This window comes from Centrocercus urophasianus, unplaced genomic scaffold (genome assembly GCF_019232065.1).
Source record: "Centrocercus urophasianus isolate 14NV4802_14NV808 unplaced genomic scaffold, USGS_Curo_1.0 seq_18, whole genome shotgun sequence".
In the NCBI taxonomy this organism is placed as follows: Eukaryota; Metazoa; Chordata; class Aves; order Galliformes; family Phasianidae; genus Centrocercus; species Centrocercus urophasianus.
The window spans coordinates 28,232,497-28,511,185 of record NW_024884733.1 but is presented as its reverse complement, the minus strand read 5'-3'; the positions used below and the strand labels follow the sequence as shown (position 1 = coordinate 28,511,185).

Sequence of the window (278,689 nt, the reverse complement as noted above, 5' to 3'; positions counted from 1 at the left end):
GCTCCATCCCATTCCCTGCTCCATCCCATTCCCTGCTCCATCCCATTGCCCTGCTCCATCCCACTGCTCCACCCCATCCCGTTGCTCTGCTCCAGCCCCAGCTTGCCAGGCTGTGTATCCATGCAGAGCTGCATCTTTTAGCTCAGATGTCAGTCTAAATCTTTACCAAAATTTAAACTCTTTACACTATAAGGAGTCTCTGAACTCCTGGTGTCTTGTATGTTTTTGTACCACAGAAGTGAGGAGATGCAGCTGTCTGCAGGGCGCCTCGCTGAACCCAATGAGTCGCAGTGGCTCAATGCTGATGCCTGGCAGCGTCTGATTACAGTTAATGTGCTGGGTGCTTGAAGCAGTAAATACAGCCTTAAACAAACCCACATGACACAGAGGAGTCTCCATCTCTTGGCATTATCCAGTTGTGGCCCAGCTCCTTGTCAGGTCACACCAGGGAAGCTAGAACTCTGCTGCTGGATTTGCTTGCCCAGCCCTGGCACCTCTCCTCCCAGCAGCCCTTTGTGGGCTCCAAAATGCTTCAGATTTTGTCTTCAGTGAGCGTTACTGCTGTGCACCTATGGCTGGGGGCACAGCTGGCCATTTACAGGAACCACCCATGGCCAACAGTCTGGAAGCAAAAGTTTTAGCATAGCACAATTGGGGCTCATCCCTTCCCAGCCCTTCATGCCACTGCTCTGAACTGCCCCAACAGGTCACTGTGCTGGGAGCAGCACAGCCCACTGCCCTGCCTGGTGCTCTGCACAACAGTCCCCAATGGGCACTGTGCTGGGAGTGCTGCTGGGAGTGGTGGGACCCAGTGGGACGAGAAGGGCAGCATAGGGCTGGCTGGGCAGGGCAGAGGCTGCGGGGCAAGGACTGCACAGGGCAAGGACACGTTTCCTTCATGCATTCCTCAAGGAGATGTTCCTAACTGTTAATGAAAAAGACCAACCCAAACTCAAGTTATTCCCATTCACTTAACTCAAGTGTCTCCTGCAGAGGGGATGGGAATGTTCCAGCCATGCTTCCCCAGGCCCAGGGGCTCCATCCTGGGGTCACCCAGCAGAACTCTCATCCACAAGGAGGTCTCACTCTGCAGCAAAATGTATTTCTAATTCAAAAGCAGCCATTCCACAGCTTCATAAACTGACCAGAGATTGAGAAGAGATAACATTGTAGTCACCTTAAGGAAGTTCAATAAACTGAGTGCTATTGATTATCTTTCTTATTAAATAAATGCACAGTCCTACCCTATCTCTTGCTGATATGAATAATTAAAGCAAGCGTTTGGTGTCTGACAATGCCAATATATTCCAGTGGCTCAGCCCATGGCAGTGTCCTTTTGCCACCAGCAATGGGCATAAGGGGTAAGGGATAAGCTGCTGCCAAATCCATCCCCAGAATCTGTACCCAGTGTCTGAAGAGCTCAACCCAAGCTGTATCTCCCAGGTCATAGCTACCCGTGTGCTGGCTGTGGGCTGCAGGGATGTCTGTGCCACCTGGTTGCAGGACATCACTTGTTGTGCAGCCAGGCACATGTCTGTCTGGGGACAGCAGAACCCACAGCGCAGTCTGTGCCAGTGGCTGGGCACAACCAATTCTCTCCTTTTCTCCTCTTACGCTTTTCAAACCCACCTGCAAAGCCACCACAGGCAGGTCTGGCCCTGCTCCCCCCACCTGTTCATTTATTGACCCAGCAGCTTTATCTAATGTCCTGGAAATAGTATTGCGGCAATGTCAATAAATTAGCTTGATTACAGTAACAATGCAAAAGTTAATAATTTAGCTGATATTTTACTGGACCCATTTGCAGCTATCGATTGGCTTTATGTGAACATTACTTGCAAGCAAAGCACGTGCATGGCTGTGACCACCCGGTGCCCACAGAGCTCAGGAGAAATGACCCACAGCCATCACAAGGCCCTTGATGTTTTGTGACGATTGCTGACGAGCCCACCAAGGCATAAGCTCCCCCTGCTCTGTGCAGCCTGTGGATCGGCAGCTTTTTGAATCACAGAACCATAGAGCCATTGAGGTTGGAAAAGCCCTTTAGGATCCCCAGCCCACCCCAGCCCACCTCCCCATGCCCGCTGCTCATATAACTCAGTGCCAAATCTTCACAGCTCTGAAGACCCCCCAGGGATGGTGACCCCCACCCCTGTGCAGCTCTTTCAAAGGAGAAATGTTTCCCAATGTCCAATCCAAACATCCTGGCACAACAAAAGGCCATTGCTGTCACTTTGCCCACATGCCGGCACACAGCCCAATGCCCAGCAGCATGGGGACAGTCACTGGTGTGTTTGGGACTTGTCATAGCCCAGAGCCCACCTGCACCAGCAGCCTTAGGGTGGTTGCACAGCCCCTGGAAGCCAGCCGATGTCTGCTGGCAAAGCACCCAGACACCCTGGGCATCCCATTGTCCTCTTTGTTCCTGAAATCCCTGGGGAGAGTGATGTCCCAGGGAATGAGGGCTGTTTGCCAGAGCAGGATGGTCACCATCACACAGCCTGGGACCCACTATCCCTCGGCCCCCTGCCCAGGGGCTGCTCAGCTCAGCTCCCTGTGCTGGCAAAGGGTGTCAGAGGGATGGCAGCGGTGTGCCAGGCACAGCCCACCAGCACACTTGGCACCAGCCCCACATCACAGCATCCAGAGAGCACTTGTAACACACCTGGAAACCTTATCGGTGGCCCTGGGCACTTTCAGATGCCCTACAAGCTGTTTTTGCAGGCCGGTCGGGTGGTACAGGTGACACAGGAGAAGGTCTGGATGCGTCTGTAAGGTCAGGAAGGGTAGACAAATTGCAGTCAGAAGAACAGTCTCTGCACGTCTTCCACTGATGTCTCCTGGCCACTGGGGGAGCTTGCTTCTAACTTCATTTGTTTGTCAGCAATCTTTTCCCTTTGGAACACAATGTTACTTTGGCAATGCTCCTCAGAGGGATCTCTGCTGAAACACTGAAAACATTTCACAATGGAGCCTGGCGAGCTCCGCCAAATGCCAGTTGTGTAATGAGAAGGGCGATTATTAATTACCATCCATGCAAGATCTGTGGGAGGGATCAGCAGGCTCTGCTCCTCTGTAGGTGGTGGCACATGGCTTTAGGAGTGAGGGGCAAGGCAAGATGAGCCTGGATGTCCAGCAGCACAATGCCATCCCCTGCTTCCCCATCACCTCCCCACCACATCCTCACCATGCCTCCATCACATCCCCACCATGACCCTACTGTGTGCCTAGCACTGTCCCCACCATGTCCCCCTGCTCCTGTGCCCAGAGCAGTGAGCTCAGCCAGGCAGTGGGCACCTTGCTATAAAACAGCAGGTGTGACTCAGTGATGCCTTTTTTTTTCCATTATGAAGATCTCTGCTTCCTAGAAACCAGTGCTTTATGGTAGAAGGGAAAATAAAGCAATGACAGAAGTACAAACAGGAAAAGAACTTTCAGAATGTCTGGAGAGCTGTTGCAGAGCATGTAATAAAATCTGTGTGGCCAGTCCCAGGTACACTAAATGGAAATGGATGGCTATTTGCTTTCCCCCAGCCAACACTGCAATACCACTGTGTGGGCTCTGCAGTGCCATTCGGGCTGCACAGCCCTCAGCAGACACACAGCCCCTGGCTGGGCTTTGGCAGCTCCTCATCAGCAGCACCTTGGCAGTGGTGGGGATAAAGCAGAGAGGCAGAAACCAAAGGAAGGCTGCGTGCATGAGAACAGCACAAAGTGATGATGACCACAGCATTTTGCTAAGGACATGGACAAGAGCCATGGGAATGTGGCACTGGTCAGTGGGCAGAATGGGTTGGGGTTGGACTTATGGATCTAAGGTCTTTTCCAACCATAATGCTACTATGGTGCTATGGCTGCCAGTTTTTTACAGAACTGCAGTGATCTTGGAGCTCCAGCTTCTCTCTCCTCATTTCCCCATCTGTCTGTAACCACACAGCTCCTCCCCACCTCCTCCTGGGGTGTAAGTGCTTCCCAAACCACCTTAGTAGCTGGCAAACACCATGGGCCATGCACAACCCCATCAATGACCATTACAGTAATGATGCTGATACGGCAGCAGAGCCATTGCAGAATTGTGTCACCTCCAGGCACTGAAGATGGGTCCTGAACCAGGCTCTGCTTGTTCTGTCAGAGGTCACTGGTTATCGATTTCTTCCTCATGAGCTGCACCTCCTGAGCTGCCCCTCATCAGGTGGGACCCTTGGGAGGGACCCAAGTGTCTGTCTGATAGAGCAGCTACACCATATGCCAACAGGCAGCGTCTTCCACCTTCATTTCTTTGCTCGTTCCTAAAGTCTCCACACACACTGACGTCCCTATGGCCTTCCTGATCCTAGTCATTTCAGACTTGACTTCTTTCCAGTTTTCTGCTTGATTTTCTATCCTACAATGGTCTGCCATAGAACATACGGTCCTCTCAAGCACCTTCTTCCTCCCTTTGGCACTGCAGCTGTGCTGTCACAGCACAGGACAGGACTAGCTGTGAAGGGTACATCTCAGAAGCCTGACAGCACCATAAATCCAGCACAACAGCAATGATTTGTTCCTTTTCTGGGAAGCTTCATACAAGGAATTTGTTATCTCCACATCTCTGCTGCTCACCTTCCAGAAAAATCCCTCCCCTGCAAATGCACAGAGCTGTGTGCAGGAAGACCACGCTGCAAGCTGCCTCCTAGCTCTGGCATGGGGATGGCAGCTGCTGCAGCCCTCAGACCCACAAGCTGCCAAGGGCTGTGCAAACCCAAAGGGACGTGGAACAACAGCAAGCACCGGAGGAAACTCCTGAAACATCCTGCCAGAGGGCTGCCATGCAGCATTGTGCAAGCCTGGCAAGGCTTGGTGAGATTTTGCAGGATCATAGAGGTTGGAAAAGCCCTCAGAGATCTCCAAGCAAACCTCCTCTGCACCCACAGCCACCTCTTCCACTGCTGGCCCAGCGCTCACCTCCTGCGCACCCGCGGCCACCTCCTCCCACCTCACAGAGCCTGGGTGCACTGCTAACACAGCACCCCTCGCTCTGCCTTACCCAGGGGGGCTGCAGGGGGCTGCTTTCACAGCAGAGCAGCCGCACGTTTACTGAGTGACCAAATGCATTTAGGGGGAAATTCAAAAGACATAGCGGCACTGAATCTATCAGGCAATTTCTGCAGCTTAGGAGACACTTCTGCTTGTTTAAAGCTATTAGTAATTCCAAAGAAAGAAAGCTAAAAGCTGCTCTTGCTGTTTATTTGAAGGCTGAAATTAAAGCTCTCTTGAATGCACCAACGAAGGATTAAAAAAATATTTTCTTTTAATTTTCATTTTCAGACATAGTGTTACAGTAAATATTAACTGAAGTGAGGTGGGCTTTACTAAAACCATTGATTCATTCCCTGTGTGGTACAGAAAGGAACGTCCTTTGTATACACAAAGATAAAGTCTAAATATCAGGGCAAGAGCGGACCAAATCCAAGATTCCCTTTCTCTCACTATTTTTATAAGCACACTCTCAGTCTCATATCTCATATCACATTGGAGCATGTGCAGTCATTTGGGACCACACTGCACTACAGACATTCACAGCAGCCGAATCCCTCCTGGAAGTGCAAAAATCATCTCAAAAGATGAAAGCAAAGCTCATTTCTTCCTTTGGTCATTTGCAGTGTGCAGCAGGAGGGGTCTGGCAGCCCCGCTGGCATGAAACATGTGAGTGAACGCCATCCATCCTTCCTGCAGCTCTGGAGGTGGCTCTGAGGCAACACTGGGCAGCAGAGCCGCTCGGCTCCTGCAGCTATTTCATAACTCTGCTCTGCTCATCCTGGGTGAGCGATGCTCCTGGTGCAAGCAGAATACTTGCACAGAGAAGGAGCACTTGTAATGAGATGGCCGACAGCCAGTGGCCCTTAATGAGCACATCCATCTCCCTGCAGCGCACCCAACGCTTGCCAATGGACCAAAGGCACACTGCCCATCACCACCCCATGGGCTGGAGCTGGGGCTCGTTTCTTAAAACTGAACCATGAAGATATAAATAGGAGAGCAAATCTGGCCCATTAGCCTCTGAAGAACGAACAGGGGAGTATAGTGAAAGCAGTGCTTGGTTTGGAGAGCAGGATAAGGAAAAACGCTGGGGTATGGCACCATGTAATAACTGGAATGAAGTGGTGAGTCCTAAGTGAGCCACATAAAACGAAGCATCCCTCAAAAATCACACCAACATTCTGGAAGGAGTTGACCAGGGCAGACAAAAGCCCCCAGCTTCAGCCCAGGCTTCACCACACACCACATGGAGTTTGGCCGAATTTTCCACTCTTTCCACAGCACATTGAGGGATTGGGGGAGGAGAGAGCAATGCAGGTTTGCAGTGATGAGAAAACCCTGATTTGGAGACAGACAGTGAATCAGTGCTGAAGACACACGGCAGTGACACTGCCCAGCATGTCTGGAGGTGGGGGTCATTGCTGGGGGCCCAGCAGTGATGTGCACAGCAGTGGTAGTCCCAGCACAGGGCTACAGAGAGGTTGAGATCCCTGCCCAGGGAAGGAACCTGGGCATCACCAGGCACTGCAGTGAGCATTTCTGAAGACACAGCTAACGTGGCGCTTACTTATTTCCATATGCTAGAGATACATGGAGAACACACTGAAAATTTATGCTGCTTGCACAGAAGACCAAGGAACATGCTGACCTGGGCTGCTAACATGGTATTCCAAAGGGACAAACATGAAAGGGTCCGGAAATAAGCACCGAGATGATTAATGGGACGGAGGGCTCCGGAGACACGAGGAATGGAGGAATGTCTCCTCGGGATTACCCTGCCTTTTTAAGGAACACCAAGACTCAGGCACGGGGCCGAGCCTGAGCAGTGCACTACATCCATCAGCAAAGGTAGGGGATGCTCTGCCACTAAAAAATGCCACCCAGGGATAATTTTGTGAATGCCTGACAGGACTTTTAGGGAATAGTTGCACATTTCTATTCCCACAGAGCCCAGTCTGTCTCAGCCCTGTGCTATTGCTGCAGAATTCAACCGTGGGCTCATAAAACTTCCAGACGAGTCTCCTGAAGTTAATGAGTGACAGTAGCATACATGGAAAACAAAGCATCCAAATATTGCTACTGCTAAATACTGGGTTGATTGCACTTCAGTCCTCTCCTGTTTTTCCACTCCTGTGGTTCCAGATCTTTCTCCCAAGAGTTAAACCCTATGGCTGAGAGCAGCATCCCAGTGCGCCCTGAGCTCAGCAGCCCTGGGCTGTCCTGCTGCCCTGGGAGCAGTGCTGGGTCCTTCTGTCACACCAAGCAGAGCTCAGCGCTGCCCCTCTGCTACCTGTGAGGGGCTGTAGAGCCATGAGGGGCTGTAGGGTCACCGTGAGGAGATGCATGGCTGCTATGACGGGCTGCATCACCTCCACCAGGCCACCCCTCAGCCTCCTCTCTGAGCCAAACGAATGAGGGCCCTCAGCTGCTCCTCACACCTGCTGCCCTGCAGACCCTTCTCCATCCCTACAGCCTTCCTTCAGACCTCGTCTGACAGCCTCCCATCCTCCTAGCGTGGTGGCACCCAACCCACACCCTGTGCTGGAGGTGCACAGGACAACCTGTCCCCCCATCCGGCACCCAGGGCGCACACTGCTGCCCCGCAGCAAGCTGTCACAGTAATTAGCCGTACTGAGCCTTATGCAGTTTTATTTCTCTCTTTGCACCCAAGCACTGAAGTCTTAAAAGATAGCTCGAGCAGAGGCACGTTGCCCACATCTCTACTATGCACACAGAGGTATCGATTATTTGGCAGTTACCCAGTTGCTATGACACCAAACACCACCGGTCCACCAGTAAACAAGTGCTCTCCCCCATAGATCATAAATACTAATTAGAGGAGAGCAGCTCAAAATTTTCCATTCAGAAAACGTCTTCCAGTTTCTCCCCCATAGACAGTCTCTCCCTATATGACAGTCTTTGCTTTTTACAACTTCCCTTTCCACCTGCGCCCACACTGGGGCTGGGCTGCAGCGTTCAGTGAGCTGCCTCATCCCAGGGCTGCCCTCAGCCTGGGATAAAGGAGCTGGCTGGGGCTGGAAGCACTTAACAGCATCTAGACAGAGCAAAACCCCCAGAACTAACAGTGCTGGTGCTTGGGTTAAGGCACTGCTGCTGCAAATGGTACCAAAGTGCCTACAACCTCTGGTTTAGAGCTTCCCACAGGCTGTACCATCAGCTTTGAGTTAATAAACAAACACCAAAAAAAAAAAAAGAAAAAAAGACTTGAGATTTGAATTCGAATTAGAGGTGGATGTGAAATTTAAGTGACTTCTGCATTGTTTTTAAGTTAAGAGGAAAGCAGGGAAAAGGCCGTTCCCAGCAGCCCAAAAAGCAGGGCTGGGAGCCTGAAAGCCTCATTGGCAGACAGAGCTGGAGGGATGAGAGCAGGACATGGGTTTGGGGGCTGATGCACAGCTCACAGCACACACACAGGGCAGCATGCTTCTCCTGGATGGTGAGCTCAGACCTGTCAGCACAGACATCAGTTGCAGCATCTGGTGAAGATTAAGTCAGCCCTACATCTTGCACCCTCTGATGGCTGCATCTGTGTTTTCCTCATTTTCTGGTCAAAGCTGAATGTTGGATGACCTTAACTGGCATCTGGATCAAGCAGAGGATGGGCAGAGAGTCAAATAAAGAAACAAGCAAACAAATAAAACCCAAGCACAGGTGCGGCTCCATCCCCGTCTCCATTTCACCTCCCCTGAGGCCATCTCAGGGCTTTGGCTCTGACTCCATTTGCAGCAGAAGCTGCTCACTGTGCAGCACACACAGTGCACCCAGGCAGTCCTCAGGGACAGAAAGCTGCAGGCATGGAAATGTAAGGCTGCCATTCCAGATCACCCAGCCATATGGAAACAGCAAGCTGGTGCACGTGTCCTGCCTTTGTACTGAAGACTGAAAAACCATCACGTGAAAAACCACATCAGCACTGACCTGCAACAGTGTCCCACAGAAGGACCTCCATACAGCTTTTGACCCGCAGCCTCTAACAAATGATATAACTTAAACTCAGTAACATAAGATATTCTTTAGAGTTTATTTGGACAGAGGGAGTCAACACGCCTCTCAGTCCAGACTGGAAGAGCATTGCTTCTAATTTTACAAGACACAGGATGGAGGAGGGGAAGTGAGGACTCTGTTGACATAAGAATTGTTTTAAAGATACTCCAGAGCTGTGTTCTGCTGAGGTTCAACCTCTTTTTTAAGCACTAGTAGATTGTTTTCATCAAGTTACGAAGCAGCAGCACAGTATTTGGTGCACCAAGATCTGTGTACAGTACTGCTGATGGAAACCAGTGGAGAAATTTGTTTAAAAAAAATAATCTCAAGCTTCTTTTTTTTTTCTTTTTTTTGTTCATACTGGTAGCAAGCCAGGTTGTGTTCTCTCAAGTATCCTCCAAGATATACAATACATGATAGTCTTAGCTTCCAGAAATTCAGGAGACACGGCCATCTGCAGCTCTGCTGTGGCCTGAGCACATCACCGAGCTCATGAGACACTCAGGACCTGCACAGACTTGATGGTGACCCACACACCTGCAGGTGCCCTCCCAGCTCAGATACCACGGCCAGCTGAGGAGGAAAGCAAAGGGATCGCAGCCACATTTCTCCTTTCAGCTTGTTTGCTTAGCTCTGCAAACACTGCTGCAGTTGCCCAGCTCACAGACAAGAAGCAGAGCTCCCGGTATTCCCTCATCCACCGTCAGTGTCCACAGACAGGGTTTCCCCAGGTTGTGCTTCATCACCTTGCATACACCACTGGGGCTCCAGCAGGACTGTCCTGTGCTGCACAGTGAGCACTGCTGGGTTGGCAGCCCTGGAGAACAGGCTCAGAGCAAACTGCAAACTGATGCTCCTGCAAACATGCATGACACAAGCAGGGCAGCTGAGAGCAAACATCCCACAGGTCACTCCCTCCCCAGGGACCAGCAACCAGCCCAGAGAAAGCATCTGTCCCAGCATCGCAGCACATGGAACAGCTAAGTCAGATATTCCCACACTTCTTAGTTTCCCGATTCCCCATTCCCAAAACAAATATTCGCTTTGTCTGGAGAGGACGAGAAGCTCAAGCTGCCCTGGTGGGCAACGCGGGCTCTGCAAGGACACAGCAAGGCCCATTGGTGACACAACGCTCCCCATTAGCTGCTGCTCCAAACTCACCCCAGCATTTCAGAAACACTTATGCAAACCAGCTCTACCTTCCTTTGGCTTTGAAATCAGACACTCGTTGTGACAGTGGGAGTGCAGAGAGGAGCTCAGAACCAGGGCTCACCACTGAGGAAAGGGGTATGTGTACTTATCAGAAGAAACAGCAAAGGCACACAAACCCTCTCAGTTCTGTTAAGCTCAGGGAGGTCAGCCCAGAGTCCAGATGCCCATTTTCTTTGAAGGTGGCAATTTTTCCACTTGCTCACCACAACCCCACTTGATCACTGCTCTTCCCAACTTCTGCAGCAGGCAGAGGTCAGCTCAGTTTGGGCTAACCAGGGCTGAGAGAAATCTACAGGTATACCAGATGAGCTATGCTGACCCTCCTGACATAAGCTGGGAAGTGAGAGCCAAGCAGCAGGTCAAGTCCTGGCCCCAGAGAGCCCAGCAGGAGCATCCTGGGCCATTGCTGGAGGTAAAGCTGCTCTACTGCATGGGCACAGCAGGTGCTGGCAATTGGCCTCAGGCCCTGGGGCAGCATCTGTGCACCTGTGGGTGGCTGCCAGGTGAGGTTCATCAGCTTGTCCTGCTGAGACCTCACCCGGATGCCAACAGCTGAGCTCTGGGCATGTTCTGCTGAAACCATCTCCAATACTCTCTGTGCAGTGCATGTTTCAGAGCACTATCAGCACGAGCACTTGCTTAAACACACAGTAAATCTGAGCAAAATGTTGTTCCTATTGAGACAAGTTGAGAACAACCATAAACTCCGAGAGGCGACACGTGAGATTGCACAGAGGGACCAGGCCCTCATATTTCATCAGCCCCAGCCTCCCCACCACGGCTGCCAAGCAAAACTACAAACACCCCGACATGCTCAGCCGCAGGTCCTTGGAACTCCAGGGGGTGCCAAGTGTTGTGCATGGACAGCTGGGCACAATGAACTGTGTTTTTTTTTGTAGAGGAGGAGAAAAAGAACAGCTTGAAAAAGAGCAATGAGGGAGAATAGCGTTCCCCTTCAGTGATCAAACTGAGGTCAAGCTTTGCACAAGCACTGCAGCTTCTCTGTGCCGTGATGTTGCAGGATGTGCCCGGCTCTGTGGGGCTGCACCCCAAGCACCCCATTTGCCCCCATTTCCTACAACTCCAGCTTGCAGCTTGCAGGAGGAGCTGCAGGAGTCTAAGGCAAGCAGTCGCCTGTTCTCTCTGCATGGACTTTCTCCCTATAAACCTTAACAAGAACTTTGGGTGTGGATCTGCACCGGGGCTCCTGAACGCCCATGCAGGAGGAAGGCAGCAGCACGGGGCTCAACCTGGGATCGAAGTCACATCCTCCTAAATAGAATTCTGGTGAAAGTGTTTAAAAATCAGCCATGCGTGGAATAAATATCGACTTTGGCACTTGCTGTCTCCCAGCACTGTTTGCCAAGCTAACAGAAGTGTGACAAATTCCTACTTACATGTTTGCGACTTGGTAGCCCCAAATCCAACTGGTGAGTTATCAGGCTGCAAAATAACGAGGCGAAGGCGAGGGCTGTCAGCAGCTTCCTGCACCTGGCCAAGAGGAACTTTAAGGTTTGCAAAAGCAAAATCAGTCCCTGCCTGAGCAGAAGGCATTGCACAGCAGTAGGAGGGTGGACATAGGGGCAGATCAGGCCAAGCAAGTTCTGCTGCTTTGCTGTGATTTTGCCTTCAGAATCAAACAACAAAGACTGAAAATAGCTGTAAGGTATTTTACATGTGCTTAAGGGCATTCTGTACATGAACACATCCATCTTTACGAGCCAATATTGATTTCTGTGGGTCTGTCAGCATGGCGTGCCGGCGTTGCCAGTATGCATTTGATGCTTAATGTCAATCAATACAGTTTTACAAAGCTTTTAAGATAGGCTTCTGGGGAGAAAGAAGTCATGCAAGGAGGTGGGTAGGAATGGGCACAAGACACAGCGTGAGCACGGCCTGCACCCCATCTTCTGCTCAGCTGCTGCCCATGCCCAGCTACACGCAGCGCCTGCCCATGCCCCCTGCCTGCCTGCAGCAGCACCCACACAGCCCTGCAGCTCTGCTGCCACCAGGAGAGCACAAAGATTCCTGTAATTTCCTCACTTCACAAAGCACCGGTAAGATGAAGGAAAAAAGCACCTCCCCAGCCTGGACAAGAATTATTTGTGTGCATGAGTTTTCCGGGTAGGAAGAATGATGGAATTTGGTGATGCGACAATTGATGCACTTGGTGTTCGCAGCAGAAAATTTTCAAAACAACTTTGACTTTTATGAGAGGACGAAAGTTGTGAACATTTCCTATTTTTTAAACAAATCATCTGTTCCTCTTCCAGTCCGAGTCCTTAGAGGCGATCTATAAGTACTGTCAGAGCATTTGGGGAGCTGAGAACCGAGGGTCCATTCGAGATGCGCATTTCAGACCCGTGGGGCAACCAGTCAATGCTTAAGGCTGGAGAAGTTGACTGACCATGCAGCTGCTCCTCTGCACAGTGCTGTTTGGGAGGACGTCTTCAGGCACTTGAGAAGTGCTCTGGTGAGTGCTGAGCAGGAGGCTGGGCTGGAGCCCTGAGGCACAGGAAGCGCTTCCCGGACAGCAGGGAGGCAGAGGCGTGCTGCTGCGTGCTGTTGCGCTGTTCGGAAGCACTCATTTTTCTAAACAGCACCTTGACTAAAACCATACGAAGTTAGCTTTGCTCTTATTTCATGCCAAATATAAGGCTCCAGCTTTTTACTGTGGATCATTTGACCAATGCGCCTTATCCCACATCCTCACCCACGGTTTGGGCTGAGCTGTTTCTGTGCTGGGATAGCAGCTCTCAGCACTGAGCTCACTCACATCATGCTGCTGCGTAGCTTTATTCTCTCCTTCCACAAGCTCAGTTTTCCTGGTTCAGTTGCATGCCAGATATCTGCCCCGTCCTGTTTGTGCTCCCTGCAGCAACTCAGCCCACCAGGAGCCTGCAGACCGGCACCCAGCGCAGAAGCAGCCAGAGGAAGGCTGGAGTGATGGAGGGCAGCGCAGACAGCCCCGGGTTTTCTGAGCTCTCTGCAGACAGCCTGGGGCAAAGGCTTTACCAAAAGGTTCATATCACAAGCAGTCTTTGCCCTGGCCTCGTGCCCTGCTTTCCCGAAAACACAGCCCATGGGTCCTGAGTGGCCGTGCTCTTTATTCTCCACTTGGCACCGGCACGCAGCTCCAACATGGTCATTGCACTGATGTGTGTGTGGCCATGAGCTGAGAGCTGGAGGGCTCGCACCCGCCTGCTTCCCACAGCTGGCAGCTCGCACCCTGCCTGCAGAAACACGGCTGCCTCCCAGCACGAGTGAGGCTTATTGCATTACATCTCTAACAGCTGAGTCCAGATGCCCAGCACTGAAATGGAAAAAAAAAAAAGAAAAAAAGAACAACAGAGAAGAAGACAAACAGCCCTGCTCAGTGCTCCATGGAGCTGCAGAGCCACGCTGCCCAGCGCTGCTGCATCCTGCTGGAGCTGCAGGGCTGCACTGTGCAGCCAGGCTGCTGAGCCAGGCTACTCCACGGCTCCAGCTGAAGAGGAGCCAATAGCTGCTCGGGACTGATAGAGTAAACATTTTAAAGCAGAAAGTACTTCTGCTATTACGTTATGAAGACGTTCCTCCCAAAGCACTGGTCACTGGAGGTGGGCTGTGGGCTCTGTGGCTGCAGATTTCAGTGGCTTCACAGCAGCGCTCTTCTGTTAGAGCCATGGGAACAAACAGCCCCTTGGAGAAGAGCAAATTAACGGGAAAATTTGTAATAAAAAAGAACAATTTTTCTGTCAGAGGGAGGTGGTGGTCAGGAATCAGCACAGGCAAGGGAAAGCACTGCGTGAAGTACAACCAAACTCATCAATGCATCAGTGTCCCCCAGCACTGCTCCAGCACTGCTGTCTCATCCCACTGTTGAGCACTGTCCTCGTGTGCCACTTCCAGAATGCCCCAGGCCCACAGCCCCAGCCTGGCACAGCCCCACGAGCCCTCCTGTGTGCCAGCAGAACCGGGCAGGCTGGTGGCTGAACGCTCAGCTCTCTCATCTGCCTTTTGGCCTGAGTTACGTGTGATATACAGGCATGTTAGAAAAACTGCTGTGCTCCCAAAGCCACAGCAAAAGCAGTGAATTCATCAGTGCATTCCCCTGGCTTTGGTGTGCAAGCCATACCAAATTTAACTAAGATGTCTGCACTCGATGTGTGAGGTCAGTCAGGAGGGCAATAAATACAGATCAGTGCTTAAAAGCTGTGATAAATGTCTCTGGGATTACATGGATGGCTGTTGACAAAAGCGTGCATCCAGCCCATCTGAAGCTTAGGGTATTTATCTCGTGCGTGTGAAGAATGCCTCGCTCTTTGTTCTGTTTCATCCTTCTCCCTTCACGCTGTAAGAAGACGATTTAGAGTCACATGGGCAGCAGGATGCTGGCTGCAGGACACCAGCTGATGGGCACTGGCTGCAGGACATGGGCAGCAGGACATGGGCTGTAGGGCACGGCTCACATCCTGCAGCTGGAAAACCTTCTGGACAACATCCCTGGAAGAAAACCTCGCAGCCATAGAGACAGGGCAGGATAAACAGCCTGACCTCTCCTGGAAGGCAGCTGAGCTTCCCATTCAGCTCTGGAGAAGCAGAGAGAGGAAAGTAATGTTAAGGCACAGCCCATCATAGGAAATCTTCAGTGCTGTGCTCTGTATTAAGAGATGGTGACACAGAATAAGAAGTGGTCATTAGTTGTGGTCATCCATGTTTGTTTGTGGGATTAAATTTCTCTACTCAACCAACAGAACTCAACAGAATCTCAAAAAAACACTCAAAAACAGTTTTCCATGTGAAATGAAGAGCTTGGTTTCCTTCTGAAAAGCGCCAGTGGCTTCATAAACTCCACAAAAAGCCCACCTCTGCTGGAAATGGGACCAGCAGCACTGCAAAATCATAAAAATAGATCAGTCATGGTGAGCAGGATGGGAGGAGAACTCGATGTGCCTTTGGCCTCCGATATTACACAGCTGCAACCAACAGCCACAGGCTGTCATAGAGTCACCATGGAATCATTCAGGTTGGAAAGGCTCTCCGAGATCCCACCCCAGCCCACCCCCACTGCCCACATCCCTCAGTGCCACATCCCCACATCTCTGCACACCCCCAGGGATGCTGGCCCCCCACCCCTGGGCAGCTGTGAGGTGCTGGGCGCTCTTTGGAGCAGAGATTTCTGCTGATATCCAAGCTGACCCTGCCTTGGCACGATGTATGGCCATTACCTCTCACCCTGTTGTGCCTTTAGACTCCAGCTCCGTGCTGGATGTGCTGCTGTTACCCTGCTGCTGAGCTGCTGAGTACGTTGTGTCACAGCCACCCTGGCACTGTGGGGCTGATGGATGTGAGCACATGGCTGCTGGCTGTGCTTCCTTTGTGCAACCCATCGCAGGCTGGATGTGTGGCACCACGGTGCTGAGCATGCAGTGAGCAGAGGTCACAGCAGCAGCCCTCACCCTGCTTACAGGCAGCTCCATCTCACAGCCTGTGGGCGAGGGACCGGCAGAGCTTAACGTTGTTTTCTGATCTGTTTACTGTTAATGGAGGAGGAAAGCTCCACCGCTACCTTCTTCCTCATTTATTACAGGCAATAAGTTAAACATTGCTTCCTCTTCAATTCAATCTAATCAAATTAATATCAATAATGCACCGACACAGGCTAATCTAATTACTGTCAATATTTAATATATTTTCTGCAAGTTGTGCTGGGAATGAACTTCTTCCCTTCCATCATGAAGTCTGGAAAGAAGGAATGATATTTTCTTCCGGTTGAGGAATCCATACCACATAATTGCAACAAGGAGCCTGGTGAACCCAGTATTTGCTGTATTGGCCCCTCTGCTCCTGTCTGTCTACATTAGAAACACTCTGCGAGCCACAGAGATCTGTCTGCCCAGGCTTTGGGGTGAGTTTTCTTGGAAAATGACAGGAAAACAAAACCAGGGCGCTGGACTGGGTGATCTGAAATGCCTCCTCCAGCTCAAACTGTACCGTGATGCTGTGAGTCTGTGGTAACCACATCATTTGCACACAATCAGGAATAAAATATTCATTTCAACAACCTGGTGTGGTGGGATGGGATGGAATGGGATGGGGTGGGATGCAATGATGTAATGGAGGATCCATCCTGAGTAGATCTAGAGAACTCATGCAAATGTGACCCTGCCACTGCACCAGGTTTGCTTTGGGGTGTCCTTTCCTCCTTGGAGACTCAAGGCTCCTTGAGAACTCTCAAGGGTGCCCAAACCCAGCAGCACTGGCTCTGCCCATGTAGCACTGGGGAAGACCCAGCATCTGGGATGCAGAAAAGCTTCAGAGCTGCATCTGCTTGCAATTCATTTCCTGGGCATTAAATACTCATTTGGAAAGTGGATGCAATTTTCAGTCAGTGGCAAACAGGTATGGTTAACAACAAAAGTGTTCCTGAACTCCCCAGTCCCCGGGCAATGAATTTTCATGCAGTCTTATTTCATTAGTGCTTTAAAGCCATAGGGGAGAAAGAAATTTCTGCAAGTGATCACCTTTATGCAGCACATCTTCCTTCCCGCAAGTGCCAGCAGCCATCTCCAGTCCCATGGCTGAGCACTGGACGCAGCAGGAAAAGCAAGCAGGGCAGACAGCTGTGCAAATCTGTGCAAATCACAGGCATCCTGAACACCCTCTGCTTCAGCAGGGAGGCTGGGAGCAGTCCTGTGAGCTGCCTAATCAGCAAGGCAGGAAGTGTGGGGTTCTCTTCTGTCAGCGCTATGGAGAGCAAAGCAAGGTGCAGGAGTTACTGTGCACAACAGAGTAAATAAATACACCAAGTTTCCCAAATGTGCACAGTGAGCACATTAAGAGCTATATAAGGAGTTGCACCCCTGATTATTGGGTAGAGCTGTGGTCCTTACTGCAGCAGCTGTCTAAGGGATGAAGCCTATTTGCGGTGCAGACTTTTGGGAACACTCTCAGTCAACGATTTCCTACCACACTCCTAAAATAGCTGTTATTTCATACCAAATCTCCCCAACTTCTAGGCAGAAGGGGGGCAGCTCTGCTTTCCCTCCCCCCATGACATGCAGCCCTTGCCTCCCTCCCAGGCGCTGCTGGGCTCTGGAAGAAGGGCTGAGCCCACAGAGCCTCCTGGCACCCGGCACAGCGACCTGGGGAAGTTCTGCAGCTGCATAAATATTTTTCCTGCACAGTCAAACACAGACACTTTATCCTTCCTCGGCTCGGTGATAAAAAGCATGTTTTAAATAAACACAGCTTCAGATGGATGGGCTGTGTTTGCATGCTTCACCCCTCCCTTCATTCACTGGAGCACCGCAGGTGAGATCCCCCTGCTCAGCTCATCGTACACATGTGCAAAAACACACTGCACCATCCCACACCCTTTTATGCAGTTACCTTTTGTTTTAAAAACTTGCTGCTTATTAGAAGACAACCTAGAAGACAACTCTGGCTCTGCGTTTTCCTCATCCCTGGTGCTGCAGGCTTCTGCTCCCACCGGCTGGAAGTGCTGCAGCCCGATATGAGCAGACACGCTCCAATTACAAACAACAAATTGGTTACTTGAGGAAACAGGCTTTTTCCACATTAAGGAGATATTCACAAACTGCTGCACATTTCAGAAAGTCTATTTATTTTCAGTCAGCAGCTGCAAAGTGATTTGCAAACAAATTTCAGCCTCATGTATGCTTGCAAACTGTTAAGTGCCAGTTCACACCAGGCGTTGTCCAGCAGCACTGTGCCAGCTCCGGTCACAGGCTCAGATCTTTGCACATCACTGCCATCAGGTATTAATGTAGATCTTTATATGCTTGTTTGGCAAAGAAAGCCTCCAGCTTGCTCATGTGCCAAGATGAACAAGTGCCAGCTCCAACAAAGCAGGGAAGCTAGCATTAGCACTGAGCAGTGAAGCATATGGCTGCGACAGGGGTGAAGATGTGGGTTTGCATCTTGGGACAGTCCTGCACACATTTGCACCGCATCTCTGAGGGCAGAGGAGGTGTAGCCTCATGTGAAAACTTTAATCATAGAATCACAGAATGGCCTGGATTGCAAAGAAGCACAGTGCTCATCAGTCCCAACCCTCTGCTATGTGCAGGTCGCCAACCAGCAGACCAGGCTGCCCAGAGCCACATCCAGCCTGGCCTGGAATGCCTGCAGGGATCACAAATCTTCTTGGGCAAAGGATGCTGCAGAGCTGAAGGAGGTTTGGCTGGAGAGCTGAAGAGCCCCTGCACAGCTGATGAGTCAAGGGCAGTTAAAAAACAGCTGTTACAGCAGTCCTTACTGTGTTATTAGGGCATGAATAGCCCTGGATAGAAGACTGGGTAATACTGAGCACTGAAGATCTCCTTAAACATGCTGTTTGAATATGTCTGTCTGAAACTACATCTGTTTTAATACCTATGTTGAAATATATCAGTTTAAGTGCTACAAATGACATTATGAGGATGGGGCATCCACATCCAGACGTGCCACAGACATCCCCAGACCATCAGGCTGGGCAGTGCACGCAGAGCTGGGCTGCAGCCCTGGAGAGCCCAGCGGGACTTTGAGGAGCATTTCCATTGCCCTGAAATAGAAGAGAATCACCGTGGGCTCCCTTGGTCTGCTGACACCAATCGTCTCATCTCGAGTGCTGCAGACCAAGGACAGCTGCCCAGAACAAACAACTCCTGTTCCAATAGATTTGAAGATGAATCATCCGCATTATTTTTAGCAGATCATTAAGGGCTGACAGCAGAATTTGCAAACTGTGGGTTTCTTTATTCATCTTAGCATAACCTTTTAAAGAAAACATTAACTGGGATTTAGTACAAAGGAAATCCAAGGACTGGAAATAGAGCTTCTGAGTTTTAAAATGGCAGTGAGATTGGACAGAAGACTCCTCGTGCCAATCTCCTGCTCACCACTCCCACTTAGCTCATAGCTGAACCAATGCAGATGAGAGGCTTTATGCAAAAAGCACCAGGGGTGGGATTCTTCTTGGTGCCATCAATGTTCACTTGTCTTGTGCAGGGAAGCTGCACCAGGTGGGAGATTCCCAAAATGAGTTTTACAAAGACCCAATAAGCTGCTTATTGAATAATTCAGCCCAGAGAAGAGGATGGTGAGGGGAGGCTTCATGGCAGCTCTACAGATCTTTGCAGCCCTACAGTTCCTCATGGCCCTACAGCCTCACAGGGAGTGCAGGGGCAGCACTGAGCTCTGCTCTGTGTGACAGCAGCAGGGCCTGAGGGCACAGTGTGGATCTGTGTCAGAGGAGGGTCAGGTGGGGTGAGGGTGCTGGGCAGGGCCCCGAGCTGCTGGAGCTCAGGGATCACTGGGACTCCGCTCTCAGCCGCGGGGTTTGGGTTTTGGGAAGCTGTGCACGGAGCTGGGGTTTGGACTCGATGTGCATCCCTTCCAAGCCAGGATGTTCTTTGGTTCTGTAATTCCTGGAGTCTAATCATCTCTCAGCAGCCACTTCTCTTTCACCACAACTCAGTGCTATCAATGCTGTTCTCAGAACAAAACCCAGCAGAACATCTGGTGAATTGTCTGAAAGCTGAGCAGGGCTGACGCAGTCCCAGGGCCCTTCCAACTGCCCCACCACCCCACCACTGAGCTGCTGCCCCGTTCCCTGCTTCTCAGCCTCCCAGTGGAGCACACCGTCCCCTTCACCAATGGGACAACTGCAACTCGCTTCTCACTGGGTAATTAACAGACTGCCTGCCCACAGCAATGCTGACAATTGATGACAATCCACACCTGTCATCCCCTCTGCATCCCCGTATTTCATTATCAGGATCCCAGCACAAACACATCCATACATGGATGCAAACAGCACTCTCTGGACAATGATGGAGTGGATGGCACTGCTCCTGACGGGGTGGTGACACTCCTTACAAGAAGCAGACACAGCCACACAACACTGCTGGGACAGGGCTGTGCTGCTGCCATGGATGGACACACACCTTTGTGCTGTGGGTGAGATGTGGGAGCTGCACAGCACTGGGTCCTCCTCTGCTCCAAGTCTTGTGATGGCTTTGGGGTTTTTTGGCCTCGAAGGATGGATTTAACGTGGAGTAAATTGAGTGCATCCTTTGCTGCAAATGCATGCATTTGTTTGTTTGAGCCCTAGGGATTTTTCACAAATTGTATTGGGCCCAGTGATCCAGCTGGCATGGAGTTTGCTCAAGATAAAAGAAAGCCAAACATAGACTTCAGAATGGTTTTCATTAAAAACAGAAAAAAAAAAATTCATGATTAGGGATGAGGAGTGACTTTTCCCTTCTGAAAATGATGGGTCACCTGCTGAGAGCAGTGTGGGATGCACTGCCACAGGGACGTGGGAGCAGGACAGCAGTGCCTGCCAGGTGGGGTGGGCTCCCCACGTCCCCAGATTTGGCCAAGAACACCAACAAGCACCAAAGGCTGCAGCCTTCCTGCTGCAATGAGGGCTGGGCACTGGGAAATCTGAGCCGGATGGAGAGAATGGAGGTGGATGGAGGTGGATGGAGGGACCGATCTGCTCATGAGAGCTGTGGCTGTTGCTTGCAAAGATGTCACTTCACCAGGAAATTCAGCAAATTGCTTTCGGTGTGGAAGCCCTCATGTAGGATTTGATATGAAGAACTGAACCTATATCAAAACAAGCCTTTGGAAAAGGCAGCACCATCAGCTAACAGCCATGGCTGAAGGAGGACAGCAGCAGAGTTCTCTGGGTACGGGCAGCCCTGGATGAAAGGCAGGGAGGAACAGAGAAAAGGAGGCAGCTTTGCCTGAGGGTTTCAGCATCCCGGGTTAACTTTTGTGTCCCTTTAAACAATAATGGATTTCTTTGGGGAAGGCAGTGCTTAAGGGTGTAAATCAGTTTCTGTGGAAGCAAACAGGTGAGCTCAAGGTGCTAAGCAGAAGCAATAAGCAGAGGGAACACCCACAGAGCACGCATGGCACCTTCTGCTGCTGAAAGAAAGATGCAGCTGCTTTGTGTTTGGCATAAGGGAGGCCCAGCAGCTTAGAACAGACATTTAATAATAACACAAAGTGCATTTCAGAGATGAAAGAATAAAAGGGATTTAACGGAGCTAAGTCACAAAGCTCTGTAGCTTCATTTTTCATGCGAGGTTGCGGCATGTGAGACATGGGTGACACAGAGGCTGCAGGAGGAAGCAGAGAGAGGCAGCTGTGGAGCCAGGCCAGGCAGAACGCCTTGCACTGATCATCGTTCAGCTGCTATGTCACGAGAGCAGTGGGCAGATCCAGACTCCAAGCTGAACCTGCAGAAGACCTCAGCTGCCTCAGAACCTGAAGCTGTGGGGTGACACAGTGAGTCTGAGGGGAGCAGCTCCCATCTGAAAGGCAGCACGCTAAAGTTCAGTGAGCAAAATACTGGGAATCTGTGAAAGCTTTTAAGATTCGGGATGTTTGATTGTTTTTGCGTGTCCTTAGGTTATTCTCTAACTTGCTTCCATCCGTAATCACCTCTTTTCTATTTTGGTTACAAGCAGGAGCATCCCAATTTGACTTCCTAAGATAGTTCACACTTCAGGCAAATGTTTGTTTTCATATCTCAAACCTTCTGAATTTTATATTTAAGCTTCCCATTTCCAGTCTTGACACATCGCTGAGACGAGCTGTGAATTTGCTGCTGGCTGAAATCACTCTCCAGAAGTAAGCACACAAATCCTGACATGGAGCCTGGGAACAGACAGCACTGCCGTGCCTCCGGCGGGTCTGTTTCTGCTCTTCTCCATGGATCCGAGTGGAAGAATTCCTTTTACGTTCATCTGTCCTCATGGAAGCTCAAAAGAGGAGAAGAGAGAAATGATTAATATAATCTAAATATAAAGATTTTCTTCATTCTCAGAGCCTGTGACACGCTCTCTTGGGAAATGCTCCCATGTGAAATGGAATTTTGTTCCATTCTTTGGAAATCCAGTATTCTTTTTGTGAAACGTGTGAAGTTTTCAAAGCCAACTTCAAGCAGTAATTACTGTGTCACTCGTGGTGCCATGGTGAGAACTCAGCAGATGCCTTGGAAATACGGGCAGACACGCAAACATCACAAACATTATGCAGCTTCCCAGCCAGCAAGGAGGGAAGCTCTCCAGCCCAAATGCGCTCCCATTCCTTGGGGCTGGGCTGCAAAGAGGTGCTTTGCCTGCATATCACAAGGAAACCTTGCCAACCTCACACAATGTCCAGAAACAAGAACAGTGTGATGAGACTCTGCTGAGGTTGCGTGGTACCTGCTCATTAAATGAGGCTTTTAATCAGACCAGGGGGCTGTGAGCAGTGGGCATGTTCCTATTCCTTATACGGGAGCCATGAGGATCCTTTCCAGCTCCTCTGCCAAAGATGAATCTGCAATGAGTTTACTGGTGCAGCACAAAGGCCTCAACTGCACAGAGCAGGCTGCAGCAGCACTGTTTTACTGGGTGAGAGTTGTGCAAACCCAAATAAATTGATTGTGGGCAGTTACATGAAGCAGTTCACAGCAAAGTACGTCTGAGAGACAGGCAGGATTTGGTCCTTGCTGCAGACAACAGTCTGAACATTGTGCTGCTGGCACTTGAATAAATGTTGCCAAAAGCACATCACATTTATTAATAGGTAGAATGCAGCTCCAACCTGGATTTACAGCCTGGCATAGGGAGCAAAGGTGCCCCATTTCTCAGAAAACCTTTCATCTGCATTTTCTTGTGCTCCTTAGAAAATTGCAGATTTGGGATCCAACGAAGAGTTCAGAAATACACTTTAAAAATTTTCCATAGTTTTAATAACTCTAGTCTTCTTAAATCATGAGAAAGATGCAGATTTTCCCATTCAGGAGGTCTGGTAATTTACAAACCAGCTCAATGCTGACACGAGCCAAGGAGCTGCAGGGACACAGCCCAGAAGAAACCCAACCTGAGCCCTTCTCTTCATCTTCTTCAGTAATTCTAGATAGCAAAGTAGACGCACCACTGTAAATTTGTTAAGAGCAGCTTGCTCACCGCTCCACATTCACCCTACATTTCTGTATTTCTGTTGGCCCAACCTATGAAAAGAATGAGAGGAAATGGCAGAATCCTCTCTGATTTCTGAAGGCTATAAATGTCCCTGCTCATCGCTTCATAGAATGGCCTGGGTTGCAAAGGAGCACAACGCTCATCAGTTCCAACCCCTGCTGTGTGCAGGTCGCCAACCAGCAGCCCAGGCTGCCCAGAGCCACATCCAGCCTGGCCTGGAATGCCTGCAGGGATGGGGCATCCACAGCCTCCTTGGCAACCTGTTGCACTTCCAGTTCATTCATATTCATTCTCTCAAAGACCACACACACTTCTGCAGGCAAACTAACGCTCACTGCTGATAGATCAGGTACTCTATCCCTCACACTTGACTTCCTTCCACTCTAAGCACTGCCACAGCATTGCAGGGTTCCACGCAATGGTATGGGACACAGCTCCAATCCCAAGCTCACCCTGCGCAGCACCTGGGCCCACTGACCTCAGGGTCCCTCAGCTGGTGCCTGTGGTGTGGGTTTGCTGAGCTGTGGCTGAGCAACAGCCTCCTGCTGCCATCCTATGCTGCACAACCTTTGGGCAGGACATGGGAGGATGTTTACCCAAGGGGAGCTGACAAAGTGAACATGGCACTGGCAAGTCAGCTGCCATGCATGACAGAGGGTAAAATAATTATGAAGTGCTTCTCGGCCTCATACTCATTCTAGGGCTCCCCGAAGGCAGGGCTGCAGCGGTGAGCAAGCTGTGCTAACACAGGACTGCCCTCGCCTTGCTGGAGCAGATGCCCATGGCAGCAGTGAGCAGTGAGCACGCAGGACGCTGCACAGCAGCCCTGTGCTGCCCTGAGCTGCAGCACCGCATGCAGGGGGTCCGTGGGGCTGCCAGGGCCTGCGCTCACTGAGCATCATCATGGAGATGGAAAGTATGCACTTGACATTTCCTACATATATTAGTTTACATAATTATGACAAATAGCAGATTTCAATTACGGCAACTTTCCTGTAAGTAAAAGCTTGCAGTTTCTAAGAACTGTTCTGAGTAATGCGCTGCGGCTCTTGGCTGCGCTGCGACTGGAAAACAAAAAAGCCCTCCATCAAAACACTGCAAATGTGACAGCAGCCAAAAAGCACCAAAAAGAGGTCAAGTTTGGGGAATCTGGGGCTGGGAGGGAATGCAGGAGCTGTGGGCTCCTCTCACGGCCCCAGCACTGAATGCTGTGCAGGAGCACAGGCAGCAGGGCACGACAGGTCCCCCACTTTGTTCCTAATGCCATTAGGCCACTCTGCAGCACTCATCTCCTCTGCCCAGATGCTCTCTAATTGTCCTTGTTCTTAGGGCCAAGCTCTATACAATCATTTTCTGGGGAGCAAATGCAATTTCTCTTCAATAGGAGTGCAGTCTGGGACCCAACATAAAAGAAGAACTTTCCCTTGAAGTGTAATGCAATCTGAAGCCACATGTCCAAAATCTAATCAGAGGATGAAAGTCTCCCTTTTACCTTCAGAGAGAATGTTCTGTGAAACACTGGACAGACCACGATTCACCCACTGAACTCCAGCTCTGCTGGAGTATTTGTCAGACACCCTCACTTATTTTGCCTATTTCAAAGCATTCTCATTTGCTGTCAGTATCCCACCTTTATCACATTTATCACTTAGCTGGTCTCACCACTTGCACCAGGTTCTGTGTCATTTACGGCGTCGCGGAATGATTTATTCTGAGACAAATCCATTGCAGAAATGTCCATGGTGAAATACACGTGATGGTTTCCTCGGTCCTCACCTCGGTGGCCTCAGAACTGGCAGTTGGGAAGCTCATCATGTTCTCCAGTTTAAGCAGATTAGAAGAGGTGAGGACTCTATGATGGAGGCATTTGCAGGAGAGCTGGGGAAAGGCCCTGGCTGGCCAGCAGCATTGCCAGATTGCAGCCATGAGAACGCTGGCACACAGAGCACAGCCAATGCATCCGCTGCCCTCTGCCAGGCTCCACCTGGGGCACCTCAGCACTTCTTTTTTTAAATACATATGAAAGACAGCCAAAGAAACTCTATTGTCTCCAGACTATGATCACTTCTTAAGAAGCAAAAACCACTTCTGTGCAAGCCAGCCTTATGTCTTTTCCAGTTATGAAGTTATGAAAAGAAACAAAGAAGGGGAGTGCTTGTCCTCCTCTTGTCATTGCCAAAACACAACAACATAGAGCAAAAGGAAGAGCGAATAACCCACCACAGCTGTATCTTCTGTCTTCCAGGTAGCAAAGCAGATCAATACTTACAAAACTGTACCCATAGTTCCATATAAAAAGAATTATTTGCTGATGTCCTTCCCTTGAAATCAATGTCATAATGTCAAATAATGCTTTTATGCTTAGGGTCAAATATATGTATATCCTGGCAGCTCAGTAGCCATGTTTATCCTGCTAAAGTCAATGGACAGCTATCTGCGATGTCTCACCCTCCTTCCAGACAGGTTAGCTGAGAATGAATCATAATTAACACTTCTAGGGCTAAGATGCAAATGAATGTGTTTCATCTAAACTTCTCGCTTTTGAACAGCTGATGAGAGAGAAGTCATCAAGCAGCATTTCCTATCAGTTCCCATTAGGAGAATGAAAGAGAAGAAAAAGCACAGCCCAGGCCTGGCTGAGAAAGCTGGCTCAGAAAGCTGGTGGGCCTGAGCCCGGCGTGGATGCTGCCAAAGGCCACAGCAGCAGCTCCGTGCAGCACAGCCCTCATCTGCAAATAGGTGCCCTTCTGTGAGTCACTCTCCTGCCTGAGGGAAAGCCTTGCTTGCCTGAACACTGCAGTTAGCATGGTAAGCTGTTACACATCAGAATTCCTATTTCTCGACAGAAGGAGCACAATGCTCATCATCCCCAACACCCTGCTGTGTGCAGGGCCACCAACCAGCACACCAGAGCCCAGAGCCACATCCAGCCTGGCCTTCAGGGATGGGGCATCCACAGCCTCCTTGGGCAGCCTGTTCCAGTGTCTATCAATGATGTCATTTAAACAGATTGAGGGTCACTTTATCAATTGCTCCAGAATGCAAGCAGCATACCCAAATACCACAACAAGAATATATCAGAGAGATCCAAAATGTATTTTAATCAGAACAATCCTAATTCTAAAAGCCAAATATTAGCACTATTATTATTATTATTATTATTTAAGTCAGAGAATCATCTTTATAAAGTTACCACTATTTACCAGGTATTGAATTTTGCTTCAGTATTTCACACAATCTCATGAGGTGAAAAAATACTAAACCAGATTTCAGAAGCTCATTTAAAAAAAAAATCTAAATGTTATCAGCAATATTGAGATTAAACTCTTGGATTAGAAGAGATGAGAAGAACATAATTTTGCATCCCAAAGAGCAGAAACAAACCCTACTGAGCTAACACCCCTAAAGCATTAGTAAGGCAAATGAGAAACATCCATCTCCCTGGAGAGGAAATCGTGACAATATTCCTGAGTGTGTCTCATAGCTGCTCTCAAACACAGGTTACTGACCCACCAGTTCCAAAGACAGAGGATTACAGCACAGCAGAAACGGACACAGAGAACAGCACAGGATTCCTATCAAGGTGCAAAGCAATGTACAACCAGCATAGCATGGTACCACAAAGTGACAACTCCCCAGAAATCCAGAGTTTGATTGAATAGATTTCAGTTCTCAAAGGTATAGCAAAGAAAAATGTTAGCAATTTAATTTTCTGCATCATCTTCTTTAGATGTTTCAACATCTAACTTCCAACTTCAGGTTTCAGTTGTCATTTCAGAGCTTTAGGGTCTGGGAGCTGCAATGAGGAGAAATGTGAGATAATTAGGCTGTGCACCTACATTGACCAGGTACTTTTTTTTTTTCCTTTTGCGTAAATAGGACACATTTAAGCACTAGATTTTCATCAGCTGTGCTGGCATATAGTAACATACATAGTTTCTGATGCTGATTGCTACAGGCATTCCACACCACCAACTAGAGAAAAACAATACCTTCCTGTCTGTACATACATCAAACTGCTATACATCTGCTACAACTGGTGCAGAATTCACATTCACTTTTACTCCAATTTTACCACAATGCCACCATGCTCTCTGACACACATGACAAACTGGAAGTGCAAGCACTCCTGCCAAGCACTTGGATGACTAATGAGTCTCCACTCAGACTGACTCAAGCTGCTGCAAAGGTTTACATGCACTCCATAAAGGACATTTCTGAGTAACTTAAAAGTTAAGTGAAGCAAGAGTTATGAGGAGACAGTTGCTGCACCACTTCATTACTTATTCCTGAGATTCAGGATAGATGATAAAAGAGTTCACACGTGATTAGTGACAAGGGCAGAGGATTAGAGAGCAAATCCTTTTTAGAGTGGTGGCACTAAGTTCACAAGCAACTTACTGCAGCCTTCAGAGCTTGATCTAGGTCTTCCAGTAAATCTTCTTCATCTTCCAAACCAATCGACAGGCGAATCAATGTATCACTGATTCCAAGAGCTTCTCTCTCTTCTTTAGGCACTGAAGCATGAGTCATGACAGCCCTGCAAGAAAAAGAAAAAAAGCAGGTTTGTTTCTAAGATACGTTATTTTTACTGGAAAAAATCAAGGAAACTGATCACCTGCCAGCATTCCCTGTACTTCCAGGAAGACTTTACACCTCTTACTTGCCACCTGCTGGATAACCACAGACCAAAAGATTTTGTCGTAAGTTGACCTTATGTCAACCGTGGTGAAGCCAGTGGCCTCCATCTCCCAGACTGTCAGGGCAGTATTTCCAAAGAACAGTGACTAAGAAGTGGAGACTTAATAATCTGGAACTGAAATTGAGAAAAACTTTATCACTTCCTTCCAGACGTATGTTAAAATTTCTGGTAAGCAGTATCTAAAAGCTCTACTTTAAGCATGTGGAGAAAGGTTTACATGTACCACCTCCAGCATGAAATCCCCTGACGTGTGTTTTTCACTTCTGGTTCCTCAGATCACCTGTCACACTGTGCCATGAAAGTGGAAGACTACTCTCCCCAGCTATGAAGGAAGCTAAGAAGCTGCTTTTCTACGTGCTCAGCTACTGATACCCACTACTTAGCAATTACCTTTTGACTGCTTAAGTGTTTAAAGATGCACTCTTATTCTAAAATGAGAAACTGAAATTATTTAACAGATCTTTAGTCCTAACTTCCCATGCATTTTTTTTACTAGCAAATCAGATTTCAGTAAAACAGACCAATTACAGAAGAATCCTACTAGTAACCCTTTAACCTAGACAGTGGTGCCTAGGTACTACTAAAATCCCCTCCAATTCTGCTTGGCATGCAGACAGGCTCGGCTCAGTGCAGTGTACTGAATGTGCCCTCTTGTGTAAGCAGCTGGAATGGCAGTGTAGACAAATCCACTCAATTCTACTTGCTCTAAATCACCCTGACTCCTTGGAATTGTTACCATAATATCAAATGGCAGCTAGGTCTCCCAACTAAAACACAAAGTGAAGAAAGTAGCAGCAGTAGTATTGCTGAAAGCAGTGTAGAGGTGTAGCTAAAACGCACAGTGTTTCTGGAATGATTTGCTCAGCAGAGCCAAGAGCTAGTAGGAAATTCCAGCCATGGCCAGTGGCACCTTAGAGTGGTTTTGAGGAAACGGAAAAGCAAGTGTTGATGAATATGCTTGGATATTTATTTAAAATGCAGGTCCAGCTAGAGCCAGGAGAGCCAGTCAAGTAGACAGATCAAGCACAACACTTGGAGCCATCTCTGCAGTCACTGCATCTCCCCAGCACTGCCCTGGGGCAGCTCCCATGGGCTGCTCCCACTCCTTGTCTCTCCACAGTGCACTCAGGAGAGCCTACAGAATGCAAGTGGGCAGTGCCAGTTTGCATAGGTGCAGAGACCACAAGTGCAGAACAGTTTAGCTTTGACAGGACAGAGACATGTACACTATTTAAACCACATGCACTTTTTCCTCTCCTTTTGACACGTTTGCTGTTGAGATTTTTGTAACAGGTGATTCTGGAAGAATCTCACAGCAGAAAAGAGCTGCAGCTGCACCCAACAGATGGGTGACCAACATCCAGAGCCTGGGCAGGGAGGTGGAACCTTCCAGGCCTCAACCCCATTGCAGCAACAAAGACATCTGCACTGCCACAGGTCTGCACACCCTGCTCACACCAGTCTGTCTTCCTATTTTCACAGAAGTCATTCGTTTCTGGAGAAGTCACTGTCTTTTGTGTTACACAACACGCTATTCCTGGATGACAACTGTATGCAATCTATCTTAGCTTTGTATACGAGAACGTCTTAGAACTCCCACAAAAATAGTTCAGGAATTTTGTTACTCTGCAGCTTTTGTAGGATTGTTAAGATGAAGAATGACTTACGGAAGCTCTGCTAAGCTTTCATATCCTCCCAGGCTCTCAGCCAGCGTGAACACCTACAGGGAAACAGTAAACAGAAGTTAACACAAAAAGCTTGAGTTTATGATTGCTTAGAAATAGACAGTGAAAGTAAAAGGAACTTCCATTTTTAGTACTTGTTATTTTTCCCTAGGGTTTTCGACAGTAACTTCTGTATTTTAAGAAGTATTAGGTATAAAAAGGAGAAAATTACTCTTAGTAGTTAAGAGCCATTAAGGTTTGAAACAGACTTCACTTTGAAACAGCTCTGAAGAACTGCAGATGCAAAACTGAAATATGCCCATGCTGAGCAAACGTAACTCAGGATTAGTCTCTGTGTGGCACAGCACAGCCAGCAGAGCAGGAGAGAAAATAAACAATATTAGGGCACAGAGCCTGCCTGGGCACCAGGAGCTTTCATTCTGTTCTGAGGAAGGACAGAGCCTCAATAAAGCCAAACTCGCATCCAAAAAACTTCAGTTGAGGTTTAAGTGATGATAACCTGCCCTTACATATTCTTCTTCCACCACCAGCATCACACATCTATTTCACATATAACACCTAGGCTTTCCAAGCTGCCAGAAAACAAATTTGATGGTGGGGAGCAGGGATGGAAATTAAGATTCTTCCCATAAGGCTGCACTGTTTTTTCTACTCATTCCTTGTGTCTGAAGGTTCATTGAGCATTTTGAAAAACAGCCTGACAAGTGCTTTGAAATATAACAGTAGTATTGCACCAGCCACTCTGCCTTCAAACACTGGAGCCAATTACAAAAGGCCAGCTCTTGGTTAGAAGCAGTGCCTGGGCTAACCTGGAGATGTTACACCACGTTGTGTAAACAGACACCTCAAATGAGCTGAAATATCCTTTTCTTCCCTCTCATTAGTGTCTCGTTTATGCGCAATCTATTATTTAGAGATGGTTACACCCAAAATAAATTAGGAGCTTTAAAAGTACAGAGGAAGACTCTCCCTGCCTCAAGAAAAAACCTTTGCTTCGGTCATCACACTCAGGATGAAGGACAGGTTCAGCTCACTTTAAGGCAGAGAGTATTTGCCATCATTTACCTTTATGCTCTTCAGAAAGATGGTAGCATGTTTGAGATTCCCTTTAATGTAAAACGACAGCATCCCAGGGCAGCCAGTGCACTGCTGCTTGACCAGCTCGTGCTGAGGGTGGGAAGGCAACCCTGAAATACAAAGGAGCTGCCGTCAGTTAATTACCATCACATCAAAGAGTACAGCAGCTCACCCTGAACTGCATCAAATATCCTTCTGATGGGAAGGAATGTGAAGCCCATTGTCAAGACACCTAACCACGAGTCATCAGACGCGAAGGCTGCACAAGTGGAACGTAGCAGTGCAGCACCCAAACCCTGCCTTGCTCCAGGGCACGACCTGCTCTGCAGTCCTGCCAACCTACCAGGATAAATGACTTTCTCCACTCGGGGATTGGACTCAAGGAATCGACCCACAGCCAAAGCGTTGCTGAAGTGTTGCTTCATCCGCAGCTGCAGAGTCTTCAGACCCCGGTTGCACAGGTAGCAGTCAAAGGGAGATGGAATGGCTCCAAGAGCTGTGGGAATTGAAACACAAAACCACACATGAAACAAAGAGGGGTTTCGCTGTTGTTTTTTCATTTGTTTGTTTGTTTGAGTGAAACTACACTCCACATTTCCCACAGTTCTTAAGTATCAATAAGACACAAGTAAAGACATCTGATGTGATCTGTTCCACACACATGGGAAGCCAATTAGTGAGATAAAATAACACACTGAAGACTTGTGCATGGAATTTATTAAGTACAATGCACCTTTACTCCTTCTGTTGTAGAGAGGACACTGCACAGAAATTTGTTCGTGACAATTAAGAGGCAGTAAAATCATTAAAACTCACATCAGAGGATAGTTTTAAAAAAAAAATCAAATACAGTTAGCATGAATTAGATAAACTTAATTAAATATGGGAAGGTTTGCAAAACTTTTTGTGAGTGAAGTCAGGTAAATGTAGGAAAAGTTTATGCTCTTTCTGCCACAGGCTTAGGCCAAACCTGAAGTGAGACCTGGCAGAGCCATGCCCCATGTAACTGCAGGCACTGCACATCTGAGCTGCTCTGCATTTGATGCTTTCTGGATGTGCCACACACTTGTGTGCACACATATGCTTCGTAGCATGAGCTGGTACATCACAATACAATATATTTAAAGTTATTTCCTATATTTACTACTTACAGCCTTGTAAGAATTTGAGCCTTTTGTACAGGTCATCACAATTTACTGAAACGAGCCCCATTACAACATCGCTGTGCCCTAAAAATGCAAGAACAGAAGGAGAAAGTTAGCCACTTTATCTACCCTGGGGGTCTCCACAAACCCTCTCTTTTCTCAGTCTTGGTGCTAAGATAGTCCCATTTTGGCAATACACTGGATTCCTTCGCACTACAGCTGCCCTTGCGGTGCTGTCACATGGAACAGAAGCAGATTTCCACGTGATCTGAAGTGAGGGTCAGCAACACGCTCTGATGCACACCCTGCTCGTACCCCAGCTCCCACCACGTGCTGCAATGAGCTGCCAAGAAGCAGGACTTCGTTCAGCCACCAGCGAGCTCCCACAGAGCAGCAGCCAAGCAGAAAACTTCCACTTCAATCTGCACCACAAGCAGACGTGCTCACAGCACAGCTGTTACAGCTGGGCTACCTCTTAGTCTGGATCGTTTGGGAAACAACACAGCAAATGTGCTTCTGAACAGGCTCCAGCACTGACACATAAAACCTGCCTTAACCTTTGGTATCATTTCCAGCAGCTATCTCATACTGAAGGCTCACTTGTGGTTTTATGGCTCAGTGCGTGTGCATGGTGCATTTCCAAAGGCCACTTTCGGCTTCTCCTTGCTCAAGAGTGTTCCGTCTGGGACACTGTAAGACCAGCTGAGCTGGGCAAGAGCCCAAGTTTGAAAAAGACTCTGATCTTGTGGACTTGTTCTTCGCATTAAAGCAAACCATCTGGACTCCATCACTGTGCAAACCGTGTTTGCACAACGTGGCTGGTTGGTGCTAATAGCAGCAGCTACTGCCTGTGGATTTATCCATGGCAAGGGGGAGTTTAAAAGCATCCATGAGACATGGAAGTGGTTCAAGAGGTGAGAGCAGAAAGGCTCTCAGGTAATGTTTAAATGGCTTTTATGTAACAGCCTGGGCTGTGTTGAACCCAAGCACTCACCATTCATGTACTTGGTTGCAGAATACATACAGATGTCAGCTCCCAGGGACAAAGGACGCTAACAAGAAACGAGACAAATCTGAATGAAACAAGTGTGTCTTACATACTCCACAAGTTCATATTTACGAAAGAAAAACCAGTTATGTTGCTTAGCTGAGGCAGGGCTAAGTAATGCTGCCTTCAGCCTATCTCCTTAGAAAACGAAGACCTCCACACTAAGCAGAGATATTCTCAGTTCTCCAGAAACCCACATTGCTGCTGCTGCACTGCAAGGACTGCTGAACACCCGAGGAAAGCACAAAAGGTGTTTGCCAGGTCTCCCTTCCCTGCTGTGCTCAGCTTCCTGCCCAGAAGCCTCGTTCAGGCGAGAGGCAAACCAAGGCTACGTTGGGCAAGAAGTTATGAACTTTTTTTTTCCATTAGTGCCTAAGTAAAGGACTTTATGTGTATAACATAAACAGATTATAAAGACTGGAGAGTACTAATACATTACAAGGTGACAAAGCAAGCAGATTTAGAATAAAAGAGTGCTGCTGTCAGCTGAAGCACGTAAGTCTACGGCAGGAACATGGATAATGTGCATTCCCACTGCACAGCCAAGAGAACAGTAGCATAAACACCAGTGCCTCTTATACTCAATATTACTGTATAAATCACTCTAAAATTATGATTTTCTTAGTACACTCAGGAGTCTGGAGGAGTTTAAAGATGTTACCTATTATGCTTAGTGGGCTTAATCATTACTGACTCTCTCTGAGGACCAATCCAATAAAATATACATTAACTAGCTTACATACACAGACGCTGACTTTTCTCCTTTCATGCAAATCTTTCAACAGTAAAATAAATAAAAGGAAAAGAAACCAAAATCTTTGGTATATGCAAGACAAGCTCAAGAGCTGCTCTAGCTAAGCATTAACACTTCCCATAGAGCTCTCTTAATTTATAATGACCTCAGTGTCCTTAATAAAAAATAAAGACACCGTCCTTACTTGCACTCAAAAAGTTCTCTGTAGACCTAAAACATGAGGGATTTGTTTGATCTCCAGGGAAATACATGGAGATACTTCTAGCCCACGTTGAGATGAACAAGACTTTGAAGTTCATTATTTAGAAGCAGTTTTAGAGTTTTAAAATTGCCTTTAGTTCCTGTATTCTAGTTGTAAAAGCAGAAAAGTTGTACCAGTTGTCCAAGGTTAAAAAAAAAAAACACAAACCTAAGCCATCTGTTCATCAGAATATTGATGAAAAAGTCAACTTTAACACCTGAAAGACAGTTAAAATCTTCTGCTTCATTTAACCCTTATCTTCACTTCCTTTTTGGAACATCAAATGGTTCAAAACAGATCCCAAGCAGCATGTGGTAGAAAAAAGGCAAAGATGGAAAACAGTCCATTTTTCAATAGGCCTATTAGGGTTCCCATCAGTTAGATCCACAAAACACATATGAATGACAGAGAAGCCTTCCTCCCAATGGCTCAACTTACTTCCTCGATTGCATAAGCACAATTACTCAACCTGTGAGCTATGTTGCTTCTGTTGGTGTCATACTGGCATATAGCTAGCTATAAAATATTCTGCATGCCATCTCTGCTAAATTATAAACAACTGGTACATTGCTTGTATTTAGAGGCAATTTTACAGTACACATGTCAAAACCACAGTTTCCATTCAAAAAGGCATCTTTGAAGACACTGAAATGCTGGGGAAACTACAAAGAAAGCAAGCACTTACCTGGAAATACGCAGACATAAAACTGTTGTCTACTGCCAGCAGAATGTCTTTGTGCTTATGGACCACATCAGCACAGCCCTGAATATCAATGATCTTCATCATGGGGTTTGTGGGCGTTTCAATCCAAACAAGCTGTAGTAACACAACAATACCACACATCATCTACAGTGCTGGTGACAAGGCATGCACTGCACAGTGCCAAAACCTTTCCCATCTTCTATGTATTTTTAAAGGTACCCGTCTAAAAACCTACCAAAGCAGGAGTATCCAGGCTTCTCTCTTCACAAATAAACACAAGGTACTGTTACCACCATTTAACATCACCATCTGTATCATTTGGGACAATTTTACTACTATCAGTTCCACCATCACAAGTACTAGGTATTTACTTTAAGAAGCAATTCAGAAGTTGTAAGTAAGTGCTTTTAAAGGTTATCTTGTGGAGTGCCAGCTCCTGACGCAGGTTTGCACAGTGAAAATCAGGTGTGATTATTAAAGATGACTTAATGACTTAAATGATTTACGGAGGGTTGTTAGAGTTGGGGTAGTATGGTTAGATTGCGGATGGACTTGATGATCTTGATGATCCTTTCTATGATTCTAAGAAAGGTGGAACTTCTTGGAAGAGACAGCACTCTCCCCAGAGATAACTGACACGTGAGCACCAAACTGTTTGGAAATGTAAGTGCTTTGCATCTGAAGAATGCCTGACACAACCAGAAGAAAACCTTTAAGCCCAAGAGAAACTGTTACTGTTCCAAAGCACTGCTTATCCATTTTCATATCATGCTTACAATGTCATTAACTACTCCTCCCTCCCCTCAAAGAAGAAAAAAGGCTAGATTTTGAACAGTAATACAGGTATCAGAAAAGGCTTCTTTTTCTTCCTCCATAGAAGGCAACACATTTCTCTGAACAAACCCTTATTGCTAAGGGATGTTCTCCTATTTCTAATCTTAAAGCACTTTGGACAAGAAATTGGACAAGAAATTGTCCAATTTTTCAATGCTTCCTGGAGACTTCAGAAAGTAAAAGTCCAGGCACTGCATTTGTTTTATTTTATACAGTAAATAAAAGCCCATCATCGGGCTGGTTACAATCCCTGCACTGTCAGCCTAGGAAACAGGCAGACACTCAAGGCTCAAATGAGAATGCTCTTGGGTCACAACAGACAGGAGGCCAACCACCAACTGCTATCATGGGCAACTTGAGGAAATCTAGTTTAAGTTATTGCCAATTAAACAACTTTCCTCCCCACTGTCCAAAGGGCAACTTCTCTCCTTTGTGTGATGGAGCACCTGCTCCACCTATTCCATCCTCCTTCTCAGATCTTGGTGCTCCCTCTGTTGTTTCCTACTCTTTTTCCCCTCCTCTCTCCCCCCAGGGCCTTTGCTCTCAGAGGCACTGCTGACCTCAGTGCCAGGCTCAGCTTTGCACTGTGGTGGTCCCATTGCAGCTGTGCCCTGACCCCTTCCCACAGAGACCACTTCTGAGCCTTTCCAACACAAAACCTTTCCACGTACACCCCATCCAGCAGTAGCATCAATGAAGTTATTCAAGGACATTAAGCAGGTAAGCTCTCTCTCTCCTACCTTTGTCTCAGGTGTAATTGCAGCTTCCAGGCATTTCAATTTTGAACAGTCCACAAAAATTACTTTTAAACCCATATTCATGGCTATTCGCTGGAAGTATCTGTTTGTACCTTTAGAAAAGGAGGAGACAGAGACACAGAGTGAAACAGCGTTATCAAGTTTCCTTCACTGATCTCCAGCCTCTTCTTTGCACCCATGGAAGTCAAGACTTCACACTTCAATGCCGCACATTACAAATGGTAGATCACTACACTGTTACTTCTAAGAATTCTGAAGATTGCTGTGTTTTTAAACACCATGGAAAAGTAATAATGGGAAGGTGGAACTACACAAATCAAGAAGTACTTTCATTTAACAGCTGCTCTTTTTTTTCAGTTGGAAAATGAAACAAACGAAGCGCTTTGGCTGCAGCCCAAAACATGCACCCATGGTCAGCCCTGAGCCTCCTGCCTCCTCCCACTGAAACTCACTCCCCTGGAACACACTGCATGCAGTATCTCTGCCTTTTGCTCCTCTTCCGCTGTGTCAAACAATGGATCTGCATGCATAGTTTAATCACATAAACATACAGCAGACAACTGTGACCTACAGCCCCATTCTGTTTGCCCGCCTCTCACTTTTCTCCCAGCACTTTGCTACGCACTGTTCCAGTCTTTATATCACCTTTCCTCCACCCGTTACAGTAACTTTGCACTTTCAAAGTCTTCCTTCTATTTAACAAGCCTAATCAAAAACCTGGGAGAAGAATCAAGAGGAAGATGCGAGCTGCTGTTTTCTCGTATTTCCATTGAATAATAATGTATTAAGGAACAGAATACAGAGATTCCTCCTTCTTGTCTTCGAAGCCTTTCACTGAAGAGCTTAAGGCAGGAAAAAGCACCAACTACCCATCACAGAACCATTCTGGTCGGAAAAGCCCTCTGAGCTCCCCAACCCACCCCCAGCCCACCCCACATGCCCACATCCCTCAGTTCCACATCCCACAGCTCCGAACACCCCAGGGATGCTGACCCCACACCCCCACCCCCTGGGCAGACTGGATGGTGTTACAGCTCAATCACTGCCCTCAGCCTGCCCACATCCCTCTGTATCACATTCCCACCTCAGGCAGACAATTAAACAATAGGCATACAACATATTGACTGCTTGGATTAAAAATTAATTCACTGGGTCTGCCAAGATCATTTAACCTTTATTCACTTATGACAAGACAGCAGCTGCCCTCTTGTCGTAACAGCACAGCAATTACAGGATTTGATTTATACAAACACTGCATGAGTGATATTGTTTTTCCAGAAAGTACTTGTATTTCTACAACAAACTATACACCATATTCTCTCATACTGTTGGAGGCTTATTCAAGCATAGGAAATTGTCACACAGGCTGCAAATTCCACAAACACAACCCACAGAGAAGTTGCCTTGCAGCAGTCTTCCACGCTCTTAATAACAGTGCACCATATAAACCCTTTGATATATACATATTTTTAGCATTTTTCTTGCAATCCTGATTACTACAAGCTCAGCTGATCTAGCACACACAGAACCTCTATCCTAATCAAGAAGGATTCTTACAAAACTCAGGATCAAACTACGGCTACAACATTAAGAAAAGCTAGCAGAGAAGGCATCTGGAGCAAAAAGCTTATGCAAGTTCACAGCCTAATAGTGGACTGCATTGAGAAGACGCAGCCAGAGTAGATACAAAACTGGGTGTTCAGGGAAGACAACAGTACAGTTTTCTGAAACAGTCCAGCCTGAACACTGGTTGGTAAAGGGTCAAGCCCAGGAAATGAACGACACAAAAAAGCAAGCTGGAAAGCTGTGCAATGCTGGACTGCCAATAAGTCTGTGCAAAGCTAGGATATCACTATTTTCCCCTCACTGCAGCATACATTACTAGCCAGTGAAGCATTCACATTGTGCAGCAGCCTTTCAATGTCTGAATTTCTAACACCAAACTCCGGGAGGAGTATTCTGTCTTCTCATGAAGTGAAAGGGTTTTGAAGAAAAGTAATTTAAATCCAGAAAGTTCTCAAGAAATGCCAGTAGATACATTTAACTGGGAGTGACGATCAAAAACACTCTTGCATCTTACTTACCTCCATAGACATCATCCATACAGATAATTGTATCTCCTGCCTTTAATAGGTGAATAACATTCATAGTAGCAGCTAAGCCAGAAGCATAGGCCAAAGCTAAAAAAGAAAAGAGGGGCAGAGAGAACATATTTTAATAAGATGCAAACCTGTCAAACTTGCCTTTGCTTTCTTTACTTTGCTTCTGAAGCGAACCTGTTGTATCACCCTCACCTATGCTGTCTCCCTCTCTAAGCAGCTTCACTAGAAGTATACAAGGTGTGACCCTCCATGAGCATTGCAGCAGCTGCTGCCCAGCTCATCCTCACATCACCAAATTCAGTGCTGCAATACAAGGATGAGTTCATAACAGGAGATGTGTTAGGCACTACACAAAATAAGAAGCAAAGGCTTTGTACAAGGACTAGAGGTCGAGCTGGGCTGCCCTGGGGGAGAAGTGCAGAGCAGCTCTGCCCATTGCTAGCCATCACTGGCCACTGCTGGTGGCAGCCCACTGTCCTCATCTCTCCAGGTTACAGCTACTACAACCATCATCACAAGATGCACATGCTGCCAACCTGCTCAAGAAAAGCACAAATTGCTTACAGTATTTCGCTCCATCCAGCACAGCCACAGCCTTCTCCAGGCAGGTTCGGGTAGGGTTTCCACACCGGCTGTAATCATAACCCTGTCATGAAGGGAAGAAACAAATTTAACATCAGAGGAAGCAGTGAGAATGCTCTGGATGATGACAGTAACAATTCTGGGTTTCTTAACAGGCCGTCACTCTTGGCACTGAGGTCACACACTCACCTTTTCCAGTGACAGTGGGCTGCCTTTCTGGCTGCGCCAAGCTGTTCACCCAACATCCACTGGGATCCATCCTTCCTACTTTGTGAGTTTCTACTGACAAGACATTTACTTGAGCTTTACCTGAATTAAGACAGTGCAGACTTTCACAGAATCATAGCACCACAGAACTGTTTGAGTTGGAACAACCCATTTAAAAGCCATCTGGTCCCACTCCCTGCAATGAACGGGGACACCCACAGCTCCATAGGTGCTCAGATTCCATCCCCTGACCTTGGGTGTCTGCAAGGATGGGCACCACTGCCTTTCTGGGCATCCTGAGCCAGTGTCTCCTCCCTTAGTGTAAAGAACTTCTTCCTTATATCCAATCTAAATCTCTTCTAGTGTGACACCACTTCCCCTTGTCCTGACAAAACAGACCCTGCCCACCAGACTGTCCCCCTCCCCTTCCAGCTGCTTCCTTGCCCCAGGAGATACTGAAAAGATACTGACACAGTTTGTGCTAAGTGACCCTGGAGCAAAAAGTTCACAGTGCTTTACAGCTCAGAGCTGTGAGACCACAGCACGTTTAAGTGTTGGACAACTTAAACTAAAGCTTTAATTCATTAAAATTTAGGCCGCTGCTGATTGGCTAAAACACAGCCTGTATCCCAAGGAGTAAAGAACAAATTCCCTATTCTTTGAAGAACCTTTGATCTAGACAGCAACACTGCTCTCTGATTAACTGCCTTGTTGTAGCAATTATCCAAGCAGATGCTAATTACATTGTTTTGAGTTAATGAACCTGAAAGCAAATTATTCACCCCAAATTGCACTGGGACGCCTAGGGCCCAGCCCAATGCAAGGACAAGCACCCTCCACTCCGGTGACTCCACAGGAAGCAGCCTGTGTCTGTCAGACCCAAAACTGTGTAGTCTGAGCTTGACCACATACCCATGAAATAACACTGCAACGACAACTTGTGATCACCTGAGCGGCTGCCAGAAATGCTTGTGTACTCAAGACCAGGAATGAAATGACTCCAAAGGGTGTTCCAAGCCTGTTGATGGACATCCCTCACCTGAGGATGGTTCCTAGAAGAACACCAGGGGAGGACCCATCCCTACCCATGTTCTCCTGTTTTTCATAGATTCCCACCTCTGGCCACTTCTGGAGAGAAGGCCCTGCTGGGACACAGTTCCTACCAGAGTGGCACATCTTATCACCACAATGCTCTGCTGGAAGGGTGCAACAGGGCGCCAACAAGTGCCTATCTGCACCAGATACAAAGTTCTTAGAAGCTCAAATGTTTCCCTGGCACGTGATCATGCCAAGCTCTACCTTTCTGCACAACAGCTTTACACGAATAATGGCCAAAAAAATCAACAACAACAAGAACGTGCACATGTGCTGCAATGTCCCAAGAATCTGGAGGGCCATCTTGGTATTTGCATGTGTACAGGAATTCTGTTTAATGACAATCTCATCACGTTCAGGAATCTTGCTGAGCTTCCTGCAGGACCACTGTGGCATCGATACGCAGCACTGCATGAATTCCCCGTGACCTTCAGCACCTACTCTTAATTACCCAAAGTGTTGCTCTGCCTGAGTGATTCCACACAGCATCAGAGATCACAAGACAAATTCCAACTGCCCGAGCAGCAAAGTGTGACATCCTGCCCTGAGATCTGGAACAAGCACTGCTTTGTGGGCTGCACATCGGTGTTACTTCCCTCACACACGCATGTGGCCATCAGAAACCTCACAACAGAATCACAGAATGGCCAGGGTTGGAAGGGACCCCAAGCATCATGAAGCTGCAACCCCCTGTCACATACAGGACCACCAAACTCCACATTTCACAGCAGCCCAGGCTGCTCAGGGCCCCATCCAACCTGGCCTTGAACACCTCCAGGGATGGACGGGGCATCACAGCCTCTCTGGGCAGCTGTTCCAGCACCTCAACACTCTCTCTGTAAAGAACTTCCCCCTGGCATCCAACCTCAATCTTCCCTCCCTCAACTTCAATACATTTCCCTTTGTCCTGCAGTTATCGACCCTTTCAAAGAGTTGATTCCCCTTCTGTCTGTAGGCTCCCTTTAGGTACTGAAAGGCTGCAATGAGGTCACCCCGCAGCCTTCTCTTCTCCAGGCTGAACAAGCCCAGCTCCCTCAGCCTCTCTTCACAAAGGAGCTGCTCCAGCCCCCTGACCATCTTTGTGCTCTCCTCTGGACCCTCTCCAACAGCTCCCTGTCTTTGCTGTACTGAGGCTCCAGACCTGAACACAGTACTACAGAAAGTTCAGTCATTCAGTGTAAACGCTGCCGGTGCTTCATAAAATGCAATGGAATATTTACTTGATCTGGAAGGTCAACGGAAGTGGCCTCTTACAAAATCTGGGCAAACGAGCAAGTACTCTGCTCGGGTCTAACGGCAAAGTTGAATGTGGTATCACAGAACTCAAGAGAGCTGCACAAAGCATCCACGAGATGTGAGAAAATCACGTGGCACGGCACGGCACGATGCAGAACACGGCACCTTTTATCTCAGCGGCTCCCTCGGTGACACATGGGCTAAGCCAGGATGCGAGACCTACAGGCTGCGCACGGCGGCCGCACGCTGACTGCGCGCAGCGGATCCCCGCTGCCGGCTCCCGCCCCGCAGCTTGCGGCGCCGAGCCCGGCAGGGGGCGGCCGGTCCGTCCCGGCGCGGCTGATGAAATCGCCCTCTCCGAGCCCAGCGCGGCGCTCACCGCCCGCAGACCCCTCCGGGGAGCGCGGTTCGGATCAACCCGGCCCCGCATTCCGACCCCGCGCGGCCCCGCCCGCACTCACCGCGTGCTCGCCGGGCGCCTGCTGCTTGAACGTGGTGGAGAGCGAGACCGGCGGCACCAAGGCGCCCGAACGCCACTGCTCGGGCTCCTGCCCGGCGTGGATGGCCTGCGTGCCGAAGTGCGCGAAGGGCTGCAGGTAACCTCGCTCCATGACCGCGATCCGACCGCCGCCGCTCCGGCCCCGCGCAGCCTCCCAGTCCTTCACGGCCGCGGCTCCGCCCGGGGGCACGGCGCGGGAGGGGCGTCGCCGCCCCCCGCCATTGGCTCCGAGCCGCCGGGCAGCGCCCTCGCCGCGGGGCGGGGCAGCGGAGTTGGGCCGGGCTCGGGTCGGGGTTGGGCGCCGTGCGGCGGGGCTGGGAGGAGCGGGTGCGGAGAGCTGCGGCTGTAGAGGATGCGCGCTTAAAACGCAGAACGAGCTGCGCTTTTCCTCAGCTCCTCTTCTGTTTCCAGCGCGGTTTGCGCCGGACCGGGAGGAACAAGTGCTGGAGCTGCTCCGTGTGCTGCGCTGGGCACGTGGCGGGGCCACATAGCAGCACCCAGCTCCTGCACGGCCTCTTGTGCACAGCATCACAGGAAAGTCCCCCAAAAAGCCATTTTAGAAGTGCTGCCATAAAATATGACTGCTCTGTGGGCCGAATACAGCAGCTTGCATCTTGAGTACTGTGTTCAGGTCTGGAGCCCCAGTACAGCAAAGACAGGGAGCTGTTGGAGAGGGTCCAGAGGAGAGCACAAAGATGGTCAGGGGGCTGGAGCAGCTCCTTTGTGAAGAGAGGCTGAGGGAGCTGGACTTGTTCAGCCTGGAGAAGAGAAGGCTGCGGGGTGACCTCACTGCAGCCTTTCAGTACCTAAAGGGAGCCTACAGACAGGAGGGGAATCAACTCTTTGAAAGGGTCAATAACTGCAGGACAAAGGGAAATGTATTGAAGTTGAGGGAGGGAAGATTGAGGTTGGATGCCAGGGGGAAGTTCTTTACAGAGAGAGTGTTGAGGTGCTGGAACAGCTGCCCAGAGAGGCTGTGATGCCCCGTCCATCCCTGGAGGTGTTCAAGGCCAGGTTGGATGGGGCCCTGAGCAGCCTGGGCTGCTGTGAAATGTGGAGGTTGGTGGCCCTGCATGTGGCAGGGAGTTGGAGCTTCATGATCCTTGGGGTCCCTTCCAACCCTGGCCATTCTGTGATTGAGGATGGAAAATGACAGGCATGTAGGTGAAAGCATTGCCCACATTCCTCCCATAGCACTGTGTGCAATAGGGGACAGCTGCTGAGGGGCCCGGTGACCACAGGGGAATGGCAGCACCGCACAGCCCCAGCGCATCGGCTGATGTGCCCAGCTGAACTCACACAGCCCAGAACTCAGTGCTTCTGGTTGCAGACGGCTTCTCTTACACTCCAACCTGGACTTTATTTATTTTTATATAAATTGAGGCAAATTGAGTCTTTTGTGGCTGTTGTTGGAGCATGCTGTGCTGCTGACATACAGCTCTTTGGGTGTTCTTGCTTTCACAGACCCTCATCCTCCTATCCCCCATCAGGGGCTGAAGCACTTTGCTGAGTAAATATATAAAGGAACTCTGCGGATGGCTCAGTCCCATGGATTGGCGTGGGAAACATGAGAAAACTGCTCATGCTTTTCTTTCTTTTTAGCAGGAAGATGCAGGCAGTTCCGAGGTGCTTCAGGACAGCACTGGCCCAACAGCAAAGAGAATTACTCCTTCATTGAGATAGTCATGGAGGCTACGATGTCTTAAAATTCCTTACCTACTTTTTCCTGTGAAGTTTTGTTTTATTCAGTGGCCTTTGTCACTTTGAAAGATGTCTTTCTCTCTAGCACATCTCTCAAGTCAGTCATTCTGAGTGCCTCAGAAAAGCAGGTTAATTTCACTGAGCTGGCAAATTCCATTCACTGCCCACCTGGACCTCATTTGTTTTTGTGTTGCCACTGGAAATAAGGAAAAAACACATCAGGAGAGATCACTCCTCGGTGCTTTCAGTATTTTGTTCAGCACTCTTTACAAGTTCAAGTGTTACTATTGGACTTACAGCTAGAAGAAATGCATGGGGACACCTATGGTATGCCATTGTCATTTGCTGCCTACCTTTGGGTTTTGAAAAAATGTTGCCTTAGCTTTTTACACCTCCCTATTTTTTGACCAGTTTCTTTATATACTGCACAAGCTGGCATTGCTCCTAGAGGAACATAGCCATAAGGAATTACATCTCTGTTATTTATATCCTGCTTGAGGATTTCCATAAGTGAAGGTTCCATAGGCTCACAGTGTAGAAAATGCAGTTCTGCATCTGATCTGATCCTACTACTTTTATCTAGCTTGCTTGGGAGAGAGCAAATGAAGTGATTTGGGAAGATAGAGAATATAAACAAGCCAAAGTCAAGTTGTTAAACAAACAAACATTCTCAAGGGTTTCTAAGTACATTCCCAGTGAGGGAGGACATCTGGATTCACTACCAACTCCATTTTCCACAGAGCAGTTTCCATCAGTAATGAATTCATTGTTTTTCTGGACTGAATAAGGGACTCCATAATAAGCTGGTAAACAGTGACTTCATGCCTCTGCCTACCCTTAGCTGGCCTTCAGTAATTAGAATTGCAACCCGAAGCTTCCAACCCTCGGGAAGCACCAGCCAAAAGCTGAGCTAGCACACCTCCCCCACAAGAACAACTGCATGTGCAAACATTCCCTTGTGTTGCACTGGAGAATAGAGGAGAGACGTCAGAATTGCCAACAGCAATCACGTAACATCACCAACAGCACCAGCCTCTCAAATCCTGTCTGTAAGCGGATTTTAATTTCCTCTAAGAGTAAGGAAAGCCAGACAAATCTCAAGGAAAGAACAATGGACCATAGAATGAAGTGATATGCTTACTTATGTAAAATTCCTTGTTAGAATTATAAATAGCCATGCCAGAAGCAGCTGTGCTGTCACTGACGACAAGGCACAGAAATCACATTTCATAGTTCTTATCTCCTTCCAGAATTATTCTGAGTCACTTAATATGATGCAAACGGAGTAAAGAAAGAGGGCATCCAGAAAGGTGCGCTGTTTATCGCTGCAGATCTAACCTTTCAGACAACTTGCAGGTTGTCTTCCCTGGAATCACTGGTAAAAATTGCAGTCTTCCTGGAATTCGACACATCATCATTTTCTAAATGATTCATTGCACTATTGTAAGTGCTTGCAGAACTGATGCTGGAGAAGCAGCTTGTGGGAAACGCCAATCCGGTGTGATGCAGTTGCTTTATAAAACAATAATGCATCTGCAAGTACTGAGGGACACCACTCTGTGTGCTTTTAAGGGTGACAATTTGTCCACCATGCAAGAATGGTGATTTGAGGAGATGGTGTTGAACAAAGCCAGTTGACTTTTTGTAACCAGTAGTCATCCCGTGCTCTTTACAGGGGAGGTGAATGGACTCCTTGGGTTTATTGCAGCATTGCGTGGCTTGTGTACACACCTGGCATGCAGCAAGGGTGGACATTGTTGTCCAGAGTTGAGTAACTAAAGCTCTAACCAAGCCATTACGGAGCCAGCTTGCCTCCTCACAACCGGACCTGAAAGGAATCAGTTTGTAGCTGAGGGAACTGGGCTTATTTAGCTTGAAGAGAAGGCTGCAGAGGAAGCTCATTGCTGCCTTCAGTACTTGAGGGAAGCTGATAAACAAGAGAATGACTTTGTACATGAATAGATAGGCCAGGGGGGAATGGCTTTAAGCTGAAAAAGAGGAGACTTGGGTCAGATGTGAGGGAGAAGTTGTTCACCCAGAGGCGGTGAGGCCCCAGCACTGCTGCCCAGAGCCATGGGTCTCCATCCCTGGAGGTGCTGAGGCCATGGATGGGCCCTGGGGGGCAGGAAAGCTCAGAGCAGAGGTAGGATGGGGAGTTTGGGGCTTCCCTCTAACCCAATCGTTCTATGATTCTATGTTCAGAGAAAACATTTGCCACGGACTGAGAATCTGGGCCCCCTCCTCTTGCTGCGATGTCACTACAGGCTGTGGTTTTCTCCTCGGCAAACCCGCGTGCCTTCCTTCCTTTGGAACTGCAGCACTTCAGACAGCTGGGATGGGGGGTTTGCAGGTTTGCAGGCAGGCGCTGCTGGTGGTCAGGCACAGACTGGCACGGGCTGCCCGTCCCTGGAGATGCTCCATGGCCGTGGAACTAGGGGACTAGTATGGCACCAGGGGACACGGCCGGTGGGCATGGTGAGGGCTCTGACTGCACTTGGTGAGCTTAGAGGGCTTCTCCAACCGCGACGACTCTGATCCCATACCCGTGACGTAACCCCACTAAGAAGGCCAGCAGCCCCGCCCAGCTCTGCCCGCTGCGGGGCGCCCTCTCGCCCGCCCGCGCTGACACGGCGCTCAGGGGCGGTGTCCCGCCGCCGTCTCGCGGTGCCGCCAAGTCTCGCCCCGCGCCGCGCCTCTCGCGGGAGTAGCCGGCCAAGATGGCGGCGGCGCCGGGCCGTTGAGCGGGCCCCCGCGGGCGGGAGGCGTCAGACGGAGGCGGGCGGGCGTCGGGCTCCTCAGCGCCGCGGCCGTTTGAGGTGGGGGATGCCGACGGGACGGGACTCGCCGCCGCGGCTCTGAGCGCCTCGTCCCTCCGGCCGCGGCCAGTCTCCCGGCGGGGTCCCCCCCCTCCCCGCCCGCGGGGCCGCCGCCGGCGATGACCGGCGAGAAGCTGCGCTCGCTGCGCAGGGACCACAAACCCAGCAAGGAGGACGGGGACCTGCTGGGGCACGGCGAGGAGGAGGCGGCCGCCGCGCCCGGAGCCATCTTCACCGGGGGGCGCGGGAGCGGCGGCAAAGGCGGCCGGGCCGGGGGGCACCGCATCTTCAGCAACCACCACCACCACCAGCAGCGGCTGCCGCCGAAGGGCGGCCTGGCGGGCGGCGGGACGGGCCCGGCCGCGGAGCCCGAGCGGAGCCCCGCGCACTTCCCCGTGCACGAGTGCGTCTTCAAGGGGGACGTGAGGCGGCTGTCGGCGCTCATCCGCACGCAGGGCATCGGCCAGAAGGACAGCCACGGTGAGCGGCGGGCGAGGCCGTGCTCGGGGCTGCTGGGGGCGGACGGTGCTCCCTGCCTGCCTGCTTTCCTGCCTGCCTTCCTTTCTTCCCCCCTGGGGAACTGCCTCAGCAGTCCAGGCCGGACCCGCAGGGCACACCGGGCCAAGCAGCACCGCTTGATGCATACAGTGTCCGTTCTGCTTTGTGTGAGCTGCTTTTTCCTTCTTCTGTCATGTTTTGGAGAGTTTCATCACCCTCACTGTCTCATTTCTGCTTAGCTCAAGCTCTCATCTCTTCTTTCTACAGAAGGTTGTGAGGCACAGGCTGTGGTGCTGCGCTGCACAGCGGTGGGGATCACAGCCTGGGGGGTGTTTGGAGCCCTGGGATGTGGCACTGAGGGTCGTGGGCATAGGGGGGTGGATTGGGGAGCTCAGAGGGCTTTTCCAACCATGATGGTTCTGTTTTTAATTGTTTTTATCTTATTGTTTTAAGTGCATTTATCTTCCCTGAGGTTTAGTAGTTAGCTGTGCTGGGAGTTGCAGTGAGCTCTGCACAGCAGTGTTGCTGTGCCTCCTATCGCCAGGGTGTCCTGGAATTTCACTAATAGGAATGAGTGCATCGCTGCTGTTTGTGTTGTCCTGGAAGAACTTCCTCTTACGAAGTCTTGCTTCAGACCTGAAGATGCATTTTTGCAAGAATGCCTTTTATTTTTCTTCTTTTCTTTTTTGAAGTGTGTGAACTGTCACCTTTTAGGGATGATGGGGCGTAGGGGACACTTGGGAGTGGCTTTTTTGGCTGTTGGTGGGATTATCTTTAGGTTTTCCCCAGCTTAAACAAAAATTATATATATATATATATATTTATATGTATATAACCTCTCTCTCTCTCCATATGTATATATATATCTCCATATATGTATGGAGAGAGAGAGAGAGATAGCTGTGTGTGTGTATGTATGTATATATATAGTTTTGGGATTTGAAAGAGGCAAAAGGTTGTCATCTGCTTCTCCTACTTGCTTTGGACAGAGAAGCAATAGTAACAGAGGTAGAAAAAAGAGCCTTGTGTTACTTTAAAATGTGCAACCATTCAAAGTCTTGATAGGGCATTTTAAAATGATATGTTTAATTTGGGGAATGTTGTACACTGTAAAATAAGTTAGCCTGTCAAGTCAGCTGAAGTTTCACGGTTAGCTTTCGTCTGTGTGTTTCCTGCCTTTTTCCAGAGTAAGATGATACGTTTCTGCAGGAGGGTGTAAGTCATCCTGCATGTGGTGTCTGGGCAAGTTGTGATTAAAGGGTAGAGTTACTCTCTTTTTCTGATGATGAGATAAGTGTTCCCTTTGTTTTACTTAATTGTGTTGTGTAAAATAAAACCAAACAGTAATGTAGGGCAGTCTTAGGATTGGTACGATGGGAAAAATAGCATAATTAGAAATTTAAAACTGTCTCCGTGACAATATAAAGCACTCTGAAACACAAACTGGTGTATGCTGGAGTAGCTCATGGCTCAGTTTCCTCAACTGAGATAGGAAGGAGCATTTCTTACAACTGTCATAACATTTTTCTAAGTAGCCTGCTATAAATATTGCTACAGATATATTTATCCTGTCATCTTCATTCCAAGAGTTGCAGCAAAGTCTGGTAGAATGAAAGCAACAGGCCTGGAAAGAAACCTTCTCCCTGTGTGCCTTCTGCTGCCTTCTTCCCTACATCTCTTCCAGTTCCTATCAAATGACTCATTGCTGTAGCTTTGTGTCCGTACTTTGAAGGCACTTCATGACCCATCTTTGCTGAACTGCTGTCTTCACTGTCTATCACAAGTGTTGATACTGTGTTTTTATGTATGTTTATATACTTTTAATAGTATATATGTATTTTTTTAATGAACTTTTCTTCATTTTCCCTGCTGGTTGCAATAGGAACAGTGTGGATTTCTGTTCCGTCTTCTTCCAAAGTTTTACTTTCACTGTTCTTTTGTCCTTAAATTAAAACAAAACAAAACACCAAACCAACCAAAAACCAACAAAAAAACCCAAACCAATCCAAAACAAAACCAGAAACCAACAACAAAACCAAACCCTTGGTGCCTTGACATACCAAAGACCTGACTGTTACTTCCTTGTTGTTGTTTTCTTCCTGCCTGAGTCCATCTGCCACTTGTTTACATATTTGAATTGTGAGTTATTTGGGGTAGATAACTTCAGCTTACAACTATACTCAGAAGTAAGCTTGAAGAATCCTAGAGCATGATATGGAAGTGACAGAAGAGGGACAACTTCTAGTAACAGTTACTATTAATAATTCAGTTCCATTTTTAGTGAGCAGTTAAGTAGAAAAGCCACGTCCCATAGAACATTAAACTTGTGGTGTTCTGATAAAACAAATGCTGGCTGTAGCAATAAATAGAGAGCTAGCCAGGCTGCACTCTGAATTAACCTCAAAAAAAGCATTTCTTGTTGGTAAGACCAGCATCATTATTCCGAAAGGTAGGAGCTTGTATATGGTTTTAGATTACTTTTATTTTTGCTGTAACACACATTTAAAAGCTTAAACATATTTTCAGAAGAAAATAGTTGTTTCTGAAATAGATAAATCTTGCTGAATTACTGTCAGAAAACACTCAGCTGCCTTGTAGGTGTGCCAGATGTCTACATGAGTGTGTTTTAACTTCTGACCTTTCATAAGGGCAGTGCAGATGATTTGGGATGCACGGCCTGGCTGGAGACCTGCAGGACTTCAGGCACTGCTGTATCACTGCTACCTCAGGTTAAGGCCCTGTAGCCTAAACGTGGGCAGGGAAATGTAAAAGTTGGTTTCTGAAGCTATGGACACTGAAGAAACCTTCTGTAAATGGAAGGGCTAAGTGAGCTTTGTTTCTAAGGTGAATCAAGCTGTTACCAGCAAAGAAACCTAAAGGAGAAGAAATTTGGTTGTGGCTTTTCACATGTATCCACGTGCACACACATATCCACGTGTAGTAGGCTTGGAAACAATCGCATCAAGTATCTGTGACACTGCAGTGAAGTCATCCCACGTGTCAGCCTCTTAATAGGAAGAGTGCTGTAAATAATTGCAGCTCTGTCACATAGGTAAACATCACAGTGAAGCTGCACCCTCTTTTGTCTTACCAGAAGCTGTCCTTTGCAGAGCCACGTGTGCTGGCACTTGCTGTTGTGATTATGCTGCAGTTCACTGAACACCTCGAGCTGTTACAGCCGGCCTTGCAGCTGTAAGAAGTGGAACTCCCCTCTCCTCCCCTTGTGCTTGTTCTGGCAGAAGCCAAGCTTAAGCAACTAAACATGATTTGTGGTTTATGTTCAAGGGTTGATGGAGCTGAAGGTTGTAGCATTATAGAATTCCAGTGGGACAATTCCACTTGAGCCCTGTAGATGCTGGTGCTACTTAATTCATGAGTCTTGAGTGCTAGAGGGAGTGTAATTGTGTGGCACTGCCCTCACAGCTGCTGGGGCCGTATTTACACTTCCACATCCCCAGCTTTCCTGAAGGAGGAGCAGTGAGATGTGTGGTGTGCCTGCTGGCCAGCCAGGCTTCTGAGACGAGATCTCTGGGAAGGTTTTGGCTGGTTCTGAGCCCGATCAGCACTGCTGCCTCTACTTGAGGATGCTGAGTGACAGTGGCTGGATGGCCCCGTCTGGACACATCTGTCCCGAGACCTTTGCCTTCCTTCAGTTGTCCCGTGCAGAATGAATGCACTTAAGACTGTGGTCAGACAGATGAGGAGCCTTTCTCTTTGGACAGCTCTTCTCCTCCCTCCTCTTGGAGCAGAGATGCTAAAGGTTGCACAGAGGCATTCTGTGTACCGAGTAATTCCTCAGTATAATTTCTTTGTTATGTGGCATCTAACCTGGAATAGTTTGAATGGCTTATTTGGTAACTCTGACTTAACTTTGCTACTGGGAAAACTCATTTTGTTTGGCTCGAAGACAGTCAACAGCTCTACAGATTTATCAGATGTTAAGAAGGATGATGAGTGATGGAACAGCAAGATGCTGCTCTGTGTTTGTTTTTTGATTGTGCCAAAGCTGGCTTTGTTTATCAGTTCCTGCTGAGATGGTGACCATTTGGGGAGAGGATCTGGGAGTGAGACAGTGCTCTGTTGCCAGGCCGAGGCCCACAAGCATATTTGGGTGCCTGACCTCCATGGCAGCTGTTTGTGAAGCAGCAATGGATTTGTGCTGGAATGGAAAGGTGCACGGCTTTGTGGCTGTTCTGCATCCAGTGGTGTCTGACAAGGACTTGTCGTGGGCAGTGATAAAAGGCTGGAGCGATACAGAGTGCCATAGGAATGGCAATGTTTCCAGGTGCTGCAATGCCCCTCTCCTTTGTGTTTGCCTTGCATTTCCTTCTCCTCCCTTCCTTGAGGCTTTACCTCTCCCTGTGTGCTGCAACAAACCTCTTGTTTTATCTGGTAGATGTCAGAAAAACCTTACACTTCTCTTTGCTAGAGTCCCACTGGTTAGAGACCAGCAAGAATTCTTGTCATCTCCTTCACAAACTGCTTGTTGTTTCATTCTGGAATTGATAGATTCTAATGTCTGTGCTTTCTCAATTGTTGTAATGACTGTTGCTCTGTGTCCTTTTCCTACCCAACCTTGTCTGTAAGTTTCCTGTTCAGTTTTTGGGTTGCATACTTTTTGGTGTGAAGATCAAGTATCAAAGTAAAATCTGTGCTGGAAGAGCATTTTGGAGGTGATGTAGCGCAGCATCCTGCACAAAACAGCATCAAAGTTGGTTCAGGTTGCTCAGAACCTTGTCCAGAGGGCTTTTGAAATGCTGTGATATTGCACAACTGCGTTTCCCACTTATCAGCTGAAACGTTCTCCACATCTCTCAGGAAGGCTGCCAAACACTTGGTTAACTCTCATTTTGTTGTTTCTTCTCAATATGCCAAGCTCTTGTAGATACTGGAGCTGTCTGGCTCTTCTTATGCAGTGTTTGAAAAGGAGTGGTTTGTTTTGCTGTTGTTTTTTGTTGTTAGTTTCTTTTTTTGGAAAGCTAATTGAAAACCACTTACAAACTCTGACTTTGACTGCTTGCCTATCTTGATCAGAGATTCCACTGATCAGAGATACTGCGGTGTGTTGGTGATTGCTTCATACAGCAATCTATGAATGTTTTGGGTTGCATGGTTGAGATGTGCATCATCCTTGGCATGCAGCAAGTGCTTATTGCTAACGTGATGCTGTAAAATACTTCTAAGATCAACTGTGTTTGATATAATTGCAAAAGAAACTTGTTTACAAGTAATTAACTTTGCAGGAAAACATTTGAACGTACAAAGTGTTAAATTGAAATGGAAGGATCCTATATCCTTGAGCCCCCAAAATGAAATATGTCAGAATTCTGGTAGCAGCACTAATTGAGAAAAACAGCTCTCTGTACCTTTACTGTGCATATCTAAGAGCAGGAGTCTAAACTGGGTCACCTATAGCCAGGAAAATACTCACGTTTTTAATATCTGCTAGTAGTCTTGGGAGCTTCCTTTGGAAACGTGGCACTGAAGTAACCAGAAGGTGGTGGTGGATGGTTGGGTTTTCTTTAGGGAAATGCTTTTTATTCTGCAATGTGTCTGTTGCTGTATTAGTAAAAATTTTATGCTCAGTCTTTGAAAAATTAATAAAATTTGCTCCTAAAACTTTAATAAGTGTCGTATCTTTGAGTAGCTTTTACCCTAGATATGTCATTCTTTGTAAAATATCATATTTCTCAGACCATGAGTACAGAGGTTTGGGTTATTGCCTTCTTAAAGATATACTTGTGCCACTTTGGCAGGTTTCAAGGTATAATTAAGAAGCCCTGCTGACCCGTGAAATGTTTCAGCTATATTTTAACAGGCATAATAAAAAGTCTGTATGTTGGACTTGCTTAGAAAGTGTTCTGTTGTATGTATACCTGCTCCTTCCTTAGGCTGTGTGGTTTCTTAATAACAGTGTGGGAGCTGTGTGTCCAGACTCCTGAAGGAGTTGCAATGAATTCTGTTATGTTGGATCTAATCTCTTTTTCTTTTTTCTTTTAGGAAACACTCCTTTGCATCTTGCTGTGATGTTGGGACATAAAGGTTGGTAAAACCTTTGGTTTTGTAACTCGAGTTGTCCTGAGAATTTAGAGGCAGTACTGTTCAATTTTTCTGATTGTGATCTTGTGTTTCAAACTTGTTGCAAGTTAAGGTTTTCTGCAAAGTAGAGGCTGCCCAGATGTGAAAGAGAGAAGTCTCTAAGAAAGTTAGGGCTGCCTGTTAGGCCAAAATCAGGGAGCCAGGCAGGCGGAGGGCTGGATTGGAAGGAGAGAATGGCAGAGAAGGAGTTCTGACTGCTGGACTCCTTTGTGAGCCTGGAACAAGAGCTAGCTTCTGTCTTGTTGCAGAGTTAGAAGGACTTGGAATATCATAGAAGATTGAGAAACAAGGAACAGCTTTCAGCAGTGGAGGCAAGCACATTTGTGCCTGTGTCCTCGTGGTGTCCAAACGGGTGGGACACGCTCAGTCTGGGTAGGCAGGAGTCTTCATCCGGGCAGATCTCTGTTTTAATGCTGTTAACAGAAGGCTTATTGATTCCTTTTGTGTGATGGTGCCCTTTTTCTTCATTGCTTTCTTGGTTAATAGTTTTGCTGTGGTTGTTACTGATCTGCTCATTAGAGGTCTTGAATGACCCCTGTTAGCCTTTTCTCTGTTATGAACAAAAATGTCTTCTGGAATAAAGTGACTCTGCGAGTGGAATCGTAATCAATCCCTGCCTTCTGCATATTCCTTTCCTCCCCTGATTCAGATCTCTGCCCACTGCCTGCCTGCTTCTTTGTGTTCCAGGACTGGCTGCTCTCTGCAGGGTCCAGGACAGCCTACCAGGCTGTGCTGCCTGTTGATCCGTGATGGCTGTCACCTTTTCAGATATCCTTGGGGGACTTTTTTTTATTATTATTATTTTTTTACAGCAGCATTTCAAGGCAAAGGATTCACATTTCTATTTGAAATAGAAAGCGTCGGAGTAGGCATATTTCAGAACTGGGGAAAAAAACAACAACTTGGAATATGATTAAGTCTCCATGACAGTATTCTCCAGAATTCTTTTTCTCTACTGTAACGAGAGAAAGAATGCCTTGCTTTTGTCAAGCTGTGAGGGTCCTGCACCTGGTGTGTGGTGAGCCCAGCTCTGTAGCTGGGCTGTTAACTGCAGCAATGTCATGTCACTGGAGTACAAATGATTTTGATCAAAGATGCTTCTTTTGATACCAAGTGAGAGAAAAGAATTTATCACCCTTAATTCAGTACGCTTGAATACTTTTTCTCTTGAACTGTGGTTATTTTATGTTTCAGCTCTAGGATGAAAAGCCCTTGCTGTTCAGTGCTGTCAGATTGCTTGATTATCGTGGCACATAGCATAGCAAGGAGAGGAGAAGCAGTTCTTCCCCTTACTCCTTTTCTCTTTGGCTGCGTATTTGAGATTTCGCTTTGTAGTTTGCTCTTGGCTTCTTTGTCAGCCATCCCATGAGTAAAGCCCTTAATTACTTGGGATATTTATGGTAAGCCTTTATGTAGCTTGGCTGGAGCAAGACTATTGGTGTATGATATCAAGAACAATACCTGGTTTTACTGTTTTATTCCTGCTTGGTCTTTGATTCTCTGAGACCCCCAGGCCCTTTGCTGCCATGTCAGCCAGTCTGAATGATGCTGAGGGGCAGCTTTGATGATGCATGTGGACTGCTTGGGTGCATGTAGCAGCACTGCAGCCAGACTTTGGTGAATTGCAGGGTGAACCTGACATCCTGTTTGTTTAACTGAAAATGGGGTCTGGCTGGTAAATGCCTGTTCCACATCAGTGTTGTCATCGCTTTAGGCACTGTTTGAGCCTGCAGAAAATATGTCTGCATGTTTCTGGACAGGGTACGTAGGGCTTTTGTTTGTTTACCACAGAGGATGGGGTGTTCACCAGTAAAGCAGCTCTTCCTTTCCTAACGCCACGTTTTCCAGTGACTCATGATTTTTGCATCTTGAGTGACTGGTGAGGTTTCCTGTAACACCTGTAGGCGAAGGATCAGGAAGGCCCTCTATCTGCAGTTCCTGCCCATCCTATTCATAATGAGAGTTTCTTTAGCCTGCAGCTCCCGCTCCATGCTGCTGTATCATTGCGGATGGGTCGGGTTGATTTTAATGAGTTGTGGTGAGGAGGCTTTCCATAGTTAGAAATGGAAGGACCATTTAAAACAAGGACAGCTTATTCAAAACACAGAAATACCGAACCATTTCTTCTCTTCTGAATTTCAAGGGCAGCTCCTATCATCAGCTTTTATCCTTAGATAGAGAAAGCAATGCAAGTTGAGCTGAGACTACGCTAGGAACTGGTGTGGTGTTTATGGGATGTTGGTGTGCTCTGATAGCACAGCACACACGTGCCAAGAGGCCAGGAGAGCATCAGGGCCTGCTTTGATGCGTGGGCAAACAATGCAGTGCGTGGCAAGTGGAGCTCTGTGCTGTTGTGCTTTATGGAGGCACTCTGCTAATCCTAGGGTAACTTGCTGCACAGCATGTTATGCACATGTTCTAACATTTCAGAGGTAGACATTACACAGAGGTGATTAAACAAGCATTTTAAAGTATTTTTTACATAGATGAGTGAGTGTGTATTCACAACAGTGCATCTTTATAAAAAGCACAAGGAAATGTCTTTCAGTGGTAATGCAATTGGTTGTTGATTTCTAATGATGTTTTCAGTGCTCATATTTAATAGGAAAATGCAATAAATAATCTCATGAATGTTTTCAAAAATTATTTATAGCTTGAGTTCATAATTTGGATGTGTTCTGATGGTGCTTAGTATATTGAATATCTACTAGTTGTTTTATTCTTGTTTCCGTTAGTTTCCTCTGTCATGAATTATGTAATTGCAATACCCATTGTGTTTACTGACAGTAATTACTGCTGCTTTGTTACAGAATGTGCCCACTTGCTTTTAGCCCACAATGCTCCAGTAAAGGTGAAAAATGCTCAGGGATGGAGCCCTCTTGCAGAAGCCATCAGCTATGGAGACAGACAAATGAGTAAGATCATTGCTGAAGAACCTTCTGCATCACATTCAGCAATATACACACATACCATGTGTCTTTTTACACGTGTATACATGTGTTAGTAAATATCTTGACATAATCAAATGCTTTATGTCATAAGCAGTTTCTGAAGCTTTTCTTCCTACTGTGATCACATTGAATTGTTTATAATTACTGTAACTTGAAGTGCATTACTCCAAAGTGATGAAATGCTTTATTAACAGCAATTATTTCTCATTTTTAAAAAATCTGTTGCATGACAGCACTAAGCTGCAGTTTGCCAAGCAGCACAGCTTTACCTTGTGTTTAACCTCTGTTCAGTTACAGCACTCCTAAGGAAGCTTAAACAGCAGTCCAGGGAAAGTGTTGAAGAAAAGCGACCTCGATTATTAAAAGCCCTGAAAGAGGTAGGTAAATTGAAGGCAGCTTTGTTGGCAAAAACCAGATTGTGATAGAAACTGGTAGCTTTTGTTCGTATAGTAAGGATGCTTTAGCAAACTGTAAAAGAAAAAAAGCTTTTTGTCCATGCCAAGGGCTCACAGAACGGTGTGCATTCCTAAGATGCTCCCCCTCAAATTCTAAAATTCAGGCAGAGGAAAGCCTTGGATAAGAGAGCCCTTTCTGCCATCTTTTCAACCTGAAAGTCAAAGAATGTGTTTTTAATCTGTGCTTATTTCATTGGCTTTCTAAGGCTTCCTTAAATCTCAGCCTGGCGAAGAAGTTGCTGTTGCATCCTGTCACCAATCACCAATGATGGTTTTTTTGTTTGTTTAATGCTTGGTAAAGAAAGGGAGCTTTTTCTAAGCTTAGTTCTCCCTCTGCATGCAGCAGCCAGTTTTTCTTGAGCACAGTCAAACAATTGTCAGTACTGATGATTGAAAGTGTATTTCTAGAGTATAAATTGGAGGCTGTGTACGTGGATGCTGGTAGGTGAAACCTCATCCATTGATTCAGAGAATGCAGTTAGATGTGGTCAGTCAGAGCAAACATAGAGCTCTGTAGGCTTTTAAAGTTGGGATTTACAATTTATTTTGTTCACAGCTTAATAGCTGTGTAACTTTTTTCCAGAAAAAATCATTAAAGATTAGTAGCTTAAATGAAGCACACGTTTAGCATTACTGATTCTGCTGTTGGTGAAGCTTCAGAAATGGTGAATTTCAATTGAAGTTCAATTACTTGCATCAGAGGGGGGAAAAGGAATTTTTTTTTTTTGGCAAAACACAAACTTTGCTTAACTTCCAGCACGTTTCACAGTTGACCAAAATGTCAATGTATTCTTTTCATCTCAGCTAGGTGACTTCTATCTAGAGCTTCACTGGGATTTTCAAAGTTGGGGTAAGTGACTGCATATCCCTTTTCATTGGGAGATAATATTATCAGGCCTCCACACACTGTTCTCTCAAGCTGCAGTTTGTTTCCAGTTTGTATTTTGGAAAACTCATAATCGTGTTGTAAACGTTGAAGTGCAAGTAAAGGACAGACACTTTTTTTTTCTGAATTATTTTTAATGACTTTTTCTAGTTCAATTCTGTAATCTAGGCACACGATATGAGATGGGGAGGGGAGCAAGCTGTTAAAGAATATGGTTGTAAGAACAAAATGTTATAATGCCTTAATCTGGTCATCTGGTGTCACTGCAGAGCAGTGGTTTGTGCAGTTCTGCTGAGTGACAGGACTTGTGGCATTCAATTGCTTGGCACCAGCTTGCAGTGGTCGTCTTCTCCAGCAGTGTCACCATGCAGGGGGCATTCCTCTGCCTGCATCATTCCTGTGTTTGGGGTACTCTCCTGGGGGGAGAAAGGCCCTGAGCAGCGTGTTGGTGCTGACCATTGGTGCTCTGAGCGAGCTCAGTTCTGCACGTGGTCTCAGTTCTTCGTGTTGCCGTTTGAAGAAGGTGCTGAAAAGCCATTATTTGATCTTATTGCAGTAAATCTGGCTTTTTAAAATAAGCACAGCTGTGGGCTCACGTGTCTGGCTTGTAACACTGGGCTGGCTCTCAGTTCCTCTGGTAATTCAATGTTTCCTTAGGTTTTAAACCTTAGTGCTTTGGATTTGTCTTCTGCTTGTCTGTGTTCTGTTTAATTGTGGCTGGGCTTTCAGCTGGCATAATATTCAAATAAAATATCCAACTGCAGAATTAAAACTCCTGGCAGCTAGAAGACAAGTTATTAGAACTCACAAATGGTTTAGTTCATTTAAAATGAGGAGGCTTCAAGTTTTGTTTTGCTGGAGATATTCTGTACAAGGGTGTATCAGTCCTGCAGTTAGTTAATAGACAAGCATGACGTTAGTGTGCTTGTGCTGAGATGATGATGGAAAATGGATATGCTGTGTTTCTATATTACAACACATTGAAATTCAAGGTGGGGTGCAGTTTTACTCAAAGTACCTTGCAGAGAAACCTCGTTGTTCTAATTGTCCAATCTCTCTACCTACTTCTAGTGCCTTTACTCTCCCGAATTCTGCCTTCTGATGCATGTAAAATACACAAACAAGGTATCAATATCAGGTAAGCACTGATCTGCCACTTGAGTTTACTGAGTCACAGATGTCTGCATGTTGATGGGAACGCTGGTTTCAGTGTGGTCTGGAAGTGATTGCTTGCAAATGCTTGTGAAACACTGGTGTGTTGGTACCTAGGTGCTTGGAGGCAGGAAGTGCTTTCATCTACAGTCTTTTCCACCATTAGTTTGAAGTTAGCTTTAATTCTCGAGTCACTTCACAGAAAGCAAACCCAGTTCTGGCTGGTAGATAGAGGCTTTGGTGCAGTTTGGCAATGATTTGATGGAAAAACAGGAATTTGATATCTGAAAATTCGCATTACAAGTGTAAGTGAGCTTTCAGTATTTTGTGGAGAAATCTTGCTGCTCCAGGAGGTGTAGTAAGAAGAGTGATACAGTTTCTCTGTTTAAAATGCTGGCTGCGAAGGATTCACAGATTCCTGGACATCTGCTGAGCCTGGCTGTTCAGCTGCCCTGGGTTGTGATTTTGGGCTCAGGTGTCTGTTTTGGTTCCTAAACTTTAACGAGGGAAAATACAGTTATGATTCAGAAGATCATGGACGTTTTGTTCTCGTACTACAGCTTTTTGGCATAGATATGTGAACTTAGCTTAGACTTGAGTCCATTGAGACCATTTATTTTCCTTCTCATTTCTCCTGCTTGCACAGAGGGGAGTTGTGAGGCTCCAAGGATGTAACTGCAGATTCTTTCATTAATTTAGAGGCCAATACATGATGAGTATTAAGCAACCACCCTTTAGAAGTGAAGTGGCTACTGAATTCAGGCTCTTTAACCAACTTCACAAAGAAGGAAATATTCTAGCAATAATACCTGTTAGTTGCTGGAGAGATCTTTGTTCTTGGCTCCAGCTCTTGATTTCCAGCTCAGCAGCAGCATTTCTTTTCTGTTGGTGAGAGAAAAGAAGAACAACAGTAACTGAGATGTTTCAAATGGGGATGGAGGCCATTTCTTAGTCCTCTTTGTAACTGCAGCCACGTCTTACCAGGGCTACTCAGCTGTTTGTTGCAGGGAGTAGTTACGTTTCTCATTGTGTAGCACACACTGGCTACATAATTTCTGTCACTTCCTTCTGCTGTTTTTCTTTAGAAAGCATGGAGTGTATGTAGTGGATGCTAAAAATATGATAGGAAGGTATAGGTGGCACTTCTATGAAGATGGCATAAAAATAGGCCATGTTCTCATAGAATCCTTAGAGGCCTCTGAGGGCCATCCAGTCCAGCTCCCCATCCAGCTCCATGGTAAGAGTAAGGTGACACCTATTGAGTGTTTCTTACCCAATTTTTATTTCTGTATCCAGGCTTAAATAACGGCATATTCTATGAAGACTTGAACCTTAACTTGTTTGTGCCAATACATAAATAATAATAGTAATCAAAGGCTTCTCCTTGAAAGCAGAGCTTACAGTCAATACGTGTGAGTGCTTATGGGTAACTTCTTTTAATGTTCTGGTGTATTTTCACAGGCTGGACACAACTCTGATAGATTTTACTGACATGAAGTGCCAACGAGGGGATTTAAGCTTCATTTTTAATGGTGATGCAGCACCCTCTGAATCTTTTGTAGTTTTAGACAATGAGCAAAAAGTTTACCAGCGAATACATCACGAGGTAAGGATCTGTGCAACACCTCAACCCTTTACTTCCCATCAGCAGACTGAATTTACAGCAGGGTGTGCCTTTGAGAAAGACCCAAACTCCAAAGAAATGCAAACTACAGTTTTGTTCAGCTGATACAAGCTTATGAGCTTTTATTTTGAAAAACTGCTTGTTAATGCGAGCTAAGAAATCGGAGAGAAATAGAATTCAAATCTGCTGGAAAATACAGTGTCATCCTGGGCAGATGAATATATTTCAGAGTTTGAAGCATTCTGCTTATAGTATTTCCTGTGGGCATAATTCAGGGCTTCCTCAAGTGGAGTTTTCACACTTGCCTGCCATTGCTTTGCCCCCATTTACACAAATGCCCCCATTTGGCTTTGACCCAAACTGGTCACTCTGTGGCCAGTTTGGTTGTTAACAGCGCAAGGGTCTTACTGGGAGGGCCTGCTGTGTCTGGTCAGGCTTGTGTTTATAGCTCTGTCTACCAGTCACTTCAGCAGGTGGGTTTATATGAAGGGTTTGGCTGGTGGTGAGACTCTGGGTAAATCACACTTGGACACTTCGTTTGCATTAAGATTTAGAATCATAGAATCATAGAATCACCAAGGTTGGAAAACACCTAAAAGCTCATCCAGTCCAACCGTTCTCCTATTCCCAATAGCTCCTACTAAACCATGTCCCTCAACACAACATCCAGCCTTTCCTTGAACACCCCCAGGGTCGGTGACTCCACCACCTCCCTGGGCATCCATCCCAGTGCCTGACCACCCTTTCTGAAAAGTAATACTTCCTCATTTAAGCTGAAATGATTTGGTGAGCAGCTGGTATCAGAGCTTCCACAAAACAGTTTGGAAGTTCAAGTAGTGCTGGTTGTGGGGAAAGTGCCAAAGGAATATGTTTATTGATTTTCATTTTCTTAAAATTATTTATTAAAAAAAAAAAAAAAAAAGATTGGTCATGATCATTAAATTCTGTGCCGTGCTTGGTAATCTTCCTTCCAGGAATCTGAGATGGAAACAGAGGAAGAGGTTGACATTTTGATGAGCAGTGATATTTACTCAGCAACGTTATCAACCAAATCGATCACCTTCACACGTGCCCAAACGGGGTGGCTTTTTCGGGAAGACAAAACAGTAAGCCAAAGGAAGTTGTCAGGCTGGCATTGCTGAAGGCAAAATGGTGCAGGCAGCCGTGTCATAATGTGGTTGGGAAGAAAGGAGGAGTGAAAGGATCAGATGTTCGGGGTGGAGTAGAAAAGTGGCTTCCCCTGTCCCCACAGTTGTCACTAGTTTGACACAGCGTGTCTTGTGGGCTGCCTGCATCAGAGAATGGTGGCTTGGAAAAAATAGCCAACTACAGCTGAAGTGTGTGTGGAGAAACACTGCTGGAAATGGCACTACGTAGAGAATGGAAAGTCATCCCAGGGTTTATGTAAGAATTCTGTATGTCCCTGTGTCTGTGGAGGGCAGGAGGATGAAAGCATTCTGGCCACAGTTTGCTTTGCCCGTTCCTTCCAGTGTTGCCAGTGTGAGGCACAAGCTCTCAGGGGTGAGAACACTGAAACTTCTGCCTTGTCATGTAGGAAGTTGCTTTTTTGAGATGACTCTGAAGGATTCTGTATTGACTTGGATGTCAGGTAGTGCCATTTACCACAGCTTTTCTGCTGAGCTGGTTTTTCAGAGCTCTTTCCTTTTGTGAAATCAGAAATCTATATTCTAAGTGTGTAAAATACCATGGGTGTAAGTTACCATTTAGCACAACTTAGTGGAGGGGCTTTTAGTGGGATTTCCCTTGGCCACTCTCAGATTCTGAAGCAGTCTTTTCTCCTTTAGTTTCCATTGATGTAAAATACCAATTACTGGGGGAATTACTCTGTACTGTATGTAGGTTGGGGGGAGTGTATGATGAGAGTTCACATGGGGAGATGTGTAAGTTTACATTGAAACATTTCAATCCTGGACTCACCATACTGCAATTAATTGTATATAGAAGACTTTAAGTGGTTTTATTTGATCTTCTGTGATTCTCCAATGTCCAATTCCTTTCTTCTAGGAAAGGGTAGGGAACTTTTTGGCAGATTTCTACCTGGTGAATGGACTTGTATTAGAATCAAGAAAAAGAAGAGAACATCTCAGTGAGGAGGATATTCTTCGAAATAAAGCTATCATGGAGAGCCTGAGTAAAGGTGGCAACTTAATGGAACAAAACTTTGAGGTATACTTACATCATTCTTCTCACTGTGTGAATTGTTGTCAGGATAAATGCAGCAAGATTAATAAATAATATCCTTGTTCCATTCTGAGTGTCATAATTTTAAAATAATATGACCTTTAATGCATTCCTGCTCATCTGTTTGTGTACTGTGCTGATTAGTGCACGTACTGAGAATTTCTTTTCTTGAATACTTCAGTCTTAATTTGTCTGTTAATACAGGGGATGCTTTTAGCTGTGGCAAATCACTTCAATTTCGTTAGACCAAATATTTATTGTCTCGAATGCCCTTCCTGGTTCTTCTTTCAATTACGTTCTCATTTAGCTTCATTAAAACGGATTAAGCCTGTTATTATCACCATGAAGTTGAGAGCTATTCAGAATGAGCCAGACATCATCTGGGAACACGCAGACGAGCCTTTTAAGAAGGGCTGATTTATTTCTGTATGAGCTCGTGCTCTATTACTTGCCATTCAGGCACTTGAATTAACTGATGAGCTGATGTGCCGCACCAGCCAGCGTCTGCATGCAGTGCTGTCTGAGGCCTGGTAGCTAAATGGAGTCTGTGCAAGGAGGAGTAAGAGATAGAAAAGCCACGTGAAGTTTCAGCTGCAAACTGAGTGCATCTTTTGAATAGTAAAACTGTAAGAGAACGTCAGGAAAGATCAACTGCTAAGATGTGTTTCTCTGAACAGCCGGTCAGACGACAATCCCTTACTCCACCATCACCCAATACCATTACATGGGAGGAGTACATATCTGCCGAAAATGGAAAGTAAGTAGTTTGTTTTATTTCCATGGACAGCCTTAGCTGATTGGCGCCCACTGCTTCGTGGGTTCTTTGTGGTTTGTAGCTGTCAAGGAGCAGGGGGATCTTGCTTTTCACTGCTGAGATACTTAGTGTTCTTCTGTAGACTGGAGAAACGGACAGCAGCTCACGTAAGCAAGGTTATTCCATTGGCTGCAGATGAAAATATGCACGTAGGCACATGCCTACATCTTGGAATTCCAACTTATTGTGAATACAGACCTTTCAGTGATGTTTTTAAGGGAAGATTTCCTGTCAGACTCATTTCTGTAACTTGCTGATCTTTTCTTAACGATGGCAATAATCCTCCATATTTAAAGGAACAGCTTAGGACTTAATGAGAGTCAGTGTACAAAAATGCTCGTTTCTGGAATGCAGTGGCATACAGAACTCCTTGTACCAGCCAGGTTTGTGCAAGGTGCTCTCCTCTGGGTGCAGCAGGCAGTTACATTTTCGTTTCAGTTATAGCAGCTTGGTTTGTAATAGATCCAAGCAGTTGAGTTTACTGCCAGGACTTGAATGTTATCCAGCTCTGCTGCATATGGAAGGACCCAAAAGGAAATGGTAGAAGCTGGGCTCCACAGATGCTATAGGTTCTCCTGTAGTCAGATGTTACCAGGGAAGATACTATTACAGTACAGGCTTACTATAAGGGCACTTGGATTCTTTTTGCTGGTTTTCTACTTTATGTATTTGAAATAGAATAAATGTTCAAGCACAGTAAGTAGGTTATGCTGGAACAGCACAGGAGGACGTGTGTGTCTATGTTAATAAAAATCCAGTCATCAATTACCAGAAGGGAGTTCAGTGGAAAATGTAGGTTTCTATATTGGAGGACAGTAAGATTTGTTACCTTCTGCCTATTCTATTCCAGAATTGTTTTCTGTTCTGTGTTTGCCATTATTGTCCTCTGGGGACAGAAGGGTGACTTCTTTCCTTCCTCAGAGATTGCTTCCAGCTTAAACTGTGAAACAAACTTAGTGCTTTCCAGTTCAGTTTGATACTTTGCTCACACACAGGCTATTTTAATTAATGCCTGCAACCAACTGGTTTGTGTATTTCCAGCTAATGGTCAGGTCTTTCTGTAGTGATTATTAATAGAATGTTCACATGGAGTAACTTGATTGTTTTCTTTTCCCTGATTCTGGCTTGTCTCCATGGTTAGCAGAGCTCACAGTGATCTCAATTCAGATGGCTTCCAACTCATGTTCACTATGCACAGCCTCTGTTTTATTGTAGAGGTTCCTTACTGGGGTTTTCAAAACCGAGTCTTAATTCTTTTCTTTAAAGCTAAAGTTGTAATGAGGGGGGGGAACCTGACTTTGTCCTCCTCCCTTCCCCTTTGCAGAGCTCCTCATCTGGGTAGAGAACTGGTCTGCAAAGAAAGCAAGAAAACCTTTAAAGCAACAATAGCGATGAGCCAGGAATTTCCTCTAGGGATCGAATCGTAAGTGTGACTCGTTGGCTCTGGGTGCTCCTTCATGTATCAGGTGTGGCAGCCTGCCTGCGAGCTGCAGAGTTCTGCCAGTGCTCAGATTTGAGATGGCAGCAGTTTGGAAGCAGTGAGCAAGTCGTGTCGTTAGGGAGGTGAGCTGTGGCCGTTAGAGCTCACTGTGTGCCTGCTCTTGGCGAGGCAAAGCAGCTGTCTCGTGTGACGAGACCTGAGCTGTGAGCAGCTGTGTGGTTAACTTGGGCAGCACTCATGTGTCTGATTCTGCACAGTACTAAAGCCTTTTTGCCCCTGGCAAGTTTCAGCACGACTATATGTTCTCTAAATCCATGCACAACCGTGTCAAAATCCTTATCTTTGGAGGAGAGGCTGTGGGGCTTCGTGCTTCAGTGTCTTTTGTGGAATGAGGACAAGAGACCCATAGCTGGGGGTTCATTTGCTCTCATACAGCAACGCAGTGTGGGTCTCCACAGTCTGAAAGTGGCAGTGCTGACATTGGAGCTCTAGGGGCACACAGCAGGCACGGTGCAGTTTTTCAGATCCCTTTACTCACTTTGCTCTCTGGGTTATTTTGTGAAATGATTTGTGATGATGTTCATTCTCCCTTTCAGATTATTGAATGTTTTAGAAGTAATTGCACCCTTCAAGCACTTTAACAAACTTAGAGAATTTGTTCAAATGAAGCTTCCACCAGGCTTTCCTGTAAAATTAGGTAAGGTTGCGCTCACAACATTTATGGCTTTGTTTTCCAGAAATGTCTGTGCTCATTCATGCAGTGTGCTCAGGAGTCCTGCTGAGTTCTGGAGAAGAACTCTTACATAACAGAGCTTGTTGCTGTACGTGTCAGGGGAACGTGGTTATGTTCCTGCAAGGAATGTTTGGTTTGAAAGAGACAATCTGAAGCTCAGAGGAGATCAGTGCCAGCAGGAGTCCAGCTCTGTGACTTACATTTTCCTGATGCTGGAAGGCCTTCATTCTTAGAAGAGCAGATAAGCTGAAGTTTCCTTGCATTAAAGGGTGGTCTTAGCCATGAGATAGGAACTTGATAGCATTTATTATTTTGTTTTCCTCAAGTATTATTGGTGATGTACTGGAGGTGAATGGAAGCCAAGCCATTACCTTTGCTACCAAATGGAAGCATGTAAAACAACTTACTCGTGGGTGTCGATGATTATGATTATTATCCTAGGATAATCTATCAAAAAGTAACAGTACATTTTGTGAGTGTTACAGGACTTCTTGCCTGCCAGTAAGCTGTGTAAGCTTGGATATTCTGAGCAGATGACGTTCCACATCCCATTGCAATAGCACAGTTCTGTTTAGAGACCGAGCTGTGAATTTTGCTTTCAGTTGCTTCAAGGGTAATCCCAGTCTAGTAAGGGTAATTCTTAAATATTCGACCTCAGTGTAACGTTTGCTCTAAAGTGGCCTTTTTCATTTTAAAATGCTCACTTGTACAGGTGGGTTTGCTCAACTTTCACGTTATCTCAACCCAGGAGTTCCTGCACTTGTCTGTCCCATTTCCTCCCCTCTGACTGCAGTGGCAGTGAGCAGACAGCTGTGCTCAGTTGTGTGCCAGGTTACACAGCAGCGGCACTGCAAGGTTATCTTACCTGGCATCACCTGTAGCCTCACAGATCAGTCTGTGTGCTTGCAGCACCTTCATTTCCACGTTATGATTCTGCAGTGTGAAAGGAAAGCCCTTGAATTGATTGCATTACCCAACTCAGTGAAAACCTGTTGATGTTTCCCTGCTCAGGGTATTGGAGCATCTTCTGCAATAACGTTCTTCTGAAGTACCTCTTTGGTGTTTCTTTTTTAAGGAGCTTAGGATTGCCATTGTGTAAAATCTTAAACTTCTACATGATAAGCAGGCCTGAACTTAAAAACCATTAAATCACTGTTGGTAATCACTGGAAAGCCTTTATTTCTCTGATCTGCACTGTGCCGTTGTGCTTCCTATCCAGATATTCCTGTGTTTCCCACCATCACAGCCACTGTGACTTTTCAGGAGTTCCGTTACGACGAATTTGATGAATCCATCTTCACGATTCCTGATGACTACAAGGAGGACCCCAGCCGCTTCCCTGATCTCTAATTAAACTGGAAGGTTAATGGTGAATAACAAAGTAACAATACCAGCGTACCACAGCGAAAGCAAATGGATGCAAATAGCCCACGGATATAGACAGAGAAGTGGGTGACAAGGGAAAGGGATGAACTCACTAATCCAGAAGAAAAGGGAATGTGCATCAAATGACTGATCTACTGACACTGTCGTGGGCATCTAATCTAGTTCCTGATGACAGCAAGTCTCCTGATGTGTCCTTCACACGTTCATACATCCAGTGCTGCAGGCGAGGTCGTCTGCCGCCTCGGTGGCCCTGAGGATGCTCAACAGCTGTGAGGACTGTCATTTGTTTTTAAATTTTTTTACATTTCTTGTTGATACAGAAAGCACTCTTGGACCATAGCGTAAAGGTTGGAATGTCTTAGCTGCATATTCGTCCTTTCCAACGTCCCACCCTACTTAAAGATGACCATATTATATTCTTTCAAGCTTTGTTTTCAAGAAGTGTAAACTATGTATCATTCTGTATACTTCAGTACTCTGAATGTTAGCTGAGCGTAAGTTAGGAGGAACGCGTTTTCTGTAGCCGAATGAACCAAATGGTAACCATTAAACGATTGCATTTTCCTACTGCAATATACTTCAGAAACAGCATTTGCTCTGCAGGGAACGAGGTGCCTCCCGCAGCCCCTCAGCGCAGCCCCTCGGCGCAGCCATTCTGGTGCTACCCGTGTCTCTCCAAGCGTTCATTTTCTCACAGGGCTGGTTGTTCATTTTCCTTCCGTTGGCTCTGCACAGCAGTTCCCTGTGACTGGCTTGGCCGTCCTCTCCGTGTCCGTGATGCTGTGCTGATTAGCGAGCGTGGAAGTTCACGAGCTAGCAAGTATCCCCTTCTTTCTGCTCCTTTCCCACTCACCGAGGAGACTTGCTCCATGATGGGCCGACGTCAGCAGGCGCTGCAAAGCAGGGCTGCGTGCGAGGAGCTCTGAGAACAAGAGGCTCAAGCATCAAGTCTTGTATGAGAAAAGGCTTTCCTTGAAGTTAGTTGAATTGTGGTGCACACTGAATAGGGCTCAGTGGAGGATTTTGTTGGCAAATGCTTACAATGTTTCTAAATTAATTTCTTCCTCTTAGTGGTTTTAATAGATGGGAGTTCCAGTGCTCTGCCTTCTCGAGCTTATTCTCATTCCAAGTGGTTCCAGTCTCCTAATTTGACAGTAATCCAGCTTTCGGTTTGTTAGAAAGAATCTGTGCAAAAGGCTAATGGTGCTATTTGTTTGTATTAAGAGATTTAGATTAAAGTGCTGTGGTGTAATTGTACAAAAATGTAAATATTTTGAAGATTATATTCTTTGTGCACTGTAGTTAAAACTTTTTCTGGAAGTCAATAGAGGTAAGTTTCAAAACTTAGTACAAAAAGCCCCACGGCTGCTTAGTGGAGGTGCCGACCCGGCTCCCCGTGCAGGTGGTGAATGGCTTCTCTCCTCACAAGGCAATAACAGCTCGTCAGGCACAGCCGTGGGCCTGGAGCTGCGTGTGGAGGAGGCTTCCGAGCTGCTGGCATCCGTACCAACGCAGCAGTGCTCCAGGAGGTGCAGAGCCTGCTGGCATGGAGTCCGGCTGAAGCGCTGTCAGCAGCACACGGGGCAGCTGGAAATAGGGAGCAGGGCTGACCCTCGTCCCGTCGCTGTGAGCCCTGGGCTCTGCCAGCTGGGTGCTGCTCACGGAACGACTGAGGCGCTGCAGCGGTTCGGTATCCAAAGGAAAAGAGGGGAAAAGGGAGATGGATGACGGTCACTGTTCAGTACTGTATCTGTAGCAGATGTTGGGCATTCAGGGGGAATGATATTACTTGTTCTTCCAAGTAATGATGAATTCCTTGCAGTGTTTTACATCTGTGGTACAAACCAACAGCAAACTGAGCTGAGATCCACGCTGCTGAACGCATGGAGGGGCCGATGCCGCAGCCTGTGCAGGAGGGCCGTGTGTCAGTGGGGCCACGCGCTGCGTTCCCCCATTGCTGTGGCCTCCAGGTGTCCAACACCAAGCATGTTGCTGGGGGAGGTGCTGCTGGTCAGGTTTGGGGCAGGTGTGGAGCTGGGGTGGCTGTGGGTGCTGCACAGCAATGAGTTGCTGAGAAATTTCAGCGGATGCAGAAAAATGTTACTGCGTAAAAAGTGAATGTCAGAATCTTTTTTTTTTTCTCTGCAGTATCACAGGGCAGGAGCTGTGTGTTCTGTGTTATTCGTGTCTCCAGATATTCCAGAGTAGTGCAGAGCTCGCTGGCACAGGAAGGGGCCCACAGAACCAGGGTTGGGTGTTTGAGGAGATGCTGCAGCTGCAGCGGATTCAAGATGTGAACAAAAACAAATACTTTCAGAGTAGCCTTGTGTGGGAAGGCAGGTCCTGGGCATCCCTGTGCATAGAAGAGGCAGTGCTGACTGCTCATGGTGGTGAGGTTTGGGCAGCGTCAGTGCTTTCCTGAGCTCTGGCTGCAGATCTGCTAGCTCTGGTTTCTTAACCTTTGTGATTATACAGTACCTTGAGGTTCGCAGGAGCTGTTTGTAGTGGTGGCTGTGTTAGGGTTTGCCCCGATGTGGGTTGGACACAGATTTTGTTGAGGGAAGTCCCTCTGTCACTGCAGTGAATGCACCTGGCTGCTTTTCTTAGCCTGAAGCTGAGGGAGCTGACTCCATCCGCTTCTCTTCTCCACCTGTGACTGCCCTTAGATTCCTGTGTCACCCTCGTGAAGTAAGAACTGCTGAACTGTTTCTCGGTGCATTTCCTCCCAGCGTTTGGTGATGTGTTTTCTATCCAAGACATTCCTGGCCATGAGTGGCAGGGCGCAGTGAGCTTTATGGGCGCTGCTCCGTCCCAGCAGTGAGGCACAGCCCCGTGCCGCGGGTGCGGCGGTGCTGGGGCACTTCTCCAGCAGGGGCTGCACCCGCACTCATTGCAACGTTTGATCTAATCGGTGTTTTGCTCGGGAGGCCTCTGGCGCTGACGCAGTGAGTGGCATTGCAGTGAGTGGCATTGCAGTGAGTGGCATTGCAGTGAGTGGCATTGCAGAGCTCTGCTCCGCTGGGCCGGCGCTGCTGGGGGTGAAACAGTTGTGGTCTGCACAGAGCTGTGCTGTGGGCAGTGGTGCCCTGCTTGTGATCTCCTGTTTGGAATTCTGGAAAATTACCTTTTGTAGCAGGATGGATCCAGCAGAGCTTCATTTGTTTCCCTCCACTTTAAGGCCCAGTTGGGCATTAAGGAAGCTGTGGTCCCCTTTAGAATGAATGCATATCATGGTGGTCTCACAGCACGCAGCCCAGCACTGCTGCTGCACCCAGGTCCTCAGCAGAGCACGGCGCTGAGCAGCGTGCTGGGGGGGAAGGCTCTGCAGCCCTGCTGTGAGCTCCACCTCGCCGTGCTCCTCTCTGATCTCAACGCTGCTTTTTTACGATGGCTGTGAGACGTTTTTATGATCATCTTCAAAGGCGGCCACTGATTTTGGTAAACTGAAACAAGAAATCGTGGCAGACGAATTCTAAGGGGTTGTTTCTTCACCAAACCGTTCCGCTGGTCTTCCAAAACACTGCTTTACTTTGTGGCAAAGGGAACGGGGCGTTTTCTTTTCCCTTCGGAGGAGCTGCTGTTCCAATCTCTGCACTCACTTCGCTGTGGTTCTTGGTTTATGTGTTGAAATGATTTGTTACAGAACCCTCTGGACGTATTTGTGCTGGAAACCCACGTGGTTGATATTCAAAGCAACCGTCCATCTTTTTACACGTGTTTGTTCTTTGGTTTGTAATTCACGCCAGGATAACTGCGTTATTTAATCTGTATTAACAAATTTCCTGTAATGCTGCAGTTTCGCATTTATTTTCCTTACAATTTGTAATTACCATGGAACCAATGTCACGTTTTTGCTTTTTACTGGCCGTCCGGTCCATGTTTTTAACTTCCCTTCACTAATAGTACTTTTTTGTTGTATCATTTGTTAGAATAAAGACCAAAACATGCTGTTTGATTCTGAACTGCTCAACACGTGGACGCGGCCTTTAACTCTCCCCTCGTGGCGCTGTGCGGGCCGGGCAGTTTGGAGCAACGAGGCGATGTGAGGAGGAATTTTGCCCCATCCTGGTTGGATTTTAAATAAAATCCTCCGTTTTTCATCTAGGATCGTTTGTCACCATTTGTAGAGCTTTGAAATGTTACTGACGGCCTTGTGCACAGTGCAGGAGCAGCAGTGGTGGAACCTGGAGCAAAGCTTGCAGCATTCCTGGGGCAAAGGAGCCGGCAGAGGGGACCTTGCAGCTTCACTGATTGGTGTTCAATAATGACGTGAGTTTTATCTCCCAAGTCCAGAGCTGCACCCACAGTGAGATGTGACAGCAGCTCTCCTGGGGCCCGCGGTTCTGAGACAGCTGACTCCTACCCTCCATTTATCAGAGGTAAATCTCTCGTGTTTAGAGAACACCGAAGTGCTTCCAACAGTAAAATCGTGGATTTGGGTCAGCTGTGCACATGTAGGCTTAGCAGTTGTGTTGTAGCAACAAAAGCTGTGTTGTACCTACAAGCCTGACTTCAGCTACAGCCATAAAGCCAAGCACATTCAGGCTAAAGTGGATGTGGCAGCACGTGCTGTTCTGCCAGGCCTGGCCCTTCAGGTAGAGGGTTGGTGACAGTGAACGTAGGGCAGAGCAACACCTTCAGCCCTAGTGTGGAAGACATGGAAGCAGAATGTCTGGCTTCAGGAGACAGGAGGGGTCTAAAGCAGGACAAAACTTCCTCCATCTACATTGCAGTATGTAACACAACTCACACTAATTCCAAACCGAACAGCACTGAGGAACCGTGTCAGCATGCAGCCCAACTGCAACAAAATGATGACTTCTGTTTTGTTTCGTTTTAGGGGAAAAGCTGTCAGTCAGAGAGAACACAGACCTCCCCTAGGCCTTCCTGGTGATGGCATGCAAGCAGAACAGCCAGGCTGCTAGGAATGGGTGAAGGCTGATGAAATTCTGCAATAGCCCATGTAAGTCCGCTGCATAAACATCAGTGAATCCCATTTGGTGCTAAAAAATCTATTATTTCTGCCACTGGCGTTCTTACAATAAAAGCTACTTAAATATTTAACATAGTGCAGGATTTAACAGCTGCAACCACGACCAGCCACCACAGGTACTTTGGTTCCCAGCTGTTGTTTTCCAAGCACGTTCAGTTTGCCGTAAATGAAGCTTTTCTCTGCAAACAGAAATGGGAGAAAAGCAAGGAGGGGTTTTCGCTCACCCTTCAGCTCATAATTAGTGCCCTTGGTACCCGGTTCTTTTATCTGTGACTGAGCCAACAGCTATGGGCAGCTGCCTCCACATGCACACATTGCTGCGCAGTTCTCTGTGCAATTTTAAGTGGTAAAAAAAACAGTGCTGCAAGTTCCTACTGTGAGTTAAAGCCACCTCTAGGAATGCCAGGGCAGCAGAAGCCGCTACTCAGTGAGGGTTGAACTAATTAAGTAATGCAGAGACTATCAGAGCACCCGGAAACCTCATCTCTAGAGGCAGGAGATCTTATTTTCAGCGATAATTATTCCACTTAAATCACTAAAATGAAATTACTGGGCGCTGTGTGAGAGCTGGCACTCGGCTGCAGGGCACAGAAGGGCAGCAGAGGCCCAAGCACTGCAGGAGCTGGCAGCATTGGACTCTGAGAGGGGAGCACTGCCCCAAGCTGCCCCTGCAGCACATGTGGCATCCCATCTCAGCCCCGTGCCACTCAAAGCCAGGCAGCCGCCCCACTTCCATGGGAGGCAGTGAAACATCTCAGCCTCAGCAAACAGCCCTGGGTTCTCCAGCTGGTGCCGTGGGGCTCAGGCAGCCTGAGGATACAGCACAGAGGAGACACTTTGCTATAGGCTGAGCTGCAAGCCGTAAGACCGTTAAACGCAAGCCGGTGCTGCACTTCCCACCTTCAGCTCAGTGCCCTGTGAAGGATCTGGCTCGTTAATGCACGGCACGTTAATGACTTCCACAACACCAACGGCTAAGGATCAAGGAGGTTTACTTTATTACTATAAATTGTTTCATGTTCTTAGACTTCACATATAAATATCCTGATGACAACTAAAAAGGCACATCTATGAAGACATCATGCACCTCATCTGTGTCCGTATTTTATTACAAGAACTATCATGTTCTCTGCAGAAATAAAAGGCTAGAACTGGTTTTATGACATATACCTCTCTGTATTGACAAAATACTCAAAACAGTTGGTAAAAATTTACATTTCTACAAATTCTAAAAAATGACACTGCATCTGTAAATGGCAAATTCACTTCTCCTATGGCCAAAGGACAGATTAAAAAGCAGGCGGTCAGAGCCAGGGGATTCAAGAAGTTCAAGTGCCACTCACAGCTTCCTTCCCAGACTTACTGTATGCACACAAAGCACTCGCTGCTTCCTGCTGCTGCGCCTTCCGTTCGCATCCTAAAGATAAAAGATCAATGGAAATACAAAAGGATTTACAAAGCCACGTTTCTTTTAAAAAGCATTTGCCCCTTCCTACCATTCAGGCCTGTTCCCTCCGCTCCCAGCCACTCAGAGCTCCCTGTGGCAGAGCAGCTTTGTCACTGCTCACAGCTCTTACCAGAAGAAAGGGGGAGCTCTGACGGACTTTTTGCAGTAGGTGAGTGAAGAAAACAACGAGGTCAAGTCTCACACACTCAGCAGTGTAAATAAATACCAGTACAGTTTTATAGGAACAGGAGTATAAGTTTAAGGGTTTTATTATCAAAGTTCTGTAAAACAATTTCAGAAACTGTACATCAACATGGCACAGACTGTAGCCTACTTTTGTCTTTTTACCTGCACAAAAGTAAAAGCTGTTGAACTTCTGTAACTAAGAAAACTGCTTGCCTAACTACCTTGCATATAACGTGGAATCACTGTGTGCATAAGATTACTACTGCAGTGACAGCAACACAAATCAGTTTATACAACTTGAGATCAAGTAGAAAGTACATTATCAAGTAGACTTGCTTTTAAAAGCATACAAAGGTCAATTTTAAAATGCACTACCTTGTACCCACGGGTTCAGCTCACGAGCAGATAGAACAACCTGATTGGGAGAACTGCAATTACTACTGACTTGTAATCACCGGGCACTGATCAAGCAGGGATTCTCACTTCCCACAGCTGAAGCACAGAAGCTCAGAACCATTTACAGCTCGTCACTTCTTGCTGCTTGGGGTGGATGGGAACCAAGGGGTGAAAGACTGGAACCCACAGGTGGAAGTCAGCCCTCCAAAGGTCAGTGCATTTTAACTTTGTCAAAGCCAGAACAAAACCCAGGGGGAAAAAACAAGGAAACAAAAACCAAAGACAAAACAAAAACCCCAAAAACAGAAGCCCAGCCACGTGGCTTAGAACAAAACAAACCCTACCTATGTCAGAATGCTTCTTTCCAGATGAACTGTCAATTTTTTTTTCTGTGTAGTCACACTTAAGACCCTTAAGGAGATCCACTGTATGTTGTAGGATTTTAGAACATTTAGGATGTTTCTGCCACAATCAACATGCAGTCAGTGCATTCCCTAAACTGCTCTATTACTGCAATGAATCAAAGTCTAGAAACACTATCATAAGTGAGCTGATTTACTACAGGAGATCATACAACAAACAGTCCATGCCTGCTGTAGATGCATGCAGCTTTTTACTTTTGCTTGAAGCATCACCAAGTTAGTAAAAATTGCTTGGCTACGCAATCCCTTTCGGCCATAACAAGGATGGTTACCTTTCTAGAAAGCTTTTGATGTGAGTTAGTATCAGGAGCCTTACAAACCATGTATAGCTTGGAGCTGTATACATCTAGATTTAGGATTAACAAGTACAGCATAAAAGAATCACACAGGAATGACACTGATGCACGTCTGCAGCCGTGTTCACTGCAAAGGCAAAATTCAGTCACTCATATCCATGTCCTCCTCGTGGTGATCATCTCCATTTACTTTGGACTCCCTTGCTGATTCGCCGCTTCCTTTCTCAGCCGCAGACTCCTTTACTTTCGGAGAAGAGGAATCTGCCATTTTCTTTTCTTCCTTTTTCTCCTTCTCGCTGTCATATCCCTGTTCCTCTTCATCATAATCCCTTGTGACCTGCTTTGCCGAGATAAGAAGACAAATTAAAACTTGCTTTCACAGCCCCTGAAGCACAAGGGCAGCTCTGCAGCAAAGGTGGGGAAGATAAACAGGTCCTTAAACATACTTTCACATCCTTATCGCTCTCAGATTTCCGTTCCCGGTCCTTCTCTTTGTCTTTGCTTTTTTTTTTCTTGCTGGTTGACCGTTCCCTCTCGTCTCTACTTCTCTCTTTGTCTTTATCCTTCTTTTTTTCCTTTTTATGCCTACAGTGATAAAATACGGAATGAAAACCACAATCACACCATTGCATGGACAGAACCCAAATTACGCCCAGACCGTCACCCGCAGTCCCTAAAAAATCCAAAGGCAGAAAGAACTACGGGCAACGTGGTGCCACCTGCTTTCAGAAAATAACCAAACACCCCCATTCCTCAGCTCTGATCAAACACAGCCACCACAGAGCGATAGCTGCACTTCTGCTTACAAAGCCAAACTCAGTGCTTTACTAAGGAACCGCCTGCTGGAGGGGAGACGATCAGATGTGCACCAGGAGTCAGCTGAGCAGCAGTGCACAGAGCCAAAGGTGCCGGCTGCCTGCTGCTCCTCCGCCCTGAACAGCCCTGGTGTGGAGCTCCTGGGTGCTGCTGTACAGAAACTCCATTCCTGAAGCTCATTAAGTTATGCTAAAGGAGGCAGCAGATCCACTCCTCCCAGGGAGGCAGCTCACAGGAAGAAGAGACAAGCCGTGTTGGTGCCACCTCCAGACCAACCCCACGGCGCTGTGCTTCAGTTCACGTTAGCAGTTTTGCCCTGGATGCATTTTTCAGCCAAGAGCTCACTGACCTTCTGGGAGATGGGGACCTTGACATTTTCCTTTTAGGTGACCTGGGCTTTTTAGGTGACCGTGTTCCACTCCTGCTTCTTCTACGCCGTCTTTCTCTGCAGGAAAGAATCATTAAAGCCTTTTTTTTTTTTTTTTTAAGCTCTGAATACATCCGTGGCTCCAGAATGAGCTCTAAAGGTAGTAAATATACAATGTAAGTGGAAGCTGGTACCTACTGCCAGCAGTACTGCAAAGCCCACGCAGCTGCTATCAGCAGAGTGAGCCACTTGCTATTACACCACCACCTTAACGAAGAAACCGCTGCCCCATGTATCCCACCCCCGACATCTCCACAGCAATCACCACCCTACTAATTACAAGACTTATTTCCACTGATGTGGACCAGGTATGCTGGAAATACAGAACCATCAGGTTTCCCACAAGTCTCCATACCTGCTTGTGCTTCTGGATCTCCTCGTTGTGCTGTAGCTTTTGGGGGGAGTCTTAGAACGTTTCTTTTCTTTCTCTTCTTTCTTTTTATCCCTGTCAGTAAAACAGACATTTATGTTAAGTCCTTTGCAGGCTATTCAAGCAGCATTTGCTACTTCTGCTATACAGAAAAATGAATGAAGACACGACAGTTTCATTGCATAGCATATATTTTATCTTTTTTTTTTCTAGTCACATCGATTTTAATAGGCAAGAAACCCAAAAGACAATTTCCTGTTAAGAAATATAAGAACAGTTTTGTTATGAAAACTACTGTGTGCAAACAGCACAAGATCTGTAAGCCTGGATGCCCACATTCCCTGTTTCCCAGAGGCAGCCCATGCAGAACCACAGCTAAGCCCAGTGCCTGGCAGCTCTGTGGAAAAGCACGGCCTGCACAGTTCACACAGCTGGCTGCACACACGCAGGGCAAGCTCTACAAGGACATAACAAGAGACTGCTGTTACTATACAGCCACAGGTTCCTCTTTTAAATTAAACACCTGAATTTTACAACTCAATCACTAGCAAATAGACTACTGAAGGATTACCTGGTTTTGGATGTGCTCCTGGATCTTCTACTTCTCTCTCTGGAATGAGATCTCCTTCGCCTTGGACTTTTAGATCGCCTCCTGCTTCTTGATTTTGAATGGGACCTTCTCCTTGATCTGCTTCTTGACCGTCTACCAAAAGTACATTGCAGTGAGAGTTGAATACATGAAATGCTGATCAGATTCATGCTAACTGCATTGCAGTGGAGGAAACAGAAAAAAAGAGTACAGAAAACCAAGCAACCAAACGAGTGGATTTTCAGCCAGCTCTCCTAACGCCCTGCTTGCAGGAAAATAGCAGACCTACTGGAGAGGAAAAGTGGCAAGGACTATTGAGGTGTGAAGAAATGTTTAGAACACCAAACCCAAATACTGACCTGATGGGCAAACAGCAAAGAAGTGCAAAGAGCAGGACAGTTATAACAGCTTCACAAAGGCTGCTGGCACACGCTGTCTGACTGGGAGTTGACAAGCTGACATTACAAATAAGCCAACAGTACTTCTGCTTAGGCAGGTCAGCATTAACATCCTAGTCAGGATATGTGAGCAGATCAAACAGAATGTGCTGCACATACAAGAAACAAGCAGCCCACAGATTCTGAGCACGAATACCGGTGCTCACACAAGTCTCCCAGTGCTTGGTTTTAAGACAAGCTGTCATTTCCACATGAGCATGTTGGAAAGACATTGAAAAAAGAGGAGAGGTTTAAGGAAACGTTGTAAAACTGACTGCCTGCAACAACTGAAATCATTGACAGCAGAAAGAGCCGTGCAAAATCAAGGCTTGTGCTAAGCTGCTGCTTTTCTGAAATAAGTAGCCTGGTTTTTTAAACCAGCCCAAACTCACATAGGCAAGGAAGCCACATCAGCAGACGTGCTGCTCAGCTGCTCCTGAAGTTCTTGCTGCTGTAGTTTAAAGGATTTTTGAAGGCATTTTTGCAAGCATTGCTCTCCAACCCTTCCTACAGAAACAGGAGCAGGCCTTCATCCCACACTGCTGTTCAGGCAAACCACACTCACAGCTTTCCTCACAACTCTTCCATGCCTCCAAGTGTCAGCTCCAAAGAAGTGATGTTGAACACATCATTCCAGCAGTGCTGTTTTTGTTTTGCTTTTAGAAGCACATCCAGTAACTACCTGTGTCTGGATGAAGAAGGTGTCCTCCTCCTCCTCGAGCGCGATCTTGACCTTGAATGCCTTCTTTTTTCATCTTTTTTGTCTGGAGTTAAAAAGAAAAAGTTTCTTTTTTTAGTATTATTTTAGTACCCAAGAACATTTTATAAAGAAAACCAAGTTGGACTTCACACTGTAGATGTAAGTACAACAAAGAAGTTGAACTGTAGCTCTCCTTTTTCTCAGAAGAACAGATGACAAAGACATGCATGAAATAAAAATCCACAAATTCAGGTGCAAAACTGAAGTCAAAATCCAGGAAATTTTTAATTTAAGCCACTTAGAGAATAACAGCTGGAAGGCAATGAGGAGCTCTGTTAAAATCCCTTCTGCTAGTTTATGAGGGCTAAGGAACCTCTCAGATTGCTTTCAATTTGATCCAAGTTACTTCTCATTCTTACTGGACACATCTGTGAACAAACTGCTGCAACAATGCTACACCTCATCACTGCAGAACTGAATCACACACACACAAAAAAGGAAAAGAAAGCATTGTCCACAGATCAGGAATTAAAAGAAAGGAAATCACTGCCAAGAGCAAATATAATCTGAGGTTAAGTCTCCCTGCATCTCCAGGACAGCTGCAGCACAGTGTGCAGCAATGAATGTGTTCACACCAGTGAATCAGAAATTCAGCCACCACAGAAGATAAAGGCATGAAACCAGTAGTGAACAGACATTATGTCCAACCACCTCCACGAATGAAGGATGCTACGATGGAAAATCACCTGGCTCTATAGCAGCAGAAATTAACGACTGTGCTTCTCGTACTCTTTTCATAGCTTCTTCTATTTCTTTACTGGAGGTATCTGATTTCAGACTTGGTGAAACAAGACCTGCAGCTACATGGTTCAACCTGGAGAACAAAAGTAGCAATTCAGGCATTCAGTATATTAATATATCCAAAACACACAAGCCCACACTGCCAGTTTGCAGCCTACCATTCAGGTAACAGAGAAATAAGCCTGTGATGATACAAAACAGCAGCAAACATGGCTCTCAGTAAGCCATCAATAATAATAAATAACAACTGTTATGCAGTCATTTACAGTTGCTGCTCATCTTGGCTCGTTCTCAGCCATATTGCTCTCCAGGGCTCTGTCTGCAAGCTGCACCATTACATCACAGGCACAAGAGCGACCAAAATTGCATGCAGGAAACTTTTTGTCTCTAGCAAAATGAAATGGCAGAGACTGACTGGGTATTTTATATCTACAATAATTATTATTTAATTGACCCAAGGCAGAATAATCATAGTTTCCTGTCCTCTTCTCCCCACCAGAGCAGACAGAATCAGCAATGACCTCACAGCACGAGGTTTCTCCAACCTTAATTAGATCCAGTAGCACAGAGGTGGGGCTCTGAATCACAGGCATCATCCCAAAAGAAAGCGTTTCCCACAAGTACAACTGCTTGTAAGTAACAAAACTTACTTTGGATCCACTGTGCTCATCAGTTTGAGGAGTTGATCTGCTGCAAGAGACTGTGGGGGGGAACAAGTTAAAATCACGTTGGAAGAAGCACGTGCTGAAGATGCCAGTGTTCCACCAGCAGTGACTAAAGCAGCCTCTGCAAGCGAGCAGCCCCCCAACAAGTTACAGACAGAAAGATGCACCGCTCTGTTTCAGAGCCTGGGGGGGATGAGCGGCTGCCTGCTGCATTTTGAGGACGCTTTTTGCTCCCCAAAGAGCCAAGCAGCCTTTCCCAGACAGAATCAAAGCACTTCCAGATGAAAATGAACACACTTATTCTATGTACAGGTTAGCTCACTGTTACTTCAAGAACACAGACTTAATTAGACACATGCCCAGCAGAAGCTCTCGGTGTCAACTTAAAAAACAAGCAGTTCCTCCACTCCAAGAATGGCATTAAGTTCTGCAGCTCTTCAGTAAATGCAGGCATTACCACCTCTGCCACTTCCTGAACCAACAGTACATTAACAAAGCAAAGCCTTTTGTTTCCAGCAACCTCAACACAGAGAGGCAGCCACTGCAGAACCCAGTCTTGCAGTCCAACTGGCTTACTGGACAAAGGAAATAATCATTCCAAATGTATATTTTTCTAAAAAGCATTTTAAAATGCTTATTTTTTCCTTCTTTCTTTTCCATGTTGGCATTATTTGCTTTTGTTGGCACACGAGGCTTGCATAAATAGAATGCTAGATGAGGAATTTCCTCAGCACTGCAATTAATAAATGCTTCTTTCATCTGTAGGTTATGCTCTCCATGCAGTGCCTGGTTCTCACACCTCAGACATTAACTCAGTGTTCTACTCACTGTTTTCTTAGTACTCAAAATCTTTTTTCTTTTCCCCAGTTACAAAGCCACAATCTAACCAAGTCTTGGTGTTTCCTACCAGTACAGAATGAAGGAGCCAACCACCATTTTTTACTGCTGATCTGTCACAAGACAGACTCACAGGATGGTAACGATGCATTCGAAGCATTCCACTGTTCATCTCAAACTATTCATAGGTTCTTGTAGCACTGAATGTAAAAGTACTGCAGATACCATTTCTTCTAAAGGGGAAAAATCAATCATGGGATTTTCAGACAGTGGCTGCTGAACTGATGTAACTGAAAATTGCTTTTCATTGGAGAAGAGGGCAGCAAAAAAAAAAAACCAAATTCCAGATCTTGAGCTTGTTATTTAATACAGTGGTGACACCTAAGAGAACGTGTGACACACCTGAGAGTTTAAGTTTGCTCCAGGAAGCCCGAGAGCAGCAAGGGCAGGATCGAGAGCAGGAGCTCCGAGAGCAGCTAAAGGAACAGCACCAATCTGTAACAAAGGCAGCAATTAGAGCAAGGTTCAACTGATACAAACCCTTAAAAGTCTCCACACGATCCATAAATATCCTAACGTGAAGCTGTCAGGGGTTACCAGGAAAATTCACTTGAAGTTTCTGAGCCAGTGACCTCATTCTTCCGTAACTTTGCCCAGGATTCAAAGCCCAGCTCTGAGCTCCTGAACAACTCAGTGCGAGTTCATCTTTCACAGTCACAAATGAGAGAAGTCACACGCAGGAGCGCAAAAAGCACAAGCTGAAGAAGATCTGAAAAACGCAGAGCTAATGAAGCCTTCTACTCTTACAGATCTGCCTCCTGCACTTTGGTTCTGTGCTCTAATAAGATGTGTTGGACTTTTTATTCTGTAATATACATATATTTTTTTACTGTTCATCTTCCACATGATTTCTGTGTATTTAAAGAGCAAACGCACGCTGTGACTTTCTCCTCCCTCAGCTGAATGTTACTGGAAGTTATTTCTCCACAGCACAACGCTCTCTTGAAATGCAGGAATTTCAGCTCCACCCGTAAGGTCTCTGCTCCTCTCAGGTCTGTCAGTAAGCGAACAGTGGAGAGAAAAGAGAGCTGAGGTGCAGATGAGCCGTGAGACTCGTGCAGGGCACACAGGGAAGGGAAGCACTCCTAACAGCTCATCAACATGCTGACAGAAACCGCATCGGAGCGCTGCAACAACGCCCTCCATAAAGGAGCCCAAGCTCAGCACTGGCATCGGCACGCCAGTGGCTTTGACTGGAAACCAACCAACAACTGGCAAGAAGCAAGCGAGCGGCCAGCAATGCGTTCCCTTCATCTGACCAACCAGAAAACCTACCTGAGAAAGTGGGTTGGGAGTAGGCAGGAGTCCACCTCCAGGCAGCAGACCTGCCACAGCATTGGCTGGTGCCAAGAGAGACAAAGCCTTAGTCTCATCAGGAATGACTCCTGCAGAGAAATAGCCGGGCATTAGAATGCATCCTTTTTCTAAAGCAGAAAATACACAAATACACCCAAGAAAATGTCTCCCTGATACACCACCTGAGTTTGTTGAAAGTACTTATGTTTGCTAAAATACAAAGCTTGATGGCTATTAATATTTATCATTAATTTTTTTTTTTTTGTCAGAATGAAACTTCAATGCGTGAAAATCTGACTGTTCCTTTTTCTCTACAAATGGTTAAGTATCTAGAGCAAAAAAAAAATAGCACAATACACACTACTTTTTTGTTAACACTGCCAAGATTTCATCACCTGTACTCGATTTTTAAGTCATGAACCAAACGTAAGCAAGCACAGTCGGTTCTCCAGGGGTGTGCTCTCAACTTTCAAAAGCTGTTTTATGAACAACGACTCGTGTCGGCTGCTTCACTACAAAGCACACAGAAAAATCAAGATACACAAGACAAAAAAAGTTTGATTTAGGGGTTAATAATATGGTACAGTTCACTATGTTTTCTTTTACACCTACCACATCAAATTTGTAAAACTTAAAGAGAAGGTACGGCAATATCTTTTGCTGAATCAAGCGTAGGGCTTTTGCTGACTTGTCAAATAAAAAGGACAGGCTCTGCAGATCTTCCCATACGGGCTGTGTGTGAGTGTCTGCGGGTGCATACGTACAGTACGTCGTGGCACATTCCTTACCTGTGCAGTAAAATGCTTATGTTCCAATATGTGCCATGCTTATTGTACCAACAATGCTGCTACGGAAGAAACTTCTGGCCCCAAATCTTGCAGCCAACTAAGACAAGCGTCTTACTGCACTGCCTGCTCTGCACGGATAATTTGAAGGCTCCTACCACGAAACAAGTACTTATGCAGGTGCTTTACATTCTATCCAACAGCAAAAGCCCTATACAGATGGATTAATTTGTTAATGTGCCCAAGCCCCCAAAATGAGAGTTCAATAAAACAATTTTACTAAATATTTGCAAATACCAGTAGTGTTTCTGTAATACATATTAAGAAACTGCATCTCATCATAAAACATACAATATGTACAGGGCACTTAAGAGAAACTGGATAAGCTGCAGAAGAAAACTGTTGGGTGGTATTTTCAGCAGGGCCTGGTATATAGTTCAGGCTGAACCAGGGAAAAGAACTGTAAAACACAACAACAAAAAAGAAAAACCACTGTTAAATAAAGGTAATGGTTCCTCCCACCTATACTGAGAAGTGCCGATAATACAAACAAATGTACAACACACAGCACTGTTATCTGGCTCGTGTCATTGAGCTGCCATCAATTTAGATACCAAAAGTTATGGAGGGAGAGGAGGGGAAAAAGGTCACTTAGATAAAGGGCATTAAGGCATAAATATATTAACATACCTACAGAGAGATTATGGGGTAATTTCGCATGCAAAATTATGTCTCAGAGGATATTTATCAATTACAGCTAAACATTTCAAATTAGTGCAGCTACAACATTTCCGGCAGCTAGACACAAATCCTCACTCATCTCCAGACACCTCAGAGAAGATCTGCATTCATTAAAAAAAAATCATGCATCTGATCCTCTACTCGTTTTTTAAAAAAGTATTTAGAAATAAATAAACTACAATTTTAAAAAAGCAATGAGGCCCCTCACCAGTTAATTTTCATGCTTCAAGAGCTTTTTTTACTGCTGCTTTGTTAGAACCATGAAATACTGTATGAATATGTAGAAATGAAAGAAAAAGAAACAGACAAAAGAAACAAACATTAACCAAAGAACCTAGATACCCCCCCAGCCATCTTTAATCTTAGAGTTCCTTCCAAATCTAGGAATATCACAGTGAAAATTACAATGAAGACTAAACCTTACCGTAGACTTTGTGTATAGCTCTACAACACAAAGCAACAGCCAACACCAAAATGTCTGTGTGTGCTAAAACTGGAGTGCGCTTGTGATGTATGGGATAATTATTGCACTAGACAGATAATAAACATTCACTTTAGCGACAGGCAATATTAAAACAGAATTATCACAGCAGAAAATAGGAGGCGTGAGGGCCCGGTTCAGCACAGCAGTTGAGCATCTGCCTGACTTTCAGCACATGAGCAATTTCACCGTGCTCTGAAGGATCTCGCTCTTAAGTAACGCGTTGAACTGGGAGCCGGCAGCACGCAGCCAGAGGTGCAGCCTTGCTCCCATGCAGGGACAGAAGCCCATGGTTACCAAACGAGGGCAGAGCCTTACTGGCTGAGCACGCGGCTGCGATGTGCCACATCCTCGTGACAGAACTGCTCGCACTCCGAATCTCTGCAGTACCATAAGGAACAGCCCATGAGGAACTCTGTGACTTAAAGAGGCCCGTTAAAATGCAACTTTAAACAAGACTGAAACTACTGGGCAGAGTTTTTGACAGCTTTATCCAGGTGCAGCACAATGGACGAGTCAGACTGACAAAGGTATCGTTTTTATCCTTGCTGGAAAAGCTGAACGCTGACATCTGCCAGCACGGGCCTTGCAGAACGTTTTGGTACCGACTGATGGACTGTTACTAGGTCATGCTTTCATACAAAGAGGAGAACGAGATGCCTCTCCACTACACTGTAATACCTGGAGCAGGGAAAGCAGAAGCAGTAACTCCACAGCAATTTCTGAATGTGCTCTGTACTCCCCAAAGCAGCATGTCTCAACCAAAGGTCACGCTGCAGATTCCTACGTTCCAGAAATTGAGTTTCCATCTCTCTTACATTGCAGGAATACAAAGACAAGACGGTTCCCCGGGCCTCCAAAGACATCCTCATAGCATTACAGTGTCTTGACAAAAGGTCTGAACACAGACCGTACACCACATTTATTACTGTAGCATGACTTAATCTGCAGAGGTGGTATTTAATTCAAGCCATTTGGGAAAACCCATTATTTCAGAAGTAAATCAGTACAAGAAAACAGTACAATGGAAATCAATTACTTCTAAAGCAAGTCTAGAAGAGTTTAATAAGACTTCTGCAAGAAGAGGTGTCTTCTCAGCACAGTTTTTAAGTTCCAAAAACCCTGCTCATTGCCTTTCAAATTACTGTAACACCCTAAAATGTAAAAATAAAAAGAAGAAGAGAAAATGTAGTTAACAAGTGGTTACACCAGGAAAACACTTGGGGACTTGAGTGCTTGCTGGCCTTTAGTTAATGTCTAGAATCCCCTGTAGCTGCAGAGGACCCACTGTTTTTCAGGCATCTGGAAGGGCTTTGCATTTGCCTTCTCCACTACAAAAATCACACACACAAATAACAGAGAGAAGAGTTTATTATTTAGTGAAATTCTATTAAAATATAGCATGGCTGAACAAGAAAACTTGGAATAAAAACTATTACCAGTGCCCATGTGGCACCTCTCGGAAGATCTCACTTTCAAATTCAATCCTGACTACTGAAACCCTTGGTATACTGGAGTTCACAATGAGAGTGAATGAATGGCTTTTCAGGGAAGCTCCCCACCGGGTGCAAGGCAGCACATGTCAAAGAGGTGTTGGCTGCTCTCCCGTGGACTCTCGGGGAGGGAGAAACTTTCTCGTGAAGAGATTCACCCACAGGTGAATAAGGCAAAATCTCCCCTGAGCGTTGACCTGTTTGCAGAACTCCATTGAGGAAAACGTCTCACTGACATCAATAAAGAGCACAATTTGCAAGCAATTCTGCCTAAACTGTTCATATTCTAATCTTAAGACACACAAAACCAGTCAGAGGCAAGCTTCCCGTTTTCATTCAGCACCGCTAAATAAAAGCGGTTTGTAGCCCGGGAGCCAATTGCAATATACCAAGGGTTTGTAAACGTTAATGGCCGTACGTCTGGCATTTTCCTAACGCTCATTTTTGCGAACTACACTGGAACAAAATGTCATCATATGCTGGCTTCATAGACCAGTAAACAATTCACAAACCTTCTGCATACGGAACGACTATCAGCGCTCTGTCGACGAACACCGTGTTCGTCAGGTGCTGGGCCACAACCGCCGAGTCGGGATCGTGGAACTTTACAAAGCACACACGGGATGACACGGGCAAAGGAGAGTCACTGCAAAACAAGGAGAGAAAGCGATGAGATGAAACCAAATCGGTCGTGAGGAGACATCATGCTACCTGCTCTTGCCTGTCACTGAACCGGAAAGTCGGACGGGTTTACAGAAGAAATCACACGGAGTGAAGACGCTCTCTTATGAAATTACAGAAATAATCCCACTGCCTTGTTTGTAACTGAAAATGAATTCCATTGTGCAGGGTATATCTATGGCAGTCACCTACGGGCAAATTAGTTCTCATTACTTATCTGTAAGAAAGGAAGGAGACAAATAAATGACAAATAAATGTCAACGAGGTCTCTGGGGAGCTGAACAGCCGTTTGTGAGGGTGGATGGTGACAGGACAAGGGGGAATGGTTTGAAGTGAGACAGGGGAGGTTTAGGTTGGGTATTAGGAGGAAGTTTTTCCCCCAGAGGGTGGTGAGGCACTGGAACAGGCTGCCCAAGGAGGCTGTGGATGCCCCATCCCTGCAGGCATCCAAGGCCAGGCTGGATGTGGCTCTGGGCAGCCTGGGCTGCTGGTTGGTGACCTGCACACAGCAGGGGGTTGGAACTGATGAGCGTTGTGCTCCTTTGCAACCCAGGCTGTTCTGTGATTCTATGAAATACTTTACTCAAGGAAAACAGAGCTATCTTACATATATACTGCAGAAGCCCTCAGAAATGGGAGCTGTGTACTCTCTGCTTTAGCACCCAGATTAGATTTTTGAAGTAAACTATAAAGAAGGCAGTGATTAAAATACAATTATTTTACTTCTTAACACTGTTTCATGAATACTTCTAGCCCAAACTTCACTGTGCTTCTCCTTGTTGCCAAACACACACACAGAACCCACCCATCTCCCTTCAGAGGGAGGCACACTGCTCAGAACATGCCTGTTATTCAACAGTAACAGAACAAACAGGACTGTCACGTAGGCAGTGCTATAGATGAAATCACACAAAAGGGCAAAGAGCTCCTGGACAGCCAACCTGTAACCATAAGCCTCTTGGCAAGACGGGCCCTGCCTACTGCACAGCTCAGAGTGAGCACCTCAACAGGGCTGTGCAAAAATCCCAGGTATGGAAAATCCAAAAGAGAACGTGGAAAATTTGAGTCCATTTAAAGACTAGGAAGATCTCCTTCTTACAAGAGTAAGAAAGCATGGCAGGCTGTGCAAGCCCCGGGGGAAAACAACAACAACAGAAAGAATGAAGGCAAAATCAACTCAGTAAAGTTCCAAAATAGATTTCCAAAAGTCCACACTATATTAAAACTGCAAATTTTCCTTTAGTCACTGATTCAAATTACATGACAGGAAAAGAAAATGTTATGCAGACAGAACTGCACAGCAGGTGAGGTAAGAGCTGCCTACAGAAGATTCACAGCAGGCACAGGAAGCAGCATCAAGTCCCTAATGCTGTGCTTCCCAACCAGGGCCAGGCTGCTCCCAGCTCTCAGGCAGCAACCAGCAGAGGAGCCAGCTCTCAAGAACACTCCCCGAGTCTTCATCACACTGACCTGCCTTTGCCAACCAGCACCCAGAGACAATTAACAGGACTGTTTTGAAAATGCATCCCACTGCCAGACTGTTCTATCTGGAAAACTGACCAAGTCCTTCATCACTTAAAATAGGGATTATCACAATTCAGGAGAAAGAAGAGTGATATGAAGTACAAAATGACACCTTTTTCCTTCCATCAGTGCCAATGCCAACAACTAGCTAACCTTCACCACCACCAAGCAAAGGAGTCACAGAATCACAGAATTGTAGGGGTTGGAAGGGAACTCCAGAGATCATCGAGTCCAACCCCCCTGCTGAGACACACAATGATTTCCTGTGTCTCAACAACGTATCAGTTCTGACCCACATCAGGACAGCTGGGCATTCCAGCCCTCACCTCCTAAACCCCCACATACCTCCTTCCAAGTTTCCCCACATCACAGTCTGCATTTCAAATACATCGTATTTCTGAAGGCATATTCCTGCTGCTTACACCAACACTGCTGCTGCTCTAACATCCAGGCTGCAATGAATAGTGGGCAAGTAGGAGATGTCTTTCAGCATCACCATATTCATAGTAGGGTGGGAAGAACCAGAGCAGGAACACCCACCCATGCTCACTTTGCCACAGGAGTTGTCATTCTTTTCCCAGCACAGCAACTATGCAGCACTGAGAACCAAGCAAAGCTGCTCTTCTGAGGAGAGTTGTTGCCTTACTGTCACTTGCAATTATTACAGAGAAGGCAAAAGATTTTGCCAATTACCACCACATCCAAATTACGAAGTCAAAATATACACTCCTAATTTTATCATTCTTTCACTCTGTAGATTAGATTTTCCAGCAAATACGTTTTCCTCCTGATAAATTTCTCTGTTCGCTGCACTGGATCACTCATCCACCAACAGGACCAGAATCCACACTGATTTCTGCATCCACATTTCAGAGCAGAAACGTACGTTCTGATAGAAGGACAGCCTCCACATGGTAAACAAGACATGCTGAGATCATCTTCTAAACATGTGTGCAGAAATGTTTTTAAAACATTCCTACGTGGATGCATACAATATAATTCAATTTTCTATATTATATATCCCGTACGATTTTGTTACACATGGTACACATGTACACATGTACATTTTGTAAGCTCTGCCAGAAGCCCATTCCCTCCACTTCTGCCCATCTCAGAGTCAGGACCTCAAGTTTATAGGAGCAGGAACAGCAGAGCCTCCAGCACAGAGGAAAGAACCCACAGTGTGGGCAAATACTCCTCTCCCCTGGGCTTCCAACGAAACCAGACACCCCAAGCACCCCTCCCACCATCCATCACCCAGTGTGGCCACACCTCCCGGCACAGCGCGGCGCACGGCGGCACCTCCACACCGACAGAGGCACAAAGGGAGCAACAGGAAAAATCCTCACCACCGCCAAGTTAAAAATGCAATCCCAGCCTGAAAAAAAGCCTTTTCCAACTTCAACTGCACAACCTTACCTCATTTAAACAGCGTACAGAGTTTTTAAGTAAAGCCAGTTTTCCATTAAGATACAACACAGTTCACTCCAACAGCTATTCAGTATCTTCTGCATCTCCTGTGCCAGACCCATTTTGTTACACTACATTTCCTGTTCTCTATTGACCTCCTCAGTGGTTTTTCTACAGTAACAACTTCCTCACAAAGGGCTAAGATCTTCACAGCAACCCTAAGGGATGATGCTGCATTATCCTCTTTCATTTAGAGATCTGAAACACAAAAGAAATATAGGCCAAACGTTCTCAGTGACCTTTAATGCTTTGAGACATCTGGAATCTCAGGTTATTCACACCACTTTGCCTCCTCCTCCGCCAGCACAGAGCCCTCCCTGACACAGCTGTGAGAGCCACAATACCAGTGCCACAACAAAGGAGGCAGAAGTGAGCTGGGAAGAGCAGGAGCTCAGCGTGCAGAAACAGCCTTACACTAGGATGTGCCAAAAGGATGCCTTGAAGATACTAGCTATCTCCCAGCATCCAACGCATCCAACAGACAAGAGGATACAATTCAAAGCTCTCCAAAGCCACCTTATCCCTCCTGTAACCCAGTCCTCGGATATATGCATGACAGACTTCAACGCAATCCAGGGCAGATCCACCAGCTGCACTGAGCAAGGTCCTACGGGGCCAGCAATTCACACGTTTGTGCAACAGAGCCAAGTCAAGCACAGCTGGCTGCCTCAGCTACGGTAACAAAGTTGCTGGGCTGAGCTTTGTTCCCTTCTGAAACAGCAGAAGTGATTCTTTAACATACGAAGTTAATATGTAGCTAAACCAGCACAAAGCTTCGGGAACAGACTTTACCAACAATAACCTCTCCTGAAAAACCAGCCAACACCTGGAAATGCCAAGCAGCACACTCAGTGATCGCATCTGTTTAAAGGCAGTTGGCTGTGCTGAGCACCACGGGCTCTGCCATCACACACAGCTACCCGGCTGCTAACAAAGCAGCGCTCGCACCCGCCGCTGCCTCTGCTTCAGTCACACACTGCCCTTCCTTCCACGTTCTCTTCTCCAGCACCGACTTTCCAGCAGCCAACCCAACCCGCACAGCACCCACAGTCTGCACAGCAGGACATGTAGACCTGCTTGCGGGGATCGAAGACCAAACGACGGAAAACGAGGCCGCCCCGCAGCAGGCTGTCCCACTACGGTTAAACACAGCACCGGCCGCCGGTTTTGCACGGAACTTTTAGCAAGGATCGAGTGGAAAACACTCGTTTTAAGGCTCGCCCTCATCTCCGAAACTCAGCCCCAAAACGAGGGGAGCCCGCAGAACCGCGGCCCGGCAGGCTCCGAGGCCGGCAGCGCTTCCAGGAGGGCGGCGGAGCAGGGCGGGAGCAGCCGCCGGGCCGCGGGCACGGAGGCGGGCGCAGGGAGGGGGGCGGAGGCAGACTGGCCTAAGGCGGCGGACTCACTCCGGGGGGAAGAGGCGCAGCTCCTCGATCTTTCCGAGGAAACCGAAGAGCGTCCGCATCTGCTCGGAGCTGGCGCTGGGGGAGACGTTGGTGACCTGGATCACGTCGGTGCCGCTGCTCGAGGCCATCGCGCCGGAGCTACAAACACACCGCGGGGGGAGAGAAGGGAGAAGAGCGCGTCAAGGCCCGAGCGGCCCCCGGCTGCGCCCTCCGGGCCGGGCGGGCCTCCCGCGGACCGCGGCCTGGCGCAGAAGCTCCGCCGCGCAGCGCGGCCGCCTCACCAGCCTGCCTGGGCCGCAGTATCCCACAATCCCCCGCCGCCGCCCCCGCGCAGGCGCAGCGCGCGAGCCCCGCCGACCCACGCAGCCTCGCGGCGCGGAGCGCCGGCGACCGCGCATGCGCACGCGCGCGTCCCTTGCCCCGCCCGGGAAGGCACGGGAACGGCGCCTGCGCAGCCGTGTGGAGAGCGTCGCTCCGCCTCCGCGCACGCGTACTGGGTGCTCAGGGGCGCGCGGGACGCACCGCACACGCGCGGAGTGGGGATGGGGCCGGCGGCTGCGAGGCGTTGGGCCTCGTGTTCGTGCGTCGGGGCGGTTCTGAAGGCATCGGCGGTGCCGCTGAGTCCCACGCGTCCTCTGTGCGACCTCCGCGCTCTGCTCCGTCCCTAACGGGGCGGGCGGGCCCTGTGCTAGCCGTGCTGAACGAGCAGCCTCCGAGGCGCTGCCATGGGAGCGGCCCTGCTCGCTGCCGGCCCCCTGCGGGCTGTCCCACAGGGGTGGGCGGCTCTGCTGTGTGCGCACACTGCCGTCAGTGCGCTGAGTGCTGCGGAGCAATGGCTGACACTCAGCTACACGGCGAGCGGTTGCGCGTTTCCCAGTTATTTCCCAAAATGCGTAAAGGTGCTCCTTTAGTAGTGATCGCTAGTAATTCAGGAAGTTGGCCGTTCCCATTTGTTGTCACGATGGCAGAGCTGGCCGGCTCCAGCTTTGCTCCTGCCCACAGATTTTCCTCTCACAGGGACAAACTAAACGTAACTCGGACACTCGGTGCTTTGGGAAATACGCAGTGGGAAAGCTCAGTGTTTCCCTGTGCAATATTGCCCAGGGAAGCCAATGAACTAAGGAGCAGTGGTTAAAAATCAGAAAGACCAAGCCTGCTATCAGAAGTGAGTGCCTGACAGGCGGTGGGCTCTCAGGCCATGTGCTCACTGACTCATGCTGGTGTTTAGCACCAAACACTGCCCACAAGTCCAATGGAACTTATCAGAAAAAGCTTTTTTTTCCCCCAGCGGTTTGTGTTTGAAAACTTGGAACTGAAGGTTACATCCTTTGTGGCCAGGAAGCATGGCTGTTCTCACTTCCCTCAAGGCACTGCTGATAGCACCGGGCTGAGAGAATCACAGAATGGCTTGGGTTGGAAGGGACCTTTAAGATCCTCCAGTTCCAATCCCCTGCTGCAGGCAGGGACACCTTCTAAACCAGGCTGCTCACAGTCCCAGCCAGCCTGGCCTTCAGTGCTTCCAAGGGTCATCCACAGGCAATCTGTTCCCGTGACTGATGGCACTGCCTGGGCTGTCTCCTCTGCTAACTGCCAGGGCTGGAATGCAGAATTTTTTCAAACTCTGGGCTAAAGGGAAGAGGAAAAACAAATAGCAAGTTTAAGTAAAAGTGCTTTTTTATTTGGAATCCTTTATGCATATGTTTAAAATGTTTTTCTTGAGCTCAGTGAGGGAAGGTTTAGATTGGATGTCGGGGGAAGTTCTTTGCTGTGAGAGCGGTGAGGTGCTGGAACAGCTGCCCAGAGAGGCTGTGATGCCCCGTCCATCCCTGGAGGTGTTCAAGGCCAGGTTGGATGGGGCCCTGGGCAGCCTGGGCTGCTATGAAATGTGGAGATTGGTGGCCCTGCCTCCGGGGGGGTTGGAGCTTCATGATCCTTGGGGTCCCTTCCAACTCAAGCCATTCTATCACTCTATGATTTCATGATTTTTCTGGATTCGCTCCTTGCAGGGAGTTGTAGAGAGCGATGAGGTCCCCCAGCCTCCCGCTCTGCAGCCTGCACAGCCGCAGCTCCCACAGCCCGGCTTTGCTCCTCGACTCGACCCTCCCAACCCGCCGCCGTGACACCATTTCGGCGCGGCCGCTCCGGCCGGGAAATGGCGGCAGCGGGCGGGCTGTGCCCCACGCGGAGCGCCGCCAGCCCGCCGCCCCTCCGAGGAGCTCCGCCCGCTCTGCCCGCGGCGGGGCGGTGCCGGCCGGGCGCAGCGCTGCGGGATGGCGGCGGCGCGGAGGGCGCGGGCGGGGGATCCTCGCGCCGGCTTCAGGCGGGCGGCGGACGAGCGGAGCCCCGCCGTGCCGCAGGGACTGATCCGGGCCGCCCGGAAGAGCGGGCAGCTCAACCTGGCGGGCCGCGGCCTCGGCGAGGGTGAGCGTGTGGAGGCGGCGTGCTGCGGGCGGGGCTGGGGAGCTGGGGAGCCGGGCTCAGCTGCCCTACGTGCCAGGCTGCTCTCTGTGCCCCGGCTGCGGGCGCTCGGCGGGCCGGCTGCTTCCTGCCTTCTTTGATAAACAAAAAAAAAGAAAGCGATGAATATTCCCTGCCCGCTTTCTTTTTGCTGTCTCTGGCCGATCGCTACCTTGTAATCGCTGTTCAGGAGCGCTTAGGATTGCCAGCTTCGGGAAAGCGGCTCTGTAAAAGTCGCCGTGTGTGTGTATTCTGAGAAACCGTGTATATGTCTGAGAAAACGGGCGTTTGAGCGCTGTGTGGAGCGTCCGGCTGAGCCCTGTGTTTTGGCTTGCAGTGCCCCAGTACGTGTGGCGGATCAACCTGGACACCCCCGAGGAAGCCCACCAGAACCTCTCCTTCGGTGCTGCGGACCGCTGGTGGGAGCAGACGGACCTGACCAAGTTGATCCTGGCCTCCAACCAGCTGCAGTGCCTGTCTGAGGACGTCAGGCTGCTGCCCGCGCTCACTGTTCTTGATGTACGTATTGGGATCCCATATCAATGAGATCGTGGTCTCGCTGTATGGTATGGGACAACATAGCTTTAGATCCTTGTTTTCCATTTCCTGCAGTGGTGGATGTGTAGAAGCAGCACCAGTGTATTCTCAGGACAAGGGGCTGCTCCCTGTCTCCCCTTGGTACATTGCTTTACACACAGGCAGTGGGTAATGCTGTGCAGAGAGGTCCAAGAGTCCCATTGTGAACACTGAAAGAGCTGTTGCTGCATAATGTGCTTCTGCAGATTTCATATCAAATAATTTGAACACTCAAATAGAAACCTACAAGATTGGCAGTTAAAGTGCTGCTGTTGGTAACTGTGCAGAGGAACAGACGTACACAGGTGTTGGTAGTGGACTCAATGGTACAGAGCAGTGTACACAGGTGTTGAGAATGGACTGAACTGTACCGAAGAACATACTCAGGTGTTGCTAATGCACAGAATAATTTTGAGCATTAGCTCAACTTGGTTTGTTGCCGAGTGGGTGGAAGAAAACCTACAAAGTGCAACTCAGTAAGTATTCCAAAACTTGTTTTCCAGGTACATGATAACCAGCTGACATCTCTGCCTTCTGCTTTAGGACAATTAGAAAATCTTCAGAAACTTGATGTCAGGTACTTGTCACAAACTTAGAGCATTGATTTTCAAGGTGTGAATGAGAGATTAGTAAAACTAATTTCATTTTCAGAAAAGTTAATATCTGTTGTTTGTTTATTTTTAATAGAGAACATGAATGCATTGGGAATTACATGTTTTAGGTTAAAACTGGTGGTCTGAGGTTTGTTAAGATAATTTTGACTATTACTCAAAAGTCACAGTCATATTTGGAAGCTGAATACTGATGCTTTGAATACTCACACAAAAGCTGTATCAGCATTCATTTGCTTCAGTACAGAAGTTGTGTTTTAAAGGAATAAAAATGCTTTTTTCATGAATAATATACATTGGAAATAGCTGAAGATATCATTCAGGCTGTAACTTTCATATTGTTCTGTAAGTTTGTACATGAGGGGAGAGTACATTTCTTTTTTGTCCGTGAACTTCACCATAAACAAGCATTAAATGCAGCTGGAATATTGTAGATTCAGATGTGGTTGAAAAGTATTCTTTAACAAAGAAATTTATTTTCTCTTAGGGAACTAATCCACTGTAAAGGGCTGTAATAATTGTAAGAAGGAGATTTTCTTAAGGGCAATGGTGTCCTGTGCAGCACGCCTACATGCAGGCTGCGAGGTGGAAATGTTTCACAGCTGTTCTGAACAGTTGGTCTGTGCCAACAACAGAGCATCAGATGCATCTAATGCTGGCTGTGCTTCCTACTTGCTCTGTGGTCTGAAGAGTTTGCATCTCCAATGGTGTGCGTGATGCAACCCTAGTTGGGGCAGCATGGTGTGTAGCAGAAGATTCTATATGTGGTTGTATTCTCAAAACTTTTTAACGATTGTTAATTGGCTTTGTTTTCCACGTTGGAATACCAGCCACAACAAGCTGAAGAGCATCCCAGAAGAGCTGCTGCAGTTGTCACATTTGAAGAGCCTTCTTCTTCAGCACAATGAGCTGAGCCACCTGCCAGATGGATTTGGGCAGCTCGTCAGTTTAGAAGAATTGGTAAATTGCAACTTCTTGAAAAACACTGATTTGTTCAGAAACATCAATCTATCTATGTTTTACTGCTAATTAAAAAAAAAAAGTCTGAGAACCTTATTCAGTAATTCATGGAGCTTATCAGCTATTTTGTGTATGCGCTTGCAACCAGGTTTTGATTTGGATTTTCCAGATATTTTAAGAAAAATCAAGTTCCTGGTGATCTGTCCATCGTGGGAGACTTCTCTCTTCCATTCACATCTCTACCAGGGAAATCCTGGAGAAGTCAGCAATCTAGTTTGAACATTCTGCCAGTAATTAACTTTGCAACAACGGTACCCATGGGATATTTTAAACATCTCTATTTATAACCTCTTTCTCTTTCTTTTCTTTTTTTTTTTACTCTTCAGGATCTGTCCAACAATCATCTTACAGACATTCCAACAAGTTTTGCTTTGCTCATTAACTTGGTGCGACTCAATTTGGCTTGTAATCAACTCAGAAACCTGCCTGCAGATATCAGTGCAATGAGAAGTAAGTTAGTTTCCTTGGATTGTTAAATGTCAGGCAGCCAGTTCTGTAGTTATGTTCAGAAATACATTACACAATATTCCAGGTTATTAAAGTAGGTTCTGAAGGATTTAAAGTATTCTCGAGAGGACTAGCTTAGAATTATTTAAAAAAAGAAGAAAGCTACTACAGCTCCCATGTATCAAACTTACATCCTCCTGTAGTTCGTATTACTTGACAGATGCTCAGGGAACTCTTAGGAAAGTGTCAGGATTCCTGCTCTGCTGTGAAGTTATTAGCCTTAGAACTGTGACGAGTGTTTAGTGCAAGTTTTGAGTGGAAAGTAAAGCATAAATAAGAGCTAGTTGAATTCACTGGTAAAGACAGGACAGCACGAACTGGTCAGCAATAGGAGTTAACTTTTGTGATGGTGATACCAAGCTTGCTGATGTTGATGCTGACATCAATTTCAACGAGTTCTAATAGCTGTGGCAGATCTGTAGGAGCAGGTCATAGACTGCCAGCTTTTGTCAGTGCTACAGAAATTACCTGCAGATCTTTCTGAGATGGCCTATGACATTAGACCTAACCTGCATGTTGCCTGCAGTCCTTTATTCCAAACAAGAGCTAGTATTTGGCAGGGTCACTGAAGGCATTCCAGAATGTCTTGTGAGGGAAAAATGAAAAGCAAATATGTTGCTTTCAGCAGTGCTGACGCTGACCAATTTGATTTCTTCTGAAGTTTGGATGTGACAATATGTTTTTATGCTTACCTTAACAAAAAAAATAGGGTATCAATACTTCTGCAGAAAACTATTTCTATTTTCTTTTGTTATTCTGTAGGCCTAAGACAACTGGATTGTACAAAAAACTACCTGGAAACTGTACCTTCTGAACTGGCCAGTATGGCATCTTTGGAGCAGCTGTATCTGAGGAAAAATAAACTGCGTTCCTTGCCAGAACTTCCTTCGTGCAAATTACTGAAGGCAAGGTTTGAATTGCTGGGTGCTGTAAATGTCTTTGCAGTGAGCTTTGAGAATAGTGATTGTTAGCTCCCATACAAGTTATCGTGAATTGCTGTGATCAGAAGTTAATAAATCTGTGTGTGGAACTCTTTTTAATACATATCCTTGTGTGTTTAGTCTTACTGCCCATCTTGATCTGTCTGAACAGCATTTGGAGGACAAACAGCAATATTCAGATTTGGAAAATAAAAAAAAGTATTTAAGGAGAAGAATGGCTTAAATATTAAGTGTGATGTTGCCTGCAACAGCTGCGTTTTATCTCCATTTTATGGGAACATTTTATGAATCAGTCTACACTTACTTTGTTCACTCCTGTTTTTTCCTGTAACTGCGGAGAAAGTGTGCATTCAAAAGAGCCACAGCCTTCAAATGTTGTGACCTTAACTTTCCTTCTGTTTATAATTGCAATTTGCCTGTCTGAGAATATCAAGTGTGTTACTCATCGGACAGCAATGTGATGGGGCCAATTGAATGTTTATGTCACCAGGTATATAATTGATAACCAAATCCATCACAGGATGTAGATACGTAGATAGATATGTAGATAGTTCAGCATAACTCCAAGCTCTGCACTTCAGTTCCAAGCTGTTCCAGCATTTTCTAGCACAATTCTTGCTGGTATGTGAGGTTCTGTATTTGTATAGCACATCCAGCAGCAAATGTCTCTTCTGGGTTTAAAGAACCATTTGGAACTGTGAGTGATCTTTGTCTCCATAGGAATTACATGCTGGTGAAAATCAGATTGAAATACTAAATGCAGAGGACCTGAAGCACCTGAATTCCCTGTCTGTGTTGGAACTTCGGGACAACAAGATAAAATTGGTTCCTGATGAAATCACTCTGCTCCAGAAGTTGGAGCGACTTGACCTCACCAACAATGACATCAGTAGGTAATGAAAAAATGCACGTCTGTGATGAGGCCTTCCTTGGGGCATCTGTGGGTGGCTGATTCTATGGGTGATTTATTTCAGTAATTAAAAAAGGTCTGGACTGTAAAACAAAGGCTCCGTTTCTTAGTTTTGTCAATGTTGCAGTCGTGCTGTGCCTTTCTTAAATGTGATGTGTTGAGTATCTTGTTGTTAGAATCCAAGCTTCAGAATACCAGGTCTTCTGTCAGACAATTGCCAGTGCTTAGGATTTGTACTGAAGCAGCTCTTATCTGAAATGGATTCTTTCTGTTTGCAGATTGCCTTACACGCTGGGGAACCTTTCTCAGTTGAAATTCCTGGCATTAGAAGGAAATCCTTTGAGAGCCATTCGAAGAGACCTTCTGCAAGTAAGCCCATTTAGAAAGTACATGAAAGCTGGTGATGTTGCAGACATCCGTTCTGCACATGGTGCAGGCACAGCATGATTAAAAGGCCCCTCCATCTGAAGTAGCTTCAGCTTCTTCATCGCTGCTGTTTGTGTGATTTTGTTGCCGTTCCCAGGGGCTCTGATGCGATGCGTAACGTGATGAGAACTGTGGGATAAAGCAGTCCTTGCTTCACAGGACCTGTTCCTGATTTGCTGTAGATGTTGTAATATATATTACAAATGAAGCAGCAGGTATCTGGGGAAAGGATAGAGCAGCTGTCTGCTGCCTAATCCTACTGCAAGTCACAGCTCATTGCAGTGCTAGGCAAGTATTTGATGTGAAGGCTTTCCAAGATGAGCATGGATTTTTTTTCTCCTTTCCTACTTGCCTGAATTAAAGACCTTGCATTCAATTTCCAAGGAGTATTTGCTGGCAGATGTGTTTTGAGCAATGACAGTATCATGTACAGTGTTTAGTTATGGATGACCTACGAAGTGAAGGTGGGAATTACGCATCAGGAACAAGTACATGGGCAGCAGGGAGGCTGGCTCACAGGCACCACTGCTGCTATAGAATTCTTTCTCATTTCTATCCCAGCAAACCCTTCTCGTTGGTGGTATAGATTACTTCTTTCTTTTGCCACTGCTATAAAATAAATGTTTACAAATTCTCTAAAATATTCTCTAAAAATAAATAGCATTGAATGTCCCCTACTGAAATGGAATTCAGTAATGTATGTTGGAAATAAGGGAGAAAATGTGATCTGGTCAAGTGAACATTGTATGCACTGCAGCTTATCTTCTTCTGTCTTCTTTCTTCAGTTTTTGTCCAGTTTCACCAAATTCTCTGTGAATGTTCCTTCCCTTCCATCCTCCACATTTTCTTCATCCCCTCTGCATTCAGATCAGTCTTCATATAGTATAAATGTCAGCTAGAATGAGAAAAGTTCATATTTGCTGCTTCAGTTCTTATTCTGAAACATCAAAGAGAAACATGCAGTGTTGTAAGGAAGTGCTAGTTTTGTCCTAAAACAAACGGGCTGGATGAGATGATGGGTAATGACTTGGAGATCGTGCAGTTACTGTGTCTGACCAGTAGAAGTTGCTGTGAGAGGATTGCCAATAAAATTTTAGGAGAATCCAGAATCCAGATCTATTTCCACGTCAAATAGTGAATTTCTTCTTCAACAGTAATCATGCTACAGCTCTTTAGAGAAGGCTGAGTTCATTTGAAGGGTTCTTCCTTGCTCTTGGAGCTGGCCAAAGAACTTCAGATGAAAAGCTAAGAACGTGGAGCCCAAGGTAGTAACGTGGGGCTGGGAATTTTCAGCTGGAGTAAATACACAAAACTCTAAATAAGGACATGAGCTGTTGCAAATAGAGTTTTTCTACAGGAATTGTTGGGTAGCTTTTATAACCAGCTGTGCTATGAGCTCCATTATGTGACCAAAATCGTTGGTCTTCATTGTCAGAACAGCGGTGTAAATGCTGGCTGGTAAATGCTTATTGACCTTCTGCTCTTTCTTTGCTGTTTTTTTTTTTTTAAAGAAAGGCACCCAGGAACTTCTGAAATACCTGAGAAGCAGAATCCAAGGTATGTTGTTTTACTGAGTTGCATCTTACAGAGAATCTCTCTAAGAAATTAAAAGTGCTGCCAGTTTCCTGCAATTACCCTGCAATAAGTTTCTTTACTCAATGGTTTGCTCTGTATTTCTGTGCTGTTCTTTTTCTTACTCTATTGAATAATGCAACATTCTTTATGGAGTGTCATCACTTAGAAAAGCAACACTAAGTGTTTTTCCCTGGTCCCTTTATGTGTTTTGAATGAAGAATTCAAGTTGTTTCTTGTTTGTTTGTTTGTTTGTTTGTTTTTCCTTTGGACATCATGGGAAATTTCCACAACGAATTCTTCATTTTCAGCTTGCTGTCTGCCTGCTGGCTTTGTCACAGTGTAGAAGTGTGGGTGATTTTGCAAAGCTGATACGTGTCACTCATTCATGTTGTAGTATGGGCAGCACGGTCCTGCGGTTCCCAGCAATTAAGCATGAGAAAGGCAGCCTCAGGGCCGTGGTGGTGCCACAAACTCCACCATGTAGCTGACTATAAAAAATCCTGGGGGAGAAAAAGAGGTTCTTTTAAACAGAATTCAAATCCCGGCCCGTTCGTCCCTCTGTGATACAAGCCTTGACCCCACCATTCCCTCTGGAAATAATTAAGAAGTCACAAAGCACAGATTCAGATGAAATATCTCAAGATTGATTCTCTGAACCAAACTGCTGCACATCTCTGCAGAATCCCCTTTTGGGTTCTGAGATTTAAAAAGCAGCTAGCTGGTGATATCAGTTTCTGTAAGTGATGCAGGACTTCTGGATCCGTTTTACTAAAAGGGTTCAAAGGTTGCCGGTGTGCAGCTTTCCAGACCATTCCTTGGTCCTCTCATTCAGTGAGACCATTTGTTATTTGGTTGGTTTTCTGTGGTTTGGGGTGGGGTTTTTTTGTGTTTGTTTCTCTTTTGTTGTTTTTCACTTCATTCCATATTTTCTAAAGTATTGCAGATGACACCATTTTTTGGTTATATAAGAAACTGGCTGTCAAAGTCTAAGCAACTTGCAGGTGGAGGAGAGCAAATCTTTTCAAAACAGGATTTTCTTTTACCTTTAGAAATCTTTCTTTATTTTAGATTTTAAGACATTAAATAGGAAAGATGACTGAGTTCACTGGACATGTTAAATATATGGCATGGAACTAATTATGCTGCACTTAAATGCAAAAAAAGTGCTTAACCTTTTAATTTGGAGGTCTTGATGATACATATAGGAAAATTGAATTGGGAATGGTATGTGTGACTTGTGAGTGGGCTTTCTCTCCATCTGCCAGAGGATGGCAGCATTAATTGGATTACTGCAGTGTGTAAAATTGCTCTGAAGTGCCCATGCAAATCTGACGTATTATTAACTTTGCAAAAATGAGTTGGATTTTTGAGTACATGCTTTAGTGCTCATCTGCTGACCTGTTACAGGTTTTATATTTGGGGGTGACAAAATAAGCTAAGGTCTTGCATGGATCTTAGTGTTTGTGGTTTTATTGTGCCTTTTTGAGCATTTAAGGGGAGCTAAGCCAGGAGCAGCAACAGACCTACGTGTGCAGAGGCTGAAGTTGAACAAGTGCCACTAACCTTGTTGGCCTTAATGAAAGAATTCCTAGTTGGGCATGGGGGCAAGTTGGTAGGCTTTAGTTCATGAATGCTGCTGAATTTCTTGTAGCATTCTTCTTTTAGTGGCAGTTGGATTTATCATATGTTTGGGCTTCTAGCTAAGCTTCACCCAGGGAGGTGGTGGAGTCGCCATCCCTGGCAGTGTTCAAGAGGCACCTGGATGAGGAGCTATGAGATGTGGTTTAGTAGCTTGTGGTACTAATAGGAATGGGAGGGTGGTTGGACTAGATGATCTTGCAGGTCGTTTCCAACCTTGCAATTCTGTGATTCTGTGATTCACCATTCTGAAGTGCCCATGAGCTCCTAGGGGACAGTGCCACAGCCTGGCTGTGCACAACAAGGTTTTTCATTTCTGAGCTCTTCAGAGCAGCCGCCGAGTTTTCCATGTGCATTGGAGGGAGTAATCAGAAGGAGCTCTACAGAGGGGGGCATTATGAAGGGTTGTATAAATATTAATGATTTAACTATAGTTGTGGTCAGCTTGGCTGTTCTGGAAGTAGTTGAATAGAAAAGTTGACGTGGATCACTTCTTGCCCATCACTGTCTCTAGCTCCCTGCCCCTTGAGGTGACTGCCTGACGTAACAGCCAGCATGACAGCTGTGTTGGTGTGTGACCTATTTTTTTCACAATCCAAGTCAGCTCTTCCCTCTGCCTCCATGAACAAACAAACAAAAAAGAACCAGCCCACAAACAACCCAAATCTGGAAACTGAACTACAAAAGCCCCTTGCTAGAAAGACCTTGACATAATATGAATCTGATTATATGCAATCAATGCAGAAGGCAGGAAGAGTCAAAATGAGCAAGCACAGGTAACGAGGGACACTGCAGCTCTCCTCCTGGGCTGTTCAGGGCACGTCTGACTGCAGGCTGTAGTTGTGTGACTGCTACGTGTTCCTTCCAGATGACACAACCAGCCCCAGCGAGGAGCCTCCTGTGACAGCCATGACTCTCCCAAGTGAGTCCAGGATTAACATGCATGCCATAACTACCCTCAAATTACTGGAATTTAGGTATGTGGTTTGAAATATTGCCTGTTTCAAAAGCTGGAATAAAGCTTTCCTGTGTTTTTTTTTTATTAGCTTAACAATAGATACCAGACTGTCTGCAGATTCTGATGTACTTAGGCATTTTGCATTTAAACTCTGGGTGTTCAGGAGTAGGCAGATTTGAATTACAGCTCATCTCTTTTTTTAAATACAACTTTTCATAGTGCCATTCCTTTTAATTCACTGAAATCCTTAATCCTTTCAGGTGCTTCTTTTTTTACATTTCCTTAGTAACAGAAAGTCTCAAAACATCCCACAGGAGATACATTATCAGTTTGTTCTTATATTAGCTAACAGTTTAACTTGTTAGGTTAGGAAAGGGTGAGAAAACCACACTTGCTGAGAACTGCCAGATAAAATGCAAGTCCTGCAGAGAGCTGGGATGCAGAAAGGACATGACTGCAGTGAAAGGGTTGGGATGGCTTTAGTCACTGTAAACGTTCCGAAGGTCGAAATCCAGTGCTTACATGAGCTGCACATCACTGTGGGGGAACATTTTCTGAACTGAGGAGGAAACCTGTTGAACACCTACCTGCTGCATGCCTGACCCAAGATACAGCATATGTGCTGAGGCAGTGACCTAATTCAGCTCTTAATGAATGCTCTTAAGCCAGGTAGCAGATGAGCTGTCGGGGTGGAATGAGTTACTTCCTTGGTGACGTGGGGCAGTGATCAGCTTTCTCATTAACAGTCCTGTGAGGACGTCAGTTTGTAGGTACATATGTATCTATTGTGCTGCTCATCGTTTCCTCAAAGATGTCCTGTTAGTAAGTAAGAGATGATTAACTTGTTGCTGAGCTCAGTGCTTTTCACTGTGCAGTGAGAAGCAGGCGGCTGTGATCCCTGATGACGTGTTCAGCGCGGTCGGAAGCAATCCTGTCACCAGTGTCAACTTCAGCAAGAATCAGCTGACTGCCATTCCTCCAAGGTACTTCTGTAGAGATCATTCTTTACATGCTGCTTTTTTTCTGTTTTGTTCCTCAGCATCTTGTGTTGGTTTTAGTAAGTTTGTTTTCCCAGTTGAGGATATTTATACTTTTCTTTCTGCATGTCTGCAAACACGCACAGAGGACATAGCAGGGATGCTGAATAATGCTGGCATTTCTAGTGTGAATGACACACAGGAGGGTCCATTCATCTGCATGAGGATCTCAGTACAGTGAGGCTTGGCTATATGCAGCAGTGCTTTCATTGTACATTGTCGTTTGTACTGCACTGTTAAGCATTATCTAAATGAGTAAGGGCAGACTGCAGTGTGACTTCTCATCATAATCAAGTGGTGTATTTAACTGCAGTCTAGTATTGTTTTCTCTCCAAAGTGGTCCTCTTGTTTGAAGATAATACATGTGTAAACTATGAGATGATAGCTTTGTGCTAGAGAAGAGGTCCTTCTAGGAGTCACTTTCTTCAGATAGCTTTTCTTTTTTTTTTTTAAGGAAGCCTGAACAATTTCCATGCTCTTCTGCTTGATAGACATTGTCCCATCACATAGCATTGGACATTTTTGCACTTGTTGCTTTATCTCAAGGAAGAGCTTTCTGTTGACAGCAAAGGTAACAAATGCTGGTGCTGTGCAGGGAGGAGGCTCACTGCATTCAGTAACCTAAGAGCATCATGAGCACTCATTTTTAAAAATGCCACTGTATTTGTGGGGGTGACATTTTAATTCTGGGACACAAATGTGCTGAACAATTAGCCTTTAGCACGTAGAACTTGGCGAGGCGCTGTCTCTCATAGAAGAAAGTCTCTTGTTGGTACAGTTTAGTGAAGGAATGTTGGGCCCTCCATGCTTGTTTGTTCTGTTAGAGGCTCCTCTGCACAGCAGGGAGGAAGGTGTAGGTATGGTGCGCTGCTGGGTGCCAAGGAGTGCAGTAATAGTCCAGATGGGAGAGGTGGATATTTAGTTTGTTTAAGTGCCTTTTGCTTCTAGTGTTACAACAGAGGTTCTTTTACAGAGATTCAGCAACTGACTTTTTGAGCTTTTAAATACTTTACATCAAAGCATCTTGACACAGTATTCCTTTCACAGGATGCAGTGAAGGCTGTGTTTCCTGCAATTTGTAATAGCAGGAGTGTGGAACAGAAACAAAAGATGGTACAAAAGGAGCAGTCTCTTTCTGTTCGACTGCATGAAGAAGATGATAGTGTTTTTGTTGAGACATTCACAGGAGGTGGCAGTGATGGTCATTCGTGCCATAATTTCTGAAATCTTTCTTAACTGCATTTAAGAAAGTAGGTTTTTGTAGCAAAACTTACTCTCCTAATTTGTGAGAGGAAATTTACCCTTCTACGAGTAAAGTGATTCTGAGCTTTGTTTTTACATCAAGTGCAAGACTCCAGGACAGGCAGTTTTCACAGGTGAAGTTTCCACTCTCAAAATGGCTTCTGAATGCCAAGAGCCGTAGGAAGTTCCTTGATCTGTAGACTTCTAGAATAAAACAGATTTTTTAGTAACTTGGAATGCAAACCTGGGCTTCCGTAGTAAAAGTATATTCATGTTGGGTTTCAGGATCGTGGAGCTGAAAGACTCAGTTTGTGATGTCAACTTTGGCTTCAATAAAATCTCTTCTGTTTCCTTGGAGCTGTGCACGCTTCATAAATTGACACATTTGGATATCAGGTTTGTGATGAGTGTTGGACTTCCTTTCCCAGTGACTCGTTTTCATGCCTCTTTAAACCAGCCATCTGTTGCAGTGGAATAGCAGTACTGAAATAATGTTTCATTTCCCAAAAGGGCTCCCTGCCAGCTGAATGACCGGCAGATCTGAAATAGCAAGTGACCTCAATTTAGGCATGGGTTAAAGAGAAACACACAAAAAAGAGGGCAAGCTCTAAGGCTTGCTGTGGTGAAAGGTCTTGTGTCAGTCATTAAAAACTTCTCAGAGATGGTAAAAGGATATTTAGAAATAAAACAGAAAGCAATTCTGGGAGTATATCTGGGAAGAATTACAGTGAAGGTATCAACTCTGGTATTCTACCTGGAGCTGGAGCATCTTTCAATGAATGATTTTCCTGTAATGACTATGTAGCACTCAAGGGGTGCCTCATTTGTCCTTACAAACCCACCTTCTTTGTATGTAAGAAGCTTCTGAATGGCTTCCTATTGTGGAAAGTGCTGCAGTAACAGTGGCCATAAATGAGTTTGTTGGAGCCAATGGATTTCAGACTCAATGAATTTTCAAGAGGTGTGGAGTTATCTCAGCAATTGACCTTGGCACCAATGTGGGACTATTTCCTGAACTTCCCTCTGGGACCCAAGTAGCTGAACTGCCAAGCATGTTTCTGGAATTGTTTGGTGCTTAGAAGTGTTTGGGAATCCTTAGAGACAGGCTTTATGTTTCCTTACTGGTAAACATGGGAGTACAAACGTGGTTTGCCATCTTGATCCATTTATGAAGTAAATGAGTGATCTGAAAGAACTTGTTAGCACCAGTAAACCTGGGTGTTCTTTTTCTGTGAATTCGTAACTAAAACTTCTTAGAAGTTGGTCATTATTCTTTGTCTTAATTTGATACACAGAAATAATGTTTTGACGTCTTTACCTGAAGAAATGGAGGCACTGACAAGACTACAAGTAATAAATCTATCTTTTAATAGGTGAGCAACTATTCCAGTTTTTTTAAATAACAGTAAAAAGAATTTTATGTCATTTTAATGTGAGGTAAAATGAGAAAGGGCTTCAGCTAGCTGTGAGCTTAGAACAGTTGAAGGGAATGTGCATCTTTACACAGTGGTGGTATATTTTTGGAGTTTTCTATCACACGTTTTGGAGAGAGACAGTAGAATCTGGTTTAAAAAGGATTAAACAGACCTGTGAGCAGTGTAACAGAAGTGGATGCCAGCAGGAGCGCCCTGTTGCACCCATAATACATCAGTTCCAGATGATGGGAAAAGCAGCAGGGCAGTGGTGTCCCTGAGCAGTCCTGCAGTTGCTCACACTGCTCTCTTCTTTGCACTGCAGTCACTTTCTGTGTGACACGAGCTGTCATTCACAGCTGTAAAATGGGTGGTCTTGGCTGCAGTTCTGTTGCAGGGGCTGAGCTGTCACGGTGCAAATTCCACCCAGCTTTTTGGCTTCGTGCAAAATAATCAGGTTAAACAGCAGCACATGTAAATATTTACTTCCATAAACAGTGCTGAAGCACTGTCCCATTTTGAAGGTTTATCGATCGCCCTATTGCTGACTTTTCTCTCTTCCTTCTGAAGATTTAAAGTGTTTCCCAGTGTCCTTTACCGCATCCCCACACTGGAGACCATCCTGCTCAGTAACAACCAGGTGGGGGCTGTAGACCCTCTGCAGCTGAAGAAGATGGAGCAGCTCGGGACGCTGGACCTCCAGAATAATGACCTTCTCCAGGTGCCACCAGAACTTGGGAACTGTGAAACTCTGAGGTGTGTATTTTAAGTGAGGGCTTGTTTTGTGAAAACATATTCTGCCTGGTTTCTTCAAGGCGTGTTTTGTCAGAGGGTAAGGCAGTGATTTGCTTGGAAGTGCACAAAATGGTCTCTCTTACCATCTGTAGAACTGCAGTTCCTTCCATCGTTTCTCAGGACTGTAGAAAATTGGAGGAGTTGTTTCAGGATTTAAAACTAAAATGGCAGAGTAATACGGAAACGTACCTGGAAAACCAGATGCCCAGAAATTTGTTTCAGTGTTTCTGAAAATGGAATTTAACTGTAAGGATCAACATTTGGTAGAGTCCAGCTTTAGTTCTGTATTTTCTGAAAGGTATGTGTTCCTAGCTCGCTCCTTAGATGGCTGGTTGCTCTTTGCAGTAAGAGCTGTCTTGGCATTAGGACCGCCCCTCCTGTGGGCATTTTTCTGCTCTCTGCCAAAACTGATTTGCTAGAAGGTTAGCAACTTCAGTCACTAAAATTATTTCAGATTTTATCCTTAAAGTGTCCATTTTAAGGCCCAGCAGAAAATTAAGAACAGAAGTGGTAATATTTGAGGAGGAGATTGCTTTCATTAATGAAGACACGAAAAGTCATCAGGGATCTTGAAATATAAAATAAATTCAGGCATATTTATTAGCAGAACTTGATGCACACCATGTAATATCTTGTGACAGTCTGCATTTGGAGAATATACCAAACACCTAGTGCTAATTGCTGAGTTCTCAGCAGCTTTGACCACTCAGCTCTCCAGGTGGGAACATCAGCTCTGTACGTTCACTGCTTACTGGCTATGGATGAGAAAGCAGAAGAATGAAGGAAAATGCTAGGATTTCTAAAAGAAGCATGCAGAATGAAATGGGCAGGTTGTGTTGGTGTAGTTTAATGTTAAAGCCGAGGACAATTCTGGTGGCTGTGTGTTACACACTGCAGAGCCTGCTGGCCAGGTGGGTGAGCCACAGCCCTGGGTGCCAGTAAATATGTTTGGCTCCTTACCTGTGTAAGGCTGCTATAAAAGAGCAAATAGTTATGCTTGTTAAAGAGCCATGGCTGTGAGTATTCTTACATGACATACCTCAAAGACAGCTAAGCTTAACTAGTTCTGTCATGTCAGAAATAACAAATCATGTGGTAGTGTGGTTTTCCCCTGTATATTTTCTTGCTGGTCTATAAATATGCAGAATAAAACAGCCCCCCCTGAACACACACAGGCAAAAAGCCTCCATGGCAATTTAGAGTGCAAAGTGAGCTAGCAGCCAAGCTAGAACCTAGAGGCTGCAGTGTAAGTGTTCTTCACTCTTACTGTGCAATTCATGTATTTCAGCAGCTCTTTTTCTCACTCTGTATTTCGGCAAAGACTTGCTTAAGAAGAGGGGGGATGTGTGCCACCAATAGTCAATTAGCATAAATTAGAATTCAGCTGTCTCTAAAGAAGGTACGTTAGCATGAATTAAGGTAGCAAAATTAAAATTGTTCTGGAAGAACAAAAGAGGACTTAAGAATTTCACAAGATTCTTACCCCTGTATGCAGTGTGTGAATGTGCTGCAAGAGGGAAAAGCCTGTGTACAAATAACTGCACATCTCTGTCTTTCCAGGACACTTCTTTTAGAAGGAAATCCATTCCGCACTCCCCGGGCAGCCATTCTGGCAAAAGGAACGGCTGCAGTGCTGGAGTACCTGAGAAGCAGGATCCCTACTTGATGGGCTGTTTCCCTGTACACTTCTGAATGGAAAGCAGAGTATCAGCCTGTCTGATGCATTGCATCCCTTCCTCGTTGTTTGTAAGCTGTTGGTCTGGCCTGGGCCATAAAGCATTCATAATACTATCCTTAGTTTGCACGTTAAGAAATGATTCAGCAACAAAATACTTCCCACTCAAGGCTGCATGTCTCAGGAGTGCATTTCGAAACACCACAATCCATGTTTACACTTTTTGTACGAAAGAATGCAGCTGAAAGCTGTGTTTGGTAATAGAGACAGTGTTTTTCTACAGTTAAGCCATTTTTTTTTAAAGGATTGTAATCACTATAGTAATTGAGCAAACGGGGGAAATAAGCTTTTTGATTCTTGTATGCCTGTTTTACAATCTTCTGCAGGGTGTTTGATCTCTCTTCACCGCTGCCTCAAACCAGTGGTTGCTGGTCTGTACCTGGAAAATGCCCGAACCTTTAAGCATGATGAATACGGTGTGCAGTGTTCTGCAGACTGTGTGCATGTCCTGCGTGAACGTGAGCAGAACGCGGCTGGTGTTGGTGGCTGCACTGAAACAATAAATGTTTGCTGTTGGATATATGTTTTGTTTCTAAATCTTTGTGCTGTCATTGAAGTTTTTTAGCCAGTAACAATACAGACATTCAGCTTTTTTATTTAAATGCACTTCAACATCATGAAAATGATCTCAATTAAAAGAGTAACGCAGGGTGGACATTAACAATATGAAAGGAAGAGTTACTTGATGTTACTCTGTGACTATGATTCGTTGCTTCTCACAGGCCTATGGACATGGAATGGAAGCAGATACCACATGGATTTCCACTGCTAAGATTTTTTTGTTTGTTGGCTTCTTTTACACTGCACCGAGTGCTTTTGTTGTGTGGGTACTGTGTAGGTGCTGCAGTTGGGGTCTCTGTGAATGAGAACTAATTGCAAACCCTTCACTTTGCAATCTGAAATGAAATTTAGAAGAAAAAAAAAGCTTTAAACTAAAAGACATCTTTGCATCTAGGAACAGAACTGTACCTCATTCTTCCATTCCGTGTATGAAAGCAAGCTGACACAAAATAGGTGTGCTGTGTGTTTTTTATCAAGTAAAACGTATGGAATGATAGCATTTTCATTTCCTCTGCCTGTTCTTGCTGTAACGCAGAGAAGTGTAATATGGCTTAGAGTTGAACACCACTGGTTTTGTGTGTGACCAGAATTAACATAAAACCACTCTTCCTTATCCTCAGGGTCTTCAAGCTTAGCGAGCACCTTTCAGCAAAGTGACGACGTCTGGTGCATCTCACACAGCAGCACAGGGCTGTGACCTGCTAGAAAAGAAGCGTCTGGGGGGACCCGGTGGTGGTATGTAGGGTGAGAGAGCGACTGGTGCCAGGAGGGGCAGAGAGAAGGGAATGGGAGAGTGGCCTTTCTGCTAAAATGCAGCGTATTTGTGCAGAAGAAAGGTGAGTGTGGCCCAAGTCGTTCTTGAGCTCAGCAAAGCGAGAGCTGTTCTGTGCTGACACGGATGGCTGAGCTGCTGCTGCTGTCAGTCCTGTGAGCCTCGCTTTGGCTCCTTCTGCTGTGTGAGGCAGTTGTCGAAGTCCACAAACAGCAGCACGTGCTGGGCTGCTCCTCATCCACACGCAGTCGCTCCGTGGCCGTGTGGTGTCCCAGCAGCAGAGATGTACAAACAAGTGCGGTCACTCGCTTTTCAGGTCTTTCTCTGATGTATCCTGCAGTTAAAGGGCCTCTTTCCCTGAAACAGCCCTGAAACACTACTGCGTTTGCTGGCAGCTCCAGCTGAAGCTGTAGTGAACATCACTGAGGCTAGAGGTGGAGGGGAGCTCTGGAGCACTTACAGAGATGCAGAGGTAACAGCCGTCTCGTTTCCCATCGCTTACAGAACAGTGATTTGGAAAGCTCGGGTCCTTTCCAATAGTAAAAGATGACAAAAGTTAATTACAATAAGGTGACATTTTTATTATTTATACAATAAAGAGACTTTTTTTTAATGTTATTCAAAACACTTCTTTAAATACTGAAAAAGTTGGGTACACCAAAGCCGAAAAATGGCTCTGCTATACACTGCACAGCATTGTTTTAGTCCCTGTATTTGTTTTATGTACAGAAGCATCTGCAAAATGCATTCTAAACACAATATGCACCTTACGGGTAAGTGTCATACATGAAAGAAAACTGGAAGGATACAACCTGCGTGTGCAAATTAACTGACAATATAATTGATTGCACTGAATCAATAGATTTAAAATATAATTTTGAAGTACCTTTTTGCACATAAAATGAAGCAGCTTTCAAGTTCAGTAAGTCTTTATACTGCAAAAAACATTAAGTACATTCACAATCTATGTTAATAAAGTAGTAAATATTTCTTCATTCAGCTTTATTTACATTAATACTGTAATTAAACTGAAAAGTACAGTTAGTCATTTGTAATATAGCAATCTTTTAACACATACAAAAATGACCATTTTCTGTATATAATTTAAGCTCAAAATCACAATTATCTCAAAATATTAATTACAATACAGCCATCTCCATCATAATTAAACATGTCTCTTATAAAATGGTAAAATTTTTAATAAAGTAAGCTGTTGGTTTTGAACTGGATACAGTACTCACAAGTAGAAAACTTAACCGATAAGTGTTTGTTCTGAGCAGGGTTTCAGGGTAAAGCCACATGTGCTAGCAAAGAGACAAAGAAGGCCCCAGTTGACAAAGATGAAGCCTCTTGTGCTGCAGGGCTGTGGCTCGGTTGGTGGTGCTGCAGGAAAAGCCTTACAAGGGCCGTGTAAATTCTGGCTGCAATGCAGTGATGTCATTCACTTGTAGCACATTTGTGTGAATTGTCCCCTAGGAGGATTTGCAAGGGCTTTTTTTTTTCCCTAAGAGAAACTACTGAAGTTCTAGGAGAAACAAATGGTGTCTGTAGAAATTGGCTTTTACAGAGAAGATTCACATTGGCTGCCCCCAGCTCCTCCCCCCCCGAGGAGCACGGATCACCTTGCCTGGCCTCTGCTGTCACTGCTGTGCTGCACTGCACGCGTGGCCAGAGCTACTGCTCCAGCATACCCAAACCAAACTTGTTCAAAACAAAATCAAACCACCAATTAATTCATATCCTATCCAAACTACTGGCCTGAAAGTTGTATCATTACTTTGTATTCCACTCATACTAGCAAGACTAACAAATGAAATAAGTCCTTAAATCTGATTAGCCGAAAATAACATTGTAAATCTTTGTGCACTAATTAAATGAAAATTCTGAAGGCAGAAGAGCTGGAAGGCTGAGGCAGGATGGAGTGCATGGTACCACAGCTGGTGGGTAAGGGGCTCAGGCTGTAGCTAAGGGTTTGTTCTTCATTGGAATTCTAAATGTAAAATCTGGTAAGGTAGGTAGTGATCCCGCTGAGTGTTATGATCTCCTGTGTTTATGATTTGGGCAAACTGGTCTTAGTGTTCTATTCTATTTCTGTTTGATGTGGCTTGCCTGGCTGTGTAGGACAAGGGAACCCGGATCCCCGTGTGCTGAACTCCCACCCAAGGCAGTGCACAGCCTCCAGCCCATGGCCTGCTGCTGGCTGGCTCCTCAGCAACAGCCCCTGTGCCACCCTGGGCCCAGCACCAGTGCCTGCATCCTTGCTGGAGACCAGACCCTGCATGTGAGCAGGTCCAAAGGTTTGTCATTTAGGGTTGTCTTTGCATTTCCTGTTGCATATATCTCTATCAGATATATACATATATACACATATTTATAAATATGCAGACTTCCCATTGCATAAGGTAATCAAATGCTATATTACAAGCAAGAGAGGATTCACCATGGGAGAGTCTTTACATTCAAAGTGCTTACTAACAACAGCAAACCAATTTCGTGAACACTTTGTCCTGTAATTTTTAATTGAACCTCCAGGTCATGGAAATCAGTGGTGTTCTACAGCACTGGTGATTTAACTTCTAGCTATTCATCTATCAGCTAAAAATATATGGCTGTTAGAGCTATGTTTCAAAGGTCTTTTCATTCATGTTCAGAAAAAGGCCCCTTGTAACAGCATCAGTAGCCTTTCAGGCAGAACGTTCCCAATAAATAAATGCCTGGAAACGTGTCTGTGGTCCCATGGATGCCCAGCATGCAGCCTGAGGGCTCTGCTCTCACCCTGCTCTTAGCTCTGCAAAGCATCACAACAGATCTGAATTCTGCTATTTAGAACAACTGGCTTGTAAATATCAAAGCTGATCAACACAACGCTCAGTGACCAAATTGTTAGGACCAGAAGGCCCCACAGGCTTCCTGTGATCTTTTCTTAGAAATGTTTCTCAAAATAAAAGCATTTTGTGAGCAGTTTTCTCTAATTTTTCCTTTTTTTTTTTTTTTTTTCTTAATAGCCAACTGGCAACAGGGCTGCAGAACAGCTGGGCCCTGGGATTTGGACACATCTGGCCCTATCAGGAGCCACCGGCAGCACAGGGCCATCAGCCCCAGTACTGACCATGAGTTCCTTAAGACTCACTTGCTGCAAAATGAGGGTAAGAGAACCCCAGTGCAGATTTCCTTCTGTAATCCAGCCCTTCCCTGAGGATCATTTGTTGTTTATTGCAAGAAAAATGTAAAAAAGAACCCAGCACAGTTCCACTGAGATTAATGCTTCCACTAGGAGCTTAAAAAACAGGGCATTGAGTGCCTGTATCGTTGACAAGGGAGAACATATGGTGTGCCCAGGAGTGCTGTGCAGCCCAAAGAAAGGAAACCATCTGCAGCTCTGAGCCTGCGCTTGCATTATCAGAATTCTCTCACACACATGCAAGTGAACCCACACATGGAGCTCACCTCTGGGTAAGCTGTCCTCTACCCACCAGACTTGCTGTAGAGCTGTATTTATACTTATGGGCTTTTTATGTGCAAAGCCTGCATGTAGCTGGGTACCCTGCTTGCAAACCTGGCCGTGCACAATGGTGCAACGTGAGGTTCTGGGAAAGAAAAAGCTGCAGGTTGTTTGAGTGGATTAATGTGGAAACCCTGAGCAGTCCCACTGAAGACGAGTTGCTCCTATCTAAACACCACTTCTATCACTTTGAATAGAAACAATGCTAAGAAGAAACTGCTGGGGCATTTGGACAGTGGTAGCTGCTATTAAAGCTTACCTATTGCACTTTTCAGCTGGGAGGCCAAACTCGTCCCAGATCCCTCCTGGAGTCGGGGAGTTGTGGCTGAGGTTTTTCTTCAATTTTATTGTAATTTCCTTTTCATTACAATCCACTGATGAAAGCTCTCAGCAATCTTGACATACAGATGTGCACACAGCCTCGATTTATGCTGCCACTGTGCTTTAGTCTCATAAACTCAGCGTGCAGAAACCCACCAAAGCAAACAATGTAGCATTAACAAGCACGCAGCCACGCAACTCTGAACGTCAGAGTTCAGCCATCCTCACCTGTCTCCACTGCCTTGGCAATGGGCCTCCTTAGCTCTGCAACTCCCTGCTACATTTGGATGCTACCAAAGCACTCTGTGCATTGCAGCTGCTGTGTGCTGAAGTGCTGAGGGAAGGAGGGATGTGTGCTGTGCGTTCTGCACGCCCGCGCTGCACAGTGTTACAGTAGGATGCAGAATTGCAGAAGTAATGCACTCCACTTACCTACTGGAAGCAGAAATGACAGGGAAGCTCTGAGCATGGGGCCGTGCTGCCATAAGATGCCTGTGGGCTGCACAGCTGTGGCTGTACACGTGTGCTCTGCACGCTGTGCTCACATCCATGACAGTGATTTTTCTGCGTGAAAAAAGTAGCTCCAAAGAGGCCTTAGGTGCATAAGTACGTATTAACATACCTGATTTCCATTCAGTGTAGCTACAGACTGCAAAGGTACAATTTTCTGAACATGATGATGAGTAAAACTTGATATTTTCTCTTGAAGGGCAAAGGACTTAAAGTGGGGACGTTGGCCTCTGATGTGCCAACTCAGGGGGGAGCTTCAAATGGGTTCTGCAGAGCCTGTGTGGTTTTTATTTTGAAATTACAGCTGTGTGGCAGAAATGGAAAACTGAAAACAGGGAAATAACCCCAACCTGGATCAGCTTCAGCTTGTAATATCAAGTGGATCTGGGAGCGTGGTGCCACCCAGGGGTCACAGGAGCTCTTCCACTAAGAGCACTTGCACGGGTAAAGGAAAAGTTAGTATTATGTCAGTTAGGAAATTATGGTTCGTTATTATTTGTACTAATAAACTCAATAACTCTTGTTGTTTGAAGAGAAAAGGAAAGATGCAAACAACCATGGAATATAGAATTTACATGCCGACATAAAAGCCTCACACTCCCAAGCCCCTCCAGTGCTTCCCAGCAGCCTAAAAAGATAAGGAAGAGTGCAAACAATTAAAGGCCTGGTGCTTCGTGACACCCCAGGGGGCAGTTCCTACTCTTACCTATTTGTGGGGTGCTTCTCTGTGGCAGGCACCTGGCCCATGCACAGAGCACACAGAAGGGGCACCACTTGACATCATGTCAGTTTAACTGGAAGTCTTAATCACTTCAGTCAGCGTGTGCTTGAGGGGAAGAGACGGAAGGTTTGAGGGTTAGCAGTCAGGAGATGCCTGTGGGCAGCACCCTGTGAGCAGCTCCTGGCTCTGCCTGCAGCCCAGCACCAGACTGTGGGCAGCAGCACAAGTGGCAGCACCTCGTGGGAGCGTTCCTTGTGTTTCACCTCCTTGCTGTCAGCACGGCGTACCCCTGAATTACTGAGGCAGCAGCAGTTTGGCAGAATTTGGTGCTGTCTCTGTTGAAAACAGCGCGAGGATTTTTACCTTAAGGGTTTTCAGATTCGGTACTTCGGTGGGAAAGCTCCCCATGCTCTGTCAGTGCCACTCTTCCACGATTTCTCAGGCATGCTGAGTCAATCCCCATTCGTTTTAGAGACTATCGTTCAAATAAAGGGTTCTGTAAAGGCTGAAGCCATACTGGTCATGGACATAGCGAGCCCGGGCCAGAGCAAAAAGACAGAACACCATAACACAGGGGAAATGGGCAACACAGGTGAGGGGCCGTCACTTCAAATGGAAAAGATAGAATAAAGAAATTAGCAGCAACAAAAGAAGTTTGACTGCCGCCCATCGCAAACTCCTCCCGTTAGGAAGCGGAGCTGTCTACACTCACTGCTCGTCCTCGTGGTGCGTTCACATGAAGCAACTGGAAGCGCCCACCAGGAGGACGTGCGCCCACCTCCTGCCGTTGGTGGCGCTACCCGGGCTGTGCAGAGCTCACCCTGTGCAGCGACAGTTTCACTCGTTAGTACGGAGCCAGCTATACACACTGCATATGTACAGGTATTTTCATAAGGCATATAATATCTTTGCATTGAAAATAAATGAACGTTATTAAATTTAATTTAATATATACTTTCTTTGAGGTGTTTATGAAAATATCTTTTCTCTATATTTTCGTATGTGACATGATAGAAATATCTCATGGGAAGTACAGGTTAATATATTTCATCTTTATAAAGGCATATACAACTTTGAGGCAGTGTTTCTGATGGACAGCAGAATTCCTAACGAACTGGTATGTGCTTCTGTGTTTTGAAATCATATGAAATTGACCTTAAGAAGAAACTCGATTAAAAAAACGCACCAATGCACAGCCGGAGGCTGACGGGTAGAACTGATACATAGCCACATGAACCAGAGATCTGTGTCGGTCGTGTATTTCTGTCGAGATGATTGGTACTGACATTGAGTATTATACATTTGGCACTACTGTTTGCCATTGGTCCAGCAATTGGCAAAAATTGGTTTCCTATGTATAAATCTGTTTGAACATTAGATCTGGCTAGACATATTTACTATTTATAAAAAAATATTTAGACGGTAAGCTCACGTTGAATAACTAGGTCTACTGTGTTCTGGAAACTCTTCAGTAGTAATACAGCTTTCTCGTGTTCCATATGTACAAAACTGTGTCCGTTTGCCTGCAATGCAGAAACAAGAAGGGAAATCACATGAGATTCTCTGTAATAGCTTCATTTCGGGGGAAGGGATAATACAGAAGGGACAAAAAGCCAAAAACGAGCAGCAGTCACACAGTGATCTCCTGCAACCAGGAGTTCGGAGGGACCACTGCTGCCACAGCTGCTCTGTGGCCTCTTTTCCACATACACTTATGGTTTCAAACAGCTTTAGTCCTTCTGAGACCAGATTTCAAGGCTACTGCGAGTAACACTGTTAGAAATCAACACTGAAGTGCCAAGAATTGTACTGAAAACGTTAGTGTGAGATGCAAAGGCATGCCTTACATCTCAGCTCGGTTACAAAGCAGTAAATCCCTACCTGGAGGATCTTGTCGCCAGGCTGGAGCAGGCTGGATGCTGGTCCGTCAGGCTGAACCCTAGTAACAAAGATACCCTATAAGTCAGAAGTAACAGAGGTTAGGATGCTATTACCAAGAACTAGTTCCCAAAATACAGGTGTTTCCCTAACTGCTGGGCTGGGGATCTGTGCTCTCTGGCAATGCTCTCAACACCAAACCCCTGTTTTAATCTGCAAGGAGCCAAGCAGCAGCTTGTAGCAGCACTCGTGACCTGCAGCCTGTTAGCTCCTGGCACCACGAAACTCAGGGGCATCTGAAGCAAGATTCCACTTCACAAATAACATGCAATTGGAAGAGCTTCTGGAAACAGGAGAAACAGGATTAGCAGGAGTTAATTAATTAAAGCAGAGCAATGGTCTCTAGAATCCTCTCTGGATCCATTGCCTGCAGAGTGAATGACATTGAAAGGGGATAAACTATTAAATAACGAAGAATATTTTTAGATTTGTGTTTAGAATTTCTGTAAGACATGTTAATAAGCCCCCAAGTTAGGGATGGAGCTCCTGAGTGATGAGTGCAATATTTCCACACAGCTCACGAGGTCCTGGACCTCTGCACCCGCAGCCTCACCTCCCCACTGCCCCACACGGCACTGAGGGAGCACCTCACACCGGCCCACAGCTGAGCACAGGCTGCATTTCACCAGGCACACTGCTCTGAGGCACCAGGGACATTCCCTGCTCCTTGCTGTCATGTAAATCCCGTGTCCCCCTCAGGGGACTCCTCAGCCTTCTGGAGCAGGGTTCTGCCCAGTGTTTCTGCTGCCCTTCCAGAAACCTGAGCTCCTGCAGAGCAGAGGGATGGAACCTACGGTGCTTACATCTCCCCCACGTGTTTGAAACATCTGCCATTCAGAACGACTGCTCTGTGCTGCTTCCCCCCATCCCAGCACCATCAGTATGTGACGGCAGGGCACACTGCTGCTCAGAGCACTGCTCCCTGCCATTACTGCTGCTCCCATCTCAGGGGCAGAGCAGTGCCATGTGCGTGTGGCTCAGAGGTCTGCAGGCAGCAGGCAGTTGCTGAGGACAACATTAGGAAGCAATTGAAAAAGCCCCAACATTTTAAACTGTTCCTTCCTTCAATATAACCATTCTAGCACTCCTCTACACTCAATTTTGAATTGTTTTCATTAGTAACATTCTATCTACAGCTGTTGCTGCACTGCACGTGTAACTAGCTCACGCAGGTACATTCCTAGTGGGACACAGGTTCTCCTTTAAGGATTTCAGACAAGTGACAGGCAGTGGAAGCACAACTTAATTCTAACCTCATACATCAAACTGAAAAAGAGGAATGTTCCAAATAGCAGTACCAATGGACACCCAACATGAACAACCAGAACTAACACTGGCTGTCCTTGGCCATGATGCACCACAGTGGCCAAGCCTTTAATTAGCATTACAAACCAGGAGATTGCTTGCCGTGGTGTTCCTAAGCTATGGCTCATCTCCAGACCAGTTTGTGGACCAGGACTGCTTTATGTTATGCCCCTGCTACAGACTGCTCTTTCAGTTACCTGGTGATGGTTACTCCTGCCTCAGCAGTCGCTCTAATGATGCTAGGTGACAAATTAATTGGGGCCTATACTGATTCTCAGAAGGAGAAAGTGAGAGAGATGATGCTGTGCACCACAGTCTGACAATTTATCTGTGTGAACCATAAACCAGACACCCATGTGACTTCTGTTTTAAGTCTCTCATCTTCATTAACCAACCAAGCAAACAAAAAGCAAACATTTCTCCCACAGCAGAACAAGGCCACGTGTGGGAAAACTTCCATTTATCGTAACAGAAGTTCATAAAGATGGCATTCATTGTATCTGTGTCTCCACTACAGGCACTCTATTTAAATAAAGCCCATTTAGTGAGAAACGCACGACTTACCTTATCGGAAGGTTTGAATGGATTGCCTTGTCCACTTATTCCACCACTGATACTAAAACCAAGGCCAGGATTCTTCTCTATCCTCACACAAAACTAGGTTAGAAAGATACAGCAAGGTAAGTGACTGCCAGCACCAAAGCCTGACCAAACAATGGCATCTTCTCGTACAGCGGAGCTCACATCAACAAGATGAGTTCACCCTCTCAAGAGCCGTATTGCACAACGCAGTAAAAGCCATTCAAATGTTTTTAAAATGAAAGATTTTCATGGTTTCAACATGCTACAGTGATACTACGATACTCACAGAGCTCTGCCTTTTTTTGCATATATTTAAATTTTTATTTTCAAGGAGAAAAATAAAAGACACTTGTGAAAAGGCAGTTTGTGTCGGCCCAGTCTTTCCCTCTCACTGGAACCTCGGTAATTATGTCAGTAAGAACAGAATCTGCCCCTACAGTCCATGCTGTGCACTTCCATTGCTCCAGCTGTCACACCCCTGGGTGCTGTGCAGGTGACAAACAGCTGCGAGCAATGGGAAGCTCAGAGATCTTCAGAATCTTGCCAGTATCAGCCCCAGTAGCTCTGAGCACCAATGGTTTTACAAGGGCTCTCTTCCAAGAAAGCGTGCTGAACCTTATCTGTCGGTCAGGGTGGATTTCAATGGCATTGGCTAATTTAGTGTAAAATAAAAATGACATCTGTGCAGCTTAATGGCCACTCATCAAGGTGCAAGGACTGGCTGCTGAATCTCAGTGCTTGGCCCAGGGACTTAAACCAGGCAGCTGCTGGCATGGACTGCCAGCACTTCACACAGGAGAGAGTTTTGGTGTTAGATCTGAGCCTTGTTCCTCGAGTCAGGTGCCTCCAGCAGTCACTGACATCGGTAAGGCCAAACAGATCAGGGACAGGATCACCCAGGGAAGCTCACAGCACCCACCAGGGGAAGGTGCAGCATCTGCCAAGCACGCACTGTCAGCACTGAGCCAGGATGCTGCAAACTGGGAGGAACTGCGGACAAATTCAGCATGACCACTGATGTCAGGAACCTCAGTAGCAGCATTCCCTGGTCAAGCCAAGAAAATCAGTGCCATTCCCTGGTGCCGGGCAGCACAGCCCACCTCCCTGCCCTGCGTGGCACATGGCAGTGCTGCCCCGGGCCCCTCATACGGCTGTGTGAAAGAGGGGGATAAAGGAGCATCTTTCACAGCATTACTTTCTGCAGACACGCTCCCACCTGCTCCTGGTAGGCGTCTGTACTCCTCTGCCCCTTGGTCTGGATGAGGCATCGCCCCGTCTGCGGCGCTCGGGAGCTCTGCGAGGAGGGGATCTGGATGGGCAGCGGGGGCTGGTACTGCTGGATGGTCACCTTGTTCATGTTCCCCTCGTACTGCTGCTCACGGCTGCGGTGCTGCAGGCTTTGCGACCCCATCAAGGTCTGGATGTGGCTACCTGCCTGTGGGTAATGCAGCCCGTTAGGCCAGAAAGTCAGGAAGCTGAAAAGAAGCAATTATTACAGCTTACAGAGTCAAGTACGAGCAAACCTCTTAAATCCCATCAGAGGTTTGTCTTCTGAGCACCGTTAGGAACAGCTGTGATTAAAGGCAGCGAGGATACGCTCATTTAGCGACCCAGAAAGGCTTAAGGGAAATCAGCCAGATGCAGTTCGTTTCATAAACAGAAAGTTGTTTTTTCCTCGTGTCACGATGAATACATGCTTCAGCTCAGAATATATTAAAAAATACACTGAACTGGAGTGGATTATTCATCACAGCATACTCAAAGACATTGAGAAGCATCCTCCATCACTCCACTGCACTGCTTTCAGATTACAGCCACCCACCAAGGACGAGCATTTGAGCACTGTATTTGAAGACCATGAACATGAAGGAGCATTAGAAATGCACATCTCAGTATCTGCCAGCTTCTGTGGACAAAGTGAAAACAACAGTGGCACAATCCCTTGCCGTTATGCAGCTCTGATCTTCATTAGCACTGACCCCTTCTGACTCTGCTGAGAGTCAGCACTGGAGAGATGGTATTTCAGAGATGACCAACATTAACACAGCCAAAGATCAGAATGTTTTGTACCTGTCAGCCATTCATCTGACCTTGCAAGTGATAACAACCAAGGCATTGGAACTAACTGCTTGCTGCCACTGCTAAAATGCACTGGGATGAATTTTCAAGAATTGCCTGCTGAATACATCATTAATTTTGATGCCATTGGAGCGACTCAAGGTACTGAATGCAGCAAGATGCACAATGACTGCAAGCAAAACTGCTCTGCCTTGGTGTTCTGCTGATTGCATCTGAACAGAAGGACCAGCTAGCACAGCCAGAATACGTCTGGCAGGTCTGTGTCTGAGTACCTGAGATGGGTAGCCTCATGAAAAACGGCACAGAACTCTGCTACTGTTGTACCCTGCTCTTTAGTGCCCAAACTCTTCTTAGAGAGCACGTGGACATGACAGTGTTAATGGGCACTGACCAACTTGCTCCTGAAAGAGCCTGGAGAAGTCCGTTTGCACTGATTATTCTGCTTTACGGGTCAGGAAGATCTGCAGTTCATCCAAGATCAGAAGGGAATTGCCCAGGACAGACTTGGAGCAATTCATCAGCTCCCAGCACATCAAACCATGTGCCCACGTCACCCTGAGCTATGCAGGTCCTGTGCTTCATGTGCTTGGCACTCATTGCTGAAGTATCCAAAAAGAGAGGAATCTCATAAATCCCACTGTTTGACTCAGATATGATGCAGCTCATCCACCACAGCATCTGCAACGTCCACCTCAAAGGAAGACACCAATTTCGGACACAAACAACACCGTGCTTCTTCACTGAAAATCTTCAGATCTTCACTTTAGCCTAAAAGAGCTCCAGACTGAGCAGCAGACACTGGAAATAAAACAGAAGGACCCTCCAGTTCCCCAGTTCTGGCTAACAGATCCACCTCTAAGTCAAAAGAGGAAACGGAGACTCAGCCATGTTAGTGCGTCCTATTTCCAGGCAGCTGCCTTGCTCCAGTTCCTTGCACAGCTGCTGAGCCCCACACAGCCCACGCAGGGCTCTCCAAGAGTTTGTGTAGCCTCAGCTGTGTGTTCCACTGCCACCCACAGCCACTGCAGCAGCCAACCTGCCCCCAGGCTGCTGGACTCAGCGGCCGTTCATCTTCCATCTTCATTTTCACTCTTCAGCCACTCATTTCCATCAGCAGTGACTCCAGGCTGCCTTTGGGTGCTCCTCTCACACACCTCAACTCCTTCCTTCTTACAGAAAAGCAGGTCGTTCAGAATGAAGCTGACATGACATAAAAGCACAAGCTCTGCAGTTCTCTAACAAGGCAGTGGTTACTTGATTTAAAGGTTAGTAAACTTAAAACTTATCCATACGATATCTTGTATATACCATAACTTATCCATAAAACTTATCCGTACAATAAATCTCCCACAGAGTATGAGCTGATCACTTAAATGATGATACTTAGATGAAAACAAAGCTGCTGTTTAATCTGTAGCGTGAGCAGTGAAGAGGTCAGAAGTTAACCCTCACATCCCATACGTTACACAGTTATATGTGTAGTATTCCCACCCCCCAACGAACTGAAGTACCATCAGGACACAAACTGCAGCCCTCTGGGTTTAGCTGGTTTAGCAGCAGGCACTGTGATGGCGACATTCTCCACCATCCTGAGCACAGCCTGTGGGTGGCACTTCCTCTCAGAAGAGCACATCCCAGCTTTCTCACAGCCATGTCCCAAGGGCAGCTCTGCCCCAGGCTGACTGCTCTGCGGGAGCCCTTTCCCACCATGACTACAGGTACTGTGCTACAGGTGAACAACAACAGCTTCCACAACGTGTATTACATCATGTCATTGTTCCTTGTGGTGTACTTCCTTTCTATAGGAGATTTTTGGAATCCAAGGCCCTGCAGGTGACTTACATTGGAAATGAGATGAGCATTGTCAAAACAACACACTGCAAAGCACCTCCTGAGGACGGGTAAACAGTTTTCAGAATTCATTTCTCATTCCTGTTAATAGACTTTGTTTGAAGAGATGATATCACCACTGCTTGTGCACTCATGCTGTGGCTCCTGCTGGAGGTGGGTAAGCTGAAAACAAACCCTGTTCTCAGAAAGGGCGATTATTTGTTCTTCAGAAAAAGGTCTCCATCATGCCCACTGCCTCCCCTGATCTCATTGCTATTCTGTACTTCATTCAGCATCACCCTAAATGGTAATTATTGTTAGCTCAGTGCCCGATGCTTACAGCATAGCTGTAGCAGTGGGTGCAACAAAGGGTTGCTCCCTGGAGTGCAGCAGATTTCAGTACAGTTATGCAACATTTGTGCTTACTGCTTTGGAGCACTGAGACGCTCCAATATTCAGAATGAACCAGAATCTGCAGTTCCTTACTACAGTGACACTGGTGATGTGAGACATAAACGGGTATCCAGTCATGATGGTGGGTAAGTGCAGGTTTTACCCCCAAATGCTTGTGAAGTTAAGGATAACTTAGGATACAAAGCGTAACTCCTCATAAGTGCAAACTGCCTTGTCTCTACCTTCTTGAAAGGGTTGCTGCTGTCTTGGAGAAACAGATGTGAAGCCAGTCGGGGAATATTTATCTCATCAGTGCTGACGGTTAATTACACTGCTGAAGTTTTCAATAGGCACATTGTAACTCATAAGACTTCATCCAGGAGCAGGACCCGTCTCCACACAGACAGCAATGGGTGCCACTGTCGCTGCTACAGGCACAGCTCCCCTTGTGAAGCTGGAGGTGCTCGGGGTGTCCCGGCAGTGGCAGCCCATGAGCTGCTCCCCACCTCAGCACGTTTCCTTTTGGTCATGAACCGACGGATGTGATTGAAATGAGGAATGTGAGTGAAGGATTTTGAGGACAGGAGGGGCTGGTGGCTGCCCGCCATGTGCAGGAATACATCTACAGACACGAGGTGCCCAGTACTCACACTGCAGCATTGGAATAAATACAACCATGGGTACAGCATCAAAACAAGGCCCTTCGTTCCTAGCGACTGCTGCTTAAAACACTGAGACCAAACCAGAGGACCTTTAAAAGCCCCTTCCAACACGAGCAACTCCGCAATTCCACAAAAACAAGCATCTCCCAGGCCCACCCCAGGGCCCCCCTGCTCCCCGGCCGCGCTGCTCACCTTCTTGCTGACGGTGTCGGGGGGCACGTCCCGCCGCCCCAGCGGGTAGGGGTTCCACTGGCCGCTCCCCGGCCCCTCGTCCTGCCCGTTGTCCAGGACGCTGCTCTGCTGCGACGGGGTCTGTTCACAAACGGTAGGGCAGCCTTTAGTCACCAGCAACAACTCTGCTCCAACCTTATTTCAGTAATCAACGCTAGTGCTAAAATGGAAATCTCTTAAATATCTACAGCATTTCGTTAACGCACAGTCGTACGCCAGTGGGACTCTGCAAGTTAGAGATCTTAAATACACAGGAGAAATAACGAGCATGATGAATGATGAGAGAAAAGAGCAAACTCATTTACCCCTGATCCTTGTTTTCAGAACAACAAATTTTGGCAAAGTCGCGTATTTAAATGGGCATTAATTGTTTGAATGAAAGCTTTCCTACTGGTCACCAAAACCATTTCATTGAATGCTGAGCAAGGCCAGACGACTCCCCTCCCTTTGCTCAGACATTCCCTGCAGTGGCACTGCGGCCATGGGACGCTCAGCACACAGCTCTCCTGGTTCCAAGGCAGCCAGGCACCGTAAGCACATTAACCACAAGGTAATTGCTTTCCTGAGTACAAACGGACATCACACACGCATCATTTCCTAAATAAGTCTGGCACTTTTTCGGGTACTTTTTCTCTGCTTTTCTCTCCTTTCAGACACGACTCGGGTCACTTCCTCACCCCACAGTTCTTGGTGCCCTTCAGGCCATCTGCACCTTCCTGCCTCCTCCAGCTTTTCTCCTCTTGCTGTGTTTCTTTATCACAGCTGAAATGACACTGACATGGATATGGCACTCTGTGCCAGGCCCCCAAAGCTCTCCAGCACTGCCCTCCTGCGGGAAGCAGCTCCTCCTTCAGCTTTGGTTGGTGCAGTGCTTTTTCTCTCCACCCCCCAACCAATTCTTTTTTCCATTTAGGTTTGAAACAATTGCAAAACACTTCTTCAGATGACTGAAGAACACATGGGACTGCAGCTTTGAAACATTAGAGCCAATTAGTGGCCAATTAGGAACTTTTCCTCTACAGTGCAGGCTTAGCAATCCTTTAAGAATAAATACAGTAAAACTTTTAAAAGCTGCACTCCTCAGAGGTGAGTAAAGGAAATTCATCCTTAATTATTTCAAATCCAAGGAAACTGTCACCATTCTCTCATCATTCAAGAAGTCTTCCAGAAGAATCAGGAAAGCTGTGATTTCCTCTCATGAAACTGACAGCCGGGAGTTCCCCCATTCCTGCAGGCAGAATGCAGGTCCTGCTATGGGGATCAGCCCCTCTTCTGCCTCCACACCTCCGTGCCCCCACCAGGAGCAGCAAACTGCTTCTGCAACAAAAGTGCTCTGCACAAAACGCCGAGATCTGAGGAGCAGCAGGAAATTATGGAGCAGAAAGGGCCCCATGGATGCAGCGCTGCCAGGCAGGAGCTCACTGCTGCAGCTTTGCCTGCTGAGCAACACACGTCCATATGCTGATGCCTGGCAGGGCTGCTGCACACTTCTGCACCCGCTGCAACCCAAAGCACAGCTATGAGAAGCAGTGTGGTGCAGACACTGACCATTCAAAGCCTCGCCGCAGCCTTCCTCGTGAGCACCCAACTGATGTGCGGTGCTGAGTTCACACTCAACGAGGAAAAAAAATCAGAGGGTGCTTTTTGAAGAGAAAGAAAGATTCTGTGGTAAAAGTTCCTCTTTCCATTTTCTGCAGCAAAACGAATCCCCCTCCTTGGCATGTTACTCGTTCACAGAGCTTGGACGGACTGTAAACCAGCAAAAACCACTTATCCACTATGTCAGGGAGAACTGGGGGCAGCAGTTCATACATGGAGAGGGCTCAGTAGTTAACCTCATCAGAATACATAATTGCTAAACACGGTTTCCTGATCTTCCACTGGACAAGCAGACCCCACTCGTTACTCTCCTGAATCCGGCCACAGCACAGAGGGAGGAGAAAAGGAGAGGATGGAGCTGCCATGGCCTGGATTCACTGAGAAGCGCAAAATGTTTTACAATGCATGAAAGAACAAAATCAAACAATAATAAACATTAATTATTCTTTGTCCAATAACAGTCTTACCCCCTTCCCAAATGGTACAGTGAGAGAACGCACCCCTCGTGCCTTTCAGCATCACATGTCACATGGATATGTAGCAATGAAATGCCAGTGGGATATAAAGCAAAATAATTCACACGCCCCAGACACATCACCCTGAGCGGTTCCTCTGATGTCCAGGTTTTCATTTCCAAATTCACCTACACCTCAAAACTGTGGAAGTGATATTACTCTGAACTTTGTGTACAAAACCTCTCCGCCTGACCGCAGCTGCTGTCGGATGGATGGGTGTCTGTGAAGGACTGCTGACAAGAGGTACCACACACCCGGACAGACAGACAAACTCTCGGACGGGAAAAACAGCACGAGCAACACCGGACAGCTGTCCATGTCCCAGCACACACAGCCACAGCCGAGACCTGAGCTGGACAACGAGGAGGCAGATGCCCACACTGGGATTCGCCCAAACCTGGGACAGCTGAATGGTGGTGGTGGTATGGAGAGTCACAGCAGGGGAACCTGACAGCCATCCGTGCGTGCTGTGCGTGCTGTTAGGCTATCACAGCTTTGCTTGAGAACCCCGCTGTGTGCTGGCGTTAGCCGGGAGCCCTTTGGCCAGCACAGCCTGCTCACGCTGCTGCCCTCGGTTCTCTGGCACGCGGGGTTGGATGTCAGCCCTACCCCAGCAGCCCAGCCCTCCCTGGCGCTGCACCAGCTGGCTGCAGCCACGTGCCCGCGGCAGGTCAGCAATTAACAGGGCAGATGATGGCGTTCCAGTGCCTGGCTCTGCGCTCTGCTACCATTTAATTACTCGCAGAGATGCAGCTCATTTGCACCACCAGCTACTGCTGTAACGAGGTGCGGCACGCAGCGATGCTCGCCCTTCTGGCACCACACGGCCCCACACGTGGCCTGCAGCAGGACTCAGCATCTCCCTGGCACCCAGTGATGGGTCAGCAGTGGCCCTCATTATTCTCCTCACCCAACATCTGCACATGTAGAGCAGTGTATGTATGCACTTATAAACAATATATCATTAACAGTTGCAAAATACTCAGCAAAAATAGGAAAAATGCTATTTCTAAGGGCGTTACTAAAACAGTTGAATGTTACGTTAGGTGTGCAAGCCACGTATCATGGCACATATCAGTTATTACTGAGTGCCCCGCTGATGTTCAAATGTTACAAATCCTGTCTCTTGGAGCCTATTCAGCTGCATGTCAAACATCTTTACATTAATTTTTTAAGATTAAACAGTCGCAAAACAAAGCATGTTCTTCATTTCTATGCACACATCAAGTCGTTTAGAAAACATAATGATCGCATCATCTAACACAAGAGCAGAAAGCAGTAATGACAGCCATGTGAGCTCCTTCATCCAAAAAGCAAGATCATCGAGTAGGAAAACACCGTTACCATCATCTTTGCTTTTTGGATTGTGTACAATATAAGCATGAACAGTAGGCAAAAGCTAAACCAAGAGAAAGCAAGGATTATTATTAATTTATTTGGTAATGCTGGTATATGCTGGCTATCCCATACTTACTTTCGGTAGAGGTAGCTCTTGAAGCATTTGGTTTTCAAATTTAGATTTAGTCTGCAAGTTTAAAGTCATGCTTCTGCCGGCATGCATTGCTGAAAACCCTCCAGAGTGCAGCATGCCAAGGCTAACTGTGTTGTGTTTGTAAGCAGCGGTCTGAGTAGAGGAAACAACCACGTGACAGGATATGAACACACATGCTCCTTCAATTAAGTATCACACATATATGGTTAATTTCACAAAGTTTTAGTTTAAGCAAACAAACAGTACCAAGAAGTAAATAGCTTTTTGATGCATGCACTGAGTCACACGGAAGCAAATACATCGCTAGTTGTACATAAAATGGGTACCATAAAAGACTTCAACGCTGACAGCAGATGAAATATGTTCTTATCTATATTCTGAGAACTGTGGTATATAATGTGGCACACATCTTTACTTTAAAAATACGGCCAAATTTTGACACGTCTGCACCACCCCAGCTGGGCCAGAAAACACATCTGGCATAATGGTGGGAAGTCCTCCACGGGATGAGCCTGCAGGCATGCATCCCTGCGGGCAGCCCGCCCCGAGCTGCTGGGTGCTGCAGACAGCTGGAGGCCAGCTCTGCCTCTGCAGCGTCACTGGGAGCGGGGCATACCTGTGTGACATCACCAACGTCAGCTTTCCGCCAATCAGAGCACTTCTTAAGCACATACTCCTTGTAAGCTACTAGTAAAGATGCTTCTAAAGCACCTGGGAAGTGTTTATTGCTACCAGAACCTTCTCTACCTGGCTGCTGTACTGTGCCTGGGGTGGGCGCTTTCCAACCTGTTTCATGCAGCACATTGAACCTAGCTGAAGGAAGGAAAGAGCTTCAGCCTTTGAGCCAGGTCAGAAAGGTTACCCACTTAACCCTTGGTGGTATTTTAGCATGTGTCACGTCTGTGCAATTGGGAGGGACAATAAACATATCCACACCAAACTCGTGGATATCTAGCATGAAATACGTAGGCAGACACATTTTGCTACTAACCTATGCGTCAGAGCACAGCAGCTTTTCACAATCACTGTAGGCTATGAAGTAAACCCAGATTCATAAAGTAGGCCGTTAAATAGTCAACATCATTATAAGAAATCATGCACTGTCCTAATCGTGTTACGTTTCGGATAGAAGATAAATGGGCAAAAGCTCCTACTGCTAAGAGGAGTAACGATCATATTCCACGTTAAAAGCAGTGGCAGCGTATTTCCAGTAATGCTTTTCAATGCTAAGAGAGAGCCTTAAGATGCCTCTGCTAACAGCAATCTGAAAACTAAAATTACGATGATTATTTTTTCTTTTTTTTTTTTTGGTTGATATTTTTCCTCGTTTTGTTTTACCGCAAAGACGCATCCGGCCTCTTCCCACGCTCTCGAATCGTTACGGGAGCGGCGGCCTTCGGCAGCGCCCACAGCTGTGGCCAGGAGGGGATGCCCCTGTTGGGCAGGCAGCAGCAGGGCTCCTCCCTGCTGCTTTGCACACAAAGACCCCCGCAGCGCCAACGCGGGATTTCATTACTGGGAGCTCTGGCGGTCACCACTGCACGTGCAAATAGTTTGAAATACCAAAACACACGACTAAAGGCATTAATTGCAGAGAAGTGCCAAACATACCCTGTCTAACCTTCTAGCTTCTATATGTCTAAGTAGCTGTTGTCTCCAGTCAGCGGGCATTTTAGCACAGCTCTCATTTCCCTTCACAGGGGTGGGCCTTGTCTTTATATCACTGCTATCGGAAGGCTTGTCGCCATAGTTACCCAAGTTATAGTCTGACGGTATCTTTTCCAGCAGAGCCGCCATGGTGGGCCTCGCTGAGACCGGCCTGGTTTGAGAGGTGCCATAACTCTCTGTACTGTAGCTTCTTGCAGACAAGGGCCTCCTTTGGGTGAGGTTTTTAACGGGAAAGCTGCCGGTCTGGGCTTTCACTTCTTGGTAAGAAGGATGCTCGTCCTCGTACCTGCCGTTCCTCTTGAGGAACTGGGACTCGGAGACCGAGATGCTGCCCTGGCGCTCCATGGCCCCGCGGTACGGAGCCCGGCCGTACCTGTCGCCGGGCGGCAGCTCGTGGGGCTCGCTCACCCTGCGGAACATGGACATCTCGGTGGAGCTGGCCAGAGAATCCGCCCTCCTCAAGAAGCCCGGCCTGGAGCCCTGGCTCGTGAAGGGCGTGCTGACAGAATCCTCATTCACCGACGGCTGGGAGAAGGAGAACATGTGCTCCACGGGCGGGTAGCCGCGGTACGCCCTGGGGCTGACCAGCTCCTGGGGCAGGTTCTTGCTCTGCGGGGCGATGTACTCGGGGTTGAGCTGGAAAGGCGGCGGTAGCCTCTTCTCGGCCGTGACCTCCACTGCTCCCTGCGGGTTGAAGCTTTGGTCAAACTGGTAGACCTTCTTCGTCACGGATGACTTCTGCTGCGGCTGCACCTTGACGCTGCCGTAGGTCAGCAGCTCGTCGTCCAGCATGGGGACCGACTGGCTGCGGGACATGCTCAGCATGCCGTGCTCCGGGCCCAGCAGCTTGTCCACCCTCTCGTGGGCTCCTACAGTATCGTTACCAGATGCATAGTTTTCTAAAGGAATATTATAAACCTTGTAGGTACCGATGTCTATCTCGTCGATACTTTGCGATTTCTTAAATTTGTTAGTTTTTAAATCCCTCATCATCGGAGAAAGCCTTTCTGTACTCTTGCTGATGGAAATAACGCTTTTGGAAGGGTCTGGGCGACAGTGGATATGTGAAAAGACATTTGTGAGGCTTCTGTTAGCATTTGAATCGTGATATTCCCATGCTATTCCGGGAGCGAAAGTGCTAGTTATCTCAGGAGACTCTTTGACATGATCTTTCCGCTCGGGCAAAGGGCTGGTGGTGGGGGTGTTTTCCAGTTTGGAAGGAAAAGCTGTCCTGTCTTCAAAAGGACTAGGGGTTCTGGTCCAATTTTGCCAAGGGTTGGGAGGAGGCACTTCAGATTCATGTGTGTTTCTGAGCGTCGGCTGCTCCAGCTCCAGAGGAATGCCAACTATCCTGTCCTGCCTAATCAGCGGCCTGCGCCCATGCGCAGATGTGCTTCTAGATTTCGTGCTTAGCAGAGGGTTAGCGCTGGGGTTCTCCACCACACTCTCCTCCGCCACGAAGCCGGTGTTGTCGTAGTGTGAGCTGTCATTCCAGCTGTCGGTGAAGGTCTCACTCAGAGGACGCCGGTCGGTGCGCGGCGGCACGTTCCCTGCCGGAGCAGATTCCCGTTGGCTCAGTAATGGCTTTGTTTCGAGGGGCTGCGGAAACGACTGCACCAGCCTGCTGAAATAAAACAAAGCAAACCAAGGTAAAATGCCCTCCATTGGAGCACAGAAGCAGTCAGCAGAAAGACACACTCGTAATGCGATTTAATATTCTCCCATCTGTACTCGGGCTTTGGGATCATATCATGAGATGTGCACCTTATGTCACTGATCTGGCACGTGCCTGCAGCAGTATGTTGCACTGGAGCACAGATGCTGGAGGTATGCACACTGAGAAAACAAGAAGCAAGTCAGAATTCCTGGATGGCTCAAAGCCAAACTCACACATAAATCCAGCTGAGCATATTTTCCTGCTTCAAAAACAACCTTTGGTGAGTACAGGGGAAATGTTTTACACTTGCAACTTTTTTTTTTTTTTTTAAACAAAGCTACCAGATGGAGTCATGCATCTTCTCACCACCAAGACGCTACACATCTCCAGCAAGCAGACTCCCTGTGTAATGCAAAGGGCCTGTGGATTTCATAAGATGAAGGTACATTTGGGTGACCGGAGGCAGGAACAGACAGAGCACAGTGTTCCTTGAACGCAACAAGAGCCCTTTCCAGCTGCTGATGGCCGGTGTGAATTACAAATTCCAATCATCTGCATTGCAATTGGAGTTCTGGGGCAGAGTGAGGCTCAGGACAGCATGAATGAGAGACACATGCACTCTGTTAACACTAAACTACAGCCAGCTGCAGCTTAGGACCACACAGAACGGAGTAATTACAGCTCATTTATGAGGTGCTTTTAGGGCATGGCTGTTGTACGTGGTTGGAAAAGCAGCCGCAGAATTATTGACGTTTACAGAGCAGGAAGGAATGGCCAACACTCTGCAGCCTGGGCTCGTATTGCCATGTACACCCCAAGAAACCTGGGGTAAAGCGTTACTGTTTTGATTTGAATGTGTTAACAGCTAGCACACAATCAGTCCACATGGTGTGACAAGGTAAGACAAAAGGCAATCAGAAGCTGTGTTAAAAAGAGGCTCACACCTGTTCCCCCACAAAGAGTTATTCACTGCTTCTTTAGCCGATGTCTGCAAGGACCCCATTTTAACGTGCGCGTTGGAGGACCCTGAGGAAGCCTGGGAAGGGGAATAGTCTGAGTAAGTGCCTGAGGAAACGCTGTTATTCAGACAGTGGATCTTATCTGCTTCAGACTCATCTGTCGACTCTGAAACAAAACACAGCAAACGTTTTCAGGAGGTGATGTTTGGAAACTAAGCTCCAGAAAAAACATTTTCAAATATCCATACTATGGATATATATATGTGTGTGTTTGTGTGCATAAATACGTACAAAATACATTTTATAATCAGTGAAGTATAGAATATGCTAGATTCTGTCTATGCAGATTATGTGTGCACCCCTCTAAAAGGCTGTAAGTCAAGTTAGTACCTTTCTTGTCTTTACCCAGAAGAACAAGTTTGGGTGGGTACAACGGAGTCTCTGGCAGGGAAGGACGAAGTTCCCCTATCCTCATCTCACTGGCAGGATGTCCAAAGGCATCCTGAGGAATACAATAATGTAGAGTAAACATAGGAAACAGTGTCAACAAACATTTTAAAGCCTTCTTTTCATGAATGTGACAACACACCGACACCCCACCAGACAGAAATAATCTAATCACAATGATTCGTCAGCTGAAAATTCCAATCAGTCCTACAGAAATACTTCTAACATTATGGTGATGCATTCATTTTGAAAATGTGGACAAAACAGATGGAACTTGTAGGATACATCAAGGCCGCGTAAACATTTTTGATGAAGCAGAAGTCACAAAAATGCAAGCTGCCAGTAGAAATAATTAAAAAAAATAATATTGATATCTACTTCTAACTTCAGGAGTAAGTGTTCCTCATTCGTTTGTGGCATTAGTCCTTCCATAGATTCAGGTCATGATGTTGCTACACTTCATTAAATTAAATAATTTGGGTTTCAAAAACTCCTCAGGAGTTCAGCAGAGTTCTTTCTGCAGACTTTCTAAGATTCCCCTGCACAACATTCTGCAGTTCCAGACAGCAATAGGATACATACTGAAAATAACGTATGTTAAAAAGTGGAAAGAAAATGAGATGGGGTTTTAGTAAGAAGTATTTTAAACAAGTGCTTTTAAATTAGGCTCATGGGATAGCCAGAAGCAGGAAATTAAGATGAAAACAAGCAATTTGGGGGCATTTTTTTATGTCACCACCGGAAAAAAGTTTAGAAATAAGAAAGGTGCTATTCCCAAAGATGGGTGACCTGGGGAGAGAGGGTAGGAGAGGATGCTAAGCGGAGGGATGGCAGAGGTAACCCTGCGCCGAGGAGGAAGACAAACAATATGGGAAACCCACATTGGGCATCAGTGTGTGGGATCAGGGGAACATCATGGGGAGAGAACTGATGGGGATGGGTACAGCAAGACTGTGCTAACTAACAGCAGGGAAGATCCCTGTGGGAAGGAGTAAGAGAAACATGCATTGGCTTGGAAGTGGGAGGATGAGCCGTGATTTTGTAGAGGATGGAGGCTGGGGAAGGAAAATACCCAGTGAGAAAGAAGACATTTTAGAGAGCTACCAGGAGAAAACAAAAAATTAGTAAAGAAAACGAGGAAGGAGACAGAAGAAACGTAACTGGGAGGGAACTTTCTCTTGTGGAGACACGATGGGGGTCCTGTGCCCAGACCTTAGCTGTAAAGGTACTCCAGTGATCACAGGTCACACAGTTTTAGAGAGGAGTCAGTAAAGGTAGGAGGTGTAACATTTAGACAATTTAAAACGGAGTACCAAAAACAAAAATGCATCACTGAAATGTAAACATTTTTTTTTAATTTTACTTGATTTTAACCCAAAAGAAAACCTCGAGGAAACTGAGCTCCATTAACTACTTTGTAACAGCAGTGGAAACGAAGATTTGTAGAAGCATTTGCTGAGTGATTTATTCTTGATGAATGTGATTAGATTTACAAAACAGGTATGTTAATCCTTCTGCTTTTGTGTACTACTAGAGACAGTGCCATACCAACATAGAAAAGAGCAGGCATCCTCACAACCCATTAACTTAACCCCATCAGTGCTAACGTTTATGCAAATACAGCTTCACACTGCATGCTGGGATACTGCAGGATTTTACTGCCTTGATGTACAGAGCTCCCTTGTGGTACGTGTGATTTCTCACCTAACAGTACCAGTGTGCACACAGCTCAAAGCTAGCAATAGTGAACAGCCTTTTTCCAGTGCAGAACAATCGTTTCTACTGCAGTGTAACAAACTAATCATGCAAAAAGATTTTTGAAAAGTAACAAAGTGCATACATTCAGGGAGAGAGATTTTCCACTTTTGAAGCATGGTGCATGCTTCAAACTTATTTCTTGTTGTACCTCTGAGCTTTTTGTACGCTCTTCTTTCTCCTTCCTGTCCAGAGTCGATTTATGAGTGTTGTCTGTATCAGACAGTTGACTCTTATGGAATTCTTGCACCTAGAATCCCAATATTGTGCCATGAAACTTTCAAAAGTTAAAAGCTCAAAATAAAACTACTTGCTATAAGGCAGGATGAACCAGCAGTTCCATTTTTGATATAACAATGAACACAGATTTTATTTTAGGTGTATGACTTTATGCAGTTTTCTATGCCATATTCTTTCTTTTCTATCATTTTAGCCTCCACTCTGGCAGTTCCAACAAAAATCAGTACATTTTGGAAAGAATTAGTCTGGCATTTGTGAACATGCCATGAAGTGAAAGATGTAAGAAACCCCAACCATATTCCATTTGCTACTACTTGGCTTAAAAGGACAAAAAGGGCACTAATGGAAAATAAAAGGTATTATTGGATAGATCAGTTGTGAGGACAAAAGAAGGAGATGAACGTACTTGTGTTTTATTCCCCAGGACTAAACACAGGAGGATATATGCTGAGGATAGAAAAATATGGCGAGCTGTTCCCCAAGAGAAAGCGCACGGCAGAAACCAGCAGAATAATCGGGAAAGAGAAATACTGTCTGACAACATAAAAACATCACATCAAAATCTAGAGAGCTGTGATTTTCAAAATAACCTCATTCTTAGGGTCTGCTTGCAAAGAACAGAAAGACTCTGAGCAGAGCAGCCCGGGGCTCGGTGCAGGAGCAGCACACACAAGGCAGAGGCGATGGTGCAGGGCTGTTAGCCTGCACTGGACCAGAGGAATGAGGGCAGAGGAACAACCTGCTGAAAGCTGGGGCAATCTGAAAGATGCCACGCCAGCCATACAGAAATCGAGAAGCAAATGCAACAAATAACCAGATCCAGGCCAAGGTTACTTGGTCCAGGTTGTACTAAGGTTTTAATGAAAGAATAAAGACGAATCCCCTTCCATAGAAGTGAGGCCAATTCAGGCGCAGGCCCAGCTGTGTGTGTGCAGGACAAAGCCTTGCTGTGCCCCTCACCCAGGGCACCCCTCTGCAGGTCTGGGCTCCCTTGAGAGCTACAAAGCCTGGCTAACAAGTCCTCTCCTGGCAAGACCACAAAATGCAACCTGCCTGAAGCTGTGTGAAAACCAGTCATAGTATTTTGCTGATAGCAATTACCAGACTGACCAAAATAAAATGCAGCCAATCAATCTAGAAACGTAGAGAGTCCCCAGAATGTGGGATTACCCCACAGGAATGCAGAGCAGAGGATCTGCCATCTGTTCCCTAATCTGAGCCACTCTCCTGCCACAACAGCAGCTCCCAGGAGGGCCATTTCAGTGACCACAGACCTGAGGGCTGTCCCACGCAGAGTGTAATGATGAGATGCAAGTCCCTCTAAGGGACAGAACTGGTGGAAGGAAAACTGAATGCAGAACTGGGATCTGAAGGTGGGGAATGAAGGAACCCTCAAGCACATCTCAGCTGGTCCAGCAGCCAGCATACCACCAGCCATCTCCAGCAGGCATTCCCACGCAGCAGAGCTCTGTAAGAAGACACGAGCTTGCTGATTTGGTGACATAAGTACACGAGGAGCAGACTGGGACAAGGAGTTTTGGGGGCACTATGCAGTGAGACATAACAGGTCCTGAAAAACAACTGCCATGGGCAGGTAGGGCTGTTTCTGCTCTATGTTTCTGCTTTGCAGCCCCATGGACTGGCCAGCAGCTGGAGGAATGCACGCACCAACCCAGACGGCTCCGGTGATCAGAAGTACAGCATCCAAGCAGTGACCAGAACTCCCTACAGCCAAAGATGCCAAAGTCTGTAATGATCTTTTTATTGTGAAAATGTTTTACTTCAAAAGGCCAGGCCTGTTTGCCAACATGGCCGGAATTGTGGAAAGAAAACCTACAGATGCTAACCAGCCAGTGCTTAGTCATGAACTGCAGAGGATGGCAGACCTAGCAGCATCTTGCTAAGTTATAAACCATGGGCCTGTTCTGTTCTGTATGTGGTCTTCAGTGTGAGGACAGAAGCCCCAGTGTCACCCTGAGTTACAGCACCTCAGGCTCTGAATTGCACTCCCTGTGTTCTCCCATCTCAGGAGGAAACCAGCTCTCAGTCCACACGGATATGCACCCGAGGGCAGACATATCACTGGGGGTGCTGACAACAAAGAGAGTCTCGAGTCTCTTGGAAAAAAGTCCGAGTCCACAAGACATAGACCAGGCCCACGTGCCACGACACAGTGCTGCACCTCCTGAATCCTCATGCAGGACCCACGCCTCAAGACTGAATTTCTGGAAGGAAGGCTTTACCTTGGAGACAGTCCTGAATGATGCCTCTAACATCCAGACTCTTAGACAAGGTCAGGCAGGAGTCAAAGTAACTCAGAATTAACTTTAACACGTTTGACACCCTATTTGGAGAAAGCTCTCTTGCAAGTCAGACCTCCAGAACAGAACACCATCACCTTCCTTCTGTGACTGGAAGCCACCAAGGTCATAACCTCAATAAAGATGCTCTGTGCTATGGAGAAGTCATATGGCAAAACTCGATAACGAAGATATTTCTGGCTCCTTGTTAAATATAGGTCATTTTGTTGCAAAGTGCCCATCAAGGCACGGCCTAAAAGCAGACACAAACTGAAAACCTTCAGGACAAATTGCCCTCCCAGTCAGATTGTCATTGTGCATCTCAGGGGAAAACAGCTCCCATGACGGATACATCAATGAATGAACTGAAGGCAGGCAGCCCAGGGGAAATAAAAGCATGCAAAGTCTTTCTGGAAAGGCAGGATGAGTTTTAGACTCTCTAGAAGATCTGACTGAGCACAAAACAGAAAGAACACCCTTCTCTCTCTCACTCCCATCCCCCTAAAACAACACAAAGCTGAGCAAGTAAAGAAGAAGGAAGTTAAAAGGATTGAGGTCTTGTTTTGACTGAAGAGAGATGAAGGTCTCAGCAGACCCAGCACAGCATCTGCAGCAGATTACTCAGAAGAAAACCATCTCTTCTTTCTACTCAGTGCTAATAAACCTGCTAGGAATTAACACAAGGGATGGAATGCTGCACTCTGGGTTAGAAAAGAGATTTTTTAAAAAAACAGAAACCTGGGAGTCATGCAGATCTCTTTGCAATGATTTTCTCAGTCCATTCGTACCAAGAATATTAACTGTAAAGATCGCAGTTGCCAATTTTTGGTATTCCTCACTGTTGCTCATGGAAGGGGTACACAGTGTTATCCCAGACTTCTTTTTGGCTACAAGGCACATCTTTCACAATGAAACACAGGACAATGAACAGGCTTATTTTAAGTGATGATTAATTAAGAAACTGCTTATTATCACTGAAGGTGGAGGGTGATGCAGGGGGTTTGAAATGTACTTTGTTATTCATTTCAGATGCTCCCTTTAATTATTTAGAAACAATTCTGTGAAGACACACGTGTAAATTAATTGCAAGAAAACCCAAGAGAGATCAGAAAAGAAACCAGCTGATCTGACTTCGGAGGATGAAAAGTGAGCATTGCACCTGAAATTAAATTACCTTGTTATAAGATACTGTCTTCAGTCTAAATCTATCAGAACACACCTGCATTTTCAAACTGTATTTTAACTTGAGGCTTGAGATCCTGTCTCCTAATTATCTGCAAAGCAAATGGAGCTTAATTATGTTTTATTTAATATGTTACAACTGAAATCATGCCAATATTATTCACAAAATCATTCACACATTTTCTACACCCCTTCTTCATCTTTACACGGGATGCCAAAGAGAATAACACAGATACACCATCTTGCTTTCCTGCCATGAAAGCTTCCCAGTGATGCTATCTGTCTGAATGACAAGAACACTATTTTTTTCCTGTAGCTGAGCTATTTTGCTGCTGGCCCTTTTAAAGTATTAGGGAAACCAACATCTAGGCAAGGTCTACCATCTCCAGTATTGCAGTAAAGGAGGATGAAAAACACGTCTACGTTGATAGGATGGAAATAGTTCATGTGTTCTGTGTTAGATACAGTTTGTAGACCTGTCCAAGCACCTTATAACCTATCAGTAAATACTGCCAGAGTGAGAAATTCCCCCTACGTGTAAGTCGTACCTACGTAAAGTAAGCTGTCAATATGAAGGCATCAATAAACAGATGTCCTCTCAGATCAAACTGCAGCTGCTTACGTCAGCTTTGCACAAGTCTGTGCAGTATTTTGGAATGACCTTTCATGAAATACAGTTAGGTCAGAATAGAGAACTCTCACTATGTGTGCCATCCCACTTCTGGCCAACACACATGGCTGGGTGGTGCAACACACTGGAAGTCACCGGGCAGCACTGATCTATGGCTCCCTGTGGTTAGGAGGCGCCTCTGTTGGCTTCATTAACTTTGGACAAGGCTCTGTATTACACGCAATGGGATTGTAAGAAGCAGAACCTTATGGTGTAGCACTGTCAACAGAACAAACTGATTTTTCATTTACATATTGTTGCAGAGAAACATTTAAGTCTGAGGCGTAACTCACAGTCAGTTCCATTTTCTCACCAACAGGCAAGTTGGCCATGTGGTAACATTTAGGAGAGAGCTGATACATATCAAGACAAAAATTCAGATCCAGCTAGATTTAAAATCAAAGCTTCAATCTGAAAATGTTAGTAGTATTGGGGAAAGAGCAACTCAGTATAAAACCAGGTTTACTTTGCAGAATTAAACTAGAAGCATTAGGCAAGAAGCTCACAGCAGACGCAGCACAGCATTTGAGGGAGTTATACTAAAACCCCGTCTTGAACTCTTGAGAGGAACAACGATCCTTTTACATTACCTCCACTGAAATCTCCTTTGGTGCCATGGGCCACTTGTGCTCATACTTGTCTTTCACAGTTTGTTCAGTGTTGGCGGTTGGTGCTGAGTTCTCAGGCCGTACTCCATGGCTTGTTTTGCCCACCAGATTTTGAACTGATTTTACCATATTCTTTAAATCCTCCGGGTATGGAGTGGGATAACGTTTTAGATTTATTTCAACCTGAACATTCATAAAAAGAATTAAAGCACAAATACAAAATGAAAACAGCATGCAAACTAAAACCATGGTTACAGTACTATGGCTAAGTGCAAATTCCTCAAATTGTTATTAGCCTATTTGAGGTAGCCTGTCACATACAGCTAGCCCTCACGGATTCTTCAGTTCTTGGAGCAAACTTGGCAATCAGTTACACTGTGGCAACTTATGATGGAATTCCAGTGACATAAAATAATGGATGGGCATGCTTCCCTGCAAGCCTACCTTTCACCCTGGGAGAGTATAGCATTTTAATTCTGCACTTGGCCTGAGAGTACTAACGTATTAAATCACACTTCTCCAAAATGATACTGATGCAAATGCAGAACTAATTGAGCTATGCTCAGCATAGAGAATTAATCAGAATTATCTATAATAGCTGAGAACGGAATCTGCTCTACTGGGATCTATTTGCTCTTTGAGATGTGTAATGTACATACATGCACTCAAGTACGTGAATTCTGCTCCAGTATACAGAAATACAGGAAAACAGACTTAAACCACTACAGAAAAGTCAACCCGTGTCACACTGAACAGTACTTTGACTGACAGACCTACAAATTCCCTACAACAATCAACACTTTGAGCTTTTTGTTTTTATCACTCAGAAGTAAAGAAATATTGCAGTCATCCAAGTCCAAATCAATCACAGCTTGAAGACAGCACTACAAAATCTCAGGATGGAGCAACAGGAGAAGAGGGGCATGACACAGCACTGTCAGCAAACTGCTCAGAGTGGACAGGGTGGCAGGTTACCAGGCCAGAAGCGATCCAAGCAGGAAAGGGGACCTACTACCTGGTGCTGGCCTCTCCTTATAGCTCCCCATCGTGTCACAGACCTCTTTTGTCTGCTGTATGTCACATCCCGGCACGAGGAGAGATGCTGAGGAATCAAACAAAGCCTGACCTCAGCACGCTGCCCGTGGTGGAGGCTTCCCACTGCTGCTCTGCCCTTCCATAGGCAGGAGCTCTGACCCCAGGCACAGCCCCTGGGACACAGTAGGTGCTGGCTCTACCTGCCATTCTCCTAGGGCTGAACTTGGGGTGGGAACGCAGCAACTTTGAATCGAATTTGGGGGGTTGGAACTACATGATCCTTGAGGTCCCTTCCAACCCGGGTGATTCTGTGATTCTGTGAATTTCCTTCAGTGAAGAAAAGTGGCAGCTCCCAGAGCAAGCTGAGTGTGTCAGGATAACTGAGCTTGTTTGTGAGGCTGTGAAATTTGAAATTAGTCTGTCTTTGCTGTGCGATAAGTAAGCAGAAGCCTTTACAGCAAAGTTTTACCCAATTGCATACATGAGGTGAGCAAAGGGAGCTTGCTTTTAATAGGTCACCATACTGTCATTGGATTTTACACCTGTGACAGGTGGGAAAAGGGCAATTTTGGATTCAGATGATGATGGTCTGTCAGTGGGAATATTTTGGAAGCAAAATCACGATCGATTTGAAAATAAAGCTATATGAAATACTAGCATATAATTCTGAGCCACAGTAGAATAAACATTACATATAATAGATTCTGACATGACTTTAACATAAAACGTTAAAATGTATGGCTATGATGTCATATGTTAATAAAGAACTTCAACAGAAAAAAAGAAATTAAGTCTGTAAAGCATTACTAAGGCTGTGGTTGATTTACGGTTGAAAGAAATCATTTTCAGATGTGGCCTAATGAGGCAATCGCTTTTTCAGAAAATCCGAGCCATGATTTCAATGCAAAAGCTACAGACAAGCATAGAACTGCAGTCACAGAGCAAATCCTCAGTAAGCACTAGCCAAAGAGAAATTAACTAAAGGACTTTCATGTGATAGGCAAGTCAGACAGGGATTTCAGTAAGAGCCTGATATCGCTGGGCGTATTACGCCATAAAATACTGGCAGCTGTGGTGGGTGCTATGCACTAGAAAGCAGATATTTTCATTGCTGACTTAGAAATATTGCTGCAGAGAAAACTGTCAATGCGACACCAAAATAGAGCGACTCTGAAAAGAGAATTATCAAAGTTCAAAATGCTTTAAGGAAGAATTTGTTGAATAATGTAGATCTTCAAATCGGTGTTATGTAGCGTGGATGGGAAGTCAGTTTTAAATATGAAATACATAAAATGAAAACCACGTGTGCTTTTATAAAATGCAAACAATGTTTGTGGTAACCACCCCTTGCTAATTTGGGATAACCTTCAAATTCATCCCATGAAGGTCCCTGGTAGTGATGGGTATCTGGTGTACACACGGAGATAGAAAAGAGGAGAAATGCTCTCTTCAGGATGCACTGATGGAAGGACGTACCTGATCAGCTCCTAACTCCTTGCTTAGCTTTCTGTTTAATAACTCTTCTTTAAGCAGTGACTAAGGTGTGAACTCCAAAAGGTAATGTTTTGTTCTGATGAAGAGATACCGGGATCATCACGGAGGAGAGCACCGGGTTGGAGCACCTGCCCTGCAGAGAAGGGCTGAGGGAGGGGGGCTGAAAGGAGAACGCTCCAGGCAGACCACACTGCAGCCTGCCAGGGCCTCTGAGGCTGCAGGAAAGCTGGGGGTCTCTCATCAGAGAATTTTAGCTAAAGACAGGGGGTAATGGCTTTTAACTGGAAGAGAGGAGATTTGGAGGAAATTCTTCCCCACGAGAGCAGGGAGGCCCCAGCACTGCCGCCCAGAGCTGTGGGTGCCCCATCGTGGAGGTGCCCGAGGCTGGGGGTGGCCCTGGGCAGCTGAGCTGGTGGGAAATGTTCCCTACTTGGAACTTGGTGGTCTTCAAGGTCCCTTCCAACCAAACCATTCTATAATTTTATGGCTCTATAATTATATATGGAAATCGAGGAATCTTGTGCAGAAATAAGACTCGCGCTGATCACTGGTTTACATTCTCTCCACAGGTGGGAGTGAAAACAGGTAAATAAGAACTCCAGAAAATATATTTTAGCGTTGGGCTCTTCCCCTACAGTGGCCCAAAGGGTAAATGCCACCTTGGCTTCAGCTGCCAAGCCAAACATCGGGGACAGAGCAGCCCTGCAGGCCATGGCTCACCCACATGGCAAAGCCCCTCATCCCAGCAGGAAGGACAGGACAGGGTGGGCTGTCCTCAGCTCATCCCCAGGCATAGGATGGGTTGTGTGTCCAGGGCTGCTTCTGGGACACCCCAAGATGCAGCACTGGGCTCAGCAGCATTTGCCTCCCCAGTTCCCACACAGCAGATGGCAGCACTCAAACTAGACTATAGGAACAGCATTAGCTGAATGAAGGATTTTGTTTGTCTACAGAAATAGCTTACTCAAAGGAAGCATTGGTTTCAGTCATCCATAGAGTTCTGAAATATATTAAAACCAAAATGGCTACGCAATGTATTTCTTATATTACATTTCAATACCAAAAACAATGCTCACAAATAAAAGGTAATACAATTCAATCCACCTACAATCTTAAAATTATCTATTTCTCTGTGAACACTTTTGCACACCTGGACATGTTACTCACAGTCAAAGTTATAACAAGAAGTAGTGGAACAATGTGAAACTCCCAGGAACTCTGCTTTCCACACATAAGCTATAAATCTGCAGTTCATATGGGGTAAAATTTCAGTTTAATCTATTTATTGTGAGTCAGATTGCTTTTTTAATTCATTTTCTGTTTTGCTAAAGTATTAAAGCAGTAGCGTAGATAACAATTATATTTGGTTGCAAGAGTTAAGTGAAAACTCCTGATTAGGAAAAATATTTAAACAAAAAATCAATTTTCCCAGCAAGATCTAAATGGGATATTAGATATTTATTATTAACAGCTCTCATCAGCTTTCACCTTGAGAGGAATACGGAATCCCCACAGGATCTAAATATTTCTAAAGAATGATGTGGCTGGAGAGTAATCCCAAGTCCCCAGCGTTCTGTGTGCATTTTGTCTTAGTGATGAAATGGGTGCCCCATTAGGTGCCCAACGCTCAGCCTATGGGTTTGGACTGATTTCTGATATCCCAGTCATTCTGTGTGGAAAATAACCACAAAATTCCAGTTCTGTGCACCTCAGAGAAAACAGGGATGCTTATGAAATGCGGCCAAGTATTTTCTCATTATTCAGAACAGAGAAATAGTTCAATTCAGCATCTGTATTTTGGACTCTGTCTCTAATATGTGAATGCAAAACAAACAAACAAACAAAAAAACCCATACCTTAACTTTCCCTGGATTTTCCTCCTCTTCCTTTTTTTCTTCAAATTCAAAGGCAACAGTCATACGTTGCTGTCTCTGCTCCTCCCACAAAGTAGGGTTGAAGCTATCACTGTCTGACTGGAAATCTACAGTTAAATTGCAAGCGGCAATGCAACAGAACAAGAGATTAATGCCCTCAGCAAAGACTGGAAATCACCTAAAAAGAGAAGCTCTTGGGTGATCCTGAAACATTGGATCATTGTCTCAAAACTGTTGAGGGGGCAATGGAAGTCATAACTAAAAACACCATTAAAAATAAACATGAATGCTCAGATCACAGAGAGAATGGTGGAGAGCAAGAGGGCTTTGGGGCACAGCTGGAGGAGGAGCATGGAGGCTCTCTACCGGGATGCAGGGGCTTCAGAGCCAAGCCCTGGTTTTGTCAGGCTCACAGCTCTGCTCCCTGTGACCCTTCATCTGTGTCCAACTTGCTGTGTTACACTTTTGTTACCCCTTTTTCTTTTTTTTAATAAACATTAACAGTAGTGGATATTTTATAGGCAGCCCAAGGCAATTCCTGTTCTCTCTGTGCAGCCCAGGCAGGCCAACAGGTCGGACGCCCTTGGGGCTCCAGGAGGTGCCCCCACTCCTCTCTGAGAGCAATGGGCTGGAAGCAGGAGCCTTTGGTGCATGGCAGCACATGGGCTGCTCTGTGCACACCGCTGGCTTCAGGAGGAACAGACACTGCTGCACAGAGCCACCGCTGAGCCCCCAGACCCCACAGCCTGCTGCTGCCTCAGGGGGGAAGGCTGATGGTGTTTTACCTTCATCGCTGCGGGGTTGCTGGGGAAACATGTAGTTAGTCAAAACTCTCTGCTTCGTTTCCGGGTGAGCCTCAGTTTGCAGGGGGATGAGAGCCTTGGACTGTGCAGGAAAGGCAAAACAAAGAGCTGGTCACTGAGAGCACGTCTGTTAGCCAGGACGGAGTTTTAGCAGGCAACAAGCAGAAAACACAGGAATAACCAAAATTCTGAATGGAAAGAACCCTCTCCATGGGCCAAGCCAACGGTGTTTGGTGGCACTTCTACCTCTCCCATTCCTCAGTCTGCCTTTAACTCCAGGATCACCATACAAACTCTTACACCAGAAATACCGGCTGCATGCTTTAAGCCAGGATGCCCAAGGAGTGGGTCCTGCAACTGTGAGGTGCTCCTGGTGCCAGCTGCATGGAGGCAACACTGAGTTCTACTCAGCTGGCTATCATTATTGATGTGCTGTAATGCAGCACCCAGGAGGGACTGTCACAGTTCATGGATTAGAAGGTGATCTAAACCTGATCACTAACGTCAAAATGCAGAAAAAGCATTGTCTGCTTAGTTGGAAGTGTGTGTTTGGTGGATGGGTAGGGGCATTTTTTATGGAAATAAGAGAAATTAGAATCCTAATTTAGTGCTTGAAGATTTATTCATCCTTGTGTATTAATCCTCCCAGACTGTCTCCCCTCCCTTCAGCTTGAAGCCCTTTTCTTAGCCATACAAGCAAAAACTAAATTGAAAGGGAAATGCAACAAAGCACTGATGCAGCTGTCCCTTTGCTTTGCCTCAGTGGATGGCATGCTGCAGGCAGCACAGCACAGCCCCAGCTCCTGTGGCTGCCTCATACAGATACAGGAGGGACTCATTCCCAGCAGCATCTGTATGCTCCTCAGCTTCAGTTAAGGAGATGTAATGGTTGATGCTGGGCTTTATTGTAGGGAGGGAAAGATGACACTACGAGAACTTACTGCAATTATTAAAACCTAGGTATGTTGAACTTGTCTAAAGCTGTACAAATTGAATTTGTCTCCACTTAATCACATTCTGGAACTGCAAAATTATCCTATCCACCAATACTGCAAGGACTGATGGGGCTTATTCTAGTGCTCAGATGCTGGGTAGCTGTTACCTAAGGAATTAATGGTAATGCCACATGAACTGAGCTCCCTGGAACTAAGGAAGGCATATCTAAAATTAAGAGGAACTTAAATGAGAATTTTCTCTAAAACAAGACTGAGAGTTGTTGTGCATCTTCTGTACATTTAAACTCTCACTGGCTTCACTGGAGTCTGAAATATGCAGGAAGGGAAGCATGGACAGGAAAAGGCAGAAGACAAAAATGGAGGGGTAGGGACGAATAAGGAATGGGACAAACTAAGAGCAAGGCTGAGAACAAAGCCTTGCCTCTTGGATTTCTGTTTACAGAACATTCTCTTGATAATTCTGATCACTGTTCATTACTTTCATCAGGGCACAGAAGGCTAGTTAGCAGCAAGCAATAAGCCCAGCAGTGGCAGGTTTACCCAGATAATGAATGCCAGCCAGGACTGCCTACAGCTTGGTAGGGAAGTAACACCCGGGCTGGGACAGACCTCTTCTAAAGCTCTGCTGCATGATGTATGGCTACAGACCTCATTCATGGCCCCTGTACCTTACTAAAGAAATTATGAACGCTGGAAGCCATTACCTGGTTGTCAGAAAGCCACAAAGCTGCAAGTTCTTTGAGTTTAGTAAAAGTGAATGGCAAGTTCTTCAGCCTGTAAATGAGAAGGGAACAGCGTGAGTCCCTCACTGCTACATAATTCCTTCGATACACAGCATGATTGGCTTGATCAGACTAAAAGTGCTATCATTTCTTATCTTTATTTTCTCTCAGATTTTGTTAAAATACAGCATTTTACTTAGGGGATTCCCCTTTAAGTACTTCCACATTAAGGGAGATATTTACACCCTGTAACAGAAAAGATTTGCTCCAGCAGGACGTATAGCAAAGTCCTACCAGCTTTCAGCATAGGTGACATAGGGAACCTTTGACTTACCAGTTGCATTTTGGAACACAAATTACTCGAGGATAATGGGAAATTCATTTCTGCAGAAGTGCCAGGTATAAAATCAAAATAAGACAAATTCACAGTGAACCTAAATGGCAAAATCAAACAAAACAGTAAAAAAAAAAAAAAAAAAAAAAAAAAAGCCTTTTCATGATATGTGTGAATACCTTGCCTCAAACAATCTGCACGTGGGAGCAGGGAAGAGGTGATGAGGTGGCTGTGGAAGCTCCAGCCACGCTTTCACAGGAAGCACCCTGTTCTGAACACGGTATTTTCTCTTTGCAGCCCATCTCAAAGCACAGAGCAGCCCTGGTCACACGCTGCTGCTCCCCAGCTCCGCGTTACAGAGGGCTGCCAAAAGAAGCAGACCACCGAAAGGAAGGACTGCAGAACATTTACTGTGATCTAACCACAAAAAGGAGGTGTAAATCCCTTCCCTGAGGGGCAGGCGAACTGATAGCACAGGGAGAAAGAGTGACAAACCTCCAGCAAAGACAAGCAGCTGCCAGCAGAACCCTCTGCCCCTCTACCAGCAAACAACCAGAAATATCCCTACGGTCATGAAGACTGTGATTTCAATAAGAATACCTTATCCAAAAGGTGATGTCCCTATACAAGTGAAATAAATTGACATGAAGGTGTATACACTCAGTGTGCTATGAAATACCTGCATAGATCAGGGTGTTTTTACACGTGCTTGCATGTTTAAACCTATAATTAACACCAGGAGAGTCTCTAAACCTCCTGAGATTTGGTTTTCAATGCTATCTTAAAATGCATACATCATCTCTGGAACAGGACAGATGGAGATGTTCTTTATGCACAGAGGTGACAAGCAGGCTCTCACAGCACAACGGTTCTTCAATCATGGTTATCTGGACATTTTACTCAGATCTTTTTTTCTGTATAAAGAGACAAGAAGTGGCTTCTCAAGTGACACCCTTACTGCTCTGCCTTTGGGACGCAGCCTCTGCAGAGGTTGCTGCTGCTGCTCCCAGCTCACTCCAGTTGGGTGAGGGGTATCAGAGGGAGAACACACCTGGTAAGCAGAAATGATGTGTGGCAAGGGAGTCCCCGGGCTGGTTTTACATTTCCAGCCAAACCAAACACAGAGTTCTTCATCTGTAATGGCCAGAAGCCCCAACACCTTGCTTTAAGTGTCTGAAGAGGATTGATTCTGAGGTGCCGTTAAGGAGAAAAGATGTCAAATCAGAGATCAGTGAATGGAGGCACCCAAAATCAGTGCTGATTTTTGACAATCTGCCATCAAAATGAAACCCAGCCTCTTTTTCTGACTGCAACTTTTTTTTCCACATTTAAATTCATGACTGCTTTTCCAACTGTGTGAAGTTGATCAACATTTCCCCCCCATCTGCAGTAACAACACAGCTGCATCTCTCTGACTTTCATGAACAACGGAATTACCAAGAGAGGTTTTGCATTTTGCACACTTCAGAACAGGGCCTGCTGTACTTGCTGCTTACACTGGATTAGTTTGACCACCAAAGGTAGATACATAACTGTTCATCAGCCAAAACGAGGTCGTACCACCGTTACAAAGCGCCTCCAATGTTATGCATAGATGCAGCTTCATCTACTTTACATTTACTTATGTTTACTTTCCAGACTGTGGGCCAGATCCCATTTGGCCTGCATCAGCATAATTCCACTGGTTCCAAAGAACTAAGTCACAAACCTGGATTAAAGATTTGGCTTTCTCCTCTGCCTTTCAGCAGCACAGACAACGTGATTGGTTTGCTCTGCTTCCATGCACCTAACATGTGGCTGCAATCAGACAGTAGTACAAAGACATGGAAAGTTTATGACTGTGCTGCTCAACGAAGAGCTTTTCTTTTATACTAAATACTGAAAGATCTCACTAGATAGCATGGAAAGCTACATGCATAATCAGTTTTATAAGTCTAAGAAAATATATCCACAATGCTAGATTAAACTTTAATGGGTGCATAGATAATTCATTGAGAAGATGGTCAAATTAATTAACTTACAAGTAAGGGGCAAATTACACTGTACCAAAAGAACCTTTTCTTACTACGGAGCAAACAACGCCCTGCTGGAAGCTGCTGCTGGCCTGGGGCAGAGCAACCACCGTGCAGCAGCCTGGGCTGGGGGCAGCCTGGGGGCACCCAGGGGCTGCAGGCAGGGACCCCTCCAGCCCTCTGGAACACAGACACTGGGTCTAACACTCCACTGCACACACTTTCTTCCACAAACAAGTTTCATTTCTCTGCCATTTTTAAATCACTATTAACTTCAGTTTGGAATCTTTTAAACTGAGTTGTACGAAGAGCTAGATGTGATCATAAAATAATCTCTCAGTGTTACAGATATTTTCTGTATTTGTATTAGGTTGAAGTACATATGAAACCATGCTAAAGCTTAAAGGTTATTAGCAGAAATATTTCTCATAAGTTGTGCTCTGAAGCACCAACCGATTTTTCAGCAAAACACCTCTGACCTCCAGCAGCCACTAAAGCACGAGATGCACGCGTCCTTCTCACAGTGTTTAATTTTCACAAAGGTAACGTTTTCTTATAAGAAAAGAAATTTTTTCCTTTGACGTCCTCGAGGTGAGTGAAAACAAACTAAAGCAAAATGGCACTTTTTAAAGGGACATCCCTGAGCACCAAGCTATTGGCACCCTGTGACCCCCAGCCTCAAGGAAGTGCTGTATCAGTGCGTTATGATGTGCTGGAATGAAGACACTGGGGTAATTCAGAGTAGCCCAGCCAAGGACAGCTCTCCATGGTCATGCTCAGCAAATGGATAATAACAGGGTTTTCAGAGCGTGAAAGTTCAAAAGAACATAATTCATATTAACTCTTTCATTTACTGCTCACAAAAACACTGGAGGATGTTAATGGCCTGAAGCAATTACCTCTTTGTCAATAAGCAATACTGTACAAATAACTGAACAGGAAAAGATACACCAAGGAGCAGTCCTACATTTTGGAACGCAACGCAATCTTATGCTTGTTTCATCCAACTTCTGTTCCTGATACTCAGTGTAGCAGTCAAGCTGTGACCCCGGGACAGAATCACAAGCAATGCAAATACAGAAAGGTGATGACTGGTTAAGCTCTTCTGTAAGAACAATCTAAAACTAGAAGAAAGGTTACTTACCAGTAACCGATGCTCTTTGAGAAGTGTAGCCCAAATGTACATTCTAACAATTCTACCTCTCAATCACAGGACTCAGACCTGGAAGGACTCTGAGGAGAGAGGAGAAGCAGATGGAAGACAAATGTATCTGTGGACTACACACTGTGAAGAACACCGGTTACTGGTAAGACATCTTTTTTTCTTTGAACGAATCCCACGTGCACTCTTAGCAGTGAGCGAATCCAAGCAGCTCCCCCCAGGGACTCGCTACACGGTGGAAGCCTCTGCATCTTTCATGCATCAGTAACTGCACAACTACATTATCAGATGTGCATTGGCTCTTGAAGCACCAGAGATGCCTGGCAAAGGCAAGGATGAATCCCCAGGTAGTTGCACTGCAGGTAACTGGAATCAAAACTCTCCTGAATGCACAGGAAGGTGTGTGAAGCCACCTATGCTCCGGTCAGATGCACACTAACCCTCGTTAGACTCCACTTAGCAATGTGATGGCAAGTTGGGGTTCAGTCCACCACTGCCCTTTATTATGTAGTAACAACAAAATGCTGCGTTTCCTGGGGATGAAGAGTCTGTGAAAGGGATGAAAAGGTTTGGACCTGAAAAGATAAAAGGACAGAGGGCTCCCAGCTACAGAGATGAGAAGGATAGATACAGTCTTAGTGCATAAGGCATGGGAAAGAAAAGCTGGAGTGTAATTATCTGGTTGAAGTTGAGTTATGATATGAATACCTGTAGAAAATCCTGAAACTAAAAGATAGCTTCTGGTCAATTCAAATGAACAAGGTCCATCTTAAAACACTGAGGGCCTTCAGAAGACAAAACAAGAGTGAAAACCTGTAGTAGCTGAAACCATAGTATTGAAAAGGCTAGGGAGGAACTCCAAACACTGACCCACCTCCGAGCAAAATATGTCAGCTCACAAAAAAATTAAGATTCATTTTAGCCTGAGTGCATTGTTTGTCATGTTCGCCTCTTTTCTGAAAGATATCCAATGAGAACTTAATGGAAAATCCTGCACATGAAAAATGTAGGTATTTTATATTAAGCAGACGAGCTCCAGGCAGTGCAAAGGATGGGGTTTTTCCTCATCACGTGCTACCTCACAGCTAAGTTGCCCATCATACCTTGTATGCACGACCATTTGGAGAGCAGGCTGACAACGTTCCAAGCACTTTGGCAAGTTCAAAGCCACCAGTACCTCTGCACTCTGCGTGCCTGGAGCCAGACTGCACTCCCCATGTCATGAAGAACGTATCCAGATAGAACACTTTTTGTGGAAAAACAGCATCTCACAAGAAACACTCAAGTAGCCCAGCTACTAGCAGAGAAAGTTGCTGGGATAAAGACAGTGACCTAAGAGGCTACTGGACATGCAAGTTCAGCCACTGCTGTAGACACTGTAGGTAAAATTTGGCATGTGACAAAATAGAAGGAGATGGCTCTGATCTAAGTTATTCAGTAGGAGGAACCTGCAGTGGGCAGATCCCCAGTGAAAGACTGCAACCCCTTTGTAAAACTATATATCCATGACAATCCTCAAACATCCAGCACGGGCTGACAGTCACAGCAGCAGAGTCTGCTCCCTCTGAAATTAACATGCAAAGCTGCACGAGCAGCCTAACAGGACGGACATGAAATCCTCTCCAGAGTCAGGAGCAAGAAAGTTACACAGAACGGACAGACAAATTCTAAAGGAAATCTATGATCATATGCACAGTCCATCCCCATTTGTTGTTAGTGCAAGGAGTGACTGCCAATCCTCAGAAGGTTTGGGTAAAAATTGGAGGTCTCATGCAAAAGATTCTGTCAGAGCAGTATGTAGTGTGAATGGGTCTTCCTTAGCAGCAGAGCCTGCAGAGTCCAGGGCTCAGCAGGTCTCAGAACAGGCTGCCAGGGAGAAGCCTGACCCCTGACCCAGGAGCTCCACGCCATAGTACAAAGCAAGTGCAGAGGCACCTTGGATCTAGAATTGTCTTTCTGCTCTGCTTGCACGTCTGTGTATCTTCTTCCGATGGCTCAAAGGGAAAGAGCTGATGTGCTCTACCTTCTCTGTCATATCTGAAGAAGGAAGAGCAGAAGGGCAAAAGTATTATGATAACATGGAAAAGTTCCTAACCACAAGCAGAGCCCGAGTACAGTCCTTATTAGCATGTATACGTGGACTCATTCAAAGAAGGAATGGATATTGCCTTACTGCTACATACATATGAAAATGGAAAATGGAGAAGACCAAATGAATAAATAAGGATCCGGCATTAAGACTGCATCTGAGCTCTGTCCAAACTCTTTGGCGCTGAAACTTTGGAACATCCGTTTCACTAAGGTAGGAAGTTCCACAAAAAAAAAGAAATCAGCATGGTCACAGTGTGTCAGCAGGGCAACAACCAACCTCAGGTGGAACTGATGTCAACAAAGCAGGAAAAAAATCCCCCAGGCCCCGCAGGAGAAGGGAACCTCTGTGAGATAATTCAACTGTTCCTACCTCTTCTAGTTCAGACCACTCTCCAGCTAGCTTTCTGATGGCTGCAACTCACTGCACAGCTTTTCAGGTTGAGTTGAGAGAACAGCTTCCCATCCCAGTGAGGAAAGGCTGTCTTCTGCCCTCCCCTCCTTCCTGCCTTGGTGCACAGCCACCGTGTACCTTCAACTGCCTTTGGTGTTTGCTAGACACCACTGGGAGCAAACTGAATATGTGGGGAAAGTCAGAATGTGACCACAACAACAAGATAGATCACTTCTAGAAGTTTTAGGGAGTCAAGCCATCCCAGCCACTTCTCTGAGTAGCCCTGAGAAAGCACAAGGAGATGTAGGGCTATTAGCCAGCAAGAAAGGGGAGTGGGAAGGACAGTGATCTCCACGCCCCAGCCCAAGGAACACCCCGAGATGCTAGTCTCAGTGTTTACTCCACAATGGAAATCCCACTGCTTTGTTATCTCTGGGCAGCCAGAGAAAAAGGCAGCTGGGCAGGAGTGCTGCTTTCATGGCAGCCAGCTGTCAGGTCAGCTTGCTCAGGAGACCTGGCATACTCCTACACCTCTGCTGCCTTCTCCCAGCAGCAAGCCACCCCCTCCCTGTCATCCCAGTAACAGCACTCAGAAAGCAGTAATTACAGATGTAGTCATAGGCTGAAATCTGCAGCTGACTCAGCAAAAAGAAAGAAAGAAAGAAGCGAAGAAAGAAAAGAAAAGAAAAAAAAAAAAGAGAGTAGTTTTCTTCTTCCTCAATGCACATTCATGGCATAATAACAGGTCCAAGCGATCCAGCTTAGAGTGATTTGATGTGCCAGGGAAGGTACGACAGCTGCAGCTCCCTGGCATCTCCAAAGCACACTGAGGTGCTCTGACAGCCCTGGTGCCCCTCCAGCTGGCTGTGTGCAGTAAGGTGGGGCTGCCACTGGAAGCACCCATCTGAAAACTCAACACGTGTCTGACAGGCTGCTTTCACCTGCATCCCTATGCATTCAGGACACCCAGCTGTCTGGACAAAACTGAGCTAGGACAGGACAGGGCAGGTGGATGCAGAACAGTGTGGGGAAGCTGACTGCTGTGCTGGGGAGAATGCTGGAAAAGAAAGAACTCAAAATGTGCCTGAAACACAGCTTCAGGCTGCAGGAGCACAGGTAGGAGCACAAACCCCCAGCACTGCGGTGTGCTGATGGGACCGAGCACCCACGTCCCTGGGAAAGCACTGGGACCTGAAACCCAAGGTCAAGATCTAAGATCTGATTCTGGGACTCGGGCGGTTTCCACAAACCTGGAGCTCAGTTTAGCTTTACATACCAGTCTGTACATAATGTATTTTATGATACACAATTGCAGCGAGGAAAATGATCTAATGGAATTAAGTGAACAATTTTGAACAGATGTATTACAAGGGTTTCAACATTACTTGATTTTATACTTTCTGGTCAGCCTTAATTTAACAAGACTGCTGACAGTAAATTGGACCAGGTACACAAAGTGCTTCCCCAGATATTTACTGGATACGAGTGATAAGTAGTTGAAACAGAAAAGTGTTCACACACTGACTATGAACACGTTCTTGGAGCACGTTGATCTGGAAATTCCATGGAAAAGTCATTTCTGATGGCAGTTGGAGCACAGGATGCAGACCAAGAAAGCCTCACAGTAAGCACTGCATTTCTCAGAGCAGTCGTGTGCATGAGAACAGAACCTGGTGGGGTTCTGTTGGTTTTTGGCAGGACCCTCGCCCCACTGAAGGGAGCAGAACATTTTCTTTTGATTTCGGTGGAGTTGGGGTGGTATTTCACGTGCTGGCATGTAATGATCTCATACAGCAGCTTGTCACAGTTTCCTTATCAGGGCACACAACACTGAATTATAAAACTGCATCCAGTTTTAAAGCCAAATATCTCACTTTCACGTGGAAACAGCAGCAGACAAAGTAAGCAAGCAGCATTTCATCTCTGATAGAGCACTGAGAGTCAGATCCTTGTCCCGTTCCAACTTTGCTTTGGATGCCAGTAGAATTAAAACCAAACCATGAAGATTAATCAAGATATTTTTCCCTATAGTTTAAAAATTTCAAGTATTTATAAATACAATTTTATACGTTTTGGATGCATCTACATATATTATAGAAATACAATTTAACAAATGCCTAAAAAGAAATAGCTATTTTTTTAAAACATATTCTCACAACGCGAGTTAGGAACATGATCTGAACCATACCTGTTATCACTCAGGTTTAACACTCTCAGCTTCTGCATCTGACCTATTTCATCTGGAAGAAATTCCAGTTTGTTGGAGCGCAGGGACATCACGGTTACGTTTTTGCAACTTCCAATCTGTGAGAATGGGGAAAAAAAAAAGCAAAAGATATAATAACACTCACTCTGAAAAACATTATCATCATTCACTCAACATCAGAAGGTGGCCAAATTATCTTTTTTGTTTTTTTTTTATTCCCCTATAAATAACAAAGAACAGAAAACAGAGTCAGAAAACACTGTCTTTTGACAGAAACATCAGGGAAATGCACTTTGCTACCTGCACTGCTGCTTCCCAGCAATGCTCTCCCTTTTGCATAAAAATCAAATTGTTAGTTTGATTTTTACCACTTTACTGCTTTTGCAGTAAATTAGTTGCTTTTACAGCCTTAACAGGGATGAAATCTGAGGCCTATCACAAAATATTCTGACGTAATTTGAAAACAGAATCAGCTTCTCACTTCTCTGGGCAGCTCAGGAAGGAAATTCTCATCCACAGCCAACGTCCTCAGGTTGTGAAGGTAACCAATGGTAGAAGGTAACGACTCCAACTCATTGCAGCTGCAGTCAAATTCTTCTAATAAAGATAAACTGAAATTGTAAACGCACTTATTAGATGCTGTGTGGGGGTTAAGTAACAAAAATTTGCCATCTAAAACCTTCAGAAGTTTCGAATCATCACAATTCTGCAGCCATTGTGCCCCGAAGATGGATTTATTACAGATTTCCCAAGAAGTCTACAGTAACAACATTAATTGTGCTGCTCATTCAAACCATGGAATAAAAGTTTTGTGACCCATCGAGAATACCACCATTCCCCACTTTTACTGCCCTTTTTTGCTCCATGCTTACTGTGGTTTTTCTCTCAGGTGCTCATACCAAATTTGTGCATGAAAGAGGGAAGTCCAACTCGAAAGCTTGTTCAATTAAAGATGCATGCGATGATAACGGAACCAGAAAAGCTCAAGTATTGAAAAGCTAATTTTGGACAACTGCTTCTAATGGAAATTGGAAGCTCTCATCCACTGAACTGTAATGGTCAAGAGTGACTTGACTTTATTTGAAAGATATTGTCTGGCACGGATGTTCTCAGCTTCTGTTCTTCCTGGTGACTTCATCAGTAGACAAATGAAGATGGCCACAACAAAAGCAACAAAGTCCTCATGAAAGTGTGCTGTATCTGTAACCACCATTGCAAAGCATTTAGTTCAGAAAATGATTTACCATTCACCATGGCTTGTGGATGAACGCTATGTTGAGAATAACTGCTATAATTCCAATCATGCTAATTTATCTGAAATTTCATTAGCTGTATTAACTTTAATGTCTTCTTGGGCTTGAAATCTATAGAAGAATGATCTGAATTTAGAAGAACAGACAAAAATCAGTTGCATGGGCTGCAACCTTTATACCCAGAAAGCAGAAGCAGGGGCACTCAATCAGGTCCTGTGGATACAGGCTCCTGCCCCGGGTCCAATTCCTAAAGCCCTTTATGTAAATCCTCTGATACTATCAAACAAGGGAAAGATAAATATATGCTTAAGTGTTTTACTAAGCTGAGTCTGCTGAGCACAGCATCTTGCAGGTCCAACTCCAAATGCCATTTGCAGGCTTGTGCTCCAAACATGCCTGCCAAAAATGAGGGTGGCAGTTCACTGCTAACAACACTGACTCAGGCAGTGCTGAAATGCTCCGTGGCTCATCAGGAAATTGGTCTCTGGAGGGAGAATTCCCTCCTCCACATTGCTAATCTTTGTGTGAGAATAATACACTCTGCAGTGGGTACCGTGCCTATCATTATGGAGAAAGAGGCCCAGTAGGAAACTATCCAAGTGGATGAGTCAGAGAAAGGAAGTTCATTTTGATGTGGGAGACACCGTCCTCATTAAGTGAGGGAAAGTGCTACATTTAAAAATAACGTGGTAATATTGGGTGATCAACCTGCTGTTCTGCAGTCACACCTTTCAGAGCAGCAGTACACATCTCTTACAACACAACTGTGGATCCTCGACAAATAGGACTGAACAGATACCAAGCAAGAAAAAAAAAAGATGGAATTCCCTTCAACCTGAACAATGCAATCCGTAAGAAAATACTGACGTGTCATGACAGCTTTTAAAGAATGACTCCCAGAATTGCTAAAGGTGACGTTGGACACAACATCAACTTTCCTGCAGTGTCCAACACAGCTTTGAGCCTCGTCAGCTCTCACTGTCAGAAGCGATTGCTGCACAACCAGATTTCCATTTTATCACCCATGCAGCCAACTTTTAATGCACCCCATTAATATCACATCAATATAAAGCACTACAAGAAGTGCATCGCAGGAAGCCAAACCTCAGGTTTCAGTTGCTGCAGTTTTCACTGTCCGCTATTTTCTCTGATGCCATGTGAACAACAAAATTATCACTGAGAATATTACTATAGAATGGGCTCAGGAGTGGGACAGCACTGGCTATGGAGGTTAGAGATTATTTCTACTCTGGAGATCTCACTGTGCAATTCTCTGCTGGAAGGGATGTGTGTCATGCGAAGCTATAAATCGAATCAAAGACCTTCTTCCAGGAATGGCAGAATAATCATACTCCAAAGCAAGGCAGCTGGTTCTTTGTATTGCTTTGGGGAAAGGCCTGGACCTGCTTTGAGTTTTACAGCAAGCTGTGGCTTTCAGGCAGGCAACTCACCAAGGCAGCAGAGGAAAGCTCTGTGCGCAGCAGCACCACGTGGAATTTTGCACCAAAGATCATGCAGTATCTGATCAAACTTCAGCAAATCAGTGCTTTTATGGTATTTTCACTGTTTTTATGCATACACCTACAAAATTGGCATGGCTTTTTCATTTATGCTCCTGCAATACTTTAAGGCACCTTAATATGTATGTGGTACACAGCCATCTTCTTTCCAACATCAGTCCCGGCTGTTGCTATGGAAACTGCCATTCCCCCAGTTCTTATCTTTCTTCTACTTTTGTTGCTCTAATCATCCAAACTGCAAGTGATTCACACCACAAACACTGCTTCATCCTTTGTCTTGAACAACACGGTACATTTCACCTTCCCATCGCTTACGCCACTGTAAGTCCAGAGAAGCTGCTCCACGTGTCGGCGTGACAAGCTGTATGTCAGGGGCACGTTTTGGGATGATTTTGTAATTCAGGGCATCTTCTTTGTCTTACTTTTGATCTCAGAAAAAAAGCAAGCTGAAGGGAAAAGATTTCTCTTGATACTCACTTTCCAATCGCGTTGGGCAAAATTGTGAGCTGATTGTCATCCACTTTTAACGTGGTGAGCCTTTTCAGCAGCCCTGCAGAACAGGAAAGGAAGGAGGGAAGAAAAGTATTCCACGTTCATCTTAACTTTCTGTAATCTCCAGTATTCTCAGTTAAACAATAAACAAACACATTCCTGCCCCATTGAAAATATTCTGCATTACAATGCAGCGCAGATTAAACGTTGAGCCGAAATGCAACGAGTACAATATTAAGTGCATTCTGAAGTGCTGAAAAACGTGGAGAGAAATAAAAAGGAATAATACCCTGTGGCCTGATTAAAAGGTGCTCAGGTCCCAGAAGATCCCCAGCAAAACTACCTGAAGTAAATGCTGCACTTTGAGTGCTTCACAATACGTAGGAACAGACAACCGGAATCAGTCCTGAAGGCACTTGTGCATGCAGCTAATTCTTTTTGTTAAGAGAACTGCTAGATATTGAAGTGTCAGCAGATGCATTACTAGGTAACGTTTATCCAGGGAATGACACTTCTGCTTTGCACTGTGAAACAGGGAGATCGATACAATGGTAAAGACAGAAAGGATAGGAAAATCATTGCATCACAGTGGCTGAAACTGAGCTTGATACAGTCAGAAAATAAGATTCCCACCTTCTGGAAGTTGCTGACATTTCAAAGTCTGCTTTTGCCCTGAAGGAGTTCTGGAAACTCCAAAATAGCTTTACAAACATTTGTAATCAGCATTGGTTATAGTATAAATTAACTATTTACATAGAGCTAATTATTAAGTGGAATGCACCATAGTATGAAAGCTGAAGCAGATGAAAAGTACACTTCAAAGGGATAGCAGAAGCATTACTCACTTCCATCATAGTACATTTCTGTTGAAAAGCCAACATGTTCCAACAAACATCCAGGCTTCAACAGCACTGTCTTTTAAGAGGAAAAATTTCTACTAAACAGAACTGCAGCAAGCTGTCACCTGAAAATGCAGTACTGAAATGACTCTGCTTTGCTTCAGTTACACCTATTATGATTCAGTAATAGGAATTTGGAAATGAGCACTGAGTGCACAATTCACAATGTCAGCATCCTTCTGTACCAGAGTTATGTAACCTTGAAAAATCAATCTGCATATGCATATCAGAAAACTGCATCGAGAATCAACTGCAAGGCTGATGGTGAGATATCGCATCAGAGCAGAATGGGAAACAGCTGTAACAGCCGCTCAGTAACGTTCATGTAGTAGAGTTTTGTTGGCCAGCTATACAGTCTGCAGGCTTGACTTTGATAACTGAAACAGGGGAGGGTCCACAGTGCCACCATGCTGTGTATCTGGGGGCTCATCTGCTGGAAGCAACAGAAGAGAGCAGGGACCCGCAGTGTTCCTGGAGCAAACCTGAGGGATCGGCTGTCCAGAGCCACGTCCCTACAGACACCTTCCAGAAATCCTGCGTTCTGAATAATTCAGGAATTCTATATGTGCAGAATAGTCGAAACAGAAAAGGAATAGGTTGAACTATTTCTTCTTTTAATGCCATCACTGGAATTGCACTACTGTAACTAGTTTTCTTCAAGAGTTTAATACTGTTAATACAACCACTTTTATATTCCCATCCTAATTCAGACCAGATCGATAGTACCTTTATTTAGTTTCTTGAAAAATACAACTCAGAATAACCTACAGCATCTAACTATGGATTTTTTTTTTTTTTTTTTCTGAAGTTCAAAGCAGTCTTTATGGACTGCCCCAATACCAGATGTATGAGTGCACAATTAATTCCTTTGGAGTTTAATGGCAGTTCTTGTTCCAGCTTTATCACAAAGTGTAAAAACAGGAGCTTTTCTCACCTATGGAGTCTGGCAGTTGCTGCAACATATTTGATGACAACAGGAGGTCTTCAAGTCCTTCACATCCCGATATGTCCAAATCAACAGTTTCTATCCTGTTTTTTGACATATCCAGGTACACGAGCTGTTTTAACTTCCCTATAGACTTAATAGCACGTTACAGAGCGTTACTTCAACAGATAGACATGGCATGCCAATTTCCAAGTTTAAAGACCAACAACTGCAATACAGACTTCTCCTGGTTATCACAGCATGCTTTTCTATCTGTCTCACTGAATCAGTATTGGGATTTCTTCAGAAAGCTGCAGAAGGAAAGGCATGGGGCAGAGCTGAAAACCAGCTGCTCTGTGAGCCTAGGTGATAATTCTAAGCCCTATTAAAATGCTGCCCATTGCCATTAAACCAGCCTATAATCCTGCACCAAAATAAACAATGAACTCCAAACTGATTCGGGTGCTCTGGATTCATTAAATCTGGAGGGAATTTGAGTTCTCAGTGCCACATTGCTTTATTACTTTCTTTGGTCGGACCTGGATCCCAGGGACACAACTCAGCTCACCCACCCACAGCAGCACTGGGGTGTCATATGGCAGCAGTGCATTTCTGTGTCATATCGACTGCCTACATTTTGTGAAGTCTAAAATCAGGTTTCAGATATTCATAGTTCAGTTATGAGAGGCTAATCCCAACAGCTATAACATCAGTGAGCAGCTAGAGAAAAAATTCTCAGACTTCTTTGAAAATCTGTTGGCACGTGGAGTCTGAAGCCAACAGAAGCAATCTGCTTCTTGGTCCATTATCACAGGACGGTCACTTTGTTCTAGACATGACATTTCACCAAGAAAACCAGCAAAATTGATGCTCTTGCTTTCCTTACACTGAAATGTACCAACGGTGTCTGAGAAGACAGTGGAAAACGACTTCCCTTGCAATGCAAATTGCACAAGGCTCAGATAAAACAGGTACACTCCAATTTAATTACTATCACATAACAGCACAACATTTGGAAGGTCTTCATATGCATGGCTATTTTGAGCCTTTTATTTCCTGGTAATGATATGAGAATTAACTGAAAATATGCACCTATTCAGGAAATGCACATGCAGTCATTTGCTGCACGGTGAATTGTTCATCATTAGTGCCATAGATTAGATTACATAAAGTAAGTGTTCATACCCCAGGTAGTATTTGCAGAGAATTATTGTCCATCCACAATTCCCTCAGATTCTGTATTTGTTCGAGAACCTCAGGCTGAGGAAAAGAACAGATCACGTTATGGACACTTCCATCAAATGTGTCAGTTCAGCATCTCAGCACCTTAAGAGAGACATCTAAATATCTCCTGTAGCCTAAATTCCTTGGAATATTGCAACTCCCATAACAAGTTGTCTTCCACATGGTGCATTGGGCAGGAAGGAGCCCACCCACCCACAGCTCAGTGCCTCCATTCTATGTGCAGTCACATAACGTGTTTCTATTAAAAAACAATTAGTCAATAATTGGAAGGTAATTGATTTTGCCTGAGCTAATTCTACTGAATTTTCTTTTTCTTCTTTGATGGTTAAAATAACTACTAATTTCCAGGTTAAGTTAATTAGTGGTCATTTTGTGCTATTTGTTCCTGTGATGATTAACGACTCTCTTTTCCTCCGGTGTTCACTGAAGTTAATATAGATGATCATAATTCCTCCCCTCAACCTTAATTTTCTTCTCAGTTCCTCTTATTAGACAGACACTTTCCCAAAGGCAGCAGACTGCTCCTATTGCTGCACGTGGCCACAATGCCTTCATGCCTTTCAAGTCCGATGGCCAAGCCCAGAGCACAAAATGCCACAGGTGTCTGTGGAAAAGGGGCACCTCTTACCAGTTCAGAAAACTCATTATTGCCCAGATCAAGTCTCTCCAGCTGAGTCAGCTTGTGCATCGACCTGCAACAGATAAGGAAATATCTAAGGTGGAATTTTTCCTTGGAAACAGTTGGTTACCTTTTCCTTAGATAAGACTAAGGCTCAAGTGATATTGCTGTTGTAAAAAGAGTTAGACCAGATGGAAACTGCAAATGAGAACAACGCACTTCGTTTGGACATCAGCTAAAGTTCTGGAACCGGAAAACTAGCAACAATTACACCAATATCACAATAAAGTCTTGGTACACTTCTGCATGGTTTCTCAAGGAAAATGACTCATTTGCAAGCAACTGAAAACTATATCAATTGTGATAACTAAATGAGTTAACAAATTTATGATTGGTTTCTTTATGAGATTCTAAAAAGCTTTTTGCAGCAGAAATGCAAAGGGTGGCTGTTACCTCCCCAAAGCTGGAAGAGCACTGACCTGGTGTTGCAAAGGGATGGAAAGCAGCACACAGGTTTCAAACTCAGGGATCAGTTTGAGACCCGAGACCCTGGGCTGCAGGGCACAGCTGGGCTGGAGAGGAGCAATGCAATGCCAGCCCCAGCAGCTCGTCCTCCTGCCCAGCATTATCAGAGAGAGTGGGATAGGAAGGCAGCATATGAAAGCAAACAGAAAGTTAATTTCAAACATGCATTATGCAGTAAAGGGCTTTAAATGGGGAATCATCTGGATTTATGTCTGCAATGATCACCATGTAGGTAACGGCTAAAAGGGCACTTTTGTTGCTTGGGCACAGGTAACTCAAACAGTGAAATAAAAGTGAAAAACGACTGGGTGAGATTCTTGATTTAAGGAAGTGAGTGGGATAAATCTCCCTGGTTTATCTCCAAATTTACACTGTGAGAAAAAATGCTTCTCTCAATCACACGTGAGAACCACACGTGGCATCCATGCTCACCAACTGCAACAAGCACTTAGAATCCACATCAGTACGAATACAGGCAAACTTCTAAGAACACACAGATGTTTAAAAAGCAATGCTCAGAACACAGCACAGGCATCGACCCAAAGGAGTAATCCCAAAACAGCAAAGATAATTTCAAAACGGGAAGAGAACTGCTGAGCAACTCTGTAACACCAGCTGAAGGATGGAAGGGATCGTGATTCTCTTACTGGGAAGGTTCTTCTGCTCTCATATAGCACTGCTCACATCCCTGCTAGATGCAGACCACTGCCACTTCACACACTCTACAGTGTCAGAATCTACAATGTACAAAGCCAAGGCTGGGAAGTTGTATTCAAAATTACGACGACACTTGAGTTTAAATAGCATCTTCATTTGAATATATTGATCTCCATGGTTTATGATGAGTGACTTGATGTTAGTAAGTGATTTTGAATAGCACAGTCAATACTTTATAAAAGAGGTTATTAAATTTAAACCAAACAGCATTATAAATATTTCATAAAGATTGTAATCATTTTGAAAAACTGAAATAATAATGCTCATATTCCTCCAGTGCTGCACTAAACAAGGCATGTGGGACAGGGCAAGTGCTGTGCAGGGTGCAACGTGCCACAGCGTGCTGCTGCCATCAGCCTTCCCTCCTGCCAGTGTCCCTCACCCAGCTTTGGCTCTGCCAGCACTTCCTGGCATTATCTGGAGGTCAGCCTGGGCCAGGATCATAGAATCACAGAACCATTCAGGTTGGAAAAGAGCTCTAAGACCCCCAAGCCCAACCCATCCCCACCATCCCCACTGGCCATGTCTGTAAAACTGACCCCTCCCAAAAGGCACAAAACACAGCTGTCCTGTTATGGATAAACTTCAAATGCAATAAATCCAATCCTGCCTTTGTTTCCATGGACATGACACTGCTGCTGCAGAACTTCTTGCTCAATCCTGGCAGACCAATATGCTCTGAACACAGCACTACATTACGGTGGTGATAAATAAAAAAAACAGAAAGAAATAAAAGGATACAAATAATTAAAGAATTTAGTACAAACTAGAACTACTCTACTACTTAGAGGCCCTCTGAAGTACTCAGAGTTGATCCTAATCCAAAAATGATCACAGTCTCTACCGATGGGACCGCTGCTATTGACCATTTTATCTCTGTATGCAGTATCAGAAACAAAGCCAATCATTAAGGATGCTACAATTAAGCAGTGGAGATTTGCTTTGACATTTCAATTAGAGAAAAATGATGTGATAGGGTTGGATAGAGAACATTGGGCATATTTATTATGAGAAAACTTCATGTTTTGTTTTCTAAAATACTTTAAAAAAAATCGTTTGACAAAAATGCAAATATCCTTCAGTAGAAGGCCTTTTCTGCTAAGCATATGCTATTGAAATGAAAAAATCATGTAGATAAACAAATACTTGGCTCTTACGCTTCAGAAATCATGTATTTTATTATTTTCTTTAGGCAAACAGCCTCCACAACTGACCTCCTGCATTCCTCCATCTTTCAGCTCAACTCAAGGGATGAACATTAGGGTCACAAAGGAAGACCAAGCATTGGAGGCGCTTCTGTGCTTTAGAGAAATTAATGTTCTGCAGGGAAGAGTTGTTAGAATACATGTGGGCCTCTTCGGTGGAAAAGTAACACCTATTTGTGGAAGACAAGGTGCAAACCACGACGATGTAGTTCAAACCTAAAGCACGGAGTGGTTAAATCTGAAACAATACTTATCAGTATAACTATGATTAGTCAAGACTGAGTGCACATGATTAAACAGAAAGTGGCTTTTTATACACTATACCGTGACCCCCCCCTTCTAAGCCAGTAATAGAACTAGATTGATTCTCTCCAATTCCCAGCCTACTTCTTACTCCATTTTTGTTCCTATAGTATTCATTACTTTGAAATATTATTGCTATAAAACCAAAAGAGATGATGAAAATATTTTATCTTTCAGTAGCATCTCTTCAGTATGCAAGAGCATCTGGAAGACTGGGAGCCATTCACAAAGCAGTAAGTGCTTCACTGGCACAACACACGAAGGCAGTGAAGGATAATGAAGTCACCTGCAAGCACGAAGATTTTCCACTCATTTCCCCAAAGGGTTCTGTTTGATATTATGCTCTCCATTAAAATCTTAGCTAACGATGTCTTTAACCCCTCTGGTCCTCTAACTCCACTGTAATTCTCTTTGGAAATATCATGCAAGAGCTGACTGTAATTTTCCAAACCCAGACAAAAGCATTTTTTGAACAAAGCCGTAACGTGCTTAAGTCAGATCAGTTACACTCAGTATCTCATTAAATAACTTCTAAGTCACTGAAAACGTTTAAATCTGGTCTCGCTTGCCGCATTGGAAACTTTCACCATTGTGCCTTAATTATTATTAGTCCAGTTCGCATTTCTGACGCTCAGGTACAAGATGCAAATATTGAATACAAATGTTTTTTAATTAAGTCATCTCAATGGAGAAAGCAGTTCCACTGGTAATTGCAAACACCTTTTGATGACAGACTGCCTCACTGCCACTAAGATTCTCATTAACTTTATGAGGATCCTTTCCATGAATGCACATTTCTCTTGCAGTACACATGCAGGACAAATGACTGCAATTACTCAACCACCATTGGCCGGTTGCTGCTTTGGACAGAGCACCTCAGCACGTGAGCATTGCAATTTCATCATTGCCTACACCCGCAACGCTGAAGGTTTTCCCATCAGAGCACTGGCTGTATGCACACTCACAAGTGTTTCACTCTCATTTCCATGTTTCATGTTTGTATTCTATCCATCTGAACGTAACATTTACTTTAAAAGTTCTGTTTTACAGCATTGTAAATTGATTATAGAAAATAACTTTTAACTACAACTTTGAAACACGATGGCACAGTTTCTCATGACACACAGACAAATAGTTTCAGAAACAGCAGCATTTGCATGGAGGCAAATGAATTTCAGCTATTTGCTATGGGACTCTGCCAGAAGACAAAGCACACTGCAAAGGTGCCCACAGGGACGAACATCCCACCCCATCTCCCATTGCTCTGTGATATTTTTGTCTCTTTCATACAACTGCTTGTATTTTTCTTCCAAAAAGATCCATTACACTTCTTTATGTGTGTGGTCATTTTAGGACGGAGGAGCAGGGAAGGTGCAATTATGAGTAATGCTCAGTTAAATATTCACTGCTTCAATGACGTAATGTAATTTAATTAATGCGATAATAAAACTTGCAGCCAAATTTTTCACATAAATCTTAATCCAGATCACATTTGGATCCATTCCTCCATCCATAGCAACTGCAGGAGTTACATGGAGGAGATTGCAGAGCTCACAGAGGGGTGCGCTGTGCAGTGTAAGAAGCTCATGAGAAAATACAAGTGCAAAAACCAGCATAAAGAGAAACATTACTGAATATTTGGTGAAAAACCAGCACTACTCGCACCAGTTTGAATAACATTCACAGTACATAAGATGTAACAAACTACAAAATTCAGTGGCATCAGTTAGAAGCCGTTGTGATTACATACATTGCCTAACGTATGTTCTTGCATGTTCGCTTTCATTACCTTCTTTAGAAGTTACTTACCTGCACGCTGTAAATACATTAAATCACCAGGAAAATGCCTTCCTTTAACAGCTCATGGAAAAAAAAAAACAACTCAACTACCACAAATTGTTTCAGTGAAATCATGGCATCGTTACCAAAACCCCGCTCGGTGTCATGGCAGGCATGAAGTGGTGATGAAGGTTTATTCAAAACCTTGATTACAAACTTCTGCTCACACCTTCTTTTATCCCCACATAAAGAAGTGTGCATGTAGCTAACAGAGGTATCTCCTAAAGGTTAAAATCCATGAGTACAAAGCAGCTGTGACAGAGGCAGAAACACAACCAAAGATGTGACACAACACAAATGCACACCTCTTGTGCCCCAACGACAGGACTGGCGGAGTGATTACAGTCACACACTGCATTTCCTTGAGCAGCAGCTTGCAGTTATGTTTGTATGAGTTTGTGATAAACAGATACCAGTCTTCCCCAAAGAATAAAAAGCAACTAACAGCAAACATGCTCCCACTAATGGAGCAACTGCTGTATTCATCTCAAACAATGTTTCCCCGCACTTTTATTGTATGCAGTAATTTTTATGTTGAAGTTATTAAAAACATCACATTCAGAAGACTCTTCCATTTCCAGGACCTTAAACCTTACAATATAACTTTATTAATTAACCAGTTCAGGAGTTGCATTGTAAAAACATACTGTTAGTCACCTATGTTAAGTCTTGCAGAACAGTTAAATTTTAAACAGGGATGAAGTATCACATCGCATCACCTGTTTCCTTACGCTACACTTCATGGGCTACATGGAAATCTCAGCTTTGAGCCAGGCTGGATGTGGCTCTGGGCAGCCTGGTCTGGTGGTCGGCAGCCCTGCACACAGCAGGGGGTTGAAATTAGAAGAGCACTGTGGTCCTTTTCAACCCAGGCCACTCTGTGATTCTATGACTTTCAGTGAATCTCAGGACAACGCACTCCATGCCCAGAATGTTAAATATTCTAGGTATTGGAAAGCAAAGAACCATGTGTATAAATTAATCCGTCATAATCAAATCTACCTAGGCTTCAAAATAACAGAATATGTGTAATGAAAAACTGGTTCTGAGGATTGTTAAATTGTTATACGTAGAGTGAAATATATGCATATATGTGAAATAACTACCAAAACAGCATTTATTTCAACTTCAGTTGTATTTAAGAACGTCTATATTGCTACTTTAAATATCAACTCACAAATCAGAGAATATAGCAAAGATCATGGGATGATGCCTAAACTAACTCTGTGTTGCTTTGCTGTTTCTCTATGGCCTGATCATTACTACAGCCAGGAGCAGGCAGCCCACCTGGAACACCACTGCAAAACGCAGCCAGACTGCTAATCTGGACCAAACCTACTGGAGTAGGAGGCAGGCTCCAGTACCCCTGTGCATAGCAGCGTGTTTTGGTTCCACAGCACAGTTTAGGAAAACCACCTCAACGCAGCCAACTCAGGCTGATGCTCCTGACGCTGCCATTTCTGGCACCCAAAGATCTGCAGCCTCCACCTCCAGTGCTGCTTGTGCCACTGAACACGCTCAGCTGATGGTGAGGGCACACTCTCCGTCTTCCAGTGCTAAGGTTAGAAAAGCCAATCTCAATGACCGAAAGATGGAACTGCTGGTTCAGAAGATGTCTGAACACAGCCATTGACCTACGGCACTGAAGGCTCGGGAGACTTTACCTAATCCCATGCCAAGGGTTTAAAATAAAAAGCACCACTAAGAAAGACGTCCTCCACACAGAAATTGGAAACAGAGCTGTTGCAGGACTCAGTCAGAACAAAACCACGCAGGTCATTCTGCAAAAAACCTCTGTGTGCTAAACGTAAGGATGCCAAAAGCACATCACTGAGCTAAAGCAAGGCTTTCTGCACAGGGACCTAAATCCCACCCGTTTTTGTTTGTGGTGGAAACAGATCAGGTCTCCAAATGAACCTCTTGGCTCAGGACCTGGCAATGAATCACAGTGGAGCTGGCAAGGTTTGCACAACTGATCACAGAGAAAGGCGAAATCATCACAGCTTTGACCCTTGATGGCACACCAACTTCTTTCCCAACATGGCTTCCTAAGCATTGGGAGCCACCTTGACACACAAGGCTGAAAATACCTCTTTGTCCCCGACCTTCCATTTGCCAGATAGCAGGGAGAAGGCCCAAGCTAAATATCAACTTGGTCACAATATCAGCCAGGATGAACCAAGTCCAGTGAGTATTAATGAATCCTGAGGAGTAAAATCACCTGAACAATCTAACCTGAAAGCAAGAACCAAAGAATGTTGCCCTCAACACATTTCACACTTAGCAGACAGTTTGATTCCAGATTCTACTCAAAAGCGGCCCGAAGATACCAACATGTAGAAAAAATAGGAACATTCCTGCAGCTAAAGCCACAGAAATGAAATGAAGGTGAGCTAGGAAAAGACAAGGATGAATCTGAGAGGAAAAGTGATGTGACTGACAAACAATCTTTGTACTAATTGAGGAAGAGGGAGGGCAGTAATTACGATATAAAAATAAAGACCACTGCAAACCATTCACATATATGTGTTCTACAGTTTTTCAGAATAGTCAATCATATCTCATAAGTGTCAGAACATAAGCAGCCGAGAGCCTTCGAGTTTTGCACCATATTTCTGATTTCTCAGGTTACATAAATAAGACATCTCACAGGGCAGAGGATTCCCCAGTGCTAGAGGGAAGGGGTGCCAAAGGCAACCTTCTGCACTACAGACCAGAGCTTGGGCTCGGCGCTGCCTGGCTGGCGGCCTTCAGGGGATGACTGATGTGCTGCAGGGCGCGGGTCAGGCCGTCCTTGCAGACACATACGAGGTACAGCTTCTGCATCTTGATGCAGCAACAAATACAAATGTCTCTAAACTCCCCTTGCGGTTTTAACTGCATGCAGGAGTTTTCACTCTGCAGATGTTTTTTAGTCAGGCAGAATTAAAAGAATACCAACTTTTGGTGCTCTGAGCATACTGAGCAATTTCCTTGCGTACCATAACACAGCCATACTCAAGAAAGCTGAGCACGCTAATTAGATCTCATTAATAACAGTCAGAGAGAACTCTTTGTGTCTTTAGCTCCACAGTGATCTGGGAGGGGCTCAAGGTTCCGGTATAATTAAGAACAAAATGAGTGGAAGGTGAACCAGAGTGATTCCTCATGGTTGCACCTGCCCTCCCCACCCACCGCTCTGCACTGTGAAGACTCTATCTGGAATTCAACCCTGCTAGCCAAGTATAAAATAGGAATCAAATTTGGATCTGCTAAAGGGAAGTTTTGCATAGAATCACAGAATGGCCTGGGTGGAAAAAGAGCTGCTAACCATGGTTCCCAGGCTGAACTGTGGTCAGGGTTACCCCGGGTGGCAGAAGTGCCAGCACTCCTTCAGAAGGCTACAAGAAGTGTGGCTGTGTCACCTCCCCATGGGACAAGTGGCGAAAAATGGCCACTGCTCCCTCTAGGCACCAAGAATTAGGGACACTCTTGTGGCCCACAGCGACGGTCACACACTGCCCTACAACAGGAAAGCCACACAAAGCATTTTTACGCACCTTCCCTCAGCAGCAAGCACGTTTAGCTTAAAACAGCCTAACAGAAAGATATGTGGTAGTAGTGCCTTATTAAAACACTGGCAATGGTTTAATAATGTATTGCCAGAGTGCTAACTCTTTTGGAATGTGATTTATTAAACTCAGCCAGGGTTACTATTTAAAGAAAACAGGCCATCATGAAAGATGAAAACATTTGTAATCTCGAAGTGCAAGAAACAGTTTACATCTTTATAATAAACTAGGCAAAAAGTGGAGCAGCCTTTCAGAAATAGCAGTCTGAAGCAAAGCTTTTAAGCCTATATTTAGATGTTCCTGGACATGTTCTCAGCTGATATAAATTCAGTTCCGTTGACTTCAACACACTTCACACAACCTGTGGTTTTGCAAATCGATTTCCTAAAACAGCAGCTTGGAGGTGGCAAGGATTTCAGCATCATAAATATTATTGAAATGAATGGGACTAATGTTCTTAAGTCACAAGAATGATTTGTATAATTTCATTTTCAGGATTAATGGAAATAATAATTATCAGATCTACAAAGAACGTTTAATAGCTGAAAAGTCTGAATGGATTTTGCCACGTTTTGGATATCTGAATATCTTTCTGAATCTTTTATTGGCTCACCGCTGCTGAGACGGAACCACAGAAACAAGTGAGACCATATCTGCAGCCCTACAACATCAAAAAGACAAATGTTTGTACTTATCTTAAAGGCAAAGCAGAGCAATACTGAAATAGGGAACAAGAATAAAATGTCTTTATCTGACAGCGTCTCAAACAATGCTTTGAATTGCCAAGATGCTCCTCAGTGATACATGCCATTTGCTGTACTAAAATGGTACTTACAGAGGAATGCCAGTATTCAATACATACAATGTTTAAGCTACTTTTTTGTGTGTTTCTTTTATTTTTTTCAATTCAAAATGAAGTTTTAGCTAGATGAAAGTAGAAGATCTTTAGTTCTCTATTGGTAGATACTTCCAATTTGCAAACCTAACTTCTGTGAAATACCTGCTGTTAATTTTGATGTGTTCTGCCAAAGCTGGATCTAGTCTACGTGACTTTACATTGCCTCAAAAACAAGTTGCTACACATTTCTTCTATATCTGAATTTTTAAGAACTACTTTTGCAGCTCTTCGATGTACAGAATTATTGCTTAATCCAAAGAGGGGCAGCCAAAACACAAAGATTCTAATAATAACTTTAGATATTTAGTAAAGAAAAACAAAACAAGATTACCAACATTATTGCCTACAGTAAATAATTCCAAAGAGTCATTTCACAGCATTTTTGGCAGAAAACATGCACATCAGCCTCCATTCTCACAAATAAGACTATGTGTCTAAAACACATTGCCAGTATAAAGTCATATTTTATTCTACTCCATACAGTTATATTTCATTCTAGTCAAAACCTGAAACTGCAATCAAGACTAAAAACCTCAGCTTACATTTTGAGATTGAAAAGGCACGAGCACAAAAAGGTTCATCTTAACACCAGGAAGGAACCACCTTCACCATATCCATTGGTTGTGACACTCCTGCCTCGAGCTGATAGGTAAGAAGTGTACACAGATCGCATGAAAACTGATGAGACAGAGAGATTTAGAAAACAAATCTTTCGGAGATGTTCTTTAGTTTCTGTTTTAACTCAGTACAACAGAATAAGGAATGTTGACTTCATCAAAAGCACATCAAACTGCTAATCAACACAAAGAGCCTCGCAACATACGTGGGTCACTGGTGATAAAACCTCACCCCTTTTGGTTGATTTCAGCCAGCACAGTGAATAATCCCCAGGATTGACTTCACATAGGAAACAGACTTCATGTAGCAGCACACCAACAAGTTCAAACCATCAGGACCAAACCAGCAACACACGCCATCTGATTCAAGCTTTCCACAGTTTTCTTGTGGAAAGTGAGTTTGTGATGAGAGGTGATGGCCTTAAGTTATGCCAGGAGAGATTCAGGTTGAGTATTATGGAAAATCTCTGCTCCAAAGAGCGCTCAGCACTGCACAGCTGCCCAGGGGTGGGGGGTCAGCATCCCTGGGGGCGTCCAGAGCTGTGGGGAGGTGGCACTGAGGGATGTGGGCAGTGGGCATGGGGAGCCGGGAGGGCTTCTCCAACCTTAATGCTTCCTGTGATAGAATCATAGAATAACCTGTCCTATTTGTTCCTCTGCCAGCCATTCACACCTGTGTCCTCATCCTTGCAGGAGTTCTCTCCCAAGCTGCCCACCCTGGCTGTGTGTGCAGAGACAAACACCAGCTTATCCCCCAGCAGCTTCTGCTTCCTTAGTGTAAGCAACACGGCATCTTTGGAGCCTTCTCATATGGGAATGCCACATATGTCCTGCATGCATCCTTTTTCCTATTTTTCTATTATACCTTTAGCTTTCCCTGAGCCTGGCTTCATTTTGAACTTTTTCAAATGAGGTCTCATTTCTTATACAATATCACAAACATTTCTTTATCTCTAGTGGAAATACTTTGACAAAGAACATCTAGCTTTGTCAGGGCTCTATTATATAGATGACTCAGACATCTCACATCCTAACAAGACACTCATGCTTTTTTCCCTCTAACACAATTGCTGACCGAAGAACCCCTCACTTACAGCATAATTCCTCATTAGTCCCTCAGAACATGACCTTGCACCCTGCATTCTTAAGTTTAATCCAGTTTTAATTTCTCATATTCAGAACTCCATATTTCTTCCTATTCTTCCAAACTTCCTGAGAAGTCCCATTTTTTCCAAACACCACCTGCTAAGGGTCCCCTCTCAGTAATGTCTCCATTGTACATTATTTGCTAAAAGCAAGGCAGAGCAAAAAAGACATAATTCCCAAATGAAGAGCTCTAACACCTACTGTCAAGAAAATCAAAGAAGAGATGAGAAGCCACAGCTTCATGTGGGAGCAGTGAGTCACACGGATGAGTACAAAAAACACCAGTATTTTCTCGTCCCTTACCAGCACCTACTGTTTCTCAGACACTGGTGACTCACCATTTACAAATGCAGTTCCTACAATTTTTCAATTTCATCCATTTCTACCGAAAGAAATCCCACAAAACTCTGAGAAGGTGTTTTCCTCATCTCAAACAGCTCTAAAAGCAAGGATCACACTAATTACTTCAATTTACTCAAAGGCATTTAAAAGAAAAAATACAGGCAGATTGCCTGGCTGCTTTCTGTAAGCAACAGCACAGATACAGCCTTCAGGCTCTTTGTGAGGACAGGAAGCACCTTTGGCTCCCCCAGGAATCCAAAAGGATACAAACGTCCCAAAGCATCCAGTTTAGGAGTAACATGTCTGCTAAAGAATCATAAAGGCTGGAAAAGATCCTCCAGCTCAAGTCCAACCATCAACCCATCACCACCAGGCCTGTTAAACAAGTCCCTAAATGCCACTTCTACACCAGGTGGCACTTGAGTTGTCACTGTTCTCCCACTGGGATGGCAGGGTGAATTGGTGCCACTGGCCAACACGCTTGCACAAAGAAGAGTCAACAAGAGTGGTAACATCTACATCAATGAGGAGAACTTAATTACTCACTGCATCTCACTGCCACTGGACTGTCTGAGACCAGCTATAGGATGTATTTGAGTAACATTAGCCACTGAACATAAACCAAGAAAGGAGGAAGAGAGAGACAGGGGTATACATAAGTCCCTATGAAGTGCAAATGAATATTTATGGCAGAGCTTCAATAGACTATTGGATAACTTAAAATGTTTTTGTTGCTACAGAAATGTGCTCGGAATGTTCCTCTCCAGCTAAGCTGTAAATTCAGGTAGTAGCTGAAGAATGGATGGAGCTTTACTTCAATTAGTGCAAGAACTGCACTGCCCTGACACAACCAAACAGAGTGATGAACCCTGGGGCAAGGAACCATCTCTGAGCTTGGTTACATGCCAGTGTTCCTAAACATTTCCCTCAAAAAGAGGGAAAAAAAAAAAAAAAAAAAAAAAAAAAAAAAAAAAAAAAAAAAAAAAGAAGAAGGAAAGGAAAAAAAAGAAGGAAAGAAAAAAAAAGAAGGAAAATAGGTATTTAGACTTGGGGTTGGGTCAACTGTGGGCTAGCCAGGTGAGGCTAGACCGTTTCTAAAGTGCAGAGAGTGAGAGTGCAGCTTGCCTAAGGCAGGCCAGGCATGGCGTTTGGATACCAGGAAGCCCATCAGTTACAGGGTATATGCAACTCTTCAGACCTTTCTACTCACAGTGGTGAGGCACTGGAATAGAAGAAGCTGTGGATGCCCCATCCTTGTAGGTGTTTAAGGCCAAGTTGGATGCGACTTTGGGCAGCCTGAGCTGCTGGGAGGCAACCAGTCCATGGCAGGATGGTTGGAAAAATACTGATAACATTAAAGGTTCATTCCCACCTACGCAGTTCTATGATTCTAAACCTCAATCTTCATGCCACCCTCACCTCCTCCTTCCCTACTGACACTGCACTTTCACCATCTTCTCTTCTGCTCCAGCCCTAACACAGTGCTACTGCTGCTCCTTCTTGGCTAGTTTTTGCCAGCTTAGCTCTCAGATGACCATATGACAAGTGAGACAGCATATACATGTATGTGCATATAGCATAAATTAGATATATGCGTATTTGTACATACATGCATACTTAGATAAAATACACATGTGGGTACAGCTATATAAATGCATGCACACACACCAAATGCACAGTTGCACACAACCTCTACATACCACTGCTTCCTACAATGCTGGTGTCATGATATTATAGGGGATTTTAGGCTTTACTAATTTCATTTTCTGTTCTACAAGAGGTTTTAATTGGCCTGAATGTACCGGTTCCTTTCAGCACCAACACAACTGACTGGTCCTTGGTTCAAGGTATATACAACAGCCCTTATTAATAATACATAATTCAAGCAATAATCAAACTCTTGGGAAAAAAAAGTCAACATGGACATAAAAATTGTCTATGCTATTGTAAAGTCAGTCTAACATATCTATCTTACACTTACAAGAAAAAAAGAACTGTGAAAGTAATCATAGGATAAGCAGGTGCCCACTGGTAGCACTCGGTTACCACCGATATTCTGGATTCACATTCATTTTGAACATAGAAGTCTGTGATTTTCCATCTTTCAGGTAGAATATCAGCCTGTGTTTGGAAGGTTTCCCCCTTAATGGAACATTTATTGAAACTAAACAGCCAGAAAATAGGCACCAGGCCTCAAACTGCCATCAGCACTGAAGCAGTCCAGCTCCAAGCAGTGCAGATCAGCTCCTGCTGCACGACTTAGGGCTGACTCACCTCACACTGGGGTTGTTCCCTGCAGCGTAGGCAGCACAGCCATGACTTCTGCACTGTGAATTTTCATTCAAATCATTTTCTATAACTTCCTACAAACAACCAATTGGTAAGAAGAGGTACTTTGTGTAACGAAGCACATTAGCAAACAGAAGTGCTCAGCATTTATCAACATATCCCACATAGCAGGACTTTACGTCCAAAGGAAATTATCGAGTGCTGGGCACTGGAGGTGCTGGGTTAACCCCACAGCTGGGAGTCACTGCCAGCCCACCGAGGGGCTCAGCTGGAGTGCCTGCACTCAGAGCCCTCCGTGCAGGACAGCCCCATAACGCAGCACAGGGGTCACAATCCCAACACAACATTTATTTGGTAAATGGTTTCCAAACACCAACACAGACACCGCTGGCCTGATAATTAACCACTAGGTACAAAAGGCCTCATTGTGCATTCATACAGGAAAACAGCACTTCAATTTGTACAGGTGAGACAAAGCCACACAGGCTGGAGCTGCAATTAAGAGTGGGAAACGGATAAAAGGTTAGAGTGGTGTGAAAGCTGTATCTGCACCAAAGTGGGAGTGCTGAGACAATACTGTGAGCACCTACTGCACAGTCATCGCATCAGGAGCGCACACGCACACTGCACAGCACTAATCAGGAGAATTGTTAACTCCTGGTTCACTGCTGTGATTTTAAAGCAGAAAACTATGCTTCACAATCTGCTACCTCCCAACAACAGCCTCCTCCGTGCTGCTATGCGTCAGGTTGGTGACAGCAGCATCTCCACCTCAGTGCCACCACAGACACAGCCTGCAGGGACAGGGCTGAGGCTGTATCCCCTCACCAACCACTCATGGTCACTTATGCACGTGTGTGCATGTATTTATATGAGTATATATGCAGCTATATATGCTCTAACATAGAACAGAGTTGTGCAAGTAACTTAAATGTATTATTTATTGCAAATTCAAGAGAAATTAAGTGGGGTGTTTTCTGTTCCACTAGATGCAATTGATAAAAAGTGCAAATGTACTCACAGGCGTTTATAGCATCGAACCCAGAGCTGCTGCCACATCCATTGACAGCTGCTGAAAATCCCTGCACAGAACAAAGCACCTACCTGGGTAACACTGAACAGCTGACAAGCACACAGACTATGCACACTGAGGAGCAGGAAGGAAAGGTGGAGGTGCTCACTGCGTGCACCCACCTTCCTCATAGTGGGTATCCACCTTCCCCACATCTCTAGGATGCATCTCTAGGATGAGGCCTCACATTGCAGAAGGGAAGGTTCAGACTGGATATTGGGAGAAATTTCTCTTCCTAAAGAGAGCAGTCAGATGCTGGCACAGCTGCCCAGGGGTGGAGGGGTGGGGAGGTCACTGTCCCTAGAGGTGTTCCTGGGTTGTGGGGTTGTGGCACTGAGGGCTGGGGGCAATGGAAGCTCACTGTGCTTTTCCAACTGTAATGGTTCTCTGGTTCTATGATCCATTCTGATGCATCCACCTTCCTCAATTCGCATTTAGGACAATTTATCTTTGGTGCAAATTTGCCACGTGCCATCCCACTGTGCACACACATCCAAATAAGGAAAACAGAACAGAATGGCTAACTATAAAAGGACAGAAAACATCTTCAGAAATGTTTGAAAAAAGGCATGAAAAGTAATAACACATCTTTATTCAAGCACCTCGGGAGCAGGAAACCTGCCAGACTCTATGGAAAGGATATAAAAGGAATGCTCCGAAAGAAAGGTCACAGCAGAAAATCTAAATTAATTTGCATTCAGAGTTTGGGCCAGCTCCCATGCTGCAGTGCTCACCCACAGAGTCAGCTGGAGGGTTTGTCTTAAGCAGAAGTCAGAATAAAGCAGGAAAAAAAAGGAACAGAGCAGAACTGCTGATGGAACTTGGGTTACAAGCTCAGACAGCGTGCATGTATCACACATGGCACCTCAGTGCTGGGTGACGGGAAGCCTGTAAGCAACGTCACAATAACTTCTGCATCACTGCAGGACACATTGAGGAGACCATGTATCAGTGACTGCCATCTGTACCAGGCAAGTTAACAGAAGCTCTTCTAACGTGAAGGGATACTCGAAGAAATATGACACATTAGGGGAATTCAGCAACGTTTTTGTGATGAGAAAGGATGACTCAAACTCCTGGAGCCTATCAAAAGAGTACAAGAGATCTGGACAGTGAAGTCTACCAAAAGCACGTGTGGAGGTCCATCACTGGGACTTCTTAACATAGCACCTGTGTGAAGAGAGAGGGTCTTCACATGCATGAATTGGAAGAAACAGGATTTTTACGTGAGTGGGAGGAGCTGCCAACAGCTCCAGGCTCCTGCTGCTGACTTGGTAAGTGACTCAGAAAAGGATGCTGACCTACAGGAGGTTTTCAAAACAAAGCCATTTGGGCCTTTCCAGGAGCTGTTATCACTGCCACAAGCAGGGCTGAGGGCAAGGGAGGGGACCTGTGGGACCCAAATCACCAACAGTAGCACACCAACGGTGCTCTCCTCCCTTGACAGCCTCCTGCCTTCCCTTGTCTTTCCATCCAGGCTAGAGTACAGTGCTACCCTGCAGGATAGAAGCTGAGAATTGCAGCCCTCCACTCTGAGAAACAACTCAAACACAGAATAATTAAACACTGAAGCACAAATTGCCTCATTCAAAACCCACTGAAGCTAGTCAAAATCTCTGCACTGAACTTAATTGCTTCAGTTTGGGTGCAAAATGCCTGAAAACATCAGTGGCAATTGGAAAGCCTCACCTTCAGCTTCACATACATATTCAGCAGGGTAGCATTTACAGAGCAGAATGCTACAGAGCTACTGGGAGCTGTGCTCTATTAAGCATTGCCCTGAGCCATTACACAGCGATATTACATGTCATTACAGCAAGAAAAGATCACCTCTACCAAACACAATAATACGAATTATCCTGGTTGGGTCTTTGAGCCATGGATAGCACCTGCAGAGGTGTTACATTGCTCAAACCTCAGAGCCTCGGTCAGAAGCTTGCAAATGCTCCAGAAATTTTAACAGGAATTGAAGGAAAAACAAAACCAACCAGATTCTTTCCTGATTTTGTTGCAAAAGTTACTGCTTTGATAAGGTATTTGAAAATATTTGCAATATTAGCCAGAGATTTCCAGAGATTTCCTAATGCCCTGAAGCTCTTGGAAACACGTATGTTTAATAACTGTGTAAGACAGAAAAGAAATAGTTGTTTTTAGAAAGCAGTTTTGTGAAGAGCTGTACAGTCAACATACAAATATTTTCAGCATTTAAGAAGTAGCAGCAAAGTCTTCTGAAGACAAAGTACTGCTGATGGAGAACAGGAACACCCTGCACTGCACTCCTGCACACCAGGGCACTCCTCCAGCCCACCACAACCCAGCACAACAGCAGAACTGCAATGTTTGCTACGTCTGTCCCAGAGAAAACTCTCTGCACTGCATCAATTTTCCACCACAAAGTATCAGGGAATACACTGATATGTTTGGACTTGTTTTACATGCAGAAAAATTATGACAAACTCAGTCAACGGAGAGCTCTTGTTGTGTAATGCAAGGCCTATTAAGGTGGTGAGGCAGTGGCACAGGTTGCCCAAGGAGGCTGTGGATGCCCCATCCCTGCAGGCATCCAAGGCCAGGCTGGATGTGGCTCTGGGCAGCCTGGGCTGCTGGTTGGTGACCTGCACACAGCAGGGGTTGGAACTGATGAGCGTTGTGCTCCTTTGCAACCCAGGCCATTCTACAATTAAAGAACACCACTTTGGAGATCCCTGCTCTGGTGAGGGAGCTTCCTTCCAACCAGCAGTTATTAATATTTACTTTGATGATTTTGTAACTAAATTTGGACACTTGGCACTTGGTTACCATGGATACGTTTTACAACAACCTTGACTTGTTGACTGAGTGGCAAAAATAGAGCTACAGTAAACACAAAGCACATTTAATTGCTGTTTATGCCAAGATGCTAAATGCTTCCCTTAGAAAGTCTTCATGCACACACAGCTGACAGCACAGCACAGAGGACAGACTGACGTCTGCTTTTTGGTAACTTTTCGTTGCACGTGATTTAAGTTGCATTTGACATGGTAACAGCACTGAGCAGATGCTACTTCCAAAGGTCTGATGGAACACTTCCAGGTTAGTTAAGAGCAGAAGCACAACATTAAAATGAGGCATTCACCTTCCTTTTCACTTTTCTTCGCACAGCAGAAGCACCAAACAAACTACCAACCATCAGTAGGCTCCTCTGTTCACAATGCACCAAACAAACAGCAGGTTAAGAAGGAAAGCTCTGCAGTACACATCTGCAGACCTGCCCCATCTGCCCCAACACCAGGCTGTAAAACCCCTCCGGCTTATAGGGCCGCATGCATTTCCTGACTGAGGTTGCACACAGACCAGCACTGCACTCGGGGCCATTCTTTCTCCCCTCTCTCTATTTCATACTACAGCTGTGCCTCCTTACCACCATTCTGAAGGGCAGCGTTTGCACAAGCAGAAGCCCTTCTTTCCAGTCTGCCTCAGCAGAGCACAGCAGAGCCTCCTGCTGCAGCAGAGATGAGACCGACCGCCCACAAGGAACGTCTCCCTTGGTTACAGCACTCAGAGCCTCCATCCTGCCAGAGCCATCAGCAGGAAGTCACTGAGCTCAGCCACGGCCAGCTCAGTGCTGCTGCACCCAGAGGTAGTGCACCCAGGAGGGGCTTGCAGACACTGCAGGGGTGGCACCTATGCTGCTGAAGCAAAGGAGATTTGCCTTCTTAGTAAGGCTGACACAACTCCTGCCCCGCTGCCATAAGCCTCAGTGCACTCACAGCCTGCAGACAGGAATGACCCCAAAGCCACAGCCCTGCTCTCCTGGCACATCAGTGAGGACTGAAGGGCCTGCTTTGTTTCTCAAAAAATGCACACTGAATTCAGAGCAGAGAAAATAGGATGTCTGCACACAAAATAAGTGTTTCCCACTGGTATCAGAAATACATCCTTTAACATAAAACATGACTTATCTCTGAAAAGGGTCGTTCTGGGCCTTTAGGGAAATACCCAAGCGGAGCAGTGAAAGCATCACGTCCCACATAGGGAAAATTCCTGCATTTCAGCTTTTAGTGAATGCGAGATTGCTAAGCAGAGTGCTAAATAGCACACAATGCAGTGTTAGAAGTGTCCTAAGTGGAGTCCTCCATCACCACTGTAAGCCTCATCTACAGTGAGGACGTACAGCCTCCATTTGGAATGATTCCCAGAGCCGTGGGTATTTTTTCATTGGTACAGATCCTTGCATAGAAAGCACACAATGCTGGTTGGAATTCAGAAGTGTATTCCTTGCTTTCCACGGTGGAACTCCCTGCATGCAGCATGGGAAGTGTAGATGTTCACCTCTCATTTACCACTTCATTTTCAAAATACCACTTAAATGTTGGTCAAATGATGGCAGTACCAAGATAAATACCACTGTTTGAAATAAATGGTAAGATGGCCATTTCTCAACATTCTGATGACACGAGTTTCCAAACAGTACCATAAGCAAGCAAACGCACTTTGCTTCCTCACAAACCCTACTGGGAGGTTGTTCTGATGAGGTTACACTGCACACATTTCCAATGACTCACAGTAGTTCTTCATGAGAACAGACTGTCACTGAAACAATGACCCAGCTTTTCGTATTTTGTTTCCCAATTCTGTTTACATCTCATACTTTGAATGTTACAGGATGTTACGCTACAGATTCGGGGTACTGAGCTGTAGTCGGCTAGTTTACAAGCACCCATCTTCCATTCAACATTTGCTTTTTGCTAAAAATCTTTGCTACGTTGTCTGCGAACAGGAGAAAAAAAAAAATAGATCTGAACAGAAATAACATCATCAGAATGCTACCAGTGAAATTATTTTGCACTGCAGGAAATGTCAGGTCAAAGAGCGTTACATAAATAGTCGTCACTTACTTTGGTAGAGTTTTCAAGTGATTTTCCCTTAACTCCAATATTCTCAATTTGACAAGTCTAGGAATACAAGAGAAAATAATTAGTGCATCTTATGAATCAGTTCAGAAACCCACTGGAATGGTTTGAAGCTGCTCACTGCAGTAAGGTGAGTTTGTGTACTACAAAATAACAAGACAATTATAATATTTTATTATAAAATAAAATAACAATCCAGCAATTGTGGGATTGAACTTCACATACAATGCATTCAGAACCAAATAGCTCTGTATTTACTCCATCTTCTTTTTATGTCCTTATCCAAACTCATCTGAAAACTTCTGACACACCTCAGTTTTCTCGAATAATGATAAACTACTTTTATTGACAATTCCAACAAGGCAAACAAGGGAAAAGCTAATTTCTCTCAAATATTTCTGGATCTATGAAAACATGAAAAGCAGCCGCTGCACAGTTTGCAGTTCTCTCTTCCATTTGTAGCCTTATATTCTGCAGCTCCACATTGACAGACCAGCATTACAGAACAAACCTCCATTTCATTTTCTGTATTTTATGCAGAAGTTGGACATATGTGCTGGCACAAATTAGAACCTCTATATGGCAGCACTTCACCATTCTCCAGCAGTGCAACTCTAACCAGCAATGTTACTCAGGCCATGTGAAATGGGGTGATTCTGCATCACTCACTCATAACTGCTATTTCTAAACAGAGCTGCTACATCAGAGCCACACCGTGTAAGATTTTAGGTGGACAGCACTGTTCTTAAACGTTCAGAAAGTTTATTGGTGAACTTTATGATGAGTTCCAACAACTCCACTAATATTGCCTTTTGATATTACTCTACAGTGAAGGCCCATTAGTGCCCTAAGTGTAAGCATGTGAGAAAAGCTGAAGCCATACAGCAAAGCTGTGAATACTTCCGTCCAATGTAATATCCATTTTGTTTCACAGAATCTCAGACTTCCCAGCTATTCTAGAAACCCATGACTTCCCTTTTTCCTAAAAAAAAACAAAAAAAAAACAAAAACAAAAAAAAAAAAAAAAAAACCATTGTAAATCCTACACTTGCACTTCAGCCAGGACTAAAAGCAACACCTCTAAGTGAGAAGTGCAAAGATGTCTACATGATGCTCCTGTAGGCTCCATTCCCCACTGTGATCAGATGGCTAAATGAGACTGTAACAGATTAACTGAACGTTACTGCAGCAGAAGAGACAAAGCAAGCACTAAAATCTGGAGCAGGGTAATAAGAGTCACAGTTACAGAGCTCGTGTGCTCAGTGATAAACAGTGCAATTTCTGTACGCTAATGTTGGAAGCTTCGGAGACATGACAAGGATTTGTAAGTGCAGGATACCAAAGGGATGACAGGAGCAGCACAGTAATGACAGAACAACAACCACTGCTGGAATCAATGTCATTTCATCTAGATAAAATCTGCATTTGTAGATTAAAAAAAAAGTGAGTGCTTTCTGCTAAGAGATGTAGAATGCTGGAGATGTTCTTAAGAGCCAAAGATCAGTAGACAAGTGCAAGCAGAGCTTCAGAAGAACATAATGAATATAATTGTTCCATGGACAAAAAAACTACACATCTGATAAACTGCAGGGATATTTCATGCCTTTGTCTTTCCTTATCACTTGTACATGCTGTTTGAATTCTGAACTGTAAAAGCAATCTTCAGATTTATTCTGACATTCCAAACACTCAACAACAGCAAGCAATGACAAGTTCTCCTTTTCTCAACTGGGCATTTTCTAAAAGTTACTGCAGTATAGCACATAGAGTTCAGGGTCAGCGACAGTTTCAGCAAGCAAATGCCAACAAATTTGTACTTTCTATTTCTCAGTGCCTGAGTACCATCACCTCCAACACCAGTTATGCCACACCAGTGTTGGTGTGCTGAGGTGATATTCCCAACAGAACTGCGACACGCACTTACAAGTAGCTAGATAGACCAGGAAAGAAACTAATACTGGATGAATTCTGTAACATCACCTTTTCCTCCTTTAGTCCTCTGTCTTCTGAGCTATTTGTCCCACTGGGCAATCAGAAGGCAGAAGAGCTGCACAACCTTTCTGCTGGCAGCACAGCAGAGATGTGAGTATTGTGGTGCATTCTTCAATGGCCACATCAAATTGTCTTTGGTTTTCTGCCTTTGACTCATGCTTACGTAACACGCTTTAGCTCAGCTTCTATTGCATTTATCTGTACTGCCACCCAACATCCTTTCTGCTCTGCTGTCTTTTGAACCTTCTCTCTTCTCCATGCTTTTCTATTCTTGCTTTTGTTGCTCCACCACACTCAGCCCTTCCTTATCTTTCTTTCTGACTCATGACACGTGTTTCTTTCTGTTCAGTCCTCAATAGCATACACTACACCACACTGTCATTTTCTGCACTTGCCACAAGTTAATAACACATTTGACTAAGGCAGGCCTCTTTTCTCCAATTCTTATTCCTGTCCACCTTTTCCCTAAACCAGCAAAGTGCTTCACTTCATCATAGAATACTTGCTGACATAAGATTCTCTCTAACAGTAACAATTCATCAAAATAGGGCTGAAGAGACAAAAATCTGTACTTTTAGTTGTTGCTGTTTAAAAAAAAAATAAATTACAGTTTTAAAATGGTCCTTTAAAACCTGAAGTGGGTTCATATGAAAGAGCAACGCGCTTTGATGACTAATTCTTACCTTCCAAAGTTAGCTGGGAGAAACTCCAAAAAGGCATCATTTAGATAGAGCTGGGTCAAATTTAGAAGTTGTGTGAAGCCATCTGGCAGCCTAAAAAACAGTTAAAAGCTTAATGCTCACACTGAAGTTGCTATGGAAATAATAACAATGTATATTTAGAAAGAGAAAGATGACTTTCTTTCTCACCCTCTTTTTCTACCCAAATTATCAAGAAGAATTTACTGAGCAGCTTTTTATGGATATTTTTGACTGCTCTCATCTTTTCCACAGTGCTATAACCACATGCAATTCCACTCCCTGGCACATCCCAGTCGCGTCGGCCTTTTCTCCCTTTCAAGTTGAAGCTTTTAAGCCAAAGGTATATTGCTCCTCCCCCTCCCCTCTGAGATACTGAAGTTTCATTCTTTCACTTCCTTCACTTTATTTCATCTATCACAGGATTAGGATTAGGATTAGGACATTTGGTGACTGCAGGTTTTTGGCAGGAGTAAGCATTTCTGAAGTCCCAACCTGGAGATTATGGCACTGGAGGATGCAGCACAGCTTACTCCCAAATACATCCATTACCAGCCTGCAGGCTGCACCAACACATTCCTTATCACAGGGACACACGCCGTGCTCCCACCCAGAGCAGACATCTCTGCAGAGATGCATCCATCTTGGATTTCAAACAGTTGAGAAACAATTTTCGTTAATTCCATAAATAAACTTGACATTGGGCCTCCAGATTTCAGTTAACTTTGCATACATTCTCTGCACTAACAATAATACAAACACAAGGCTCCTGATACTCACTTAGATACTGGATTGACACTGGCTTCAATAATTGTTAAGCATTTACAGCACTTAATATTCTCTGGGAAGTCTTGAATTCCTGAAAACATTGAGAGTAGTGTTATGCACACGTGAAAACAGTTCAACCTGTTTTGATCCTGAATGAGTTCAGATCTAACAGTGATAAACATACTTCAGCATTACAGTCCAGAAGGTACTTTAGCAGTAAATAAATAGACCATAACAGGCAATGTGGCTTGCAGTACAAATTCTGCATTCTAGAGTTAGAGTGACACAATTTGTACCGATATTTGTACCAATATTTGTGCCTTTCGTTTCTTTCCCAAATGCCCACCCTTTTCTTCTTTGCCCATCTCTAGACTTTCACTGATAATTTTTTCAAGAGAGCCTAAGCCTAATTTTCAAAACAAATACACAGGTTCAGATACGCAAAGTTTTTTACACACAGAGATAAGTATTTTGGAAATGTACATCAGCAAATTTATTGCTGGCTACATCAATCCTGGTAGCTGTTGATCTGCAGCCTTATATCCTTAAATACATTAAAAACCTGATCCACAAGAGCCAACCACTAAGTACTGAGCCACTTTGGAAAGGGGAATGCTTCATAAGTGCAATAAAACGAGGCCCTGCTCCTCTGCTTGTAACACTTATCGGTCACAACTCATCATGGGGAATTATGCTAGAGAAGCCTCTGTTTTATTTATTCACTTCATTAGGAGAAAAGCAGCTGAGGTGGATATCCACCCACACCTGTTGAAAGCATCAGGTAAGAAAACAGAGCACAATGTAGAAAAAAAGAGTATGTTTTCTAGAATATAGTTGCTAGAATTTAAGCTTCCTTGTTGTTCATTTACTCATCACAATTCTTTAAGATACTTGTCCTTTTGATCTCTTACCATTTTTACTGATATCAAGTTCTCTGAGATTAACTAAGCTAGCAATGGTGGTTGGCAGACTGGAGAGGTCATTGTCTGGTATGCTCAGCTTGCGTAGCGCCTGGCAGTTGAACAGTTGCTGTAACATAAAAAGATACTTCAGAGTGTTTCAGGAAAAATCAGTTTGGAATCATCTTTATAAATAGAAGCAACAAATATTACAAAACTACAGAAGAATTCAAAATGCAGAACTATTTTGAAAGGCCAGAATTTGGGAAGCTGTTCTTAAAGACAGCTCAGCACATCAGCACAGCTTACACGTGGATGAAAGGAACAACCAGAGCAGCTGGCGAGTGGCAGAAATGCCCAAACACCATGGAACTCCCTGCTAAAAGTGCATACTTTAAAAAGAACGAAACCTGCTGTTCCTTCAAGTGAATCTCTTCTCAGAAGACCAAGAGGTGATCACGTGAGGGAGGCATGAATAATGCCTGCTCACAAAGCTGAGCCTGAGCTGCAGCCACCAGCCCTGGCACCAGACCTGAAGGGCCTTCTCAATGAGAAACACCCCTCAGAACACTTTGCATTGGCAGTTTTGCTCTGCACAGCTCCTCTCACAAGGAATGCATTTGTTCATTTTTAGGACCTCTTCTTAAAGCACAGCATTTTGGACAGGACTGAAAAGTAAGGGGACTACCACGCTCCAGGGTTTGCTTTTGTGATTTCCAGCCCCGCTGCTGCAGCCCATAGCAGTATGCAGCACAGAGGCCTGGCAGAGCTTTGGCGTGCATACAAACCAAACCATTCCATGCTGTTAGAGCTGCAAAATGCAACCCCAGCACCATCTCCCAGCTGTTGCACTGAAGCATTACCATAAAAGACAAAGGAAGCATGGAGCTTCCAGCTTGCCCCGCAATACGCTGAGCCGCCTCACCTTGAGCACTGTGTGCAGTTTTGGGTGCCACAGCACACAAAGGACACAGAACTATTAAGCAGTGTCCGAAGGAAGGCTACAAAGGAGGGGTCTAGAGGGGAAGATGTGCTGGGAGCAGCTGAGGCCCCTTAGTTTGCTCAACCCAGAGAAGAGGAGGCTGAGGACAGCCCCCACGGCAGCCCTGCCACCCCATCGTGGCAGCCTCCAGCTCTCACAGGCCATCCATCACCCTGCACCCACGTACCGCTTCTGCTTCCCTCCCACTTGTGCTGACAGTGCCAAGGTGTGAGGGACAACAACAGGCATTATTCTGCATGTCCCCACTTCCCATGAGGCAATGAAATGCTGTAGGCTATAACTAAGAACTCCTCATACCCATTTTACCAACGCATTAGATTTATCTTTATTAATGTCGCCCAGTACAAGTTAAAACAGATCTTAGTTTATAATTATTTATAGATGACAGTTACTGGGAGGAGTTTTCGTCTCATCTGGGCTTTTCTGATTGGCAGGGATTCCACCTACATCAAAATCAATTCTCTTTTTCATGTCATTGATTCGCTTGACTCATGCAAATAGGGTCGTATTTGCAGTGGCAGCTCATGGTAATGAGGGCAAAGGCAAGGAAAAGTCTGGTCTAAAGTCAGGAGGAAATAGAGACTAAGAATTGCAGAATTATACCATAAATCCTAAAAAGAAAAAGAAACGTGCTGCACAAAGTTCAAAAATACAACAGGCAGAATGAGTTTGATTTATCTGTGTAAGGCTAAGAAGTGTATTGGTTTCTAGAGAAACAGGTAACACTGGTATATAAGGATGTAATGGAATCTCTATCTGTGCTTTTCTTCATGAGGCTGTGAAATATGGTAAAAGCGTTCTGATGGCAGTAAGCTTTAATAGACCACTGAGTCACTGAGGTACGTAATATTGGTAAATAATAAAAATAGAACACTGACGAAACAGATTTCTTTTTGGAAACAGTTATTGGGCTTCACATCTCCAGAGAAAGGAAAGTCCCGCTCACAGGAGCTCGCAGCATGTAATACAAATTAGTGTGAGGAAACACATTGCCGTTTTAAGGAGAAATGACTTTATGTCACCTACAGCTAAATTTAAGGAGAGGACAGAGCTCGACACGTGGCAAAAATTATTTGGAGCAGAAAATTAGAGGAAGAAATTATTTGGACTGTTTCCACTTATGGCAATGATTAATAAACTCTTTGGACAAAGAGGTGTAGATGGTATTAAAGAAGCCAACCAATGCTGCCATTTTCCTTCCCATAACTGAGCAAGACCAAGACTGTGTTACATGATGTATTTACCCACACTCAAGGCTGATCATAAGGACCTTTTCAGTACGTTGTATTTGCTTCAAATTATTACTTACGGACAAAGAAATGAAGCAAGAGGTGCAAAAATGGAGCCCTACTCATTTAAATTGCCCCGAAGTATGTATTTATCTGCTGTTTCATTTCACAAATACCATGTATGAATAGATGATACCACAACACAGTGCAGTGCACACCTCAGCTCTGACTGACACTGTCACCTTCATTTGGCTTTCATTATTTTGGACCCTTTACCCTCAGCCCTCACCTTACGTCCCGATATATCTGCCTTGTACTCGGCACTGCCATTTCTCTAAATACCATGGTGATGCCTACTTTCACAAGGCCAAAGACAAATATATTAATAATTGGTGGCTAATTTAAAACCTACACTTTTTTTTCAGTATGATTTTTCAGTAGCATTATTTAAATATGCAAAGTTAACCATATATTTTTATTAAAATAGATGCAGTCCTGAAGGTACTTGCATTCATAGTGAAATGATCTACACCCAAACCACTTTATATTCATGGGGACAAAAAAATCTCCGGTTCTCCGCTGTCCTTTTTAGGAGGAGAGATAAGGCAGTTCTCTATATCATTTTTTCCATGACACTTGAAGATTGTAGCTACCCTGCCTTATCATCTGTAAATAGCTTCTTGATTGAGTGAGTAATCTTCAGCAATGAACCTTCGTATCTGAATATGGGAACTCCATGTAATGAAACAAGCACGTTTTCTACATTGGGAAATAGAAGTCTCTGTGTTTTGTAAGTCAGGAACATATTGGGAGATGATGAAAAATGGATTACAGTGGAACAATGTTTAATTAAAAGACTTGTAAGCATCTTTCATTATTGTTGAGAAAAATTCAATTAAGGGACAGATTACATTACTTCATGCTTCATTATGTAGCTAGCACCTATTATTAATTGTTTTTTTCCACTACCTTGCCCTCTTTTGTTTCCAGAACATTCAAGTTACACTAACTTTTAATTTCTTACAGTAAATATTAATCAACAGAAGACAAAAGAATCTGTAAAAGAAGTTTTACACAGGAAGGATCACTACACAGAAGGATCGTGAGGCCCCACTTTCACGGTCTGTATTTGTACTGAAAATCAAGATCAAGCGAGCTTTTGCCCTTCTGCTCCACGGGAGGTTTCTGGCCTCCCTGAGAATTTGGTTTCAGGGCCTCATTTATGGCTGTACAAATGTCACCCAGGCAGCACCAGCCTTTCTCTCACAAGGATCAACAGCTCACCCTTACCAAGGGTTTTTTGATGTTTTGGGGTTTTTTTGTTGTTGTTTTTTTTTTTTTTAGTGCAACTGATGATCCAAATGCAAGACCCCCTGCCCCACGTGGCCGTGTACTCGCAGTCTCTCAAAGCACCATGCCATATTTATCATTTACCAGCCCACGAGCAAGCCACGTTTCAGAGCTGCAGCACATCTTCAGCGCACATTCAAGAACACGGCTTTGCCAACTGTAACACACAAAGAGCACAGGTTACCTTGGGTAGCTCTTCGATTTGATTGGCATCCAGATAAAGCTCCTCTAACGTGCGCTCGAAGTTGAAGACCTCCTTTGGCACCTGCTGTAGGCCGCAGTGAGAGTAATCCAGGACGGAAACGATCTCCTCCTCACCGCGAAAACAGCGGCAGGGCACCAAGCGGCCAATAATCTTCCTTTTGGTTGTCATCTCCAAGCAGGGCACTGAAAGAAATGGGAGACAGTTTTCTGAAACTATCCACATGTTTGGGCCTATTTCTTCAGAATCATTACAAATACAGCAGGCCATTCGAGATGTATGTTCTGACAGGTATTGTAATCTGATTCTCCAGATCTTAGCCTGCTCTGCAACAAAGCACTGCTTGCCAGAATGATCACAAAAAACAATCTCAACGTACTGTCTGTTCCCCTACATGGTGACAGAACAAAACACACCAAGGCCATCCTCCGTTCTTGCTTTCTGAAACAATGAAAACCTGCTATACAAATCCTGCAGGTAGAAAGGAACACATTTTCCAGCTAAAGTGCACTCCATGCTTTCACCCCCTGCTCAGTTCGGGCTGTGAGACAGTGAAGTGAATCAGTCACAGCCACTTGGACTCCAGTTCTCCCTGGCAAACATGTAGATCCATCATATCTGATTTCCCTGAAACCAACAAACCTCTTCAGCTTTCCACAGTTGTTCGGTGCCCTCATTGTCTTTTTGAGCGCACAAATGAAGAAAAGAACGCATAAACCACCTGATAAGAAAACAACAGAAAGCCATCAGTTTGTTTACCTGTCCTTCCAGCTTCGCTTGCGTTATCTCAGGCTGTGGGAACTCAGATAAGGGACTTAGCAGAAATCCCATTCTTTGTACTGCAGCAGAATAAGCTACTGGGAAATTTCCCCACTGCCTGTTCCCCAACTTCTAGACCAGACATTGGTTCTGCTGACCTTCCTTGCACACATCACCCACACACACCTCTCCCTCATGTGAGGGATAATTCACACAAGCCTGTTTTAATATCTTTTAGCAAGATAAGAATGTTTTAAACAACTACTTTTGAAATGAACAAACAGCAAGCAGATTTTATATCTGTCAAGCAGTCTACGTCTCAAAGAGATACCGACATTGTGAAGTTACACTAACCAGGTTATAGATAAATCAGGCTGTTCTGAAATGTATTACCATAAAGCCAACATGAACAAAATCTTTGCCTCCTATTTTGTAAAGCACTTACAAAGTTTTGTAACACTTATGGAAAGAATGCACTTAATTAGACCAAGTAAAGCAAAGCACATCAGGAGCCTCTTTCACAGTGAAAAAGCAACCATACATTCATGCAAAATGTCAGTGGAGAGAGAGAGTGAGGTTCTGCAAAATATCTTCCAAAAATAGCATGAGCTGTAGAATTTGGTGTCAATCTGTGCTTTCCTTTGTCTTCTCACCCATTTAAAGAAGCTTCCCAAATACAAGAAACCCAGTAACTGAAGAGAAACAAGTTTCCTCTTGGACGGCTCCCCACGCAGAGCTGCAAGGATCTGCCTACGAGTGAATATAGATCATTCATGATGCTTCAGGCATTGTTTGTGTGAAAAGTAACATAAGAAAGAAAAAAGGATTTCCTTGGTCTGATAATGCCCTGTGCACAGCCCTCCAGAACTTTTTGTGCTGTTTGTATCATTGATATCCGGGAGGTAAACAAGACTCAAACGTTCTACTGGCACTCAGCAATGCCAAGGAGACAGACACACAAATGCTGTCAGAACAAATGCTGGTTGCCATGGTCTCAAGATGCTGAGAGGAGCACAGGGGCAGTGCCCCAGCTGCCCATTGGCTGGCTCTGACTTAAGGGTAGCTTAAAACAGAGACAAAAGTAGTCTTGTAATTTAGTTTGAGCAGATGCCAAAGTTGGAGATCTAACACTGAAGCTGTCTTAATTACAGGCAGCTAATGCAACGAAAGCACTTGCATAACAAAGTCTACATAAACTTCTTAAGATATCAAAATAGAAGACAGAGATATGGAAATAGATTCATTTTCAAACTAATTTATAACTGAAACTTCGATTTTTATTTAACTTCTAATCCTGCGCTTCCCCTTTTCCCAGTTCTACCTCAGCTCAGAGTCTTTGCCTGCATGATCCAAGCCTTCTCACTCCCCAGCACAATCCATGCACTCAGCCCATTTGGCTGCATGAAGTCTGTATTTCCTCCCAGAAACCATCCCATGAGCTCACGTGAGAAGACAAGATCAGAGCAGCTGATGGATGTAAAAGCACTGCTCATGGAATAAGCTTTTCACAAGAAAAATGAAATCAGCTACCAAGATGCACTGCCGCTTTGTATTCAAGCAGAGGAAGCAACATTTGCAACTGCATATTTCAGAGCATGACACAATACAAATAGATGCCCTTGGAATATCAAATTATTTGTAGCTTTTGAAGGCATTTGAAGGTAATGAACAATTGAGCAGTGACATGTACTTCAAAAACTACTCGGAAAAACATCCTTCCCATAGGCATTACAAAGCACTTAGCTTTGCATTATTCTCCTCCACTGTAGGCACATGCATAAAACAAACCTCACATTCCATTTTAATAGAAAGCCAGAACAATCACAGCAGAACAGCTAGAAAATGTACAAATAGAGAGCAGTGAGAGAACAGCACTAAAAATAGCAATTACAACAGCAAAAGCACTGTTAAAGATAGGGGGGATGCTTGTACAAAAGTTCTTCCATTGTCACAGTCCATAAAATGCTCCATAATTTCTTATTCAATAAAAGATTGGTTTTAAAAATTAGAAAGGAAAATTGGGAAGGATAAACAAAAGTAATTTAATTACGCCGTCTTCCCCAAAGGCAGTGATAAGATACAGTTGTCAAGATCACTAAAGTCAGTTGTTGAGATTATTTGGTTATTACTTGGATCTGCCCTCTTCAGACACAAACAAACAGAACACTGCTTGGGTAGATCAGCCATCTCTACTCAAGAACAGATTAATGCAGCAGTAAGGAAGGAACTTGACCCTGAACTTAGGTGTGCTGCTAGGGAGGATCAGTGTGCAGTAACACCACTACAGAAACCCCTCCTTGCTCCACTTCTGGCAGTACGGCCACGGGAGAGCACGGAGCTGAACATCTTTCAGTGGGAGGGCATTTTGCACGTGTCTGTGGACTGCTCCTCTATTTACCCTCTGTAATTAAAACTGAAATGAGCAATCATGCTGGAGAAGCCTGCTACACATCCCCTGGGGTTCATACTGTTCTTCGCAATCCATTCAGAAAGCACCAGTAAGGAATTAAAGGACCTGTGATATGATTGAAAGAAGTAAAATTTCATGCCCTGTGGACTAATGGTAATTAAACCATTCATTAATTTGAGCATTATTAATTCCTTCCCTGAACTAATCCCAGTTTTGGTAATTACACTTTTCTTACCTACATTTTATTCCTTCAGATTTCTCATGAAGCCTCCCTTCTGTTCTGAGTTACTTACAGGGAGAGGACTGCTCCTCGAGAGGGCAAGGAGAGCCGACGGGCTGCCAGCCTGGGGCTGTCAGCGTGCCACTGCTGCTCCAGCACATCGCTTGGCACCCTAAGCAATAAGGTCTGTCTTCTTCCTGACAGGAGCACCCACGCCTACTGCCCACCCCCATTGAAAGCAGTGAAAGCAGCATGCTTCTCTTAGCAGAGCATTAGAGGTCACTGCTGAGAGCAAGCTGTGTGCTATACAGCGAGTACCATGTGCTCTGACAGAGCCCAGTGACATTCAGAAATCAAGAAATGCCACGGATGAGGCTGTCTGCTCAGTCTCACTGAATTTAATGGAAGAGGACTAAACTGTCAACAGAATTCACAGCAACCTGGGAAGCCATGACACGTTTGTTCTGCAAGGTGCCAGGAGCACGTGGCCATTTTCACATGCAAAAGCACCGGGAAGAAATGTAGGTCTTGGGAGCTTCTCTGCAATTCTGATTAAGGAAATGTTTTGACTTTGTAACTAACAATCAAACAACTTCTTTCATAGAATCACAGCATGGCCTGGGTTGCAAAGGAGCACAACGCTCATCAGTCCCAACCCCCTGCTGTGTGCAGGTCACCAACCAGCAGCCCAGGCTGCCCAGAGCCACATCCAGCCTGGCCTTGGATGCCTGCAGGATTGGGGCACCCACAGCCTCCAAAATGTGATGTACAATTACTCAACTCTTCAGAACAGTAAAATAAAAAACAAATACTTTCCCCACAAAAGCTCAAAAATGTTATGACCTCCTTCGTAAAAGCTTTTAAAAATATATATCCTCTCTTGAATTAGGTTTAAGAAACTTGGAAAGAGGCACAAACATAACTGCTACTTATCAGCTCCATGCAAACATCCCATTATCATTATCTACAGTTTATTCTCTTTCAAAGCAAATCCCTAAAATAAGAAAAACAGTAGCTTTACAAAAATAATTGGGATAAAAATCTAATCTCTTTCCAGTTAATGTATCTTTTGTGTAGTAAAAACACTAATCCCTGTTACTGAATAATCATGGGAGTTTTCCTCACCTATCCAGAAGACAGAAGCAAATTGCTGCATGGCCGCAGAGCTTTGACTTAAAGATGGAAAATGTGAGTTGACCAATGTGAGGTGCCTAAGAAGAAGAGCAGAGGCAGCAGTTTGTTCAGAAGACAAATACCTACGGGTTGTTGTTCACCTCGGGAGCCCTTTGCACTGCACTGGGTGCACACACCATCACACAGAGCCAGTTGGCTTTTTGCCCCTCAGAAAACAACTCAAAATTTACTTCAGAATATGGGGAAGAAAAAGTCATCTCTCTCTGAGAACATTTTACCCAACTGTTTTTTCTGTACAGGGTGCAAAATGATACCTTCAATGGGTTTTACTTTTTGTTGATGCTGTTAATGAAAACTAGGAAGCTCTCACTTACTGGGGAAGCAATATGGAGTTACAAAAACCAGCTTCAAATTGCTGCTGCAGAGCCCCTGCCCCATGCGCAGGGGCTCTGAAAGCCTTTGAAGTTCCCATTAAGAACATACAGTTGTTTGCTTCTGCAAATTAGAACAGCTTTTCATTATTGTTTTCAAAAGCATTGAGGAGATACGTGAAAAAAGAGGCAGCCAAAATGTAAAGAACTCCAGAATTATCCCCTACTACACGAGGATCATCTTGTAGATCTTTCCTAACCTTGGTGTTTCTGTGATTCTGAGTTGTTGTTTTTTTTCCTCAATACAGATTAACGATGAATTTATTTGACTACCAAGCAAGTTTTTGCTGTAATCCCGTGGTGTATTCCTGACCCAGGGAGGCTCAGTGCCCCACACTCTGCAGTCTGAGCCCAAATCCAAACAGAAAGAACAGGCAATGTGTGCTGGAGGACCCATGCTATGTGACATGGCATCAGCCTCGGGGTTACCTGTACGGCTGGCACTTGATTCAGAAAACCCTGCAAGAAGCTGCACAGTCTGATCGATGTGCCAGTGCCAAAGATTTGCTGAGAGACCCCGAGAATAAAGGACAGAAGTGTGAATGCGAGCATTACAAGGCTGAAATCAGCTATAATGGTAACATTTGCCAGAGGGCTCAGAAAATATTAATTATATTCAAAGCTGCAGACAGCTCGCTTCACTGAGCATTTTGTAATACATCCCAGATAAGTGATGATTTTTTGTTCCTTTTCTTTCCCTTATTATCAGCATAATCAACAACATTAATATGCTAATATGTTGGGTGTTTGCAACGAGCCATAATACCAACCTCAGAACTCACAGACACAACTCCTCCACCACCCCCTCGAGCTCCCATAGGGCCAACACACCCAGAGGGCTCCATGGCAGCCCCCAGAGCCATCCCACCCAGGCCCCCCCCAGCAGAGATCCATCTCTAAGTTCATCTCATGACCAGGCTGCAGATTGGGCCCCTCAGCTCCTCTTTCTTTGCCTGATCTCACGTTCTTTTTTAAACCACACCTTGCTGATGGTGGCACCACGTCTCCTTCGAATCCCATAGAGCAACTAGAAGCATTTAGTGTAATTTGTGATGCTAGAGCTGCCAGAGGTGCAGAATGTACTCCTCCATTGACCTCGGGGAGATGCTGGGGAATTTGGAGTTGGACTCAGTGATCCTTATGGCTCCCTTCCAACTTCAGATATTCTATGATTCTATTTCCCATTCATTTCCACAGGTCAAAATTTCACGTGACAGTTTCTCTGCAGAAATGGATTTGTTATGGGGACTACGAAGTGGAACAAAGATGAGCATACGGATGGAATTGAAAAAGAACCCACCCTTATATTTCCTTCAGGCAAAAAACCTTTTCCTTACTAATATTCTCCTAACATTGAACAAACATCCACTTCTATTTTCTCTCCTCTCCTTTAATTAAGTGCTCTGTGTAGGTGATTTACATGGTGTCCATTTTCAATCTGGTTTTCATTGAAATAATTACGGAACTTCAAAGCACTCCAAGTCCCCTTAATTTCAGTACAACTTTTCATTTATAATCACAGCACTGTGAATAAGTTAAATACCTCAAGCACTGCAGAAAGTTTATATCTGCACACACAAGCCATGCTTTCTTCTTCTGGCTTCCAGTGCTTACATACACCGCTCACCTCTGTCACAGGCAGCCCTGTGGGCACATCCCCACTCTCAAGACTTTGTCCATAACATCATGAACAGGCAGTTCAGCAAAAGCAAAAACAGTTGGTTTTTGTAGCCTATCCTGTAGTCTGCTCCCCCAAAAAACAGTTTTTGTGTAACTGTACAGAAAACTCCAGTTTTATTCTGTTTGTTTTTATACAAGAACCAACAGAATGTCAGTAATTGCACATTAGTAGCAAGTGTTGAAAATAAATAATTATGCTTTTAGTTGCGAGAAGTTACAGTCAGCTTGACGGCCCACAGCACAGATCTTTATGGAGGAGAGAATCCCAACAAACTCAGATGAGACCCAGCCGCCCTTAGAAAATGTGCTTTCTTGAACCTGGAAAATTTCCTTTTAAGCTGAGATCTTTGATGTGCTTCAGCTTTATTCTGAAGCAATCCCTTAACTTAAAGATGATCCGGTGTGAAATTTATTATGAACTGTGCTTTATTTCTTGCCTTATGGAGTAATAAATTTTGCTGCCCATATGAAGGCCAGAACTGCTGTCCAAAGGAACAGCACAGAAAACATAATTTACCTGCTAAATACATTAACTAAACAAATGACTATTCAAATATGAGCTGTATAACTTTCATTAAGTTTGGCTTTCTTCCTCACGGAGGAAAGGATCGCACAGAATACCCAATGACTTCCCAGCAGTTTACATCCCAATCCGTCTGCATTATTCGTGACATATTAATCTGCTTAGCAGGAGCTTACTGCAGGAAAACTGTACGCGTTTTGCTGAGCTTGCAGGATGAAAGTTCCAGAGATAATAACCTGCAACTCCAAACTGCAGTTAGAGAAAAAAGTTTTAATTAACAGGGACAGCTCTGGCTCACAGTGAAAGCTGACCTGAGAACCCACACAGAGGGGTGCTGGGCAGGGGCCTCTGCTCCTCCCACAGCACATGGAGGTACCAGCACGGGTCAGCAGACACTGCTGACACCCAACACAGGAGGTTACGTTGATTTTCCATACGCCACAAATGGATGTTATGACGTGTTTCTGAGTTCTACCAACTTTGTCCACCACTGAAACTCCACCTTCTGTCCCTAGTCACTGCCCAGGAATGCTCCTGCTGTTCCTTATATTCTCATAGGTTTGGCCTCACCTGCAGCCTGTGACCTTGAGGACACGGACCATGCCCAGCTCTGCACCACAAAGAAACCTGCTTTTGCACCACCATCCATACTCTTGCCATCCGCAGCCCATGCAGGGCTGGTTGGGTCCCCACCACGCTCACCTTGTACAGGCAGTGTTTGGACTTCACCTCACCATCACTCAGTTCACCTCCTCCACTTTCCAAGTGACTCAGTGCCATAAATGCTGCTTTTTTCTCTCATCTTGCTGCTCTCTCTTCTAGAAACACTTTCTATATTTTACATTAGCAGTTCCCCAAGCTTATTTAGATCTTTAGCCTTTTTTTTCCAGCAGCAGTAACTTCTCACATGCCCATTCTCCCCTTCTGATCTCAGTATGGTTCTTGGCTCCCTCTTCCTCCAAAATCTCAAGCACAGGTCTGACCTCTGAACCCACCCTGGCCTGCATCCCCCAGCTTCTCCTCCCAGTGCCCCAGATCCCTCTATAAGCTCTACCCTACGGTGCATAACCAGCATTTCCAGCAATCACACTTCCTTTATTGCACAGTTATTCTCTTTTCCAGGAGTTCCTACATAAATGTTCAAATTCTCCAACTTAACTGCACAAACATAAACTGGTTCCCAAACACCGTTCTACCACTGCTTGTTGCAAATAAATGCTCTCCCCCTTCCTTACTCTCTTCTTTCTACGCATCTTAAATTGTGCCACCAAGAAAATAAAACCTTTCATTGCCCATCAGTTCAAGTGTCATTCTTCTATCCTCCTTCGCAGTCGTGGATTCAGATTTTCTTAATTGCTCCCCATTTGTCTCACCATAATCAGTAATGCTGCACATCTGTGCTGTAATATGCTTGCGTGTACGTTCACAAATCGGATTACCAAAACGCAAAAGCTGCCATGCCAAAATGACAGCACAAATGCAATCTTAAAAACGTAATTCTCACAAGTACCCATGAAAATCGGTTACTTGAGTACGAGAATACAATGTGCCATCCGTACAGACATTCATCTCCCTAAATACCTCGCTGCCTACAAACACCCAACCACATCTCCTCTGGTTTCCAGTGCACAGTAGCTGCCACAGTTCTCACTTGAGTATTTTTAGGCAGAATCAACTAATTAAATCTGCACTGTGCCCTCTCCCCTCAGCACCAATTGCTCCCAGCATTACCCTGGAGCTGTGACGTGGTGAACAAAAATATCCTCAATTAAATACCTGCAGAACTCAGGGCGGTCGCTTAGTCCACCTTCATAGTTTAAAATACATCTGTACTCTAAAAAAAGCTGTTTGTTTCAGGCAGGACTGCGTTAGTTAACAGCAGAACTATGGCTCCTTGAGGTGGATTCACAGGATGTATCTGCACAGAGCACTCTGTCCAACCTTGCAGTGTCCAAATCCCGGGGAGGAAGGACACAGAAGTGAGGATACTAAAGGGAGGCGTAACAAGAAGCATTGCAGAGAAGAAAAGCTGCCAATGCAAAAAAGATACAGGGCTCCTGCAAGAATTTAACTACACCATGGCAAACGTGCATACTTATTTACTGATATTTCACAGGTTATTGAGCACACAGAAAGAATGCTGAAGAAAGGCCACCAGAAGTAAATGGAATTAATCATTCCCTGTTGGTGTTTACTTACTATTTGCTTTCATTTCCCCAAGGAAGATGGTGGGTGGCGTATTCTCCCTTTCAACAGGCCAGGTTTTTACACTTAAATGCGTGTTGCAGTTTTCTGCACTCATTTAAGTGTTTTGCAGCTCTCAGCTGCCCCACCATCCTGAGCTGAGTTCAGAGAAGCCCTCCAGCCACTCCAAACTGATCTCTTCTGTTATGAGAAGGGAAACCCTTTCCCTACAGCGACCCTCAGAGCTACAGAATCCCTCTCAGCCTAAAACAGTCCCTCTTGAGATGCTGCCAACAAAGCTCAGATTCCTATTTTAGGCACCAGACCACCTGGAAATTCTGGTTGGCCATACAGCTGGGGTAAGGGCCAGTCCACAAAGAGCAATCAGGCACCGGGGTCACCAGCCCTGGGGGTGTTCCAGTGCCGTGGGGATGTGGGCACAGGGGGGTGGGCTTGGAGGGCTTCTCCAACCTCAATGGTTCTAGGCTTCCGCGATTCTGCATTTAGGGTTATGCTGGAAAACAAAGATGCCTGGTTTGTTCCATGCTCCTGTAGTACAACCACTGCAGTCACTTCAGGCAGTAGGGCAGGCTGTGCTGTGAAAGGTTCCTGTGTAACCACAACAACATTGTGAAACCAAGCTGGAATATTCAGAGGCAGCTATAGACTGTTAGCTACAGACTATTCATTCAATTTCCAGCTTGAGTCTATTCTCTCCACTCTTCCAACAGATGAGTCAATAGCACTCAGCCATTTTTTGGTAATTTTTTTGAAGAACGCCATCACAGCCACTGCTGAATTTGATGTCCTGGCAAACCCACATGCTAGCACTATGCCAGGAGGCACAGCTGCTGGCACGAAGAAGCTGTCATCTTGCCCCATCTTCAGCCAGGAGGAAATCCAGGCTCGGGAGGAATCCAGTCCTCCAGGCTCCCCTCCTGGGCAGTGCCAGAGGGAACCCACCTTTGTGTGCAATGTATTTCACCCCAACGCGTGGGAATAACAACCCAGGCTGTTCAAAGCAGGGTATTGGGATAATCCTGCATTTCTGAGGGCTTCCATCAGCAGAGGGCTCTAGAACTACACTCCTTTAGGTATCGTATACCCTCCCATGATTAATCTGTCCCAGTTTTTTTTTAGTCAATTAACATGCTGTTCTTATGCTACAAATGTTCTCTAAAAAAATTCTCACAGCTGAGCTGTCAAACTCTGAAATTCAGTACATTGGAATGTCAGGTTTTTACAAACTCCAGGACTTTGTTAAAGTATAATCAGAACTTTAATACCCAATTATGCAATCTTAGCAATAACATTCTGAAGAGAATTTCATTACTTTCACTGTGATCTGGGAGCATCAACCAGACCTGCACCAAGTTGTTCCACTCAAAAATACACGGGCTTCATTCTTAATGGAGGGGTTCATCAGATTTCATCTAAAATTGCAGGTTTGAACATATCAAAGCTGGAAGATTCAAGCATTTGGGCACATTCTCTCCACTCAGCAACAATAACGTCTTTGTTTTTTGCTTAGCTTCTCCCCTTGTTTTGTCTGGTGGTCACAGCTCAGTTGCTAACTGCTCACTTACAGAACACAAGGTCCTCTCTGCCTCTGCTCAGTTAGGTTAGCAGTGTTCTTTGAGGGCTAAGATATCATCCCTGAGCAGGCACAGGGAATGCGAGAAGTCCAAAGACATTTCTCATAGCCTGAAACAAGAGTTTAAGGAAAAAAACCAACACTGACGAAGCACTAAGCAAAATGTTGGCATCCACCCACCTCCCAAAGTAAGTCTTAGCTGTACAAGAAGTGATAGCCTTTTGACAGTAATTTATAAACAGGCACACAGCCCCCATTGTACAATCTGCTCCAGCGACAGTAAATCTGGAAAGGAGCAGAAACATGACCTAGAGGCAAGACGTTGTAAGATAAAGAGAAGCGAAACATGGAATTTGTCATCCCCAATTGAATTAGCAACACTAAGATATTTTAATAGGCATGTCTCCAACTATCAGAATCGTTTGGACAACCACAACCTGTGACAAAAAGCCCTCTGAAGCAGGTACTATGCTAACGCCAATCAAAACTGAAACAACATCCCCAGATCAGACTGAACAACAGCTATGCCATGAAGTTCATACCACTACTTGTAGGCCTGTTAAAGCACACTCCTTTCCCACGTTCAGTCTCTATGTGGCTTACCTTCAAGTGACTCAGAAAGCAATGGAAAAGGGCTGCTGGATGTGGATACCCACATAGAAAAAAAATCTCTACTAAGCATACACAGAACGATGCACCTCATAGACCTCAGTGTTGGTTGATCACCAAACACCACCACACATAAAGAAATTAAAGATCATACGTTTACTAAATGTACTCTTTAACTCAGAGGCGATTCTGCTAAGATCAATCAAGTACATTTGCACATTTTTTCATTGAATTCCATAATGCTAAAATAAAAAACATTCATCCCCTCAATAGCCTTAAAAAAAAAAAAAAAAAAAGAAAAAAAAAAAATAAGGCAAAATTCATCTTGAGGCTCGGCTTTAAAGAAACAAAGCAATTTTCATAATAATCTAGGTATCTGTTCCTATCTATTGACTGGTAAGCAAAGTTATCTTTTAACTACTGCCACAAGACGTAGGGGAACACCAACAGAGCTGGTATTGTTTGTGGGTTGAGTGGCTGTGCCCGCAAAGAACAGCATTTAAATGTAATTGCTGCAAGGCCTTTCAATATACTCACTGTTTTCCAACTCTCAGCTGTACTGGTTATGACAGTTTCACACAGTGTTGTCATGCAAGAGAGGGACTTGCAGAAAGCTCTTCTGCAGCAGACATTGCACAAGCCAGCAAAAAATACTGAGGAGCACTTCCCAGGCTTCAGCTTCAGCGCCAGCTTCTCAAGAGGTTCACCGATGTGATGGCGTGTAACTGCAGGGAGAAAGCATGGAGCAAGAATATAAATCTGCTCAAATTGACAGGTGCTAGCTGTAAAAAAATGGTACATGGAGTTGAAAATGAGGACAGACGCAACGACGGTTGCAAGATCCAGACAGTGCCCATTATTTTAGTGCAAGAGAAAGTAAGAGAATTTGGAGTGGGACATGAGAGCGTCTGGACACTTGTGAACAATCAGCAGCAGTCAAGATGATTAGAGAGAGGAGAGGCAGGAACCGCTAATGGCAGTAGGGAGCAGGAACAGAAGCTGAGCGTGTGGCTGAGGGAAAGGATTGAGTCAATACAGCAGAAAGAGCAAATTGTAAATTGCAAAGGGATGCAGCGATAGCTTCGCTGACAAACCACGGCGCTTTGATCTCATAGCAAGTGCCACAGACCTTTCTGTCTCTATAGAGGTGATTACAGTTTTGCTGGGTCAAGTGACATATGGATCAGGACTGCCCACAGTACAGTGCTGTAAGTGCCACTGAACCGCATCAGAAACTGAACATGAACATCTGAATCTCAGCCTGAATGAGGGAAAAAAACATTTGGAACAGCTTGGAATGCATCCCATTTCTCCCTCCCACCAAGGAAAACAGATGGTATCAGAAAGATGAACAACATCCTAACAATCTATGCTCCTGTTCCTAAAGAATAAAAACAGAGAGGCTGAGGAGCCCAGGATGGGAAGCAGCAGTGCTGGTGCACTGTGACCCCCTGCTCTGGATTAAAACCACATCTTTAATTTCTTACCCAAACTCTTCTTCCCAAACTCCAGTCAGCAGGTTTCTCCCTTCTAGCAAACTCTACTAAAGCATTCTGCAAAATATAAATAACCTTTTCTAAGATTCAGACTACTGTTAATAACTGTAACTATAACTTAAAAATTATTCAAAGGCTGTTTATGCCAACTCATTCTTTTGCCAAGGTGCTCTTTGTAGGTATGAACTTGTTAGAATAGACACAGGACATTCAGAAGAAGCAACAGAAGCTGATAAAGACATTGAAAACATTCATCCCTGTGGCATCTTTTCTCGATATCTGTCTATCTGAGGTATAAATTCAATATTCTAAAACACAGTTATTGAAACAATTTTTCTTTTGCCTTCATAAAAACATAAATACAGCTATAAAGAAAGTGATGCACGAAATGGCTTCTCTATCACCAAAATGAAGTTGTATATCTCATAGGAGCAGTGTGGTCTAGTGGGAGGTGTCCCTGTCTATAGCAGGGGGCTGGAACTGGATGATCTCAGCCCAGACAATTCTATGATTCTATGATCAGAGGGCTCACCTGGCCTAGGACACTGTGCTTATGGTGTCCTGTAGAATACTAAATATACACACAATATTCCTAAATGTGCCTGTTGCCTGTTCAATGCCAGAAAACTTCCCATATTTAACATCTATAAAATTTAGTCCCTCCTTACATTCTGCAATTCCCTGCTTTGTTATGCACGACTTCCAGCCTGCTCACTGACTGTGTAAGATGGCAGCATTTTGGAATTCAGACTGTTAGCTACTGGCAGCTGCCAAAATCCAGCCAGAGTTGCTTTTTATTTAAAACTTCTTCGATGTTAAAAATCCGAACGCATAAAATATTCTTGTTAAGAAGGTTGATATTCTACAGTTTAAAAAGTTCCATTAAGAACATATGAGGCTGAGATCTGTGCCTCCTCAACATACTCAATAACATCCTCAGCACCAAATTACTTCATCTTCCCTGAATGTACTCAGATGTACTTCTGCTCTGCTCTCAGCATAGCCATTTATGTTTATCAGTTGAGAGATGTTTTGATGACAGCTATTAAGTTAGCCCTGTTTAAATAACCTGAAAAGTTGTCAGAATCTTCTAATTAAAGTCCTGCTCCCTTTTGCTCAAAGTAATCTCTAACACACTTAATCCATTTGTTTCACTCTTATCAAATCAGACACAGATCACTAACTAGTTCTGTTTCCAGGCTGAAACCAAGTCCTGCGACGAAGCAGGAGACCAATGATAACAGCAAGTCTCTCTTACTCTCTCTCTCTCATATATTGATCACATCCAGCTCTCAGCATTCAGTGTATCAAAGCACCAGCTCCAATTAAGTCCCGTAGGTTACTTCAAATTGGCATGCATAAATGAAAGGGCAAGTATAACTGCGTTCAGTAAATTCTACCAAAGAGACCTTTCTGTTCATACGCTGGGCTGATTTCTTCATCATAAAATATTAGAAGATCTTTTTTTAGCTAGAGATATCTATAAAACTAACAAAAGTGACAGGAGAGTGCTTGCACCTGTGACTTCAATCTGTGATAAAAATGGAGACAAGGAAATGGCGGCGTTCCTCGCCCCGCGCCCCCATGCTCAAACACTGCAGAAAGCAGAGCACCTGCCCTGCCCCTCGGGGGACACTGAGCTCTCACACAAATGGAGCCAGTCAAAAACCATGGAGCTCTGTCCCTGTCCCAAAAGCATTGCAATCTCATTTCGTGGCACAAGCAAGCAAAGAAACAAAACCCAAATGGCAGGGCTGGGGACACGAGGTTACACACGGGTACGTCTCCTTCCATTAGCTGAAGTCTACAGCCCAGTCTCTATCCACTTAAATATTATCACTTAGTAATTTTAACCAGAAAAGTACCATGTGATTTACTATTTACTGTATTACTGAAAGGGATTTTACAGAAACAGGATGTTATGAAAACAGTCTTATAGCCCAACACGTAGATCACGTTCTGTGTACCACGGGTGACTCTACATCAGTGAAGGCCAGGGAATGCCCTGAAGGAGATCTCCTGTGCACGCACACGTCAGAGAGGTCTGCAGAGCTTGAACGCTCCCAGGGACCAGGCTGCAAGGTGCTGACCTCACCTTTTGTGAACATTCATTTCTTACACACCAAACCACAGCAACGCGATTTCATTTTGTCACTTCCTATGATAGAAAAAAAGATATTCTTTAGCAGACAAAGAACCTGCCTTCTAGATCTAGAAGATAATTATCACAGATGTCAGTCCGATGGAAAATGAAGCCCGTGCTGCTTTAGAACAAGTTGTTGCTTGAAATTTTCTCCAGTTACATTTTTCCTGTCAGGGAATTTTCCTAAAAAGAACCATCAGCTTACAGATGCATCTGAAATTCAGAAGCTTGTTGATAGATCTTCTGAAATATGGTATAGGGAATGTGCTATGGCTCCCAAATTTCTCGTGAAGAAAACAATTCCCAGTATTGGGAGCCATTCTTTGAGCCTTATGGGCCCCCTCCAACTTGGGACACTCTATTATTTTAACCATTCTACACACGTTGACAGCAGCTAAATTTGAACCTACAGTGCTGGGATCTTCTAAGCCTGCTGCATTTGTTCCCAAGCGGCCCATCCACATGCAAAGTGTTACGAGTGGAGCTGAATCTAGAAGGAATGCACCAGTCTGGCACCGAGTGTCACCCCAGAAGTTCACGATGTTAAACAAAGATAACAGAGGAGGCAAACAGAGGATGTTCACTTCCTCCTCTTCTCCACTCCCAAAACATTCCATCAGTCAATAAAACATTTAAATCAGCCAAACTCCTCCGCCTAAGTGTACAGTATTGCCCTTTCCAAACAGAAATGTCAGACTCCGCAATGACTAAAGATGACTCACAACCAAAATCTCAGCTCTTAACACTCAGATGAAATCAAGGTTTGGATTTTGCACGTAAACATTTCCCCTCAGAAGTACATAAACACATACTTTTGACTGTACTTCACTGTAAATCACAGGGGTCCAACCTGTTGGCTCACCTGGGCTGCGTTAAGTGAAGTGGAATTGTGTTGGGTTGCATATAAAGTGCATTATACTGTTAACATACAGAAGTGACAGGCAAATTCCCGGTGTAAAGACTCACAGAAACTCCCTTGTCTTCAAAGAAACACAAGAGACAAGCTGCACAAAACCCAAGTGTTTCTTTCATAAGGAAAGAGAAGAGTCAAAGACAAAGCTGCCCACCACTGCTTTCTGGTTAAATGTGATTGATCTTTTACTGCTAAGATAGAACAAAAAGCAAGTCTGAAATTAATTCCAGCACTGGTGTTAAGGATGCTCAGCACATTACAGGAAATGTTGGCGTTCAGGTATCTGCATTCCCATACAGAACAAAAGTAATGCATATGACATTGTGCTCAAAAAATTCAGAGATAGCATTAATTAACATCTCTGATGCCATTAAGCTTCACAGTCAGCACGCAGAACATTAGATTTATTCCCATTCAAAACGTCTTGTTCGACTTCGTGAAGACATTGTGCGAGGCCACTGCTGCAAAATGAATTTCCAAAGTTCCAACTTCAGAACCAAACCCTTGTATGAAAATGCCTTCAGCACATTCCGTGTGACTTCCTGCTGTATCCACCGTAACGGTGCGCCTTATCATTATCAGTCATGTAGAAAAATGAAATACTCAGTGAACTAATTAGAGGAGCAGCTGTTTTCAACACCCATGTGTTAGACTGCGATAACATTTCTAGAGGACTGAAAATAGCTGCTCCTCCATTCACTCACAAGGTGTCCAATATTTCCTGATGCAAACCGCCGAGATGTTTCATTGCAACACAAACAGAAGAAATCTGGACCAAGAAAATGAGGCACGTGGTATTGATTTGTAGTGGATTAAAGTTAAAATAAAGTGAAACAAAGACAATATTTTGACTTTTGTGTACATAAACATCCATATGTTGTGTCAAATAATCTCAAATGACATCAAATGTTATTTTGAACTTTCAGTGACAAGAAATCAAGTAATTGAAGCAGAAATTAAAGCATCTCAAAGCTTTTTTTTTTAATTAAATTCTGACATTTTGTGAATCATTTAGGTGAAATGGTGAAATGCTTGCACTTGAGAATTCGCTGCTCAACTGCAAGTTTTGACAGCTCCAGGAATTTTCTCAAAAGCGTGTGTGTAACTCTGCTCCCCTGGTGAGGAGGGACGGAAGCACTGCCAGCAGCTCGAGTGGCTCTGATTAATTTACTCTCACGTGGTGGAAATGCTCTCCCTAATGCTTCAGGAGATGGAGTTGGGGCACACTGATCTAAAGGCAGAGCACTGACATCAGTTTTTCCAGAAACACACACGAGTATTTTTAAACAGTCCCGACTGACAGCCTTCATAACCCTGAGCATCTGCACATTAATTCCTGCGATGACAAATCCTTCTCCTAGCAAGACTCTCCCGTGTCTCTACGACAGCAAAATGAAGCAGCTGGAACCTACCAGATCTCCTTAGCAGAACTGAGAAACTCAGCACGACGTACCCAAGGATGAGGTCCTCTGCCCTTACTGCTTAACTTGTTACTTCACTATGAGGACGAACAACGCAAACGGTTTGGTGATAATGGCATGTTCACTATGGATTTCCCCAACAGTGATTGCCCAGACTGCTAGCAGTGCTAAAAGCCACTGCTGAAACACAATTCCAAATACTCCAGCTTTGAGAAAAGCAACGAATACCAACTTTCCAGCTCTCCAGCACAGATAGTACAGTTCTGTGATGTTGGCCTCTTCATGCGTCGCACGAGATGCAGGCAGTGCTTCTTGGAGAGAGTGGCTTGTGCAGAAAACATCCCAAAATCACCTAGCCAGATAATGCCATTATTTAAAAGGCATTATGAATAACATGGAGACAGATAATCTACATGAATCCACATGAGAGATATAATTGGAATCCCTGACCAGTCACCTACAACTTAAATAACACAGATCTATTTTCTAAAGGAACACTGCCCTGTTTTTTTGGATGCTCAGAGAAGTGACAGTTAGATACAGTGAATGGAGAGGGCTGCCTTAAAAAATGGCATCAGCTCTGCAATACCTTTAGAACATCTTTCAAGCAGATAGAAGCCATCTGATTTAAATTACCACTGGCACCTTTTGCAAAAAATCTCTTATTCCTCAGCAGTTTCATGCCTCCTCATTATAGGTTTCTTTCCTGTGCATTTTTAACCCAGGAAAGTTAAATTTGTAGCCAAACTGAAAAGAGAGAAAAGCTGACAGGCATCGGAGCCAGTGAACAGATGTGGTTGGAGGGACCTCTGGTCCAAATCCCTGCCAAGGCCGTGCCCTGTTGTTTGAGCAGCTCCAAAAAGAAACTTTACAGCCTAGAGCCTCACAGTAGAAGTGCTTTCCTATGCTCAGGTGAAATTCCACTTGTTTCCATTGGTGGCTACACAATGAGAGCGACCGAGCTCTCAGCTGGCCTAAATTGACATTGCTATATTTGTTTTTTGGGAATCTAGTTCTCTTTAGATAATGGCTCCACAATTTAACTGTAGGAAGTTAACCAATAGAAGCATGGCAGGAGCAAACAAAAACACATCCTCAATAAGGTTTATACTACTCAAGCAGCATTATCAAAGCTGAGTAAGAGCTGGTTGAAGATCTCAAGTGTCAGTCCCCATTCCACATAACTATAACACAAGATTTTGTAGTAGGGAACCCTAATGGCTCAGAGACAGGTGTTTTGTAGCTGTTTTGTAGCTTACAATATATTTTTTCCCATTTGTCTTTTCCAAGTTTTAAATGAGTTAATTGAAATCAAGCAAAATATATTCTGCAACCATACAGAAAGTAAACATGGATATGTATTAAACATTTAATAGACTGTAATGTGATGAAAAGCACAGCATGGCAGCACAGTAGCAAAGTCCTAGGTTGCAGCGAGTGCTCAAATGCAGCAGCTGTGGATGCAGAAACAAAAGAAAGAATCCACTTACCCTTGAAAGGCCTCAGGTATGCAGGGATCTCCAGTGAGACACCCCCACCTCCACTGCCAACCCTTGAATGAGGGCTGGGAAGGGATGGCTCTGGCTCCAGACCTTCCAGTCATTCAGGTGCATTGCATTGCACTGCATTGCATTGCATGCACCTGAGCCTGGGCTGGCCTGCCTTCCCACCAGGTGCTCTATCACTGCTTTAAGTCCTGATTTAGCATTTCAGCTACATATGCTATTGCAATTTGGCTTTGTTTTCAATTACAGTATATATATAGTACATAGCATATATTTCTAACTGTGTACATCATGTAATCATTTCTATCAAAACTCCTAGAAGCCAGAGCAACTTTGCAGATGTACTGATACCACAATAGCATTTGGATAAAGCATGACTCAGTAGAGACCTTCATTCTGCCCCAGAGCAAAGTATTTGTTTGGAACAGCTTTGAACTTTTTGCAAACAATCGCCTTTTTCACTGATACAATCCTAGCATATATAATATAGAGGTTGTTCCAATAGAGCTGCTTGTTGCTCACTCTTCCTTTTGTACTTATTCACTTCTATTTGAGTGCCTGCCTTGCAAACAACCTCTTTTCCTTCTGTTCAAAATGCCATTAACAACAAAAATACAGCAAACCCTTTGGAAACATCGATATTGCTATCATTGTTTGCTTTTATTTTAATTAATTGCAATATAACCTTTTCAAGTGGATTTGCAGCTTGTTAAATGAGACAAAACCTTCAATTCCAAGAAGGAAACAATTCATTGATAGGTAAGATTGCACTGACATTTTGCAGCTGCTCCAGTACACTTCTGACTGTAAGACTCTTGAATTTCTGTCTCGTGAAGGGAGCAAATCCCAACCCCCGAGCCCTCAGATGGCTGTGGAGCTGGGAGCTGCCTTCAGCTGCTCTCGTGTACATCTGTACCAGCACCATTTGTTTCAGCAGATTTCAGCTGAAATAACTAAAAGCAATGCTTGTTTTAAAATGAATGGGGGAGTGTCAAAGAACTTGCAATTTAGCTCTCTCCACACTGTATTGTCAGTTAATCCATTCAAATGATTCTTTTCCCCCTTTTTGTTCAGGCACTGGGATGAAAATCTAGTGCCTGCTGCTTGGCACCCTTTCAGAATCAGTCCATGCATGTGCATCCATTAAACTCTGATTACAAGAATTAATATTTATCAAGGAGAAGAAACCGAGCATCTACTTACTTGTCACTCGTCGCTGCAGACTTCTAGGTGGTGACCATTTTGATTCACATCAGTTTTTCACGTTGCGGGTTCCTTAAATGGGAAAAGAAAGAGTGAACTTTAATTAAGTATGGTCAACGAGGGCCCAGTGTAAAGCAAGTAGGTCAGCGCTTCCTTTGAGAGCACTGCTTTGAATGAAGTCATTACAGCAGTGCTTATGCTCCAAGCTGCCTATCTTTTAATTTACACTTTCTACACTTAATGTAAGCCCAGCTTAACCAGTTAACTTCAAAATGCATGAAGTGAAATGAAAGTGACTGAAAAATGAAAAGAAGAAGGGCAAAGTCGTGCCTCCAATGTGGGAGCTTCCAGCTGCCATCAGCTAACACAGCCACAGCCCTTCTATGAAATCAAATTTATCCTTACACAAGGCCTGCTCTGATATCTTGAAACTTACCATGGGTCACAATGAATAGAAGTTATTACAATAGATATTTGACCCTGAAAGGTAAATTGTATTGACATCCTTCTAGTAATGCAAGAGAAATAGAAAAATAACAGAAAATCACTATAAACAAACGAGCCTAGAAGACAATTCAGAACGAAACTGTCTGTCTCAGGAAGGGGACCAGGAGGCATTCTGCATCTTACGCAAAGTTCTCCAGAATTAACTTTCAGGAACCCCAAATAGACTTTTCATTACTATTTAATATCAAAGCCAGCAGGATACAAAAGAATTGCCAAACTCTGTGTCACTCCTCCTCACTCCACGCTGTAAGCAGATCAGAAGCTCAAGGAAAAACAAAATCTCTCTTACCCAAGGTCCACCTTGAGCTCAATAGAGTTTGGAAAAGCCCTCTAAGATCCCCAAGGCCAACCCAACCCACAGCACCGTGCCCACTGTGTCCCTCAGTGCCACTTCCATACTTTTGTGATGCTGAAGAGGAAAGAAGCACAGCCGTGCTGCTCAGCTGAACAAATGATGGGCAAGAATTAAAAACACACTGGGCTGGTTCAGTCATGAAGGAGGAACCACAAGTTTGTCATACAAACCTGTTCTTACAAGATATTTGTTCTCCAAGTTGTAAAAGTGTTTTGATAAACTAAAGAAGATTAAACTGAAACTTTCTATCAAAATAACTTTTCACTTAAACCTTCTATATCCCCTAACAAACTCAAAGGCAAACATTTGGATTATATCAGCATGAAACGGCTCAACTGACCATTTCTCAAAGGTCCACTTCTCACTCAAAGAATCCAGTGATTCTGGAAGAAATTCCACAGTCTTTGTTCCAAAGAAAATTTCCTCCAGAACTGAAATTCCCCATTTGCCCAGCTGCAGTTTCCAGGCAACCAAACCTCCAGGCAGGAGGATGCCTGAGGCAGGCTGTGGCTCCAGCACAGCTCCCCAGAGAGTTGCAGGGTGCTCAGCACACAGCTTGGAGAAAAAAAGGATGCATGTGGGAAGGAGAAGGTGCCCTAAGCAGGCACAAACCAAGTCCAGACAACCTGATACTGAAAATGCAGATGGATTTTCTCTAATGAGAAAAATACAGAAACCTCCCCATGAATGGAGCTACTCACTAAATAATGAAGCCTGTTCGTTTACAGACTAGCACAATTTAATCTCAACCCATGGCAGCTGCATGGCACACAGATAGCCAGTACCAGCCACCCACATCCACAGCTAGGCGTGATCCAGGACAAGAAGATATCTCAGAGGGGAAGAAAAGGACACATCAGAAATGTTCTTATTCAGTATTTTTAGAATAAAGACATTAAGGAAAGTACCAATATCTAAAAGCCTTGTATTAAGGACATTCTACTACAGAACACTGTTGCTTTGTACAGCACCCCTAGGGGAAAACTGTCTTCTAAAAGGCTTTTAAACAATATTTATAGGCCCAGTAACAATAATACTTGCAAGCCTTTGAAAACCAGCCTATTGCTCTTGGCTGGCCTCCTTCATTATTTCCCCATTGTGTGCAGCACAATGGCCTTCTATCAGGTCCCCTGCAAAAAAACTGTTTAAAATAAGCTGGAAAATCATATACTTTGAAGACAAGAAATGCCTGAAATAGTTGGCCTTACCACCTTAATTTCACTTGTTTTTCATGCATATAAAATGATCAGTCTCTAATTGTATGATATTGCTCTCTCTGAAGCAGAAGCCCTGTGACAACCAGAGCAATGTGTAAGGAAGCATGCTGGAGCTACCAAGTGTGCAGGAGCTCCACAGGCCATGCAGTCATTAATTGCTTTCCATGAGCACGGCAAGAAAATCGCTCATTTCAGAGTCACTGCCAAAGTTCTACACTCTGCACAAGATTGCCAAAGCGTCAGAATGTTCCAAACTATCAGTAATGTTCAGCCATAGAATCATCGAATCACCATGGTTGGAGAAGACCTCAGAAATCACGCAGTCCAGCTGCCCATGGCCCACCAGTATTTCCCCACTAGGAATCACTGAGCTCTGAGATCACCAAGTCCAACCACCAACCCAGCGCCATTTACCATAGGCAAGCGACTTTTCATTGACCTTCAGATGTTGCCCTGATAGTTACGAAACAAATTAAGAGACAAAAAAAAAAGGCTACAAATAAGTATCAGGTAAGTGCCTGCCTAGCCCACATCACCAGGTAGCACTGCACAGCTAACCTGGGAACCTCTCAGCATCCTTCCTTACAGGTACTGATGCTGTTCTGCCTATCAGCCAGAGAGCAACAGGTCTACCCACGGAAATTCAGACTCCAAAAAAGCAAACACGCTGTACACAGCCAATGAACAAAGTCATTCTCTTTTAAATTCAATTTTTCATTACATTTTAATAAAGAAAAGGATTAAGCAGGAAACAAGAAACAGTAAGAGTCAAATACATGTATTTGCTGAAGTGGTACAGTGAGATGAACGACTGACAACTCGTTCCTGTGAGTGGCAACGATACTTCAGCAGGTATCTGTACCCTCATCTGTACCTGAGACACACAGGATTCCTTCCCACACACAGCTCCCATTGCTCCTGCCCAGCAGAGCCTGCTCCTGGCTGACACCTCACCGCTTTTCATTCAAAACCTTCAGGAAGAGCTGAGGTATCCTCTGGATTTCATAAACGTAAATGTGGAGAAAATCATCCCAGCGTTCTCTTCCCCTCTTCAGAACGCGCCGCTCCTGGAGGCAGGTTCCACCTGGGAGCACGGTGCCCAGCAGTCAGGTTCTCACTAAAACAGGTACCTCCTACAGCAAGCTGCTCCAAAGGGCCGCTTAAAGCCATTCTGTCTCCAGAATGAACTGTTTGCTTTCTAATGCCTCGCATTGATTTACAGCCCTTAGAATGAAAAGTGAACCAGGCTGTGAGACGTATTTCCCTGTGACGCTGCACCCTTCCCAATCAGGATGTAAGGGCAGCTTGTTCACACACTGCTGCTGCAAGCACAACGGTTTCCAATGCACAGACAACTTGTTTTGTACCATAAAAACGTCTCTTATGGATTAAGTGATAAATATAGATGGTTACCACTGGAGAGCATCATAAATTGGATCAGCTTTGTCAATGTGGCAGGGCCTCATTCTTACACACTCAACTACTTACAACATGTAAGTGGATTACTAATGATCATGAAAGACTTCTATCCATTGCTGGATACAGTTTGTTCACAACTTGCAAATCCCAGAGCAGTGGCACAAAGCAGGGGAAACTGACAGAGCTGCCCTCGTTCTTATCAACACACTGCACTGGTTACAGGCAGCGCACCCGCAGAAAGCCGTTTGTCTTACATTTGCAGAAAGTAAGAAAGTTTGAATAGGGCTTTAGGAAGCAGCAAAGCCCTTTTTCATTCTCTCACTGCTGTTTTAGGAACAGAACTTTCCCAAGGACAGCCAAGCTCATTAGAGAACGGCACTTCCTGTAAGCACCAGCAATGAATGCTCTATTTTAGGTATTGCGACTTTTCAACGGGCGACAGAACATTGTGTGATGTCATACAATGGGGATGGAAAACCAGCACAGCGCTGCGAGCCTCTGCCTTCCTAGTAACCAAATACAAGCTGTTGGGAAGTCATTATCAAAATTAATACGTCACACTTTCAGATATCAAAATGTGAGGAACTGAAGCAGAGCATCTCAGACGATCATAGAAACAACACAGCATGAAGCACTACCAAACTCTGCTATCTGGTGTACAAGAGAAAATATTTGTTTAATATACCATCTAATACAATTTAAAAATAAAAAATAAAAATAAAAATACATCTATAAGGAAGAGCCTAATGAGGATTTAAACCTCAGAGAAAAATCTAGCTTAGCCCTTAAAAGCAGAAGCTGCTGCCTTCTGTTAGCAGAAAGTTCACCTGCAGTATTTTACACAATGAGTTTGGAAATTAAGTACATCACACACAGAATGGAATTTATCTGAAAACAATCGAGGAACTGCAGCTGAGCAGAACCAATCCCTTTCTTTCAGATGAACAGTTTTCATTGTCACATGAAAAAAAGAAAAAGAGAAGTCTTAAAATAGCCGTTCTTTTCTAAGGTTTCAAGTAGAAGCTGCTAAACAAAATAAAACTGTAAATTGAGCAAATGAAACCATGCTCCTCGTTTTGTCCCACTCTTCACTGGGTTAAGATTCAGAAAATAAGCATCGAGGCTCAGCGGTAGCAAAGCCTGCTCTGCTATGGAAACATACTTCCTGTTGAATGTCCTGCTGGTCAACAGAAGCTTTTTCTGCAGTAGGGATGCTTATACAGTCACTCTGCTTTGAGGTCCTCTCCTGTATTTCTCTACTTTGCAACCCTTGTCTTTAGTGGCACCGTGAGGCCACTGAAGAGCTTTCTTTCCTTCTGTCCCCACATGTGATCCCGAGGTCCCAGCAGAGAGCTTGGGGGCTCCAGGCCCTTCTGACCACTTGGCCTTACCTCGAGGCACTGAAATGCCCGCCAACAGCTGGCTGAGCTGGAACCTCCTGGGAGCCTGCAGAGCAGTCAGCCCACGACTGGAGTGGATCGCAGGAACCTCCAGCACAATCTCATCTTCCTGAGGCTAATTCATGGCAGTTAGCAGTGGGAAATCAGAATCACCCTAAGTAATCCATCCACACGTACATTTCATATGAATCATACCAGCATGAGTTTATTGTCAGCGAATGCAAACAAGCCCAACGTAGGCATAAAGGGAGGATGGGAAGCCGGCTCCCCTCCCCAGCCCATTCACCGCAGCTCTGCTCCTTGAGAAGGATCTGAGCTGGCACCTCCTGCATCACAAAAGCACAGAAGCACTTATTCTCCTGCTCTTACACCCCTTGCCATGTCACGCTTTTGGTAGATTTTCTTATGCAATACGAATGATTATTAAAAAAAAAAAACAACAACCCACAGAACCCAGAAAGGTAAAATTCCATAAAACTTGAGCTCCTTCTTAATTAAGACAAATAACAGGTAATGGTGCACTGACACACACGAGCACCAACAAAGTTAGAGCAACCACAAGCATTTGTAATGGCACGGTGGTCTAAAATGTCAGAGCATGATTCTAAATTACTTTTCACACATGTCTGAATTACACAAGGACATGAAAACATCCATCATCTTCTGAAGCCATAGAAGGTGGTTTTGTAAAAAAAGAAGAAAAAAGAATGTAACCAATGATCTATGCATGATTCTGGGCTATATTCTGTCATCCACGACGTGGTAAATCATTCGCAGGGCTGGCTCAACAGGCCCTTGCAGCCTTTCTTCTCGGTAGGAAAATCCTCCAGGGCACGCTTTTCCTGTAGCCATACACGTTCCATTTTTTCAGCTGGCTTCCAGAACAGCTCTGTGGTGACAAAAAGGAATAAAGGCTTTCTCAAGTGTAGGAGTTGCTGTCCTTAATGGAGGCTGAGCTTAGGACCACCAGTTGGGTGAACATGGTGACACCTTCAGACACTGGGGATGCTGCCAACAGCACGAGGAATTGGAGATATTGTTCACCCCCAGGCTGAAATATACTTTAGAGGAAAACAAAGCTTCTGCTGTCCTCTCTGTTGGTCACAGAAACTGCAGGGAATGTGTGGGATAATTGAAAACTGGCTGTTTCATAGGCCACTATGCCTGGCTGCATCCACTGGATGTATTTCTGCAACTTGAGACAATATGGTGAAGCTGCTTTTATCCAGACAGATCCTTCACAAGTGTCAGGTCAGTGCCAGTTTTATGTGCAATCTATGCACAAAACAGTGCTGCCACTGTTCAGGCAAAACTTCCACACCTTCGAAGGCTCATCATACCATTGCTTGAAATTAATGAATGAAGATTCAACATGGATCGGTTTTATCGATATGTCCAGCGGATTCATATTGCCATGAGCTATCAAGAAACAAGAGAATCACGCAATCATAGAATATCTCGACTTGGAAGGGACCCACAGAGGATGATGGAGTCCAGTTATGCTGCTCTCAAGTCCCCAGGAGAGACACAGCCCATTGTGCCAGCCCTGGAATCACTCCCATTCACCCCAAATCCACACACATCTTTCATGAGCAGATCAGTAAACGGGGAGGTTGTACCAGTGATGTTTCCAGCAATTCACATCATCCGATTCTGATTCTGAGAGTGTAAAAGCAGCTCATAATTTCTGCAGAAATAAAAGACGTCTCAGCTGGAACATGCCCATCGAATGCTAGACAGGTCCGTGTGCCAGTGGATAAAACAGGGTCAGCTCTGCGGGTCAGCGATTTGCTTGGCTCCTTTCCTGGTTGGAAAGTGTATTTGTTAAGGATTTTTCATTTTGTTGTTTTTAAGGCAAACAAGTCATTTCAGTCTCTATTGAGCAAGCAAATAATTCTCTGGAATGAAGCCTGTAAACTTTCCTTCTATTTCTGTGCAGAAAATACTGTTTTCACTTGGGAAAGGGTGATTAAATTTTTAATTACCCAGCTTGCACATAAAAGTGTCTCTCAGTAGAGGTAAATGTGTGTTTTATAGATAGAGGTTAACGTCCAGTTTGAAGATATGGCCTTTGGTGTCTACTCAGGAACTACCAAGCTGCTAAGAAGGTGGGAAGGGCACACAGAGCTCCGATGCCAAGCAGTGAGACGTGGCACAGCAGTGCGGGGAGAGCAGAGCGCTCTGTGTGCAAAGGACAGAACAGCAGAACAGAGCTGCAGAGTCACAGCATGGCTGGCCAAAATCTGCACAAGGTAACACCCTGACTGTACCCTGTGCACGAGGCCAGCATGAAAGAGAAATCAAGAGGAGTGATTTTTCCTTAGAGCCTTGTAACAAAGCGGTATACGAGGCAAAGTATTAATGGGCTTCTGAAATCACTGAGACGTGTAAGGGAAAGAAGTCAACCAAGAGCCAACAACGCAGATAATGTTTGGTACTCAATGCTACAGCTAAATAATAATAATAATAATAATAAGTATAAAATACAAAGATGATTACTACAAGTGAGAGTAGAAAAATAAATGTTAAGAGCTATGTTTAAATGGAACTATGCTAGAAGATTTGTTTGTGGCATTGATGGGGCAAAAGAAGGTCAAATGAAGTTTGAGGAAGAAAAATCATGCCTGAGTCAGCACAGGCATGAACAGGGAGTACATGCAAGTGTCTAATGTCAAAAGCAAATGACCAGGGACACTGAATCCAAGCAAAAATGGGAGGAAATACTTCCCAAATGCATACGACGACAAAAAAAGACAGAAGGTCTTAAGAAACAACGCTATGAAGGACAGAAAAGTAGCCAACAACAGGACAGCTGCCCTCCATACAGATGAAAGTAACAGCAGATGGATCAGTGCCTGGGGAGCAGAGAGAAGCTACATCACGATCCATTCTTTGCTTTGGGCATGGAAGGCAGCCCTTGCTGCTGCCCCAGGAGCAGCGCATTATGGAGACTGCAGCTACGAGCAGCCCAGGAGAAATAAAGCTCTTGCAGAGGACACTGCAGGCCCAGCTCTGTGCACACCTCTTTACTGCCAGGCAGAGATTCCTGCTGTTTGAAACTGCGCAAAGCTCTCCACTGTTTCACTTCCCATCAGCTCACAGGGAGGAGGAAATGGCAGCAGCAGAACTTGACCTGAAAAGAGTTGGGAATCGCTCACGGAAAACATTGAAGAAAGAATGAAAGGGACTCAAGAAACAGGAAAAGTGGAACATTGCACTTTTCTTCAGCAGTCAGGAGGGAAATGAAGAAAAAAAAGCTTCCTCCAAACATTAGCAGCTAAGCTAATTCTCAACTCATGTGAGAGAAAATTACTGCAAAAAGTAGAGATGGAGGAGATCCTACCCAGTTCTGATTCGCTTCACCCAGAGGGTGGTGAGGCACTGGAACAGGTTGCCCAAGGAGGCTGTGGATCCCCATCCCTGCAGGCATTCAAGGCCAGGCTGGATGTGGCTCTGGGCAGCCTGGGCTGCTGGTTGGTGACCTGCACACAGCAGGGGGTTGGAGCTGATGAGCGTTGTGCTCCTCTGCAACCCAGGCCATGCTGTGATTCACATTGAAATGATGGAGGAGAAATGATGAGAAAAAAAGTGCCTGTATCTCTAGGAGAGCTAATGGAAAAGTAGAGGAATGAGAGAAAAGTGGATAGAGAGAAATGAGTTAGCATTTTCTCTAGGTGAGAAATGACTGCTTAACAGTCTGATATGAAAGGCATGGGAAAGGAAAGAAGTGTGGATGAAAAGCACATCCAGGCTGCGCATCTGAGCAGTGGCTCAAGGCAGGGCATGGGAGCCAGGAAAACACATTCCACATTATTGACAAAAAGATTTTTAAAGCCATTTTGCCACTTTTATGGCATCATAACTTTCATCAGTAAATTTTAGAACACGTGGGAAATCAAACAAAGTTATACTGGGATATTTCCTGAAAAGCAGATACCGTGGAAATGAAATCTTTTACATGACAGCCGATGATGTGTAAGGATGGCGATGTAAAACCAAAGAAATGATGACTGGTTATTTTAAAGGGTAAGAGGTGCCCCCAATAAAGCTTCTGTGGCAACAGCGAATACGTCAAAGTTAACCTGAAAAACTGCCTGCTCCTATAATAAAACAGCACTCGGCCTGCCTTGCATTTCTTTTCCTAAGTTCTGCTGAAGAAATGAGGGTCAGCAGCCAGCACTGTGACACGGGTAAGACCTCCCAGAAGGCCCACAGAGCTTCCCAAACCCACTCCCAATTAACAGAGGAGATCCCAACACGACCAGCAGCAGCGAGCCGCCGCTTCACCTCCACGTGTCACGCATCTTCCTCAGGCTTTGGGTTTTACTCTGACAAGTTCTGCCCCAAAGCATTGCTAACATCCACTTCCCAACAACAAACATCCACATCCCTAATTGCATCACCTCCCCACATTAGTGATCTTTAGATCACTGAAGGGATCAGCACCATCAGTAGCATTGAGACTCGAGCACGGCCAGCCTTGACACAGGGCACAGCTGAGCTTTTCCAACATCTGTTACCCAGCATTTGGTTCCAGCTTTGTGCTTCACAATGTTCAGATTAATAACAGCACATCTGGGGAGTTGTTTTCCCATTTCTTCAATTCTAAAGTAAAATAAATTACAGTTCTGATTGCTGCAGCAAGGTATAAAGGTAACTGTGTTGGTAGTACTTGTGGCACGAGAGTGCACTTTATCCTACGCTTTTTTTAATTAAGAAAAAAAAAAAAAAGAACAGATAAAGAAAAGGAAGTAATAGGAAAACGAAAGGAACTGATGACTAAATGGGTTTGGAGCCATAATTAAGTTCCTCTGAAGCTCGTGGAAACATACAGGAAAACTGCAGATAAACACTTGGCAGCCTGCTAGCAGGAATTCTGCCTACTCCTGTATTTACTGTACTAACAACAGAGCAACAAAGGAATTCTCAGGTTTTAGCAGCAGATAGAACACGTCAGCCATGACTTTAGCTTTCGTGCTCTACTCAGGAATCCAAGAACTTACTCTACTCAGGATGCTCTCTGGTCCAGGAGTGCTGCCCAACCACAACCCCTGCAGCACACAGGCTGAGAGCAGCAGTGGGGCAGGGGAGCAGCTGGCCTCGTTATTCTCCACCCAGGCAGGATTTTACTTCACACAGGAAGGAAATAAAAAGAGAAAGCACGTACAGTGCTATAAGAACCCCAAGTCGCTGTAGTACGTGTGTTTTGGGTATTTCCTGTTGGCCTATCAGCTGTTGTTGGCTGTTTAGCATGCCGCATTTTGTTTTCACCTCCAGATGCTCCCAGGAGTTTATTCTGTGGTGGGATCCTTCATTAAAAATTGTACTGTCTGTAGAAAACCGTAACAACAAACACCACCGAGGTGAAAGAAAGGGGAAAACGCAGAGCTCAAGCCACAGCTAGACAATTACTCCTTTACCCTTTTTTCTGCTCTTTTGTTGTTGCTGTTGTTTGCTAGAAAGCAACCAAGTGTTAACAGCTAAAGCACCTCTGCTGAGGGCAGCCTGCTCACTGCTCCCAGGCCAGCAGCCCTCCACGATGCTCAGCCCAGGCCAGCAGCCACAAGCAGCACACAGCAGGGCAGCGCTCATCCCCGTGCCAAAGGCTGGGGCTCCCACTGGAATTCTGGGCTATCGCTCATGTTTTGGTCTCCTAATTTCACTTCATTAGCTCCCATTTCCAAAGTGCATACATTTTTTTCCTCCCATTGTGCAGATGTTCCTTCTGACACAGGCAATCTATCACTCCAAGATTAACAGCGCTCCATTGCTTCTGCTAGCAAGCCCTCCTATGTGCTATTGAAACCATATGAAACCACCTGTGTATGGAGCTAGAGCTAACAGCTCAGGTTTAAAAAGCATAGAGAGAAATGTATGATAAAAGATATTTAATAAGATCTTCCTTTCTTGGGTACTCCAAAGATGAAGGTAACTATCCTGAACAGGGCTGATAAACCAGCCGTGCTTAGGGTACATGAAATCACTTGACTCCTGTTTTAACCCAAAATTTTGTATGGTGCTGCCCAGAGAAACAATGAATAAATGGCACTTTTGTGACTTCCTAATGACAGCTCTGGAATGTGTTTGCACTTCTATTCCACTGGCCCTGTCTGTAGCATGATGCAAACATGGATCTGCACCTCAGGGCCTCCCCTATGGGGACGACCTGTGGACTCGTGCAGGAAGGGGCCAACTCAGCCCCAGGCCCAGGGCCTCCCTGCCTACAGCAGCACTGTCCTTCTGATGCACCGCAGCCTCTTTCTCTCCTCAAACACAGCAAACTAGAACAAAAACGGACACAGAAGCAGACACGTTCAGGCAGCCATATTCACACATTCACATAATCCCTATGGGAACCTGTGCTGGAAGCAAACCAAGCACAGATTTATTCCTCCAGTTCAGCCCATTAGATTTTGACTCCAATATTGGCTGCCCCAGAAATGCCAGCATCCCTCCCTGCTGGCTTCACTCAATAGTAAATGCAGCGACTCCACGAGCATCCCGCACAGAACAGCCTCATGCACAGCACCTCCATCCCAAGGCCACCGCAGATGCAGTGTTTATAGGATTGCACATGGTATCTGAGCACACTCTGGTCAGAGATGACGAAAGGGATTGGAGCAGCCACCTCTGTATGGCTAATTCACAAAAGGCCTTCCTCCAGCTGCCCACCCTCAGCCACCCCAAGACCAGCGCGGTCCCCTGGGGGCTTGACTTGCGACAGCTGCTGCAGCATGTCAGAAGGTCACAGATCAGGAACATACAGTTAATTTGCAGTGCAGAGCTGTCAGATCACGTTTTTGCTGTGGAATGACTAAAACAATCTGTCCGTAGTTTCACTTTCATCAGAGGCTCTCAAGTAGAATGCATCTTTAGCAGAATAATCAGCCACCTAACTCTGTGATCACACAATAGCCTTACCTTTTTTTTCACTCCGTGTATAGAATTATCCTTGTGCCCTGTTCATCTCTGGCACATTGACAAAATATCAATCCTTTCACATTAGGGGGTTATTTATTGAAGCAAAGCACACCTGAACACCTTAAATGAGAGCAGGAGGGAAATGCTACCTCACAGCTAAGGCATGTGGCTGAGACCTGGAGACCTGCCCTCATTCCTGGCCCTGCAGCACATGGCAGTGTGCAGCAGGTGCTCCCCAGCACCCACATCTCCATCACTCACAGAGGTTCCCCCACCAGCAGGTACTGCTCTGTGCTGTAGGACTGTCAGACCACAGAGAGACAAATGAAAATAACGGGGCTTCCATCCCGGAGCCTTTAGCTGACATCAGGGAAACACTGTGAGCACACAGCCAGCTCCATCCCTGATTGAATTTCTCTATTGAAATTGTTCCACTAATTAATTAAACCGGTATTTATTTCAAAGTGGGCATGATGTGTGGCACTTGGAAGCACGCTGGTTTGTCCCATGCTGGTGTTCAGTGCTGTAACGGCACCAGGGCAGTCAGTGCCCCGCTCATCCCCATCCCTGCAGGCAGAGGGCCGCTCTGCTCCCATGTTCTATGAAGAGGACGCACACAGCAGGCTGACACCACCTACACATTCCCAGTGCAGACATCTCTCCTGCCGGACCAGGGGTTACCAGCTCCAGCAGCGCTGCTCGGGCAGCACGGTTCGCTGCACTGCTGTGCCTCAGCCACAGGTTGCTGAGCAGACCTGCCTCGCTGCGAGTTTCCAGCCTGATGGAGTGGATTTCCTTCACTGAAACCACTCGAGCAGTGCCCACAGACACCCAGAACAACCCCACGTTCCTGATAAACCAACCAAGGTGCTGAGGGAGAAATTCGGGGAGCCCAAAGATGCCACAGACACCCCTGATGGACTGCCAGCACCAACCCAAGGGCCCCTCCTGCTGAGTGGGGCAAACCCCCCCCGACACCTTCCCACTACCCCTGACATTGATTTCTGGTGTTAATAGTTTTTCATCAAACCGCTGATTAACCATTGTCAGAATTTATATTCAGCTTTCATTTCACTAAAAGACAGAGTAAAACTGACTTGTAATTCAGTGCGTGCTCCTCGCTAACAGCCAGGGCCATCAGTATGGCTAGAACATTGCCACATCACATGGAGTCATTTAGGTTGGAAAAGCCCCCTGAGACCCCACAGCCCACAGCCCTCATTGCCACACACCACGGTTCCACAACACCCCAGGGATGCGACCCCACCATCGTACAAAATCTCTGTGTTTGGATTTATACTCACACTGTACATATTTATTACTCCTTGTTATGTTTATATGCTAAGGTATTCATATTTTTATACAAACATTTGTCCCATTGTAACTGGAGAGACATTGGAGAAAACAAAAATCATTTTTGTAGCAATATCCGTTGCTTAAGAATTAAAAGCCATCAATAACTTCATATTCATTTTGACATTAACAACATCCAAGTTCTTGATTTTTCCCCTGTGCAGAACTCCAGGTGACAGTAATGGGAATGACACTGGTCCCTCTTACTCAACAGGTGGAGCCTTGTAGCTCTCAAGCCTTTGGGCTGACTTGGTGGGTTTCAGCCCCTGGGAGAGCAGCTCTCCCACTGAAGGAGATCTGCATTTCCAGAAAGCAGGGCGACAGAGGTCAGTGCTGAAGGTCCCCCAGCAGTGATGTACGTGGGGAGGTGGGTGCAGCTGAGGGCTGTGCTGAGCCCCAGCACCGCGCTGTGCCAGCCCTGCTCAATGCAAAGGGAACGATGCGGCTCAACGGTGCTGCAATGGATCACACAAAGGACTTCTGTAAACCACTGTGGCTTTTTCCTGTCACACAGGAAACCGCAGAGAGACACCACAGAGCCACTCCAATACGCAATTTACTTGTCATCAATTTAAACTATATTACAAACCTACGTCGTGATCAACAGCCATAAGCACAGACTCACAGTGCTGCAGCACGTCCCCAGCTCTCCCGTCAGCTGCCAGCTCCTATTTTCTCCTCCAGCACAAGCAGCAGAGATGTGATGCATCCTGTGTCACACTCCAAATTTCTAAAGGAAATTACAGACTATTCTATCACTTGGCACAGCCCATCTTTATCCACTGATGTAAAACCCCCACCGAACATCAGCAGCTGCCTTTGGCTATGCATGTCTGCACGGCTGCTCCGCTCAGCAGCCTCCCCCAGCGCAGAGCAGCAGTGCACAGCTTCTGAGAGCGCAGCTCCTGGGCTGCCCTGCTCCGCTCCCAGCCCTGCCACCCTGCCCAAATCCGAAAAGCTGCAAACATCTCAGCTCTCCCACAAAAGCGCCAGCCAGCCTTCTCCAGCTGGCAGTAAAAAAGAAGTCATTTCTCTTTTTTTCCATTACAATTCACAGTCAAAAAAAAAAAAAAAAAAGATCAAGTTCTATGTTAAATATTAATGATCCATTTTGTTTCCATCACAGGCCAGCAAAAAGCAGCCATCTACAAGTGTTTCAGAGCCCTCCATAACTGAGCACTTCGGGGCTGTGGATGTGCACGTGTGTCTGTCACCAGCTATTTGCTGCAACCCATTGACATTCTCCTCACACACATCACAAGGCACCGACTAGAAGTTCTGGGTCAGATCCAAAAGGAGAATTACTTCACCACTTGGATTTCTGCGCTGTCTCAGATGCTTTCTAATGTTATTTAACATTCACGGCTGCCAGCAATAATTGAATGCTAGCTGGACCTGTAAAGGATGCTCCTGTTTCCAATCAAGGAGGACAGGGCACGAACAAGAGAGAAAGGCAGAGGTGACCTGCCGAGGGCTGCCCGTCCTCAGGCAGGCTGAAGGACTTCTAGGAAAGCTCTCAGCCAGGCCGCCCGCCTCCAGCATGGTTCCTAGAGAGCTGCCCGCAGCCACAGGGCTGCCGTACATCAGTGCCAGAGCACCAGACGGCCCTGCAGAGTCGTGCCTCCAAACCAGCACTGCCTGGCACTGCGGAGCTGCACTGCCATGCCAGCACTGCCCAGCCCAACACTGCGCCCCGGGGCAGCCAGCACAGTGCTGCCCACACACAGACCTGAGGCGGCTGCAAAGCATCCCGGCCGCTGTGCAACTTCAGGCTCCCTCTCTCTGTTGTGCACAGACAGTCCCACGCTGTATTTGTTTAATACAGATGTGCTCACTGTGAGCTACCTCATGCTATCCAGTACCCGTGGAGTGCAGACAAGGATGGCGTGGGACCCCTGACGTCTGTGGTTTATGCTCCACCTGGCAGAAATGAAACAGGCTGCAACCCAGAAAGGAACCCGGTGCAGCCAGAACTGTTCTTGGGGAGGAACCAGCACTCAGAGAAAGCAAAATGCAGGCATGACAGGGGTGAAGAATCCTGCTCCTCTCCTCCCATTCTCCTCAAATTTCAGAGGTACTACAAGCTGAGAACAGAAATCTGATCTTTTAGATGAATGCTATCGTTCGGATACAGCAATTCCTTTTTTTTTTTTTAGTAAAACAAAGAAACAAAAATCAACTTCTGTGAGAGTTTGAGGCTCCCATCAGAGCACACCAGGAAGGACCTTAGCACCTCCCAGCACGGGCAGTGCCTGGCATGGAGGCAGGATGGGAGTAGCCTGGGCTTGGCTGGTTAACCAGAGTGCCACTTTAAACCGACTTCACACCAACAGCTTGACCAACGTTTAAACAAAGCTGAAGAGCAAAGCTTGAAACAAAGGATAAAAAGATAAAAATAAAGCAGACAAACCACGCATGTAGATTCCATGTAGCCAAAATATTTATCATTAAATATTCCAATTAATCTCTGGGGATCCGGAAACCAAAGGCCCAGTCCTTACCCAGGGGCATTGTCCTGAGGTTACTCTTCCCTTTGGACACAGGAGAAGATAGAATGAATTCTTCCCTTTCTCTCTTACTTGGCTTCCTGTAGGAATCTCTTCCCTCTTTATCTCATAGAAATGCCAGCAATGAACTTTCTTTTGCAAAGACGATGGCAGTAACAGACAAAATGCCTGAGAATGAATTTCCTTCCCACTCCCCTTGTTCTCAGCAGCTCGGTTACAAAATGCAAAGGTAAAAAGGACACATTTCCCTTTCCCTGGAGCTGCTCAGGGATTATGTTTCTATCATATTTCTTAATTAGCAGAGCTTTCTGTCTCTGGAACGGCGCTCTCGCTCTGCTCAGCACGGCGAGGCTCAGAGCACTGCAGAAACACGTGGAGAGCCCAGGCGCAGGGCAATGCGTTTCCAGTGTGTCCTCCTTTGGGACGACGGGCAGACGACAGCTCTGCAATTCAGAGCCATTTCTGTGCAACACGTTCCCCACACTGTGGCAATGTCAAAAAAGGGCAGCCGCCGTAGGAGAGGAGCCCAGCATTGCGTTATTCCAGTGGACTAACCCAGAGCTTTGGCTTCACATCAATTTCCTTCTCACTTTCACCAAACACTGGGGAAACGTGGAAAACGGTGCCCTGTGACCAAAGCACACCTCAGCACAGCCCGGCAGGAGCTGCAGAGTATTCTCAGTCGCTGAGCAGCCGGGAGGATTTCTCCTTCTTTCTTACAACAGCATTTTCTTGCTCTGCAGACCCAGCACTCAGCACACAGCGGCCAGGGGGAGCAGCACAGCGCGGCTCCCTGCGGAGCTGCTGGCTGCCCAGAGCCTGCTCCAAGGCGCTCAGCCACGCGGCTGTCCTGGTGCTCACTGCTGCTGGTTGGAACAAATGTAGAAGTAAAAGAAACTGATGGTTTATCGGAGCAAGGAATAGATTGCTGCCTCTGCAGGCCAGTCCAACGTAGGCTGAATTTACAGGAACCTGAAGGTTTATTTCAGAAAGACCTATCAGGAAAGCACAGGCCATCCTCCTCTGTGCATTTCTCCTCCTTCTCAAAAGGCAACGTCTTCAAAGATTGTCTGCACACTTCAGGAGTCTTTGACACCAGTCCTCATGCTCCAGACCAGCTGGTTACAGACAAAACTACGATAACCTGTCATGCGACATACATCAGGTCCTTGGTGAGAATCAGAACGGACCGAGCAGCTGCTGAACCCAGTGAGTAATAGAGAAAAAAGCAGCTACAGGCTGTCAGCCTGACACCGATCCTGCACAGCACGATGCAGTAAGCAGTGGGCAACATTATTTATGAAGGATTACAGAGGCTTAACAAAGTAAGCGCTAGTACACGTGTGAATTAAAAACACTGCATTGAGTTAGCCAGGCAAATTTCTTCTGCTGGGATTACAGGTACAGGGATAACAGTGCCAGTGGCAATGCAACGCAACCAGCAGGCACTGGATTTGCTGCCGGAAGGCCTTTGAAAGAGAAAGAGGAGCGTTACAAAATCAGGACATTACAGCAAGTGGACTTGAAACTGACAGCAGAAAACTTTAGAACAGGAGCCCAGCTGTCAATGGAGAGCCAGCTCAGGAGTGTGGTTTGAATCCAAGCCCCAGACTTCAGCCTTTTGTTACTTCACCTCTTCTCCAATGACATAAGGCATGAAATCGTTACGTGCAAGGGAATTAAAAATAGCTGAGCTGAAAATAACAAAGGGAGCAAGCGACTGTCCTTGGTTGGACAAGAAGGAACAAGCAAAGAGCACACGTTACACTGCGCCCAAGCACTGCCCTGTTGGTGCACAAGAAGCACAAGCATTGCAAGCAGAGCCGGGCAGCACAGGAATCTGGCACAGAAAGCAGCGAGCTTCACCAGGCAGGGGTTACAGAAATCACAGTGCAATCATGTGGTGCAATGAACTCCTGCAGCCCTTGGAAGTGTAAATAAGGCAACACTGTATTGGAATAGAGAGGTTCTATTAACTCCGGGCTTCGTGCCCACAATTAAAGAAAAGCATGGAAAAAGATGGATGAAGTTCAGGGAAGGGACAGGAGACCAATCAAGCACCAGAAAGGAACTTTCTAGTAGGAAAGGCTGTTCATCTCAGCAACAAGAAATCTTTGCACAGACTCAAAGTTTGTATGCAATAAAAGCAGAGAAAAGGTGATCAATGGTAAAAGACTCTCCAGAGTCTTTATAGACTGAAATTGTGCAATGAAGTACGCTACAGAAATTGGGATTTAGAGGTGGAAGTTGTGATCCCAGAGATCTGTGGAACCTGAAGTGTCCACAGACAGATCAGCATTCTCTCTCTGCCACATTCGGAACAGCTCAGGTGTGTATCAGAGGCAATAAAACTACATGAAAGGGCTGCAATCTGCTCAGAACTGCTCTGTACACTTAAGAACAGTGAGGGAACCGCGCGGTGCAGGGAAAGGAGAGGACTCCCTGCTGCTGCCTGGGCACGGTGCTGCAGAACGATTCTGGGGCAGCAGACAGCAACATTTGTTTGGGGTATTACAGCGTTTGGAATAAAAATAGATGATGAAAATCAGAATGAAGCCATCAGCCTGCTCTGTCTGCACGCCCTGCAGCTGATAGATGTCCTGCAGGAGGAGGCTCTGGCCATCCGGGCTGCGCAGGGTTGATTAATGAAAGCCACGTCTCCAAGCATGAGCCGCAACAGCGCTCTCTCAAATTAGGATCAGATCCAAATCTCTGTTCTGCTCGGCTCAGATCTCATGGAAGCTCATTTCTTCCTAATAAAGCTTCAAGAGGTTCAACGTCAAACGTGAGATGTTAGCAGAAAAAGAACCGTTCAAAGGGCGGGGACTAAAGGAACCCATCCAAGTGCAGCATGTCACGCTGGATGCTGGGTAAGTCAATTAAAGCCGTGAGAAACGCTCAGATGCGCTGAACTGGGCTGTGGGTCTTTCATTAATCATGACTTACGGCAGATCAGATGCATCATCCATTTGGCTGAGAGGAAAGCGAACAGGAATAGTGGAAGAATCCCGAATCCCATCCCTGGGCTGAGCAGCACAGTGCTGGAGTTCCCTTCATCCTCTTGGCCCAGAGGGATGAAGCCAGAAGTTAGCCAGAAGGACATTGAGCGACGCCCTCTCATCTGTAACTCCTCTTAACTCTATGTGTGTCAGCTTCACAGAGCCACAGACGCTACTGACACATCTCCAGCCTCTTCCCCAGACAGCCATCAGCTACAATAAATCCCATACGTGAGTGGGATGTGCCATTGTCTTGCAAGGCTGCAATTAACAAGTGCAATGAGTGAAATGAATACTCAAAGGACTTCATAACATGGCTTTTATGGCAATCTCACTCTTCCTAGGAGAAAGTTTCCTTCCATCAAAACTGGGAAGAATATTTTTAAAAGCAGTTGAATTAGAAGTATGATTGTAAACTGTTAAAATCAATAAAGCCTTGCTGAGACAATTACAGTGGCTGGGGATCACTTCTAAAGTTGTTTAAATGCTTTAACAGATTGTTAAGTTCAGAAGAAGTCCATTATGAAGAACGCTGCAGGTATCTTTACTCCAATAGTAATTAATTATATTTTAAAAAATTATATAATAATTATATTGGTCCACCAAATGACATTTAAAGTGTGCTTAAATATTAAATACCACACCGTTAATTTCGGTTCCCTTCCCCCCCCTCCCTCATCCAGTGAGTCCAAAGGCACCGAGTTCAGCTTTCATGAGAATCTCGTCGGGGTAAAACGTCCCTTGAGTAAAATCTTCAAGATTAGAAACAATTATTTTTAATGGCAGAGAGCAGGAAAAGGACAAAGCTGCCGCTTCACGGGGAGCACCTGGCAGGGCATGGAGAGCAGTGGCTCAGCTGGATGCAGCTCGTGTCCCACCTGTGCCATACATGTGGTGCTCAGGGCACAGCGCTGCTCCCCCTCGGCAGGCAGGGCTGCAGGGTACAGCTGTCATTTTTGGGTGGGAGGGCTCAGAATATGTAAAAAACACTCATTCAGCCACCAAGCCCAACGTAACACACCCTCAACTTACAGCAAAGGTCATTCTGATCAAACCCAAAGGGTCCAACTGCTGGATCCCAGATATTTTTAGATATCAGTGTCTTCTGACGGCAGTTTACATTCAAAGCAAAAAAAAAATTGGTGCTGAAGACACGTGGCTTCAGACTGTTAAAATATTTAGCCATCGTGTTCGAGCCTTGGAATACACTCTGGCTGACACAGGAGCTGGACCACGCTGCTGGCAGAGCCTCAGTGCTCCCCTGCACTGTCAGTGGAGAGGAGTGCCAGTCTGAGGCAAGTAATGCACCGAGCGTCAGGACAGAGAACGGCGGAACGCAGCCCTGAATTGCTCATCAAGAAATGAACGTGGCATTAAAAATACTGAAAAGATCCAGTCATCATCTATTTAAAAGTACTGGCAGAGCTTCAAGGGTTTCCTACAACTGTTAGGTTTCTCGTGGCTCAAAGCGCTTTCCTGCTGCTGAAGGTAGGGAGAATAAGTCAGGCGAATGGACACAGTGGCACAGGCAAGGAAACAACCAAGCCACCCCAGCTCCATGCCGTGAGAGCTGACAGCTCAGGCCAGCTCCTTGTTGCTGTTTTCTGCACTCCCTGCTCATCAGAGATGCTGCCAGCCCAGAGCAGGGCCCCATCCCCAGCACCAAGCAGCCTCCAAGGGTCATCTCACAGCACCCTTCACATCCATGTAAGGGAGCTCACGGCTCCTGCTTTTCCAACCTGAATGGGGCTATGATTCCATAAGCTACCCATCAGCTCTGCAGTAAGCTCCCAAGGCCCTGGAGCCAGGCTCGGGTTGGGCCAAGCACTGTCCCAGTGCAAAGAGGCTGCAAATAGGAGCAGCGTGAAGCTGGGCTGCCTGCGAGCTGTGCCTGGAGGGGCCTGGCACAAGCAGCCAGCGAGCAATCTGGTTCATAATTGGTGTTAAAAGGGAAACCAGGAGGAAAGAGGTCACCTTATGCAGAAAGGCTTACAGCCACCAGGCCAGAAGTGCTGTCTCATGCTGAGGACCTGCGCTCGTCACCCAAAGGGATGAGCAGCATTCATCTGTGTTAAGCTGTGCTGTGGAGCAGAGCCTTGTTTTCCAGGCAGATTTCCTCACCTCTTCAGACAATGTGCTCTTTTCTCCCCTTTACTCTCATTTTTGCTGAAGATCAACATAATCCAGCTGAATGTGGGTTAAGGAGACACCATTTCCTTCTCCACACACCAGTGCCAAGCAACACTGGGTTTTACAGGCACTGAGTCCTAACTGATGCTTCCAAACAAAACTGTGGGGCAAAACCTGGAATATTATCAGGAGAAAGCAGGCATGACTACGTGCAGAATAGTTATTTGGAACTGTCAAATGCATCTCTGAATGGTCTCTTGTTTTATGTTTCCATCACGCTGTAACACAACCTCACGTACAAACACAGGTTTTGTTAAAAAGCTGCATTTGGCTCTGTCCAGAATACAGCTTCTGATAGAGCTGTGCTAAATAAGCAGGCGCTGGCAGCCTGATTCAAACCCCATGCAAGTCAGTGCAGGTGCCAGTGACCTCGCTGAACTTTTGGGTCGGGTTCCAGTTTGTTGGTGATTCAGAAAGCATGAAGGGACTCATAACTCTCTGTCTTCACCTCAGAGGTTTTAGGAGAATGAAGGTATTTGGGACTTCCCTTACAACTGCCACGATTTGAGACATCACACACGCTTGCACAAACAAGCCATCCCCCAGACAAACGGCGGTAATGAAACGAAAGGCCTTATTTCTCTCTCATTAACATACTGCACAGGGCGAGCAAAAACACAGCAGAGGAATCAGCCATGGAAAGCCACCTGGGGATTCTGTACACGTATCTCAGTGGCATCAATGCCTGTTGGGGCTCTGCATGCACCGTGCCCAGGTAGGTCATGCCCTGGGTGCTGGGTCACTGCTGTGCCCAAAAGCAGCCTCAAGGGTCTGTGCAGCGCCCCTGGGCTGCCTGCGGGCTGCTGTGATTCCATGCACCCCTGTGTGCCATGAGGGAGGCAGCAACTCCCAAGAAATAACTGGATTTCGCTGCTGAAAGGGAAAAGTAAATGAGTGAGACAGCAAGCCCTAGATGCAATGAATCCAGCAACACGCAGCATGATAAAAATAAGATATATCCAGCAGTATGCCCACACAGAGGCTGCAGAAGCAATTCCAGCAACTTCACTGAGCCCCCTATGCAACACCATCGACACTGTGCTGCATGGACCACAGCAGAAGCAGGCTTTCTATCCACAGCGTTCTGCAATCTGCACTGAGTCCTGCAATCCTTGCTGTGGCAGACTCTTAAAATGATTACAAATAAATACGGCTTTTACTCTTCTTGGTGACAAACACAACGTCACAAGTATGAAGGATGCTAAAATATCACAAAGCCATAAAACTGCTCCAGGACATCAATTACAAACCACTGCTGATACTGTAAAGTCATCACAGCTGTAAAATAAAAATTATATGGGCAGGGATGGCACATCCACAGGAATCTGCAAGAAGAAAAGACACAAAATAAAGCCAGGTTTGCCACGGGGCAGCAGCAGCAGAAGGACAGCATGGCTCCCATGCAGAGCAATGCAGGCCCTCGTGTGCGTGCCGACCCTGTGCTGGGTTGCCATGGAAATCTGTCATTTGTCCTAGCACAGCGTGGAAAAATAAGCAAGAAGAGCAAAAACCAGAGAGACAAAATGTGGGGGAATTATCTCAAATTGTGTTTAGCTGCAGACTACTTTTGCTTTCAAAGTAGCCTCAATAATGAACCACGCTCATCTCCAGAACAGCATCATGATGAAGCCTGCTAACAAGCTTTTTTCACTCGCTAAATAATAATAAGCATTCCTGTTATATCTCCGGTTAAACAGTGTCAGTAGGCACCACTCCGTATTTTAATTCCATTTCAATTCAAAATGCCTGTTTCAGCCACTTCCATCAGCTCACGAGCAGCTGTTCCAGCAGAAACATTGGAAGCGTTGGTAAGAGGAGCTGTTGGGGCTGTGCCCCTCACTGCCAGAAAGGCACTGAGCGCCAAGAAAGGCAGCGACTCTGAGGGCTCTGAAGCACAGCGCTGTGGGGCTGCAGCGTTCATCTGGGGCAGAGGAGGGAACCTCATCACTGCCTACAGCTCCTGATAGGAGGTGGGGGTGAGGGGTGGGGGTGGGTTGGTCTCTGCTGCCCAGGGGTGGGGGGTCAGCATCTCTGGGGGCGCTCAGAGCCGTGGGGACGTGGCACTGAGGGACGTGGGCAGGGGGCACGGGGTGGGCTGGAGGATCTTGGAGGGCTTTTCCAGCCTCAGTGACTCTGTGACTGACACACGGGCAGATGGCCTTCTCAGGCAGGTTCACTCATGTGCGCCCACCTTCACTCCCGTATGGCTCTGGTACCACATGAGTTTACTTTCATTCATATCTCTGCAGCTCTGCTGACTTCAGCGAAATGATGAACCACAGAGAATTGCAGGGGTTGGAAGGAACCTCAAGAGATCATCGAGTCCGACCCCCCCAGGGGGACTGAGGATAAGAAACAAGCAGGATTTGACCTTCTCGGTAAATGCAGAGGGCAAAACAAGCTCCATGATATCTCGGAGCCACATCTCGTGCATCTGGTCATGAACTCCTTCTTAAAATGAATTAAATTAGCCTGTGTAATGGACATCAGAGCAAAAAGCTTAATGTGTTTTGATGCTGAGATGAGCTCTGCACAATTTATTAGGAAACAAGTAATCATACTAAATCACAGTTCACGTCTGAAAACAAGGGAAATTGCCCCAACATCCACAGCTTTTCCCAGCACACGGCTTCCAAGCACCTCAGGGGCAGCACTGTGGGCTCCCACAGCCCCAAAGGCCCCTCTGTGCCCAGCACCAGGATGCAGCACCTGCATGAGCACTGCTGGCTCTCAGCTACGAACACACAGCAGGGGGAGGCATGGGAGCCAGAGCAAAGGGAAAGCACAGAGCTCTCAGCTTCCTCGTCCTTGTTCAAGGAACGTGTTAATGTTCATATTCTGAGCCAGCCAGACCCCTGTAGGGCTCTCTGTGCTCCTGTGGAACCCTCGTGCTGTAACCATACTGTCCCAAGCCTGTCCCTCACCCACCCCTGTCCGTGTCCATGGGGTTCCCCCTGGCTGCACCCTTTCACACATCTCAGTCAAATGCATCTGGATTTTCAGGAGGGTGGGAGAAAGCTCGAGCCTGATGGGATGGCCACGCCATGACGGTTTCAAAATGGGAGAGCAGCAGACACGAGTGCCTCAGGCAGAGAACTGCTCCTTCCCACCTTGTCCTAACAGTCTCCAGAAGAGAATAGTTATCAAGGAGCAATTGCTATCCAGAAAAAATCTGCTGAAGACCCGACGTTTGGCGGTTGTGCCGCCTTCTCCATGAGACCAGAGAACCAAAGGTCAGGAAAAGACCCGAGAAGGTCTGCTTTTGTGCATTTGTGCTAGCTGGTCTGAGAAAAAACGTCCTCCATGCCTCTAGCACCGTAGTTCTCCTAAAAAAATGATGCAGATAATGCAGAAATTGTGACTAAACCGGTTAGAAAGCAAGCAACTCATCACCACCGCGCAGCCTTCCAAAGAGCCACACGCGCTGCTTCAAGCCTCCTTTGAAGCGACGAGGAGCTCCGACGCCCCGCCGCCCAGCCGGAGCGCAGCGCTCCGCTCCCTTTGCTGCGCCGTTCGCCCACACCGCCCCGCGGCGGCACGGACTCGGCGCACCGCCTGCAGCCCGAGCTGGGTGAGCGCACGGAACCGCTCGCTGCGAGCTGCCCGCCCCTCCCGGCTCCGTCCGTTCCAGCGCGCTGCCGTCAGAGAGAACCGACACCCAGAGGAGGGGCAAACGGAGCCCCGGCGCTGCCACGTGCTGCAAGGTAGTGGCGAGAACGACAGCTCCTCGCTGCTCCGCTTCTGCTCGCTGCTTAAAGGAGCGCAGGTGCTACTGTGGGAGCGGAAGATAATCGCGGAGCGACCTCTACAATCGAGGTGAATTCAAACGTTTCTGGATATACTCTATATTTACATACGTGTGTGCATTTATACGCGGGCTGTGTGCTGGAGACAAGAGCCGAGCGCAGCTTTTGTGCTCGGTGCTGAGGCGTTTTTCCTGCACCCCAACAAAAGGCGGCAGCAAGTTCCCTGCTGGAAGGCAGAGGGAGAAAAGCTGGGGCGGCTCCTTGAGATGATTTAACATTCAGTCTTATCAGCTCATTAGAAAGACAAGGATTCCTCTTTTTACTTTCTTGTCAGCTACCAACTTCCCTCTCAAAGGGCACCACACCTCAGGTGTGCCTTTCTTACCAAGAACAAACTCAACATATTCCCTTAATCTGATATTTCTATTAATACCAGCTATGTTTTTTTCATGCCGCTCGCCCCATGCTGACAAAGTCGGAACATTCAGACTAATGGACCAGAAATATGCAGAATATTTCAGCAAGGACACACTTTATTTCTCTTTCAGGCTTCCCAGAGCTATTCTGAAGTTAAAAAAATGATCCCCTCATTGAAGTAAAAGGAAAGGACACACTAGATAAGGAAAATGCTCAAAATAGGGCTAAAAGGCGAGAGCGTCACTTCCAAGCGAGGAGCAGCTAAATGGGTCACAGCAGAGGAAGGGAACACGGCACAGAGCTACCAAAGCCGCAGGGCAGGGGTGAGGCTCACAGCTCACACAGAAGGTGCAAGGCCTGCACAGCTCCTGCCCCTGCTCACACCATTCCCCAGGTAAGGCGGCTCTGGGCAGCGCCAGGCTGGCAGCGGTGGGGAGAAGGACGGCCACAGAGGAGCCCTCCTGCTAACAGACAGTCTGCAGTACCGAAAGCGGTCAAAACACAACAGCACTACAACAGAACCTACCCAAACATCACCACATAAGGCAACAAAGAAACCCCAGGAGCACGCTAACTCGCCATACTCTGAGCGAGGCATCGGCGTTCCTAAAGACAGCGGTGGAGCAGAGCCAAGCCTGGCTCCAAGCAGCGCAATCCCATTTGGCTCCATGTGCTGCAGATCGGCCGTAAATTCAGCAGCGCCTTGAGTTACCGCATGGCGCAGGCTGCACAGGCAGGGCAGGCTCTCACCTGTGCTGGAAGCCCTTTCTTTGCTGTTTGCAGTTAAACTGGGGGACCGGGGAGGGAGCAGAGTGGAAGCAAAGGAGGAATCCAAGCATTTTTCCATTCTTCCATGGATAATTAATCAAGAAATACAAAGAGAGACTCTCCACAACTAAGATGTCTCAGATGAGGGCTAAGTGGGACACGACACTTTGCACTGCACCTCTTTGTGCTAACTCTGCCCACTGAAAAATAGCAGCAGTGACCGAGGAATGCCAGCAGCCCTTTGCTGCAATGGCACTTCCACTGCCTCAACCCTTGTCAAAGTTAACATATCGTTGCTATTATAAATGGAAATGATCACTCAGCAGCAGAGTGTTAATGACATGCCATTACAAAGAGTGCCTTTCCCAGGCAGGATGAAGGCTCTCACACCAGTCAGCCCTGCGGAGTGCACAGAAATATCCACTGTGAATGGGTTTCTGTGCATGGACTTGTGAGCTGATGTGCAGGTAGGCATCTCAGTGCTCATTTCTTAGCATGCCTTTCACACCCACTTCTGCAGGAATCCTGAAATGTGCCTTTCCTAGACAAAAAAAATTCTCCAGCACTTTGAAAAATACTGCAGCAGCTTCTGCAGCCCTGGAATAATGAATAAAGGAAACCACGTTTCAAGGCAGTAAGGGAACTTCTTGCAAATACACGCATGTTTGGAGAGCAGCAGGGATGGGAAAGCGGACAGGAGCTGCACGTTGGAGCTCCCTGCTCTCAGCTCCACGGCTCCCAGCAGGGCAGCACGCCCAGTGAGCCCTGCCCCGGCTCAGCACACGGCCCGCTGTGGCTGTCGCTTCGTGCGGCTGCAAATACAACGTATCTATTTGCTTGCACCTCTCCTACAAATTGTTACTCTGTTAAGTATCACAGAATCACTCGGGTTGGAAAAGACCTTAAAGATCATGGACATCAGCCACAACCCAACCCCTCTACCCTCACAGCCCTCCACTACATCAGGCCCTGAGCACCACATCCAAACGGTTTTTAAACGCACCCAGGCACGGTGACTCAAGCACCCCCTGGGCAGCCCGCAGCAGCACACGTGGGAGAAACAGCTGTGTGAAAACATCAGGGTTAAGTTCCACCTCAAAATTCCCACTGCTCCTTCCCATCTGAAGGCAGGAGGACCTGCAGCTGTCACACCAACAAGGTACCAGGAATTGCAGACTGATGGCATCCCCGACCCACTCGTTTTGATACACAAAGCCCACCCCCAACGCAAAGCATCTGCCTGTGTTGCTGAGCCATTTGCTCTGGTGAAGCTCTGTCAAGAAACCGCTAAACCTTGGAACGTTGTTAATATTGACCCTCTGTGCTGCAACGAGTGTGCACAGCACCACAACTCTGATCCACGAGACAACAAATGCATCCATCCATCCATCCATCCATCCATCCATCACCCATGGCACGTCTGCGACACCAGACCCACAGAACTGACCTTTGGGGCTGGCCCCACGCACTGTCCGTAGGGCACTGTGAGGACGCGGAGCTGCAGACCCCCATGTGGGCCATGCCCTTCCTTCTCACCCAGCCCCAGCTCCCCCTGCAGCCAGCAGGGCAGAAGCCAACTCCTCCCTGTAGCCACAGCCATCACAAAGCCTTCACTTCGAAAAACGTTTTGGGGGATGTTTCACCACCGGGTAGGAATGCAGAAAGCAAAAATATGTTTTTCCCCCCAAAATCCCTTTGAAGATAACTCTGTTCTTCCACCTTCCTGAAGAACTCATCATCCCTTCTTTTTTTGCTTGAGTTTGTCACCATTCTGCCTGCAGCATCCATGCAGAACATCCCGTGGCACTCAGATAGCCGCTGATATTACAGACACAAGGCCACAGACCCCCTGGCACACCCCAGATGTGCATCACTGTGCTGCCACACCGACATCCCAGCCCCAGGAAGGGCACGGTGGGGCACACAGTGCCAGGTGAACACGTGCTGCACCCTTCCGCCCTTCTCTGTTGGCCAGGAAGCACCAACCATCCCCAACAACACTTTCTGTGTGGGCTGCAAGACCACAGAGCAGGTTACACCATGGGACCAATGGACCGCCCCATCCCTGGAGGTGTCCAAAACCAGGCTGGATGGGGCTCTGGGCAGCCCAATGCCCGAGGCAGCTTGTTGGAACTGAACAATCTTTGAGGCCTCATCAGACCCAGGCCATTGGTGGTTCTGTGAAGAAGGACGGGGCACTCGGTATCTTGAATTCACCAGCAGCACCCAGCCTGCACAGCACTGAGGACAGAACTGCGTTGCTGTTGCAGAAGGCATTGATGGGTTTAGAAAAAAATCCCTCGCCATATAAGGGCTGTGAACATTTTCCCACTTAAGACAACGTGTGGGATCATATTCACAGACACAGAAATATGTTCTGTTCCCTCACACCCACAAGTCCTAGAACACCAGGTTGAAGTGCTGGCAAGAATAAGAACCATTTGTTAAGCATGAAAAATGTCTCACATAATTAGAGAACTGCTGAAAGCTACCAATTTAGTACTCAGGCTTTGAAATTTCGGAATTTTTATTGTAACAACAGCTAAGGCTTTCGTGTGCCAGGAGGTGGGGATGCCTGACACACGCACCATGGATCAGCAGAGCTCACAGCCAAGGCAAAGCTAAGCTGAGGGCACAAGAGCTGGTCACCACACAGAGAGGAGGAGGAGGCACCAAGGGGAAGGTGCTGGGCTGCACCTGTGTGCCTGGCCAAAAGCCCGTGGGGATGGAGGGCAGCCCCTGGAGGTACCACACAGAGATCAGCAATGGGAAGATGGCAGCTTGGTGCTGGGAACAAAACAGATGGTGTCAGAATGGGGTTTTTATATTTGAGGACAAAGTGACATGGGAGGAGCAAGAAGGAGGGACTGAGATCTGAGGGATCCTGCAGCCTGTATGAAAAGGGGGGGAAGGAAAAGGGGAGGAAGGGAGGAAGGAAAGGGGGAGGAAGGGAGGAAGGAAAAGGGGAGGAAGAACCCGCAACCTATTGCCACTGACTGCTCTATTTATAGAGCATTCCGCATCTCACCAGCATCCAACTTCAGCAATAAGTACGAAAGGTTTCACAAGCGCATCTTTGCATCCCAAGCACATCACTGAAGGAGCAGCCAGACAGTGCACCTGAATAACCTGCACCTCATCCAGCTAACAGTGCGGTTCTTCCTGCCCATCACCCCATCTCCTGTGCTGTTCAAGCAACAAATTCACATTCTTGGATTTCTTTGCACCAGTTCTCATTTCCATTTCTTCTCCCCCAGCAAAACATTGGAAGAAAACAGCATTTCATTCCACTCAGCCAGAGCTCCCATAGCTGAATATTGCTTTTGATCTGCTCCAAGGCAGGTATCATGAAGATGCACAGCAGAACATGCAGGATTTATCTGCTATCAACAAATTGCTGCATTCCCAGGGAAAAAGAAAAAAATAAAATAAATAAAAGCCAGCTCTGACAAGAAGCTCACAGTTCTGAAGGACTTGCGCTAGGATTTGATGCAATCTGCCGCGCCGGCAAATTAAAGCCTACGGAAACCATGCTAAAATTAGAGAGAGCTGAGATGAAAACCAAAGACACACGGTGGCTCTTGCAAATCCTTAAATAGGGCTTGGTACAGCAGTTGGGTGCTCGGCTCTCATCTCCCATGGCCACCGATGAAGCTGCACATGGGACAGTCCCCACTGCGCTGCTGTTGCTGTGGATGCCCGGATGGGGCTGACGCAGCCCTGCGCCTCATTGCTGGGTGCTTTGCCACCCCCTGCTGCCCCACAGCTCTGGGGCTGCCCCACACAGCAATGCCCTCACCCTCCATTCTCTGGGTTTGTGAGGAAGTCGCCTCCTGTGCTGCATGGTGCATCGCTGGTATGTCTGAGAGCAGTGCAGCTCTGCACAGATGCAAATACTTCAGGGCAGTTATTGCTCATTAATCTGAAGCTTTGTGACTTCAACAGCATGAAATAACCCAGGGACAACCTAATCATGGAATCATTGAGGTTGGAAAAGCCCACAAAGATCCCCAAGCCCCTTCCAGCCCACCCCTACATCCCTCTGTGCCACAGCTCTGAACACCCCCGGGGATGTGACCCCCATCCTTGGGAGCTGTGCGGTGCTGAGCGCTCTTTGGAGAAGAGATTTCTCATATATCCAAGCCGATCCACACCTGGCACAGCATGAGGCGGCCAACCTTCCATTCAAACCCTGCTATAAGCAACTACCACCACTAACCATTTTTGAATTCAGAGGTTGAGGAACATGTCTAAGTTCCCACAGGACCGAGGGTCCAGGCCTTTGCCCAGGAGCTCCCACAGTCCCTCCCTGGGGCATCCACCTGCAATGCCACACAAGCACCCACAGCCAGCACAGCAGCCACACAGCAGCCCTGGCTGTGACCGTTTGGACACCTCTGCCCCAAGAAGCTGCAGGAGCTGGCGTCACACACAGCCACTGTTCTTTGTAGTGTTCATTAAGACAAGAAAAAGGGAAAAAAAAAAAAAAAAGTCAGAAAAGCATCTCTAAAAAGAAAAAATACTGAAAACCAGAAGGACACATCAATCACCTGCACAGGTTCAGGTTCATGGAGACATCAAGCCAGCATTAACGCAGTTTTTAAAGTACAAACTACTGGAAAACGAGGAAAGCTTTGGTCACTGGGACTGCGTGAATAGATAAATGCCAGCACGGAGCGCACAGCTCAGAACCGAAGCAGCAGCAACGCTCCTTGCAGCAGGCCGTGCCTAACAGCCCCGCTTCGGAGCGATGCGCGGGTTGCCATGGCGAGCATCCCTGCACGCCCCGAGCGCGGCGAAGGCGCCGGGGAGAGAAACGCTTCGTATCTCACCCAGTCCTAACCGTGGTCTTTACTCACAGCAGCCGGGGTTAAACCAAGGGCGCACGTGGCTGGGGTTTAGCCGAAATTCGCAGGTGCATGGAAGCAAAACGAAGGGGTTTGGACGGAGCCAGAGCGTTCTGAAACGCCCGGACACCCATCATCTTGATTTCCCCGCAATCGAGAACTTCCAGCAGCGCTTCCACCACCGCCATCAGCTTTTCCCAGTCCGGCGCTGCCCGGAGCACGCCGTGCCCGCAGCCGTGCGCCCGCAGGGTCCCCGAAACCCGCGGGAGCGGCTCCGAGCTCGCTCCCGTTGTCCCGAGGTCCCCGCTGGAACTTCCAGCACCGCCGTCCTCCCACCAACAGCGGGATCGCGCAGGGGAACAGACGGTCGCGTCGGAGCCACGCGGGAATGGGAAACGCTTTCTGGAACGGTACCGAAAGGTGCCTCGGAGGCACCGCTGCGCCTCGCCACGTCCCCCCGACGCTTCCGGAGCGAGGTGCGGCAACTGCCAAGGGCACGGAATTTTCCAGGAGCCGTGCCAAGCTCGCTGCCGGCAGCTCTGGGGGACGGCTAGGAAACCCGCACCGCAAAGCGATGGGGTCCGAGAGGCGGCGGGGCCGTGCCCACCGCCCCCCGCTCCCCGCGGGACTCCGCCGCGCGCTCCCCTTCCCGCCCGCATCCCCTCCGCTCCTCGCCCCGATACTCACAGCCGCAGCCGGGAGCGCGCGTTCCACGCCGCGGTCCGGGGGCGCGGAGCCTGCGGGGGCGCCGCCGAGGGCTGCCCGCGCCCGGGGCTCGCCGCCCGCCAGCCCCGCCGCGCAGGATCCGCCTCCTCCGTGGGGCGGCGCCGGGCACAAAGGCGGCGGCGCTGGGGCGGGTCCCGGTGCGCGACCGCGCTGCGCTCCGCGGTGGCGGCGCAAGGGGCGGAGCGGCTTCTGGCGGCGGGGGCGTGCGCGGCCGCGCCCACCCCGCGGAGCGGTGCGGAGATGCGGAGCGGCGCGGCGACGTAGCTCGGCATCGCCCCGCCGGACTGCGCAGTGACGGGCTAAAACAGCGGGGGTGATGTAAAGACCGTGCGTGTGCGCCCTGCCGCAGGTCGGGGCCGTCCGCCGCCCCCGGGAGCAGCCAAGTCCCCGCGGGAGCGCAGCACGACGCGCGCGTGTCGGAGCCGCGCGTCGCTGCCGGCCCGCTGGGGTGGGTCGGAACGCTGCTCCACAAGACATGAGCTGCCTGCAGATCCTCAGGTGTTCCAACAAGCAGTCCTTCAAACGCGCTGAATTCTTCCAAGCAGAGGCGGCACCCGGTGCATCGCGCTCCAGCCACCTCTCCCCATCCCCTAAGAACCACAGAATCATCACGGTTGGAAAAGAGCTCTATGATCCCCAAGCCCGATTCCAACCCATCCCACCGTGCTCGCTAACCACATCCTACAGTGCCGCACCCCCACGGCTCTGCACACCCCAGGGACGGTGACCCCAACCCCCTCGGGCAGCTGCACAGTGCTGGCTGCTCTTTGGAAGAGATTTCCTCTGATATCCAACTTGAACCTCCACTGGTTCTGTGCTGGGCCAGGCGGGTGCTGCAGGACTCCCTCCTGGGCAGCAAAGGGTCTCCTCACTCTGTGCCCCCCAGCACTGCCGCATCCCCTTGCAGCGTTCAGCAGGAGCCGTTTGAGGACAGCAGGGGTCATCCCAGCACCGAGTGCCCCACGTCCTTCAGAGGGGACGACCTGACACCCATGCTGCTCCGTAACCACCACGGTGGGATCTGATCTGGGAAAGCTCTGCCTGCCTGCACCTCTTGCTTTTAGCAGTAGGTGTGGAATGGTTTGACTTCAGCAGGGATCTGGGAGGAGCCTCCACTGTTAGCATCTCCCCATCCAGCACTGCTGGCCAGAAGGCACCAGCCAGAGCCCTGCCTGCAGCACCCTGGGGCTGAGCAGGAAGGTGGGATAAAACATTCCTTCCATGGAAGTATATCAAAGAAGAGAAGCAGCCTTTGATGTTTCTTTTCATTCATATTCTGGCAAATACAAGTGTTAAAATTGCATTCCTTCAGCAAATTTAACAAGAAATGTGTATGTGCTCCTCGTGCAGATCCTGCAGACCTGGGTTTACCAGTGTCACTACTGTGGGCTTAAGGCTGATAACGCTGAAATAAGATTATTTCTTCTCGTTTCTAAAGAGCCTGAAATATATAGAGAAGCAGCAGTTACTCATGACACAATTGCTTACATTTAATAAATGACAGCACTGCATAGCTTTGCAAACCTCCCCTACAGAATTCCCAATCTACTTTTCCCTCTGGCTGTGCCAAGTTCCCTTGAGCATCCTTTTCCATGCTCCCTGAATCATCTCCTTTCCTAGAGGCTTTAATGTTAAGACTGAGAAGAGCAGGTGAGTTGTATGCCACGGTGGTGTGGATTGAGGCTGAATTTTAGGTAACCCTGGAAGCAAAGCAAGGCTGGCAGAGGCCAGCGGGCTACGGGAGGTGATTGTGGTGCTTAAAGGTGGCAGAGACCTGGCAGAGGGTGGTTTCTGGCACCAACAGCTGCTGCCACAGGAGTTGTCCTCAGCAGAGATCCTGGGGAGTCTTGGGGAAACAGCAGAGCTGGGAGTGTGGCAGGGCAGCAGTGGCCCTGCCTGGGCCAGAGATCAACGTGTCACTGCCACCATCACCGCTACTGCCATCAACACCACTGATCCCACCACTGCCATCATCACCATTATCACCATCGCCAACATTACCATCATGCCCCCATCCCCACGTCCCTCATCACGTCAGTGCAGGAGTGCACCCAGCAGGCAGACGGGGCTTATCTGCTTTCGGACAGTTTGAAGGAAAAGTCTCTGAGACGTCTGAGGTCTCTTAGTCCTTGGAAAATGACACTGGGCAAAGCGACAGAGGGGTGAGGGGTGCCGGGGGACCAAGCCCTGGTTGGCTGTTGGGCTGGGGTGACGTTGGGTGTCTGCACCCCTGTGCCACGCTGCAGGGCTGATTTGCAACAAAATAGGTCAAATTGCAGCAAAATAGGTCAATAAGAGAGTTGGACTAGCTGGACTTTTTAACGTCCCTTCCAAATCAAACAACTGTATGATTCTGCAAAATAAAAACTAGAAATTACATTGTAACAGGTAAGTTAGAAAGCAAACTTATGCTGCATGTCGAATGAATGGGGCTGGGCCAGAGACAAGCAGATGTGAGCCATCCCCTCCCCACACTTCCCGTGCCTGTGCTGGTATCCTGGCCGTGCTCGTCTGCCCTGCTTTAATCCCACCTGGAGAGAGCTGAGCTCTACAGGTAGATCCAGTACAAAATCTTCAAACATTTCCCTCAAACCTCGTTCCGGCTGACTTTCCGATCCACCCTTTCATCCAATTTGACCACAATTCAGCATGACCTTCCCTGCCAGATCCACCCGTGTGAGGAGCAGACGAAGGTCGCCCCCAGCTCCCTGGTAATGCAGGGAATGCAGCACGGCGGCGCCGCCAAGGCTCCCACCTGCACGCCGCGGCCACGGCAGCTGAGGCCGCCCCATCCCCGCTGTGCCTCCAGCGGAGCACACGGAGCAAAGAAGTGAGCCTGGCTCCTCCTGTGCTGCAGCAGCTGCTTCCTGCAGCACTGTGTGTCAGAGCGCTGCAGCACCGGCACGCAGTCATCGCTTGTGCCCTGCCTCGTGCCCTCCAGCCCCTCCGGAACCTTGCACCCCGAATTAGTGATTAAAACCACGCTGCCCTGCTCTGATGCTGCCTTACTGGAGCCATCCTGCAGTAGCAGCGACGCTCACAAACACGCAGAGTGGCTTTGCAGTTACCAAACCCCTCAGCCTTGCTTTGGTATGTAACCAACCATTGATCTGTTGCACGTATTCAATACCGTGAGCCCCATCCTTGTACAAATGAGGAGAATACACAGATACACCGTGATTACTACAAGCACAACAACAGGTGATGATAGCAAAGGTCCTTAGAGACTTGTTAGCAGAAACCCAGCTGTTCAGCAGCCCTGGGATCTCGCTGGCCCTGCACATCCACGTCCCCTAAAGATGTCAGTGAGTTGCAAGTGAGAAAAGAAAGCCAAACCGTGCCACCCGTTTGTGTCAGTGCTGTGAGCTCTCAGAGATGGGGGCACAGCTTTTGATGATTTTTTATTGATTTCTGTCCCCACTCAGCCCCTGTTCAGTGGCTGTGGGGCAGTCACAGCTCAGCACCTGCATCTCGCAGTGTTTAAAGCCAGCAAGGCTGGAGATGGAGGGAACTTTCAGCACATTCTTTTTTTTTTTTTTCTAATACCCTCTTAGCATTTAAAAATAGAGCTGTTACTAAGCAATAGCAGTAAGTAGAAAGCAAAGCCTACTGAGAATCGGTTCTGTGAACAGGTATTTTTCCCACCCTAAGCACTGTAAACACCGTGGGCTGACAAATTATGAATCAGAGCTCCCCATCCCCACCACAGCTGCCCCTGTTCCCATTATCCCCACGGAACAATGGCAGCAGCCATCAGGAGATGGTTATTTAAGCTCTGGCTTTGAACACCTTGCTTCGCAGGTCAGATTCTCAGGGCCTTCCACACAGCTTAACATCTTCAAAAAAGAAGTGGGATGTTACGTTTATGTGCCCTCGCAGCCCAGAAAGCCAACTGTGTTCTGGGCTGCACCAGAAGCAGAGTGGTCAGCAGGGGGAGGGAGGTGATCCTGTCCCTCTGCTCTGCACTGTGAGACTTCACGTGGAGCACTGCATCTGGATGTGGAGTCCTCAGTACCAGAGAGACACGGTGCTGTTGGAGCACATCCAGAGGACAAAAATGTTCCCAGGGATGGAACACCTCTCCTGTGAAGACAAGCTGAGAGCTGGGGCTGTGCAATTGGAGAAGAGAAGGCTCCAGGGAGAGCTGAGAGTGACCAGAGAGTATCTAAAGGGGCTGTAAGTATGATTGGGACAGGCTCTTAGTAGGACAAGGGGAAGTGGTGGGTGCCCCATCCCTACAGACACCCAGGGTCAGAGGACAGGGCTCTGAGCACCTGGTGGAGCTGTGGGTGTCCCTGTTCATTGCAGGTGAGCGGCACCAGATGGCCTCCAAAGGTTCCTTCCAACTCAAGTCTGTGATTCTACTGCAGAGACTCTGGGGTCATAGCAGGTGGGAGCAGGAATCACAGAATGACTGGTTGGAAGGGACATTAAAGCCCATTCAGTTCCAGGCCCCTGCTTTGAGCAGGGCTGCCACTTCACCAGACCAGGGTAGGATATTCACCATACCCACATTTACACTGGATGTAACACGACCTCCCCCCAAAAAACTCTCCCAAAGAGAATGGCAGAGCACACAGCCCAGGCCCCAGCATCACTACCTAGCCGAGTGCCCTCACCCCATTTAACTGACATTTCCACGGCCAGTAGCAGCACGGAGTTTTGTGCTGCTGAAGGCGAGGAGCAGCCCCACCATGCAGCACCCTCTGTGTCCCCACGTCAGGGACAAGCCTGGACCAGGCCCCAAGACACCATTCAGCAGGGGAAGAGTCAGATGTCCCTTGGTTGATGTCTCAACCACCCCAGGGAGAGACCAGGACAGTGCCTGAGAAACAGTCAGCCACAGGAGGGGCCGCTGCCACCTCTTCAGTTTGGCTGCTGCCGGTGTCTCAGCCGGTCCTGGGACTGGAACCAACTACAGCTCCAAAAAGAGTCCCTTCCCATTTCCCTGTGATACTGCAAGTAAGTGCTGAGGGGAGTCGGTGCTGCACCCCACGAGGCTGAGGACGGCTCCGGCTGTGGAGCAGAAGCCCTGCATTGGGATGGGATGGGTGACGGCACAGGCAGGGCTCGCTGTGCTCACAGTGCTGAAGGAAGCACTGGCAGCTCACTGAGATGTCCAGGATCCAACACACTGTTTACAGTTACATTATTTTCTTACAGAGGGGAAAACTTGTAAGATTCATTACTGCATGCACTAATTACTTCAGTTAAGTGTCAAAACTGCACAATTTAATGCTGTGTTTTCATATATTAAAGACATTAATTGCCAGGAAACAGTATGCCATGACTAATTTTTTTTTTTTTTTTAAGAGAAATAAATATTAAGTATTTTTACTATTTGGAGCTGAAACAGCACCACGTATTCAAAGTGAATGTTTCCCTACTGAGCTGTGCAGCTTACAGCTTAGTGGCTGCACTGCTGCTACCAGCCCCTTATTGGCCCCGTGGATCATGGCACATGAGTTAGTGCAGCAATAACATGTGGGGCCCGGGGGGGTGTGGGGCCAACGGAGAGCAACACAAAGGGAAGAAAAGCCACGCACTTTGTTCTTCACCGTAGTCTGCATGTTCATAGAGTCACAGAATCGCTGAGGTTGGAAAAGCCCTCCAAGGTCCCCAAGCCCCCTACTGCCCCCATCCCTCAGTGCCACATCCCCACAGCTCTGACACCTCCAGGGACAGCCAGGCTGCCACTGGCCATTTGCCCACCCAGGCACACCACCGGCCCGTGGTCAGAGGCTGCTGGCTAATACCTCTAGATGCTTTTCCATAGTTCTATCCACTACTCTGGGCAGAACAATAAAATAAAGGTCATTTTTGTGCCTGCTCACTTTGGGACTTTGCATATTCAGAGCATCGGGGTGAATTTCCAAATAATGCAAGTAAAAAAGGATGGGAAGAAAATGAGGGTCTGCTCTACAAAGCACGCCCAGCTGTATGGAACAGCAACTGTAAGGACAGGCAAGGGCTGGTAGGCAGAACTGTGCAGTGAACAGCTTCACAGTAAACTATCACCCAGGGCTGTACCTCTTTGTAGCATTGGAGATCCAGGTTGCACTGAGATGGTGACCCCACGCCAACCCCCAGGTGTTCTAGGCTCCTTCCCTGCTCTCTCCTTGTCACAAAGGTGACACTTACTAACAGTCATATAGCAGTTACAATAATATAACATTGACAATAATATAACCATCATAGAAGAGGTAAGATGTGTGCAGTGATAAAGGTATGTGCGCAGCCAGGCTGTGCTGCAGGGACAACCTGCACAATGCTCAGCCCCTCAGCCACGTCTCCAACACCATTTCCATCTCCCACTATGCTCTCTGTGCTCACAGCCTGCCCCAGCCAGCTGCCAGGCAGAGAAACCAGGCAGGGGATGGAGCTCAGCCCCTGCTCTGCAGCTCCTGCCTCACCGCTCTGCCTGCAGATCAGGGCTGGCTCTCACACCTGGGCTTGAATTTCAGACAACACTGAATATTGTGCTTCTGTGCCAGCATTGGGCAGTGCTTCACTTGGAGGTTCCCCATCCCAGGACCCACGTGCAGCACCAATCCCAGCCTGGCTGCTGCCAGCTCCCCCTGCTCACTTCCCCTCCTTGCTCATTTTTCTTTGTGCACTCTTTGCAAGTCAGATTGGAAAGGGCAGTCAGACAAAGGTAAGCAAAAGCACGTATAAAAACACGTGAATGTTATCTTGTGCCTTGTCACCACCTCTGGTGATGAACAGACAGCAGGCTTGGGCAGGACACACAGTGAGTTATGCCTGAAGACAGGGAAAAGGAACGACACCAGGGTGGAGGTTTCCTCCTTTGACAAGAGCTGTCACTCTCCAGGCCAGCCTGGTTTGCGGGTCCTTGCTCAAATCCAATTGCCTGTTTTCTTCTGCCTTAATTTTCTGCTTCTGAATGAAGTGAACATTGCCTAAAAGCCTGGAAATGGTATTGAGCATCTTATGCTCCCAGGGAGCTCTGCATTCTCCCAACCCAGCCATGGGAACAGAGCTCCAGGACAAAGGCAGTGCCAGTAGAGATGGGGAATGCATGGAACTGAAAACAAGATCCAGAGAGACTGGGGAAACATCTGTGCTTTTCCCACTAAGTATCATGTGTGAGAGATGAAGCTTAAGCCCTGAACTCTCAACTGATTTATGGCAGCTGATGCTGTTGCTCCATGTCCCAAGGGCCAGGTTTATGCCCAAGTCCCTCCTCACAGCAGTCACTGACACAGACAACATCAGAGGAAAGAGAAGATATCACCCAGCACAAGAACTGACACTTTCAATGAACCAAGACCTCACAGAGGAATTTCTATTCAAGTAGAAAATGGAGCAATGAAAGAATCTGAAAACCAGCCCAAAGCACGAGATGCTCCCAAACCTCTGGACGATGCAGGTGGATCAGCTGCAGCCAGCACTGCCCAGCAGCAGGTTGGGATTTTCCTCATTTTCCCCTGTGTGTCTGTTACTTTCCAATCCAGTGCTGAGGCTGACTCCTGTCACAATGCTGTGACACAGGTGGGCAGGGACAGCCTCCTTCTGCTGGACCTTCCCATGGGAAAACCCAACAGTTGCCTGGGACAGCAGAGCTGTGCTGTTGGGATGTCCTAATGCTGCGTGGCACAGGGCTAAAAGGCAGCTTTCGGGCTGAGGAAATCATCAGCTGGTTAGAGACAAACAAATTTCAGTATTTCTTAAAGGAATTGCAAGAGCTGTGGTTAACCTGGGAGATGAAACACACTGCTGTCAGGCAGAGATCCCAAAGAGCTGGCAACATGAGAGTGAGCTGAGCGCGACACGTTTCGACATCGCACCACACGTTGCTCCAACACCACAAGGCATCATAGCATCACAGTCTCAGAATCACAGGGTGGCTGGGTTAGGAAGGACCTTAAAGCCCACCCGGCCCCAACCCTTGGCACAGGGGCACCTCCCACAGCCCAGGGCTCCATCCACGGCCTTGAGCCCCTCCAGGAGCGGGGCACCCCCCCTGTTCAGAGCAGCAGTTCCAGCACCTCGCCGCCTCCGGGTAACAAATTATTCAGGAATTCTGTGCTTGGTTTCTGAGTAACTTCATGGGCACCGGCGCAATGCTTAGAATATGCTCAAAAATAAGACATTCTTTTTGGTTTAATTATTTCTGCTGGACTTCTCTTCATGAGACTTCTCGAGTTTCCTTGCCTTCAACGGGGGAGGCATTCCTGCATTATTCACAGATAACCTTTCTCATCCATGATCTAGGACAGACCGCGAAAAACTGGACTTAAAAAATTTATTTTCTCCAGGAAAAATAGCAAGCGAATACGAGAAGAGACCTCCACACACATTAGCTGCTCCACGTTTGCAGCTCTGGGCACTGGGGACAGCAGTTCATGTGTGCCAGCCAGAGGCCCATTGGGGGGAGCCTCTTTGTCCCCCAGCTGTGCCCACGCTCGGCTCCTCACCACGAGGAGCCCCTGCAGGAGCCCCAGCAGCTCTCCTCTCACAGCAGCACTAGGGCTGATGGGACAAACCCATCCCAGAAGATGTTGCTGCTGGGCTGCCATCTGTGGCTAGAATCAGCCCATGGCAATCGTGCACACTGTGCTCTGATAGGAAGGCAATACAAGATTCTACCCTGAGGGCTTTGTGAAGACCACAAGCAAGCAGAGCGAGCAGCAAGGCTTGGCCAGAACCAATGCACACAGCGCACCCTCTGACCTGAGACGAGCTAGGTGCACCAGCTAGCAAGGTGTTTTGCTGTACTGTCTCACTTTCTCCTTACAGCTCTCTTGCTGGTATCTGTAAGGTGAAACTTCATCTGCCACTTTGAGACAAATGAGGGCTTTCTTGTTACACCACCACAGAGCTGCATTAACCAGGCGCCTTCTGCTGCTCGGACCTGGATGAGCAGCAGCACAGTGAAAGCACTCTGCATGGAGAAGTGAAACCAAGGTAGGATAATGGCAGGGAAATGTCAGATCGTGAGGGACTGTATTTATGGCACTAATATGGACTGCATCTGATACTGCAAAATACCCACACTGTCAGTGGTGCACAACCAGCACCACTGAAGAGCAGCTGTGATGCTCTGGGTGCTGCCAGCCCTTTCCCTTGCATCTCATGTGGGATGCAACAGTGTGAGAGTGACCAAACCCATGAAGGTTGGAGGAAGGCAGTGCTGGGCAGCACACACAGTTACTCCCTGCTCTCTGCTTTTTGCCTCTTTGATCACAGCAAGCATTCCGAAGCACCATGCATCATCTGTTTTCAAGCTAGGTTTGTACTAGCTTCTTGTATTTCTGAGCAAGAAAGGAAGGTTTTAAAAATATGCCAGTCGTGCAGATCTCAATCTGTTTGATTCTGGCTTTGCTTCAGAGCCTCTGGGGAGGCAGATGTTTTCGCAAGCTCCGTGTCATTCATTAGGAAGCAACACAGCACAGGGCTGCAGGAGGAGCAGGGGCAGTGCCGACCTCCAAGCACCGGCATCACCACCGTTCAGACCTTGGGAGAATCCCCGGCGCTGCCAAGCAACCCCAAAACGAAGCCCTGAAAGCCCGCCCAGCACAGCTCCTGCACCGCTTTCCGCCCTCCCACCCCAGGCAGTACCGTGCCGTGGCACCTGTCCCCCCCGCCAGCCTTTCTGTCAGCTCTGAGACGGTTTGGGGTTGAGAAGATGGTCCCAGCCCCCAAAACGCGCTCTGCACCCATTCTACCAAAGCGGGGCGAGGAGCCACCCGCTCCTCCCACTTCTCACATCCCCAGCCTCCACACACCTGGGTAACAACCACAGCACAACAAGGGCACCGCAAAACTGCGCCTACCGAGGCCCCATCGCTGTCTTACCGCAGGCGGCAGCGCATCCCCATGCCAGCAAAGCCCTGCTCGCCTCCAGCCTCAGCAGAAGCCCCTCGGTGCCACCCGGCCGGGCATCCCGGGGCAGCAGCCCGGAACGCTGCGGGAGCGCTGCGAAAGCCCGGTGCCGCTCCTGCCCTCCGCCGGGAGCGCGTGGCAGATCCTAACACGAGCCAGCGTACAGGAACGAGCAGCTGACAACACCCCCGAGAGCTCCAGTCTCTGTTCATTACCATTAGAAAGGTAAAATCCAGTAGATAGGGCTCACGCTTGATTTAAAATTAACATAAAAACGCAAAGAACAAAGGAAAACGCTACCTCAGATTGCTACGTGGGGCTATTTATTCTCAGCATTTCCCGGATTTGCTGTGGTTTTGTGCCAGCAGTGGTCCTGCTCCTGCTCCCCCCGCACTAGCTGATGGTTCTGCCATACCACGGGGCTTCCCAGCAGCGTTTTGACCCCTCGGCAGCCCAGGATTTGTAGGGCCGGATGCTGGGGCTCCCCTGGGGCAACCCAGCTGTGGGCAGCGGTACCCAGAGCACGGTTGCTGTGGAATCTCCTTCACCCAGGTGGTGTGGGAGGGACGCAGGGCCACAGCAGGACGGACAGGTGGGCACAAAGGGCTGATACACAAAGCCAAAATCTTGTGCCCGTGGCTCGTAGTGCCCTGTGTCCCCACGGCACCCATTGCCAAGCGCCAGCACCAGCTCCTGGCAGCCCCTGCCCCTCACCTGCAGGGACACAGCAACCTGAGCCCCTCTGCCCCACAGCCCCCAGTCTTGGGCAGTGTGACCATTGTGGGACAAGAGCCGGGATCCTCACAGGCCGACACCAGCCTCAGTGCTGCGTTCCAAGGGCTATGAGCACAAAGATGTGACAAGGCAGGGCATATTGCCCTCACCTCCACCTACATTCGTCTGCAAGTTTGAAAAGCTCCAAGCGTCCCCAGCTGATGGTTAATTTGTTATTTTTATGTACAAGCTTGGCAAATCTCCCTCTGAGTCTCCCACCACTCGGAGGCTGCTCACGCTCAGGACTCAGAGCTTTAGCTGCTGAAAATAACACCACAAAGCCCAGCTGCTACCTACTGGGCATCGCTGCAAAGCAGGAGATGCGAGCTTGGATTCAAGGTGCAGCAAGAGTGCTCCTGGGAAACATCACAGCCAGAGACACCATCGTGCTTCGAAACCTCCTGCCCTCCAGGCACCACAGCATTCCCCATCGCATTCCAAGAGCATTTTTACATCTGCAGAGCTGAACATGCAAAGGGTTTCTTGATTTCAGTGGGGTATTCGTGTGTGCATGAACATTTAAATATGTGTGTAAAACAAAAAGCATACAAAACATATTTTGAAGAAGTTTTTCACGTTCAACCCATCATTTCTCAAGAGTTTTGGGTGTCGCTCCAAATTCAGGAGGATGCTGATGGAGCAGGGAACCTCGAGAAGGAGCCTCCCAGCGCTTCTTCCCAAGCTGCCGAGCTCAGCAGTGAGACTTTGCTGTCCCATGAAAGAGAAAGGCATAGAGGCAGCAGAAAGGCACGGGGGCAGCAAGGCCTCAGCCCCCTGCGCAGCAGTGACACCCGAGGCAGGCACAGGAACGGGGTAAGGAGCCAGCATTGCTACAGACGCCTCACGCCGCCCTAAATATAAGCCCTGGGATGATCCGGCACGCTGAGCAGGCTTTGCTTCCTCCTCACACTTAGTCATACCATTCCTCCACTGGCATCAGCTCTGCAAGGAGCACGCCGGAGCCGCTGCCTGGCGGTGCCGCTGCTCGGAGGCGTGCAGCGCCGCTCGGTTGCCATGGCAAGGCTTCTCCTGGCTCCTGGATGCGGAGCGAGGCGCTTGCCGCTCCTCCATCCCACGCCGCCACGCATCGCGGGACCGGAGCGCCGCAGGCGGGAGGGAGCAGCCCCACGTGTGTGACTTTGGCCCGGCCTCAGCGATGTTTGTGGTGGCTGTCGCAAAGCACGACCTGTCCCTTCTGCACAGCCATCAGATTTTAAGACACGTGTGGCAAATGCAGTAACTATCTCCCTTACCTATGCATTCTTAACTGTCCTTGTTTGCCACCTATTAATCCAAATCTGGTACTTGCTCTACAGAACTGATACCTCTGTGATGGCTCTGGAGTTGGATCCTGCCATAAATCACAATTAATTACTCACAGAGAGGTTGCACACTTAAACAAAACAATGTCCTGGGAAAGCCTGTGCTGCAAGCTGGATTTACAGCATGCATCTGCTCGATAACTGGGAGACGTTGCCAGGGCAGGAAAGCCAGGACTGTGGCACATTAATTTTTGATAGGGAGAAATTCCACAGATCAATTTAACATTAATATGAAGCTTGCCATGAATAAACATTTCATCAAAACAGATCTTAATTTTTCATGTGAGCACATCTATTTACTTTTCTGCTAGTCTGCCCTAACAGAAACACAAGATGCCATTCACCAGTGAGCGACAGGTCTGCACTAAAATCCCCCCAGATCCCATTCCTGTTGCCCAGAGGTTGCCCCACAGAACGGCTGGGTTGGGAAGGATGTTAAAGATCATGCAGTTCCAACCCCTGCCACGTGCTGGGTGCCCCCCAGAGCTCAGGCTGCCCAGGGCCCAACTTGGGCATCTCCAGGGATGGGGCACCCACAGCTCTGGGCAGCAGCGCCAGGGCCACAGCACCCCAGAAGCACTAAAGTCAGACTGGACTTCCCCACCTCACACCCCACTGCACACCCTAAGGTCTCATTCTTACAGTCAGTTTTGAAGCTGTAAGATCTGCAAAGCGTTCCGAGAACGGCACAGTTCCACAGTCACCTATTCCTTACACCTAGTGAGCAAACACCTAACTCTGCCTTGTTCAGTATTCTGCATTTTGGCCTAGTCACCTCAGTCAAAATTTCTTATTTTCTGCACAGGGCCAAGGAGGAGCCGGGGCTCAGTGTGGCTGTGCTGCCCCGTGTCACGGCCCCTTCCCCAAACATCCCACGCCCGACACTCAGCCAAGCCCCAGCTCTGTCCCTGCTGCTCCCTGGGGATGGAGACACCGTGGCCTCTGCCCCCCCAGCTCCTCCCTGTCTCCACACATAGCTCTGTGTACAGCTCTCAGCTCTGCAGCTTCCGCAGCAGTGCATTTCTGTCTGTTACATCACATTTCAATCCTTGTCCCTGCTTTCTATTTCACACCACCGACATCTTCCACAACCTCTGCCATTCCTGGCAAGGAAAGATTTTGTTCCCGCCTCATCTGCACAAGCAAACATTTGCTTGTTTGGAGTGCTTGACCTCATTGATACATTAATTTTGTACAAGCATTCCAAAGCACTTCCGACCCCCATCTTGCTACTCCTCTTGCTTTTCTTTGATTTTTGGAGGGATTTATACACGAGCCCAAGCCTTGTTGCCTGCTACAGGATTATTTTAAGCTACTCCCAGCACTACCTGTGACCCAGGCCCCCTTTCACATGAGTATAGCCCCTCCACTCACTGCATGCCCTTCTCTGGGTCCCAGTCCTGAGCTCTGCTTCACCCATCCCCAAGATTCAGGCAACTTTCATCCACTCAAAATTCATTCCTATACCTGTATGACCAATTCCAAGCAAGGCTGATGCATACCTTCTCAGAATCATTGAACCCTTTAGGTTGAAAAGCCCATCAAGCTCCCCAGGCCCATTCCAGCCCACATCTTGCTGGCAGTGCCCACGGCTGTGCAGGTATTCAGTAGCTGCCCTGAAGGTTCCAAGCACAACTGTTGTGTTGCTTTTCCACTTGCACAAAGAGGAGCTCAGTGGGCACAGCTCCCAGGCCACATTACCAGACAGTTTGGAAATCCTTTGGGAGAGCATTTGTAGAAGGTAAAGTTGCTTTATTATAGCATCCTGCACTGCACTTTATCTCTGCTTTTTTTTTTTTAAACTTGATTGCAATTCCCAGAACAGCACCAGGACTCCTAAATGTCACCGTATTTCTCTCACATCAGCCTTTATCACCAGTCTCTGCTACTCTCCTCCTGTCTCCCCTTCCATCGCTGGCCCAGGCTGCCCTGCTGCCTGGAGATCACAGAATCACCCGGGTTGGAAGGGACCTCAAGGATCATGTAGTTCCAACCCCCCTGCCCAGCAGGGCCACCAAACACACACATTCAGATCAGGTTGCCCAGGACTCCGTCCAACCTGGCCTTAAACACATCCAAGGACGGGGCATCCACAACCTCCCTGGGCAGCCCGTTCCAGGGCCTAACCACTCTCCTTGTATAGAACTTCCCCCTAACATCCAACCTAAATCTTCCCTCCTTCAACTTCGATCCATTTCCCCTAGAAAGGTACAGAGATGCTCTGTACCTTTCCCTGCTCCCCCATGGCTGCACTTGGGAGCATCCCCCAGCACTGCCCACCTGCATCAGGCAGGGAGGGAGAAGAGGCAGGGATTTTGCAAGGATGCTGCAAAACAGCACACGAGAGGAATGAAGCACATAGAGCACGTGTGCCGAGCCAAAAGGCAAGCAGCCCTCTTGCCTCTGAAGCCCTGTACCAGAGCAGGTCCTGTTCCACTGTCGCACAGCTGCCTCTCATGCCAGGGATAAACGCGGCGCTAAATGGGATGCTGTGACCTACATTTTATGTATATTATGTCTCCAGTGCTGATAATGAGAGGAGAAACCTTGATATATTATCACTTACCAGGCAGTATTTTTCCCTGCCTCCATCTTTAGGATGTTATATGGCATTTCTAAACCAAGCTGTATTTTCCTTAATTTATGTGAAATGCTGAACCTTCTGCAAACATTGCCATTTAAAAAACTACCAAGGAGCACTCTGTGATGTTTTGTTGTTTTTTTTTCCCCAGTTTGAAAGGGCTCATGAATTTGCAAACAGAAATGCAAATTGGAAACCCAGCCACGGAGCCACACTGACCACAGCACAGCAGCTCCAGCCCAGCACCAGAGCTGGGATGTCTCAGCTCTCTGCTCTGGAAGTCCTGTGCTCACCCTGGCTGCCCATCCGCTCGCCTGGCAGCGCCCACATCCACACCCATGCTACACAGTAAGAAATGCCTCAAGGTGAGCTATGACTGTGGTGAACACCAGACCACGCAACAATTTATTTTCCTCTCCCAGAGAGCGCTCTGCACTGCACGCCTGCCCAGCGGGGGGGGTCAGCATCCCTGGGGGTGTCCAGAGCTGTGGGGATGTGGCACTGAGGGATGTGGGCAGCGGGCATGTGGGGTGGGCTGGGGATCTTGGAGGGCTTCTCCAACCTCGGTGGAACTGTGATTCTGTGATTCTAACCAGAACTCAGAGCTGTGCTAGCTTGGGCATTTTTCCTTCTTCAACTGTAGGACCACCAACAAGAGCTGGCTGTTGCTATTTTACACAGCACTGGTCTAAGAATAAAACAGCAATACATTCAATTCCAGAACACACAATCATTCCAAAGACAACATTACAACTGCCGAAGGGCAATGGCAGGAGACCAAAAGAGACCAGTTATTGCAGGAGAATAAGTTTCAGAATCAGTGCTGAGAGCCCTCAAAGGGTCCCTAAGCAGGTGCTGTTACAGTGTGAGTAAATCACACACAGCAGGATTAAGAAAGGAATTTTATGCAGTAATCACTGGATTCCACTCGTGGAAAGGCAGCTCCCCAATCCCAGTACTACTGCTGATTGGCCACCCCAGCGCCAGGACAGCACAGGAGCACCAGCACCGCCTGCTCCATCCGTCACACAGAGCTCAGGGCAGCACACATCCCTCCCGCCCAGCTGCTGGCCCCTGTGCTACCAGCCTGCTACCTACGTGGCCAACCAGTTTGATCACAAGTCAATTTCCCCCCTTCACTTTTTTTGAAGCAAGCATTTATCAAGATTTATGTAATTATAATCTCTTTATTCTCAAGTCTTCTTTTTTTTCTTCCTAATTATTCATGGCGTTCTTAAACTAACTCACAGTTCCTTGAGGTGCTGTGCCATCAGATAGAGGATGCCAAGATGTCTCAGCAGAATCAGACGCTTTGCTTGTTACTTATCCAGATTCAATTAAAGTGTAAAATAGGTGTAAGGATGACATCAAAATAAGTGGGGGTTTGTGTTTTTTCTTTTGTGTTGTTTGATTTTTTTTTCCCCTTTAGGACTCTGAAGTGAAGTTCAATGGTTGCTAAATCTTCCCAGTATGTTCTCACTTCATTTTCTTGAAGGTGCTAAACATCAATGAGGAGTATTTCTCCAAGGCTCCTCTCCATCGTGGGCTTAATCCAAGAGCAAGACGAGAAAAGAAGATTTGGGTCAAGCCCTGTAAGCACTGTGCTCATTCAATCAGAGCACAGAAATCAGCATGGTGATACAGCACAACCAATTCACCCTTAATGAAAGCAGGCGGAGTTTCAGGAAAATTTAGCATCAGACACATAACCCATACAGTCAGTCCATGAAGGAAACACAGGACTCCAAGCCTCACTCAGCCTAATTGAACCAATTCAAGCAGCAAACACAGCTGAGCTCATCTTTTTCCATTTCACAGAGGAGCCCAGATTGGGCAAAGAATCCACATTTTGTGCACAAACTCCCGCTGCGGATCCCAGTCCCAGAGCAGCCCAGGGGCTGAGCCACCATCGTGCCCACAGCCACCCGTGCAGCACAGGGCTCAGCCGGGCACAGCTCAGCACGATGCTGCCCGGTCTCTTACACACTATCTCCAAATATTGATTCTTCATGGAAACGCTCGTGTGTCTAAACGCAGAAAGTCTTGGAGAATTCTAAATCCAGGGATTAGCTGCCTGCAACCTCTCTTTCTGCCTCCTCTCTGTGATGTGTGTTCAGCAACAGCGAGCCCCATTATGCCACCATCACCGACCCATCCCAGCACCAGCTGTTAGTGAGAGCAGAGCACTCACTGCTGCCCAAGGTGGATTTTGGAGCTGGGCTGGGGTCCGCATGCCTGCGGCTGCTCCCACCACAGGGCTGGGGCTGATTGGTGTCTCAGGGATGAAACAACAAACAGGTTGCAGCAGAAGTGAAGCCACTTATTGTGATTTCATTCCTTATCGGCTTGCGACATGGAACAACCCTGGGTAAACAGAGGATCAGACCAGTCCGAGCAAATAAACCAAAAGCAACATCTGAGAGCCTTTTGAGCAGAGCCTGTAAAGTCAACGTGCAATTAATCCTAAGCTGAGCCAGGCAGACATTGAACCCAGTCGAGTCCAAGTGCTTTGGCTGTGATGCCGATGCCTGCACTGCTGCCAGGCTCTGCCCTGAGCTCTCAGCTTCCCCTGCTTTCAGGGGAGTCACACCTGTGCTGGAGTCACACCTCCTGTTCCTGCCTCGTCCTGCAGTGCAATGCTCTGCTCCTACGCACTACTCTGTGTCGTTCCCTGCTCTCATGTTTTCAGTATTTCCTATTGCTTCTAGTGGGCTCTCCTGGCCCGCTAGTGCTCTGCTGCACTGGTGTTTACCATCACTGGGAGAGACAGAAAAAGTGAAGGAAGCAATTTTCACTTCCTAATGACTTTTCCCTGTCATGGACACAAGCCTCCAGTGCTTTGAAGACCACAGGGCGAATTATCAGTTGTCATAAGATCACAAACCTCAACTGCCATCAGAGACGTTGCAGCAATTCGCACTGGCTGGAAATATGCCTGGAAGTCTTTGCAGCTAATTCAGTTCAAAGCAAGTGAGAAATGGCAGATGCTGCAGAGCAGATTTCTCTGCGCCCTTTAATGAACTTGGTCACCAACTCACAGACTGCTGCTTCAGGTCCCCACATGCTGCAGGAACACCTTCCAGCAGTGCCTGGGATGTGTAAGCAACAAAGCCGCAAAAAGAAACATAGCAAAGATGCAGCAAAACCAAAGAGGGATTTGGTGCAGATCTCCTTCATTTATGATGCAGTAACTGCTGGAGGACATGGTTAACAAACATCGGGCTGCTGCCCTAATTCATGGAATCATAAAGCCATAGAACTATTCAGGCCGGAAAAGCCCTCTGAGATCCCCAAGCCCACCCCGTGCCCACTGCCCATGTCCCTCAGTGTTAATCCCCATGGCTCTGGAACACCCCCAGGGACGGTGACCCCTCCATTTCCCTGAATTACAGGGCTTCGTTGTGCTGGGTTCATCACGATTTGCTCAAGGTTTATCTGCTTTGGGGGAATTTCATAGTGACTGCAATGCATGCCCTCCCTCCCAGTCTCCTGAGGTAAGGAAAGCCGCGCTCTGCTTATTATACCTGGCTAAAAGTAATTTCTAAGATGACTTAGAAAATCTGCACCCCCACACACAGGCACCCATAAAAGCTCACGGTGATCTCTTTTGCTCCATAGCAAGGAGATGAGAAAAGGAGGATAAGGGGAGCACAAGGTTCTCTCTCCTCCTGCTCTCAGACCCAGTGGTCCTGGGGCGATGGAGCCACAGCCAAGTGCCCGAGTGCATGCTGCCAGAATAAAGGCGAAGTTCCTTCACTCTGTTTTTCTGAGTCACAATCAATAAGTCTATTATTATCCCGCCAAGGGGAAAGCAGATAAATCAGCCTTAGAAACATTGACGTCTGTGCTTCAAAACAAGGGAACTGCCAATTTGACCCCACGGAAATATTGATGCTTGCAAAAAGAAGAAAAAAAAAAAGCACCTATTTATTCTGTCTCATTTTGTAAAAACGTAATTACTGGGAGATGATGGCACTGGGCTGGCAGACCTCCTGCACCAACTCAGCAATCTCCAACCCACTGCCCAGCAGCCAGCACTCAGCCTCCACAGGGGGGAAATGAAGTGCTGCCATGCTGTCGCCGTGGCTTTGGCCTTGTCTAATACCTTAATCTGCTTTTCTGGAGCCCAGCTCCTAATGTTTAATTAAGGCTCCACTCGGTGCCCTGATTTCCTCTGCCCGTGCTTAGTGGTGCCTCTCTGCAGCCTCCCTGCTGGGCCCAGCCAACAGAGCGACCCGCGGCATCACCATCCCTCTGTGCAGGGCAGGCAGGGGGAAGGAAGAGCTGGAACGACCCATGGGTGGCACAGCAGGAGAGCAGCAGATCCCACGTAGCCACGTGTGCACACAAAGCACCCAGCACCTCCTGTCCCACCGCCGACGCTTTCCCCAGGGCTGCACGAGGCCTTTGAGCTCAGATTAGCAACAATGAAAAGCCAATATTTTTTTCTTTTTTTTTTTTTAAACTTCCAGAGTATACAGCATATTTCTGTCCCTCTATAGAACAAATGAAGTATTTGATGACAAATTCACCAATTAAGCGGGAGCAATTCAATTGATTTCAGTGGAGTTTCACCAACTCACTCCTGCTAATTCTATTAAGCAGACCTTACATGACATCTATACAGACATTTCTGTCTCCCTCCCGTCTGAATACAGAAGCAGCCACAAGAAGCCCGTGGATCCTGGCAGCCTGTAAATGTGGCTGCATGTCAGGGACTTGGTAGCCACATTTCAGAAAGATCACTGAACAACAGAATCATACCAACTTTGAGCTAACGCTCTAAAAATAAAGAAAAAAGGAGAACGCAGCTATTGCATTTTAAAGCAGACCTCATTTCTAAATGCTTGCACAAGAGCTGGGAGAGGACTGCTGCACCTCCAGCACACGCAGCCTGTTCCTGGGCACAGCCCCACCTCAGCTAATGGATGCTTTCTGTCCATCCTGCCATCTGCTTTCCAGCTTTATGGATATCACTCTGTCCTCCCTTCCAGCGCTTACTTTCCTGCAGGGGCTCTGCAAGTTCTGGTTCATAACCCGCAGCCTGCTTGGCAGACCCCAGCACCCCAGCTGCGTTTTCACAATAAATTCCACAGTAGAATAAAAGGACCTTCTAGCTTGGAAAAGAGAAGGCTGCAGGGAGGATCCCTGTGGTCTTCCAATACTTGAAGGGAGCATATTGGAGGAGGAACGGCTGCTTACGAGGGTAGATAGTGATAGGACAAGGGGGAATGGTTTTAAACTGAAGCAGGGGAGGTTTGGGTTGGATATGAGGAGGAAGTTTTTCACACAGGGTGGTGAGGCACTGTTCACAGGCTGCCCAAGGAGGCTGTGGATGCCCCATCCCTGCAGGCATTCAAGGCCAGGCTGGATGTGGCTCTGGGCAGCCTGGGCTGCTGGTTGGCGACCTGCACACAGCAGGGGGTTGGAGCTGATGAGCGTTGTGCTCCTTTGCAACCCAGGCCATGCTGTGATTTTACTAACTTGCAGCAAGACTTTCTAACATCATTATGTGGAAACCAAATTTTGCAGTTTTCACCTGAAATCAAATGGAATGTATGAGACTGCAGTAAAAAACATCACAGATCCATCTTAAAAACTGCATTATTCCTAAAAACTACAATGAGGTATCTCTAAACACATCAATGACCTGAACTAAAACACACCTTAGATCCCTCATCCTCAGCTGGGCAATGGGCACTGCTCTGCAGGTCACTCCCACCCACCGAGATCACAGTGGGAGTGTGAAATGCAAAGGGGTTCTCACCAACCTGAAGGGCGCCACTGCTTTAGGCAAAAGCAAAGCTTCTCCCCTCCCAGCAGCTGGATGTAAGGCCCGTCACAGCTGGGTGCTGCTGCCTGCTCATGACTGTGCTCACAGTGGCTCCTCTGGGCACCTTGAGCAGGGATGGCGGAAGGGCAAACATCAAGGTAAAATCAAACTAATAAGTAAATAAATTAAAAACTGGTGTCTGTGGGGGTGAGCATCCTGCTGCTTCCATCTGCAGCATTTCAAGTAGTTGCTCTTATTTCCATGCATACGGCTGCAGACTGTGCAGAGGGATAGCGGCGTGCCCTGAAACCATCACAAGCTCAACAGAACCAACCCTTGAGTGTCAATTCACTCAGCAAATGCACTTCCAGAGCCTCCAAGGATCTTGAAATCGAGCACAGTAAATTATTAGCAATACTGCTAATCGCTTCAACTGGGAATTTAATTCCAAACAGAGCAGAGACAATTGCATTTTCACCACACAGCTCTGGCCACACTTGTTACCAGTTTCTGTTTGGAAACAGTTTCCTGCTCTGCTGTGTGCTGGCAGCTAAGAGGCAGGGCACCACGGAGTGGAAACGTGATTCAGAAACTTAAACAGATGCAGAAATTGGGACTGGTGAGGTGCAAGCTTAAAAGAGGAGAGTGCAGCCATTGGTGCCATTGGGAAAGAAGGGGAACCAGCAGCTCTGAGCTGCGTTTAGGACAGTGCTGCCCCGAGCTGCAGCAATGGTGTGGGCAGGAGCAAACCCCCCCCATCCCCACAGCTACCCAGCAGGACTGCAGCCCCACTCCGCACAGAATTCCTGACACTCTCAGGATGGTGGCATCTACACAGCAGTTCGACAGGAAACCAGCAAGATTTGCTCACTGGAGAGCTACCAGCTCTGCAATGGCACTGAGGGCTGCGGGAGCACGCAAAGCCACACAGCACCTTTGGGACACAGCTGCTTATGCAGCAACATATGCTCTGCTGCATGGTATTTTATTAGCCAAATTAACCAACTCAAATCCACTCATGAGAAACGTTGCAAATAACAACGCTTTGAAGAGGTGAGCTGGCTATAGAGCAGCCATTCTGAATATGCAGCATCACAGAGACTTCACCACCACAGCAAAGCCTCCTGTAAACCTTGGAATACCTTGAGGAAGAAAGTACTTTAAGGACAAAAATGCTGAAAAATGCATTTTGGGGTCTGGGTGTGAGGGGCAGGACAGGAAGGCAAGGGCTGAGTGTGAGCTCCCAGACTCCTCCTACCACACAACACAGGTGCTGGAGCTGGCAGCAAGCTCACTGCTGGGCCATCCTGCCCTGAGAACTTGCAAATCTAAGCTTAAAATCCAGCTGGAAACACTCAACAGCTCCAATATGCCAGATGTGGAGGATGTTTGTCACACACCGAACTTCTCTGCATGTTGGCCCCATGGCACAGTTCCACCAGCAGACAGAATGCCACGTTTGGGGGCAGGAGTCTGCAATACTCATAGCACTGCTATGCCCTGGGACCAGCGCCCACCGCAGCCTCTGCCCAGTCCGGTTGGTGATGCTTTGTATTTTCAGGTACTGGTCAATATTTCAATGACACTGAGGGTCCAGCAGGCAGCTCGCCAGCCCAGGTCTCTGGTGAAATTTGTCCATGCTGTGCAAACTTTTTTGCAGCAGGATGAGCCTTTCCTCTCCAAAGTGCCACCACTTGTGTTAATTAAATTTGAAGAGTTTGTTAGGGAAATGGTAATTGCAATAACATGCTTTGATGACATGATGAAAAAATAAAACCTGCTTGCAGCAAAGCCACTTATCTCCTTCCCAGGTAACCTTCAAAGAGCCATGTCAAGATAAAGAAGAGAAAACATTTCTGAAATGCTGTCTTTCCAGGCAAACCACTGCTCCTGTGTTTCACTTTCACTCCACCATTCCCCAACCAGCTCCCCTCCTTCCTCCCAAGGGCTGCCACTTGTTGTCATCATCACCGGCTTTCATGCAGCCACAGTCACTAGCAGCAAACCCAGCCCTCCTCCCCACAATGCTGCCATGGTGCTGATGCCAGCCAGCTTGGATTCATCTTGCTGATAAGAATTATGGGGGGAAGGGGGAAACTACAAAAGGTGTAAATCAGCAGTGCAGAAGGTTGGCTGGTTCCAGACCCCATGTCAGCAGAGATCTCTTGCTGGTGCACAGCCTCACCCCCTGAGCACATTTTCCAGTCTCACAACACCACAGCTGCAGTGAAGATGTTTATTTGCACTGCAGTGGCACTACAAACTCCAGGTCTGTGCTGGGAACCAATTATGTCAAGTGCTTGCTGATCTAACAAGGCAGTATGAATGCGGGTGCAAGCCAACAGCTGCAGGTCCCCAGGCCCCTCTCCAGCATCCTGCTCCTCACCTCCTAGGGCCTTCGTGGAGCTGCTGCTGGGGATGGATCACACATAGAGGAAAATCCCCTTCCTGCAACACTCACATCTGCAAAGGGCAGGAACGCTCATTGGGATGCCCCTGCCAGCAGCCTTCTTGCACCAAACGCTACAGCTCAGCACTGGCCCTGTTAGGCTGAGTTCCTCACACCACTGGGTTTCAGTCCCTTCTGGCTGCTGTCAACACCCAAAGGGAGACTACACCAGCTACAGTGAATCAGGATTAGTACAAATGCACAACACTTGGGCACGTGGTGCCTTTGGGTGCAGCTCAGCACAGATGCTGGCAGGTGCAGGAGCCCTGGCAGTGCCCAGAGGCAGCAGACATACTTGAAGGCATAAGAGCAACTATTAACACAAAGATTAGGAATATCAGTTTTAGATGCAAAAGACAAAGGATGGGACAAGTTAAAAGAAAAACAGCGGGGATGAAAAGATGTCTTCAAAGCAAAAGTACTGTGAATAAAGACTTCACAAAGCACTGAGCATGGCCACCTTGCTTTCCACAATTATTTGCAAGCTGAGAGCTCCACTTTCATACCGGGAGCTCAGCTCTCATTCAGTGCTTAAGGACATAATTCTAAGCTCCAAAAACTGGCAGAAAGTATTAATGACTTTTCTGCTCTTCAGTTCACAAATACTCACAGAGGCAGAAAGTTGGCTTTATAGCTGCTGTTCTGTTGTTTCCCATTCCAAATGGCCACGCATCCATGTTAACTTAGAACCAGAGGCACACCATGGCTGGTACTAAGTACTGGTATAAGTGCTAAGGAGCATGGCTGGGCTGTGCAGCACTCAGCCCTGTGCTGTTGTCTGCAACGGCATCACCACAAGCTGGGACAAAGTACAGATGGAGGAAGAAAGACTGTGAGATTGGATTAACCTCTGCTGCACAAGCAGTGCAGTGCAGGGTCTGTTGTGATAAGAGAAGGGAAATGGTTTCAAACTAAAAGAGGGGAGATTGCGATTGGATATAAGGAAAAAGTTGCTCATGCTAAGGGTAGCGAGGCATTGGCACAGGGTGCCCAGAGAGGCAGCGGTGCCCCATCCCTGCAGACACCCAAGGTCAGAGATGGAGCTCTGAGCACCTGGTGGAGCTGTGGGTGTCCCTGTTCATTGCAGGGAGTGGGACCGGATGGCCTCTAAAGGATCCCTCCAACTCGAATGACTCTATGATGCTGTGATCCTAAAAGGCGGAAGGTGAGACAGCTGGTCATGGTGGGCAAGGACCACACGAGGACAGCGTGCTGGAGGTGCTTTCCCCTGCACAACCTCCTGCAACATTGGCTTTTCCTATTAAGAGCCACGACGCACAGTGATGAGGCTGCTCCCGGGAGGCTTTCAGCTATTCTGGGCTGAGCGGAAGGAACAGCGCTGTCAGAGCACAGAACGAGGGATAAAGGAGCTAAAAAGAGAACGGCGCTGACTTCAGCCGCGTCTGCTGAATGTGTTAACGCTCCTCTTACAGAAGCGTTTGTTTTCCTTTCGTGACGGTCATTAAGTCTGACTTTCAAAGTTAGTGCCTCGGAGAGCTAAGTATAAGAAGAATGAAATCAAATTCAACCTAATCAAATACCTGGAATTCGGGCAAATGGTATTTCAGCAAAGGCAGATGAAATCCATGGTTATTGGATTTTACAGGCTTGACACATGCAGACGTTTGAAACCCTCGGCACACCCGGACATGTCCTTGTGCAGCACCCAGCAGCGGCGCAGGCTGGGCAGGGCCGTGACAGCAGTGCTTGTCCCCACCCACCTCCCAACCTTCCTCTCTGTATTCCCCCATCCCAGTCCCAACACCGCAGTGCTGCCTGCGACCTCCAGGTCACAGCCCTGGGGTGTAAGTTGCCAAAAGTGGAGACAGTGTGTCAAGCATCAAGATTCAGCGGAGGGTTGTTAGGGTAGCACGGTCAGGTGTGGTTGGACTCAATGACTTTTAACATCTTTTCCAACCTGAGCAATTCTATGATTCTAAGGAAATCCTTTACAGGAGGAATTTGGGATCAGAGTCTGTTCAGCTAAACGAAACAATTATTTATTTTTTAACAGCCTGAGGACCTGCTGCACCGAGCCCCCTCTGAACAACAAACACTCACGTAGCCAAAGCCCGTCCCCGTTAAAACAGCCTGTCAATAGCTGGCTGCAGGGATGCCAGAGCCCTGAGATGCACACAGGGACAGGTCCAGCAGCACCGCCACAGCCCCGTGCAGGATGCAGAGGCGTCCACACTGCAGAGAGACAGCAGCAGGCTGGGTCAGCACCTTTCTTGCAGGCTGGGTTGCTGGCAACATCTATAGCCTCGTGTAGGAGGAACCCACTCAGCAGACTGCACTGCTGCAGAGATGTCCCAGTGCTGCCCGGGGACAAGCAGCAGCCACCAGGCAACTTGGTGCCCTGGTACAGCCCCAAGCAAGTCTCCCAGTCACCTCAGGAGGGTGAACCGCTACCACACAGCCATCTGCTCAGCATGAGCTTTTAAGAGCCATCTCCTTCCTGTTGCATCCTGCCCATTTTCCCCTATTTTATGTAAATCAGACAAAGGAAAAGACTTCAGCTGAAGATGGTGGGTTTGCCACCACCAGGACAGCCCTCCTTCCCTCAAGCCCTCGTGGTTACCTCTGTGCAGACACACAGGGACTGGGGGCTGCCTAAATGCACGCTGCATTTGCACCCCAAAGCCATGGAGCAAGGCAGTCAAATCCCAGCCAGGAACCCCCTCCAAGCCTTGAGAACATCCAACTGCTGTAACCAGCTTTGCAGAACATCTCTCTCGTAGCAGAACTCAAGTTTTGTTTCCATGCCATGTTACCTGCACAGTACTTGCCACGGTTTGGGGGCAGAAATGCAGGTGGGAATCCCCACACGTCCCTGCTAAGCTGGGTTGGCAAAGCACACACTGGGGGCAACCAAGAATCCCCCTTAGGCACTTCTCACTGTGCTCTTGCTCACACTTCTCAGTGCCCCATGAGGAGAAGGGGGGCACACCTGGAAACACTTGTGTTCATAGGAATTTAAACATGGTTTTTCTCCTAGTGCAAATGCAACTTGATACGTTCAGAAACACATTCACTGGTCACTCTGGGGAACTGCTAACATCTTCAAACCTAAACTATTTTTCCCATCTAGACATACCAGATGTGTCCAGCCTCTAATTTTTTGCAGTTATTTTATGCTATTCGGACAACTCAGTGATGTTCTACAGCACTTGTGACAAGCTACCACGTACACGTCAGTGGAATTCTGAGGTCTCTGCATGATTTCTGGATATCAGCAAGAGGAGAGTGGGTACAAGGGCACCTTTCCAGTGTTCTCCCCAACCAAACCCTCCCCAGTCAGGTGCCCAGAGCTCTCCTTTACACCAGGCTGTGCCCTGGGACAAAAGACCAGGAAGAAGAATCATGGATGTGCTACCTGACTGTTCCTTTGAGAATCCTTAATATGTTTATATATTTATATATATAAATAAAACAAATCCCACCAGAATAAATGCTACTCTTATCTGAAGATGAGCAGAACAAACAGCAGACAGTCTGTAAGTCACAGAATGGAGAGACAGGAATACGTGCATCACCAAAACACAAGGTAGATCAAAATTGTCATGTCATCAGAAACAAGGAAACACAGACGCTGCAGGTTGGTTTGCTAACATCATATTCTCATACTCCAATGCAGTATATAAGCAGGCAGGCACTTCCCCAGATAAATTATATTCAATTACAGATGGTGAAATCCAACTGAAGCAGGATGCAGACCACAACACGACTCCTGCTTTGCAGGCTGAGACCTCATTTTCCTCTTTCTGTAATTACAAATAAATCCCTCCTCAAATGCTGCCAGCTTGGGGTTTGCTCTCCATTTTTAATCATCCTCCTAATCTTCCCAAGCACCTCAGAGCCTCCCCAGTGCAGGCTGCCCAAGCTGCTCCTTGCACGGCATACTTTCAGTGCTCAGAGGGCAGATGTGACCCAGAGGTGGGAAACCAGGTTGGAACCAGATGATCTCTAGAATCCCTTCTCACCCAAACCATCCTGGGATTCCATGAAGGCAAAGACCTACAAGGACTTGCTGCACTAACAGACCAGCAGCACCATCCTCACAGCAAGGCAAGAACAAGACAGGAGGTGGTGGAGCCAAAGAACCTGCACCAGAGCACCAGTGTATAAATAGGATGCATTCTCCCCAGCTCCCCCAAAAAGCCATTGAGAGTCAGGACAAAAATGCTCCTGCAGGCTTTCCTCCAGCTGCTGCTCTAACCCAGAGCAGGCCGTAGCGAGCAGCTGTTGGAGGTAGTGTGGTGTAAAAGGCACCAGTGCATCCATCAGAGCTCCCTGTAGGTACAAAGCAGGGAGCTTCCTGATACGTGACCAAGTAGGAAGGCAGCCAAAATCGTAGAATCCTTCAGGTTGGAAAAGACTACTAAAATTATCAAATCCAAATGTCAAATGACAACAGACTGCAAAGCCTCAGTGGGGCAGCAGGAGCTGACAGAGACCTGCAGGGACAAAAAGAACATTCCATAGCAGGCACACAGGTGGCAGCTCGGTCTCGTGGGGCTCTGACAGTGCCTGGACCTGACCACTGCAAAGCAGTTCTCACCTGCTCAAGGATGGAAGACGTTTCTCAAGCTTACCAGAAAAACCTCTATGAGTTGCAAGCCAGATCTGCTTGAGTTGCCATACTGAGCACTGATGCTTCAGGACTGTACAGATTTAGCAAAACATTTCCCAGGAGACTGTCAGATCCTCTCTTCTTGGGGCTTCCAAAAACAAAATTCAATTTGCTTATAAATTTGTGATGCAATGGAATTACAAAACAGTCAGCTACAGGAGTGGGAGATACTGTCTGATGTCTTCCCTCTTAACATAACCACACCATGACTCAATGCCATGCTGCTCCATGCAAAGGCAGCTCACACAGAGGGTTGTGGTCAGTGGCTGCATGTCCAGGTGGAAGCTGGTGACGAGCAGTGTCCCTTAGGAGCCTGCTTTGAGACTGGGACTCTTTATCAGTGACACAGGCAGTAGGATGCAGCGTACCCTCAGCAGCCTGCAGATGACACAAAGCAGAGAGGTGCAGCTGACACAAGAGAAGGAAGGGGTGCCATGCAGGGGGACCCTGACAAACTCAGAAGTTGTGCCCGTGTAAACTCAGCAAAGCCAAGTGCAAGGCGTTGCAGCTGGATCTGTGCAATCCCAACTACGCGTACAGAATGGGAGAAGAACTCCTTCAGAGCTGCCCCATGGTGAACAAAACGCTGGAGATGAGCCAGCAGTGTGTGGAAGGCCAACTGCAGCCTGGCCATGGATCATTACTGCCAGCAAGCCAGAAACCCACATACTTGTAATCTTATAAACCTGCGGGGGAATTAAAAGTTTTTGTACAACTGCAAGAAATGTCAAATACAGACGACAATCCCATCTGGTTTAAGGGACAAGAAGGGCCCAGGAGCTTCGCTATGGCAGCACTTCTGAGTGCTCTCTGGGTGGGCATAATCTGAAGGGGGCAATAAAACAATTTCTGGAATTATCATCCGCATCCTCTCCAACGCCCCCTGCAAAAAGCAGATGTCAGGACTTAGTTATGACACAAGAATAATTATGCTGACAGCAGTTGGAGAATAGGGAGCAATTTTGACATCCAGAAAGCTTCTGAATGAAGTGCGTTGTCTGAGAGCCATCAGCTTCAGCTGTACTGAGTGTGCAAGATGCGGTTTCTATCAGCTCCCAAAAATGCTAGGAGACAACGTGCTGGGTGCTACAACGACAGGCTGAGGGCTGGGGCTGTGCAGACAAGGCTCTGTGGAGACGTGATATTTAGATTGGATATAAGGAAGAAGTTGTTTGTGATAAGGGTGGAGAGGTATTGGCACAGGGTGCCCAGAGAGGCAGTGGTGCCCCATCCCTGCAGACACCCAAGGTCAGGGGAGGGAGTCTGAGCACCTGGTGGAGCTGTGGGTGTCCCTGCTCATTGCTGGGAGTGGGACCGGATGGCCTCCAAAGGATCCCTCCAACTCAAACGGTTTTATCGTTCTATAATCCTGAGCCTGACAGAGGTAAAGACTTTATAGAGTCACTTAACAGCTCCGCTGCAGGACCTCACCCATAGCAGGGCTCAAACCTTCAGCACGCCCAGAGGAGCATGAAGAAAAACAAAAGCATAAAGCTTCCAAATATTTCACACTTGTAGATGACAACTTTCAATTCAAAACATTTTTCTAGTCATCAAATGAAGGAATCCATTAAAAAGTCAAGAGTTTCCTCCCTGCCTGCCACCTTCCATGGAACTGGAAGAACATTGCCCCACATCCCTGACTGCCCTTGGGTATGTCTTTCAGCAGCAAAAATTTTTCCTCCACAACCAATGATCTGGGGTCTGGAGGTGACCAACACACATGGGACATGAGAGCAAGGCACAGCATCTCTTCCCCAGCATCCACAGCCTGATCCAAATGCAAGGCACTCCGTTAGCACACAGCTCTCCTCCCACACCAGCTCCCTGCCAGGACATACGAGGAGAGGAGCGCCGAGAGCCAGCCCTGTTCGAGGCACTTGGGGAAGGAGCCACCATCCAACCCGGTCACACGTCACACACTGACAAAGACAGAGTCGCTTTGCCACTTCAGATCAACAAAGGATCCTGTTAGGGTGCCATCGGGAATGTCTCTTTTTTATTAGAGGCGGGGTTGCTGCACTTAAACTAAACAAGATGACTTCCTTCTTCCTGGAGATGCTTTGCTGAAAGGAAGCCTTGGCTGCAGCACCCAGAACACATCCCTGCTACCCCAGCACTGAGCTCAGCATTTCTGTAAATGTGCAACACTGACAGTTTGTCACTTGGCACATTTTATATGAAAACACAGGAGAAAAGACACAAAATACAGAGGAGAACATTGCGCCTCCATGCAGGTACATTGTACCAATAAGCCTGGTGCCACTGCCAGGTTTTATTAAAAAGCTTCTGAAAGAAAGGCTTTGATTATAGCTGCCTGTTCCCTTACAGGTGTGGGGTGAGGGACCAAATCACCCTCAGGCACCAAGCTGCGCCTCAGACCTTGTTTTTCTGTGCCCAGCTGAGCAGCACTCTATCAGAGGATGCTGTTGAAAGCTTCTACAAGTGCTGCACTGGAAAGAGAGCAGAGAAAAAAGACATTTTTCTACAGGGAAATGCACTGCGGTCCCCACAGGGAGCAGCTGCTGCTGTCACCCTCGGGTTTCTCAATGCCAATAGTGAAGGTTTTCAGTTTGCGGCAATGAAAGAAGTCTCTGCCACGTATCACAGGGGAACAAATACACTGAGTGTCCCAAATGCAGCGCTGCATCTGAAGGCGTCGCACAGCAGCAGCTCACTGTATTATTTTAAGCAAGACCAAAACCTGCTCAATGCCACCCACTCAGTGAAACCCAGGCTCCTGGGCGCTGCTTCCCAAAGCCAGCACAGGTCTGCCTGAAAAATCCTCCTGGGAAGAGGCCTCCTAATTTACCTCAGTGACAGCCAAAGTGCCAGGAAACACACAAGGAAGAAGCTCTGCTGCAACTTGCCCCAGGGCTCAGCCTGAACAGAGCAGAACGCATTGGACCTCCATTCCCCAGCATCATCCCCAGCACGCACACAAGGTCTGGCTCACAGGACTCAGGCTGCACCCAGCACAGCACCAGCACCACTGGGACTCACTCCTTCCACACCACTTCAATCTCTGGTTTATCAGATCCATTTTCACTTCACTATCAAGAGGAGCCACAAGTTGAACTCTGTGATCCTTATGGATCCCTTCCAACTTAGGATATTCTGTGATTCTAATGCAAGAGAGAAAAACATATATATTGCTTTTACATCACCAATTCCCCAATTCTGGACTGCTACGGAGGAAAGGTTTTTGAGTGGTCCTGCTAAAGCAGTACTCCATAACTTATAGTGTTCTCCTCTGATGCACTGCAGAAGTAAGGTGATGTCTTTCTGACCCAGCCACTCACCAGCCCTGCACACATCCTCGGACCCTGCTGCAAACCCTACAAAGCCAGCACAAAGCCCTGAGCCTGTGCTGCCCCCAAAGGTCCCAATGCACACCGTGTTGTCACCCTGTCACCCATCAGTCTCACTGCCTGCACACCCCGACTGCAGCCTCACAGAGTTGAACTGTTCTGAGGCAGCAGGAAGAGGAACCCACGGTCAGCAGGGAGGAAGCACACAGCCGTGCTGCAGTGTGGTCAATTCTCCAGATGGAGTTGCTCAGAAAAGTTAAGCATGCTATTTTTTTTATTCTAAAAACAATGCAACTATGAAGACTTGATAAACTCTCTCTTTGGTACATTTTACTTGCCTTCTGGAGTCTCTCAACCATCTAACGGGTCATCTTCACTGAGGTGCACATAATTCATTTTAGGACTTTCTCCAAAATTGTATCAAGCTGTTTTCATCCACTCTCTCTTGCCCATAAAGCAGGACTATTTCTGGCCACAAGCACTGTGAGACTGCCAAAAGCACTGATCTAAATCACCTCCATACCTTCCAACTGCAAGCCATCGTAAATATTTTGTTTATTCATACAGAATTATTCATTCATTTGATTTTGCAATTCAAAGCTCAGCAAACTTCTCCCCTTCTCTTCCCTGCAGCACCCAGATTTCGGCAGTAGGAAGCAACCAAGACTGGGGGTGCAATAGGCCAGAACACTACTGCAATGGGCACAAGCACTTAGCTGCAGCTAAAATACTCCAGTTAGGACACCTACAAAAGAAAATTTAAAAAAAGAACCACCAAGCAATTTTTTTTCCCTCTAGGAAACGTCCAGGGAAGCAGAGCTTTTCCCTGCTATAAGGTGCTTCCTGCAAGTTCCAGCCAGTATTGCCCCGTGGTAACTAGAGATGGGATGAGAGGCGATGGCCTCACACTGTGCCAGGAGAGAGTCAGGAGAAATCTCATCTCCAAAGAGTCAGCACAGCTGCCCAGGGTGTGGGGGGCCGTCACCCCTGGGGCTGTTCCTGAACCACGGGGACACGGCACTGAGGGACGCAGGCAGTGGGATCTGCAGAGCCAACACCACGCTGCTCCTCTCCTGCCTTCACAAGATGGCAAATGCTGACTTCCAGCACGGGGCTGGCTACTGAATATAAGGGCAAATAAGATACCTACATTTTTCACGGCCAGCTTAAAATGCAGGAAATAAGATGCTGGAAGAAATATACTTTACCTTGCACAACAGGCAGATTGGATGCAAAAATCACTGGCTGAATGATTACAGGACCCTGAGGTGTCACCTCTACTGTCACTTCTTTACTGCTGCCTCAGTCGGATGCTGGCATGAACTCTACGGACAGGAGCTGGATCTTTAGGCTTGCCCCAGCTCCCAAGACATTCCCAGCTGGGTCCCTTCGGAGTGCAGCAGCAGACACCCAGGTGCTGGAGCAGGACTTGAGGAACCTATGTGAAGCACACTGCCAGCCTGGCACTAATTACCATGCTCCATGCTTAAATCATCAGCTTTTCTCATTTGGCTTTCAGTGCAAAAATATTGTTATTTTAATAGGAACAGAAAGTACTCAGCATATTTCTGCATAAATCGCAGCCTGAAAGCGGCACTGAGGCAGAGGGACAGCACAGCCCCAACCAACCACCCCCCAACAGTGGGATCTGTGGGTTCATGGCAGCAGCTGGGTTCCAACAGCAGGAACCAGCACAGTTCTCCCCAGCTGGACGACCTGCCAGGGGGCCGTGCCTCATCTCAGCTGCAACATCTCAGCAGACAAGCAGCTTTCCTAACAAAAACAGCTTTTTATTTTCTCCAAGAGGTTAAAAATACTAGGACACAAGTTTTGGGCGTTTCCATGAATAAACCACACTTTTTCCCCTCCAGTTCCTCAGTCTGTCTCCATAGTTACCAAGACTGGCTGGGCTGCCTCTGCCAGCTAATTGATTTTCAGGAGGAACTGATTAACAAAGCGAAGCAGTCGCCCCGTTTTGCAGGACAGCTCCCTGCAGCACTCTGTGCCTTTTGCTTTGATTGGCACGCTGGGGATGGGGTGGCAGTTGGACTCCATGATCCTACAGCTCTTGTCCAACCTTAACGATTCTGTGATGCTACAATTTTCCCCAGAGCTGGGCCTACAGCATGGGAGCTGCGGCACAGCACAAATCCAGCTGGGAGCGACAAAATAAATGTGCACCCTTAACTGGGGATGGCTACTGCATTTTATCAGAGAATCATGCACTGTAGAAAAAATGGACTGGTGCCAGATGCTTTCCATTAAGCTGGCACACTCTCCTCTTTGAGCCGAGCTGCATTCCTGGAAAGCAGACACCTGGGTGGCACAGCAGCCAGCAGGGAGGAAGCTGCTCACTCAAGCTGCTCTCCAGGAGCTCAGGGACAGAGACATGCCCATGTTTTTGTCCTTAAGAGCAGGCTACTGGGTAATGCCAGGCACCAGCCTGGAGGCAAAGACTGCACTGCAACACCACTGCAATGGTGGAAACGTGATTTTCTACATTTGGTTGTTGTGCAACGTGTGAGAGCCAGCAGCAAAAGGAGCTCTCAGGGAAGAATAATGACAAGCAAGAGCTGCCTGCTGTGCATGGGATGCTGCACAGCCCCTGCATGCATCTCTTGCTTGCAATGGCTCCTTCCTTAAGTTTGTTTTTCCTGCTGCACCCTCAGTGGTTGCGCTCCCCAGAGCTGCAATCCCTGTACCCATCAGGACAGGGGGCAGCAGCCATGGCTGCTCTACCTGTGCCCAGGATCCTGGGAAGCAGTACTCCAAGGCATACCTCAACTTCATGGGTGAGCAGAGGGCACGGGAAAAGGAAAATAAAGCAAATTGGAAGCAATCTGAAGAGTGGCAAAGCACCAGCCCACAGTGCTTTCAAGGATGTATTTCCAGAACTCCACGCAGGGATTTTCTGCACGAGTACAGAGTAAACCCCAACCCATGCAATGCCAGGGCTGTGCTGGCACATAGCCCACTGCAGGAGCACTGCATCAGCACTGCATCATGCCCATATTTTGCTGACCATGGCATGGAAGAGGCCAAACCCCAGAGCTCATTCATCTGCTGAGGACGTTGAGAGTAACCAACAAGGAGCTGAAAGCACTCTGCAGGCAGAAGGCATCTCACAAGCACACGCCCATGCAGCTGCTACACAAACAGTGAAGTGATTCTTTCCTCAGCTTAAAGCAGGAGAGCTGTAACAAGCAGCCAGTATGGAGGTGAGCAGTGCTACTGGAGGCACTGGGCATCTATCTGGCTGTGAAGGTGACTATTGTCCACGTGTTGGTGACTACCAGTAGTGTTTGTTAACACATGGAAAACACTTACGTTTGGTTTCCTTCCCAAATTGCTTTAACGTTACTGGGTAACAAGATTCAGATCAATCAGAATAAAAGATGAAGGAACTCTGTCTTGCTGCAGTGTGCACAGCTGAGAAGAGAGCAGCTAGCTTGAAGAAACAGACACAGCATTATTTATGACACATCCTCAGTGCTATTTCAGTGATTAAATAATTGGGAAGAGAGATTGAAAAAATCGCTCTAAATGAGCTGAATTCTTAAACACTCTCTTCTCCCCTACCTTAGGGTAGCATGGCGACAGCCTTAAAAAGAGAAGAACATAGCAATTGTGCCTGGCCTCATCCACAAGAGCAAAGGGGGTTATTCCCCTCTCTGGTCTTTCACTTGCTGTTTCCACATCATATTTCATCTAGGAGCAATAGCTGCCAAGTGACACGCTTGCATGGAGATCTATCAAATTGCCACTGCCCATTGAGTCAAACAGGTAAAAAGTCCCTGTGGGGTTGCCTTGACACAGCCTGTGCTATTTGCTAACGAATTTCCTCTTACTCAGAAGAGACTTAGTGAACAAATTGCTTTAAATGGCTGCAATAGGGTAGCAGGGAATTTGTGGGGGATGAGAATGGGGAAGCAGCTGTGAAAATAGAAATGTTAGATGGGCCAGAGCTAAAGGAAGGTAAAAGCACTGGCTCGTAAATGAGACCATTGCTGCCATAAGGCACGCTGCGGAGCATTAGTGCACCTTGGTCAGAACAGATGCTGCTTTGAGTTTGAGAAACAGCGTTAAGCTTTTCTAAGTGTTTATACTAGAGGTCAACCTCACTACAGGACAAAGCTGGATGTGCTAGAGAAGTTCCAGAGCACATCTGAGTGATGGCCCTGCACAGGTGCCTGCCTGTGGTCAGTATGGAGACAGCGGTACAAACAGTCACAGAATCACTGAGGTTGAAAAAGACCTCTAAGCTGCCCAAGCCCAGCCCCCTGCCCCATCTCATGCTCATCCCTCAGTTCCTGAGCACCTCCAAGGACGGTGACCCCACCGCCCCCTCCTGGGCAGCCCGTCCCAGTGCCATTCTTCCAGAGAAGGCAATTCCTGCAGCGCCCAGCCTGCCCCGCCACAGCGTGAGGCCATGGCCTCTCACCCAAACCCCTTCCCAGGAGCAGTGGCCAGCCCTCCCCCCCACCCCCAGCCTCCCATCACGAGCTGTAAGGAGTGATGAGGTCTCCCCTGAGCCTCCTCTGCTAGAGCATAAAATAACCATACAAAACAAAACAGCCATAGGGTGACACAGCCATTCTCTGCCCCTTTCTCCTAACGCCAAACAAGTTTAGTAGTAAAACTCCATGGATACAGCAGAGAGGTGCAATCCAGAGGCAAATCCATTTAAAAAGTGAATAAAATAGTTTAAAGCACCCGGCCCTATGAGTGAGGACAGGCTGGTAGCACAGAGCTGGGCCTTGTCAAAAATCAAGACAGCTGCTTTCATTGCACCCTCCTCTTCAAGTTTTTTGCACATGCACATATTTTGCCACTTTAGGTCCCATCGTTTTGTGTTTTTACCTGTTTCAGCTGACAAAGTGCTAAGAGCTGCTCTGGCACTGGGACCAGCATCCTTCTATGCAATATGGTCTTAAAAATGAGTGTCTTTTGTCCCCCTCTCTTAAACACACCGGTTTTCGAGGTTTGTAAGGCAGCAGCAATTTCCTGCTCAGTGGCTAATTCCGTGCCAATTGCCATGATTCATCAAACAGGAGAGTGGCTGCGGCTGGCAGAGGAGCTGCTCCCCACAGCAAACTTGGAATTTTAAAAAGCAAACTTCCCATTTCTTGAACACCACTCTCTGCTACTTCAACATTCCATTAAGTTTGTTGTTTTGTTTTGTTTTTAATGCCAGCTACCCAAAATCCCAGAACATCTCATAGCGACAGACAGAACAGCAGGTTTCCAGTGGAAATTGCTGACTTCCAACACCCATCAGAGAGATGGGGCTTCTGAAGGGGTTTGGGGCTTCCAGAACATGTTGTTGGCCAACTATTAATGAGGAAATACTGGACTGCAACCAAGCGCTCCCCAGAGCATCACTGCACAGCGTGCCCCATCCCCTGAGCCACACCACTGCTCTCACACCACGCGGTACAAATCCACAGTTCCAATAGGTCTCCCTGAATAAAACCTTTTGAGCCTCATCCAAACATCACTTTTTGCCATATCTGTTCAAATTGAGATCAGAAAAGGGAATATGGGAAGGAATTCTCACCTAACTGTAGTTGTTTTTGCTCATGTCTCTCATGCAAGCACATAAGGGCAATAGTTAACGCTCCAAAAGCTTTATGGCATTCACTGTTTCCACTGAACTGCAGGACATGGAGTCAATGCACGCAGTGCTGCCTCAACTTTAGGGTGAAGCTTCTCTCCATGCTCCACCTCTGGCAGCTCATTGCACTTGCTCTGCCATAAGCACATGGGAGCTGAGTGATGGTTTCCTGGTCATACTTGAGGTAAAGGTGAAAACAGTGCTTTGAGCAGAATATATCCATCTTCCTGATCATTTCCAGACACAACAGGGACGTTATTTGCCACGCAGTGACTTCTACATATGCCTTCACCCCCAGAAGCCAGACGGTTCACTTTGCTATATCATTTCCAGCTGACTTGTACAGATCTACCCACTACACTGGCAACACTTCACCTCTTGCCCACACCTCAGGAACACTAAGCACCCATCAGCCTCAAGGTACAGCATTAGTGCATTTCTGCTTTGTCCTACTCAGAAAAGGAGATGCTACAGCTGATCTCTTCTTGCTAAATTTAAGGCAGATTCCCACATTCTCACAGCACCTCCATCTCCGAGGCACACAGAGCAGCACACAATGGGGAGCCCCCTGCCTACAGAGGTTGCACTGCTCTGCTGCTCTCTTCACCACAAGAGCAAAAAAAGCCTACTGACAGAAAAGCTTGGCTTTTTTGAGATCTCTCAAAGTAAAAAGGCAATTAATGCTACCATGGAACCGAGCACTGGGGGAGGGGCAGAGGAGATGGGGGTGCATGGAACAGGATGCTGTGGGGATGGAGTACGTGGTGTGATGGCCAAAGGGGATGTTAGGTAGCAGTGCTTCCAGGCAAGAGATGTGCAAAGGTGTCTTGTAGGAAAAAAAAACTGAAACTCACTATTTTTCATGCAAAGCAATGAGACCAAGAAAGCCTAATTCTTATTTCACAGAAGATAAATACCGCTATCACAGAACTGTGATTTATTATGCATACTTCAGGTCCCGAGCATCCCTACACACAAGCAAACCTAATGCCTAGAACAGCATCATTACTACAAGGTAAACCTATATTTGTGATGTGATAGCATCTGCTCGGCTATAGATTTAAATTAAAAGGTTGGCATGGCAACAGATGCTCCCACGCTGCTGTGTCTGCCTCGTGCTGCCATTTTGCTCAGGATCCCTGGTGGGTTTAGGATTAACCGCCCACAGTATTTCACTTTGACTAACAAAGCTGGTTTGGGCTGAAGCACCAAACAAACAGCTGACACATCGCAGGGACCTTCTTGTCACCTGGCTTCTTTGCCTCTTCAAAGCCTGCCGTCCTTCTGAATCCACACTACTTTGGGTGTGCCAGGCTCTCCCTCAAGGTGCTGCCAAGCACCAGTCCCAGCACATGGCCCTGGAGCCCCCACATTTGAGGTAAGATACTAGGAAATATTTGTTCCCCAAGAGAGCAATCAGACACTGCCCAGAAGGTGTGGGGGGTCACCATCCCTGTAGGTGCTCCAGAGCTGTGGGGATGTGGCACTGAGGGACATGGGCAGGGGGATCTGAGGGGGCTTTTCCAATCTTCACAATACCAGGTTGGCCCAGCACACAGGGCTGTCCACATCAGCGTAGGAGCAAGCAGCACCCTGCCACTGCCCATCTGCAAGCAGATCTTCAGGACTCTGACAGCATTTTCTCCATCTGAGGAGCATACAATGACATTTCACAGCATAATTGCCCCAACTCCAGCAGTGGACCAGCTGAGCAAGGTAAACCAGCTCAGGTTATCCTGCATGCAGCCTCTGCCCAGCTCAATCTTAATTTCCAAAGCAAGAGCTCTAATGACATTTTTTTTTTTTTTTTCCAAAGCAAAAAGAAAACTGTCTGAGGATGCAGGTTGTATCTCCTGGTTTCTTAGGGTTGCTTCATACAAATAGCAGCACTTCCCACAGCTCAAGATTTTGGGTTCCAATTCACTGCTTTTTCCTGAGAAAGCATGGGACACTTCCAGTCATTTCTGGGCATAACATACACATGGGGCCCACGTGACTCCTGAGGATGATCAGCCAACTCATAAGCATAGATGGAGTAAGCAGCCCTCAATAACTGTAATCTCTGTGGTCCTTCCATAAATTAAACATGCTTTTTTTTTTCCCCAGCACAATACAGGTTGTCAGCACAAATGAGCCCTGGAGGGAGACTCTCCCCAGGACACAAAAGGAGGAATGAAGAGGTTAAAAGATGAGATCACCTCATGGTCTGACCTGTTCCCGAGACTCTTCCCAGCATCATAGATCTGTTGACAGCCCTCCCAATACCAGCACTTGCAGCTTGGCCCACCAGTTCCATACAGATGCTGCACTGCTGGGCTTGGACTCCTTATCAAAAAGTCTTCAACAGTGAGCTGTGGTATCAGCTGTGAACCACTGGCTGCAATGCTGGAAGTTATAGAGGAGCTGGAGCAGAAACAAAACTTCAATAAGATGCCTCCAAATGCATCAATAAAATCAGGAAACAAAAAATCTAAAATTACATGGCTAATTAGGAAAATAAAATCATCATTTATAAAACACTGCTGTCTTGTAAGGAGCAGAATTAGCAAAGAGATGTGTTACACAGAAAAAGACTGAATCACAGAGACTGCTTACAGAAAGTTCATTTTCCAGACGCAGCACTGCTCAGGGCCCAAGCTATCTTCAAAGCACCACGTAAGTACCAGTTCAGCTTCATTCTTAGATTTAGCTTGTTTCAAAACCCTGCGTGCAGCACAGCTCATCCCAGAGCTCAGCCCCCTCGGGTTCTTTATCTCCCTGTAATTACCATTATATGTGTTTCACTCTCACCCAACCTGAGCTGGCAGCCCCAGCTGAGCCAGGGGCTGTGCGCTCACCTCCTGCCTTCTACCAACGAGCCAAGCAGGGCACAAAGGCTCAATCTCAAGCTGCAGTTGAAAGCCCTAGATTCTTTCATTTAAAGAAGAA

The 278,689-nt window shown here is 46.4% G+C and overlaps 5 protein-coding genes across 6 annotated transcripts; 2 read left to right on the top strand and 3 right to left on the bottom strand.

The window, feature by feature from the left end:
- Positions 1–26,284: 26,284 nt before the first annotated feature.
- CTH (cystathionine gamma-lyase) lies at positions 26,285–42,002 on the bottom strand. Its single transcript, XM_042819969.1, has 12 exons — positions 41,838–42,002; positions 38,821–38,902; positions 38,239–38,334; positions 36,137–36,246; positions 34,545–34,676; positions 32,811–32,868; positions 31,823–31,900; positions 31,015–31,167; positions 30,660–30,781; positions 29,577–29,629; positions 27,609–27,747; positions 26,285–27,003 (listed from the first exon to the last, which is right to left on the bottom strand). The coding sequence occupies exons 1-12, from the start codon at positions 41,985–41,987 to the stop codon at positions 26,977–26,979; spliced, it is 1,200 nt and encodes a 399-aa protein (XP_042675903.1). The 5' UTR covers positions 41,988–42,002; the 3' UTR covers positions 26,285–26,976.
- A 4,509-nt stretch (positions 42,003–46,511) lies between these two features.
- On the top strand, positions 46,512–70,603 carry ANKRD13C (ankyrin repeat domain 13C). Its single transcript, XM_042819669.1, has 13 exons — positions 46,512–46,872; positions 52,891–52,932; positions 55,800–55,904; positions 56,232–56,317; positions 57,200–57,245; positions 58,353–58,419; positions 59,895–60,039; positions 61,032–61,163; positions 62,083–62,244; positions 62,937–63,016; positions 64,398–64,496; positions 65,111–65,211; positions 66,467–70,603. Exons 1-13 carry the CDS (start codon positions 46,512–46,514, stop codon positions 66,595–66,597), a joined length of 1,557 nt encoding a protein of 518 aa, XP_042675603.1. The 3' UTR covers positions 66,598–70,603.
- Positions 70,604–73,326: 2,723 nt separating this feature from the next.
- SRSF11 (serine and arginine rich splicing factor 11) lies at positions 73,327–90,270 on the bottom strand. Of its 2 annotated transcripts, XM_042819256.1 has the most exons (13): positions 90,234–90,270; positions 89,953–90,090; positions 85,384–85,517; positions 81,351–81,460; positions 80,418–80,510; positions 79,164–79,213; positions 78,459–78,586; positions 77,695–77,776; positions 76,558–76,689; positions 75,972–76,061; positions 75,539–75,634; positions 74,820–74,958; positions 73,327–74,710 (listed from the first exon to the last, which is right to left on the bottom strand). In XM_042819256.1, the coding sequence occupies exons 2-13, from the start codon at positions 90,078–90,080 to the stop codon at positions 74,516–74,518; spliced, it is 1,377 nt and encodes a 458-aa protein (XP_042675190.1). In that variant the 5' UTR covers positions 90,081–90,090; positions 90,234–90,270; the 3' UTR covers positions 73,327–74,515. The 2 variants fall into 2 exon arrangements, with proteins under 2 accessions (XP_042675190.1, XP_042675189.1); XM_042819255.1 differs by lacking the exon at positions 90,234–90,270 and having other exon boundaries at positions 73,327–74,713; positions 89,953–90,118.
- A 1,952-nt stretch (positions 90,271–92,222) lies between these two features.
- On the top strand, positions 92,223–108,310 carry LRRC40 (leucine rich repeat containing 40). The gene is made up of 15 exons (XM_042819150.1): positions 92,223–92,373; positions 92,747–92,928; positions 93,489–93,562; positions 94,427–94,556; positions 94,943–95,066; positions 95,886–96,028; positions 96,785–96,957; positions 97,253–97,343; positions 98,912–98,957; positions 101,482–101,590; positions 102,447–102,554; positions 104,136–104,246; positions 105,146–105,223; positions 105,833–106,018; positions 107,618–108,310. The coding sequence occupies exons 1-15, from the start codon at positions 92,223–92,225 to the stop codon at positions 107,721–107,723; spliced, it is 1,812 nt and encodes a 603-aa protein (XP_042675084.1). The 3' UTR covers positions 107,724–108,310.
- Positions 108,311–115,435: 7,125 nt separating this feature from the next.
- On the bottom strand, positions 115,436–200,019 carry LRRC7 (leucine rich repeat containing 7). Its single transcript, XM_042819149.1, has 26 exons — positions 199,943–200,019; positions 187,844–188,046; positions 184,090–184,207; positions 183,191–183,269; positions 182,396–182,485; positions 179,706–179,762; positions 160,334–160,397; positions 159,646–159,720; positions 158,470–158,614; positions 156,622–156,694; positions 153,853–153,982; positions 153,354–153,469; positions 145,158–145,227; positions 143,480–143,579; positions 142,677–142,801; positions 138,274–138,474; positions 133,443–133,541; positions 131,480–131,591; positions 131,075–131,255; positions 128,417–130,097; positions 126,788–126,937; positions 123,161–123,280; positions 119,221–119,439; positions 117,987–118,079; positions 116,061–116,135; positions 115,436–115,702 (listed from the first exon to the last, which is right to left on the bottom strand). Coding segments are annotated over exons 1-26 (4,485 nt in total). The 5' UTR covers positions 199,944–200,019; the 3' UTR covers positions 115,436–115,594.
- Positions 200,020–278,689: the final 78,670 nt, after the last annotated feature.

What these genes read in the sequence shown, in the direction of transcription:
- CTH (XM_042819969.1), bottom strand. Translation starts at nt 41,987, where the DNA reads ATGGAGCGAGGTTACCTGCAGCCCTTCGCGCACTTCGGCACGCAGGCC. An exon ending in GCTGGATGGAGCGAAATACT is followed by an intron (nt 38,335 to 38,820) that starts GTAAGCAATTTG and finishes TTTCTTTTTTAG; the next exon opens with CTTTGGCCTATGCTTCTGGC. An exon ending in TATGGATGATGTCTATGGAG is followed by an intron (nt 36,247 to 38,238) that starts GTAAGTAAGATG and finishes CCTTTTCTAAAG; the next exon opens with GTACAAACAGATACTTCCAG.
- ANKRD13C (XM_042819669.1), top strand. Translation starts at nt 46,512, where the DNA reads ATGACCGGCGAGAAGCTGCGCTCGCTGCGCAGGGACCACAAACCCAGC. An exon ending in CGGCCAGAAGGACAGCCACG is followed by an intron (nt 46,873 to 52,890) that starts GTGAGCGGCGGG and finishes TTTTTCTTTTAG; the next exon opens with GAAACACTCCTTTGCATCTT. An exon ending in ACCAGCGAATACATCACGAG is followed by an intron (nt 60,040 to 61,031) that starts GTAAGGATCTGT and finishes TCTTCCTTCCAG; the next exon opens with GAATCTGAGATGGAAACAGA.
- SRSF11 (XM_042819255.1), bottom strand. Translation starts at nt 90,080, where the DNA reads ATGGCCTCGAGCAGCGGCACCGACGTGATCCAGGTCACCAACGTCTCC. An exon ending in CTCCCAACCCACTTTCTCAG is followed by an intron (nt 80,511 to 81,350) that starts GTAGGTTTTCTG and finishes CCTTTGTTACAG; the next exon opens with ATTGGTGCTGTTCCTTTAGC. An exon ending in AGGTCCCCATCTCCCAGAAG is followed by an intron (nt 74,959 to 75,538) that starts GTCAGTGAGCTC and finishes TTATCACTGTAG; the next exon opens with GCATAAAAAGGAAAAAAAGA.
- LRRC40 (XM_042819150.1), top strand. Translation starts at nt 92,223, where the DNA reads ATGGCGGCGGCGCGGAGGGCGCGGGCGGGGGATCCTCGCGCCGGCTTC. An exon ending in CTTCGTGCAAATTACTGAAG is followed by an intron (nt 96,029 to 96,784) that starts GCAAGGTTTGAA and finishes TTGTCTCCATAG; the next exon opens with GAATTACATGCTGGTGAAAA. An exon ending in GGGAACTGTGAAACTCTGAG is followed by an intron (nt 106,019 to 107,617) that starts GTGTGTATTTTA and finishes CTGTCTTTCCAG; the next exon opens with GACACTTCTTTTAGAAGGAA.
- LRRC7 (XM_042819149.1), bottom strand. An exon ending in ACTTGATATCAGTAAAAATG is followed by an intron (nt 183,270 to 184,089) that starts GTAAGAGATCAA and finishes CAATGTTTTCAG; the next exon opens with GAATTCAAGACTTCCCAGAG. An exon ending in AGTGTCAATCCAGTATCTAA is followed by an intron (nt 182,486 to 183,190) that starts GTGAGTATCAGG and finishes ACTGTTTTTTAG; the next exon opens with GCTGCCAGATGGCTTCACAC.